This window comes from Camelus bactrianus, chromosome 9 (assembly GCF_048773025.1).
Source record: "Camelus bactrianus isolate YW-2024 breed Bactrian camel chromosome 9, ASM4877302v1, whole genome shotgun sequence".
Taxonomy (NCBI): Eukaryota; Metazoa; Chordata; class Mammalia; order Artiodactyla; family Camelidae; genus Camelus; species Camelus bactrianus.
Window position 1 is genome coordinate 42,727,744 of NC_133547.1, and position 268,017 is coordinate 42,995,760.

General features: G+C 42.8%; 6 protein-coding genes, 2 long non-coding RNA genes and 3 other non-coding genes across 28 annotated transcripts; 6 read left to right on the top strand and 5 right to left on the bottom strand.

Annotated features, from left to right (window-relative positions):
* Positions 1-8,132: 8,132 nt before the first annotated feature.
* TRNAQ-CUG (transfer RNA glutamine (anticodon CUG)) lies at positions 8,133-8,204 on the top strand. Its single transcript has one exon. It is a non-coding gene; the product is annotated as a tRNA-Gln (tRNA).
* A 5,459-nt stretch (positions 8,205-13,663) lies between these two features.
* On the bottom strand, positions 13,664-24,790 carry LOC141578635 (NBPF family member NBPF4-like). Its single transcript, XM_074370205.1, has 7 exons — positions 24,418-24,790; positions 23,471-23,646; positions 22,407-22,458; positions 21,333-21,523; positions 18,848-19,075; positions 16,669-16,874; positions 13,664-15,066 (listed from the first exon to the last, which is right to left on the bottom strand). The coding sequence occupies exons 1-6, from the start codon at positions 24,510-24,512 to the stop codon at positions 16,678-16,680; spliced, it is 939 nt and encodes a 312-aa protein (XP_074226306.1). The 5' UTR covers positions 24,513-24,790; the 3' UTR covers positions 13,664-15,066; positions 16,669-16,677.
* A 163-nt stretch (positions 24,791-24,953) lies between these two features.
* On the bottom strand, positions 24,954-43,935 carry LOC141578634 (putative NBPF family member NBPF7). 3 transcript variants are annotated; one of them, XM_074370201.1, is made up of 12 exons: positions 43,817-43,935; positions 42,594-42,813; positions 36,547-37,122; positions 36,234-36,444; positions 34,122-34,251; positions 33,245-33,459; positions 32,130-32,181; positions 31,051-31,262; positions 30,000-30,051; positions 28,984-29,198; positions 27,933-27,984; positions 24,956-27,130 (listed from the first exon to the last, which is right to left on the bottom strand). In XM_074370201.1, exons 4-12 carry the CDS (start codon positions 36,409-36,411, stop codon positions 26,851-26,853), a joined length of 1,386 nt encoding a protein of 461 aa, XP_074226302.1. In that variant the 5' UTR covers positions 36,412-36,444; positions 36,547-37,122; positions 42,594-42,813; positions 43,817-43,935; the 3' UTR covers positions 24,956-26,850. The 3 variants fall into 3 exon arrangements, with proteins under 3 accessions (XP_074226303.1, XP_074226302.1, XP_074226304.1); XM_074370202.1 differs by lacking the exon at positions 36,547-37,122 and having other exon boundaries at positions 24,954-27,130; XM_074370203.1 differs by lacking the exons at positions 28,984-29,198; positions 30,000-30,051 and having other exon boundaries at positions 24,960-27,130.
* Positions 43,936-44,664: 729 nt separating this feature from the next.
* Positions 44,665-51,480, top strand: LOC141578636 (uncharacterized). Its single transcript, XR_012509178.1, has 3 exons — positions 44,665-50,538; positions 50,756-50,985; positions 51,365-51,480. It is a non-coding gene; the product is annotated as an uncharacterized LOC141578636 (long non-coding RNA).
* Positions 51,481-61,086: 9,606 nt separating this feature from the next.
* Positions 61,087-91,354, top strand: LOC141578633 (NBPF family member NBPF4-like). Of its 4 annotated transcripts, XM_074370198.1 has the most exons (18): positions 61,087-61,204; positions 62,209-62,428; positions 68,572-68,782; positions 70,766-70,895; positions 71,558-71,772; positions 72,836-72,887; positions 73,755-73,966; positions 74,966-75,017; positions 75,819-76,033; positions 77,033-77,084; positions 77,887-78,101; positions 80,548-80,599; positions 81,371-81,591; positions 82,559-82,610; positions 83,494-83,684; positions 85,942-86,169; positions 88,143-88,348; positions 89,951-91,354. In XM_074370198.1, the coding sequence occupies exons 3-17, from the start codon at positions 68,605-68,607 to the stop codon at positions 88,337-88,339; spliced, it is 2,262 nt and encodes a 753-aa protein (XP_074226299.1). In that variant the 5' UTR covers positions 61,087-61,204; positions 62,209-62,428; positions 68,572-68,604; the 3' UTR covers positions 88,340-88,348; positions 89,951-91,354. The 4 variants fall into 4 exon arrangements, with proteins under 4 accessions (XP_074226299.1, XP_074226298.1, XP_074226301.1 ...); XM_074370197.1 differs by lacking the exons at positions 61,087-61,204; positions 62,209-62,428 and adding an exon at positions 67,906-68,469; XM_074370199.1 differs by lacking the exons at positions 61,087-61,204; positions 62,209-62,428 and adding an exon at positions 67,909-68,469 and having other exon boundaries at positions 81,371-81,546.
* Positions 91,355-96,835: 5,481 nt separating this feature from the next.
* TRNAQ-CUG (transfer RNA glutamine (anticodon CUG)) lies at positions 96,836-96,907 on the bottom strand. Its single transcript has one exon. It is a non-coding gene; the product is annotated as a tRNA-Gln (tRNA).
* Positions 96,908-105,513: 8,606 nt separating this feature from the next.
* Positions 105,514-105,585, top strand: TRNAQ-CUG (transfer RNA glutamine (anticodon CUG)). The gene has a single exon. It is a non-coding gene; the product is annotated as a tRNA-Gln (tRNA).
* Positions 105,586-111,117: 5,532 nt separating this feature from the next.
* Positions 111,118-141,438, bottom strand: LOC141578637 (NBPF family member NBPF4-like). 6 transcript variants are annotated; one of them, XM_074370210.1, is made up of 20 exons: positions 141,302-141,438; positions 140,038-140,259; positions 135,824-135,909; positions 133,999-134,574; positions 133,686-133,896; positions 131,574-131,703; positions 130,697-130,911; positions 129,582-129,633; positions 128,503-128,714; positions 127,452-127,503; positions 126,436-126,650; positions 125,386-125,437; positions 124,369-124,583; positions 121,871-121,922; positions 120,879-121,099; positions 119,860-119,911; positions 118,789-118,979; positions 116,303-116,530; positions 114,124-114,329; positions 111,118-112,521 (listed from the first exon to the last, which is right to left on the bottom strand). In XM_074370210.1, the coding sequence occupies exons 5-19, from the start codon at positions 133,861-133,863 to the stop codon at positions 114,133-114,135; spliced, it is 2,262 nt and encodes a 753-aa protein (XP_074226311.1). In that variant the 5' UTR covers positions 133,864-133,896; positions 133,999-134,574; positions 135,824-135,909; positions 140,038-140,259; positions 141,302-141,438; the 3' UTR covers positions 111,118-112,521; positions 114,124-114,132. The 6 variants fall into 6 exon arrangements, with proteins under 6 accessions (XP_074226311.1, XP_074226310.1, XP_074226307.1 ...); XM_074370209.1 differs by lacking the exon at positions 135,824-135,909; XM_074370206.1 differs by lacking the exons at positions 133,999-134,574; positions 135,824-135,909.
* A 20-nt stretch (positions 141,439-141,458) lies between these two features.
* Positions 141,459-232,146, top strand: LOC105079746 (myomegalin-like). 7 transcript variants are annotated; one of them, XM_074370216.1, is made up of 8 exons: positions 141,459-141,591; positions 143,320-143,436; positions 143,760-143,898; positions 144,793-144,905; positions 152,556-152,619; positions 155,884-155,994; positions 156,871-156,925; positions 201,062-232,146. In XM_074370216.1, exons 1-4 carry the CDS (start codon positions 141,589-141,591, stop codon positions 144,822-144,824), a joined length of 291 nt encoding a protein of 96 aa, XP_074226317.1. In that variant the 5' UTR covers positions 141,459-141,588; the 3' UTR covers positions 144,825-144,905; positions 152,556-152,619; positions 155,884-155,994; positions 156,871-156,925; positions 201,062-232,146. The 7 variants fall into 7 exon arrangements, 4 of the variants coding, with proteins under 4 accessions (XP_074226317.1, XP_074226316.1, XP_074226318.1 ...); XR_012509181.1 differs by lacking the exon at positions 152,556-152,619 and having other exon boundaries at positions 141,461-141,591; positions 201,062-201,173; positions 213,408-232,146; XR_012509180.1 differs by lacking the exons at positions 152,556-152,619; positions 201,062-232,146 and adding an exon at positions 194,556-194,826.
* SLC16A1 (solute carrier family 16 member 1) lies at positions 165,360-195,150 on the bottom strand. Of its 2 annotated transcripts, none has more exons than XM_074370213.1 (5): positions 194,813-195,150; positions 177,952-178,212; positions 173,565-173,708; positions 169,699-170,565; positions 165,360-167,291 (listed from the first exon to the last, which is right to left on the bottom strand). In XM_074370213.1, exons 2-5 carry the CDS (start codon positions 178,166-178,168, stop codon positions 167,014-167,016), a joined length of 1,506 nt encoding a protein of 501 aa, XP_074226314.1. In that variant the 5' UTR covers positions 178,169-178,212; positions 194,813-195,150; the 3' UTR covers positions 165,360-167,013. The 2 variants fall into 2 exon arrangements, with proteins under 2 accessions (XP_074226314.1, XP_074226313.1); XM_074370212.1 differs by having other exon boundaries at positions 194,906-195,149.
* Positions 232,147-254,033: 21,887 nt separating the features above from the next.
* On the top strand, positions 254,034-264,321 carry LOC141578638 (uncharacterized). Its single transcript, XR_012509182.1, has 2 exons — positions 254,034-259,273; positions 260,410-264,321. It is a non-coding gene; the product is annotated as an uncharacterized LOC141578638 (long non-coding RNA).
* Positions 264,322-268,017: the final 3,696 nt, after the last annotated feature.

Sequence of the window (268,017 nt, forward strand, 5' to 3'; positions counted from 1 at the left end):
AGATTCCTCTCTCTGTTGGGAGTCGTGTTCGAACCCCAGAGGCCCCTACGCGGCGCCCCGCCAGCAGCCTGGCCGCGCCCGCCCCGCGGGGGGACGTCGGGGAAAAGCAGGTGACAGCGTTTCTTCTGGGCTCTTTCCTCCCTGGATTCTTTCTCCTCTTCAGCTTTCCAGGTCTCCCCTCTCCGGCCTCCCGCGTTCCCAAGACTGAAGGCCTGGCTCGGTACCGGGTGTGGAGCTCCGTGCGGTGCCCGACGGGCCTCTAGACGTTTCCCCCTCGGGACGTTTAAAGGCTTGAGTTGCCAGTTTGAATGTTTCCAAGAGCTGCCCGTTTGGAAAGCCTTTCACAGCCTCCCTTTCTGCGGAGGGTGCAGCGCACCGGCGGAGCGCAGGGGAGGTGGCACATGGGGGACTTCAGCCCGAGAGGCGGGGTCGGCACCTGCGGGGGCTGCGGGGCGGCGGGGAGCAGGCGGCCAGGGCCGTGGGCCCCGGGCCCCGCCGTGGGGCGTCCAGTGCCGCTCGCTCGTGTCAGGGCCCCAGTGTGCCCCGTCAAGACCCGGTGTGTTCATGGCCTGCGGGTCCGAAGGAGCTTCCAGCCGAGGAGGCAGGGGTTGGGGAGCAGGTTCCCTCCGCTGGCTCTGAGCGCAACAGGAGCCTATGAGCCTAGGACTGCTGATTGGAAGACTTGTGCTTCAAGCCCAGCAGGGAACGTTCTGGTCTTACTTCCACTCATTTCCTGCTTCTGAGTCTCCCCCAATTCACCAAGCCTCCCTCCTGAGGTGCTTTTTTGCTTCAGGCAGCGACCTCCTCCTGTGGCTCATAGTTCTTGTCCTCACTTGCTTTGCTCCTGTGGTGGTGTGTTTGGTGGCTGTGGAAGCTCAGTTGCCCAGGGTATTGACGGAGTTCGGCCCGGCTCGATGGATTCTCGGGGTCTCACCAGATGCCACTGGTCCCTCTGCACCTTCTGGAGCGAAGAGGGCACCTTGACCTACTTGATCAGACATCTGGATTGTAGGGGAACTGCCAGGCTAGTGGAGGCTGAGAATCACCAACTGGTCAGACTCCCAGGTTGGTGCACCCGAAAACTCAGCATTAACTAGCAATTACAGGATGCCACTGACACCAAGATTTTAGGGTGCTGCATCCTTACTTAAAAAAATTAATAAACACGATTTCTTAGAACAGTTTTAGGTTTACAGATAAATTGAGCAGATAGTGCACAGTTTCACATATGCTCTCTTCTCCCTAACAGAATTTCCCCTATTATCAGTGTTTTGTGCTAGTGGGGTACTAATACATGATCAGGACGGCAGTTTTCCCAGCATGAAGCTTATCTGTTGCACTCCAGGTGTGCTGACCCCTGTCACTTCCTCAAATGTGGGAAACACTGCGTAATTTGTGGTAGTTGGGGACGGCGTTCTCAGCCTCCTCTGACAATTAATGGTTAATAACACACTAGGTTAGTATAATCAGGAGATTAGGTAAGTTCTTGGAGGGCGTTTCTGGGGCATTTTCCTGGAAGATAAACCTCCCTGCTCCCCTTCTAAGTCACTTTGGAAAAAACTGTTGCATTCCTTTCAAGTGCCAGACTGTGAGTTGAGGACCAGCAAGGTTTAATGAGGATTAAGGCCCTAGTCAACCAACTGGGAACATTTTCTTTGAAAACGGTCCCATTCCCTGATTTCCACTTGGACGGGAGTGGACTATGTTAGTCCTTCACTGCAGAAACACCACAGAGATTTTGAATTCAGAGAGACCTGTGTGGCCAGGTGACTGCCTCTCCCAGCCCAGGGATGACAGATGTTTCTGTTATATCACCTGGCTTCCTCTTTTTCTTCTTTCTTTCTTTCTTTTCCTTTCCTTTTCTTTTTTTCTAAATAATGCACCACTAGAGGCTGAAATCTGTCTGAGAAACCAGGGTTTCTGGCCCAGGACAGGTCACCCAGCTTTTGGGAAAAAAAGAAGGGGGACCGGCACCACGAGTGTGATCATCCCTAGGCAGCATCAGCCACTTTCTCCAGTGAAGCCATCACCACTACACTTCTCACCACTTCTGATTACTGGGCTGAGAGCTCTGTGAAAGTTGAGATATTTTGTTCATCCCTGCATTCATGACTCCTGGCACTGAGTCAAGCGCTAAGGAGGTTCTCAGCAATGATAATTCACTGTTTGAATAAAACTGGTTGCAACTTCCCAATTATCTTTACTATATTCCTGTTCCAGTGTCTTGTCAGGGATGCTCCTCTGCTTTTTCCCAGGATGTAGCAATCCCCTTCCTTGGAGGCGAGGCTGCCCTACACTGTCCTTGCCCTATGACACTCATCGTGGTGTCTCAGAAGACAGGATTGTCCTCAGGGATTCTTCTCGATGGTTCACTCTGTCACCAGGAAGAAGTGTCCTCAGCCTACCCTCCCATCCTCTTGGCTGCCACAACACCCAACTGCAAAGAGCCACCACATTTTGTTGAAAGTATCCACTTGTGTTCTTCTCACTGCTTTTATTTCCTCAGAGAAATCTTATCGATATTTGAACTCCCAAGTTCAACATAAGAAATTTAACACAGCTTAAGAAAAAAGAAGCACTCAACAAATATTTAAGACATATTGTGTACAAAGCCTTTCAGACTGTAAATGCAGAAGATACCATTACTATCTCTGCTTCAGATCTAAGGTCTTCCTACCCTGGCCCCTTCTGGCCGTAGTGCAGAACTGTTTAAGGCAAAAATGGACATCTCCAATCCTTCTCGAAACATCATTTATCCCTCTAAGCCCACACTTACTTGGAAGGCATCCACTGTGAGGGCAGCTCCAAGCTCGAGGTTGGGGGTCCAGGGCAGAGCCTCATGGCACCTCCTCCTTCTCTTGGAATTGGTGCTTCCCAGCAGTATAAACCATCCCTGGCCCAGCCTGTGGCTTTCCCTGGCAGGTGCACAAGTCACTGTGGAGTACGTTACCCTCCCAGTCCTCTCTGCTCCACTCAGGCTGCTCCTTCAGAGTTGGATGATGCTCTGTACATCCCTCACTTTCCCTTGACTTTTATGAGCTTAGGTTGTCATTATTCTCACCTCCTCTGGCAACCACCTTCCTCCACCAGTACCTTGCCCTTCTTTGAATTATTCTGTCTCCAAACCTGCTGATTTTCTTCCTTTCATCTCCTCCCCTCAAGTTCTGTGTTTTCAGCGTGTAGGCTCAGCTCAGGCTCCTGTAGGAGATACACAGACAAGGGACAGAGGTCAGGTCTTGCCTGCATTTCTCAGGACACATTTAACATGAATCTCAGTCCCTCATGCACTCTGGAAAAACTGAGCAGGAAGGGACCTTGGAGAATCTGGATAACAACCTTATCTTACTGATGAGAAAACCCATCAGAAGATTTTCCCAAGCTCCTAAACCACTTACTGGCAGCAAAACCACCACAAAAGCCTTGATCAAAGCTTCCCTGTCCAAAGCACCCGACATACCCCTTAGAAACTCGCAGCTGAATTTCGGGGGACGTTGGATCAAACATCAGTATTTCTACTTTTCAAACAAAAATATCTGAAAGACCTTTTCTGGGGCAATTCTTTTATCACAGTTCCTTAGTCCTATTATTTATACTCCGTCAGTTTTCAATCCTGGCTGACACAATGGGACAAAGGAATATATGAATACAAACAAAGTTTATCACAGATACAGTTAAATAGTATTTATGCCATTCCTTGTCAAATGTCTGGCTCCTGTGCTAGAAGATAGTCCTCCTGAGAGAAGGCACTTGTCTGCCTTGTTCATCCAGTCTCCTTGGTGCCTCCTCAAAAGCGTGCCAGGTTAAAAAAAAAAAAAAAAAAAAAAGATCCTGCCAGATAAAATATTACTAAATGTCAGGTGGATAAATAACAGTTTCCAGGAATAACTAATGTTTTACCAGTCTTCTAGTCCCAACCAGTCTAGTTCCAGTCAGATCCTATCCTGGGTCTGTGCTGAGACAATTAAAGCACAGACAGAGGAAAAGCAGTCCAAGATGCAAATACCAACTCCACCAGGTACCCTTTGCTTTACATGGTGATTTCATTACAGTCGAGCATATTGATCTCATGTGTAACAGAGAAAGACGTATAATGTAATAGAGAAAGTAGCATTAACCTTGGCTGAGTAAATGCAGTATGACGCAGCAGACAGGGTTCCCATCCCTGGGCACTAGCTACCCACCTACATCACAGTCACTGTGGTGCCTGTTAAAAATCTCTGGGGGTAAGGTCCAAGAAACTACTTTTAGGCAAAAATTCCAAGGAGATTCTCATGCAAGGGAAAGGCCTATACATTAAAGAAACAGCCTGGAACAGCAGCATTTGCCGAGCATGAGTGGTAAGTCTGCACTGCGCTTGGCTCAGATGATCTGAAAGAACAAAAGTCCTAGTGGCAATAAGAATGATTCAGTTGAACAAAGCAAGTCCCTTGCCCAAGGTGACCTGTCAGTAGGAAAGGTCCCTTTTTCCAGGAGGAGTGCCTTCCTGAGGTGGGACACAAAGGGACCTGGATCCCCCCATCTGGGCTTTTAGTGCCTCTATTGTCCTTTAGGTTTCCCCCTCTAGGGGATCTCAGCCCTCAGGGGGATCATTTCTCTGTGAAGACCTGTTATTTTTTTTTTTTTCTCCTCTTGGAAAAAGAGGTGGCAGAGATCATTTCTGGGGACCAGAGTTCTGGGCTTTCTCTAAGCTACCTTTCTTTCAGGTGAGCTGAAAGAAATCATGACTGATAGAAGTCAGGATAACAAAGAGGATCCCAGAGGAGCATGAGACCAGCAGGGCAGCACCCAATGAGAGATGATCAGAAACAGGACATGGTCAACATCAGCCCTATTCAGTGGGGAGGACAATCCTGTGAGCAGGGAACCCAGCCACATCCTTCTAGACTTCTATCTACAGAATTGTGAGATATATCCACATTGTTTTAAACCACTGTTCTTGTAATCTGTTAATATGCAGCAGTAAGTAACTACTTCAGAGGCTTATCTCTACTCTCCTAATTTTTAATTACCAGAAACCTGTATGCTAATTGCTGCAAAGCAAAAAACAAATCAAAGAATCACACTAAAAATCTTATGCTCACCTTTATATGACTGTTTCCAAGCTCTTGTGATGTGAAGGACATCGTAAAGGGCATTTCAGGTATCAGAGGAATGTTTCTTTAATGTCATGAACCTAGCTGCTAAAGAATAAAGAGTGCAATACTTAACTCCACATAACATTATCCAAGAATCCATCATCTATCTCTGTTATCTGTGGCAGATTTTTTTAATGCTCCTTGTTCTCCTGAGCTGACCAGGCAAGGTTTTATGCTGAGCACCAGTTACCAGCATAGATGAAGGAACTCAAGGAGATCAATGGCTCCAGATTCCCCCAAACAAAGTACTCTGAATGCAATTTTTCCTCTTATTTTGGCTAAAATTAAAGATCTATCTTTAAAGTCCTATTCTAATGAAAATTTAAACTTGTATGTCTCTGTTTTCCAATTTTTCTTCTGCTCAAGCCGAGTCTTGGAGACCTCACTCGTCATGGTGAGTGATCTCTCATTTTACTGAAGCCTGGGCTCTCTGTCAAAGGAAGTCAAGTAAATCCAACCTCAAATCTCTTCTGTCAATCAGTCCCTCACCCTCAAAATTCAGAACAATGATCAAACCCAGCAGCCAGCAGCATTTCCCAGCATGAGTGATAGGTCTGCACTGCACTTGGCTCAGATGATCTGAAAGAACAGAGCAGTCATGAACTAGAATAGAGAAAAAGCATATGATTTCACCTTTTCCAGGATGTCAGTTAAGCCAATGATTGTGAACTCACTTGAAGAAATCTCTCAATAAGGAGTTAATTGTTGACAAAAATAAATGGTAGGCGCAGAGGCTATTCAGTGTTGGCAAGAGGGTGGAGAAGATATGCTCATAATTGATTGGGAATATGAATTGGTAAAGCATCTTTTCAAGGAAATAGGACAGGGATTAGCAAAATTAGATAGGTATGTACAAATATATTTCTAAACTGAGCAATTTCCTCTACAGGAATATATACTAGGGAAATACTTACATAAGTGATGATGGAGAAACAGTTGGCCCTCTCTGTGGGTTGCATATCCAAAAATTCAATGAATCATGGATTAAAAATATTCAGATAAAAGTTACCAGAAAGTTCCAAAAGCAAAACTTAAATTTGTCGGGTGTATTTGCATAGAATTTACATTGTGTTAGGTATTTGAATAACCTAGAGATGATCTGAAGTATGCAGGAGGACGTGCATAGGTTACATGCAAATACTACATCACTTTATATAAGGGACTTGAGCATCTGCAGATTTTAGTATCAATGTGGTTCCTAGAGCCGATCACCATAGTCTACAGAGATACGATTGCATAAGATACAGAAATATATAGATGTCCCCTGCAGTATTATGTGTATAAATAAATATTGGAGCCAATTTCATGTCCATCGATTGGAGAACATTTATAACAATCCATTCATACCTCTAAAGGGTCTGCAGTTGTTTAAAAGAACAAAGCAGATGATAGAAATGCTGACAGTGATGGACTGATAAAAGCTAATGTGTATTGAGTATTTACTGTGAGCTAAGGACTGGGCTCAATGCCTTATCTGCATATCTCATTTAAAACCTAGGACAACCCATGGAGGAAGAACTAATTGACCCAATTTTAAGTGAGAAATTGAGCTGCAGAAAATTCCAGAAACTTAGTCAAGTCACACTGTTAACCAGTCAGGTTTGCACCTACAGCCTGAGAGACTACAGTGCTCTCTTTTCCCTTCCTCTCTTTAAGGGATTTCCAGTGAGAAAGAAAAACACCAGCCTGCGATGCCCTACAATGACTGACCTGACACTCACACCCTGACTTGTTCTCATGTTGTAAATAAACAATCTCAGATACAGAATATCAACCTCAGAGAAGATTTTTCTGAGGTCTTGATAAAATCAGGTAAAACAGGGCTACCTCATAATTTTGTCAGATCACAGACAAAAGCAAGGTCACTGTGCAACCTACAAAATCTCAAACATCCTCATCTCTTCATAAGGAAATGACCGTTACTTCTTAACTCCAATCACAAAGTTGCCCATGCTAACAGTATTCAACATACAGCAAACCCGGCTTCCTCCCACCTTCCACCAAATCACCCAACCAAAGCCCAAATCCTACAATAGGCTTATCATAGGATTACACCCAACCACACCCTGAAACTGAGTTCCCCCTAAAACCGAGTTAATCTGCCGGGTTTATGAGTAACCTCTCTATCTGAAACGTTCTCCCCTTATTGTCCAACACCTGTTCCCTTTAAGATGCGAGAGTATCAAAGAAAAGTGGGGAAGTGAAACCGGGCAGGACCCTGTGGGGCCCTCCCTTGTACAAAAGCCTTTTCTGTGTCCCCCATTACTTGTCTGTAGGGGAAAGGTTTCAGCCTCGTAGGCCTTCCCTGAGTTACAAAAGGCAGATTTAAATACTAGTTAGAGGAGTGAGGAAATGCAGAAACACAGAAAAGGCGGTCGGGAATCAATAGTGCCGCAATGAGGCAGGGTCCTGATTCCTCCTCAAGGAATATACTTGACTCTCTGATACAAATTTCTGAGTTCTAGAGGAACTAAGGCCCCCATCCAGCTGGAGGATGGAACTTCAGGCCAAGTAGAAACACGTGGATCCCAGCCTGGCTGGAACAAGAAGGCTAATGACTGAGATCCCTGTTGCCTCACCACCAACCACTAGAGGAGGATTACACATTTCTGATGACCTCCCCACAAATTTTGCCTATGAAAACTTTGCCCTGAATACCATCAGGGAACACCGGCCTTTTAAGCACCAGCTTCATTTATCCTTGCTGGGTCCCGCAATAAACTTTTCTCTCCTCCAAACGCCAATGATTTGGTTTATCTGGTCTCACTGTGCGTTGAGCAGGCAAACTCTTGTTAGGCAACTACCCACAGGGCGTGAGTGGCCTGGGTTCCAGCGACTTAGGGGCCCCTGCCGCTGCGGTTCGAACCCGATTCCCAACAAGAGGCATCTGTTCCCGACGGAAGCCGGCGGGATTTGTACGCTTTGCACCTCGGGTCCCAGGGCAGGGCAGTCCCAGGAAGTCCCGAGCTCCGAGACGGGAGCAATGGGCCGGCCTGCGGTTCCGTGGTGTAATGGTGAGCACTCTGGACTCTGAATCCAGCGATCCGAGTTCGAGTCTCGGTGGGACCTTTCTTTTAAGCCGCGCCCAACGGTCTTTTATCCCGCAGCCCGAACTTTTCCCGCTGCTGCGGGAAAGCGAACTCGCGCTGAGTGGACGCGCTGAGGGGACGCGCTCTCCCGCTCCCGCCTCCCTCTCCGTCCTGCTCCTGGACCCGGACCTTCGCCGTCCTCGGAAGGAGGCTGTAAGCGCCAGGTGCTGACCCCGGGCCCGCGTACCCCGTACTCTGCTGTCTCCTCAAGAGTCGGGGTCCTGGAAACTGGCTTCTCAGGAAGGCGGGGTCCACACGGGCGTGGACAGGAGGGGGAGCCCTGTCCGGGGTTTCTCTGCTGGACCCCAGCGGCTCTGCACGTCGCGGGACATCGGAGGGCCTCGCTCGGCCGCCGAGGGCACAGAGACAGCGCCAGTGCCACCCCCTCGTCGGGTCACCCTGCGTCTCGGGGGTAAAGGGCAGAGGCTGCGCCCCCTGAACCCTGCATCACGAGGGGCTTCACACCGCACGTCTTGCAACCGCGCGATCGTCCCTGTAAGTAAATGGTCGGTGTGAGGGGCTGTGATGTCGCTCATCAGCCAGGGGGAAGCCTGTGTCTTGGTTTTCGGCTAGATGGTTGCAGACCTGAGTTGGAAGTCCTGGGTTTTATTCAGATATCCTATTTTATTCCGAATTTTAACTGATTCTATTCCAGCTCATTCCCATTTTATCCAGAATTTTTGGCTCCTAAATCCCCACTGGACACAAAAAGCTGCGGTTAGGCTGATTTGAAACCTGACTCCTAGAACTTGTCCTTTCATCCCAAGCTCAGCTAGGAAGAGGCGACCAGGCCATGGGTTTCAGTGTCTGTGGAGACAAGGGGTCCCTGAACCATTACCGCCCAGGCCTCTGAGACATTTGCAGGTCTTATAGTCAAGGCTAGACCATCCTTGAATATACCTTCTTTGGTTGGATTTGAGTTGGAAACCACATTCATTTTTTTTATCATCATAAAAGTAAATTGAATTTTTAAAATGTTGCCTCTAGCCATTGAAAACACATGTGACAAATGAACCTGCGTATCCCTTTTGTGGAACCGCCGTATGGATAAGAACTACCCCAAGAGACTAAAACACAATAATGTATGTGTACCCCATGACTATAACAAAACCAAAAACTGCTTTCCTCAATGGTGTTGTTAGTGGCATTGCTTGTATTTCTTTATTCTTTTGTCCATATGATGTGGGAGTGAAGGGGATACTGTATTTCTATCACTTCTATTGTTCCTAAGAACATAAATGCCATTATTAAAGACATTCAGATGAAAGACATTCAATAAAAAGCCTGAGTTTTGAATTTGAATTGTGAATGTTTGTGAATGTATGAATACATAGAAATCTGAATGTGTTTTTCATAGTTCTGTCCACTGGATAGGCCTAGAAATAAACCAATTCCAATCAATATCGCTGGAATACATAATTTAATCTGGCAATAACATTTTGCACAACCCCTCACCCCCCGAAATTCTTAGAGAAATGACTGAGTCCAGGTCAGAGGCAGTAAATATTCGAGATGAGAACATAAGCACCTTATCATACTGGTATCAGATCAGGCAAGGCCTCAAAGATTATTAGGATCTCATCAAAAGGATGAAAGAACCATCTTAAAGTCACTTTCACTGCTGAAGGAGAATAACTGGAGTATCAGTAAAGACTACATTGCAATGGATTGAAATACTTCAGTGTGGTTGAAACCTTGATTTCATATTAGCACAGGGGAGAGAAAAGGAATAAACTAATCGGTGACCACAGAGGATGCTACGGGATCTGCTCATTAAGCTAAAGTTTTCTCTACAGACTATACCACTAAGTAACTAAATAGTTTTTAGTTTTTAGGGGAAGTTTCTCTTTCTAAAAGTTTTCCAGGTAAATAATACATGATGATGGAATAGCAGCATTTTTCTCCAATTAGTGGCTCTAGGCCTTGAAGTTAAAGGGCTGCTAATATTATTAGAAGAAACACACAGGACTTGATGTGCCTCCTGGTCAGACAGCACACACCACTTTTGAGGTGGTCTCTCCAAAATCTCAAACATAAATCTGATAAGTGTCTATAGTTGCCAGGTTCAAAGTAGTGGCCACTAGACACACGTGGCTATTGAATACGTAGGATATGGCTAGTAGGACTGAGGAATTTTAATTATAATTATTTAAATTCTTTTTTGTATTTATAATTCATTTAAGTGTAACTTTAAAAACTGAAGATACAGAATATTTTCCTATTGAATACAACTTTAAAACTTTGCTGGAATTATGTTTCCTTTAATGTGTAGCATTAGGTAGCCGTGTAGAAGATGGTGTTTGTTTTCTTGTGTGCTTATATTTCTTAGTTTTCAGTGTAGCTACTAGAAAAATTTAAATTGCGTATGTGCCTTGCATTTTCTTTCTGTAAGAGCACTGCTCTAATTTCTACCAACAAAGAGAAAGTATGGCGCTCAGAAGAGTTTGTTAAAGCACAGCCAATTGTACACGTTAGACGGCGGGAATGCTACAGAGCAAGCTATTCAATTCTTCAAATTAATGATTTAGAAAAAAAAAAAAAGAGGATGGCAAGAGACCAGGAGAGAGCTACCTTGAGTGTGAGAGAGAGAGAGAGCGCGCGCGCGCGCGCGCGAGAGAGAGCGGGAGTGAGAGAGAAAGGAAGGAAGCCAGAAACTGAGGGGAAACATATTTGCAAGAGATACAAACGCATATCCTACTGATTAAGTGTGTGGTTTTATTTGGATCCCAAGAAAAGAAACTAACTTAAAAATAGCACGGAGACACTGTTGAGAGATGTTGAGGGTAGGGGATTATATATGTGTGGGTGGAAGGGCATGTGGGAACTCTGTAGTTTCTGCTCAATTCTGCTGTAAACCTGAAAGTGCTCTTAAAAAACTAAAATCGATTAAAAAATAACAATGACAAATTTGAACACTATTTTATGACATTAAAGATTTTAGATTAATTTATGACTAACTGTAATGTTATAATGATAACACTTTCAATAAGAGTCCTCATTTAGGAGAACATAAAATTACAGATGAAGAATGATGTCTGAGATTTACTTTAAATAATAGCGGAAAAGATAAGTGGGTAGGATTGTAGAGAAACAAGTTCAGCCACAAGGTGATAATTGTGGAACGTAACAGACAAAGAGGGGGGAATGTTCTGTTATATAATTCTGTCAATTTCTGTGTATTATTAAACTCTGTATTTCAAAAAGGATGATGAGAGAGTACAGGTCCACCTGGATGACAGCAGCTGAATCTCTCAACACCTATTTCAGAGGGCTAGGGATTAAGCTAGAAAGTTAATGACTCCACACAGGACAGCTCCCCCGAACAACCAGGGGCCACAGAACACTGTGGACTCCAGGTAGTTTGTATTTAGCAAGGCCTGGGAGCCACACAACAGTAGAGGGATCAGACAAGACTGCACACAAAGAGGAGAGGCCAGCAGGGAGGGAATCCAGGTAAAATTCCCTACAAAAGAGCATGTGGACAAACTCAGAGCGTGCCTGGGACCTGGTGGACTACAGCTCTGATGACTGGGGAATGGCCAGGAAGGGGTTCGGCAGTGCAGACGACCAGAGGATGACAAATTTCGTGAGGCACAATTGTCGGGGCCACGGTGAGACCTAGATGAAGGTAGTGTTCTTTGGATGTTTGTGGTGCAGAGAAAGAATGAAGCAACCAGTAGAAGTCAAAGGTCCTACTGGAAGGAAATAGAATCTCAGAACCAGGAGACACACCATGCCTTTCCCCAAAACCTTACATCTGCTACAGTAATTGCACAAGACAAAGATCTAGACAAAAGAAATTGACCAAGCTCCTTAAAGATTCAGCACTTCCCACCTAGATCTGCTATTTCTCTCAGAGATAAATCCTACTCTGCTGGAAAGGAAAATCATACAGCAGACATTTATTTATTCTAAGGTGACATTAGAGAAAAACAAAAACAGAGTTAGAGATTTCAGCTGATGAAAAGATTCTCCTCAGAATCAATCAAAAACGTAGGAAACATATAAAATAGTATCTGTATCTTAAATATTCTAAACAGAACCTTTTTAGATACACATACACACACACACACACACACACAAACACACACACTCTGGCTCACGTACACAAGAAAAGGAACTCAGAGCACAAAATTAGACACAAAGACCAAATGAGAATTGGTAGAAACTAGGAAAACACTGAAGAAAAAGAACATTCCCTGGAAAATAGTCTAAATGAAAACGTATAAAGGAACTTATTTGTCTACAATCATAGGACACATTGAATTGAAAAATGAAAGCATTGAACAGAAAGGAAATGGATAAAAGATAATGAGAAAGGGTCAGAGAGAAAGTCATAGATATCTGGGAGAAATAGGACTGGAATGTTCAATTCTAAGTCCCATTGTATTAGAGCTGAAAGAATTTTTTTAAAGAAAAAAATTCCTGTGAAGCGCTCAAACTCCCTTTACCCCAGTGAAAGAGAAAATCAAATTATATTCCATGTCTCAACAAAACATCCCAAGGAGGAAAATGTTTCTTTAAATCTCAATAGAAGTCACTGTGGGCATGTCCTTCACATTCAGCCAAGCTGTCCATGTATCAAAGCAAGAGAAAATGAAAACTAAATATGCCAACGTTGAGGAGTCTTCATTTCCACCATTAGGAATCTTGACGGATGAACTTTACACGACAAGAAGTCACCAACGAAACCCTGAGATATGAAGACCTGGTCACCACTGAATATATGTTATAAAGATTTAAGCCGGTGTGTCATGGGCCCTGCTTTCAGGGCAGCCTGGTTGGGCCCTGGGACCTCTGCGAGGAGGCCGCTGACACTCCTGGGGTGGGGCAGCCCTCCTGTGAACCTATGGGTCCCTAAAGGGCCCCATGGGCGCCCCCTCCAGCTCTTGCACATACCCTCCTTTTTTCTGAAGTTAAAACCAAATGGGGAGGGGGCGGGGACAAGGTGGGAAAAATAGTACGTAAAGGGTATACATTTGACTAGGTTGAAATACTACTAGAATACTATCAGAAGTGGTAGGTAAAGACAGAAGGAAGGAGAAAACTAGAATAATGTCCTTGATGGTGACAGTGGTAAAAAGTTGAAGTTGAGAGGTATCATTCAAAATTTATACTTCAAATTAAACTTATGTGACAACATACTAAGGGACTAAGATGACAAATATTTTAGTGCACTGTTAAACACTAGCTATCCAGTCCTTCCTACATACCAAACAAAACAAAGACACACACAAACATGCATGCACAAATAACAGAGAGAAAACAAACACATTAAATGCACTCTACTACAAATGGTACATACAACTTAAAAGATGTGGGAGAGTTTAAGATATAAAAATGAAGAGGAGAAAAACGAATGTTTCTATTAACTTATATCCGTGTCTACTAAATCAGTCGCTGAATTAAATTAACACTGAATTTAAAAAATACACACCGTCACAGTAAAACTCCAAAGAACTTTTAATTAAATGGAAGGGGTAGGATTGACTTTTCCACAGCACAACGCCAGCAGTACAAATGAACAGAATGACTGCACTGGAAAATTTCTGCTTCACAAACACAAATATGGTAATTGACACACATCGGGGATCGATCAGGGATGGCAACAGTTTAGAGAATGACAATCATAGAATAAGATATTTATTCACTCTCAGAGAACTACTCATCAAATCACTGATTCTACACAGAGAAACGTGTGTTCCAATGAACGGATCTCACTGGCTCCTGCCTCCATGACGAAGTGTTCAATGCTAAGAGGACAAGAGTGGTGACACGCAAAGTGGACGTGCTTACTCTCCAGAGGGGCTGTGCCAGGAAGCAAACAGCGTTCAGTAAGTGGCATCATTGGCAGACGGGTTGGCCTGAGTTTAATGATGAGGAAGGGGTCAGACAACTGCAGAATGTAGACCTTTGAGCCAGACAACTGACCTGTGTTCTGCACACAAGTCAATGTCACCACCATTAAAGACAACCACAGAAAGGTGAGGAGAGGGTTTGGGTTCAAAAGGACTAAAGAAATATAGCAGCACAATCTCTTTAGTTCTTTGGAACCCAAAACATCTCTTCTCCTTTCTGTCATCTAATTTGTGGAGGCATCGCCTGTTTGAAAAACACAGGCCACTTGTCCTGTTCAGTGGTCTAGATTCTGCAGTTGTCTGATAACTACCTCATGACGAAACTCAAGCGAAACCTTTTCAGCACGGACACTGCATGGTTAATGCCACCTGCACCGAGCACAGCCCATCTGGTGGCAAAGATTGTCCAGGCTGACATGTTGCCTTCTTCCAGCTGCTCCAGATGCCAGTGTGTGCAGGATGGCAATTCACAGAAGCAAGCGTTAAAGTCTCTCACAGCTGTGCATCCATCTAAGCACTGGTCTCCTTAGCACTGGGTCACATTTGGGGACTGATGCCTGGGATTTCTCCCATCAGATCAGTCCTTTGGAGTAAAAATCATGGATTGTGGCTGGTGATTGTGATGTTGATTCTCAGCAAAGCATCCCTGCAGTGTTCAGTTTGGACTTTAACCGGATTTTCTGTTGCAGATAGTTTACATCTAGTGGGAAAGGTAAATTTGATGATGTGGTTTCTTCAAATTGGCAAAATCTTTTCAGAGTACCGAAAATAATGCGTTAACTGTGAAAGAGAGACGGGGAGAGATGGAGAGACATAGGAGAGATAGAGAGAGGGACAGAGAGAGAGACAGAGGGATCAAATGTGGGTCTTCGTTGGGTTCTGCTGACGGCTGAGCCTGGAGGGATGACCACATGGTGACAAGAGTCAGGAGCAGGCTGGGATCCTCTTGAGAGGAGGGGCTGAAGGGGGAGCCCGAGGCTGGTGCTGAAGGGAAAAGGGAGATCCACGAGTTAGAAGAAATACCTCCTGAAGCAAACGTGCAGACTGTGGTGCAGAATCTAGGGACCCCTGTCCTCACCCCACCTGTGCTTGGGGATACGCCAGCTCAAAGCTGCTGCAGAGTCTTAGCCAGATCCCCCCACTGGTTCCTCAGCAGCCAACTGACTTTTGATTCCCCTTCATCTGGACCGAAGTGATACCTTTCTTACATGTCCCAGGAGGGATGTGCTGAGCATCCCTCATATACATTCAGAAACAGACTGCTGTCTGGAGCAAGGATCCTTGGGACACCCCTATCCTGGTTCCTGATATCCCACCAAATCCATAGTCCATTTAACCCCTACATGCATGTCAGCAGAGCTTTGAAAAATACTGATGCCGAAACCTCACCCCAGAACTTCAGAATCACAGTGTCGAGGGGTTGGGTCAAGCCATTCGTGTTACATAGATCCAAGCTCACCCAGGTTATTCGTGACGGCAGAATTTACAGCCACCCACTAGCCCTGCACTGCCTCACACCATTCTCTTTCCGTCGCTTCATTACTTCCACCATGAACCCCTTTCCCACTGGCCATAAACATTTTCTCACCTTCCTTCGGATAGTCTAGAGTTAATCACTTGCCTTCTGAAATTCCCTTGCCTGAGCCACTGATCTTCTTGTATCCTGTATATCTCCGTCTTCATAAATCTGCCCCAAGTTAATTCACTATGATGCTTTCCTAGACTCCTTGGCCTAAGACTCCAACTCAGTTCATTTTTTTCTGCACTTTACTGAACATGTAGACGGAGTCATGTGAGTAAAAGGAAGAGAGGTCTGAAACCCTAGGCACGTCATTGTCTTTGCATTCTGCAATCACTTGGCCTCTGTCTCTGCTTTAGGTCAATGTCCCTTTAGGTTGCCATCTATTGTCCTCCACCTAATGCCGGCTCCACTGAGGCCCTGGAAGCCCCATGGACATTAACCCAGAGCTGACCACCAGAGGTGAGAAACCTGACCCCAGGCCAGTGCAGCATTCCCACCTAGGCCTGAGGTTCTTATTTAGTTTTTGTAATCAGGGTTCTCATTCCTCAGTTACATCACTTTTTATTCACGTGGAGACGTCGAGGAGTCAATGTTGTCCTAGGTGTGTTCTGCAGAAGCCAACCCATGTGCAGGTGAATCATTAAGACAATGATTCTGGAAGAGGCAGTGGAGTGGAGGGAGGGAGGGCCGGGAAAGAAAGGCAATGAAACCAAGACAGTGTGTGATTTCAGGCAAAGAACCCCGTGTTCAGGGGCCTAAATGATGCTCTTCTGATGAGGAGGACCTCGGGGCCGGGCTTCCCTGTAGCTAGGAGTAGAGGTGAGAAGGAACACCAGGGCAGCAGTGGCAGGAACACAGCAGAGTTCACAGTAGAAACAGCAAATTGGGATGGAAGGGCCTGGCAGGGTGGCAACTCCCATGGAAAACAGAGAAAAGAGCAGACAGAGGGAGGATCAACTGTTAAGTGAACGAACAACAAAAAGGACAAACTAGTGGAGTTTGAGGTATAATCTTAGATGAGGAGCAACAGGGAAGACGTGCATGGAAGGCCTAGATGTGATTACCTCTGTCCCCTACGCTTGAAGGCCAGGGAACCTGCATGCTATTCTCCACTTGCTGCGCAGCAGTTTTCTTCGCAGAATCTTCTGCTTCAGGACACTGGAGGCATTACTGTTGCTAGAGACTTGACGTTCATGCTGGCTGGCAGCTGAGCCCTCGCCCTCCACCTTGGGAGGGATCTTCATTCCGATGGAAGCATCCAAACCCAGCTCTGAAGATAAAACCACAGAAAACAGGATGCATTGTTATTCAGGATATTACAATGACTTCCTCCTCCAGCCAAGAGGAACATCAAGTAAGGAACGTGTCCAGGAACAAGAGAGGCCATCTGAACGTCCCTGCCAGGTGAAGCCAGTGGAGACACCTTGGTATTTTTCTCTTTTGTTGACCGTCCCCAAACTGTGCAGTGCTGGTAAGACTGCCAGGAGGCAAACATGTTCTCACTGCCAAAAAACTGTTTTTTAAGAAAAATAGAATTGACGAAAACGGAAAGTTCCTAGGTAGAAAAGACAAGGCAACGCAATCAGGGCAGTCAGAGGTTGTACTATTGGGACAGAAGTGACTGCAGAAAGTAAGCAAAGTCAATGTTGAAAGTAAACTTCAGGAAAGAAAGAACTGGGGAAGTCTGAAACTGGAAATGTTTACAGATGTGTATCAGTATATGCTTCCCATATATTTGTACATACACTATATATAATGTTTATCATACTCAAGCTAAATAAGACCTGGAAGCTGTGATAAAAATACAACACTCACGTGTGTGTGTGTACAAGGGAAGCAATGGATGATGGCGTTGAGATATTGAATGGATCATTCTAACAGCCTCCGATGAGTTGAAATTGAAAAATGAAAAATAGACATCAGAGGAATAAGCGAGAGAAGCTCTGGTGGTAACATGAACGATTAGATCCAGGGGATTATGAGAATAAAGGGCATTAAAAGTAGCATTTGCAGCAAAATCTGTCGTGATGCCTGGATTCAGACTCAGGCCTCTGAGGTAAGTGTGCAGGAGAGAGAGTGACTAGCCAGTGGGGCTGAGTCCTGGCCGAGAATGTGGGAAGCCAAGGTCAAGAAAAAGAGACTAGAGGGAAGGCAAGACAATGAAATCCCACAAGGGCTAATGGCACTTGTCAGGGCCACGCATCCCTAACACCCGCTGAGCACTTCCCATGAGCTCTCTGCACGGTGGCCAGTGGTGCCCCTTCTTCTCTCACCTCCACTCTCCTCATTTCTCAGATGAGGCCATCGCCTGACAGATGAGCACCAGGCGGCCCCAGTCTCCGGGTGGAGATACTGAGAGGAGTAGAGGGTGAGGATGAATACGTCCCAGATGAAATGCATGTGAGGGTATGAAAGCTCATTGAAGAAAATCAGAGAAGAGTCGGATCATGATAAGAAAACCGAGGACATGGCCATGGAGATGAGTGGAGAGGAGAAATTAAATGGAGCATCATAGAAGAAACTGAGTGGCTCACCTTATCTATGAAGGTGGTTCTTTATTTTAAATAAAGGGCTAAAAACAGAAAAATTACCTCCGTGTGAAAAGTCAACAGACGATTGAAGTGTGTGGGCAGTTTTCACATTGCTACTAAACATTACTAATGCACTGTTACTGAGAGCACGTGACAGGGGAAAACCGGCTTGAGGATGGGCGATGAGAAGAGAACTCTGGCAAACGTGCCATTCTGAGAAAGCAAGGGGAGACGGAGTCTAGAGAAAGTGGAGACCATCAAAAGTCCTGCACTTCAGCTGAGACAATGCACGTGCAATCATTGTGTAAGTGTTACATCACCAGCAGGATACACGGGTAGACATCACACAGTCACAGGTGTGCTGACGCAGGTTTTACCGAATCACGGACCCTGGGAGCTATGTTTCTTAACACTCCCAACGACCACGGAAGGTAGATTTAACTTCCCGGTGGTCAGATAAGGGAAATGACAAGGGAATACCTCACAAGATAAATAACTTGGTCCCGTTAAAGAACCAGGAATTTGCAAACCCAGGACCTGGGGCAGAGCTGGCCCTAAATCTGCGGCTCCTGCTCACTTCCCTCTGTTAGAGCGTTGGGGATTTTCCGTGGACCTGAAAGGAGCATGGCAGAGGCCTCACTGTCTCCTCCACCCCAGCTCTGGCACGACCAGCTCATGGACTAGAGCTTCCTACTCCCCGTTTCTTTCTTACCTTGCAGGGGCAGCCCTTGGTCTCCAAACTCAGTGTTGGCTGTGAAGCCCCACACGGTGGAGGGAAGGCCGAGCCTGGCGTTGCCGTCACCACAGTCAAACTGCTGGTCCCGCTGCAGCTGCAGGTGATGGGTCACCTGGGTGCTTGTCTGCAGTTGTGCTTGTGAAGCTTCCATCTCTGACCCTTGGAAACTCAAAGGCCCTTGGGGACGGTCCTCCCAGGAGTCACCTGAAAGCAGAGGACAGTTCAGTAGGACCAATCCAGCTTTCCGTTTGTCAACCCCTCCCACAACACCCATTTCTGCTGTTCCTGCCTATCAGGGAAACCACCCAATCAGCCAGACAACAGAGGCAGACATCATGGACATGACGGAGATGTCATTTTGAAGGCTGTGCCTGGGGACGCTGAGATGGCAGGTGCCTGGCAGGAACGTCGCTGAGATCAAAAATCACCCACTTGGGTCCAGAGGGTACTGGATGGCAGCTGAGGTCACGACCATGACTCAGTTATTAGCGACCTTTCCTTGTAGCCTAGAGACAAGATTCTGGCCAGGCCTCAGGGAAGGGAGGACGAGGAATTGTTGATGTCTAATTAGAATAAAGAAATAACAAGAGAAGTGGGGCCCAAAGGCTGCAAATTCCACTAGAAATGGGACTTGGGGACTATAGCACATGGACCAAGTAATGAGAACTCTTCCCACTTCTGGAGCCTTTTCAACTCCATTCCCCGTGTGTTTTGACGACTCGTCCACCCACCACACAGGGATACGTCCCATGACTACGTGTGTCCTGGGTGGGCTGGTGGGTACTGGCACCTGTAAGTAGTGTAGCTGAGGTCTGAGGGCCTTACTGGAAGCTCAGTGTCCAGAAGTGCTACAGAATCAGGACGTCTGGTTCTTCAGGGAGATGACACAGTGCACATTCCTTGTATTACACCCCCCTCCAGGGGCACCAGGCACTGCTCCTAATCACACATGTTTACAATTCTACTGTGAAGTGAGTTCATATTCTCAGAGAGTGGGCTAACCAAAGAGCTCAAGTAGCTCATCCAGTCCAGGTCAGGCTCAGGTGGGGTCACGGCCCACGGGGCCTGCTGCACATTGCTGTGGGGCTCCCCCCTCACTACCCCCTGGAGACCCTCCTGCTCAACAAACTTTGTTGAACTGTTTCTTAAACGTGTCTCTCCTGTGTCTGTTACCACGTTGTCTTCCACAGAGAGCACTCTGTCTGAGTCTCATCAGTGATTCATCCGACCTCCTTCTAACGGCTTCCTCTGATCCTGTCTCTCCACACTATCAGCGGTCTCACCAGTCTTACTCAGCTTGGGGAAACTTGTCCTCCTCAACCTCCCTACATGAACTCAAATCCTCACCTTGCCTTGACACTCCTGCTCCCTCCGGCCCCTCTTTCTTCAGCACCATCACTTCCCACAACCCCCTTGAACAAATCCTCCCTGGACGCAGGCTGCCCCTCCTGACCCCAGGCCTGCACCTGCGCCTTGTAGAGCTTCCCGGGCTTTTTCCCTAAGCACTGCTCTCTGCCTCGTGTGCCCTTCCCATTTCCTCCAGGCAGAGTTTCTTCATCATTAATCACTGCATTAGGATTCCTAATGAGATTTATTGATAATTCACATGGTCTGAAGGGTAACACCTCTTAAATTAAAAACTTTAATGTGTGAAACAATGCTCAAAACCAGTAAACCCACCCTCAAATGCTATTTTGAATCACAGACTTAAATTATTTTAAAATATCACATCTTAATTTCATCATTTAGTTTCATCTCTCTTTTCCCAACTAATGGCTTTTATTAAACTATGCTCAATATTCTCTGCATTTGCATGGGAAAAGGCAAAACAGTTTATCAAACATCACAAGGAATGCCCAATAGCATTACTTAGGAAAGTAGGGAAAAGCCTCCAATGAAATCTGAAGTTGTCCTTAAAGATCAAGTGCTTGTGCTGTGCCTACAGCACTTCTCCCCGGTCAGGGCGGATGGGGCGAAAGAGCAGGTCTCCTGCGGCCCCACTGTCGGAGTCACAGCCGTCCACACTGTTCACAGGCCATGATCAGAGCCCACAAATAGGATGGACCCGAGCATCATTGATGTGTCCCATTCATTCACCTCAGCCCATCCGTGTGGGGGAGGTTGGCCTCTCCTGCCCATGCTGAATGATGGCCTGGCAGGGCCGGGCCACATCCCACACATCTCACTTCCCCTCTCTAGCCTGACTTAATACCAACAGCCTCCACTGGTGCGGCGGTCCAGGTGACGCAGGGCGTCCTGGGACGAGGAGAAAGGAAAGTTGTCTTACCCACATGATGCCTTTCGCAAAGTAAATCCCACAGCCTGATTCAAAAGAACACAAGTCTCAGGGCCTGTTTACAGAAATCACTCTCGTAGTGTATACAGGTCATTGGCTACAAAGTCTGTGAGGATAACTGGGGACCCACTAGGAGCCGTGTGCTCTATTCGAGGGAGTACTCACCATGTACAGCAAGCGCTGAGAAGACTCCCTGTTGGTCCCAAGGGAATGAGGCACCTCTGTCAGGCCTACAGGAGTCTGACAGGTCATGGCCAACAGAACTGGTCAAATAACATTCATCCAGTGAGTCCTGTGGGCCTTCATTCTCTTCTACCACCGGCTGCTCACTACTGAGCCTTCTGGGGTCAGGTGCACTGAGGATTAAACAAAACGGATGAGAGAACACAGGGTCCTAGCTGGGTTTGATGGGAGTGTTAAGGGACTGGTCGCAGAAAACAAATGGAAATTCTCCACAAAGCGAGATATAACAATCCTCCTCCATCTGGGGCCAGAGTGTGCTTACAATGGGAATAGGAGACAGACAGAGCAGGAGGTGGTCCCAGCACTGACCAGAAAAAGAGCTCAGGACGAAGGAGACTGAACTACCTCAGTACACAGTAGTCAGAAGACACACACTCAGAAACTACAAGGGAGGCTTCAACTCTTGCATGAGTTTTGTTGAAATTTACATGCAACAGCTGAGGGAACAAGACTCTGGCAGCATAATCCTGTGTCACCACTGAGATGTGATATGAATTTTGGTTTTCTAAGTACTTTTCTTGTTATGAAATACTTGTCAGTGGTAAGAACAAAGAGTGAAAGGCAGAAATGCATCTTATGCTGCTTTTAATAAAAACAGAGGAGGAGAGTCCGAGAAATCCTGGACTGATTAGCACCCCTGCATCAACTGAATGCACTTACTCCATTTGAGAGAGATTATCAAAGGGGCTTATAAACGTACAGTTGTTAACATAGACAGCATTGTTAAAGGGACACATTGTGGTTGTCTGAATGGAAGAGTTAGGCATATTCAGCAGTTTCTCATTTCCCTGGATCTGACCTCACCATACATCAACATTAAATTAAGAGCCATGATTCTTCATTATGCTGTAGAGCAGAAATTGACAGAACATTGTAAACTGAATATACTTTGAAATAAATAAATAAAGAGATGATAGATAGACAGACAGATAGATAGATAGACAGACAGACAGATAGCAGAAAGAAAACAAAAGACCCCTGAGGCTTCAGAATTACCTGGGACATATTTGGTCTTGTTCCTCTTCTTCCTCAAGAACAGTATGATTTTCTATGGATTAATTCAGACAGGGCAAGAAACATTAAGCAGATCCCCCTACATATGTCAATAGTTAGGTATCCAATACTATCATGGGGAAAAAAATATCACCAGTGGCACAGGAGGATAACGTAAGAATATTCCAGGAGGCCTCAGGCTGCGCCTTCTGGACCTGCCTGGGTTCGCTTTCTTGACCCCTGGGCAGTATCTCCTCACCACAATCACCTTTTCCAGGTCTGAGTCAGAAGTGAAATGTATCTTTTCCCCACATAGTCTGTGGAATAGCCCATCTGCATTCTAAAAAGAATACTGTAATATTCAGCCTTCCCTCACCGTATGCTGGCTGCTTTAGCAGAATTTGTACACTGAAAACAACATAATGGTTGGAATCTACAAACCCTAGCATGAAAATGAGCTTTGTGCTAAACAGAACCATCAGCCCTTCATGGAGTGGGGAAATGCTGGGGTCAGCCGCACTTCATGGAAAGATACATGCAAAGTGATAGTAGGGATGTTTGTGTCCTGGTGTTCAGGTGGCTCCTCCACTTAGAGGAGACGGACACTGCGGATGACAGCAGTGACCCCAGGGAAACAACAAATCCAGAGGTGTAGTTAACACTGTCAACATCTTTTGAAGGAAAGAAATTCCAGGGATATTTTAGGGGTATGAACATGAGAACCTTATAAGTAAAAACGACATTAGATGGGAATCATAAAAAAAGACACCTCTGTACAACTGCACAGAGGTGAGTGACATTGTCACACTTGTCTTCGGTTCAGTGACCTATCTTGGGACCCAACACACAGGCTTCACCTGGGATGAGGAAGAGAGCACCGTTCCCTAACCCGCATGATGTCCGTGCTTAAAACTCAATTCTTGGACCTAAACCTTCTCGATATAAATATACAGAGTCTGCCCACATGGCTGTCATATCTCAGCACCGCCAGAGGTGTGAAGCGCAAAAGACACCAGCTCTACCTGGCAGTGCAGTTGGAGGTTTATCACATCGATAAGAGTACTCACTGGTGACATCCCGAGCATAAGAGAGTTCCAATCCCTCAAATGAGTAGATGGCGGTGCTCCTATAAGGCCAGAAGGAGTCTGACAGGTCAGGAAGAGCTGAGTGAGTCAAATAGTACTCCTCCACTGAGTGCCGTGGGATGTCATCGTCTACCATCTGCGGCAGTTCCGTGCTGAGCCTGGCGGGTAGGGAGACCGAAGATTAGCCTAATAGCAATCAGAAATCTAGAGTCCTATCTGCTTTAGATGAACCGTTTAAGGGAGTGGTGAAGGAAGCCAAAGGGTGATCTTTTAAGCAGAAAAAACTGACTGTTTTGGTGAGATAGAGTGTGTGTCTTTGAGGAGCAGGAGACAGAAAGGAGAGGGGGTGCTTAGTGCTCTGGCCAAATAACAGCTGATGAAGAAAGAGACTGATTATCTCTAAACTGCAGATTCATGACCCCTAACATAGACTCATGTAAGAGTGGTTTTCACCCTTTCATTTAAGTTCCACTGACTGCTACATGGAGATTAAGTGTATACTACTGGGGGCACCCTAGTGCCCCAGAGATCTCATGCCGCTAAGGCCTCTTTCTCTCTTTATTGTGGCATGATATAATTATATCACTGTTTGTGTCCACTTCTTGCTATGAAACACATGCCAACAAGCTAACACAAAACAGGCTGAAACCAGATTTGCATCTCACTCTGTAAATGACACCAGAGAGAGCAAATGAGTGCACAAAAATCACTGTATCGTAGATCACTTGTTCAACTGAATTGGGTATACACTTGAGAAGTTAATGAGAAATAGGAAACAATATATGTATCCAAATGAAAGCAGAAAACATTACAAAAAAGATGATTCCTGGTTGGCAAAGTGGATCATACGCTTGTATTCCTGCTGTTTCCGGGATTAGGGGACTGCAGAAGTCACATTTCATCAACAGCGCACAAATATTCAAAATTACCTGCAGATAGTTGGCTCTACTCCTTTCACCCCATCTTGATCATTTTGGTTTTCTGTAAATGAATTAACAGGACAGTTACACTGGGCAAAACTCATTTACGTATGATCAAAACCATGCCAAAATTAGCACTTTGGCAATGTGTGCAATGTGGTAACAGGGTACTGTGGGAGAAATCTTCCAGGAGGCCCTAGATAGAACCTCATAAGAAGGCACTGGATTTGCTTCTTGAGCCCCTAGATATGTCTCCTTAATATGACAGGATGTCCCCACACTATGTCCTGAGTCTAGGCAAACAGTAACCTCATCCTTTTACCCACAGATCCTGAGGGACTGCCGAGCTACCTCCTAGAAGGCTGCAGTAATATTCAGGATTTTTCAGTCTGAAATGCTGTCTCTTATTGGGGTAGATGCATTCTACATTGACATTAGACTGATGAGCAGAATCTAAACATAGTCTAAACACTCTTCCGTGCCACCAAGAAAGTGTGGGCATTCATTAGGCTGGGTGATCCAGGACCCTGCCTTGCTTCAGAGAACACACCAAAGATGGCAGTGGTGCTTCTGTTCTGGTTTCAAAAGCCTCTGGATAAGATAAGACAAATGGAAGGAGACAGACTTGGGTTGACAGAAACAACCAAAGGAGTAATATCTCCAAAGACATAAAGTAAACTGCCAACAGCCTCAGACAAGTATAGAATCTCAGGGATATTGCTTAGGAATGAAAATTAGAGCATTAAATGCAAGATAAGAGATTCATTCAAAATTAGGAGACCAGAAAGTTACTTCCTATGACACAATTGGAGAGCTATATGGGAGTCTGGCAGGACCGTGATGGATCCAGTGATTTGCCAGTGCGACAAACATGACTAGGAGTTGAGCCAAATTCACGAACTCAGGGAATGTGTTACTTTAAAGGAAATTGTATGGAACAGAATAGAGAGCCCAGAAGTAAACCCGTAGAATTACAGTCACTTCATCTTCAACAAAGAAGGCAAGAACACACAATGGAGAAAAGACAGTCTCTTCAGCAAGTGGTGTTGGGGAACCTGGACAGCCACACAGACATCAATGAAGTGAGGACACTCCATCACACTATAAACAAAAATAAACTCACAATGGCTTAATCACTTAGATATATGACAAGACACGATAAACCTTCGAGAAGAAAACATAGGTGAAACATTTTTGACATAAATCTTAGCAATGTTCTCCTGGGGCAGTCTACTCAGGCAATAGAAATAAAAGCAAAAATTAACAAATGGGATGTAATTAAACTTATAAGCTTTTACACAGCAAAGGGAACCATAAGCAGAAAAAAAACAACAACCTACAGAATGGGAGAAAGTATTTGCAAATGATGCAGCTGACAAAGGTTTCATTTCCACACTATAGAAACAGCACATATAGCTTGATAACAGAAACAACAAAAAACCAAACATGGGCACACAAACTAAAAAGGAACTCTTCACGGAAGGCATACAAATGGCCAATAGGTACATGAAAAAATGCTGAATACTGCTAATTACCAGAGAAATGCAAATCAAAAGTACAGTGAGGTATCACCTCACATCAGTCAGAACGGGCTTTATTAAAAGTTCATAAACCCTAAATGCTGGAAAGGGTGTGGAGAAAAGGGAACCCTCCTACACTCTTGCTGGGCATGTAGTTTGGTGCAGACATTACAGACAACAGTATGGATATTCCTCAAAAAACGAAAAAGAGACTTACCATATGATCCAGGAATCTCACTCCTGGGCATAGATCCAGAGGGAAGTCTATTTTGAAAAGACACACGCACCCCGATGTTAATAGCAGCACTGTATACAATAGCCAAGACATGGAAACAACCTTAATGTCCATCAACAGATGACTGGATAAAGAAACTGGTGTATTTATACAATGGAATACTACTCAGCCATAGAAAAGAATAAAATAGTGCCATTTGCAGCAACAAGGATGAATCTGGACATGGTCATTCTAAGTGAAGTAAGCCAGAAAGAGAGAGAAAAGGAACACATGATATCACGCACGTGTGGAATCTAAAAAAGAAAGAAGACACTAATGAAGTTATCTACAAAACAGAGAGAAACTCACAGACATAGGAAAGAAATTATGGTTATTGCAGAGAAAGGGGTTGGGAAGGGATAAATTGGGAATTTGAGATGTGTAAATATTAACTATTATGTATATAAAAGAAAAACAACAAATTTCTTCTATATAGGACTGGGAACTACATTCAGTATCTTGTAGTAACCGACAATGGAAAAGAATATAAAAAGGAATAAACGTATATAGATGTATGACTGAAATATTATGCTGTAACCCAAAAATTGACACATTGTAAACTGACTATGCTGCAAATAAATAAGTAAATAAGTAATTAAATAAAGGCAATTTTTGGGCCTGATTCAAAACGATATGTACGCATATAGTCTACACATGACAACGAATTCTCCGAGACAAGACAGATTGTGCGGAGCAAAGATCATGCAGACTACCTGGGAAGTCAGTTCCAATTGCATCTGCTTTAACATGCGAGGAACCACAGGCTACCTCCAGAGCACATAGCACTTTCTGTTCAGGAAATGCAAATTTTCCATCACTGCACTTCTCATAGCAGTCAGAACCTTCCTGGTGAATGGAAGGCGCCAAAACACATTCATCCCGGGACTCCTGGAGCACGTCGTCATTCTGAACCTCCAGTAGATCCATGCTGTGCCAGGTGGGAAAGGGATGACAGAAAATTAAACTCAGACGATTAGACACAGAGTCAGTATATTGATCTACAGCAGAGATACTGTTCACAAAAAGCCAGGGGGCAGTCCCCTTAAAGAGGGAAATAACTATTCTCCTATGGGTCACGCAGAGTGTGGCCACCATGGGGTGGGAGAGGCAGAGAGCAGCAGGTGCTCCGAGCACTGACCATGCAACCAGCAGTTCAAGGGGCACTTGCACTCTCCCTGTGAGCTCCAGGCATGACACCCAGCAAACACAGACGACTAAAATCTTGGCTCCCACTTTATGCATACTTTGCATTAAACAATACAGGCAGTGCCCAAGCACATACAGCTTTTGGAGGAATTACAGACATGTAACTTCTAACTTCAAGGAGTATTATCTCAATATTTTGATATAATTTGGATTTTGATGTTTTTTGTTTGTTTGTTTTCTTCACTTGCCGTCAAATACTCATCACCATACTGACAGCAAACAGGCAAAAGCAGATGTGCATCTCACCCTGCTTTTACGCACGGAGGGCAGAACAGCTGACTACAGGGACCCCCAAGTCTGGCTAGTGCTCCTTGGTCAACTCACTGTCCATCACTCAACTTGAGAGATTGTGAAATTCAGACACACACAACTGACACAATGGAAAGAAACAACATTTTTCAGGTGCCTAGTTGGCTGTTGAGTGAATGGATGCAAGACTCTTGTTCAGCACGTTCTCTTTTCCCACATCTGAGGTCTTCTGGTGTCACCATGGACATTAACAGCCCGGAAATCTTCAGAATTACCTGGGGGACACTGCCTCTTGTCCAGCTGCTTCGTCACACTCATTCTGATTTTCTGGTAAGAAATTCAGAGACAGCAGGTCAGAATAAACAAGTCATACCTCACACACACCAACTCGCTGAACACAGGTACCACAAGGACATTAATATTCTCAGGGCAACAACAGAATATTTTACGAATGGTAGTTCAGGACACTGAAGTCTTCTGAGAATTAGACAGGACTGCTTCCAAGTGCTTGGGGGAAATTCTCTGGCTGATCTGGTTAAGCTTTCTCCCAATACCCCATCGGCTGAGTCTGTAGATTTCATACTTTATTTTCCCTCAAAGTCCTAGGAATCAGCTGAGTTTCTGTCTACAATTCTTTCTACAATAATGGTTCATCCCATCAGATAATGTGCTTGCTGATATTACGGAGACATTTCTATCTGAGGGAGGATGAATTCTACCGACCTTCAAATTAAAGAGAAAATTTGGGGCTACACAGAAACAATGGGCATTCAAGGCTGGAGGAACTGCCAGAGCCCAGCCGTACTTCATGGGAACATCCAAGCAAGGTAAAGGGACACTTGGTTCTTTCCTGGTTTTCAGATTCCAACTTCGCTAAGAGAAGCCAACATGAGGAAGATGAAGACTCGGGCTGAGATCTCTGACACCAGAGACACCACTTCACCTAACTTATAGGCAAGGCTACCAGTCTGTTTGGACAGGCCAAGGAAGGCCAGGGACATTGTCCAAAAAGAACAATTCGATCGTTGTAGCTTGCAAGAAACATTTGACCCAAACGTCTGACAGACACTTCCTGTGGATGATCAGCGAAGGTGGGTGACAGTTAGTCACAGCTGATTTGGGTCCCATGGCCTAACTTTGGGTCTAGCGAGTCAGATACAAGGACTGAGCCTCGAAAAGGACCAAGGCTCCCTGGCCAAAATGATGACTGTCTTTCATATCCATCCTTTTTTCTGGGTCAAACCATTATGTGTCACTAGGGTCGACCTTCAGGGGAGACTTTCTTCATTGTAGACAGTGTGTGGGGAAGAAAAATAGAAAGGCTACCTGGTAGGTCAGCTGGAATTACATCTTCTGCAACATGGGAGCAAGCACCAGCTATAACCGGAGCATGGCCGACTTTCTCTTCATCAAACGGCAAGTGGCCTTCACTGTCTAGCCGGTTGCAGTCAGATCCCTCTTGGAGAACTGAAGGATTCAAAACACATTCATCCTGGGACTCCTGGAGCACTTCCTCCTTCTCAAACGCCTCGAGCTTCATGCTGTGCCAAGTTGGAAAGGGATGACAGAAAATTAAACTAAGTGGATCAGAGACCAAGCTGTCCTAGGTGGTTCTGAGAGGGGAGGCAAAGGGAATGGACACAGAAAGCCAGGGGGCAGTCCCCTTAAAGCGGGAAATAACTATCCTCCTATGTGTCAAGCAGAGTGTGGCCACCATGGGGTAGGAGTGGGAGAGAGCAGCAGGTGCTCCGAGCACTGCCCATGCAAGGAGCTGTTCAAGAAGCACTTTGATTCTCCCTGTGTGCTCCAGGCATGATGCCCAGCAAACAAACAGGACTAAAATCTTGGCTCCCAGTTTTGCATACATTGCATTGAACTATACAGGCGGTGCCCAAGCAAGTAGAGCTCTTGGAGGATTTACAGGCATGTAACTTCTAACTTCAAGGAGTATTATCTCAATATTTTGATACAATTTTGATTTTTTTTTTATGTTTTCTTCACTCGCAGCCAAATACTCATCACCATACTGAGGCCAAACTGGCACAAAACATATGTGCATCTCACCCTGTTTTATCCACAGAGGGGACAGCAGCTGACTACAGGGACCCCCAAGTCTGGCTAGTGCACCTTGGTCAAATCACTGTCCATGACTCAACTTGAGACATTCAGAAATTCAGACACACGCAACTGACACAATGGAAAGAAACAACATTTTTCAAGTGCCTAGTTGGCTGTTGAGTGAATGGATGCAAGAGTCATATTCAGCACGTTGTCTTTTCCCTGGATCTGAGTTCTTCTGGGGTCACCACTGACATTAACAGCCCAGAAATCTTCAGAATTACCTGGGGGACACTGGCTCTTGTCCAGCTGCTTCGTCACACTCATTCTGATTTTCTGGTAAGAAATTTGAGACAGCAGGTCACAATAAACAATTCACCCTCCCACAGGCCAACTCAGTGAACACAGGTAACATAGAAATGTTAATCTTCTCAGGGCAACAATAGAATATGCTATGAAAGGTATTTCAGGAAGCTGAAGTCTTAGGAGAATTAGGCAGGACTGCTTCTGAATGCTTGGGGGAATTCTCTAGCTGATCTGGTTGAGCTCTCTCCTAATATCCCATCTGCTGAGTCTGTCGAATTAATAGTATATTTTCCCAAAAGGTCCTAAAAATCAGCTGAGGTGCTTCTAGAATTCTCTCTACAACATTGGTTCGTCCCATCAGATAATGTGGTTGCTGATGCTACGGAAGAATTTCTGCTTGGGACTAGATGAATGCTACTGACATTCATATCAAGGAGACGATTTGGGGCTACACAGAAACAATGGGCATTCAAGGCTGGAGGGACTGCCAGAGCTCACCCATACTTCATGGAAACATCCAAGCAAGGCAAAGGGACACTTGGTTCTTTCCTGGTTTTCAGATGGCTACTTAGGTAAGATAAGCCAACATCACAAAGATGAAGTCTCGGGCTGAGTTCAGTGAAACCAGAGACACCACCTCACCTAACACAGAGGCAAGGCTACCAGTCTGTTTGGACAGACAAAGAAAGGCCAGGGACATTGTTCAAAAAGAAGAATCAGACCACTGTAGCTTGGAAGACAAATTTGACACAAACTATCTCTGACAGACACTTCCTGTGGATGTCCACCCAAGGTGGGTGACAGGTTCTCAACCCTGATTTCGGTCACGTGGCCTGACTTTGCGTCCAGGGTGACAGATACATGAAGTGGGCCTAGAAAGGGATCAAGGCTCCCTGGTACATACGATATCTGTGTTTCACAATCCATCCTTTTCTCTGGGTTAAACCAATATGTGTCACTAAGGTCGACCTTCGGTGAAGACCTTCTTCAGTCTAGACAGTGTGTGGGGAACAAAACTAGAAAGGATACCTGGGAGGTCAGCTGGAATTGGATCTTCTGCAACATGGGAGCAAGCACCAGCTACATCCGGAGCACGGCTGACTTTCTCTTCATCAAATGGCAAGTTGCCTTCACTGTCTAGCCGGTTGCAGTCAGATCCTTCTTGGAGAACTGAGGGATTCAAAACACATTCATCCTGGGACTCTTGGAGCAACTCCTCCTCCAACTCCTCTTGCTCAATGCTGTTCCAGGTGGGAAAGGAATGACAGAAAATTCAACTATGAGCATCCGTCCCCTTGTTGTCATTACTGATTTTGCTGCAGGGCATAGGAACTATTCATGAAATGCAAACTTATCATTCCTCATAAAGAGGGAAGTAACTATCCTTCTGTATGTGAAGCAGAGTCTGGCTGTCACGGGGTGGGAGAGGGAGAGAGCACTAGTTGTTCGGTGCGCTGCCCACATGACATGTGATGAGAAATGACACCCAAACATCCCAGTGTGGTCCTTTCGTGATCATGAAGCACAAGTGAACTGCCACAGCATGTGCTACTGCCATGTGCCTCTGTCATATGCACTTTAAGTTAATGTAGCCAAGTGAGTATGAGTGTTAAGGTATTGTAGAGCCTCAGAGATATTCTGCCTTCAATTTACGAATAAAATTCCTCTAAAGCCTTTCTCATACTAGTGTCACGTGGCAACTACAGGTTTTTCTAGACACTTCTACTGGTGTTTAATTCTTTGAGTTACTTCTTTACTGATTCCGTTGCTATCTTCCTTCCTAACAAGCACCTAAGAACTGTGTACAAACAGTTCTTTATCTCATCTTGGTGTTCATTTAGGAGAGTATGCATATTCTCTGTGTGTGCAGGGAACCCTAAAGGTGGTACATTACCTTGGGCCATACCTACAAGTGCCACAGAGACAACAGACAGCCAAGTTAAAGGGCCACTTCCCTGTTGGTTGGATTGAAGTCAATCAATGCAATCTGCAGGTTTTCTTTTCTCACATCTGGTACATGAGACTCTCTCGCCCTCATGGGTTCATCTTTCTTCTACCCTCTCCATACTTTACCTACCCATTACCGGCTCCTAAGACTTCATGATTACCTGGGGGTGAGTGTTTCTTCTTCTAGTTCATCTTCCTCATCTTCATGAATTTCTGCAAACAAATTCAGAAATATCCAGTCAGCTTTTCCCCACTTCACCAACTACAATCCTAATGGTTGTATGGCCACGGGGACATAAATCACTATGTATGTGTCAGTGCGGTGCTAAAGTTCTAGTGCACTGTCTTTAAATGATTGGCCTGGTCCACATGTCTGATCCATCATTCAGTGTGACCCCAAACTGCTGGATGGCCATCATGACCCCTCTGCCTGACAAGGGGCAAACATTCAAATGGTCTTCTGTTCCCTATATCACTGTACAAGTGTCCACCTGCCATCTCAACGTCTACAACTCTTTCATCCATCCGGCCACTAATTTCTCCCTAGACACAGGCTCTGCACCCCTTACGGCTCTCCCATACATCCCCTGCTTTGTCTAAGAAGAGAGAAACAACCGTGTCCCACATGCCTCCATCTGACCACATCATGGGACATTCCTAAGGCCTCTGAGTGTTACCAAGGGAAGTTCTCTCCATGGAAAAGGTACAGTGAAACAAAGTTCCCAACACGAGTTCGACAACATTAAGTGCCCAATCCAACCCTACAAAGTGCAGGGCTTCCCTTTTTCTGAGCTGATTCATGAACATTCCCAGATTAGTCACTGCAGTACCATCAACAGATTATTTGACCCATTTTACAGAAGAGGAAACAGACAGTGAAATAGGAAAATCCAATCACTCGCTCACAGTCAGGAAAGACAACACTCAGGCTGGGGTCAGGCCACTTTGATGCAAAGCCCAGGGCTCTTTCTGCTCCCACAAGCTATGCCCAGTCACATCTTCCTTTCTGTGCTTTAACCCTGGGGGATGCTGTCTCGCCCCGAAGGCTACCATCCATCAGAGGGGAAGCAGACAGTTGAAACACTGTGACCTCCAGCCTGCGCATTTCTCCTCTGTCCTCCCACTCAGCCAGTCCTGGTCCTGTCAGAGTCCCCAAAATGAAACATGGACACAAGACACTTGTTAAAATCATTCCTAGTGGAGGTGAGGAGTCTCTTATGAGCCAGGAAACTTTGCATGAGAGGCTCAGGGCTATCAGAGCCTGGGGCCACTTTACCTGGGCTGAGCTTGCGGGCAAGGCGCTCTGCCAGCCTGCATCCCTCGGTCAGCTGCTCTCGGAAGCCCTGGCCCGGGTTGTTGTCAAGGTCATTGTGGGTGAGGACGTCCCTGAGTTGTTGAATGAGCAGGATAGAGTCTTCTCTCCCGTCCCATAATTTCTGCCGTAACTGGGTCAGCTCTCGTGCCTGAGAGCAAATTAGGGTATCGTATTCCCTAACATGAGAGAGAAGAAATGATGTTAAAATGCATAGTTCGACGATAGACGATTAGAGGTTTCGAAGGCAATTCTGTGAGAACATCCCCGAGGCGCGAGCCCTCAGAGCAGAATTCTGGCACATATGGGGGACCTTCCTGTGGCAAAGAGGAGAAAAATGGTATAACTGAGGCATCCTCCGTATCAGAGATGCTCCTCTAGGATTCCGTCACATCCCATTCATCTTCTTCTGGAAACTAAATCTCATGTTTTCCTAAGCCTGCTTCATCAAGATGTCCGTTGAGTGTCTCACTGAGCCATGCCCATTCCCATATAAAGATCCACATGGGGCATACTGGGCAGTGAATGTCACAAAGTCATACATGGGGTGGACAGGCCCAGCTGGTGAGAAGTGGAAAGAACAGGAGAATAAGAGAGTCAAGGGAGGATGACAAGGTGTAGTCATCCAGGAAGGGACTGTGATTCAGAGGTAAATGAGGTACTGGTTGCACAACATGGTGAAGGTTCCAAAGGCCACTGAGTTGTTCACTGGATTTGAATCTGCTGAGTTTCACGTAATGTGATGAACATTTCTGCACTCTCCTGGCCCAAAGTTGCTCGTGGCCCCACTTCAGAGAGGCCTACACCTTCCACCAGCCTCCCTGCACAGAGCCCTCCTTACCTGAACCTCTCCTCAGCTAGCACTGGCTTCTCTGCCAGCTTCTCTGCCAGCTGCTCTGCCAACTTCACCACCCGGAACTGCAGCTTCTCCCCCAGCACGGATTCAATGATGTCCTTGTACTCTTCACACTCTGAGGAAACAGAGATGCTGCCTCAGGGGAAAGCTGCACCCCCTGCTGTGGTCACTGCCTTCAAGGGAGGAGCTAGGGTCCATCCCAAGGGCAGAGGTAACTGCGGTAGCAGGCTGTAGGCAGGGATTTCCACATCTGATTCCTCAGCCTCCCCACTGCGGGGCATTCAGTTCCTCCCCATTTTAGAGCTGGGGAAAGAGAAGCTGCAAGGCACAGAAGGGAACTAGACAGACTAACTGCCATTAGGAAAGGTCAGAAGTCACAGTCCCTGAGACTGACCGTGAATCATGGGCCAGTCTAACAAGACTTGCAACCTCGGAGGTGAAACACTGAGCAGGGGCATGAGGCGGTGGCTTCTTGTGTGGTTGGGGTGGACCCTAGGACTAAGGGACTGATGGTTCCCTTGTGCAGGGATTTCAGTACTGAGGAAGTACCTCAGAGGTTAAAAAAAAATTCATCTGGATACACTTGTGTGAAATATGTTGCGTTAAACTGTGAGGACCTGAAAGACATGAGCCGAAATACTAGGATGATGTGTGTTAGTAGAAGCAGTAGTACTAGGACCTGCGTTTACAATGTACCAGGCAGTGTTGTAAGAGTTCTAGAACAATTTACTGACTATTTATTCCATCTCAAACATGCAGCAGCACTGGGTGGACAGAGAGGAAAACCGAGGCACAGAAAGACATGCAGCGTGGATGTGCGCCGAGGGAGCCTGGCCCAGAGTCTGTGTTCTTCACCTCTGCACTGTGTGACCTTGACACCAAGGTCCTGGGGGATACCCTTTTCCTTCTTCACCTTCACAACATGGTTCTTAAATTATGTTAGGTTGATAAGGAAAGATGTAAATAAAACATAGTTTATCCTTTCCCCAAAGTGCACCTCTTCACTTTCTCAAATAGCAGGCTTCACATTTAGTTTCTCTGTTTCAGTCATTTTTCATTAAGTACACCCTAACCATCGGTTTACTGAAAATCAATTGTAAGCAAATGACACAAACCCAGAGTTGTCCAGATTCCTCCAATCATCTTGTTGTGTATTTCCCCCGAGTCCTCAGGATTCCATTTGTCACTACACACCCCTCCTACTGAACAGGCAACTGTGCTTCCAAATACCAGGATGACTGTGGGAGCGAAGGGCCTGCCCCACATACCGGCGTGGGTTTTCCTAGCAATGGTGTTCTCTCCCACTTACCCTCATTCTCATTTTCGCCACATGTCTCATGATCCAACTCTCAGGGTCACCTGGATTTCCTGCTGACACACATCACTGAAGTTTCACCAGCACAGGAAGAGACAGATTGGGTGATGCAGATTATCTAATTTCCCCAGAGAACATCCGGAGTCTCCCCACAGGGTGTCGCATGACTTCCTGGGACTCAGGAAGGAGACCCTGCACCCAGGAAACACAGCTTCCCGCTCACCAGGGAGCCCCTGTCTTGATGGCATCATTCATGGAGAGCATGGTTTCCATGAGGAGCTGACTCATCTTTAATTCTTTCAAAGCAGGTACTATCACCTGCTTCCCCCAGAGTGTGCTGTCACCACGTGACCCCAGTGTAACTGGCACAGTACTTTGCCACTGCGACCTCAGGGAAGCTTGTACTGAAGGAAGTCATTAGTCCCAGACGTTTAGCCAACAGTGATGCAGGACCAAATACAATTCAGAAAAGATTCCAATTGACAGGGTTTAGCTTGTTCTAGAGAGATATCAATAGGCATCAATAAGTGGAATGTTAGCTCTAGTCTCACACTACAGCTCACCACACGCCTGGACAATTTGCTCAATGCTTTATGCCTCAGTTTGCCCATCCTCAGTGACTTGAGTGTCAAATAGCTACTTCTGCCTTTCCTGCCTTGTTTGTGGTCAGCATGACACTTATACTGACAAAGGGGTGCAAGATAAAGTGTGGAGAGTTTCAGTTTCTGAGAGGAAAGAAAGTGATCATTCACCAGGTGGTGACCACGACCCTTAGGACTTACTGTATTTCTGCAGCTGGTTGGCCAGGCAGTAGGTAGTAGCTTGGCATACAAGGAATTTCTGGGTGAGATCTCGGAAGTCCTGCTTCTGTTTGGTCAGCTCTAAGTGCAGCTCCTGGTTGATCTCCAGCACTGTAAGTTCTGCCCTCGGACCACACGAAGCGCCAAGAGATCCTGCCATGGTGACGTGCGGCAGAAGAGGTAGAGCCGGGGACTGGGGAGAAGAAACCCAGCATATGATGGATTAAAAACAAGTGAAATCACATAAGTTTAATCAGGATTGAGGCATGAGGAAAAGCAGGAGTATTCAACTTACTGTTGGGAACAACTTGATCACCAGCTCACAACACTTGAGGATCTGGAACCACAAAAACAACGTTCGAGAGCACAGAGCTCAGGGCCACAGGCACTGCCTGCTGCGCAGACTCTAACAGGAGTGATGGAGCGGGGCCCGGAGTGCCAGGTAACCGTCTGCAGTTGCAATAACAGAACTGGACGGTGGGGGGTGGCCATGGAATCCTGGGGGCCCCTGTGTTCTAGTTGCCTAGGCCACACTGCTTGGGGTCTCGTGAAGGTTGCCACAATGGGGACACCCCCTCTCCAGCCACTCTTAATGGCTTTCTATACTTGTGCTGATAGCACCAACCTATCTCTTCCCAAAAGTTATCCAAGCATTGCTGTCATTTTCCTTCTCCTGTGTCTATAAAAATACCAAGAGACAAATTGTTTTCTCAAAAGTCTTATTTTCTTAAGGGCTGTCATGAAGTCACACCACCTTCTCTTTAAGTGGTAACAGGCCTTATGGCTTTTTCGCAAGTGAAAGATGTCAGACTTGTAGAATGTCATGGCGTCGTCCTCTTGGTCTTTGCCAGTTTTGTGTAACTCATAAAAACTGTAGGACAAAGAGCAGAATATAATGTTAAGTGAATGAATAATTAATTTATGAAAGTCTTCTCAGTCCTGACTCAATATTCTGTTCACTGCATCCCTGTGTTATTTCAGATCCTTATCTCAATGGGGCAGCTTGCTGGCTCCATAAACTTCTCTCACGCTTGACGTGCCAGTGTTATAAACTCCTCCTCCAGGTGTGGATTACTCTATTTTTGTTTTTCTTAATGTCTCTAAACAGTGTATTTTATAATTGTCACGTATGAATTGTATTCTAGTCCCACGTAATCGTTTTCCAAGCTGTCAAATTGATGAAAACAAATTCTGCACATGTCGTTGAATAGAGACCACGTCTTTGGGAAAGACTTGTCAGCATGATGCTGTTGTTCTATATTCATCCAGTTCACCCACATACTGAACAGACAGGGATGCAGAGCAGTGTTCATGGAACTCTGCTTGATAGCTCTCTTTGAGTTTTCCTCACGCCATTGCCCTGGGCTCCACTCCACAAATAAAACATGGTAAGTTCAAGGTCGTGGATCAGGGAGGGTTGATGATCCTTAGTGTTCGTGTGTCCTTGTGCTCAGGGACATAGAAGATTAGCTTGAGAGGAGAGGGGCAGGCAGGCGGGGGAAAGTGAGGTTCTAAAGGAAGTCCTCACTTGCTCAGCATCTGTCCCTTTCTGGGTCTGGTGACACTGAGACTTAGGAGACACTCTGCAGCATCACTCTCTTCACTTTAGCTGCTGGACTAACCTGAATTGAGAGTGCAATGGGTGTTCCCAAGTACCCCTGAGCATTTGTGTCAAGGTTAAAGATGGAGGACTACCTCAGCCACTTAGGAAAGCTTGTCTTCTCCCCGCCCCATGCCATCCTCCCACCACACTGCTTAATGCCGTTGGTGTGTGAGATCCAGCAGAGGCTTTACAGAAATCTATTTTGTGGTGTCTGTGGGGCCGGAAATTCTCTGTGGGAAAAAAAATGTGTCAAATTCCTTCACTTTACCCTGATGAACCCAAAGGCTCACAAAAGGTACCCGGCTTCCTTGAAGCCACAAGTAGCTCCACTCCTGGTACGATGTGCTCTTCTCTCAGGCCCTGACTTTTCTCCAAATAGTCACTGTTGGCTAGAGTCAAACTAGGCTGGTCACTCTATAAAGCGATTGGCAGCACATGGACTAAATATTCAACAGCCATTTTAATCAAATATATTGCCAAAGTATCTTCCAAAATCGCATACTGTCCTTTTATACATACCCATTTGCAACTGCAAAAGCCCAAAGTCATATTTTCCTGATAAGCTGTGGTCATTGTCATCACCTTCATTCACTTTAACCTGTAAACTGAAGGTCTCTGTATTATTACAAGACGTTAGAGGCACAGATGGGCCTACAGCTTGTTTAAGTGCATGAAGAGACTCCTGTGTCTCTGTGGACCAATGGAGTTGAGCAGCACTCTTTCTCCTACATAAGTTATCTCAGATTGTTTTAAGAGAATCCTGATTTTTCTATCCATGGTAACATTTCTCTAAAGAACATATGCTTTCTGGATTGAGTCTTAGTGAGAAAATGCTTCCCATTGCAGTAAGAACTATAAAATAAATCATCAGTCTGAATCCGGGCTTTCCTTCCTGAGCAAACTCTCCTGGGACTTTGAAGGTTTTCAATGAGCTGGTACTTACTTAACAAATGATATAGATAATGATTTTTTCATAGCACTTCAAATATTGCACTAGGACGCTATGCATGTCAGTGAAGTAATGAATTCGTCTTCAATCACCTCTGTGTAGGAAGAATTTGGACAACTATTTTTGACTGGACAGAATGTACTTGTGAGTTTCCTCACACAGTACTATCAGCCCTCAGTGTGAACTGGGTTGTGATGGAGGTGGGTCTCGAGAGTTGAAAAGTAATCTGCTCTCTCCTTCCATCACTGAGTCATGAATGCTCAGTGGAACACGTGGAGGTTGTGGCCATTGTCACCCTTGTGAAACCACCAGCCCAGCCAATCCCAGCTATGTCCCAGTGACCCATCTCATGGGAACATCCCCCTTTTCAGGCTACAAAACCATGGGAAGGATGCGAGTTACAAGGTGACTCTCTCTTTCCCTGAGTGATCTTTGAGCTCATTCACCTGTTACTGCAATGGTTGCTGGTTCAAGTGCAACAGGGTTGGTTGTTTGTTTGTTTGGACAGATCCCAGGTCTATTAAAGCTCAGTTTGTACTGCATATTCTTCCTTAGTAACCTTCTCTCTGACCCTTATCCTCAATCTCTCTATTCAATAAGACATGGGAAAATCCTGTCTGAACTCCTGAGGTTCACATTAGTTATGAAAAGACTTCTTAGAAAGAAAATTTTTCTCTCTCTTTTCTTTTAAGGATAAAAACAAGTTCTGGATTTTGTAGTCTTGCTATCTCACGGATAATACCACGTTTCTTTCGGAAGCGGAGTTTTTGCAGCTGCTCGTTCTTGGAAAGCTGGTGTCGATTCACTTAAGCCAAACACCAGGAACACCCTTCTGATTAAACAACTTGGGTTTTAGTACTTTGCAGCTGGAAAGACACATTATGGTCTGAGTAAAAGGGTGTCAGAAAGAGTCTCCTATCACATTTGGGCTTTGCTTGGATGATATGAAGGAGGATGGGAGGAAGCAGGGTTTGTTCCATACTCAATACTGTGAGTCAGCATGGGCAGGTCTGTGACTGAAGTAAAAAAGTAAAAAATATTCCCTTAAAAAAAAGAGGAGGTTTGGGGTTTTGTAGGTTGCACAGTGACATTGGTTTGTCTGTGCCTGGACAAAATTAGGAGGTAGCCTTATTTTGCTTGATTATTAAGGTCTCAGAGTAATCTTGTCTGAGTTTAATATTCTTTACCTGAGATTGTTTATTTCTAACATGAGAACAAATCAGTTTGGCTGGTAGCGTCAGCTCAATTCAGGCATCAATTCATGTACCTAATTATTTATGAGCATTTATGGGGTCCCTGTGGGTAAAGCATGGTGTTAATTCTACTGGGAGATTCAGACTGAGGGGACACATTCCTTTCTGAACGGAGCTTAAACGTGACTCTTCCCAGGACAGTGGGTTATCAGTAGGTGAGAACATCAAACTCCGAATGGCTCCACGTGGTGAGAGGGAGATGATGAGAAGGAACAATGACTCTCAGCTCATTGTCCTCGGCACAGTAAAATCCATGGGGCTTCTTTTCGGTTTCCTCTCTCTACTTTGCTGGAAACTCTCTCCAGGTGGGAAACCGGAGCGATTGTGGGGCCCACTTGTTTGTCTTTCGTTTCTCAGGGATCACTCACTAACCTTTATTGCCTGAAGCTCAGTCTCTTGAAAATATTTGTTTCCTGTATCCCATCCAGTTTGTTGTTATCATTTTCTTTGTTTGTTTCTCTCAGGAGAGTAAATCCAGCTTCCGTTACTCTGTATTCACGTGGCACCCTTTTAACAAATCCAAGCTGGAAAATGTCTCTCAAGATTCTGAAGTGACTTTTACACAATAAAGAGCACAGCCATGACCAGGGTGAAACTGTGAACCTAGGAAACCTCTTAAAGCTTGCATTTTAAAAGCACCCTACCAGATCCAAGGACAGAAGTGTCTGCGTCTGTATTAGAGGATGCAGAAGTCCCATAGGCCCCTGCCCAAGGACTGAGGGGATGTTCCTTTGAGGTCTGTGCTAAAAACCAGTTCTCCGTGAGTGGACATGCCCCTTGAGAAGCATGTCAGCCTTGGTTACTTCAATTCCCCAAAAGGTCCCTCAGCGAAGGATGAACATGACTACAAATTGGCCAAAGGGAACGTGTTGACTTTCATGAGGTGTCTCTAAGGAAACACTGGTCCAAGGCTGACTTACGTTCCCGAGGGAGCCAGGAAGAGACACCAGATGTTTAAAGTCCCTGGGCTGCAACCAGTCACTCAAGGAGGGGCAAAGGTTCCCAGACTCTCTCTCGGGAACCTCACTGTGTTGTTCCAATAGAGACCCCGGAAAGCACTCCACCCACAAGATCTTCTCCTCTTGTGGGTACAAAACGTTCCTGTGCCTGACTTGCTACGCACCGGACACGGTGCTAGATACTACTGCTTGTGAGTTGGGGGTATTGCCTGTCCGTTATAAAAGACAAAAATAAAACTGAGGAAAGCCAGTTAAGCTATCAGAAACATCTGTCTTCCCTGGGCTGGGAGAGGCCGTCACCTGGCCACACGGGGCTCCCTGAGTTCAAGATCTCTGCTGGTGTTTCTGCAGTAAAGGGGTAAGCTGGCCAACTCTCTTTCCAACAGAAAATGGGAAGTGGAACTAGTCTCAAATAAAGTGTTCCTGTTTCATGGATTAGGGCCTTAATCCTCATTCACCTGGAGGGTTGTCGATGCACACAGTCTGGCACTTGAAAGAAATGCAGCATGTTTTTCCCCAGAGCAACTTAGAAGGGGAGCAGGAAGTTTTGCCCTCTGGGGAAAATGTGTCCCAGAAATGCCTTCCAAGAGTTTACCCCTACTACTAAATATATTAAAATGGTCTCTTATTAACCATAAATGGCAGTAAAGAGTTCAAACACAGTTCCCCAATAGTAGAATTTGTGTGCTCGAGATCCCAGATTCAGGGAAATGATAGGTTTCAGCACATTCGGGGTGCAATGCATAAGCCTCACTTTGGGAAAACTACCTTCCTTCGTGATCATGGTGTCTACCCGCCCTCGCACCACGCTAATGCAAGATACTAAAATTGAAGAAGTTGTGTGAGGGAGAACAGAGCATAACGAGGACTGTGTAATATCTGCTCAATTGATGTGTAAACCTAAACCTGTGCAGAACGTGATGTCATGGGAGAAACCTAAATGTCCATTGACAGATGCCTGGATAAAGAAATCGTGGTGTACGTATATAATGGCATACAATTCAGCCATAAGAAAGAATAAAATAATGTCGTTTGGAGCAACGTGGATGGAGCAGGAGACTGTCATTCGAAGTGGAGTAAGCCAGAGAGAGAAAGAAAAGTAGCATATGCTATCACTTACATGTGGAATCTAAAAAAAAAGAAAGACACAAAAGAACTTATTTATAAATCAGAAATAGTCTCACAGACATAGAAAACCAGCTATTGGTCAGCAGAGGGGGAAAGGGGATGGGAAAGGATTAATTGGGATTTGGGGATGTGCAGATGCTCATTACTATATATAAAATAGATAAGCAACAAGTTTAGTCTGCATAGCACAGGGAACTATATTCAATATCTTGTGGTAACCTATAAGGAAAAAGAATATATGTATGTATAGGTATAACTGAAAAATTATGCTGTATACCAGAAATTGACACAGCATTGTAAACTGACTAGACATCAACTTAAAAGTCAAAACACTTAAAGAGCAAGGTTGTTAATTTTTTTTTAGAAAGGTAAGGATGCAACCCCCTCAAATCAAAGTGTTGGTGGCACCCTGTAACGGCGAGTTATTACTGACTGTGGAGGTGCACCAACCTGGAGTCTGAGCAGCTGGGGATTTCCACGCCCTTCCTTCAGCCTCCATCAGCATGGCAGGTCCTGTAGAATCCACATATCCCACCATGAAGGTCAAGGTGGCCTCGGTGCTCCAGAAGGTCCAGAGGGACCCGTGGCATCTGGTGAGACCCCAGAATCCATCGCGCCAGGCCCAACTCCGTCAAGATCCAGGACAACGGAGCTGCCACAGTCGCCCCACCTGCGCCCACAGAGAAGAGCAAGTGAGGACAAGAACTAAGAGCCACAGGGGGAGGTCGCTGCCTGAAGCATAAAAGCAGCTCAGGAGGGAGGCTTGGTGAATTGGGAGACTCAGAAGCAGGAGAATGAGTGGAAGTAAGACCAGAACGTTCCCTGCTGGGCTTCAAGCACAGGTCTTCCAATTAGGAGTCCTAGGCTCATAGGCTCCTGTTGTGCTCAGAGCCTGCGGAGGGAACCTGCTCCAGCGTCCCTGCCTCCTCGGCTGGAAGTTCATTCAGGGGCACACTGGGGCCCTGACACGAGCGAGCGGCACTGGACGCCCCATGGCGGGGCCCGGGGCCCACGGCCCTGGCCGCCTGCTCCCCGCCGCCCCGGAGCCCCCGCAGGTGCCGACCCCGCCTCTCGGGCTGAAGTCCCCCATGTGCCACCTCCCCTGCGCTCCGCCGGCGCGCTGCACCCTCCGCAGAAAGGGAGGCTGTGAAAGGCTTTCCAAACGGGCCGCTCTTGGAAGCTTTCCAACCGGCAGCTGAGTCCCTTAAACGTCCCGAGGGTGGAAACGTCCAGAGGCCCGTCGGGCACCGCACGGAACTCCCCACCCGGGACCGAGCGAGGCCTTGAGTCTTGGGGATGCGGGAGGCCGTGAAGGGGGGACCCAGAAACCTGAAGAGGAGAAAGAAGCCAGGGAGGAAAGAGCCCAGAAGAAACGCGGTCACCTGCTTTTCCCCGACGTCCCCCCGCGGGGCGGGCGCGGCCAGGCTGCTGGTGGGGCGCCGCGTAGGGGCCTCTGGGGTTCGAACACGACTCCCAACAGAGAGAGGAATCTGTCCCCAGGGGAAGCCGGAAGGGCTTGCACCCTTTGCACGTCGGGTGCCAGGGCAGGGCAATCCCAGGAAGCCCCGAGGGCTGTTCTGATGGTCGTCTGAGCTCCCAGGGCGGCGGGAGGAGGATACAAGAGGAAAGGAACACTTTTTGTTTATTGTGTTTCTCCTGGCGAGAATTTTTACCTCAGGGCAGAAAACTCTAGCAATCCCGGCAGAGCAGCTGGATTTGGGGCAGGTCTAAACGCCGTGCCTGTGGCTCATCCCCGAGAGGACTTCGTGTCCCTCACGACGTACAAACCCGCAGAGACGCGCCGAGGGAAGGCGAGCGAGGCGCCCCCTGGCGTCGCGGAGGAAGCGGGCTCGGGGCGGCGTGAGCGAGCGCCCGGCAGGAGGCGGGTCCTGGGCCCGCGGGGCTGCGCGCCGCCTGGCTCCGCGGGGGGCGTCGGGCCGTCCTGCGGTTCCAGGGCGTCTTGGTGAGCACTCTGGACTCTGAATCCAGACATCCGAGGTCGAGTCTTGGTGGGACCTTCCCTTTAGGCCGCGCTCAACCGACTCTTATCCCGCAGCCCCAACTCCGCGGCTGCCTGAAAGCGAACTCGCGCCTCAGATACGCGCTGAGTGGACGTGCTCTCCGGCTCCCGTCTCCGGCTTTCTGCTGCTCTCGGACCTACGGTCTGGGTCCCAGGAAGGAAGCTGCGCGGCCTACGAGCTCCCCGAGCCACAGTCCCTCTGGCTCCCGCCGCCGCCTCAAAGCCGCATCCCCCGCGTTTTGCCGGCTCCTCCTCAGGAGTCGGAGTCCCGGAATCGGGCTTCTCTGGGCTGCGGGGTTCAGGCAGCGAGCAGGTGGGGGCACCCAGCCCGGGGCGTCCCCGCTGGACCAGGGCGACTGTGCCCGTCGCCGGACATCGGCGGCCCCGGCCCGGCCGCCGAGGGCGCAGAGGCAGCGCCAGTGCCACCCCCTAGTCGGGTCACCCTGGGTCTCCGGGCGGGGGTGGGGGGGAGAGTAAAGGGCAGACGCAGCGCCCCCCTGAACCGTCCACCGCAAGGGGCTTCACATCGCACGTCTTGCAACCGCGCGATCGTCTGTCCCTGTGAGTAAATAGTCCGTGTGAGGGGTTTGTGATGTCGCTGACCAGCCAGGAGGAAGGCTGTGTCTCAGTTTTCGGCTTGATGGTTGCAGGCCTGAATTGGAAGTCCTGGGTTTTATTCAGATGCCCTATTTTATTCCGAATTTTAATTGATTCTATCCCAGCTTCTTCCGATTTTATTCAGAATTTCTTAGTCCTACGTCCTCATTGGATACAAAGCTGCTGTTAGGCTAAAATTTGAAAATCCGCTCCTGAAACCTTGTCGTTTCATCCAAAGCCCAGCCAGAAAGGGAACAGACCATGGGGTCCAGCGTTTCTCTGATCCTTCTCTCCCCAGGCATTTGAGACACTCGCAGGTCTTACACTCAAGCCTAGACCACACTAGAACATACCTTGTTTGGTTAGAGTTAAGTTGGAAACCACACTTCTTTTTTTTTTTTTTTTTACCATTATTAAATTAAATTTTTTAAATGTCACCTCTAGGTATTGAAAACACAATGTAAGTAAAAAGGGAACCAGTGTATCCTTTTGTTGAAGCACCATATGGATAAGAACTATCCCAAGAAACAAAAACAATAATTTATGTGTACTCCACGACAGTAACAAAACCAAAAACGGCTTTGCTCAATTGTGTGGTTAGTGGTATTTTTGCTGTTATCTTTGTTCTTTTGTCCATATAATAGGGGAAAAACCAAGGAGACTTTCTGAGACACTGTTTCTACTACTCCAAGAGTCCTTGAAAACAAAAATGCTTATTTGCAGAGAAAGCTTGAGATAAAAGAGAGACAGTCAATATAAAGCCTGTAGTTCTGAATTTGAATTGTGGTTTTTGTGGGTGTATGTGAGTACATAAATACACAAAACGATGAATATGTGTTTCCTAGATTTGTCCACTGGAAAGGCCTAGAAATAAACCAGTTCCAATAAGTATGCCTAGGATATTCAAGTTGTACTGTGAATACTGTTTTGCACAGGAACAAACCAGAGATTCTTAAAGAAATTACTGAATCCAGGTCGGGGTAGTGAATACTCAAGCTGAAAAAGAAACACCTTGTCCTAGTGATACCAGGAAAGGTCTCAAAGACTGCTGTGATCTTATCAAAGGGACGAAGGAGTCAGCTTAAAGTCACTCTCGCTGAAAGAGATGATGGAGTATCAGTAAGAACTATGGTGTTTTGTTTTGTTTTGTTTACTTTGCTACAGTTTCGTTCTTTTTTTAAAAATTGAAGTATACTCAGCTACAATGTATCAGTTTCTGGTGTACAGCACAGGGTCCCAGCCATATATGTATATCCATCCATGTATTTGTTTTCATATTCTTTTTCATCAAAGGTTATTATAAGATACTGAACATATTTCCCGGTGCTATATAGAAGAAATTTGTTCTTTTAATCTATTTTTATATGTAGTGGCTAACATTTGCAAATCTCAAACTCCCACATTGATCCTTTCCTACCTCCTTTCCCCCAGTAACCATAAGCCTGTTGACTATGTCTGTGGCTCTATTTCTGTTTTGTAGATGAGCTCATTAGTGTCCTCCTGTTTTTCTTTTTTTCAGGTTCCACATATGAGTGACATCATATGGCATTTTTCTTTCTCTTTCTGGTTTACTTCACTTAGAATGATAATCTCCAGGTCCGTCCATGTTCTGCAAATGGCACTATTTTATTCTTTTCTATGGCTGAGTAGTAGTCCATTGTATAAATGTACCAGGACTTCTTTATCCAGTCATTTGTCGATGGACATGTAGGTTGCTTCCGTGTCTTTGCTGTTGTATATAGTGCTGCTTTGAACGTTGGGGTCCATATAGCTTTTCAAATTAGAGTTCCCTCTGTTTATATGCCAGGAGTGGGACTGCTGGATCATATGGTAAGTCTGTTTTTAGTTTTTTGAGGAATCCCTGTACTGTTTTCCATAATGGCTGCACCAAACTACATGCCCACCAATAGTGTAGGCGGGTTCCCTTTTCTCCACACCCTCTCCAGCAATTTATCACCTGTGGAACTTTTAATGATGACCATTCTGACTGCTATGAGGTGATACCTCATGGTAGTCTTGACTTGCGTTTCTGTGATAATTAGTGATACTGAGCATTTTTTCATGTGCCTGTTGGCCACTTGCATGTCTTCATTGGAGAACGTCTTGTTTTGGTCTTCTGCCCGTGCTTGGATTGGGTTGTTTGTGTCTTTGCTTGTTAAGTTGTATGAGCTATTTAAATATTATGGAAATTAAACCTTTGTCAATCACATCATTTGCAAGTATTTTCTCCCATTCCATAGGTTGTCGTTTTACTTTGCTGATGGCTTCCTTTGCTGTGCAAAAGCTTGTAAGTTTAATTAGGTCCCATTTGTTAATTTTTGCTTTTATTTGTGTTGCCTGGGTAGACTGCCATAGGAGAACATTGGTAAGATTTATGTCAGAGAATGTTTTTGCCTATGTTTTCTTCCAGGAGGTTCATAGTGTCTTGTCTTCTATTTATGTCTTTAAGCCTTTTGGAGTTTATTTTTGTGTATGGTGTGAGGGAGTGCTCTAACTTCATTGATTTACATGAGCTGTGCACTTTTCCCAACACCGCTTGCTGAAGAGACTGTCTTTTCTCCGTTGTATATTTTGCGTCCTTCGTTGAAGATGAAAGTGGCTGTAGGTCTGTGGGTTTATTTCTGGTCTCTCTATTCTGTTCCTTTGATCCGTATGTCTGTTTTTATGCCACTACCATGCTGTTTTGATTGCTGTAGCTCTGTAGTAGTATCTGAAGTTTGGGAGGGTTATTCCTTCCACTTCATTCTTCTTCCTTAGTATTGCAATTCTGGGTCTTTTGTGATTCCATATACATTTTAGGATTATTTGTTTTACCTCTTCTTTACCAATTTGAATTTTTAAGATGCTTTTTCTTGCCTGATTTCTGTGGCTAGGACTCCCGTAACTGTGTTGAATAGAAGTGGTGAGAGTGGGTATCCTTGTCTTGTTCCAGATTTTAGTGGAAAGGCTTTCTGAGTTTCATCATTAGGTTTTACGCTGGCTGTGGCTTTGCCATAAATAGCTTTTATTATGTTGAAATATGTTCCCTCTGTAGCTACTTTGCTGAGAGGGTATTTTTTTTCTCATAAATGGGTGTTGAATTTTATCAAATGCTTTTTTCTGCATCTATTGAGATTATCATGTGATTTTTGTCCTTTCTTTTGTTGATGCCGTGTATCACATTGATTGATATGCATATGTTGAACCATTCTTATGTCCTTGGGATGAATCCTACTTGATCATGGTGTATGGTGTTTTTATGTGTTGTTGGATTCTGTTTGCTAATATTTTGTTGAAGATTTATACATCTATGTTCATCAGTGATATTGGCCTCTGATTTTAGTTTTTGGTAGTGTCTTTATCTGATTTTGGTATCAGCGTGATGGTGCCTTCATAGAATGGGTTTGGGAGTGTTCCCTCCTGTTCAGTCTTTTAGTAGAGTTTGAGATGATCGGTATGAGTAATTCTTTGTATGTTAGGTTAAATTCCCCAGTGAAGCCATCTGCTTCTGGACTTTTGTTTTTGTTTGTAGGGAGGTTGCTTTTATTGCTAATTCTGTCTCCTTTCCAGTGAACAGTCTGTTCAAGTGGTCTGTTTCTTCTTGATTCACTCTTGGTGAACCGTATGTTTCCAGAAAACGTGTCCATTTCCTCGTGGCTATCCAGTTTGCATCCATATAGTTGTTGATAGTATTCTCTCTCTCTCTTTTTTTTAATTTTTTTTTTTTTGTTTGTATCTCTGTAGTATTGGTTGTAATTTCTCCACTTTCCTTTCTCTTATTTTGTTTACTTGTGTTCTCTTTTCTTCTTGGTGAACCTGGCCAGAAGTTTCTCAATTTTGTTTACCCTTTCAAAACGTCAGCTCTTGGTTTGCTTGATTCTTTTCCTGTTTTTTCTCTGTCTTTTATTTGTTTCCTCCCTGGTCTTTATTGTTTCCTTCTCTCTGCTGACTTTAGGTTGTGATCTTCTTTCCCTAATACTTTGAGGTGATAGGTTAGCTTCTTTACTTGAGATTGTTCTTGTTTTTGGAGGATGGCCTGTATCTCAATGAACTTCCCTCTTAAGACTGCTTAGTTCTGTCGTGCCCCTCAGAGGAGAATGGGCCTGGGCAGAGCTGAGCACCCTGTGTGGAAAAGCAGATATTTGTCCAGAGGGGGTAGTTGAACAAGGGACTTGATTTGATCCCGGTGAGTCCTTTCAGTTGTCAACAGGTATTTGGAATGTCCTTTCTAGGACGTTTGCTTAATGGGTGGGCCTCTTCCTTGCATGAAAATCTCCTTGGAATTTTCATCTGAAACACACTTCCTTGGGCCTTATCCCAGGGGTTTTCAACCAGCCCCACAGTGACTGTGACGTGTGTGTTCTTTAGCTGTGCAGCCAGCCCCCAGGGATTGGAGACTGTCTGCTGCGTGATATCACGTTCACTTATCCAACAGTCTAGCGGTTATCGCTGCCTTCTCTGTTTTACATTATATATTCTTTTGTATTATAAACAAGATCAATATGATTGAAAAGGGTAATGAAATCAGTGTGAAGAGCAAACACGGTACACGGTGGGGTTGGTATCTGCATCTTGGGCTGCTTTTCCTAGGGCTGTGCTTTCATTGCTTTGGCACAGACCTGGGATAGGATCTGATTGGAAATGTGACAGAGACTGGAAGACACTGGTCAAATGTAGTGACTCCTGCTAACTGCTATTTTTCTTGCTTGACGAGTATTTACTGACTGTTCTATCTGGCAGGCTCTTGAGGAGACACTGGGGAGAAGGGGCGAACAAGGCAGACAGAGTACCTGCTCTCAGGAAGGTGATCGTGTGGCACAGGAGCCAGATGTTTTACAGAGAATCGCATGGATATGTATTTCAGTAGTGTCTGTGACATATTTAATACTTATGTGTTCCTTGGTCCCATTGTGTCAGCCAGATTTGAGAACTGACTGAGTATAAATACTGGACTATTGAACAGTGGTAAAAGTTTTCCTCAGGAGAGGTCCTTCAGGTATTTTTGTTTTGACACTGGAAATCCATTTGTTTGATCCAATGTGCCCTGAAATGCAGCTGTGGGTTCCCAGACTGTTTGGGCAGAAACGCTTGTGGCCAAGGGTTTTGTGTTGGCTCTGCTGCCACCACATGGTGTGGAAACTTAGGAAAGTCTCCTTATCTCTCCAGGCCTCAGTTTCCTTATCAGTAAGAGAAGGTTATTCAAATTCTCCAAATTCCCTTCCTGCTGAGGCTTTTTTTTTTTTTTTCTTTTTGTTTTTGTTTTTGTCTGAATGCATGATGGACTGAGACACATGTTAAATGCCCCCTGGGAACTGCAGCCAAGACCTGCCCTTGGTCCCTTGTCTGTGTATCTCCTGTGTGTCCGCGTGTCTCCTAGGAGCCTGAGCCGAGCCCACATGCTGAAGACATAGAACTGAGGGGAGGAGCTGGAAGAAAGAAAATCACTAGGCTTGGAGGATGTGAATAACACAAAGAAGGAAAAGGTAAAGGTGGAGGAAGGTGGTTGCCAGAGGACCTGAGAATATGGACAAGTTGAGTTCAGGCAAGTGAAGGGAAACTGAAGAATGCACACAGCACCATCTAGTTCTTCAAGTAGCAGCCTGAGCTAATCACGGAAGACCAGGAGGGTAACTTACTCCACAGTGAACTTGGGCACCTGCCAAGGAGATCCACAGGCTGAATCAGGGCTGGTTTATACTGCTGGGAAGCACCAGTTCCAAGAGGAAGGAATGTACATGATGCTCTGCTCCAGACCCCAGCCTTGACCTTGAAGCTGGCCTCACAGTGGATGCCATCCAAGTAAGTGTGAGCTTAGAGGCATAAATGCTGTTTGGAAAAACATTAGAGGTGTCCATCTTTACCTTAAACAGTTCTGCCCTATGGCCAGAAGGGGCCAGGGTAGGGAGACCTTCATCTGAAGCAGAGATAGTCATGGTATTCTGCATTTACAGCTTGGAAGGCTTTATAGAAAACAACCTCGCAAATATACATTGAGTGCTTACTTTCCCTTATGCAGTGCCAAGAATGTGGATTTCAAATATCAGGAAGATTTTCGAGATGAAATCAAAGCACTGAGAGGAAAATCCAAGTGGATAATTTCAACAAAACGTGGTTGTTCTCTCCGTTGGGGTGTTGCGGCAGCCCAGAGGATCGGGGGGTACACCAAGGACATCTCCTCCTAATGACAGAGTGAAGCATTGGGAGGAATCCCTGAGGATAGGCAAGACTTCATCAGAGTCACCACAGGTGAGTGTCATAGGGCAAGAGAAGTACAGGACATGTTCCTCTCTAAGAAAGGGGATTTGCTACATCCTGGGAGAAGGCAGAGCATCCCTGAAAGGACAGTTGCACAGGAATGTAGTTGAGATGATGGGAGACTTGCAACCATTTTTATTCAATCAGTGAACGAATGTAGCTGAGAACATCCTCAGTGGTTGACTTGGTGCCAGGAGTCACGAACACAGAGGTGAGTAAAATATTACCCCAAATCTCACAGAGCTCTCCGTCTAGTAACAATGAAATCACGAGAGTGTAGTGGTAGTTGGTTCAATGGAGGAAGTGGCCAGCGCTGGCTAGGCATGACCTCAGGGGTGGTGCTGGCCCCTCTTATGTTTTTTGCCAACAGCTATATGACCTGTCCTGGCTCAACAACCCTGCTTATCAGCCAGATTTCAGATTTCAGCAACTCACGATACAAATAACACATGGGCTCCATCTTGGCTCAACGTAGTCAACACCGCCAAGGTCTCCAGAGAACACTGCTAGCACCGGTAGCTACTGCTGTGCCCTGGCCAGCTGGAGAAGTCAGGAGGTAAGTTTAATGTGGCTTATAGATTCGTCCTTGCTGTAACGATTAGTGGTTAGCGGTTTTCTCTCTGAGAAGTTAATTATTTCCCAGACTTCAAGATTCTCTCTCCGTATCAAAAATAACTTAAATAGCAGTCAAATTCCTAGGTTCAAAAAACTTGGTATTTTATCCTCAGTCTTAGATCAGTTTGACACAACACTGTAAAATGACTTATAATTCAATTTAAAAAATGTTAAAAAAAAAACTAAAAAAATTTAGATCAAATAACTAAAGTAAAAAAAGGAGATTCCAAGTTTACAGTGAGACTGTCGGGTGGTCTGGGACTAAACTCCCGACTTTTGATATTACAGTGGTTGATAAACCCAATGACTATTGTTTCCTTAAAAACAGAACAACACTCTGTAATCCCATCCTCTGCTTATCTTGTCATGTTCCATAAAATGTAAGATTTCTCCTCATGTGGAAAACCTGGATTCTAAAAGAGTTGAGCTCCATGAAAGCACTGAGTGAGCCCTTGTCGGTAAATCACTGCGCTAATTGCACTGAGAGATACAGAAGGAAGGTGTATAAATGTTCACTGAAAAGAGTTTTAAAACGACAGTTCTCAGCCCTGGTTCGGCGTCGGTAGGTGAGAACAACAGCAGACATGAATAGGCTCGTCCTAGTGAAAGCAAGACACGAAGATTAATGACAGCCCCTGGTACTTACGAGCTGAAGAGTCAGGGCAGAAAGCAGCCAGAGGATCTGCTCCAGAAGGTGTGCAGGGTGCCAACTATCACCGTTCACATCACAGATATTTGTCATGGGCTCCCTCCTGGTGTTCCATTTCTGCTCCTGTTTAAACTGCAGCAAATTCAAGAGAAAAGGCAGAGGGATGTACTTGAAAAGACTGAACCGTGTGGTTGGGCAATGAATCTCAACATTTTTAAGATCCCACTCACAAAGTTCACTTTTAGGGAAATTAGAGCATGGGTGAGGTTTAGTGTCGTATAGTGGGAGAAAAATTATTGCATTTAACAGCATGTAATGATTTGTGAAGGCAGTATGTTCCTAGAGGACCCCAATAATGGCCCTACCGACCTAGTAACTAAAATACCCTCCTCACTTCCATTTGGTCTTACGGAAACAGGAGGCTCTTAATGCACTTCCATTAAAGAAGCTGGAAAATGGCTCTTCCTCTAAGGCCATGGAATAAAACAGATCCCACGGTAGGTGACCTAAGGGAAGGCAGAGAAGATTTTATGACAATGGCCACAAGGCGGTGGAGGAAAATGGCTTGAAGCTTTTGTAGCTGCAAATGAGTTGGCTCCGAAAAACATCACATCTAGGAAAAACATGTTTAGCCAAATTTTGGACCTCATGGACACGAGACATTTAGCCCATGTTCTGCGGTCATTCTGTACTCAATTAATCTGTATCGTCTTGGACCGACAACAACTTTTTGGAGGAGGTCAGGAATCTGCACATGAGCACACACACCTGAAATGGAAATAGTATTTTTTTTTAAGGTGAAAATAATAAAGAAGTTATTTCTCATTTTCAAATGTTAGTCTTTCACCTTACTGAAGACTCGAATACCAAGATATTAACTATTAATGATGCTCGCCAATATGCAGATTTAAACACAGCCTAAGATGACTTTGAGAAACAACAACGTAAAGCAACTCTTCATACCGATAGCAACAATGCCATTCCAGAATGTCAATGGAAGTAGTGAGTGAAATTCGACCACATGTCAGACACCTAACAGGAAACAGGTAAAAGAAGGAAAGGGAACGTCAGCCCGCTGTATACAGTGATATGTAACGTACTTAACTATCAAGTTCGTTGATCCCAATTAATAAGAATAAATCTATGCTTCTACTGACTTTTGGGTCTAATCAAAAGGGCAGAGCATTAGGAAACAAGTATTTGAAGTATAAAAGGAATGGAAGCAAATTCTTTGTTCTTGGCTCAGAAGGCTCACTGTTTTTGAGATGTCAATATTCCCCAGCTTGATTCAATGCAATGCAACTAAAACTTGCAGTCGGTAGCTTTGATAGAAACTGATTGGCTGATTCTAAAATCAACGAATACGGAAATAAAAAGACCTAGCGTAGTCAAAACATTTTCTGTAAAATGAGGAGCAAAGTTGGATGGCTAGCTCTACCTGATTTCAAGAACTATTATAAAGGTGTAGTATCAAATCAGTGTGATATAACTGTAATGACGGGTCAGTAGATACAGAACAGAATAAAGAGTCCAAAAGTAAATCCATATGTATAAAGTGACTGATTTCTGGCCAATGCACAAAGGAAACCCAGTGAGGATGTTCTCAGCTACATTCGTTCACTGATTGAATAAAAATGGTTGCAAGTCTCCCATCATCTCAACTACATTCCTGTGCAACTGTCCTTTCAGGGATGCTCTGCCTTCTCCCAGGATGTAGCAAATCCCCTTTCTTAGAGAGGAACATGTCCTGTACTTCTCTTGCCCTATGACACTCACCTGTGGTGACTCTGATGAAGTCTTGCCTATCCTCAGGGATTCCTCCCAATGCTTCACTCTGTCATTAGGAGGAGATGTCCTTGGTGTACCCCCCGATCCTCTGGGCTGCCGCAACACCCCAACGGAGAGAACAACCACGTTTTGTTGAAATTATCCACTTGGATTTTCCTCTCAGTGCTTTGATTTCATCTCGAAAATCTTCCTGATATTTGAAATCCACATTCTTGGCACTGCATAAGGGAAAGTAAGCACTCAATGTATATTTGCGAGGTTGTTTTGTATAAAGCCTTCCAAGCTGTAAATGCAGAATACCATGACTATCTCTGCTTCAGATGAAGGTCTCCCTACCCTGGCCCCTTCTGGCCATAGGGCAGAACTGTTTAAGGTAAAGATGGACACCTCTAATGTTTTTCCAAACAGCATTTATGCCTCTAAGCTCACACTTACTTGGATGGCATCCACTGTGAGGCCAGCTTCAAGGTCAAGGCTGGGGTCTGGAGCAGAGCATCATGTACATTCCTTCCTCTTGGAACTGGTGCTTCCCAGCAGTATAAACCAGCCCTGATTCAGCCTGTGGATCTCCTTGGCAGGTGCCCAAGTTCACTGTGGAGTAAGTTACCCTCCTGGTCTTCCGTGATTAGCTCAGGCTGCTACTTGAAGAACTAGATGGTGCTGTGTGCATTCTTCAGTTTCCCTTCACTTGCCTGAACTCAACTTGTCCATATTCTCAGGTCCTCTGGCAACCACCTTCCTCCACCTTTACCTTTTCCTTCTTTGTGTTATTCACATCCTCCAAGCCTAGTGATTTTCTTTCTTCCAGCTCCTCCCCTCAGTTCTATGTCTTCAGCATGTGGGCTCGGCTCAGGCTCCTAGGAGACACGCGGACACACAGGAGATACACAGACAAGGGACCAAGGGCAGGTCTTGGCTGCAGTTCCCAGGGGGCATTTAACATGTGTCTCAGTCCATCATGCATTCAGACAAAAACAAAAACAAAAAGAAAAAAAAAAAAAAAGCCTCAGCAGGAAGGGAATTTGGAGAATTTGAATAACCTTCTCTTACTGATAAGGAAACTGAGGCCTGGAGAGATAAGGAGACTTTCCTAAGTTTCCACACCATGTGGTGGCAGCAGAGCCAACACAAAACCCTTGGCCACAAGCGTTTCTGCCCAAACAGTCTGGGAACCCACAGCTGCATTTCAGGGCACATTGGATCAAACAAATGGATTTCCAGTGTCAAAACAAAAATACCTGAAGGACCTCTCCTGAGGAAAACTTTTACCACTGTTCAATAGTCCAGTATTTATACTCAGTCAGTTCTCAAATCTGGCTGACACAATGGGACCAAGGAACACATAAGTATTAAATATGTCACAGACACTACTGAAATACATATCCATGCGATTCTCTGTAAAACATCTGGCTCCTGTGCCACACGATCACCTTCCTGAGAGCAGGTACTCTGTCTGCCTTGTTCGCCCCTTCTCCCCAGTGTCTCCTCAAGAGCCTGCCAGATAGAACAGTCAGTAAATACTCGTCAAGCAAGAAAAATAGCAGTTAGCAGGAGTCACTACATTTGACCAGTGTCTTCCAGTCTCTGTCACATTTCCAATCAGATCCTATCCCAGGTCTGTGCCAAAGCAATGAAAGCACAGCCCTAGGAAAAGCAGCCCAAGATGCAGATACCAACCCCACCGTGTACCGTGTTTGCTCTTCACACTGATTTCATTACCCTTTTCAATCATATTGATCTTGTTTATAATACAAAAGAATATATAATGTAAAACAGAGAAGGCAGCGATAACCGCTAGACTGTTGGATAAGTGAACGTGATATCACGCAGCAGACAGTCTCCAATCCCTGGGGGCTGGCTGCACAGCTAAAGAACACACACGTCACAGTCACTGTGGGGCTGGTTGAAAACCCCTGGGATAAGGCCCAAGGAAGTGTGTTTCAGATGAAAATTCCAAGGAGATTTTCATGCAAGGAAGAGGCCCACCCATTAAGCAAACGTCCTAGAAAGGACATTCCAAATACCTGTTGACAACTGAAAGGACTCACCGGGATCAAATCAAGTCCCTTGTTCAACTACCCCCTCTGGACAAATATCTGCTTTTCCACACAGGGTGCTCAGCTCTGCCCAGGCCCATTCTCCTCTGAGGGGCACGACAGAACTAAGCAGTCTTAAGAGGGAAGTTCATTGAGATACAGGCCATCCTCCAAAAACAAGAACAATCTCAAGTAAAGAAGCTAACCTATCACCTCAAAGTATTAGGGAAAGAAGATCACAACCTAAAGTCAGCAGAGAGAAGGAAACAATAAAGACCAGGGAGGAAACAAATAAAAGACAGAGAAAAAACAGGAAAAGAATCAAGCAAACCAAGAGCTGACGTTTTGAAAGGGTAAACAAAATTGAGAAACTTCTGGCCAGGTTCACCAAGAAGAAAAGAGAACACAAGTAAACAAAATAAGAGAAAGGAAAGTGGAGAAATTACAACCAATACTACAGAGATACAAACAAACAAAAAAAAAAATTAAAAAAAAGAGAGAGAGAGAATACTATCAACAACTATATGGATGCAAACTGGATAGCCACGAGGAAATGGACACGTTTTCTGGAAACATACGGTTCACCAAGAGTGAATCAAGAAGAAACAGACCACTTGAACAGACTGTTCACTGGAAAGGAGACAGAATTAGCAATAAAAGCAACCTCCCTACAAACAAAAACAAAAGTCCAGAAGCAGATGGCTTCACTGGGGAATTTAACCTAACATACAAAGAATTACTCATACCGATCATCTCAAACTCTACTAAAAGACTGAACAGGAGGGAACACTCCCAAACCCATTCTATGAAGGCACCATCACGCTGATACCAAAATCAGATAAAGACACTACCAAAAACTAAAATCAGAGGCCAATATCACTGATGAACATAGATGTATAAATCTTCAACAAAATATTAGCAAACAGAATCCAACAACACATAAAAACACCATACACCATGATCAAGTAGGATTCATCCCAAGGACATAAGAATGGTTCAACATATGCATATCAATCAATGTGATACACGGCATCAACAAAAGAAAGGACAAAAATCACATGATAATCTCAATAGATGCAGAAAAAAGCATTTGATAAAATTCAACACCCATTTATGAGAAAAAAAATACCCTCTCAGCAAAGTAGCTACAGAGGGAACATATTTCAACATAATAAAAGCTATTTATGGCAAAGCCACAGCCAGCGTAAAACCTAATGATGAAACTCAGAAAGCCTTTCCACTAAAATCTGGAACAAGACAAGGATACCCACTCTCACCACTTCTATTCAACACAGTTACGGGAGTCCTAGCCACAGAAATCAGGCAAGAAAAAGCATCTTAAAAATTCAAATTGGTAAAGAAGAGGTAAAACAAATAATCCTAAAATGTATATGGAATCACAAAAGACCCAGAATTGCAATACTAAGGAAGAAGAATGAAGTGGAAGGAATAACCCTCCCAAACTTCAGATACTACTACAGAGCTACAGCAATCAAAACAGCATGGTAGTGGCATAAAAACAGACATACGGATCAAAGGAACAGAATAGAGAGACCAGAAATAAACCCACAGACCTACAGCCACTTTCATCTTCAACGAAGGACGCAAAATATACAACGGAGAAAAGACAGTCTCTTCAGCAAGCGGTGTTGGGAAAAGTGCACAGCTCATGTAAATCAATGAAGTTAGAGCACTCCCTCACACCATACACAAAAATAAACTCCAAAAGGCTTAAAGACATAAATAGAAGACAAGACACTATGAACCTCCTGGAAGAAAACATAGGCAAAAACATTCTCTGACATAAATCTTACCAATGTTCTCCTATGGCAGTCTACCCAGGCAACACAAATAAAAGCAAAAATTAACAAATGGGACCTAATTAAACTTACAAGCTTTTGCACAGCAAAGGAAGCCATCAGCAAAGTAAAACGACAACCTATGGAATGGGAGAAAATACTTGCAAATGATGTGATTGACAAAGGTTTAATTTCCATAATATTTAAATAGCTCATACAACTTAACAAGCAAAGACACAAACAACCCAATCCAAGCACGGGCAGAAGACCAAAACAAGACGTTCTCCAATGAAGACATGCAAGTGGCCAACAGGCACATGAAAAAATGCTCAGTATCACTAATTATCACAGAAACGCAAGTCAAGACTACCATGAGGTATCACCTCATAGCAGTCAGAATGGTCATCATTAAAAGTTCCACAGGTGATAAATTGCTGGAGAGGGTGTGGAGAAAAGGGAACCCGCCTACACTATTGGTGGGCATGTAGTTTGGTGCAGCCATTATGGAAAACAGTACAGGGATTCCTCAAAAAACTAAAAACAGACTTACCATATGATCCAGCAGTCCCACTCCTGGCATATAAACAGAGGGAACTCTAATTTGAAAAGCTATATGGACCCCAACGTTCAAAGCAGCACTATATACAACAGCAAAGACACGGAAGCAACCTACATGTCCATCGACAAATGACTGGATAAAGAAGTCCTGGTACATTTATACAATGGACTACTACTCAGCCATAGAAAAGAATAAAATAGTGCCATTTGCAGAACATGGACGGACCTGGAGATTATCATTCTAAGTGAAGTAAACCAGAAAGAGAAAGAAAAATGCCATATGATGTCACTCATATGTGGAACCTGAAAAAAAGAAAAACAGGAGGACACTAATGAGCTCATCTACAAAACAGAAATAGAGCCACAGACATAGTCAACAGGCTTATGGTTACTGGGGGAAAGGAGGTAGGAAAGGATCAATGTGGGAGTTTGAGATTTGCAAATGTTAGCCACTACATATAAAAATAGATTAAAAGAACAAATTTCTTCTATATAGCACCGGGAAATATGTTCAGTATCTTATAATAACCTTTGATGAAAAAGAATATGAAAACAAATACATGGATGGATATACATATATGGCTGGGACCCTGTGCTGTACACCAGAAACTGATACATTGTAGCTGAGTATACTTCAATTTTTAAAAAAAGAACGAAACTGTAGCAAAGTAAACAAAACAAAACAAAACACCATAGTTCTTACTGATACTCCATCATCTCTTTCAGCAAGAGTGACTTTAAGCTGACTCCTTCGTCCCTTTGATAAGATCACAGCAGTCTTTGAGACCTTTCCTGGTATCACTAGGACAAGGTGTTTCTTTTTCAGCTTGAGTATTCACTACCCCGACCTGGATTCAGTAATTTCTTTAAGAATCTCTGGTTTGTTCCTGTGCAAAACAGTATTCACAGTACAACTTGAATATCCTAGGCATACTTATTGGAACTGGTTTATTTCTAGGCCTTTCCAGTGGACAAATCTAGGAAACACATATTCATCGTTTTGTGTATTTATGTACTCACATACACCCACAAAAACCACAATTCAAATTCAGAACTACAGGCTTTATATTGACTGTCTCTCTTTTATCTCAAGCTTTCTCTGCAAATAAGCATTTTTGTTTTCAAGGACTCTTGGAGTAGTAGAAACAGTGTCTCAGAAAGTCTCCTTGGTTTTTCCCCTATTATATGGACAAAAGAACAAAGATAACAGCAAAAATACCACTAACCACACAATTGAGCAAAGCCGTTTTTGGTTTTGTTACTGTCGTGGAGTACACATAAATTATTGTTTTTGTTTCTTGGGATAGTTCTTATCCATATGGTGCTTCAACAAAAGGATACACTGGTTCCCTTTTTACTTACATTGTGTTTTCAATACCTAGAGGTGACATTTAAAAAATTTAATTTAATAATGGTAAAAAAAAAAAAAAAAAGAAGTGTGGTTTCCAACTTAACTCTAACCAAACAAGGTATGTTCTAGTGTGGTCTAGGCTTGAGTGTAAGACCTGCGAGTGTCTCAAATGCCTGGGGAGAGAAGGATCAGAGAAACGCTGGACCCCATGGTCTGTTCCCTTTCTGGCTGGGCTTTGGATGAAACGACAAGGTTTCAGGAGCGGATTTTCAAATTTTAGCCTAACAGCAGCTTTGTATCCAATGAGGACGTAGGACTAAGAAATTCTGAATAAAATCGGAAGAAGCTGGGATAGAATCAATTAAAATTCGGAATAAAATAGGGCATCTGAATAAAACCCAGGACTTCCAATTCAGGCCTGCAACCATCAAGCCGAAAACTGAGACACAGCCTTCCTCCTGGCTGGTCAGCGACATCACAAACCCCTCACACGGACTATTTACTCACAGGGACAGACGATCGCGCGGTTGCAAGACGTGCGATGTGAAGCCCCTTGCGGTGGACGGTTCAGGGGGGCGCTGCGTCTGCCCTTTACTCTCCCCCCACCCCCGCCCGGAGACCCAGGGTGACCCGACTAGGGGGTGGCACTGGCGCTGCCTCTGCGCCCTCGGCGGCCGGGCCGGGGCCGCCGATGTCCGGCGACGGGCACAGTCGCCCTGGTCCAGCGGGGACGCCCCGGGCTGGGTGCCCCCACCTGCTCGCTGCCTGAACCCCGCAGCCCAGAGAAGCCCGATTCCGGGACTCCGACTCCTGAGGAGGAGCCGGCAAAACGCGGGGGATGCGGCTTTGAGGCGGCGGCGGGAGCCAGAGGGACTGTGGCTCGGGGAGCTCGTAGGCCGCGCAGCTTCCTTCCTGGGACCCAGACCGTAGGTCCGAGAGCAGCAGAAAGCCGGAGACGGGAGCCGGAGAGCACGTCCACTCAGCGCGTATCTGAGGCGCGAGTTCGCTTTCAGGCAGCCGCGGAGTTGGGGCTGCGGGATAAGAGTCGGTTGAGCGCGGCCTAAAGGGAAGGTCCCACCAAGACTCGACCTCGGATGTCTGGATTCAGAGTCCAGAGTGCTCACCAAGACGCCCTGGAACCGCAGGACGGCCCGACGCCCCCCGCGGAGCCAGGCGGCGCGCAGCCCCGCGGGCCCAGGACCCGCCTCCTGCCGGGCGCTCGCTCACGCCGCCCCGAGCCCGCTTCCTCCGCGACGCCAGGGGGCGCCTCGCTCGCCTTCCCTCGGCGCGTCTCTGCGGGTTTGTACGTCGTGAGGGACACGAAGTCCTCTCGGGGATGAGCCACAGGCACGGCGTTTAGACCTGCCCCAAATCCAGCTGCTCTGCCGGGATTGCTAGAGTTTTCTGCCCTGAGGTAAAAATTCTCGCCAGGAGAAACACAATAAACAAAAAGTGTTCCTTTCCTCTTGTATCCTCCTCCCGCCGCCCTGGGAGCTCAGACGACCATCAGAACAGCCCTCGGGGCTTCCTGGGATTGCCCTGCCCTGGCACCAGACGTGCAAAGGGTGCAAGCCCTTCCGGCTTCCCCTGGGGACAGATTCCTCTCTCTGTTGGGAGTCGTGTTCGAACCCCAGAGGCCCCTACGCGGCGCCCCACCAGCAGCCTGGCCGCGCCCGCCCCGCGGGGGGGACGTCGGGGAAAAGCAGGTGACCGCGTTTCTTCTGGGCTCTTTCCTCCCTGGCTTCTTTCTCCTCTTCAGGTTTCTGGGTCCCCCCTTCACGGCCTCCCGCATCCCCAAGACTCAAGGCCTCGCTCGGTCCCGGGTGGGGAGTTCCGTGCGGTGCCCGACGGGCCTCTGGACGTTTCCACCCTCGGGACGTTTAAGGGACTCAGCTGCCGGTTGGAAAGCTTCCAAGAGCGGCCCGTTTGGAAAGCCTTTCACAGCCTCCCTTTCTGCGGAGGGTGCAGCGCGCCGGCGGAGCGCAGGGGAGGTGGCACATGGGGGACTTCAGCCCGAGAGGCGGGGTCGGCACCTGCGGGGGCTCCGGGGCGGCGGGGAGCAGGCGGCCAGGGCCGTGGGCCCCGGGCCCCACCATGGGGCGTCCAGTGCCGCTCGCTCGTGTCAGGGCCCCAGTGTGCCCCTGAATGAACTTCCAGCCGAGGAGGCAGGGACGCTGGAGCAGGTTCCCTCCGCAGGCTCTGAGCACAACAGGAGCCTATGAGCCTAGGACTCCTAATTGGAAGACCTGTGCTTCAAGCCCAGCAGGGAACGTTCTGGTCTTACTTCCACTCATTCTCCTGCTTCTGAGTCTCCCAATTCACCAAGCCTCCCTCCTGAGCTGCTTTTATGCTTCAGGCAGCGACCTCCCCCTGTGGCTCTTAGTTCTTGTCCTCACTTGCTCTTCTCTGTGGGCGCAGGTGGGGCGACTGTGGCAGCTCCGTTGTCCTGGATCTTGACGGAGTTGGGCCTGGCGCGATGGATTCTGGGGTCTCACCAGATGCCACGGGTCCCTCTGGACCTTCTGGAGCACCGAGGCCACCTTGACCTTCATGGTGGGATATGTGGATTCTACAGGACCTGCCATGCTGATGGAGGCTGAAGGAAGGGCGTGGAAATCCCCAGCTGCTCAGACTCCAGGTTGGTGCACCTCCACAGTCAGTAATAACTCGCCGTTACAGGGTGCCACCAACACTTTGATTTGAGGGGGTTGCATCCTTACCTTTCTAAAAAAAAATTAACAACCTTGCTCTTTAAGTGTTTTGACTTTTAAGTTGATGTCTAGTCAGTTTACAATGCTGTGTCAATTTCTGGTATACAGCATAATTTTTCAGTTATACCTATACATACATATATTCTTTTTCCTTATAGGTTACCACAAGATATTGAATATAGTTCCCTGTGCTATGCAGACTAAACTTGTTGCTTATCTATTTTATATATAGTAATGAGCATCTGCACATCCCCAAATCCCAATTAATCCTTTCCCATCCCCTTTCCCCCTCTGCTGACCAATAGCTGGTTTTCTATGTCTGTGAGACTATTTCTGATTTATAAATAAGTTCTTTTGTGTCTTTCTTTTTTTTTAGATTCCACATGTAAGTGATAGCATATGCTACTTTTCTTTCTCTCTCTGGCTTACTCCACTTCGAATGACAGTCTCCTGCTCCATCCACGTTGCTCCAAACGACATTATTTTATTCTTTCTTATGGCTGAATTGTATGCCATTATATACGTACACCACGATTTCTTTATCCAGGCATCTGTCAATGGACATTTAGGTTTCTCCCATGACATCACGTTCTGCACAGGTTTAGGTTTACACATCAATTGAGCAGATATTACACAGTCCTCCGTTATGCTCTGTTCTCCCTCACACAACTTCTTCAATTTTAGTATCTTGCATTAGCGTGGTGCGAGGGCGGGTAGACACCATGATCACGAAGGAAGGTAGTTTTCCCAAAGTGAGGCTTATGCATTGCACCCCGAATGTGCTGAAACCTATCATTTCCCTGAATCTGGGATCTCGAGCACACAAATTCTACTATTGGGGAACTGTGTTTGAACTCTTTACTGCCATTTATGGTTAATAAGAGACCATTTTAATATATTTAGTAGTAGGGGTAAACTCTTGGAAGGCATTTCTGGGACACATTTTTCCCAGAGGGCAAAACTTCCTGCTCCCCTTCTAAGTTGCTCTGGGGAAAAACATGCTGCATTTCTTTCAAGTGCCAGACTGTGTGCATCGACAACCCTCCAGGTGAATGAGGATTAAGGCCCTAATCCATGAAACAGGAACACTTTATTTGAGACTAGTTCCATTTTCTGTTGGAAAGAGAGTTGGCCAGCTTACCCCTTTACTGCAGAAACACCAGCAGAGATCTTGAACTCAGGGAGCCCCGTGTGGCCAGGTGACGGCCTCTCCCAGCCCAGGGAAGACAGATGTTTCTGATAGCTTAACTGGCTTTCCTCAGTTTTATTTTTGTCTTTTATAACGGACAGGCAATACCCCCAACTCACAAGCAGTAGTATCTAGCACCGTGTCCGGTGCGTAGCAAGTCAGGCACAGGAACGTTTTGTACCCACAAGAGGAGAAGATCTTGTGGGTGGAGTGCTTTCCGGGGTCTCTATTGGAACAACACAGTGAGGTTCCCGAGAGAGAGTCTGGGAACCTTTGCCCCTCCTTGAGTGACTGGTTGCAGCCCAGGGACTTTAAACATCTGGTGTCTCTTCCTGGCTCCCTCGGGAACGTAAGTCAGCCTTGGACCAGTGTTTCCTTAGAGACACCTCATGAAAGTCAACACGTTCCCTTTGGCCAATTTGTAGTCATGTTCATCCTTCGCTGAGGGACCTTTTGGGGAATTGAAGTAACCAAGGCTGACATGCTTCTCAAGGGGCATGTCCACTCACGGAGAACTGGTTTTTAGCACAGACCTCAAAGGAACATCCCCTCAGTCCTTGGGCAGGGGCCTATGGGACTTCTGCATCCTCTAATACAGACGCAGACACTTCTGTCCTTGGATCTGGTAGGGTGCTTTTAAAATGCAAGCTTTAAGAGGTTTCCTAGGTTCACAGTTTCACCCTGGTCATGGCTGTGCTCTTTATTGTGTAAAAGTCACTTCAGAATCTTGAGAGACATTTTCCAGCTTGGATTTGTTAAAAGGGTGCCACGTGAATACAGAGTAACGGAAGCTGGATTTACTCTCCTGAGAGAAACAAACAAAGAAAATGATAACAACAAACTGGATGGGATACAGGAAACAAATATTTTCAAGAGACTGAGCTTCAGGCAATAAAGGTTAGTGAGTGATCCCTGAGAAACGAAAGACAAACAAGTGGGCCCCACAATCGCTCCGGTTTCCCACCTGGAGAGAGTTTCCAGCAAAGTAGAGAGAGGAAACCGAAAAGAAGCCCCATGGATTTTACTGTGCCGAGGACAATGAGCTGAGAGTCATTGTTCCTTCTCATCATCTCCCTCTCACCACGTGGAGCCATTCGGAGTTTGATGTTCTCACCTACTGATAACCCACTGTCCTGGGAAGAGTCACGTTTAAGCTCCGTTCAGAAAGGAATGTGTCCCCTCAGTCTGAATCTCCCAGTAGAATTAACACCATGCTTTACCCACAGGGACCCCATAAATGCTCATAAATAATTAGGTACATGAATTGATGCCTGAATTGAGCTGACGCTACCAGCCAAACTGATTTGTTCTCATGTTAGAAATAAACAATCTCAGGTAAAGAATATTAAACTCAGACAAGATTACTCTGAGACCTTAATAATCAAGCAAAATAAGGCTACCTCCTAATTTTGTCCAGGCACAGACAAACCAATGTCACTGTGCAACCTACAAAACCCCAAACCTCCTCTTTTTTTTAAGGGAATATTTTTTACTTTTTTACTTCAGTCACAGACCTGCCCATGCTGACTCACAGTATTGAGTATGGAACAAACCCTGCTTCCTCCCATCCTCCTTCATATCATCCAAGCAAAGCCCAAATGTGATAGGAGACTCTTTCTGACACCCTTTTACTCAGACCATAATGTGTCTTTCCAGCTGCAAAGTACTAAAACCCAAGTTGTTTAATCAGAAGGGTGTTCCTGGTGTTTGGCTTAAGTGAATCGACACCAGCTTTCCAAGAACGAGCAGCTGCAAAAACTCCGCTTCCGAAAGAAACGTGGTATTATCCGTGAGATAGCAAGACTACAAAATCCAGAACTTGTTTTTATCCTTAAAAGAAAAGAGAGAGAAAAATTTTCTTTCTAAGAAGTCTTTTCATAACTAATGTGAACCTCAGGAGTTCAGACAGGATTTTCCCATGTCTTATTGAATAGAGAGATTGAGGATAAGGGTCAGAGAGAAGGTTACTAAGGAAGAATATGCAGTACAAACTGAGCTTTAATAGACCTGGGATCTGTCCAAACAAACAAACAACCAACCCTGTTGCACTTGAACCAGCAACCATTGCAGTAACAGGTGAATGAGCTCAAAGATCACTCAGGGAAAGAGAGAGTCACCTTGTAACTCGCATCCTTCCCATGGTTTTGTAGCCTGAAAAGGGGGATGTTCCCATGAGATGGGTCACTGGGACATAGCTGGGATTGGCTGGGCTGGTGGTTTCACAAGGGTGACAATGGCCACAACCTCCACGTGTTCCACTGAGCATTCATGACTCAGTGATGGAAGGAGAGAGCAGATTACTTTTCAACTCTCGAGACCCACCTCCATCACAACCCAGTTCACACTGAGGGCTGATAGTACTGTGTGAGGAAACTCACAAGTACATTCTGTCCAGTCAAAAATAGTTGTCCAAATTCTTCCTACACAGAGGTGATTGAAGACGAATTCATTACTTCACTGACATGCATAGCGTCCTAGTGCAATATTTGAAGTGCTATGAAAAAATCATTATCTATATCATTTGTTAAGTAAGTACCAGCTCATTGAAAACCTTCAAAGTCCCAGGAGAGTTTGCTCAGGAAGGAAAGCCCGGATTCAGACTGATGATTTATTTTATAGTTCTTACTGCAATGGGAAGCATTTTCTCACTAAGACTCAATCCAGAAAGCATATGTTCTTTAGAGAAATGTTACCATGGATAGAAAAATCAGGATTCTCTTAAAACAATCTGAGATAACTTATGTAGGAGAAAGAGTGCTGCTCAACTCCATTGGTCCACAGAGACACAGGAGTCTCTTCATGCACTTAAACAAGCTGTAGGCCCATCTGTGCCTCTAACGTCTTGTAATAATACAGAGACCTTCAGTTTACAGGTTAAAGTGAATGAAGGTGATGACAATGACCACAGCTTATCAGGAAAATATGACTTTGGGCTTTTGCAGTTGCAAATGGGTATGTATAAAAGGACAGTATGCGATTTTGGAAGATACTTTGGCAATATATTTGATTAAAATGGCTGTTGAATATTTAGTCCATGTGCTGCCAATCGCTTTATAGAGTGACCAGCCTAGTTTGACTCTAGCCAACAGTGACTATTTGGAGAAAAGTCAGGGCCTGAGAGAAGAGCACATCGTACCAGGAGTGGAGCTACTTGTGGCTTCAAGGAAGCCGGGTACCTTTTGTGAGCCTTTGGGTTCATCAGGGTAAAGTGAAGGAATTTGACACATTTTTTTTCCCACAGAGAATTTCCGGCCCCACAGACACCACAAAATAGATTTCTGTAAAGCCTCTGCTGGATCTCACACACCAACGGCATTAAGCAGTGTGGTGGGAGGATGGCATGGGGCGGGGAGAAGACAAGCTTTCCTAAGTGGCTGAGGTAGTCCTCCATCTTTAACCTTGACACAAATGCTCAGGGGTACTTGGGAACACCCATTGCACTCTCAATTCAGGTTAGTCCAGCAGCTAAAGTGAAGAGAGTGATGCTGCAGAGTGTCTCCTAAGTCTCAGTGTCACCAGACCCAGAAAGGGACAGATGCTGAGCAAGTGAGGACTTCCTTTAGAACCTCACTTTCCCCCGCCTGCCTGCCCCTCTCCTCTCAAGCTAATCTTCTATGTCCCTGAGCACAAGGACACACGAACACTAAGGATCATCAACCCTCCCTGATCCACGACCTTGAACTTACCATGTTTTATTTGTGGAGTGGAGCCCAGGGCAATGGCGTGAGGAAAACTCAAAGAGAGCTATCAAGCAGAGTTCCATGAACACTGCTCTGCATCCCTGTCTGTTCAGTATGTGGGTGAACTGGATGAATATAGAACAACAGCATCATGCTGACAAGTCTTTCCCAAAGACGTGGTCTCTATTCAACGACATGTGCAGAATTTGTTTTCATCAATTTGACAGCTTGGAAAACGATTACGTGGGACTAGAATACAATTCATACGTGACAATTATAAAATACACTGTTTAGAGACATTAAGAAAAACAAAAATAGAGTAATCCACACCTGGAGGAGGAGTTTATAACACTGGCACGTCAAGCGTGAGAGAAGTTTATGGAGCCAGCAAGCTGCCCCATTGAGATAAGGATCTGAAATAACACAGGGATGCAGTGAACAGAATATTGAGTCAGGACTGAGAAGACTTTCATAAATTAATTATTCATTCACTTAACATTATATTCTGCTCTTTGTCCTACAGTTTTTATGAGTTACACAAAACTGGCAAAGACCAAGAGGACGACGCCATGACATTCTACAAGTCTGACATCTTTCACTTGCGAAAAAGCCATAAGGCCTGTTACCACTTAAAGAGAAGGTGGTGTGACTTCATGACAGCCCTTAAGAAAATAAGACTTTTGAGAAAACAATTTGTCTCTTGGTATTTTTATAGACACAGGAGAAGGAAAATGACAGCAATGCTTGGATAACTTTTGGGAAGAGATAGGTTGGTGCTATCAGCACAAGTATAGAAAGCCATTAAGAGTGGCTGGAGAGGGGGTGTCCCCATTGTGGCAACCTTCACGAGACCCCAAGCAGTGTGGCCTAGGCAACTAGAACACAGGGGCCCCCAGGATTCCATGGCCACCCCCCACCGTCCAGTTCTGTTATTGCAACTGCAGACGGTTACCTGGCACTCCGGGCCCCGCTCCATCACTCCTGTTAGAGTCTGCGCAGCAGGCAGTGCCTGTGGCCCTGAGCTCTGTGCTCTCGAACGTTGTTTTTGTGGTTCCAGATCCTCAAGTGTTGTGAGCTGGTGATCAAGTTGTTCCCAACAGTAAGTTGAATACTCCTGCTTTTCCTCATGCCTCAATCCTGATTAAACTTATGTGATTTCACTTGTTTTTAATCCATCATATGCTGGGTTTCTTCTCCCCAGTCCCCGGCTCTACCTCTTCTGCCGCACGTCACCATGGCAGGATCTCTTGGCGCTTCGTGTGGTCCGAGGGCAGAACTTACAGTGCTGGAGATCAACCAGGAGCTGCACTTAGAGCTGACCAAACAGAAGCAGGACTTCCGAGATCTCACCCAGAAATTCCTTGTATGCCAAGCTACTACCTACTGCCTGGCCAACCAGCTGCAGAAATACAGTAAGTCCTAAGGGTCGTGGTCACCACCTGGTGAATGATCACTTTCTTTCCTCTCAGAAACTGAAACTCTCCACACTTTATCTTGCACCCCTTTGTCAGTATAAGTGTCATGCTGACCACAAACAAGGCAGGAAAGGCAGAAGTAGCTATTTGACACTCAAGTCACTGAGGATGGGCAAACTGAGGCATAAAGCATTGAGCAAATTGTCCAGGCGTGTGGTGAGCTGTAGTGTGAGACTAGAGCTAACATTCCACTTATTGATGCCTATTGATATCTCTCTAGAACAAGCTAAACCCTGTCAATTGGAATCTTTTCTGAATTGTATTTGGTCCTGCATCACTGTTGGCTAAACGTCTGGGACTAATGACTTCCTTCAGTACAAGCTTCCCTGAGGTCGCAGTGGCAAAGTACTGTGCCAGTTACACTGGGGTCACGTGGTGACAGCACACTCTGGGGGAAGCAGGTGATAGTACCTGCTTTGAAAGAATTAAAGATGAGTCAGCTCCTCATGGAAACCATGCTCTCCATGAATGATGCCATCAAGACAGGGGCTCCCTGGTGAGCGGGAAGCTGTGTTTCCTGGGTGCAGGGTCTCCTTCCTGAGTCCCAGGAAGTCATGCGACACCCTGTGGGGAGACTCCGGATGTTCTCTGGGGAAATTAGATAATCTGCATCACCCAATCTGTCTCTTCCTGTGCTGGTGAAACTTCAGTGATGTGTGTCAGCAGGAAATCCAGGTGACCCTGAGAGTTGGATCATGAGACATGTGGCGAAAATGAGAATGAGGGTAAGTGGGAGAGAACACCATTGCTAGGAAAACCCACGCCGGTATGTGGGGCAGGCCCTTCGCTCCCACAGTCATCCTGGTATTTGGAAGCACAGTTGCCTGTTCAGTAGGAGGGGTGTGTAGTGACAAATGGAATCCTGAGGACTCGGGGGAAATACACAACAAGATGATTGGAGGAATCTGGACAACTCTGGGTTTGTGTCATTTGCTTACAATTGATTTTCAGTAAACCGATGGTTAGGGTGTACTTAATGAAAAATGACTGAAACAGAGAAACTAAATGTGAAGCCTGCTATTTGAGAAAGTGAAGAGGTGCACTTTGGGGAAAGGATAAACTATGTTTTATTTACATCTTTCCTTATCAACCTAACATAATTTAAGAACCATGTTGTGAAGGTGAAGAAGGAAAAGGGTATCCCCCAGGACCTTGGTGTCAAGGTCACACAGTGCAGAGGTGAAGAACACAGACTCTGGGCCAGGCTCCCTCGGCGCACATCCACGCTGCATGTCTTTCTGTGCCTCGGTTTTCCTCTCTGTCCACCCAGTGCTGCTGCATGTTTGAGATGGAATAAATAGTCAGTAAATTGTTCTAGAACTCTTACAACACTGCCTGGTACATTGTAAACGCAGGTCCTAGTACTACTGCTTCTACTAACACACATCATCCTAGTATTTCGGCTCATGTCTTTCAGGTCCTCACAGTTTAACGCAACATATTTCACACAAGTGTATCCAGATGAATTTTTTTTTTAACCTCTGAGGTACTTCCTCAGTACTGAAATCCCTGCACAAGGGAACCATCAGTCCCTTAGTCCTAGGGTCCACCCCAACCACACAAGAAGCCACCGCCTCATGCCCCTGCTCAGTGTTTCACCTCCGAGGTTGCAAGTCTTGTTAGACTGGCCCATGATTCACGGTCAGTCTCAGGGACTGTGACTTCTGACCTTTCCTAATGGCAGTTAGTCTGTCTAGTTCCCTTCTGTGCCTTGCAGCTTCTCTTTCCCCAGCTCTAAAATGGGGAGGAACTGAATGCCCCGCAGTGGGGAGGCTGAGGAATCAGATGTGGAAATCCCTGCCTACAGCCTGCTACCGCAGTTACCTCTGCCCTTGGGATGGACCCTAGCTCCTCCCTTGAAGGCAGTGACCACAGCAGGGGGTGCAGCTTTCCCCTGAGGCAGCATCTCTGTTTCCTCAGAGTGTGAAGAGTACAAGGACATCATTGAATCCGTGCTGGGGGAGAAGCTGCAGTTCCGGGTGGTGAAGTTGGCAGAGCAGCTGGCAGAGAAGCTGGCAGAGAAGCCAGTGCTAGCTGAGGAGAGGTTCAGGTAAGGAGGGCTCTGTGCAGGGAGGCTGGTGGAAGGTGTAGGCCTCTCTGAAGTGGGGCCACGAGCAACTTTGGGCCAGGAGAGTGCAGAAATGTTCATCACATTACGTGAAACTCAGCAGATTCAAATCCAGTGAACAACTCAGTGGCCTTTGGAACCTTCACCATGTTGTGCAACCAGTACCTCATTTACCTCTGAATCACAGTCCCTTCCTGGATGACTACACCTTGTCATCCTCCCTTGACTCTCTTATTCTCCTGTTCTTTCCACTTCTCACCAGCTGGGCCTGTCCACCCCATGTATGACTTTGTGACATTCACTGCCCAGTATGCCCCATGTGGATCTTTATATGGAAATGGGCATGGCTCAGTGAGACACTCAACGGACATCTTGATGAAGCAGGCTTAGGAAAACATGAGATTTAGTTTCCAGAAGAAGATGAATGGGATGTGACGGAATCCTAGAGGAGCATCTCTGATACGGAGGATGCCTCAGTTATACCATTTTTCTCCTCTTTGCCACAGGAAGGTCCCCCATATGTGCCAGAATTCTGCTCTGAGGGCTCGCGCCTCGGGGATGTTCTCACAGAATTGCCTTCGAAACCTCTAATCGTCTATCGTCGAACTATGCATTTTAACATCATTTCTTCTCTCTCATGTTAGGGAATACGATACCCTAATTTGCTCTCAGGCACGAGAGCTGACCCAGTTACGGCAGAAATTATGGGACGGGAGAGAAGACTCTATCCTGCTCATTCAACAACTCAGGGACGTCCTCACCCACAATGACCTTGACAACAACCCGGGCCAGGGCTTCCGAGAGCAGCTGACCGAGGGATGCAGGCTGGCAGAGCGCCTTGCCCGCAAGCTCAGCCCAGGTAAAGTGGCCCCAGGCTCTGATAGCCCTGAGCCTCTCATGCAAAGTTTCCTGGCTCATAAGAGACTCCTCACCTCCACTAGGAATGATTTTAACAAGTGTCTTGTGTCCATGTTTCATTTTGGGGACTCTGACAGGACCAGGACTGGCTGAGTGGGAGGACAGAGGAGAAATGCGCAGGCTGGAGGTCACAGTGTTTCAACTGTCTGCTTCCCCTCTGATGGATGGTAGCCTTCGGGGCGAGACAGCATCCCCCAGGGTTAAAGCACAGAAAGGAAGATGTGACTGGGCATAGCTTGTGGGAGCAGAAAGAGCCCTGGGCTTTGCATCAAAGTGGCCTGACCCCAGCCTGAGTGTTGTCTTTCCTGACTGTGAGCGAGTGATTGGATTTTCCTATTTCACTGCCTGTTTCCTCTTCTGTAAAATGGGTCAAATAATCTGTTGATGGTACTGCAGTGACTAATCTGGGAATGTTCATGAATCAGCTCAGAAAAAGGGAAGCCCTGCACTTTGTAGGGTTGGATTGGGCACTTAATGTTGTCGAACTCGTGTTGGGAACTTTGTTTCACTGTACCTTTTCCATGGAGAGAATTTCCCTTGGTAACACTCAGAGGCCTTAGGAATGTCCCATGATGTGGTCAGATGGAGGCATGTGGGACACGGTTGTTTCTCTCTTCTTAGACAAAGCAGGGGATGTATGGGAGAGCCGTAAGGGGTGCAGAGCCTGTGTCTAGGGAGAAATTAGTGGCCGGATGGATGAAAGAGTTGTAGACGTTGAGATGGCAGGTGGACACTTGTACAGTGATATAGGGAACAGAAGACCATTTGAATGTTTGCCCCTTGTCAGGCAGAGGGGTCATGATGGCCATCCAGCAGTTTGGGGTCACACTGAATGATGGATCAGACATGTGGACCAGGCCAATCATTTAAAGACAGTGCACTAGAACTTTAGCACCGCACTGACACATACATAGTGATTTATGTCCCCGTGGCCATACAACCATTAGGATTGTAGTTGGTGAAGTGGGGAAAAGCTGACTGGATATTTCTGAATTTGTTTGCAGAAATTCATGAAGATGAGGAAGATGAACTAGAAGAAGAAACACTCACCCCCAGGTAATCATGAAGTCTTAGGAGCCGGTAATGGGTAGGTAAAGTATGGAGAGGGTAGAAGAAAGATGAACCCATGAGGGCGAGAGAGTCTCATGTACCAGATGTGAGAAAAGAAAACCTGCAGATTGCATTGATTGACTTCAATCCAACCAACAGGGAAGTGGCCCTTTAACTTGGCTGTCTGTTGTCTCTGTGGCACTTGTAGGTATGGCCCAAGGTAATGTACCACCTTTAGGGTTCCCTGCACACACAGAGAATATGCATACTCTCCTAAATGAACACCAAGATGAGATAAAGAACTGTTTGTACACAGTTCTTAGGTGCTTGTTAGGAAGGAAGATAGCAACGGAATCAGTAAAGAAGTAACTCAAAGAATTAAACACCAGTAGAAGTGTCTAGAAAAACCTGTAGTTGCCACGTGACACTAGTATGAGAAAGGCTTTAGAGGAATTTTATTCGTAAATTGAAGGCAGAATATCTCTGAGGCTCTACAATACCTTAACACTCATACTCACTTGGCTACATTAACTTAAAGTGCATATGACAGAGGCACATGGCAGTAGCACATGCTGTGGCAGTTCACTTGTGCTTCATGATCACGAAAGGACCACACTGGGATGTTTGGGTGTCATTTCTCATCACATGTCATGTGGGCAGCGCACCGAACAACTAGTGCTCTCTCCCTCTCCCACCCCGTGACAGCCAGACTCTGCTTCACATACAGAAGGATAGTTACTTCCCTCTTTATGAGGAATGATAAGTTTGCATTTCATGAATAGTTCCTATGCCCTGCAGCAAAATCAGTAATGACAACAAGGGGACGGATGCTCATAGTTGAATTTTCTGTCATTCCTTTCCCACCTGGAACAGCATTGAGCAAGAGGAGTTGGAGGAGGAGTTGCTCCAAGAGTCCCAGGATGAATGTGTTTTGAATCCCTCAGTTCTCCAAGAAGGATCTGACTGCAACCGGCTAGACAGTGAAGGCAACTTGCCATTTGATGAAGAGAAAGTCAGCCGTGCTCCGGATGTAGCTGGTGCTTGCTCCCATGTTGCAGAAGATCCAATTCCAGCTGACCTCCCAGGTATCCTTTCTAGTTTTGTTCCCCACACACTGTCTAGACTGAAGAAGGTCTTCACCGAAGGTCGACCTTAGTGACACATATTGGTTTAACCCAGAGAAAAGGATGGATTGTGAAACACAGATATCGTATGTACCAGGGAGCCTTGATCCCTTTCTAGGCCCACTTCATGTATCTGTCACCCTGGACGCAAAGTCAGGCCACGTGACCGAAATCAGGGTTGAGAACCTGTCACCCACCTTGGGTGGACATCCACAGGAAGTGTCTGTCAGAGATAGTTTGTGTCAAATTTGTCTTCCAAGCTACAGTGGTCTGATTCTTCTTTTTGAACAATGTCCCTGGCCTTTCTTTGTCTGTCCAAACAGACTGGTAGCCTTGCCTCTGTGTTAGGTGAGGTGGTGTCTCTGGTTTCACTGAACTCAGCCCGAGACTTCATCTTTGTGATGTTGGCTTATCTTACCTAAGTAGCCATCTGAAAACCAGGAAAGAACCAAGTGTCCCTTTGCCTTGCTTGGATGTTTCCATGAAGTATGGGTGAGCTCTGGCAGTCCCTCCAGCCTTGAATGCCCATTGTTTCTGTGTAGCCCCAAATCGTCTCCTTGATATGAATGTCAGTAGCATTCATCTAGTCCCAAGCAGAAATTCTTCCGTAGCATCAGCAACCACATTATCTGATGGGACGAACCAATGTTGTAGAGAGAATTCTAGAAGCACCTCAGCTGATTTTTAGGACCTTTTGGGAAAATATACTATTAATTCGACAGACTCAGCAGATGGGATATTAGGAGAGAGCTCAACCAGATCAGCTAGAGAATTCCCCCAAGCATTCAGAAGCAGTCCTGCCTAATTCTCCTAAGACTTCAGCTTCCTGAAATACCTTTCATAGCATATTCTATTGTTGCCCTGAGAAGATTAACATTTCTATGTTACCTGTGTTCACTGAGTTGGCCTGTGGGAGGGTGAATTGTTTATTGTGACCTGCTGTCTCAAATTTCTTACCAGAAAATCAGAATGAGTGTGACGAAGCAGCTGGACAAGAGCCAGTGTCCGCCAGGTAATTCTGAAGATTTCTGGGCTGTTAATGTCAATGGTGACCCCAGAAGAACTCAGATCCAGGGAAAAGACAACGTGCTGAATATGACTCTTGCATCCATTCACTCAACAGCCAACTAGGCACTTGAAAAATGTTGTTTCTTTCCATTGTGTCAGTTGCGTGTGTCTGAATTTCTGAATGTCTCAAGTTGAGTCATGGACAGTGATTTGACCAAGGTGCACTAGCCAGACTTGGGGGTCCCTGTAGTCAGCTGCTGTCCCCTCTGTGGATAAAACAGGGTGAGATGCACATATGTTTTGTGCCAGTTTGGCCTCAGTATGGTGATGAGTATTTGGCTGCGAGTGAAGAAAACATAAAAAAAAAATCAAAATTGTATCAAAATATTGAGATAATACTCCTTGAAGTTAGAAGTTACATGCCTGTAAATCCTCCAAGAGCTCTACTTGCTTGGGCACCGCCTGTATAGTTCAATGCAATGTATGCAAAACTGGGAGCCAAGATTTTAGTCCTGTTTGTTTGCTGGGCATCATGCCTGGAGCACACAGGGAGAATCAAAGTGCTTCTTGAACAGCTCCTTGCATGGGCAGTGCTCGGAGCACCTGCTGCTCTCTCCCACTCCTACCCCATGGTGGCCACACTCTGCTTGACACATAGGAGGATAGTTATTTCCCGCTTTAAGGGGACTGCCCCCTGGCTTTCTGTGTCCATTCCCTTTGCCTCCCCTCTCAGAACCACCTAGGACAGCTTGGTCTCTGATCCACTTAGTTTAATTTTCTGTCATCCCTTTCCAACTTGGCACAGCATGGAGCTCGAGGCGTTTGAGAAGGAGGAAGTGCTCCAGGAGTCCCAGGATGAATGTGTTTTGAATCCTTCAGTTCTCCAAGAGGGATCTGACTGCAACCGGCTAGACAGTGAAGGCCACTTGCTGTTTGATGAAGAGAAAGTCGGCCATGCTCCGGTTATAGCTGGTGCTTGCTCCCATGTTGCAGAAGATGTAATTCCAGCTGACCTACCAGGTAGCCTTTCTATTTTTCTTCCCCACACACTGTCTACAATGAAGAAAGTCTCCCCTGAAGGTCGACCCTAGTGACACATAATGGTTTGACCCAGAAAAAAGGATGGATATGAAAGACAGTCATCATTTTGGCCAGGGAGCCTTGGTCCTTTTCGAGGCTCAGTCCTTGTATCTGACTCGCTAGACCCAAAGTTAGGCCATGGGACCCAAATCAGCTGTGACTAACTGTCACCCACCTTCGCTGATCATCCACAGGAAGTGTCTGTCAGACGTTTGGGTCAAATGTTTCTTGCAAGCTACAACGATCGAATTGTTCTTTTTGGACAATGTCCCTGGCCTTCCTTGGCCTGTCCAAACAGACTGGTAGCCTTGCCTATAAGTTAGGTGAAGTGGTGTCTCTGGTGTCAGAGATCTCAGCCCGAGTCTTCATCTTCCTCATGTTGGCTTCTCTTAGCGAAGTTGGAATCTGAAAACCAGGAAAGAACCAAGTGTCCCTTTACCTTGCTTGGATGTTCCCATGAAGTACGGCTGGGCTCTGGCAGTTCCTCCAGCCTTGAATGCCCATTGTTTCTGTGTAGCCCCAAATTTTCTCTTTAATTTGAAGGTCGGTAGAATTCATCCTCCCTCAGATAGAAATGTCTCCGTAATATCAGCAAGCACATTATCTGATGGGATGAACCATTATTGTAGAAAGAATTGTAGACAGAAACTCAGCTGATTCCTAGGACTTTGAGGGAAAATAAAGTATGAAATCTACAGACTCAGCCGATGGGGTATTGGGAGAAAGCTTAACCAGATCAGCCAGAGAATTTCCCCCAAGCACTTGGAAGCAGTCCTGTCTAATTCTCAGAAGACTTCAGTGTCCTGAACTACCATTCGTAAAATATTCTGTTGTTGCCCTGAGAATATTAATGTCCTTGTGGTACCTGTGTTCAGCGAGTTGGTGTGTGTGAGGTATGACTTGTTTATTCTGACCTGCTGTCTCTGAATTTCTTACCAGAAAATCAGAATGAGTGTGACGAAGCAGCTGGACAAGAGGCAGTGTCCCCCAGGTAATTCTGAAGATTTCCGGGCTGTTAATGTCCATGGTGACACCAGAAGACCTCAGATGTGGGAAAAGAGAACGTGCTGAACATGAGTCTTTCATCCATTCACTCAACAGCCAACTAGGCACCTGAAAAATGTTGTTTCTTTCCATTGTGTCAGTTGTGTGTGTCTGAATTTCACAATCTCTCAAGTTGAGTGATGGACAGTGAGTTGACCAAGGAGCACTAGCCAGACTTGGGGGTCCCTGTAGTCAGCTGTTCTGCCCTCCGTGCATAAAAGCAGGGTGAGATGCACATCTGCTTTTGCCTGTTTGCTGTCAGTATGGTGATGAGTATTTGACGGCAAGTGAAGAAAACAAACAAACAAAAAACATCAAAATCCAAATTATATCAAAATATTGAGATAATACTCCTTGAAGTTAGAAGTTACATGTCTGTAATTCCTCCAAAAGCTGTATGTGCTTGGGCACTGCCTGTATTGTTTAACGCAAAGTATGCATAAAGTGGGAGCCAAGATTTTAGTCGTCTGTGTTTGCTGGGTGTCATGCCTGGAGCACACAGGGAGAGTGCAAGTGCCCCTTGAACTGCTGGTTGCATGGTCAGTGCTCGGAGCACCTGCTGCTCTCTGCCTCTCCCACCCCATGGTGGCCACACTCTGCATGACCCATAGGAGAATAGTTATTTCCCTCTTTAAGGGGACTGCCCCCTGGCTTTTTGTGAACCGTATCTCCGCTTTACATCAATATACTGACTCTGTGTCTAATCGTCTGAGTTTAATTTTCTGTCATCCCTTTCCCACCTGGCACAGCATGGATCTACTGGAGGTTCAGAATGACGACGTGCTCCAGGAGTCCCGGGATGAATGTGTTTTGGCGCCTTCCATTCACCAGGAAGGTTCTGACTGCTATGAGAAGTGCAGTGATGGAAAATTTGCATTTCCTGAACAGAAAGTGCTATGTGCTCTGGAGGTAGCCTGTGGTTCCTCGCATGTTAAAGCAGATGCAATTGGAACTGACTTCCCAGGTAGTCTGCATGATCTTTGCTCCGCACAATCTGTCTTGTCTAGGAGAATTCGTTGTCATGTGTAGACTATATGCGTACATATCGTTTTGAATCAGGCCCAAAAATTGCCTTTATTTAATTACTTATTTACTTATTTATTTGCAGCATAGTCAGTTTACAATGTGTCAATTTTTGGGTTACAGCATAATATTTCAGTCATACATCTATATACGTTTATTCCTTTTTATATTCTTTTCCATTGTCGGTTACTACAAGATACTGAATGTAGTTCCCAGTCCTATATAGAAGAAATTTGTTGTTTTTCTTTTATATACATAATAGTTAATATTTGCACATTTCAAATTCCCAATTTATCCCTTCCCAACCCCTTTCTCTCCAATAACCATAATTTCTTTCCTATGTCTGTGAGTTTCTCTCTGTTTTGTAGATAACTTCATTAGTGTCTTCTTTCTTTTTTAGATTCCACTCGTGCGTGATATCATGTGTTCCTTTTCTCTCTCTTTCTGGCTTACTTCACTTAGAATGACCATGTCCAGATTCATCCTTGTTGCTGCAAATGGCACTATTTTATTCTTTTCTATGGCTGAGTAGTATTCCATTGTATAAATACACCAGTTTCTTTATCCAGTCATCTGTGGATGGACATTAAGGTTGTTTCCATGTCTTGGCTATTGTATACAGTGCTGCTATTAACATCGGGGTGCGTGTGTCTTTTCAAATTAGACTTCCCTCTGGATGTATGCCCAGGAGTGAGATTCCTGGATCATATGGTAAGTCTCTTTTTCGTTTTTTGAGGAATATCCATACTGTTGTCTGTAATGTCTGCACCAAACTACATGCCCAGCAAGAGTGTAGGAGGGTTCCCTTTTCTCCACACCCTTTCCAGCATTTGGGGTTTATGAACTTTTAATAAAGCCCGTTCTGACTGATGTGAGGTGATACCTCACTGTACTTTTGATTTGCATTTCTCTGGTAATTAGCAGTATTCAGCATTTTTTCATGTACCTATTGGCCATTTGTATGCCTTCCGTGAAGAGTTTCTTTTTAGTTCGTGTGCCCATGTTTGGTTTTTTGTTGTTTCTGTTATCAAGCTATATGTGCTGTTTCTATAGTGTGGAAATGAAACCTTTGTCAGCTGCATCATTTGCAAATACTTTCTCCCATTCTGTAGGTTGTTGTTTTTTATCCGCTTATGGTTCCCTTTGCTGTGTAAAAGCTTATAAGTTTAATTACATCCCATTTGTTAATTTTTGCTTTTATTTCTATTGCCTGAGTAGACTGCCCCAGGAGAACATTGCTAAGATTTATGTCAAAAATGTTTCACCTATGTTTTCTTCTCGAAGGTTTATCGTGTCTTGTCATATATCTAAGTGATTAAGCCATTGTGAGTTTATTTTTGTTTATAGTGTGATGGAGTGTCCTCACTTCATTGATGTCTGTGTGGCTGTCCAGGTTCCCCAACACCACTTGCTGAAGAGACTGTCTTTTCTCCATTGTGTGTTCTTGCCTTCTTTGTTGAAGATGAAGTGACTGTAATTCTATGGGTTTACTTCTGGGCTCTCTATTCTGTTCCATACAATTTCCTTTAAAGTAACACATTCCCTGAGTTCGTGAACTTGGCTCAACTCCTAGTCATGTTTGTCGCACTGGCAAATCACTGGATCCATCACGGTCCTGCCAGACTCCCATATAGCTCTCCAATTGTGTCATAGGAAGTAACTTTCTGATCTCCTAATTTTGAATGAATCGCTTATCTTGCATTTAATGCTCTAATTTTCATTCCTAAGCAATATCCCTGAGATTCTATACTTGTCTGAGGCTGTTGGCAGTTTACTTTATGTCTTTGGAGATATTACTCCTTTGGTTGTTTCTGTCAACCCAAGTCTGTCTCCTTCCATTTGTCTTATCTTATCCAGAGGCTTCTGAAACCAGAACAGAAGCACCACTGCCATCTTTGGTGTGTTCTCTGAAGCAAGGCAGGGTCCTGGAACACCCAGCCTTATGAATGCCCACTCTTTCTTGGTGGCATGGAAGAGTGTTTAGACTATGTTTAGATTCTGCTCATCAGTCTAATGTCAATGGAGAATGCATCTACCCCAATAAGAGACAGCATTTCAGATTGAAAAATCCTGAATATTACTGCAGCCTTCTAGGAGGTAGCTCGGCAGTCCCTCAGGATCTGTGGGTAAAAGGATGAGGTTACTGTTTGCCTAGACTCAGGACATAGTGTGGGGACATCCTGTCATATTAAGGAGACATATCTAGGGGCTCAAGAAGCAAATCCAGTGCCTTCTTATGAGGTTCTATCTAGGGCCTCCTGGAAGATTTCTCCCACAGTACCCTGTTACCACATTGCACACATTGCCAAAGTGCTAATTTTGGCATGGTTTTGATCATACGTAAATGAGTTTTGCCCAGTGTAACTGTCCTGTTAATTCATTTACAGAAAACCAAAATGATCAAGATGGGGTGAAAGGAGTAGAGCCAACTATCTGCAGGTAATTTTGAATATTTGTGCGCTGTTGATGAAATGTGACTTCTGCAGTCCCCTAATCCAGGAAACAGCAGGAATACAAGTGTATGATCCACTTTGCCAAAAAGGAATTATCTTTTTTGTAATGTTTTCTGCTTTCATTTGGATACATATATTGTTTCCTATTTCTCATTAACTTCTCAAGTGTATACCCAATTCAGTTGAACAAGTGATCTACGATACAGTGATTTTTGTGCACTCATTTGCTCTCTCTGGTGTCATTTACAGAGTGAGATGCAAATCTGGTTTCAGCCTGTTTTGTGTTAGCTTGTTGGCATGTGTTTCATAGCAAGAAGTGGACACAAACAGTGATATAATTATATCATGCCACAATAAAGAGAGAAAGAGGCCTTAGCGGCATGAGATCTCTGGGGCACTAGGGTGCCCCCAATAGTATACACTTAATCTCCACGTAGCAGTCAGTGGAACTTAAATGAAAGGGTGAAAACCACTCTTACATGAGTCTATGTTAGGGGTCATGACTCTGCAGTTTAGAGATAATCAGTCTCTTTCTTCATCAGCTGTTATTTGGCCAGAGCACTAAGCACCCCCTCTCCTTTCTGTCTCCTGCTCCTCAAACACACACACTCTGTCTCACCAAAACAGTCAGTTTTTTCTGCTTAAAAGATCACCCTTTGGCTTCCTTCACCACTCCCTTAAACGGTTCATCTAAAGCAGATAGGACTCTAGATTTCTGATTGCTATTAGGTTAATCTTCGGTCTCCCTACCCGCCAGGCTCAGCACGGAGCTGCCGCAGATGGTAGAGGATGACATCCCACGGCACTCAGTGGAGGAGTACTATTTGACTTACTCAGCTCTTCCTGACCTGTCAGACTCCTTCTGGCCTTATAGGAGCACCGCCATCTACTCATTTGAGGGATTGGAACTCTCTTATGCTCGGGATGTCACCAGTGAGTACTCTTATCGATGTGATAAACCTCCAACTGCACTGCCAGGTAGAGCTGGTGTCTTTTGCGCTTCACACCTCTGGCGGTGCTGAGATATGACAGCCATGTGGGCAGACTCTGTATATTTATATCGAGAAGGTTTAGGTCCTAGAATTGAGTTTTAAGCACAGACATCATGCGGGTTAGGGAACGGTGCTCTCTTCCTCATCCCAGGTGAAGCCTGTGTGTTGGGTCCCAAGATAGGTCACTGAACCGAAGACAAGTGTGACAATGTCACTCACCTCTGTGCAGTTGTACAGAGGTGTCTTTTTTTATGATTCCCATCTAATGTCGTTTTTACTTATAAGGTTCTCATGTTCATACCCCTAAAATATCCCTGGAATTTCTTTCCTTCAAAAGATGTTGACAGTGTTAACTACACCTCTGGATTTGTTGTTTCCCTGGGGTCACTGCTGTCATCCGCAGTGTCCGTCTCCTCTAAGTGGAGGAGCCACCTGAACACCAGGACACAAACATCCCTACTATCACTTTGCATGTATCTTTCCATGAAGTGCGGCTGACCCCAGCATTTCCCCACTCCATGAAGGGCTGATGGTTCTGTTTAGCACAAAGCTCATTTTCATGCTAGGGTTTGTAGATTCCAACCATTATGTTGTTTTCAGTGTACAAATTCTGCTAAAGCAGCCAGCATACGGTGAGGGAAGGCTGAATATTACAGTATTCTTTTTAGAATGCAGATGGGCTATTCCACAGACTATGTGGGGAAAAGATACATTTCACTTCTGACTCAGACCTGGAAAAGGTGATTGTGGTGAGGAGATACTGCCCAGGGGTCAAGAAAGCGAACCCAGGCAGGTCCAGAAGGCGCAGCCTGAGGCCTCCTGGAATATTCTTACGTTATCCTCCTGTGCCACTGGTGATATTTTTTTCCCCATGATAGTATTGGATACCTAACTATTGACATATGTAGGGGGATCTGCTTAATGTTTCTTGCCCTGTCTGAATTAATCCATAGAAAATCATACTGTTCTTGAGGAAGAAGAGGAACAAGACCAAATATGTCCCAGGTAATTCTGAAGCCTCAGGGGTCTTTTGTTTTCTTTCTGCTATCTGTCTGTCTGTCTATCTATCTATCTGTCTGTCTATCTATCATCTCTTTATTTATTTATTTCAAAGTATATTCAGTTTACAATGTTCTGTCAATTTCTGCTCTACAGCATAATGAAGAATCATGGCTCTTAATTTAATGTTGATGTATGGTGAGGTCAGATCCAGGGAAATGAGAAACTGCTGAATATGCCTAACTCTTCCATTCAGACAACCACAATGTGTCCCTTTAACAATGCTGTCTATGTTAACAACTGTACGTTTATAAGCCCCTTTGATAATCTCTCTCAAATGGAGTAAGTGCATTCAGTTGATGCAGGGGTGCTAATCAGTCCAGGATTTCTCGGACTCTCCTCCTCTGTTTTTATTAAAAGCAGCATAAGATGCATTTCTGCCTTTCACTCTTTGTTCTTACCACTGACAAGTATTTCATAACAAGAAAAGTACTTAGAAAACCAAAATTCATATCACATCTCAGTGGTGACACAGGATTATGCTGCCAGAGTCTTGTTCCCTCAGCTGTTGCATGTAAATTTCAACAAAACTCATGCAAGAGTTGAAGCCTCCCTTGTAGTTTCTGAGTGTGTGTCTTCTGACTACTGTGTACTGAGGTAGTTCAGTCTCCTTCGTCCTGAGCTCTTTTTCTGGTCAGTGCTGGGACCACCTCCTGCTCTGTCTGTCTCCTATTCCCATTGTAAGCACACTCTGGCCCCAGATGGAGGAGGATTGTTATATCTCGCTTTGTGGAGAATTTCCATTTGTTTTCTGCGACCAGTCCCTTAACACTCCCATCAAACCCAGCTAGGACCCTGTGTTCTCTCATCCGTTTTGTTTAATCCTCAGTGCACCTGACCCCAGAAGGCTCAGTAGTGAGCAGCCGGTGGTAGAAGAGAATGAAGGCCCACAGGACTCACTGGATGAATGTTATTTGACCAGTTCTGTTGGCCATGACCTGTCAGACTCCTGTAGGCCTGACAGAGGTGCCTCATTCCCTTGGGACCAACAGGGAGTCTTCTCAGCGCTTGCTGTACATGGTGAGTACTCCCTCGAATAGAGCACACGGCTCCTAGTGGGTCCCCAGTTATCCTCACAGACTTTGTAGCCAATGACCTGTATACACTACGAGAGTGATTTCTGTAAACAGGCCCTGAGACTTGTGTTCTTTTGAATCAGGCTGTGGGATTTACTTTGCGAAAGGCATCATGTGGGTAAGACAACTTTCCTTTCTCCTCGTCCCAGGACGCCCTGCGTCACCTGGACCGCCGCACCAGTGGAGGCTGTTGGTATTAAGTCAGGCTAGAGAGGGGAAGTGAGATGTGTGGGATGTGGCCCGGCCCTGCCAGGCCATCATTCAGCATGGGCAGGAGAGGCCAACCTCCCCCACACGGATGGGCTGAGGTGAATGAATGGGACACATCAATGATGCTCGGGTCCATCCTATTTGTGGGCTCTGATCATGGCCTGTGAACAGTGTGGACGGCTGTGACTCCGACAGTGGGGCCGCAGGAGACCTGCTCTTTCGCCCCATCCGCCCTGACCGGGGAGAAGTGCTGTAGGCACAGCACAAGCACTTGATCTTTAAGGACAACTTCAGATTTCATTGGAGGCTTTTCCCTACTTTCCTAAGTAATGCTATTGGGCATTCCTTGTGATGTTTGATAAACTGTTTTGCCTTTTCCCATGCAAATGCAGAGAATATTGAGCATAGTTTAATAAAAGCCATTAGTTGGGAAAAGAGAGATGAAACTAAATGATGAAATTAAGATGTGATATTTTAAAATAATTTAAGTCTGTGATTCAAAATAGCATTTGAGGGTGGGTTTACTGGTTTTGAGCATTGTTTCACACATTAAAGTTTTTAATTTAAGAGGTGTTACCCTTCAGACCATGTGAATTATCAATAAATCTCATTAGGAATCCTAAGGCAGTGATTAATGATGAAGAAACTCTGCCTGGAGGAAATGGGAAGGGCACACGAGGCAGAGAGCAGTGCTTAGGGAAAAAGCCCGGGAAGCTCTACAAGGCGCAGGTGCAGGCCTGGGGTCAGGAGGGGCAGCCTGCGTCCAGGGAGGATTTGTTCAAGGGGGTTGTGGGAAGTGATGGTGCTGAAGAAAGAGGGGCCGGAGGGAGCAGGAGTGTCAAGGCAAGGTGAGGATTTGAGTTCATGTAGGGAGGTTGAGGAGGACAAGTTTCCCCAAGCTGAGTAAGACTGGTGAGACCGCTGATAGTGTGGAGAGACAGGATCAGAGGAAGCCGTTAGAAGGAGGTCGGATGAATCACTGATGAGACTCAGACAGAGTGCTCTCTGTGGAAGACAACGTGGTAACAGACACAGGAGAGACACGTTTAAGAAACAGTTCAACAAAGTTTGTTGAGCAGGAGGGTCTCCAGGGGGTAGTGAGGGGGGAGCCCCACAGCAATGTGCAGCAGGCCCCGTGGGCCGTGACCCCACCTGAGCCTGACCTGGACTGGATGAGCTACTTGAGCTCTTTGGTTAGCCCACTCTCTGAGAATATGAACTCACTTCACAGTAGAATTGTAAACATGTGTGATTAGGAGCAGTGCCTGGTGCCCCTGGAGGGGGGTGTAATACAAGGAATGTGCACTGTGTCATCTCCCTGAAGAACCAGACGTCCTGATTCTGTAGCACTTCTGGACACTGAGCTTCCAGTAAGGCCCTCAGACCTCAGCTACACTACTTACAGGTGCCAGTACCCACCAGCCCACCCAGGACACACGTAGTCATGGGACGTATCCCTGTGTGGTGGGTGGACGAGTCGTCAAAACACACGGGGAATGGAGTTGAAAAGGCTCCAGAAGTGGGAAGAGTTCTCATTACTTGGTCCATGTGCTATAGTCCCCAAGTCCCATTTCTAGTGGAATTTGCAGCCTTTGGGCCCCACTTCTCTTGTTATTTCTTTATTCTAATTAGACATCAACAATTCCTCGTCCTCCCTTCCCTGAGGCCTGGCCAGAATCTTGTCTCTAGGCTACAAGGAAAGGTCGCTAATAACTGAGTCATGGTCGTGACCTCAGCTGCCATCCAGTACCCTCTGGACCCAAGTGGGTGATTTTTGATCTCAGCGACGTTCCTGCCAGGCACCTGCCATCTCAGCGTCCCCAGGCACAGCCTTCAAAATGACATCTCCGTCATGTCCATGATGTCTGCCTCTGTTGTCTGGCTGATTGGGTGGTTTCCCTGATAGGCAGGAACAGCAGAAATGGGTGTTGTGGGAGGGGTTGACAAACGGAAAGCTGGATTGGTCCTACTGAACTGTCCTCTGCTTTCAGGTGACTCCTGGGAGGACCGTCCCCAAGGGCCTTTGAGTTTCCAAGGGTCAGAGATGGAAGCTTCACAAGCACAACTGCAGACAAGCACCCAGGTGACCCATCACCTGCAGCTGCAGCGGGACCAGCAGTTTGACTGTGGTGACGGCAACGCCAGGCTCGGCCTTCCCTCCACCGTGTGGGGCTTCACAGCCAACACTGAGTTTGGAGACCAAGGGCTGCCCCTGCAAGGTAAGAAAGAAACGGGGAGTAGGAAGCTCTAGTCCATGAGCTGGTCGTGCCAGAGCTGGGGTGGAGGAGACAGTGAGGCCTCTGCCATGCTCCTTTCAGGTCCACGGAAAATCCCCAACGCTCTAACAGAGGGAAGTGAGCAGGAGCCGCAGATTTAGGGCCAGCTCTGCCCCAGGTCCTGGGTTTGCAAATTCCTGGTTCTTTAACGGGACCAAGTTATTTATCTTGTGAGGTATTCCCTTGTCATTTCCCTTATCTGACCACCGGGAAGTTAAATCTACCTTCCGTGGTCGTTGGGAGTGTTAAGAAACATAGCTCCCAGGGTCCGTGATTCGGTAAAACCTGCGTCAGCACACCTGTGACTGTGTGATGTCTACCCGTGTATCCTGCTGGTGATGTAACACTTACACAATGATTGCACGTGCATTGTCTCAGCTGAAGTGCAGGACTTTTGATGGTCTCCACTTTCTCTAGACTCCGTCTCCCCTTGCTTTCTCAGAATGGCACGTTTGCCAGAGGTCTCTTCTCATCGCCCATCCTCAAGCCGGTTTTCCCCTGTCACGTGCTCTCAGTAACAGTGCATTAGTAATGTTTAGTAGCAATGTGAAAACTGCCCACACACTTCAATCGTCTGTTGACTTTTCACACGGAGGTAATTTTTCTGTTTTTAGCCCTTTATTTAAAATAAAGAACCACCTTCATAGATAAGGTGAGCCACTCAGTTTCTTCTATGATGCTCCATTTAATTTCTCCTCTCCACTCATCTCCATGGCCATGTCCTCGGTTTTCTTATCATGATCCGACTCTTCTCTGATTTTCTTCAATGAGCTTTCATACCCTCACATGCATTTCATCTGGGACGTATTCATCCTCACCCTCTACTCCTCTCAGTATCTCCACCCGGAGACTGGGGCCGCCTGGTGCTCATCTGTCAGGCGATGGCCTCATCTGAGAAATGAGGAGAGTGGAGGTGAGAGAAGAAGGGGCACCACTGGCCACCGTGCAGAGAGCTCATGGGAAGTGCTCAGCGGGTGTTAGGGATGCGTGGCCCTGACAAGTGCCATTAGCCCTTGTGGGATTTCATTGTCTTGCCTTCCCTCTAGTCTCTTTTTCTTGACCTTGGCTTCCCACATTCTCGGCCAGGACTCAGCCCCACTGGCTAGTCACTCTCTCTCCTGCACACTTACCTCAGAGGCCTGAGTCTGAATCCAGGCATCACGACAGATTTTGCTGCAAATGCTACTTTTAATGCCCTTTATTCTCATAATCCCCTGGATCTAATCGTTCATGTTACCACCAGAGCTTCTCTCGCTTATTCCTCTGATGTCTATTTTTCATTTTTCAATTTCAACTCATCGGAGGCTGTTAGAATGATCCATTCAATATCTCAACGCCATCATCCATTGCTTCCCTTGTACACACACACACGTGAGTGTTGTATTTTTATCACAGCTTCCAGGTCTTATTTAGCTTGAGTATGATAAACATTATATATAGTGTATGTACAAATATATGGGAAGCATATACTGATACACATCTGTAAACATTTCCAGTTTCAGACTTCCCCAGTTCTTTCTTTCCTGAAGTTTACTTTCAACATTGACTTTGCTTACTTTCTGCAGTCACTTCTGTCCCAATAGTACAACCTCTGACTGCCCTGATTGCGTTGCCTTGTCTTTTCTACCTAGGAACTTTCCGTTTTCGTCAATTCTATTTTTCTTAAAAAACAGTTTTTTGGCAGTGAGAACATGTTTGCCTCCTGGCAGTCTTACCAGCACTGCACAGTTTGGGGACGGTCAACAAAAGAGAAAAATACCAAGGTGTCTCCACTGGCTTCACCTGGCAGGGACGTTCAGATGGCCTCTCTTGTTCCTGGACACGTTCCTTACTTGATGTTCCTCTTGGCTGGAGGAGGAAGTCATTGTAATATCCTGAATAACAATGCATCCTGTTTTCTGTGGTTTTATCTTCAGAGCTGGGTTTGGATGCTTCCATCGGAATGAAGATCCCTCCCAAGGTGGAGGGCGAGGGCTCAGCTGCCAGCCAGCATGAACGTCAAGTCTCTAGCAACAGTAATGCCTCCAGTGTCCTGAAGCAGAAGATTCTGCGAAGAAAACTGCTGCGCAGCAAGTGGAGAATAGCATGCAGGTTCCCTGGCCTTCAAGCGTAGGGGACAGAGGTAATCACATCTAGGCCTTCCATGCACGTCTTCCCTGTTGCTCCTCATCTAAGATTATACCTCAAACTCCACTAGTTTGTCCTTTTTGTTGTTCGTTCACTTAACAGTTGATCCTCCCTCTGTCTGCTCTTTTCTCTGTTTTCCATGGGAGTTGCCACCCTGCCAGGCCCTTCCATCCCAATTTGCTGTTTCTACTGTGAACTCTGCTGTGTTCCTGCCACTGCTGCCCTGGTGTTCCTTCTCACCTCTACTCCTAGCTACAGGGAAGCCCGGCCCCGAGGTCCTCCTCATCAGAAGAGCATCATTTAGGCCCCTGAACACGGGGTTCTTTGCCTGAAATCACACACTGTCTTGGTTTCATTGCCTTTCTTTCCCGGCCCTCCCTCCCTCCACTCCACTGCCTCTTCCAGAATCATTGTCTTAATGATTCACCTGCACATGGGTTGGCTTCTGCAGAACACACCTAGGACAACATTGACTCCTCGACGTCTCCACGTGAATAAAAAGTGATGTAACTGAGGAATGAGAACCCTGATTACAAAAACTAAATAAGAACCTCAGGCCTAGGTGGGAATGCTGCACTGGCCTGGGGTCAGGTTTCTCACCTCTGGTGGTCAGCTCTGGGTTAATGTCCATGGGGCTTCCAGGGCCTCAGTGGAGCCGGCATTAGGTGGAGGACAATAGATGGCAACCTAAAGGGACATTGACCTAAAGCAGAGACAGAGGCCAAGTGATTGCAGAATGCAAAGACAATGACGTGCCTAGGGTTTCAGACCTCTCTTCCTTTTACTCACATGACTCCGTCTACATGTTCAGTAAAGTGCAGAAAAAAATGAACTGAGTTGGAGTCTTAGGCCAAGGAGTCTAGGAAAGCATCATAGTGAATTAACTTGGGGCAGATTTATGAAGACGGAGATATACAGGATACAAGAAGATCAGTGGCTCAGGCAAGGGAATTTCAGAAGGCAAGTGATTAACTCTAGACTATCCGAAGGAAGGTGAGAAAATGTTTATGGCCAGTGGGAAAGGGGTTCATGGTGGAAGTAATGAAGCGACGGAAAGAGAATGGTGTGAGGCAGTGCAGGGCTAGTGGGTGGCTGTAAATTCTGCCGTCACGAATAACCTGGGTGAGCTTGGATCTATGTAACACGAATGGCTTGACCCAACCCCTCGACACTGTGATTCTGAAGTTCTGGGGTGAGGTTTCGGCATCAGTATTTTTCAAAGCTCTGCTGACATGCATGTAGGGGTTAAATGGACTATGGATTTGGTGGGATATCAGGAACCAGGATAGGGGTGTCCCAAGGATCCTTGCTCCAGACAGCAGTCTGTTTCTGAATGTATATGAGGGATGCTCAGCACATCCCTCCTGGGACATGTAAGAAAGGTATCACTTCGGTCCAGATGAAGGGGAATCAAAAGTCAGTTGGCTGCTGAGGAACCAGTGGGGGGATCTGGCTAAGACTCTGCAGCAGCTTTGAGCTGGCGTATCCCCAAGCACAGGTGGGGTGAGGACAGGGGTCCCTAGATTCTGCACCACAGTCTGCACGTTTGCTTCAGGAGGTATTTCTTCTAACTCGTGGATCTCCCTTTTCCCTTCAGCACCAGCCTCGGGCTCCCCCTTCAGCCCCTCCTCTCAAGAGGATCCCAGCCTGCTCCTGACTCTTGTCACCATGTGGTCATCCCTCCAGGCTCAGCCGTCAGCAGAACCCAACGAAGACCCACATTTGATCCCTCTGTCTCTCTCTCTGTCCCTCTCTCTATCTCTCCTATGTCTCTCCATCTCTCCCCTGTCTCTCTTTCACAGTTAACGCATTATTTTCGGTACTCTGAAAAGATTTTGCCAATTTGAAGAAACCACATCATCAAATTTACCTTTCCCGCTAGATGTAAACTATCTGCAACAGAAAATCCGGTTAAAGTCCAAACTGAACACTGCAGGGATGCTTTGCTGAGAATCAACATCACAATCACCAGCCACAATCCATGATTTTTACTCCAAAGGACTGATCTGATGGGAGAAATCCCAGGCATCAGTCCCCAAATGTGACCCAGTGCTAAGGAGACCAGTGCTTAGATGGATGCACAGCTGTGAGAGACTTTAACGCTTGCTTCTGTGAATTGCCATCCTGCACACACTGGCATCTGGAGCAGCTGGAAGAAGGCAACATGTCAGCCTGGACAATCTTTGCCACCAGATGGGCTGTGCTCGGTGCAGGTGGCATTAACCATGCAGTGTCCGTGCTGAAAAGGTTTCGCTTGAGTTTCGTCATGAGGTAGTTATCAGACAACTGCAGAATCTAGACCACTGAACAGGACAAGTGGCCTGTGTTTTTCAAACAGGCGATGCCTCCACAAATTAGATGACAGAAAGGAGAAGAGATGTTTTGGGTTCCAAAGAACTAAAGAGATTGTGCTGCTATATTTCTTTAGTCCTTTTGAACCCAAACCCTCTCCTCACCTTTCTGTGGTTGTCTTTAATGGTGGTGACATTGACTTGTGTGCAGAACACAGGTCAGTTGTCTGGCTCAAAGGTCTACATTCTGCAGTTGTCTGACCCCTTCCTCATCATTAAACTCAGGCCAACCCGTCTGCCAATGATGCCACTTACTGAACGCTGTGTGCTTCCTGGCACAGCCCCTCTGGAGAGTAAGCACGTCCACTTTGCGCGTCACCACTCTTGTCCTCTTAGCATTGAACACTTTTTCATGGAGGCAGGAGCCAGTGAGATCCGTTCATTGGAACACACATTTCTCTGTGTAGAATCAGTGATTTGATGAGTAGTTCTCTGAGAGTGAATAAATATCTTATTCTATGATTGTCATTCTCTAAACTGTTGCCATCCCTGATCGATCCCCGATGTGTGTCAATTACCATATTTGTGTTTGTGAAGCAGAAATTTTCCAGTGCAGTCATTCTGTTCATTTGTACTGCTGGCGTTGTGCTGTGGAAAAGTCAATCCTACCCCTTCCATTTAATTAAAAGTTCTTTGGAGTTTTACTGTGACGGTGTGTATTTTTTAAATTCAGTGTTAATTTAATTCAGCGACTGATTTAGTAGACACGGATATAAATTAATAGAAACATTCGTTTTTCTCCTCTTCATTTTTATATCTTAAACTCTCCCACATCTTTTAAGTTGTATGTACCATTTGTAGTAGAGTGCATTTAATGTGTTTGTTTTCTCTGTTATTTGTGCGTGCATGTGTGTGTGTGTGTGTGTCTGTGTTTTGTTTGGTATGTAGGAAGGACTGGATAGCTAGTGTTTAACACTGCACTAAAATATTTGTCATCTTAGTCCCTTAGTATGTTGTCACATAAGTTTAATTTGAAGTATAAATTTTGAATGATACCTCTCAACTTCAACTTTTTACCACTGTCACCATCAAGGACATTATTCTAGTTTTCTCTTTCCTTCTGTCTTTACCTGCCACTTCTGATAGTATTCTAGTGGTATTTCAACCTAGTCAAATGTACACCCTTTACGTACTATTTTTCCCACCTTGTCCCCGCCCCCTCCCCATTTGGTTTTAACTTCAGAAAAAAGGAGGGTATGTGCAAGAGCTGGAGGGGGTGCCCATGGGGCCCTTTAGGGACCCATAGGTTCACAGGAGGGCTGCCCCACCCCAGGAGTGTCAGCGGCCTCCTCGCAGAGGTCCCAGGGCCCAACCAGGCTGCCCTGAAAGCAGGGCCCATGACACACCGGCTTAAATCTATATAACATATATTCAGTGGTGACCAGGTCTTCATATCTCTGGGTTTCGTTGGTGACTTCTTGTCGTGTAAAGTTCATCCGTCAAGATTCCTAATGGTGGAAATGAGGACTCTGCAACGTTGGCATATTTAGTTTTCATTTTCTCTTGCTTTGATACATGGACAGCTTGGCTGAATGTGAAGGACATGCCCACAGTGACTTCTATTGAGATTTAAAGAAACATTTTCCTCCTTGGGATGTTTTGTTGAGACATGGAATATAATTTGATTTTCTCTTTCACTGGGGTAAAGGGAGTTTGAGCGCTTCACAGGAATTTTTTTCTTTAAAAAAATTCTTTCAGCTCTAATACAATGGGACTTAGAATTGAACATTCCAGTCCTATTTCTCCCAGATATCTATGACTTTCTCTCTGACCCTTTCTCATTATCTTTTATCCATTTCCTTTCTGTTCAACGCTTTCATTTTTCAATTCAATGTGTCCTATGATTGTAGACAAATAAGTTCCTTTATACGTTTTCATTTAGACTATTTTCCAGGGAATGTTCTTTTTCTTCAGTGTTTTCCTAGTTTCTACCAATTCTCATTTGGTCTTTGTGTCTAATTTTGTGCTCTGAGTTCCTTTTCTTGTGTACGTGAGCCAGAGTGTTTGTGTGTGTTTGTGTGTGTGTGTGTGTGTGTGTGTGTGTGTGTGTGTGTATGTGTATCTAAAAAGGTTCTGTTTAGAATATTTAAGATACAGATACTATTTTATATGTTTCCTACGTTTTTGATTGATTCTGAGGAGAATCTTTTCATCAGCTGAAATCTCTAACTCTGTTTTTGTTTTTCTCTAATGTCACCTTAGAATAAATAAATGTCTGCTGTATGATTTTCCTTTCCAGCAGAGTAGGATTTATCTCTGAGAGAAATAGCAGATCTAGGTGGGAAGTGCTGAATCTTTAAGGAGCTTGGTCAATTTCTTTTGTCTAGATCGTTGTCTTGTGCAATTACTGTAGCAGATGTAAGGTTTTGGGGAAAGGCATGGTGTGTCTCCTGGTTCTGAGATTCTATTTCCTTCCAGTAGGACCTTTGACTTCTACTGGTTGCTTCATTCTTTCTCTGCACCACAAACATCCAAAGAACACTACCTTCATCTAGGTCTCACCGTGGCCCCGACAATTGTGCCTCACGAAATTTGTCATCCTCTGGTCGTCTGCACTGCCGAACCCCTTCCTGGCCATTCCGCAGTCATCAGAGCTGTAGTCCACCAGGTCCCAGGCACGCTCTGAGTTTGTCCACATGCTCTTTTGTAGGGAATTTTACCTGGATTCCCTCCCTGCTGCCCTCTCCTCTTTGTGTGCAGTCTTGTCTGATCCCTCTACTGTTGTGTGGCTCCCAGGCCTTGCTAAATACAAACTACCTGGAGTCCACAGTGTTCTGTGGCCCCTGGTTGTTCGGGGGAGCTGTCCTGTGTGGAGTCATTAACTTTCTAGCTTAATCCCTAGCCCTCTGAAATAGGTGTTGAGAGATTCAGCTGCTGTCATCCAGGTGGACCTGTACTCTCTCATCATCCTTTTTGAAATACAGAGTTTAATAATACACAGAAATTGACAGAATTATATAACAGAACATTCCCCCCTCTTTGTCTGTTACGTTCCACAATTATCACCTTGTGGCTGAACTTGTTTCTCTACAATCCTACCCACTTATCTTTTCCGCTATTATTTAAAGTAAATCTCAGACATCATTCTTCATCTGTAATTTTATGTTCTCCTAAATGAGGACTCTTATTGAAAGTGTTATCATTATAACATTACAGTTAGTCATAAATTAATCTAAAATCTTTAATGTCATAAAATAGTGTTCAAATTTGTCATTGTTATTTTTTAATCGATTTTAGTTTTTTAAGAGCACTTTCAGGTTTACAGCAGAATTGAGCAGAAACTACAGAGTTCCCACATGCCCTTCCACCCACACATATATAATCCCCTACCCTCAACATCTCTCAACAGTGTCTCCGTGCTATTTTTAAGTTAGTTTCTTTTCTTGGGATCCAAATAAAACCACACACTTAATCAGTAGGATATGCGTTTGTATCTCTTGCAAATATGTTTCCCCTCAGTTTCTGGCTTCCTTCCTTTCTCTCTCACTCCCGCTCTCTCTCGCGCGCGCGCGCGCGCGCTCTCTCTCTCTCACACTCAAGGTAGCTCTCTCCTGGTCTCTTGCCATCCTCTTTTTTTTTTTTTCTAAATCATTAATTTGAAGAATTGAATAGCTTGCTCTGTAGCATTCCCGCCGTCTAACGTGTACAATTGGCTGTGCTTTAACAAACTCTTCTGAGCGCCATACTTTCTCTTTGTTGGTAGAAATTAGAGCAGTGCTCTTACAGAAAGAAAATGCAAGGCACATACGCAATTTAAATTTTTCTAGTAGCTACACTGAAAACTAAGAAATATAAGCACACAAGAAAACAAACACCATCTTCTACACGGCTACCTAATGCTACACATTAAAGGAAACATAATTCCAGCAAAGTTTTAAAGTTGTATTCAATAGGAAAATATTCTGTATCTTCAGTTTTTAAAGTTACACTTAAATGAATTATAAATACAAAAAAGAATTTAAATAATTATAATTAAAATTCCTCAGTCCTACTAGCCATATCCTACGTATTCAATAGCCACGTGTGTCTAGTGGCCACTACTTTGAACCTGGCAACTATAGACACTTATCAGATTTATGTTTGAGATTTTGGAGAGACCACCTCAAAAGTGGTGTGTGCTGTCTGACCAGGAGGCACATCAAGTCCTGTGTGTTTCTTCTAATAATATTAGCAGCCCTTTAACTTCAAGGCCTAGAGCCACTAATTGGAGAAAAATGCTGCTATTCCATCATCATGTATTATTTACCTGGAAAACTTTTAGAAAGAGAAACTTCCCCTAAAAACTAAAAACTATTTAGTTACTTAGTGGTATAGTCTGTAGAGAAAACTTTAGCTTAATGAGCAGATCCCGTAGCATCCTCTGTGGTCACCGATTAGTTTATTCCTTTTCTCTCCCCTGTGCTAATATGAAATCAAGGTTTCAACCACACTGAAGTATTTCAATCCATTGCAATGTAGTCTTTACTGATACTCCAGTTATTCTCCTTCAGCAGTGAAAGTGACTTTAAGATGGTTCTTTCATCCTTTTGATGAGATCCTAATAATCTTTGAGGCCTTGCCTGATCTGATACCAGTATGATAAGGTGCTTATGTTCTCATCTCGAATATTTACTGCCTCTGACCTGGACTCAGTCATTTCTCTAAGAATTTCGGGGGGTGAGGGGTTGTGCAAAATGTTATTGCCAGATTAAATTATGTATTCCAGCGATATTGATTGGAATTGGTTTATTTCTAGGCCTATCCAGTGGACAGAACTATGAAAAACACATTCAGATTTCTATGTATTCATACATTCACAAACATTCACAATTCAAATTCAAAACTCAGGCTTTTTATTGAATGTCTTTCATCTGAATGTCTTTAATAATGGCATTTATGTTCTTAGGAACAATAGAAGTGATAGAAATACAGTATCCCCTTCACTCCCACATCATATGGACAAAAGAATAAAGAAATACAAGCAATGCCACTAACAACACCATTGAGGAAAGCAGTTTTTGGTTTTGTTATAGTCATGGGGTACACATACATTATTGTGTTTTAGTCTCTTGGGGTAGTTCTTATCCATACGGCGGTTCCACAAAAGGGATACGCAGGTTCATTTGTCACATGTGTTTTCAATGGCTAGAGGCAACATTTTAAAAATTCAATTTACTTTTATGATGATAAAAAAAATGAATGTGGTTTCCAACTCAAATCCAACCAAAGAAGGTATATTCAAGGATGGTCTAGCCTTGACTATAAGACCTGCAAATGTCTCAGAGGCCTGGGCGGTAATGGTTCAGGGACCCCTTGTCTCCACAGACACTGAAACCCATGGCCTGGTCGCCTCTTCCTAGCTGAGCTTGGGATGAAAGGACAAGTTCTAGGAGTCAGGTTTCAAATCAGCCTAACCGCAGCTTTTTGTGTCCAGTGGGGATTTAGGAGCCAAAAATTCTGGATAAAATGGGAATGAGCTGGAATAGAATCAGTTAAAATTCGGAATAAAATAGGATATCTGAATAAAACCCAGGACTTCCAACTCAGGTCTGCAACCATCTAGCCGAAAACCAAGACACAGGCTTCCCCCTGGCTGATGAGCGACATCACAGCCCCTCACACCGACCATTTACTTACAGGGACGATCGCGCGGTTGCAAGACGTGCGGTGTGAAGCCCCTCGTGATGCAGGGTTCAGGGGGCGCAGCCTCTGCCCTTTACCCCCGAGACGCAGGGTGACCCGACGAGGGGGTGGCACTGGCGCTGTCTCTGTGCCCTCGGCGGCCGAGCGAGGCCCTCCGATGTCCCGCGACGTGCAGAGCCGCTGGGGTCCAGCAGAGAAACCCCGGACAGGGCTCCCCCTCCTGTCCACGCCCGTGTGGACCCCGCCTTCCTGAGAAGCCAGTTTCCAGGACCCCGACTCTTGAGGAGACAGCAGAGTACGGGGTACGCGGGCCCGGGGTCAGCACCTGGCGCTTACAGCCTCCTTCCGAGGACGGCGAAGGTCCGGGTCCAGGAGCAGGACGGAGAGGGAGGCGGGAGCGGGAGAGCGCGTCCCCTCAGCGCGTCCACTCAGCGCGAGTTCGCTTTCCCGCAGCAGCGGGAAAAGTTCGGGCTGCGGGATAAAAGACCGTTGGGCGCGGCTTAAAAGAAAGGTCCCACCGAGACTCGAACTCGGATCGCTGGATTCAGAGTCCAGAGTGCTCACCATTACACCACGGAACCGCAGGCCGGCCCATTGCTCCCGTCTCGGAGCTCGGGACTTCCTGGGACTGCCCTGCCCTGGGACCCGAGGTGCAAAGCGTACAAATCCCGCCGGCTTCCGTCGGGAACAGATGCCTCTTGTTGGGAATCGGGTTCGAACCGCAGCGGCAGGGGCCCCTAAGTCGCTGGAACCCAGGCCACTCACGCCCTGTGGGTAGTTGCCTAACAAGAGTTTGCCTGCTCAACGCACAGTGAGACCAGATAAACCAAATCATTGGCGTTTGGAGGAGAGAAAAGTTTATTGCGGGACCCAGCAAGGATAAATGAAGCTGGTGCTTAAAAGGCCGGTGTTCCCTGATGGTATTCAGGGCAAAGTTTTCATAGGCAAAATTTGTGGGGAGGTCATCAGAAATGTGTAATCCTCCTCTAGTGGTTGGTGGTGAGGCAACAGGGATCTCAGTCATTAGCCTTCTTGTTCCAGCCAGGCTGGGATCCACGTGTTTCTACTTGGCCTGAAGTTCCATCCTCCAGCTGGATGGGGGCCTTAGTTCCTCTAGAACTCAGAAATTTGTATCAGAGAGTCAAGTATATTCCTTGAGGAGGAATCAGGACCCTGCCTCATTGCGGCACTATTGATTCCCGACCGCCTTTTCTGTGTTTCTGCATTTCCTCACTCCTCTAACTAGTATTTAAATCTGCCTTTTGTAACTCAGGGAAGGCCTACGAGGCTGAAACCTTTCCCCTACAGACAAGTAATGGGGGACACAGAAAAGGCTTTTGTACAAGGGAGGGCCCCACAGGGTCCTGCCCGGTTTCACTTCCCCACTTTTCTTTGATACTCTCGCATCTTAAAGGGAACAGGTGTTGGACAATAAGGGGAGAACGTTTCAGATAGAGAGGTTACTCATAAACCCGGCAGATTAACTCGGTTTTAGGGGGAACTCAGTTTCAGGGTGTGGTTGGGTGTAATCCTATGATAAGCCTATTGTAGGATTTGGGCTTTGGTTGGGTGATTTGGTGGAAGGTGGGAGGAAGCCGGGTTTGCTGTATGTTGAATACTGTTAGCATGGGCAACTTTGTGATTGGAGTTAAGAAGTAACGGTCATTTCCTTATGAAGAGATGAGGATGTTTGAGATTTTGTAGGTTGCACAGTGACCTTGCTTTTGTCTGTGATCTGACAAAATTATGAGGTAGCCCTGTTTTACCTGATTTTATCAAGACCTCAGAAAAATCTTCTCTGAGGTTGATATTCTGTATCTGAGATTGTTTATTTACAACATGAGAACAAGTCAGGGTGTGAGTGTCAGGTCAGTCATTGTAGGGCATCGCAGGCTGGTGTTTTTCTTTCTCACTGGAAATCCCTTAAAGAGAGGAAGGGAAAAGAGAGCACTGTAGTCTCTCAGGCTGTAGGTGCAAACCTGACTGGTTAACAGTGTGACTTGACTAAGTTTCTGGAATTTTCTGCAGCTCAATTTCTCACTTAAAATTGGGTCAATTAGTTCTTCCTCCATGGGTTGTCCTAGGTTTTAAATGAGATATGCAGATAAGGCATTGAGCCCAGTCCTTAGCTCACAGTAAATACTCAATACACATTAGCTTTTATCAGTCCATCACTGTCAGCATTTCTATCATCTGCTTTGTTCTTTTAAACAACTGCAGACCCTTTAGAGGTATGAATGGATTGTTATAAATGTTCTCCAATCGATGGACATGAAATTGGCTCCAATATTTATTTATACACATAATACTGCAGGGGACATCTATATATTTCTGTATCTTATGCAATCGTATCTCTGTAGACTATGGTGATCGGCTCTAGGAACCACATTGATACTAAAATCTGCAGATGCTCAAGTCCCTTATATAAAGTGATGTAGTATTTGCATGTAACCTATGCACGTCCTCCTGCATACTTCAGATCATCTCTAGGTTATTCAAATACCTAACACAATGTAAATTCTATGCAAATACACCCGACAAATTTAAGTTTTGCTTTTGGAACTTTCTGGTAACTTTTATCTGAATATTTTTAATCCATGATTCATTGAATTTTTGGATATGCAACCCACAGAGAGGGCCAACTGTTTCTCCATCATCACTTATGTAAGTATTTCCCTAGTATATATTCCTGTAGAGGAAATTGCTCAGTTTAGAAATATATTTGTACATACCTATCTAATTTTGCTAATCCCTGTCCTATTTCCTTGAAAAGATGCTTTACCAATTCATATTCCCAATCAATTATGAGCATATCTTCTCCACCCTCTTGCCAACACTGAATAGCCTCTGCGCCTACCATTTATTTTTGTCAACAATTAACTCCTTATTGAGAGATTTCTTCAAGTGAGTTCACAATCATTGGCTTAACTGACATCCTGGAAAAGGTGAAATCATATGCTTTTTCTCTATTCTAGTTCATGACTGCTCTGTTCTTTCAGATCATCTGAGCCAAGTGCAGTGCAGACCTATCACTCATGCTGGGAAATGCTGCTGGCTGCTGGGTTTGATCATTGTTCTGAATTTTGAGGGTGAGGGACTGATTGACAGAAGAGATTTGAGGTTGGATTTACTTGACTTCCTTTGACAGAGAGCCCAGGCTTCAGTAAAATGAGAGATCACTCACCATGACGAGTGAGGTCTCCAAGACTCGGCTTGAGCAGAAGAAAAATTGGAAAACAGAGACATACAAGTTTAAATTTTCATTAGAATAGGACTTTAAAGATAGATCTTTAATTTTAGCCAAAATAAGAGGAAAAATTGCATTCAGAGTACTTTGTTTGGGGGAATCTGGAGCCATTGATCTCCTTGAGTTCCTTCATCTATGCTGGTAACTGGTGCTCAGCATAAAACCTTGCCTGGTCAGCTCAGGAGAACAAGGAGCATTAAAAAAATCTGCCACAGATAACAGAGATAGATGATGGATTCTTGGATAATGTTATGTGGAGTTAAGTATTGCACTCTTTATTCTTTAGCAGCTAGGTTCATGACATTAAAGAAACATTCCTCTGATACCTGAAATGCCCTTTACGATGTCCTTCACATCACAAGAGCTTGGAAACAGTCATATAAAGGTGAGCATAAGATTTTTAGTGTGATTCTTTGATTTGTTTTTTGCTTTGCAGCGATTAGCATACAGGTTTCTGGTAATTAAAAATTAGGAGAGTAGAGATAAGCCTCTGAAGTAGTTACTTACTGCTGCATATTAACAGATTACAAGAACAGTGGTTTAAAACAATGTGGATATATCTCACAATTCTGTAGATAGAAGTCTAGAAGGATGTGGCTGGGTTCCCTGCTCACAGGATTGTCCTCCCCACTGAATAGGGCTGATGTTGACCATGTCCTGTTTCTGATCATCTCTCATTGGGTGCTGCCCTGCTGGTCTCATGCTCCTCTGGGATCCTCTTTGTTATCCTGACTTCTATCAGTCATGATTTCTTTCAGCTCACCTGAAAGAAAGGTAGCTTAGAGAAAGCCCAGAACTCTGGTCCCCAGAAATGATCTCTGCCACCTCTTTTTCCAAGAGGAGAAAAAAAAAAAAATAACAGGTCTTCACAGAGAAATGATCCCCCTGAGGGCTGAGATCCCCTAGAGGGGGAAACCTAAAGGACAATAGAGGCACTAAAAGCCCAGATGGGGGGATCCAGGTCCCTTTGTGTCCCACCTCAGGAAGGCACTCCTCCTGGAAAAAGGGACCTTTCCTACTGACAGGTCACCTTGGGCAAGGGACTTGCTTTGTTCAACTGAATCATTCTTATTGCCACTAGGACTTTTGTTCTTTCAGATCATCTGAGCCAAGCGCAGTGCAGACTTACCACTCATGCTCGGCAAATGCTGCTGTTCCAGGCTGTTTCTTTAATGTATAGGCCTTTCCCTTGCATGAGAATCTCCTTGGAATTTTTGCCTAAAAGTAGTTTCTTGGACCTTACCCCCAGAGATTTTTAACAGGCACCACAGTGACTGTGATGTAGGTGGGTAGCTAGTGCCCAGGGATGGGAACCCTGTCTGCTGCGTCATACTGCATTTACTCAGCCAAGGTTAATGCTACTTTCTCTATTACATTATACGTCTTTCTCTGTTACACATGAGATCAATATGCTCGACTGTAATGAAATCACCATGTAAAGCAAAGGGTACCTGGTGGAGTTGGTATTTGCATCTTGGACTGCTTTTCCTCTGTCTGTGCTTTAATTGTCTCAGCACAGACCCAGGATAGGATCTGACTGGAACTAGACTGGTTGGGACTAGAAGACTGGTAAAACATTAGTTATTCCTGGAAACTGTTATTTATCCACCTGACATTTAGTAATATTTTATCTGGCAGGATCTTTTTTTTTTTTTTTTTTTTTTTAACCTGGCATGCTTTTGAGGAGGCACCAAGGAGACTGGATGAACAAGGCAGACAAGTGCCTTCTCTCAGGAGGACTATCTTCTAGCACAGGAGCCAGACATTTGACAAGGAATGGCATAAATACTATTTAACTGTATCTGTGATAAACTTTGTTTGTATTCATATATTCCTTTGTCCCATTGTGTCAGCCAGGATTGAAAACTGACGGAGTATAAATAATAGGACTAAGGAACTGTGATAAAAGAATTGCCCCAGAAAAGGTCTTTCAGATATTTTTGTTTGAAAAGTAGAAATACTGATGTTTGATCCAACGTCCCCCGAAATTCAGCTGCGAGTTTCTAAGGGGTATGTCGGGTGCTTTGGACAGGGAAGCTTTGATCAAGGCTTTTGTGGTGGTTTTGCTGCCAGTAAGTGGTTTAGGAGCTTGGGAAAATCTTCTGATGGGTTTTCTCATCAGTAAGATAAGGTTGTTATCCAGATTCTCCAAGGTCCCTTCCTGCTCAGTTTTTCCAGAGTGCATGAGGGACTGAGATTCATGTTAAATGTGTCCTGAGAAATGCAGGCAAGACCTGACCTCGGTCCCTTGTCTGTGTATCTCCTACAGGAGCCTGAGCTGAGCCTACACGCTGAAAACACAGAACTTGAGGGGAGGAGATGAAAGGAAGAAAATCAGCAGGTTTGGAGACAGAATAATTCAAAGAAGGGCAAGGTACTGGTGGAGGAAGGTGGTTGCCAGAGGAGGTGAGAATAATGACAACCTAAGCTCATAAAAGTCAAGGGAAAGTGAGGGATGCACAGAGCATCATCCAACTCTGAAGGAGCAGCCTGAGTGGAGCAGAGAGGACTGGGAGGGTAACGTACTCCACAGTGACTTGTGCACCTGCCAGGGAAAGCCACAGGCTGGGCCAGGGATGGTTTATACTGCTGGGAAGCACCAATTCCAAGAGAAGGAGGAGGTGCCATGAGGCTCTGCCCTGGACCGCCAACCTCGAGCTTGGAGCTGCCCTCATAGTGGATGCCTTCCAAGTAAGTGTGGGCTTAGAGGGATAAATGATGTTTCGAGAAGGGTTGGAGATGTCCATTTTTGCCTTAAACAGTTCTGCACTACGGCCAGAAGGGGCCAGGGTAGGAAGACCTTAGATCTGAAGCAGAGATAGTAATGGTATCTTCTGCATTTACAGTCTGAAAGGCTTTGTACACAATATGTCTTAAATATTTGTTGAGTGCTTCTTTTTTCTTAAGCTGTGTTAAATTTCTTATGTTGAACTTGGGAGTTCAAATATCGATAAGATTTCTCTGAGGAAATAAAAGCAGTGAGAAGAACACAAGTGGATACTTTCAACAAAATGTGGTGGCTCTTTGCAGTTGGGTGTTGTGGCAGCCAAGAGGATGGGAGGGTAGGCTGAGGACACTTCTTCCTGGTGACAGAGTGAACCATCGAGAAGAATCCCTGAGGACAATCCTGTCTTCTGAGACACCACGATGAGTGTCATAGGGCAAGGACAGTGTAGGGCAGCCTCGCCTCCAAGGAAGGGGATTGCTACATCCTGGGAAAAAGCAGAGGAGCATCCCTGACAAGACACTGGAACAGGAATATAGTAAAGATAATTGGGAAGTTGCAACCAGTTTTATTCAAACAGTGAATTATCATTGCTGAGAACCTCCTTAGCGCTTGACTCAGTGCCAGGAGTCATGAATGCAGGGATGAACAAAATATCTCAACTTTCACAGAGCTCTCAGCCCAGTAATCAGAAGTGGTGAGAAGTGTAGTGGTGATGGCTTCACTGGAGAAAGTGGCTGATGCTGCCTAGGGATGATCACACTCGTGGTGCCGGTCCCCCTTCTTTTTTTCCCAAAAGCTGGGTGACCTGTCCTGGGCCAGAAATCCTGGTTTCTCAAACAGATTTCAGCCTCTAGTGGTGCATTATTTAGAAAAAAAGAAAAGGAAAGGAAAAGAAAGAAAGAAAGAAGAAAAAGAGGAAGCCAGGTGATATAACAGAAACATCTGTCATCCCTGGGCTGGGAGAGGCAGTCACCTGGCCACACAGGTCTCTCTGAATTCAAAATCTCTGTGGTGTTTCTGCAGTGAAGGACTAACATAGTCCACTCCCGTCCAAGTGGAAATCAGGGAATGGGACCGTTTTCAAAGAAAATGTTCCCAGTTGGTTGACTAGGGCCTTAATCCTCATTAAACCTTGCTGGTCCTCAACTCACAGTCTGGCACTTGAAAGGAATGCAACAGTTTTTTCCAAAGTGACTTAGAAGGGGAGCAGGGAGGTTTATCTTCCAGGAAAATGCCCCAGAAACGCCCTCCAAGAACTTACCTAAACTCCTGATTATACTAACCTAGTGTGTTATTAACCATTAATTGTCAGAGGAGGCTGAGAACGCCGTCCCCAACTACCACAAATTACGCAGTGTTTCCCACATTTGAGGAAGTGACAGGGGTCAGCACACCTGGAGTGCAACAGATAAGCTTCATGCTGGGAAAACTGCCGTCCTGATCATGTATTAGTACCCCACTAGCACAAAACACTGATAATAGGGGAAATTCTGTTAGGGAGAAGAGAGCATATGTGAAACTGTGCACTATCTGCTCAATTTATCTGTAAACCTAAAACTGTTCTAAGAAATCGTGTTTATTAATTTTTTTAAGTAAGGATGCAGCACCCTAAAATCTTGGTGTCAGTGGCATCCTGTAATTGCTAGTTAATGCTGAGTTTTCGGGTGCACCAACCTGGGAGTCTGACCAGTTGGTGATTCTCAGCCTCCACTAGCCTGGCAGTTCCCCTACAATCCAGATGTCTGATCAAGTAGGTCAAGGTGCCCTCTTCGCTCCAGAAGGTGCAGAGGGACCAGTGGCATCTGGTGAGACCCCGAGAATCCATCGAGCCGGGCCGAACTCCGTCAATACCCTGGGCAACTGAGCTTCCACAGCCACCAAACACACCACCACAGGAGCAAAGCAAGTGAGGACAAGAACTATGAGCCACAGGAGGAGGTCGCTGCCTGAAGCAAAAAAGCACCTCAGGAGGGAGGCTTGGTGAATTGGGGGAGACTCAGAAGCAGGAAATGAGTGGAAGTAAGACCAGAACGTTCCCTGCTGGGCTTGAAGCACAAGTCTTCCAATCAGCAGTCCTAGGCTCATAGGCTCCTGTTGCGCTCAGAGCCAGCGGAGGGAACCTGCTCCCCAACCCCTGCCTCCTCGGCTGGAAGCTCCTTCGGACCCGCAGGCCATGAACACACCGGGTCTTGACGGGGCACACTGGGGCCCTGACACGAGCGAGCGGCACTGGACGCCCCACGGCGGGGCCCGGGGCCCACGGCCCTGGCCGCCTGCTCCCCGCCGCCCCGCAGCCCCCGCAGGTGCCGACCCCGCCTCTCGGGCTGAAGTCCCCCATGTGCCACCTCCCCTGCGCTCCGCCGGTGCGCTGCACCCTCCGCAGAAAGGGAGGCTGTGAAAGGCTTTCCAAACGGGCAGCTCTTGGAAACATTCAAACTGGCAACTCAAGCCTTTAAACGTCCCGAGGGGGAAACGTCTAGAGGCCCGTCGGGCACCGCACGGAGCTCCACACCCGGTACCGAGCCAGGCCTTCAGTCTTGGGAACGCGGGAGGCCGGAGAGGGGAGACCTGGAAAGCTGAAGAGGAGAAAGAATCCAGGGAGGAAAGAGCCCAGAAGAAACGCTGTCACCTGCTTTTCCCCGACGTCCCCCCGCGGGGCGGGCGCGGCCAGGCTGCTGGCGGGGCGCCGCGTAGGGGCCTCTGGGGTTCGAACACGACTCCCAACAGAGAGAGGAATCTGTCCCCAGGGGAAGCCGGCAGGGCTTGCACCCTTTGCACGTCGGGTGCCAGGGCAGGGCAATCCCAGGAGGCCCCGAGGGCTGTTCTGAGGGTAGTCAGAGCTCTCAGCGCAGCGGGAAGAGGACAGTTGAAAACAAGAGGAAAGGGACACTTTTTGTATTTAGTTATGTTTTTTTTTTTTCCCCGGGTGAGAATTTTGCCTCAGGGCAGAAAACTCTAGCAATCCCGGCAGAGCAGCTGGACTTGGGGCAGGTCTAAAAGCCGTGCCTGTGGCTCACCCCCGAGAGGGCTTCGTCTCCTCCACGACGTACAAACCCGCAGAGACGCGCCGAGGGAAGGCGAGCGAGGCGCCCCCTAGCGTCGCGGAGGAAGCGAGCTCGGGGCGGCGTGAGCGAGCGCCCGGCAGGAGGCGGGTCCTGGGCCCGCGGGGCTGCGCGCCGCCTGGCTCCGCGGGGAGCGTCGGGCCGTCCAGCGGTTCCATGGTGTAATGGTGAGCACTCTGGACTCTGAGTCCAGCGATCCGAGTTCGAGTCTCGGTGGAACCTTCCCTTTAGGCCGCGCCCAACTGTCTTTTATCCCGCAGCCCCAACTCCGCCGCTGCCAGAAAGCGAACCCGCGCCTCAGATACGTGCTGAGTGGACTTGCTCTACGGCTCCCGCCTCCCGGTTTCTGCAGCTCTCAGACGCGACGGTTTTGGTCCCAGGAAGGAAGTGCGCGGCCAGAGTCCCTCTGGCTCCCGCCGCCGCCTCAAAGCCGCGTCCCCCGCGGTTTGCCGGCTCCTCCTCAGGAGTCGGGGTCCCGGAATCGGGCTTCTCTGGGCTGCGGCGTCCCGGCAGCGAGCAGATGGGGGGCACCCAGCCTGGAGTGTCCCCGCTGGACCAGGGCGACTGTGCCCGTCGCCGGACATCGGCGGCCCCGGCCCGGCCGCCGAGGGCGCAGAGACAGCGCCAGTGCCACCCCCTCGTCGGGTCACCCTGGGTCTCGGGGGTAAAGGGCAGAGGCTGCGCCCCCTGAGCCTTACACCGCAAGGGGCTTCACACCGCACGTCCTGTAACCGCCCGATTGTCCGTCCCTGTGAGTAAACGGTCTGTGTGAGGGGCTGTGATGTCCCTGATCAGGCAGGAAGAAGCCTGTGTCTCAGTTTTCGGCTTGATGGTTGCAGACCTGAGTTGGAAGTCCTGGGTTTCATTCAAATGCCCTGTTTTATTCCGCATTTTAATTGATTCTATTCCAGCTTCTTCCGATTTTATTCAGAATTTCTTAGTCCTGCGTCCTCATTGCATACAAAGCTGCTGTTAGGCTAAAATTTGAAAATCCACTGCTGAAACCTTGTCGTTTCATCCAAAGCCCAGCCAGAAAGAGAATAGACCATGGGTTTCAGCGTCTGTAGAGATCAGGGTTTCCTCATCCATCTCCCCCCAGGCATTTGAGACACTTGCAGATCTTGTAGTGACGGCTAGACCATACTCGAATATACCTTGTTTGGTTAGATTTGAGTTGGAAACCACATTTCTTTTCTTTATCATTACAAAAGTAAATTAAATTTTGTTTTGTGTTTTTAATTGACATATAGTCAGTTTACAATGTTGTGTCAATTTCTGGTGTACAGCCTAATGTTTCAGTCATACATATACATAGGTATATTCGTTTTCATATTCTTTTTCATTATAGGTTACTACAAGATATTGAATATAGTTCCGTGTAACTTGTTTATTTTATATATAGTACTTAATATTTGCAATCTGAAACTCCCAATTTATCCCTTCCCACCCCCAGTAAATTAAATTGGTAAATGTCACCTCCAGCCTTTGAAAATGAGCTGGTGCACCCCCTTTGTGGAACTACAACATGGATAAGAACTATGCCAAGACACTAAAACACAATAATTTGTGTCCCGATGGCAGTAACCAAACCAGAAACTGCTTTCCTCAATTGTGGTGTTAGCAGAATTTTTGCTATATCTTTAATCTTTTGTCCATATAATATGGGGAAATGCAATGAGACTCTCTAGGATATTCTATTTCTACTATTCAAAGAGTCCTTAAAACTAAATTGCTTGGTTTCAGACAAAGAAGGTTCAATATAAAGCCTGTAGTTCTGAATTTGATTTGTAATGTTTGTGACATTGTAGGTGAATACATGAATACACACACTATGAATATGTATTTCCTAGCTCTGTTCACTGGAAAGGCCTAAATAAACCAAATCCAATGAGTATGTCAAGGATATTCAATTTGCTCTGCGAATAGTGTGTTGGACATAAAGAAATCAGAGAGTCTTAAAGAAAGGACTGAGTCCAGGTCAGGAGCAGTAAATATTAAAGATGCAAAAGAAACACCTTGTCCTACTAATATCAGGAAAGGTCTTAAAGCCTGTGAGGATCTTACCAAAGGGAGAAAGGGGTCAGCTTAAATTCACTTTCACTGCTGAAAGAGAGGACAATTGGAGTATCAGGAAGGACTCTGTAGCAATGCATTGAAATACTTCAGTGTGATTGAAACCTTGATTTCATACGAGCACAGGAAAAAAAGAAAGAAAAAGCAAAGAAACTAATTGGTGATGACAGAGAATGCTGAGGGATTAGCTCATTAAACTACAGGCTGTACCACTAAGTGTACAATATTTACTACTTAGGGGAAAGTTCTCTTTATACAAGTGTCCAGGTAAATAATTCACGATGATGGAATGGCACCATTTTGCTCCACACAATCAGTTAATGGATCTAGGCCTTGAAATCAAAGGGCTGCTAATATTCTTCAAGAAACACACAGGACTTGATGTGCCTCCTGATCAGAGAGCACACATCACTTTTCAGGTGGTCTTGCCAACAGGTGAAACATGAAACTGATAAGCTTCTACATCTGCCAGGTCCAAAACTGTGGCCACAAGACACATGTGGCTACTGCATATATAGAATGTGGCTGGCAGGACTGAGGAACTGGATTTTAACTGTACTTAGTTATAATTCATTTAAATGTAAATTTAAAAACCAAAGGTATAAAAGATTTTTCTATTGAATGCAACTTTAATACTTTAGAATTAAAGTTCCTTTAATATGTTGCAATACACACTTAAGTGTCTTATGTATAAGATTATTTCTGAATTATGCTGTACTTATTAGTTTTCAGTGTAGTTACTAGAAAAATTTTAATTACATATGTGGCTTGTACCTTCTCTCTATTAGGATAACACTGCTCTGAATTCCACCACCAAAAAGGAGGAAATATGGAGGACAGGAGATTGTGTTGATGTACACCTAGGAACCAAATTCAGGCTGAGGGCTACTAGAGAAAAACAAGACTGTATCTTCAGTAAATGAATAACTAACATAGGAGAGCGAGAGACCAAGCAACATAGTGAGAGCAGGAGCAGCAAGAGAGAGAGAAGGAAAGAAGAAAGGAAGGAGGCGGAAGGAAGGAACTGAGGAGAAACATATATACAGGTACTTAACACATATCCTACTGATTACAGTTTGTGGATTTTTTATGGAACCCAATAAAAGAAACTAACTTAAAAACAACCATGGGAGGTTTGAACACTGCCTATTTTATGATATTAAAAATTTTAAGTCCATTTACCAACAACAGTAATACTATGACGCACCACTCAGTAAGAGTCCTCACTGAGGGGAACACAGTGATACAATTCCAGATGAAGTGAGTTGTCTGGCATTTACTTAAATAATACAGGAAAAGGTAAGTGGGTGGGACTGTAGGAAAACAAGTTCAGCCATAAGCTGATAATTGTGGAAGATGACTTACAAGGATGGGGATGTTCTGTTATATACTTCTGTCCATTTTGGAGTCCTATTGAAATTCTGCATTTGAAAATGAGTGACGAGAGATTACAGGCCCACCTGGATGACGGCAGCTGAATCTCTCAACACCTATTTCAGAGGGCTAGGGATTAAGCTAGAGAGTCAATGACTCCACACAGGACAGCTCCCCCGAACAACCAGGGGCCACAGAACACTGTGGACTCCAGGTAGTTTGTATTTAGCCAGGCCTGGGAGCCACACAACAGTAGAGGGATCAGACAAGACTGCACACAAAGAGGAGAGGCCAGCAGGGAGGGAATCCAGGTAAAATTCCCTACAAAAGAGCATGTGGACAAACTCAGAGCGTGCCTGGGACCTGGTGGACTACAGCTCTGTTGACTGGGGAATGGCCAGGAAGGGGTTCGGCAGTGCAGACGACCAGAGGATGACAAACTTCGTGAGGCACAATTGTCGGGGCCACGGTGAGACCTAGATGAAGGTAGTGTTCTTTGGATGTTTGTGGTGCAGAGAAAGAATGAAGCAACCGGTAGAAGTCAAAGGTCCTACTGGAAGGAAATAGAATCTCAGAACCAGGAGACACACCATGCCTTTCCCCAAAACCTTACATCTGCTACAGTAATTGCACAAGACAAAGATCTAGACAAAAGAAATTGACCAAGCTCCTTAAAGATTCAGCACTTCCCACCTAGATCTGCTATTTCTCTCAGAGATAAATCCTACTCTGCTGGAAAGGAAAATCATACAGCAGACATTTATTTATTCTAAGGTGACATTAGAGAAAAACAAAAACAGAGTTAGAGATTTCAGCTGATGAAAAGATTCTCCTCAGAATCAATCAAAAACGTAGGAAACATATAAAATAGTATCTATATCTTAAATATTCTAAACAGAACCTTTTTAGATACACACACACACACACACACACACAAACACACACAAACACTCTGGCTCACGTACACAAGAAAAGGAACTCAGAGCACAAAATTAGACACAAAGACCAAATGAGAATTGGTAGAAACTAGGAAAACACTGAAGAAAAAGAACATTCCCTGGAAAATAGTCTAAATGAAAACGTATAAAGGAACTTATTTGTCTACAATCATAGGACACATTGAATTGAAAAATGAAAGCATTGAACAGAAAGGAAATGGATAAAAGATAATGAGAAAGGGTCAGAGAGAAAGTCATAGATATCTGGGAGAAATAGGACTGGAATGTTCAATTCTAAGTCCCATTGTATTAGAGCTGAAAGAATTTTTTTAAAGAAAAAAATTCCTGTGAAGCGCTCAAACTCCCTTTACCCCAGTGAAAGAGAAAATCAAATTATATTCCATGTCTCAACAAAACATCCCAAGGAGGAAAATGTTTCTTTAAATCTCAATAGAAGTCACTGTGGGCATGTCCTTCACATTCAGCCAAGCTGTCCATGTATCAAAGCAAGAGAAAATGAAAACTAAATATGCCAATGTTGAAGAGTCCTCAGTTCCACCATTAGGAAACTTGACGGATGAACTTTACACGTCAAGAAGTCACCAAGTAAACCCAGAGATATGAAGACCTGGTCACCACTGAATATATGTTATAAAGATTTAAGCCGGTGTGTCATGGGCCCTGCTTTCAGGGCAGCCTGGTTGGGCCCTGGGACCTCTGCGAGGAGGCCGCTGACACTCCTGGGGTGGGGCAGCCCTCCTGTGAACCTATGGGTCCCTAAAGGGCCCCATGGGCGCCCCCTCCAGCTCTTGCACATACCCTCCTTTTTTCTGAAGTTAAAACCAAATGGGGAGGGGGCGGGGACAAGGTGGGAAAAATAGTACGTAAAGGGTATACATTTGACTAGGTTGAAATACTACTAGAATACTATCAGAAGTGGTAGGTAAAGACAGAAGGAAGGAGAAAACTAGAATAATGTCCTTGATGGTGACAGTGGTAAAAAGTTGAAGTTGAGAGGTATCATTCAAAATTTATACTTCAAATTAAACTTATGTGACAACATACTAAGGGACTAAGATGACAAATATTTTAGTGCACTGTTAAACACTAGCTATCCAGTCCTTCCTACATACCAAACAAAACACAGACACATACACACACACACACACATGCACGCACAAATAACAGAGAGAAAACAAACACATTAAATGCACTCTACTACAAATGGTACATACAACTTAAAAGATGTGGGAGAGTTTAAGATATAAAAATGAAGAGGAGAAAAACAAATGTTTCTATTAATTTATATCCGTGTCTACTAAATCAGTCGCTGAATTAAATTAACACTGAATTTAAAAAATACACACCGTCACAGTAAAACTCCAAAGAACTTTTAATTAAATGGAAGGGGTAGGATTGACTTTTCCACAGCACAACGCCAGCAGTACAAATGAACAGAATGACTGCACTGGAAAATTTCTGCTTCACAAACACAAATATGGTAATTGACACACATCGGGGATCGATCAGGGATGGCAACAGTTTAGAGAATGACAATCATAGAATAAGATATTTATTCACTCTCAGAGAACTACTCATCAAATCACTGATTCTACACAGAGAAACGTGTGTTCCAATGAACGGATCTCACTGGCTCCTGCCTCCATGACGAAGTGTTCAATGCTAAGAGGACAAGAGTGGTGACACGCAAAGTGGACGTGCTTACTCTCCAGAGGGGCTGTGCCAGGAAGCAAACAGCGTTCAGTAAGTGGCATCATTGGCAGACGGGTTGGCCTGAGTTTAATGATGAGGAAGGGGTCAGACAACTGCAGAATGTAGACCTTTGAGCCAGACAACTGACCTGTGTTCTGCACACAAGTCAATGTCACCACCATTAAAGACAACCACAGAAAGGTGAGGAGAGGGTTTGGGTTCAAAAGGACTAAAGAAATATAGCAGCACAATCTCTTTAGTTCTTTGGAACCCAAAACATCTCTTCTCCTTTCTGTCATCTAATTTGTGGAGGCATCGCCTGTTTGAAAAACACAGGCCACTTGTCCTGTTCAGTGGTCTAGATTCTGCAGTTGTCTGATAACTACCTCATGACGAAACTCAAGCGAAACCTTTTCAGCACGGACACTGCATGGTTAATGCCACCTGCACCGAGCACAGCCCATCTGGTGGCAAAGATTGTCCAGGCTGACATGTTGCCTTCTTCCAGCTGCTCCAGATGCCAGTGTGTGCAGGATGGCAATTCACAGAAGCAAGCGTTAAAGTCTCTCACAGCTGTGCATCCATCTAAGCACTGGTCTCCTTAGCACTGGGTCACATTTGGGGACTGATGCCTGGGATTTCTCCCATCAGATCAGTCCTTTGGAGTAAAAATCATGGATTGTGGCTGGTGATTGTGATGTTGATTCTCAGCAAAGCATCCCTGCAGTGTTCAGTTTGGACTTTAACCGGATTTTCTGTTGCAGATAGTTTACATCTAGCGGGAAAGGTAAATTTGATGATGTGGTTTCTTCAAATTGGCAAAATCTTTTCAGAGTACCGAAAATAATGCGTTAACTGTGAAAGAGAGACAGGGGAGAGATGGAGAGACATAGGAGAGATAGAGAGAGGGACAGAGAGAGAGACAGAGGGATCAAATGTGGGTCTTCGTTGGGTTCTGCTGACGGCTGAGCCTGGAGGGATGACCACATGGTGACAAGAGTCAGGAGCAGGCTGGGATCCTCTTGAGAGGAGGGGCTGAAGGGGGAGCCCGAGGCTGGTGCTGAAGGGAAAAGGGAGATCCACGAGTTAGAAGAAATACCTCCTGAAGCAAACGTGCAGACTGTGGTGCAGAATCTAGGGACCCCTGTCCTCACCCCACCTGTGCTTGGGGATACGCCAGCTCAAAGCTGCTGCAGAGTCTTAGCCAGATCCCCCCACTGGTTCCTCAGCAGCCAACTGACTTTTGATTCCCCTTCATCTGGACCGAAGTGATACCTTTCTTACATGTCCCAGGAGGGATGTGCTGAGCATCCCTCATATACATTCAGAAACAGACTGCTGTCTGGAGCAAGGATCCTTGGGACACCCCTATCCTGGTTCCTGATATCCCACCAAATCCATAGTCCATTTAACCCCTACATGCATGTCAGCAGAGCTTTGAAAAATACTGATGCCGAAACCTCACCCCAGAACTTCAGAATCACAGTGTCGAGGGGTTGGGTCAAGCCATTCGTGTTACATAGATCCAAGCTCACCCAGGTTATTCGTGACGGCAGAATTTACAGCCACCCACTAGCCCTGCACTGCCTCACACCATTCTCTTTCCGTCGCTTCATTACTTCCACCATGAACCCCTTTCCCACTGGCCATAAACATTTTCTCACCTTCCTTCGGATAGTCTAGAGTTAATCACTTGCCTTCTGAAATTCCCTTGCCTGAGCCACTGATCTTCTTGTATCCTGTATATCTCCGTCTTCATAAATCTGCCCCAAGTTAATTCACTATGATGCTTTCCTAGACTCCTTGGCCTAAGACTCCAACTCAGTTCATTTTTTTCTGCACTTTACTGAACATGTAGACGGAGTCATGTGAGTAAAAGGAAGAGAGGTCTGAAACCCTAGGCACGTCATTGTCTTTGCATTCTGCAATCACTTGGCCTCTGTCTCTGCTTTAGGTCAATGTCCCTTTAGGTTGCCATCTATTGTCCTCCACCTAATGCCGGCTCCACTGAGGCCCTGGAAGCCCCATGGACATTAACCCAGAGCTGACCACCAGAGGTGAGAAACCTGACCCCAGGCCAGTGCAGCATTCCCACCTAGGCCTGAGGTTCTTATTTAGTTTTTGTAATCAGGGTTCTCATTCCTCAGTTACATCACTTTTTATTCACGTGGAGACGTCGAGGAGTCAATGTTGTCCTAGGTGTGTTCTGCAGAAGCCAACCCATGTGCAGGTGAATCATTAAGACAATGATTCTGGAAGAGGCAGTGGAGTGGAGGGAGGGAGGGCCGGGAAAGAAAGGCAATGAAACCAAGACAGTGTGTGATTTCAGGCAAAGAACCCCGTGTTCAGGGGCCTAAATGATGCTCTTCTGATGAGGAGGACCTCGGGGCCGGGCTTCCCTGTAGCTAGGAGTAGAGGTGAGAAGGAACACCAGGGCAGCAGTGGCAGGAACACAGCAGAGTTCACAGTAGAAACAGCAAATTGGGATGGAAGGGCCTGGCAGGGTGGCAACTCCCATGGAAAACAGAGAAAAGAGCAGACAGAGGGAGGATCAACTGTTAAGTGAACGAACAACAAAAAGGACAAACTAGTGGAGTTTGAGGTATAATCTTAGATGAGGAGCAACAGGGAAGACGTGCATGGAAGGCCTAGATGTGATTACCTCTGTCCCCTACGCTTGAAGGCCAGGGAACCTGCATGCTATTCTCCACTTGCTGCGCAGCAGTTTTCTTCGCAGAATCTTCTGCTTCAGGACACTGGAGGCATTACTGTTGCTAGAGACTTGACGTTCATGCTGGCTGGCAGCTGAGCCCTCGCCCTCCACCTTGGGAGGGATCTTCATTCCGATGGAAGCATCCAAACCCAGCTCTGAAGATAAAACCACAGAAAACAGGATGCATTGTTATTCAGGATATTACAATGACTTCCTCCTCCAGCCAAGAGGAACATCAAGTAAGGAACGTGTCCAGGAACAAGAGAGGCCATCTGAACGTCCCTGCCAGGTGAAGCCAGTGGAGACACCTTGGTATTTTTCTCTTTTGTTGACCGTCCCCAAACTGTGCAGTGCTGGTAAGACTGCCAGGAGGCAAACATGTTCTCACTGCCAAAAAACTGTTTTTTAAGAAAAATAGAATTGACGAAAACGGAAAGTTCCTAGGTAGAAAAGACAAGGCAACGCAATCAGGGCAGTCAGAGGTTGTACTATTGGGACAGAAGTGACTGCAGAAAGTAAGCAAAGTCAATGTTGAAAGTAAACTTCAGGAAAGAAAGAACTGGGGAAGTCTGAAACTGGAAATGTTTACAGATGTGTATCAGTATATGCTTCCCATATATTTGTACATACACTATATATAATGTTTATCATACTCAAGCTAAATAAGACCTGGAAGCTGTGATAAAAATACAACACTCACGTGTGTGTGTGTACAAGGGAAGCAATGGATGATGGCGTTGAGATATTGAATGGATCATTCTAACAGCCTCCGATGAGTTGAAATTGAAAAATGAAAAATAGACATCAGAGGAATAAGCGAGAGAAGCTCTGGTGGTAACATGAACGATTAGATCCAGGGGATTATGAGAATAAAGGGCATTAAAAGTAGCATTTGCAGCAAAATCTGTCGTGATGCCTGGATTCAGACTCAGGCCTCTGAGGTAAGTGTGCAGGAGAGAGAGTGACTAGCCAGTGGGGCTGAGTCCTGGCCGAGAATGTGGGAAGCCAAGGTCAAGAAAAAGAGACTAGAGGGAAGGCAAGACAATGAAATCCCACAAGGGCTAATGGCACTTGTCAGGGCCACGCATCCCTAACACCCGCTGAGCACTTCCCATGAGCTCTCTGCACGGTGGCCAGTGGTGCCCCTTCTTCTCTCACCTCCACTCTCCTCATTTCTCAGATGAGGCCATCGCCTGACAGATGAGCACCAGGCGGCCCCAGTCTCCGGGTGGAGATACTGAGAGGAGTAGAGGGTGAGGATGAATACGTCCCAGATGAAATGCATGTGAGGGTATGAAAGCTCATTGAAGAAAATCAGAGAAGAGTCGGATCATGATAAGAAAACCGAGGACATGGCCATGGAGATGAGTGGAGAGGAGAAATTAAATGGAGCATCATAGAAGAAACTGAGTGGCTCACCTTATCTATGAAGGTGGTTCTTTATTTTAAATAAAGGGCTAAAAACAGAAAAATTACCTCCGTGTGAAAAGTCAACAGACGATTGAAGTGTGTGGGCAGTTTTCACATTGCTACTAAACATTACTAATGCACTGTTACTGAGAGCACGTGACAGGGGAAAACCGGCTTGAGGATGGGCGATGAGAAGAGAACTCTGGCAAACATGCCATTCTGAGAAAGCAAGGGGAGACGGAGTCTAGAGAAAGTGGAGACCATCAAAAGTCCTGCACTTCAGCTGAGACAATGCACGTGCAATCATTGTGTAAGTGTTACATCACCAGCAGGATACACGGGTAGACATCACACAGTCACAGGTGTGCTGACGCAGGTTTTACCGAATCACGGACCCTGGGAGCTATGTTTCTTAACACTCCCAACGACCACGGAAGGTAGATTTAACTTCCCGGTGGTCAGATAAGGGAAATGACAAGGGAATACCTCACAAGATAAATAACTTGGTCCCGTTAAAGAACCAGGAATTTGCAAACCCAGGACCTGGGGCAGAGCTGGCCCTAAATCTGCGGCTCCTGCTCACTTCCCTCTGTTAGAGCGTTGGGGATTTTCCGTGGACCTGAAAGGAGCATGGCAGAGGCCTCACTGTCTCCTCCACCCCAGCTCTGGCACGACCAGCTCATGGACTAGAGCTTCCTACTCCCCGTTTCTTTCTTACCTTGCAGGGGCAGCCCTTGGTCTCCAAACTCAGTGTTGGCTGTGAAGCCCCACACGGTGGAGGGAAGGCCGAGCCTGGCGTTGCCGTCACCACAGTCAAACTGCTGGTCCCGCTGCAGCTGCAGGTGATGGGTCACCTGGGTGCTTGTCTGCAGTTGTGCTTGTGAAGCTTCCATCTCTGACCCTTGGAAACTCAAAGGCCCTTGGGGACGGTCCTCCCAGGAGTCACCTGAAAGCAGAGGACAGTTCAGTAGGACCAATCCAGCTTTCCGTTTGTCAACCCCTCCCACAACACCCATTTCTGCTGTTCCTGCCTATCAGGGAAACCACCCAATCAGCCAGACAACAGAGGCAGACATCATGGACATGACGGAGATGTCATTTTGAAGGCTGTGCCTGGGGACGCTGAGATGGCAGGTGCCTGGCAGGAACGTCGCTGAGATCAAAAATCACCCACTTGGGTCCAGAGGGTACTGGATGGCAGCTGAGGTCACGACCATGACTCAGTTATTAGCGACCTTTCCTTGTAGCCTAGAGACAAGATTCTGGCCAGGCCTCAGGGAAGGGAGGACGAGGAATTGTTGATGTCTAATTAGAATAAAGAAATAACAAGAGAAGTGGGGCCCAAAGGCTGCAAATTCCACTAGAAATGGGACTTGGGGACTATAGCACATGGACCAAGTAATGAGAACTCTTCCCACTTCTGGAGCCTTTTCAACTCCATTCCCCGTGTGTTTTGACGACTCGTCCACCCACCACACAGGGATACGTCCCATGACTACGTGTGTCCTGGGTGGGCTGGTGGGTACTGGCACCTGTAAGTAGTGTAGCTGAGGTCTGAGGGCCTTACTGGAAGCTCAGTGTCCAGAAGTGCTACAGAATCAGGACGTCTGGTTCTTCAGGGAGATGACACAGTGCACATTCCTTGTATTACACCCCCCTCCAGGGGCACCAGGCACTGCTCCTAATCACACATGTTTACAATTCTACTGTGAAGTGAGTTCATATTCTCAGAGAGTGGGCTAACCAAAGAGCTCAAGTAGCTCATCCAGTCCAGGTCAGGCTCAGGTGGGGTCACGGCCCACGGGGCCTGCTGCACATTGCTGTGGGGCTCCCCCCTCACTACCCCCTGGAGACCCTCCTGCTCAACAAACTTTGTTGAACTGTTTCTTAAACGTGTCTCTCCTGTGTCTGTTACCACGTTGTCTTCCACAGAGAGCACTCTGTCTGAGTCTCATCAGTGATTCATCCGACCTCCTTCTAACGGCTTCCTCTGATCCTGTCTCTCCACACTATCAGCGGTCTCACCAGTCTTACTCAGCTTGGGGAAACTTGTCCTCCTCAACCTCCCTACATGAACTCAAATCCTCACCTTGCCTTGACACTCCTGCTCCCTCCGGCCCCTCTTTCTTCAGCACCATCACTTCCCACAACCCCCTTGAACAAATCCTCCCTGGACGCAGGCTGCCCCTCCTGACCCCAGGCCTGCACCTGCGCCTTGTAGAGCTTCCCGGGCTTTTTCCCTAAGCACTGCTCTCTGCCTCGTGTGCCCTTCCCATTTCCTCCAGGCAGAGTTTCTTCATCATTAATCACTGCCTTAGGATTCCTAATGAGATTTATTGATAATTCACATGGTCTGAAGGGTAACACCTCTTAAATTAAAAACTTTAATGTGTGAAACAATGCTCAAAACCAGTAAACCCACCCTCAAATGCTATTTTGAATCACAGACTTAAATTATTTTAAAATATCACATCTTAATTTCATCATTTAGTTTCATCTCTCTTTTCCCAACTAATGGCTTTTATTAAACTATGCTCAATATTCTCTGCATTTGCATGGGAAAAGGCAAAACAGTTTATCAAACATCACAAGGAATGCCCAATAGCATTACTTAGGAAAGTAGGGAAAAGCCTCCAATGAAATCTGAAGTTGTCCTTAAAGATCAAGTGCTTGTGCTGTGCCTACAGCACTTCTCCCCGGTCAGGGCGGATGGGGCGAAAGAGCAGGTCTCCTGCGGCCCCACTGCCGGAGTCACAGCCGTCCACACTGTTCACAGGCCATGATCAGAGCCCACAAATAGGATGGACCCGAGCATCATTGATGTGTCCCATTCATTCACCTCAGCCCATCCGTGTGGGGGAGGTTGGCCTCTCCTGCCCATGCTGAATGATGGCCTGGCAGGGCCGGGCCACATCCCACACATCTCACTTCCCCTCTCTAGCCTGACTTAATACCAACAGCCTGCACTGGTGCGGGCGGTCCAGGTGACGTAGGGCGTCCTGGGACGAGGAGAAAGGAAAGTTGTCTTACCCACATGATGCCTTTCGCAAAGTAAATCCCACAGCCTGATTCAAAAGAACACAAGTCTCAGGGCCTGTTTACAGAAATCACTCTCGTAGTGTATACAGGTCATTGGCTACAAAGTCTGTGAGGATAACTGGGGACCCACTAGGAGCCGTGTGCTCTATTCGAGGGAGTACTCACCATGTACAGCAAGCGCTGAGAAGACTCCCTGTTGGTCCCAAGGGAATGAGGCACCTCTGTCAGGCCTACAGGAGTCTGACAGGTCATGGCCAACAGAACTGGTCAAATAACATTCATCCAGTGAGTCCTGTGGGCCTTCATTCTCTTCTACCACCGGCTGCTCACTACTGAGCCTTCTGGGGTCAGGTGCACTGAGGATTAAACAAAACAGATGAGAGAACACAGGGTCCTAGCTGGGTTTGATGGGAGTGTTAAGGGACTGGTCGCAGAAAACAAATGGAAATTCTCCACAAAGCGAGATATAACAATCCTCCTCCATCTGGGGCCAGAGTGTGCTTACAATGGGAATAGGAGACAGACAGAGCAGGAGGTGGTCCCAGCACTGACCAGAAAAAGAGCTCAGGACGAAGGAGACTGAACTACCTCAGTACACAGTAGTCAGAAGACACACACTCAGAAACTACAAGGGAGGCTTCAACTCTTGCATGAGTTTTGTTGAAATTTACATGCAACAGCTGAGGGAACAAGACTCTGGCAGCATAATCCTGTGTCACCACTGAGATGTGATATGAATTTTGGTTTTCTAAGTACTTTCCTTGTTATGAAATACTTGTCAGTGGTAAGAACAAAGAGTGAAAGGCAGAAATGCATCTTATGCTGCTTTTAATAAAAACAGAGAAGGAGAGTCCGAGAAATCCTGGACTGATTAGCACCCCTGCATCAACTGAATGCACTTACTCCATTTGAGAGAGATTATCAAAGGGGCTTATAAACGTACAGTTAACATAGACAGCATTGTTAAAGGGACACATTGTGGTTGTCTGAATGGAAGAATTAGGCATATTCAGCAGTTTCTCATTTCCCTGGATCTGACCTCACCATACATCAACATTAAATTAAGAGCCATGATTCTTCATTATGCTGTAGAGCAGAAATTGACAGAACATTGTAAACTGAATATACTTTGAAATAAATAAATAAAGAGATGATAGATAGACAGACAGATAGATAGATAGACAGACAGACAGATAGCAGAAAGAAAACAAAAGACCCCTGAGGCTTCAGAATTACCTGGGACATATTTGGTCTTGTTCCTCTTCTTCCTCAAGAACAGTATGATTTTCTATGGATTAATTCAGACAGGGCAAGAAACATTAAGCAGATCCCCCTACATATGTCAATAGTTAGGTATCCAATACTATCATGGGGAAAAAAATATCACCAGTGGCACAGGAGGATAACGTAAGAATATTCCAGGAGGCCTCAGGCTGCGCCTTCTGGACCTGCCTGGGTTCGCTTTCTTGACCCCTGGGCAGTATCTCCTCACCACAATCACCTTTTCCAGGTCTGAGTCAGAAGTGAAATGTATCTTTTCCCCACATAGTCTGTGGAATAGCCCATCTGCATTCTAAAAAGAATACTGTAATATTCAGCCTTCCCTCACCGTATGCTGGCTGCTTTAGCAGAATTTGTACACTGAAAACAACATAATGGTTGGAATCTACAAACCCTAGCATGAAAATGAGCTTTGTGCTAAACAGAACCATCAGCCCTTCATGGAGTGGGGAAATGCTGGGGTCAGCCGCACTTCATGGAAAGATACATGCAAAGTGATAGTAGGGATGTTTGTGTCCTGGTGTTCAGGTGGCTCCTCCACTTAGAGGAGACGGACACTGGGGATGACAGCAGTGACCCCAGGGAAACAACAAATCCAGAGGTGTAGTTAACACTGTCAACATCTTTTGAAGGAAAGAAATTCCAGGGATATTTTAGGGGTATGAACATGAGAACCTTATAAGTAAAAACGACATTAGATGGGAATCATAAAAAAAGACACCTCTGTACAACTGCACAGAGGTGAGTGACATTGTCACACTTGTCTTCGGTTCAGTGACCTATCTTGGGACCGAAGACATAGGCTTCACCTGGGATGAGGAAGAGAGCACCGTTCCCTAACCCGCATGATGTCTGTGCTTAAAACTCAATTCTAGGACCTAAACCTTCTCGATATAAATATACAGAGTCTGCCCACATGGCTGTCATATCTCAGCACCGCCAGAGGTGTGAAGCGCAAAAGACACCAGCTCTACCTGGCAGTGCAGTTGGAGGTTTATCACATCGATAAGAGTACTCACTGGTGACATCCCGAGCATAAGAGAGTTCCAATCCCTCAAATGAGTAGATGGCGGTGCTCCTATAAGGCCAGAAGGAGTCTGACAGGTCAGGAAGAGCTGAGTAAGTCAAATAGTACTCCTCCACTGAGTGCCGTGGGATGTCATCCTCTACCATCTGCGGCAGCTCCGTGCTGAGCCTGGCGGGTAGGGAGACCGAAGATTAACCTAATAGCAATCAGAAATCTAGAGTCCTATCTGCTTTAGATGAACCGTTTAAGGGAGTGGTGAAGGAAGCCAAAGGGTGATCTTTTAAGCAGAAAAAACTGACTGTTTTGGTGAGACAGAGTGTGTGTGTTTGAGGAGCAGGAGACAGAAAGGAGAGGGGGTGCTTAGTGCTCTGGCCAAATAACAGCTGATGAAGAAAGAGACTGATTATCTCTAAACTGCAGAGTCATGACCCCTAACATAGACTCATGTAAGAGTGGTTTTCACCCTTTCATTTAAGTTCCACTGACTGCTACGTGGAGATTAAGTGTATACTATTGGGGGCACCCTAGTGCCCCAGAGATCTCATGCCGCTAAGGCCTCTTTCTCTCTTTATTGTGGCATGATATAATTATATCACTGTTTGTGTCCACTTCTTGCTATGAAACACATGCCAACAAGCTAACACAAAACAGGCTGAAACCAGATTTGCATCTCACTCTGTAAATGACACCAGAGAGAGCAAATGAGTGCACAAAAATCACTGTATCGTAGATCACTTGTTCAACTGAATTGGGTATACACTTGAGAAGTTAATGAGAAATAGGAAACAATATATGTATCCAAATGAAAGCAGAAAACATTACAAAAAAGATAATTCCTTTTTGGCAAAGTGGATCATACACTTGTATTCCTGCTGTTTCCTGGATTAGGGGACTGCAGAAGTCACATTTCATCAACAGCGCACAAATATTCAAAATTACCTGCAGATAGTTGGCTCTACTCCTTTCACCCCATCTTGATCATTTTGGTTTTCTGTAAATGAATTAACAGGACAGTTACACTGGGCAAAACTCATTTACGTATGATCAAAACCATGCCAAAATTAGCACTTTGGCAATGTGTGCAATGTGGTAACAGGGTACTGTGGGAGAAATCTTCCAGGAGGCCCTAGATAGAACCTCATAAGAAGGCACTGGATTTGCTTCTTGAGCCCCTAGATATGTCTCCTTAATATGACAGGATGTCCCCACACTATGTCCTGAGTCTAGGCAAACAGTAACCTCATCCTTTTACCCACAGATCCTGAGGGACTGCCGAGCTACCTCCTAGAAGGCTGCAGTAATATTCAGGATTTTTCAATCTGAAATGCTGTCTCTTATTGGGGTAGATGCATTCTCCATTGACATTAGACTGATGAGCAGAATCTAAACATAGTCTAAACACTCTTCCATGCCACCAAGAAAGAGTGGGCATTCATAAGGCTGGGTGTTCCAGGACCCTGCCTTGCTTCAGAGAACACACCAAAGATGGCAGTGGTGCTTCTGTTCTGGTTTCAGAAGCCTCTGGATAAGATAAGACAAATGGAAGGAGACAGACTTGGGTTGACAGAAACAACCAAAGGAGTAATATCTCCAAAGACATAAAGTAAACTGCCAACAGCCTCAGACAAGTATAGAATCTCAGGGATATTGCTTAGGAATGAAAATTAGAGCATTAAATGCAAGATAAGCGATTCATTCAAAATTAGGAGATCAGAAAGTTACTTCCTATGACACAATTGGAGAGCTATATGGGAGTCTGGCAGGACCGTGATGGATCCAGTGATTTGCCAGTGCGACAAACATGACTAGGAGTTGAGCCAAGTTCACGAACTCAGGGAATGTGTTACTTTAAAGGAAATTGTATGGAACAGAATAGAGAGCCCAGAAGTAAACCCATAGAATTACAGTCACTTCATCTTCAACAAAGAAGGCAAGAACACACAATGGAGAAAAGACAGTCTCTTCAGCAAGTGGTGTTGGGGAACCTGGACAGCCACACAGACATCAATGAAGTGAGGACACTCCATCACACTATAAACAGAAATAAACTCACAATGGCTTAATCACTTAGATATATGACAAGACACGATAAACCTTCGAGAAGAAAACATAGGTGAAACATTTTTGACATAAATCTTAGCAATGTTCTCCTGGGGCAGTCTACTCAGGCAATAGAAATAAAAGCAAAAATTAACAAATGGGATGTAATTAAACTTATAAGCTTTTACACAGCAAAGGGAACCATAAGCGGATAAAAAACAACAACCTACAGAATGGGAGAAAGTATTTGCAAATGATGCAGCTGACAAAGGTTTCATTTCCACACTATAGAAACAGCACATATAGCTTGATAACAGAAACAACAAAAAACCAAACATGGGCACACGAACTAAAAAGAAACTCTTCACGGAAGGCATACAAATGGCCAATAGGTACATGAAAAAATGCTGAATACTGCTAATTACCAGAGAAATGCAAATCAAAAGTACAGTGAGGTATCACCTCACATCAGTCAGAACGGGCTTTATTAAAAGTTCATAAACCCCAAATGCTGGAAAGGGTGTGGAGAAAAGGGAACCCTCCTACACTCTTGCTGGGCATGTAGTTTGGTGCAGACATTACAGACAACAGTATGGATATTCCTCAAAAAGCGAAAAAGAGACTTACCATATGATCCAGGAATCTCACTCCTGGGCATACATCCAGAGGGAAGTCTAATTTGAAAAGACACACGCACCCCGATGTTAATAGCAGCACTGTATACAATAGCCAAGACATGGAAACAACCTTAATGTCCATCCACAGATGACTGGATAAAGAAACTGGTGTATTTATACAATGGAATACTACTCAGCCATAGAAAAGAATAAAATAGTGCCATTTGCAGCAACAAGGATGAATCTGGACATGGTCATTCTAAGTGAAGTAAGCCAGAAAGAGAGAGAAAAGGAACACATGATATCACGCACGAGTGGAATCTAAAAAAGAAAGAAGACACTAATGAAGTTATCTACAAAACAGAGAGAAACTCACAGACATAGGAAAGAAATTATGGTTATTGGAGAGAAAGGGGTTGGGAAGGGATAAATTGGGAATTTGAGATGTGCAAATATTAACTATTATGTATATAAAAGAAAAACAACAAATTTCTTCTATATAGGACTGGGAACTACATTCAGTATCTTGTAGTAACCGACAATGGAAAAGAATATAAAAAGGAATAAACGTATATAGATGTATGACTGAAATATTATGCTGTAACCCAAAAATTGACACATTGTAAACTGACTATGCTGCAAATAAATAAGTAAATAAGTAATTAAATAAAGGCAATTTTTGGGCCTGATTCAAAACGATATGTACGCATATAGTCTACACATGACAACGAATTCTCCGAGACAAGACAGATTGTGCGGAGCAAAGATCATGCAGACTACCTGGGAAGTCAGTTCCAATTGCATCTGCTTTAACATGCGAGGAACCACAGGCTACCTCCAGAGCACATAGCACTTTCTGTTCAGGAAATGCAAATTTTCCATCACTGCACTTCTCATAGCAGTCAGAACCTTCCTGGTGAATGGAAGGCGCCAAAACACATTCATCCCGGGACTCCTGGAGCACGTCGTCATTCTGAACCTCCAGTAGATCCATGCTGTGCCAGGTGGGAAAGGGATGACAGAAAATTAAACTCAGACGATTAGACACAGAGTCAGTATATTGATGTAAAGCGGAGATACGGTTCACAAAAAGCCAGGGGGCAGTCCCCTTAAAGAGGGAAATAACTATTCTCCTATGGGTCATGCAGAGTGTGGCCACCATGGGGTGGGAGAGGCAGAGAGCAGCAGGTGCTCCGAGCACTGACCATGCAACCAGCAGTTCAAGGGGCACTTGCACTCTCCCTGTGTGCTCCAGGCATGACACCCAGCAAACACAGACGACTAAAATCTTGGCTCCCACTTTATGCATACTTTGCGTTAAACAATACAGGCAGTGCCCAAGCACATACAGCTTTTGGAGGAATTACAGACATGTAACTTCTAACTTCAAGGAGTATTATCTCAATATTTTGATATAATTTGGATTTTGATGTTTTTTGTTTGTTTGTTTTCTTCACTTGCCGTCAAATACTCATCACCATACTGACAGCAAACAGGCAAAAGCAGATGTGCATCTCACCCTGCTTTTATGCACGGAGGGCAGAACAGCTGACTACAGGGACCCCCAAGTCTGGCTAGTGCTCCTTGGTCAACTCACTGTCCATCACTCAACTTGAGAGATTGTGAAATTCAGACACACACAACTGACACAATGGAAAGAAACAACATTTTTCAGGTGCCTAGTTGGCTGTTGAGTGAATGGATGAAAGACTCATGTTCAGCACGTTCTCTTTTCCCACATCTGAGGTCTTCTGGTGTCACCATGGACATTAACAGCCCGGAAATCTTCAGAATTACCTGGGGGACACTGCCTCTTGTCCAGCTGCTTCGTCACACTCATTCTGATTTTCTGGTAAGAAATTCAGAGACAGCAGGTCAGAATAAACAAGTCATACCTCACACACACCAACTCGCTGAACACAGGTACCACAAGGACATTAATATTCTCAGGGCAACAACAGAATATTTTACGAATGGTAGTTCAGGACACTGAAGTCTTCTGAGAATTAGACAGGACTGCTTCCAAGTGCTTGGGGGAAATTCTCTGGCTGATCTGGTTAAGCTTTCTCCCAATACCCCATCGGCTGAGTCTGTAGATTTCATACTTTATTTTCCCTCAAAGTCCTAGGAATCAGCTGAGTTTCTGTCTACAATTCTTTCTACAATAATGGTTCATCCCATCAGATAATGTGCTTGCTGATATTACGGAGACATTTCTATCTGAGGGAGGATGAATTCTACCGACCTTCAAATTAAAGAGAAAATTTGGGGCTACACAGAAACAATGGGCATTCAAGGCTGGAGGAACTGCCAGAGCCCAGCCGTACTTCATGGGAACATCCAAGCAAGGTAAAGGGACACTTGGTTCTTTCCTGGTTTTCAGATTCCAACTTAGCTAAGAGAAGCCAACATGAGGAAGATGAAACTCGGGCTGAGATCACTGACACCAGAGACACCACTTCACCTAACTTATAGGCAAGGCTACCAGTCTGTTTGGACAGGCCAAGGAAGGCCAGGGACATTGTCCAAAAAGAACAATTCGATCGTTGTAGCTTGCAAGAAACATTTGACCCAAACGTCTGACAGACACTTCCTGTGGATGATCAGCGAAGGTGGGTGACAGTTAGTCACAGCTGATTTGGGTCCCATGGCCTAACTTTGGGTCTAGCGAGTCAGATACAAGGACTGAGCCTCGAAAAGGACCAAGGCTCCCTGGCCAAAATGATGACTGTCTTTCATATCCATCCTTTTTTCTGGGTCAAACCATTATGTGTCACTAGGGTCGACCTTCAGGGGAGACTTTCTTCATTGTAGACAGTGTGTGGGGAAGAAAAATAGAAAGGCTACCTGGTAGGTCAGCTGGAATTACATCTTCTGCAACATGGGAGCAAGCACCAGCTATAACCGGAGCATGGCCGACTTTCTCTTCATCAAACAGCAAGTGGCCTTCACTGTCTAGCCGGTTGCAGTCAGATCCCTCTTGGAGAACTGAAGGATTCAAAACACATTCATCCTGGGACTCCTGGAGCACTTCCTCCTTCTCAAACGCCTCGAGCTCCATGCTGTGCCAAGTTGGAAAGGGATGACAGAAAATTAAACTAAGTGGATCAGAGACCAAGCTGTCCTAGGTGGTTCTGAGAGGGGAGGCAAAGGGAATGGACACAGAAAGCCAGGGGGCAGTCCCCTTAAAGCGGGAAATAACTATCCTCCTATGTGTCAAGCAGAGTGTGGCCACCATGGGGTAGGAGTGGGAGAGAGCAGCAGGTGCTCCGAGCACTGCCCATGCAAGGAGCTGTTCAAGAAGCACTTTGATTCTCCCTGTGTGCTCCAGGCATGATGCCCAGCAAACAAACAGGACTAAAATCTTGGCTCCCAGTTTTGCATACATTGCATTGAACTATACAGGCGGTGCCCAAGCAAGTAGAGCTCTTGGAGGATTTATAGGCATGTAACTTCTAACTTCAAGGAGTATTATCTCAATATTTTGATACAATTTTGATTTTTTTTTTATGTTTTCTTCACTCGCAGCCAAATACTCATCACCATACTGAGGCCAAACTGGCACAAAACATATGTGCATCTCACCCTGTTTTATCCACAGAGGGGACAGCAGCTGACTACAGGGACCCCCAAGTCTGGCTAGTGCACCTTGGTCAAATCACTGTCCATGACTCAACTTGAGACATTCAGAAATTCAGACACACGCAACTGACACAATGGAAAGAAACAACATTTTTCAAGTGCCTAGTTGGCTGTTGAGTGAATGGATGCAAGAGTCATATTCAGCACGTTGTCTTTTCCCTGGATCTGAGTTCTTCTGGGGTCACCATTGACATTAACAGCCCAGAAATCTTCAGAATTACCTGGCGGACACTGGCTCTTGTCCAGCTGCTTCGTCACACTCATTCTGATTTTCTGGTAAGAAATTTGAGACAGCAGGTCACAATAAACAATTCACCCTCCCACAGGCCAACTCAGTGAACACAGGTAACATAGAAATGTTAATCTTCTCAGGGCAACAATAGAATATGCTATGAAAGGTATTTCAGGAAGCTGAAGTCTTAGGAGAATTAGGCAGGACTGCTTCTGAATGCTTGGGGGAATTCTCTAGCTGATCTGGTTGAGCTCTCTCCTAATATCCCATCTGCTGAGTCTGTCGAATTAATAGTATATTTTCCCAAAAGGTCCTAAAAATCAGCTGAGGTGCTTCTAGAATTCTCTCTACAACATTGGTTCGTCCCATCAGATAATGTGGTTGCTGATGCTACGGAAGAATTTCTGCTTGGGACTAGATGAATGCTACTGACATTCATATCAAGGAGACGATTTGGGGCTACACAGAAACAATGGGCATTCAAGGCTGGAGGGACTGCCAGAGCTCACCCATACTTCATGGAAACATCCAAGCAAGGCAAAGGGACACTTGGTTCTTTCCTGGTTTTCAGATGGCTACTTAGGTAAGATAAGCCAACATCACAAAGATGAAGTCTCGGGCTGAGTTCAGTGAAACCAGAGACACCACCTCACCTAACACAGAGGCAAGGCTACCAGTCTGTTTGGACAGACAAAGAAAGGCCAGGGACATTGTTCAAAAAGAAGAATCAGACCACTGTAGCTTGGAAGACAAATTTGACACAAACTATCTCTGACAGACACTTCCTGTGGATGTCCACCCAAGGTGGGTGACAGGTTCTCAACCCTGATTTCGGTCACGTGGCCTGACTTTGCGTCCAGGGTGACAGATACATGAAGTGGGCCTAGAAAGGGATCAAGGCTCCCTGGTACATACGATATCTGTGTTTCACAATCCATCCTTTTCTCTGGGTTAAACCAATATGTGTCACTAAGGTCGACCTTCGGTGAAGACCTTCTTCAGTCTAGACAGTGTGTGGGGAACAAAACTAGAAAGGATACCTGGGAGGTCAGCTGGAATTGGATCTTCTGCAACATGGGAGCAAGCACCAGCTACATCCGGAGCACGGCTGACTTTCTCTTCATCAAATGGCAAGTTGCCTTCACTGTCTAGCCGGTTGCAGTCAGATCCTTCTTGGAGAACTGAGGGATTCAAAACACATTCATCCTGGGACTCTTGGAGCAACTCCTCCTCCAACTCCTCTTGCTCAATGCTGTTCCAGGTGGGAAAGGAATGACAGAAAATTCAACTATGAGCATCCGTCCCCTTGTTGTCATTACTGATTTTGCTGCAGGGCATAGGAACTATTCATGAAATGCAAACTTATCATTCCTCATAAAGAGGGAAGTAACTATCCTTCTGTATGTGAAGCAGAGTCTGGCTGTCACGGGGTGGGAGAGGGAGAGAGCACTAGTTGTTCGGTGCGCTGCCCACATGACATGTGATGAGAAATGACACCCAAACATCCCAGTGTGGTCCTTTCGTGATCATGAAGCACAAGTGAACTGCCACAGCATGTGCTACTGCCATGTGCCTCTGTCATATGCACTTTAAGTTAATGTAGCCAAGTGAGTATGAGTGTTAAGGTATTGTAGAGCCTCAGAGATATTCTGCCTTCAATTTACGAATAAAATTCCTCTAAAGCCTTTCTCATACTAGTGTCACGTGGCAACTACAGGTTTTTCTAGACACTTCTACTGGTGTTTAATTCTTTGAGTTACTTCTTTACTGATTCCGTTGCTATCTTCCTTCCTAACAAGCACCTAAGAACTGTGTACAAACAGTTCTTTATCTCATCTTGGTGTTCATTTAGGAGAGTATGCATATTCTCTGTGTGTGCAGGGAACCCTAAAGGTGGTACATTACCTTGGGCCATACCTACAAGTGCCACAGAGACAACAGACAGCCAAGTTAAAGGGCCACTTCCCTGTTGGTTGGATTGAAGTCAATCAATGCAATCTGCAGGTTTTCTTTTCTCACATCTGGTACATGAGACTCTCTCGCCCTCATGGGTTCATCTTTCTTCTACCCTCTCCATACTTTACCTACCCATTACCGGCTCCTAAGACTTCATGATTACCTGGGGGTGAGTGTTTCTTCTTCTAGTTCATCTTCCTCATCTTCATGAATTTCTGCAAACAAATTCAGAAATATCCAGTCAGCTTTTCCCCACTTCACCAACTACAATCCTAATGGTTGTATGGCCACGGGGACATAAATCACTATGTATGTGTCAGTGCGGTGCTAAAGTTCTAGTGCACTGTCTTTAAATGATTGGCCTGGTCCACATGTCTGATCCATCATTCAGTGTGACCCCAAACTGCTGGATGGCCATCATGACCCCTCTGCCTGACAAGGGGCAAACATTCAAATGGTCTTCTGTTCCCTATATCACTGTACAAGTGTCCACCTGCCATCTCAACGTCTACAACTCTTTCATCCATCCGGCCACTAATTTCTCCCTAGACACAGGCTCTGCACCCCTTACGGCTCTCCCATACATCCCCTGCTTTGTCTAAGAAGAGAGAAACAACCGTGTCCCACATGCCTCCATCTGACCACATCATGGGACATTCCTAAGGCCTCTGAGTGTTACCAAGGGAAATTCTCTCCATGGAAAAGGTACAGTGAAACAAAGTTCCCAACACGAGTTCGACAACATTAAGTGCCCAATCCAACCCTACAAAGTGCAGGGCTTCCCTTTTTCTGAGCTGATTCATGAACATTCCCAGATTAGTCACTGCAGTACCATCAACAGATTATTTGACCCATTTTACAGAAGAGGAAACAGGCAGTGAAATAGGAAAATCCAATCACTCGCTCACAGTCAGGAAAGACAACACTCAGGCTGGGGTCAGGCCACTTTGATGCAAAGCCCAGGGCTCTTTCTGCTCCCACAAGCTATGCCCAGTCACATCTTCCTTTCTGTGCTTTAACCCTGGGGGATGCTGTCTCGCCCCGAAGGCTACCATCCATCAGAGGGGAAGCAGACAGTTGAAACACTGTGACCTCCAGCCTGCGCATTTCTCCTCTGTCCTCCCACTCAGCCAGTCCTGGTCCTGTCAGAGTCCCCAAAATGAAACATGGACACAAGACACTTGTTAAAATCATTCCTAGTGGAGGTGAGGAGTCTCTTATGAGCCAGGAAACTTTGCATGAGAGGCTCAGGGCTATCAGAGCCTGGGGCCACTTTACCTGGGCTGAGCTTGCGGGCAAGGCGCTCTGCCAGCCTGCATCCCTCGGTCAGCTGCTCTCGGAAGCCCTGGCCCGGGTTGTTGTCAAGGTCATTGTGGGTGAGGACGTCCCTGAGTTGTTGAATGAGCAGGATAGAGTCTTCTCTCCCGTCCCATAATTTCTGCCGTAACTGGGTCAGCTCTCGTGCCTGAGAGCAAATTAGGGTATCGTATTCCCTAACATGAGAGAGAAGAAATGATGTTAAAATGCATAGTTCGACGATAGACGATTAGAGGTTTCGAAGGCAATTCTGTGAGAACATCCCCGAGGCGCGAGCCCTCAGAGCAGAATTCTGGCACATATGGGGGACCTTCCTGTGGCAAAGAGGAGAAAAATGGTATAACTGAGGCATCCTCCGTATCAGAGATGCTCCTCTAGGATTCCGTCACATCCCATTCATCTTCTTCTGGAAACTAAATCTCATGTTTTCCTAAGCCTGCTTCATCAAGATGTCCGTTGAGTGTCTCACTGAGCCATGCCCATTTCCATATAAAGATCCACATGGGGCATACTGGGCAGTGAATGTCACAAAGTCATACATGGGGTGGACAGGCCCAGCTGGTGAGAAGTGGAAAGAACAGGAGAATAAGAGAGTCAAGGGAGGATGACAAGGTGTAGTCATCCAGGAAGGGACTGTGATTCAGAGGTAAATGAGGTACTGGTTGCACAACATGGTGAAGGTTCCAAAGGCCACTGAGTTGTTCACTGGATTTGAATCTGCTGAGTTTCACGTAATGTGATGAACATTTCTGCACTCTCCTGGCCCAAAGTTGCTCGTGGCCCCACTTCAGAGAGGCCTACACCTTCCACCAGCCTCCCTGCACAGAGCCCTCCTTACCTGAACCTCTCCTCAGCTAGCACTGGCTTCTCTGCCAGCTTCTCTGCCAGCTGCTCTGCCAACTTCACCACCCGGAACTGCAGCTTCTCCCCCAGCACGGATTCAATGATGTCCTTGTACTCTTCACACTCTGAGGAAACAGAGATGCTGCCTCAGGGGAAAGCTGCACCCCCTGCTGTGGTCACTGCCTTCAAGGGAGGAGCTAGGGTCCATCCCAAGGGCAGAGGTAACTGCGGTAGCAGGCTGTAGGCAGGGATTTCCACATCTGATTCCTCAGCCTCCCCACTGCGGGGCATTCAGTTCCTCCCCATTTTAGAGCTGGGGAAAGAGAAGCTGCAAGGCACAGAAGGGAACTAGACAGACTAACTGCCATTAGGAAAGGTCAGAAGTCACAGTCCCTGAGACTGACCGTGAATCATGGGCCAGTCTAACAAGACTTGCAACCTCGGAGGTGAAACACTGAGCAGGGGCATGAGGCGGTGGCTTCTTGTGTGGTTGGGGTGGACCCTAGGACTAAGGGACTGATGGTTCCCTTGTGCAGGGATTTCAGTACTGAGGAAGTACCTCAGAGGTTAAAAAAAAATTCATCTGGATACACTTGTGTGAAATATGTTGCGTTAAACTGTGAGGACCTGAAAGACATGAGCCGAAATACTAGGATGATGTGTGTTAGTAGAAGCAGTAGTACTAGGACCTGCGTTTACAATGTACCAGGCAGTGTTGTAAGAGTTCTAGAACAATTTACTGACTATTTATTCCATCTCAAACATGCAGCAGCACTGGGTGGACAGAGAGGAAAACCGAGGCACAGAAAGACATGCAGCGTGGATGTGCGCCGAGGGAGCCTGGCCCAGAGTCTGTGTTCTTCACCTCTGCACTGTGTGACCTTGACACCAAGGTCCTGGGGGATACCCTTTTCCTTCTTCACCTTCACAACATGGTTCTTAAATTATGTTAGGTTGATAAGGAAAGATGTAAATAAAACATAGTTTATCCTTTCCCCAAAGTGCACCTCTTCACTTTCTCAAATAGCAGGCTTCACATTTAGTTTCTCTGTTTCAGTCATTTTTCATTAAGTACACCCTAACCATCGGTTTACTGAAAATCAATTGTAAGCAAATGACACAAACCCAGAGTTGTCCAGATTCCTCCAATCATCTTGTTGTGTATTTCCCCCGAGTCCTCAGGATTCCTTTTGTCACTACACACCCCTCCTACTGAACAGGCAACTGTGCTTCCAAATACCAGGATGACTGTGGGAGCGAAGGGCCTGCCCCACATACCGGCGTGGGTTTTCCTAGCAATGGTGTTCTCTCCCACTTACCCTCATTCTCATTTTCGCCACATGTCTCATGATCCAACTCTCAGGGTCACCTGGATTTCCTGCTGACACACATCACTGAAGTTTCACCAGCACAGGAAGAGACAGATTGGGTGATGCAGATTATCTAATTTCCCCAGAGAACATCCGGAGTCTCACCACAGGGTGTCGCATGACTTCCTGGGACTCAGGAAGGAGACCCTGCACCCAGGAAACACAGCTTCCCGCTCACCAGGGAGCCCCTGTCTTGATGGCATCACTCATGGAGACCACGGTTTCCATGAGGAGTTGACTCATCTTTAGTTCTTTCAAAGCAGGTACTATCACCTGCTTCCCCCAGAGTGTGCTGTCACCACGTGACCCCAGTGTAACTGGCACAGTACTTTGCCACTGCGACCTCAGGGAAGCTTGTACTGAAGGAAGTCATTAGTCCCAGACGTTTAGCCAACAGTGATGCAGGACCAAATACAATTCAGAAAAGATTCCAATTGACAGTGTTTAGCTTGTTCTAGAGAGATATCAATAGGCATCAATAAGTGGAATGTTAGCTCTAGTCTCACACTACAGCTCACCACACGCCTGGACAATTTGCTCAACGCTTTATGCCTCAGTTTGCCCATCCTCAGTGACTTGAGTGTCAAATAGCTACTTCTGCCTTTCCTGCCTTGTTTGTGGTCAGCATGACACTTATACTGACAAAGGGGTGCAAGATAAAGTGTGGAGAGTTTCAGTTTCTGAGAGGAAAGAAAGTGATCATTCACCAGGTGGTGACCACGACCCTTAGGACTTACTGTATTTCTGCAGCTGGTTGGCCAGGCAGTAGGTAGTAGCTTGGCATACAAGGAATTTCTGGGTGAGATCTCGGAAGTCCTGCTTCTGTTTGGTCAGCTCTAAGTGCAGCTCCTGGTTGATCTCCAGCACTGTAAGTTCTGCCCTCGGACCACACGAAGGGTCAAGAGATCCTGCCATGGTGACGTGCGGCAGAAGAGGTAGAGCCGGGGACTGGGGAGAAGAAACCCAGCATATGATGGATTAAAAACAAGCGAAATCACATAAGTTTAATCAGGATTGAGGCATGAGGAAAAGCAGGAGTACTCAACTTACTGTTGGGAACAACTTGATCACCAGCTCACAACACTTGAGGATGTGGAACCACAAAAACAACGTTCGAGAGCACAGAGCTCAGGGCCACAGGCACTGCCTGCTGCGCAGACTCTAACAGGAGTGATGGAGCGGGGCCCGGAGTGCCAGGTAACCGTCTGCAGTTGCAATAACAGAACTGGATGGTGGGGGGTGGCCATGGAATCCTGGGGGCCCCTGTGTTCTAGTTGCCTAGGCCACACTGCTTGGGGTCTCGTGAAGGTTGCCACAATGGGGACACCCTCTCTCCAGCCACTCTTAATGGCTTTCTATACTTGTGCTGATAGCACCAACCTATCTCTTCCCAAAAGTTATCCAAGCATTGCTGTCATTTTCCTTCTCCTGTGTCTATAAAAATACGAAGAGACAAATTGTTTTCTCAAAAGTCTTATTTTCTTAAGGGCTGTCATGAAGTCACACCACCTTCTCTTTAAGTGGTAAGAGGCCTTATGGCTTTTTCGCAAGTGAAAGATGTCAGACTTGTAGAATGTCATGGCGTCGTTCTCTGGGTCTTTGCCAGTTTTGTGTAACTCATAAAAACTGTAGGACAAAGAGCAGAATATAATGTTAAGTGAACGAATAATTAATTTATTAAAGTCTTCTCAGTCCTGACTCAATATTCTGTTCACTGCATCCCTGTGTTATTTCAGATCCTTATCTCACTGGGGCAGCTTGCTGGCTCCATAAATTTCTGTCACGTTTGACATGCCAGTGTTATAAACTCCTCCTCCAGGTGTGGATTACTCTATTTTTGTTTTTCTTAATGTCTCTAAACAGTGTATTTTATAATTCTCACGTATGAATTGCATTCTAGTTCCACGTAATCGTTTTCCAAGCTGTCAGATTGATGAAAACAAATTCTGCACATGTCGTTGTATAGAGACCATGTCTTTGGGAAAGACTTGTCAGCATGATGCTGTTCTATATTCATCCAGTTCACCCACATACTGAACAGACAGGGATGCAGAGCAGTGTTCATGGAACTCTGCTTGATAGCTCTCTTTGAGTTTTCCTCACGCCATTGCCCTGGGCTCCACTCCACAAATAAAACATGGTAAGTTCAAGGTCGTGGATCAGGGAGGGTTGATGATCCTTAGTGTTCGTGTGTCCTTGTGCTCAGGGACATAGAAGATTAGCTTGAGAGGAGAGGGGCAGGCAGGCGGGGGAAAGTGAGGTTCTAAAGGAAGTCCTCACTTGCTCAGCATCTGTCCCTTTCTGGGTCTGGTGACACTGAGACTTAGGAGACACTCTGCAGCATCACTCTCTTCACTTTAGCTGCTGGACTAACCTGAATTGAGAGTGCAATGGGTGTTCCCAAGTACCCCTGAGCATTTGTGTCAAGGTTAAAGATGGAGGACTACCTCAGCCACTTAGGAAAGCTTGTCTTCTCCCCGCCCCATGCCATCCTCCCACCACACTGCTTAATGCCGTTGGTGTGTGAGATCCAGCAGAGGCTTTACAGAAATCTATTTTGTGGTGTCTGTGGGGCCGGAAATTCTCTGTGGGAAAAAAAAATGTGTCAAATTCCTTCACTTTACCCTGATGAACCCAAAGGCTCACAAAAGGTACCCGGCTTCCTTGAAGTCACAAGCAGCTCCACTCCTGGTACGATGTGCTCTTCTCTCAGGCCCTGACTTTTCTCCAAATAGTCACTGTTGGCTAGAGTCAAACTAGGCTGGTCACTCTATAAAGCGATTGGCAGCACATGGACTAAATATTCAACAGCCATTTTAATCAAATATATTGCCAAAGTATCTTCCAAAATCGCATACTGTCCTTTTATACATACCCATTTGCAACTGCAAAAGCCCAAAGTCATATTTTCCTGATAAGCTGTGGTCATTGTCATCACCTTCATTCACTTTAACCTGTAAACTGAAGGTCTCTGTATTATTACAGTATGTTAGAGGCACAGATGGGCCTACAGCTTGTATAAGTGCATGAAGAGTCTCCTTTGTCTCTGTGGACCAGTGGAGTTGAGCAGCACTCTTTCTCCTACATAAGTCATCTCAGATTGTTTTTATAGAATCCTCATTTTTTGTATCCATGATAACATTTTTATAAAGAACATATGCTTTCTGGATTGAGTCTTAGTGAGAAAATGCTTCCCATTGCAGTAATAACTATAAAATAAATCATCAGCCTGAATCCGGGCTTTCCTCCCTGAGAAAACTCTCCTGGGACTTTGAAGTTTTTAAATAAGCTGGTACTTACTTAATAAATGATTTATACAGCGATATTTTCATAGCACTTCAAATATTGCACTAGGACGCTATGCATGTCAGTGAAGTAATGAATTCGTTTTCAATTACCTTGTTTTAATAAGAATTTGGACAACTATTTTTGACTGGACAGAATGTACTTTTGAGTTTCCTCACACAGTACTATCAGCCCTCAGTGTGAACTGGGTTGTGATGGAGGTGGGTCTCGAGAGTTGAAAAGTAATCTGCTCTCTCCTTCCATCACTGAGTCATGAATGCTCAGTGGAACACGTGGAGGTTGTGGCCATTGTCACCCTTGTGAAACCACCAGCCCAGCCAATCCCAGCTATGTCCCAGTGACCCATCTCATGGGAACATCCCCCTTTTCAGGCTACAAAACCATGGGAAGGATGCGAGTTACAAGGTGACTCTCTCCTTCCCTGAGTGATCTTTGAGCTCATTCACCTGTTACTGCAATGGTTGCTGGTTCAAGTGCATTAAGGTTGTTTGTTTGTTTTGACAGATCCCAGGTCTTTTTAAGCTAAGTTTGTGCTGCCCATTCTCCCTTAATAACCTTCTCTCTGAACCTTATCCTCAATCTCTCTATTCAATAAGACATGGGAAAATCCTGTCTGAACTCCTGAGGTTCACATTAGTTATTAAAGGGTTTGACAGAAAGAATCTTTTTCTTTTCTTTTTTTTTTTTTTTTTTTTGAATAAAAACAAGTTCTGGAGTTCCAAGCCTAGCTATCTCACAGACAATATAACCTTTCTTTTTGGGGCTCTCTTTGCAGCTGCTCATTCCTGGAAAGCTGCTGTGAATTCACTTAAGGCAAACACTAGGAACACTCTTCTCATTAAACAACTAGGGTTTTCAGTTCTTGGCAGTCAAAAAGACACGTTATGGTCTAAGTAAAAGGGTGTCAGAAAGAGTCTCTTATCAGATTTGGGTTTTGGTTGGATGATATGAAGGAGGATGGGAGGAAGCAGGGTTTGTTCCATACTGAATACTGTTAGTCAGCATGAGCAGGTGTGTGACTGAAGTAAAGAAGTAAAAACATTCCCTTAGAAAAGAGGAAATTTGGGATTTTGTCGGTTGCATACTGACCTTGGTTTGTCTGTGCCTGCACAAAATTAGGAGGTAGCCTTATTTTGCCTGATTATGAAGGTCTCAGAGTAACCTTGTCTGAGTGTAATACTCTTTATCTGAGATTGTTTAGTTCCAACATGAGAACAAATCAGTTTGGCTGGTAGCGTCAGCTCAATTCAGGCATCAATTCATGTACCTAATTATTTATGAGCATTTATGGGGTCCCTGTGGGTAAAGCATGGTGTTAATACTACTGGGAGATTTAGACTGAGGGGACACATTCCTTTCTGAACGGAATTTAAACATGACTCTTCCCAGGACAGTGGGTTATCAGTAGGTGAGAACATCAAACTCCGAAAGGCTCCATGTGAAAGGGAGATTATGAGAAGAAACAATGACTCTCAGCTCATTGTCCTCGACGCGGTAAAATCCATGGGGCTTCTTTTTGGTCTCCTCTCTCTACTTTGCTGGAAACTCTCTCCAGGTGGGAAACCAGAGCGATTGTGGGGCTCACTTATTTGCCTTTCATTTCTCAGGGATCACTCACTAACCTTTATTGCCTGAAGCTCAGTCTCTTGAAAATATTTGTTTCCTGTACCCCACCCATTTTGTTGTCATTTTCTTTGTTTCTCTCAGGAGAGTAAATCCAGCTTCCATTACTCTGTATTCATGTGGCACCCTTTTAACAAATCCAAGCTGCAAAATGTCTCTCAAGATTCTGAAGTGACTTTTACACAGTAAGGAGCACAGCCACGACCAGGGTGAAACTGTGAACCTAGGAAAGCTCTTAAAGCGTGCATTTTAAAAGCACCCTACTATTTCTAAGGACAGAACTGTCTGAGTCTAGATTAGGGGATGCAGAAGTCCCATAGGCCCCTGCCCAAGGACTGAGGGGATGTTCCTTTGAGGTCTGTGCTAAAAACCAGTTCTCCATGAGTGGACATGCCCCTTGAGAAGCATGTCAGCCTTGGTTACTTTAATTCCCCAAAAGGTCCCTCAACAAAGGATGAACATGACTACAAATTGGCCAAAGGGTATGTGTTGACTTTCATGAGGTGTCTCTAAGGAAACACTGGTCCAAGGCTGACTTACGTTCCCGATGGAGCCAGGAAGACACACCGGACATTTCAATTTCCTGGGCTGCAAACCAGTCACTGAAGGAGGGGCAACGGTTCCCAGACTCTCTCTCGGGAACTTCACTGTGTTGTTCCAATAGAGACCCCGGAAAGCACTCCACTCACAAGATCTTTCTCCTCTTGTGGGTACAAAACGTTCCTGTGCCTGACTTGCTACGCACCGGACACGGTGCTAGATACTACTGCTTGTGAGTTGGGGGTATTGCCTGTCCGTTATAAAAGACAAAAATAAAACTGAGGAAAGCCAGTTAAGCTATCAGAAACATCTGTCTTCCCTGGGCTGGGAGAGGCCATCACCTGGCCACACAGGGCTCCCTGAGTTCAAGATTTCTGCTGGTGTTTCTGCAGTAAAGGGGTAAGCTGGCCAACTCTCTTTCCAACAGAAAATGGGAAGTGGAACTAGTCTCAAATAAAGTGTTCCTGTTTCATAGATTAGGGCCTTAATCCTAATTCATCTAGAGGGTTGTCGATGCACACAGTCTGGCACTTGAAAGAAATGCAGCATGTTTTTCCCCAGAGCAACTTAGAAGGGGAGCAGGAAGTTTTGCCCTCTGGGGAAAATGTGTCCCAGAAATGCCTTCCAAGAGTTTACCCCAACTATTAAATATATTAAAATGGTCCTTTATTAACCATAAATGGCAGTAAAGAGTTCAAACACAGTTCCCCAGTAGTAGAATTTGTGTACTCGAGATTCCAGATTCAGGGAAATGATAGGTTTCAGCAGATTTGGGGTGCCTCACTTTGGAAAACTACCTTCCTTCGTGATCATGGTATCCATCCGTTCTTGCACCACGCTAATGCAAGATACTAAAATTGTGAGGAGAACACAGTTTAACGGAGGACTGTGTAATACATGCTTAATTGATGTGTAAAGCTAAACCTGTGCAGAAAGTAATGTCATTGGAGAAACCTAAATGTCTATTGACAGATGACTGGATAAAGAAGTTGTGGTGTGTGTATATATATATATAATGACATACAACTCAGCCATAAGAAAGAATAAAATTATGTCATTTGGAGCAGCATGGATGGACCAGGAGACTGTCATTTGAAGTGAAGGAAGCCAGAAAGAGAAAGAAAAATACCATATGCTATCACTTACATGTGGAATCTAAAAAAAAAAAAAGACACAAAAGAACTTATTTATAAACCAGAATCAGAAACAGACTCACAGACATAGAAAACCAACTTTTGGTCACCAGAGGGGGGAAGGGGATAGGAAGGGATTAACTGGGAGTTGGAGATGTGCAGGTGCTCATTACTACATATAAAATAGATAAGCAACAAATTTCGTCTGCATAGCACAGGGAACTATATTCAATATCTTGTGGTAACCTATAAGGAAAAATAATATGAAAAGAGATATATGTACGTATAGGTATAACTGAAAAATTATGCTGTATACCAGAAAGTGACACAACATTGTAAACTGACTAGACATCAATTTAAAAGTCAAAAAAAATTAAAAAGCAAGGTTGTTAATTTTTTTTTACAAAGGTAAGGATACAACACCCTCAAATCAAAGTGTTGGTGACACTCTGTAATGGCGAGTTACTAACTGTGGAGGTGCACCAACCTGGAGTCTGAGAAGTTGGTGATTTCCAGGCCCTTCCTTCAGCCTCCAACAGCATGGCAGGTCCTGTAGAATCCACATATCCCACCATGAAGGTCAAGGTGGCCTCGGTGCTCCAGAAGGTCCAGAGGGACCCGTGGCATCTCCTGAGACCCTGAGAATCCGTCGTGCTGAGGGGGAGCTCCATCAGTACCCAGGACGACTGAGCTTCCACAGCCGCCCCACCTGCGCCCACAGAGAAGAGCAAGTGAGGACAAGAACTAAGAGCCACAGGAGGAGGTCGCTGCCTGAAGCATAAAAGCAGCTCTGAAGGGAGGCTTGGGTAAATTGGGAGACTCAGAAGCAGGAAAATGAGTGGAAGTAAGACCACAACGTTCCCTGCTGGGCTTGAAGTACAGGTCTTCCAATTAGCACAGGTCTTCGTAGGCTCCTGTTGTGCTCAGAGCAGAATTAAAAAATCTTATGCTGCTGCCAAGCGGAGGGAACCTACACCTCAACCCCTCCCTTCTCGGCTGGAAGCTCATTCAGACCCTCAGGCGCTGGACACACCGGGTTTTGAGGGGGACATTGGGGCCCTGACACGAGCGAGCGGCACTGGACGCCCCATGGCGGGGCCCACGGCCCTGGCCGCCTGCTCCCCGCCGCCCCGCAGCCCCCGCAGGTGCCGACCCCGCCTCTCGGGCTGAAGTCCCCCATGTGCCACCTCCCCTGCGCTCCGCCGGCGCGCTGCACCCTCCGCAGAAAGGGAGGCTGTGAAAGGCTTTCCAAACGGGCTGCTCTTGGAAGCTTTCAAGCTGGCAACTCAAGCCCTTAAACATCCCAAGGGTGGAAACGTCTAGAGGTCCCTCGGGCACCGCACGGAGCTCCCCACCCGGGGCCGAGCGAGGCCTTCAGTCTTGGGGATGCAGGAGGCCGGAGAGGGGGGACCCGGAAAACTGAAGAGGAGAAAGAAGCCAGGGAGGAAAGAGCCCAGAAGAAACCCCTGACGTCCCCCCGCAGGGTGGGCGCGGCCAGGCTGCTGGCGGGGCGCCGCGTAGGGGCCTCTGGGGTTCGAACACGACTCCCAACAGAGAGAGGAATCTGTCTCCAGGGGAAGCAGGCGCGTCTTGTACCCTTTGCACCTCTGCTCCCAGGGCAGGGCAATCCCAGGAAGCCCCAAGGGCTCTTCTGAGGGTTGTCAGAGCTCCCAGCGCAGCGGGAAGAGGACAGCTGAAAACAGGAGGAAAGGAACACTTTTTGCATTTTTCTTCCCGGGTGGGAATTTTACCTCAGGGCAGAAAACCCTAGAAATCCCGGCAGAGCAGGTGGATTTGGGGCAGGTCTAAAACCCCTGCCTGTGGCACATTCCCGAGAGGACTTCGTGTCCCTCACGACGTACAAACCCGCAGAGACGCGCCGAGGGAAGGCGAGCGAGGCGCCCCCTGGCGTCGCGGAGGAAGCGGGCTCGGGGCGGCGTGAGCGAGCGCCCGGCAGGAGGCGGGTCCTGGGCCCGCGGGGCTGAGCGCCGCCTGGCTCCGCGGGGGGCGTCGGGCCGTCCTGCGGTGCCAGGGTGTCATGGTGAGCACTCTGGACTCTGAATCCAGATATCCGAGGTCGAGTCTTGGTGGGACCTTCCCTTTAGGCCGCGCCCAACCGACTCTTATCCGGCAGCCCCAACTCCGCCGCTGCCGGAAAGAGACTCGTTGGGCCTCAGATACGCGCTGAGTGGACGTGCTCTCCCGCTCCCGCCTCCCGCTTTCTGCTGCTCTCGGACGCGACGGTCTCGGTCCCAGGAAGGAAGCTGCACAGCCACAGTCCCTCTGGCTCCCGCCGCCGCCTCAAAGCCGCGTCCCCCGCATTTTGCCGGCTCCTCCTCAGGAGTCGGGGTCCCGGTATCGGGCTTCTCTGGGCTGCGGGGTCCAGGCAGCGAGCAGGTGGGGGGCACCCAGCCCGGGGCGTCCCCGCTGGACCAGGGGGACTGTGTCCGTCGCCGGACGTCGGAGACCCCTGCCTGGACGCCAAGGGCACAGAGACAGCGCCAGTGCCCCCCCCCCCCTTGTCGGGTCACCCTGGGTCTCGGAGGTAAAGGGCAGAGGCTGTGCCCGCTGAACCTTACACCGCAAGGGGCTTCACACCGCATGTCTTGTAACCGTATGATCGTCTGTCCCTGTGAGGACCTTCTCTAAGACAGGGCAAGTGTTGGGGATGCGTAGGGAACCAGGTCAACAGAGTCCTTGACCCCATGTAATTAATTTCTAGTGGGGAGGTAACAGAAGATACATAATACAATTACTGATGGGCATAAGCAATATGAGGGAAATAATAGAAAGTAACTTGGATGAGGACTATGGGAGATAGAGCGGCCAGAGAAGGCTTCTCTGAGCAGATGACGTGTAAGCTGAGGCTGGGGGATGGAAAGGAGGCAACTCTGGGGAAGATATTTCAGGCAGAGGGAATAGTAGGTGCAAAGGATCTGAGTCAAAACAAAGTCTGGTATTCCTAACAGGATAAGTCCGGCGTGCCTAGAGATTCATGAATGAGGTAGAAAATGCTATAGGTATTGAAGTTGGAGACGTAGGCAGGAGCAGGTCACTAGGTTTGTTAAAAGGGTTAAATCTATGCAGAGTGTTTATTAGGACCTGGAACACAGTGAGCCCCTAGTGAATACTGGCGACTGTGGTAATTATCATGATGTTTAGTAAAATTTGTCATAATAAAACCATTTGGTTGTCATTCTCTGGTGAGGAGAGATGGAAGATACAACATAGAAAGTTTAGGGCCTACAGTGTTAACTTTTGATAGGACTTCTTCATTGGTGGTGGCATGTTCTTCCACCAGGAGGGGTGTGGTGTTTGGTGATCTCTTGTGATGTTAACTATTGATGGTTGAAGCCTGTAGCCATTAATTCATTAAGGCTGCAAAAATGGAGCTGTTCTATCATTTTTTCATCTATTAGCCAAAATACTTAAATAAAGAAAAGCTTCTATTCGTGCATCTGCTCATGGTAACTCATTTTTTAGGAAGTATAATACACTCATTAATTAAACAAATTTGGTATGTTTTATAGTGCTAACAAAAGTGGAGGGCATCATTAAACCACGTTACAGTTTCCCGTAAAGCAGCCTGGGTACCAGAGTGTGGCTTGTTGATCCGACCCAGTAGCACACTGTTCATGCTCTGGCTTTTATTTGCATTACTGGCTGATAGTGACATGATACGGAAAAACATTTGCTTCAGTGTTAAAACATAACTGTGGCACATACTGTTTCCTCTACCCACTGACTCCAGGATTTCTTTTCTCCACAGTTGGAACTTTCTGCCCTCCAGTCCAAGATGGCTGTGCAGGAAGAAGAGATGCAGGTTCAGGCCTCTGATATGGAGTCTCTGACCAGGAACATGCAGATTAGAGAAGACCTCATCAAGGTCTTTCAGAGTTTTTTAAAGACCACTGGGCATGATTACAGCTCAGAATACCTATTGGGCATCTTCAGACAACGTGTGAATACGCTGAGTCCCGTGGCCAGTGCTTATTTCTTGATGCGCTGTTAGTCTGAGCCTCTTGATGTTACCATATTCTCTTTGACTTACATCAGACTTGCTAAGATGTCATAAAGAAGATATCATTACCTTCATATGGCTTGTTAATATCCCATTTAAAAGTAGAGCAGACTGTTTCATGAGCATTTGTTCCTTTGTTCCTCTGCTGAATAGCATTTTTCTTACTGTACTTGTTTTTTGACTTTTAGGACCTGCAGATGCAGCTGGTTGATCCTGAACACATACCAGCTATGGAACGCCTGACCCAAGAAGTCTTACTTCTTCGTGAAAAAAGTTGCTTCAGTAGAATCACAGGGTCAGGAAGTTTCCAGAAACCGAAGACAACAAGTAAGTTATTGGAGCACAAACCTTATTTTTACTGTGAAATAAACAATGGAAAATCTGTCAATCTAGTTACTTATGAAGGTATCTGTTGGTGGAATTTCACAGACAATCTGTGCCCTCAAGTTCCCTGCCTTAGTCCGTATCAGCCACACATTCTCCTTTCTAACGTGTGTAGCTCCTTCATAGCTACCGCCCCATATCTGACCTTTCTTCAGTGCCAAACTTGCTAAAAATATCTCTTAGCCTGTATTCCACCCCCACCGTGTCTCCAGTATCGTTTCTCTCACTGACTACTCACCTCACTCCAGTCTGGCTTTTCGCTCTGTTTAAGTTCACTTAAACACATCTCTGCTGGTTGTGCACTGTCATAGCTCATCTTCTTCATAGCGCTGTTATAGCTCACAGTGACACGTGTCTATGACTGATGAATGTCTTTTGTTTCCGCTTATCTATATAACATAGATGGTAAGCTTAATATAAGATAGTCAGCTTATCCCTAGAACAGAGTCTAGCACATAGAAGGTGCTCAATAACTATTTTTTGAATGAATGAAGAGTGCTCATAAGTCCTAGTGTATGTTTCCCTTGTGCCCTCCCTTGCTTTCTCTTCTACTCCTCTCTCTCTCCTGTGCTTCTAGCTTCTCTCTCCTCTTTCTTCTTGCTCCCATTTTGAATTCTCCCTTATAGAGCTTTAAGGATAAAAAAAAAAAAAAAAGATAACATGACACTGATTTGAAAACTGTAACACACTATAGAAAAGTTAAGTCGGTGATAAGATCGTGAGCTTTTTGAGTCATAGTACATGCGAATACATTGTCTGGGTCTCTTTCTCAGGATTATCTGTGACTTCACGTCTCAAGTCTCCATTTGTGCATTGCTTTTGTTTTTTACCCCTCAGTTGCTGCTGATGCTGGAAGGTCTGGTAGATGAATGGAGTCAGCTCAGTGAGGCCTTACAAGCAGAGACACAGCTCTGTAGCAGCCTGGTGAAGTTCCATGCCCATCCAGAGAGGTAAGGGAGCGGCTACATCATTTTTACTTTTATTTCTCATTAAGTGCAGATGCTTACAATACATGAAGGGAAAGATAAAGAAAGCAGTTACTGGGACTGCCCAATTTGTCATTTATTGTGTGGATTGCTCTGAGCCTCAGTGTCTAAAATTTAAGTCAAGAATAGGGCCCATGGAGAACTAAAGAACATTGATTAAGGAAATTAACTACAAAGTGAAATGAAAGGACGCTACACAGTAACTTGAAGCCATATGGAGAAATAATGATTCCAGTAAAGGAAAAGTATATAGGCAATTATAAATGGTAGTATGTTGTAACAATGGTTTGCAACTATACTTTTTGTTTCCCACATGATTTAAGAGACTTATACATTTAAAGAAAAAAAAATCTGTTATATTAGTATTATTTTTACTTTGGTTGTAACTCCCAATCTTGTTTCCTACATAATTGAACAGACTAATGCATTTAAATGTATTGTTAATTTATGTTTTGCAGCATATAGTGCATAAGGATGTAATTTGTGACATCAACAACCAAAAGGGGTAGGATGCCGCTATAAAGGAGCAGAGTTTTTGTATATTTTTGAAGTTAAGCTGGTAATAATTCAAATCAGAGTACTATAACTTTATGATGTTAAATGTAATCCCCATAGTAACCACAAAGAAAATAGCTATGGAATATACACAAAAGGAAATGAGAAGAGACTTTAAATATTTCCCTACAAAAAAAAATCAACTAAACACAAGAGAAAAGAGTAATGCAGGAAATGAAGGGGGGAAAGTCATAAGGGATATAGAAAACCAATAGCAAAATGACAGAAGTAAGACCCTCCTTATCAGTAATTACTTTAAATGTAATGGATTAAACTCTCCAGTCAAAGACACAGATTGGCAGAATGGATAAAACACATAGTCCAACTATATGCTATCTTTAAGAGACTCATTCTAGAGCCAAAGACACACATATATTAAAAGTGAAAGGATGGAAAAAGATATTCCATGCAAATAGTAACCAAAAGAGAGCAGGAGTGGCTATACAATTAGCAGACAAAATAGACTTTAAATCAAGAAAGGTTATAAGATACAAAGAAATGCATTATATATTAATAAAAGTTTCAATACAGCAAGAATATATAATTACAAACTTTCACATACCTAATAATAGACCAGCAAAATTTTATAAAGCCAAAACTGACAGAATTTAAGGGAGAAATAGAAAGTTGTACCATTATAGTTGGACACGTCAGTATCCCACTCTCAACAATGGATAAAACAACTGGACAGACGATAATTAGGGGAAGAGGACTTGGGCATCACAATAACATAACTAGATCTAACAGACATGCAGAACACTACCAAACAACAACAGCATACATCTTCTTCTCACATACATATGAACATTTTCCAGGAGAGACCATTTGCTAGGCCACAAATTAAGTTTCAGTAGATTTTAAAAGATAGATGTTATGCAAACTATCTTTTCCAGTCATAGTGGGATGAACTTAGAAATCAATAACATAAGAAAAATTGGAAAATTTACCAAATGGTAGAAATTAACCAACACAGTTTAAAACACCAGTGAATCAAAGAAGAAATCACAAGGGAAATTAGAAAATAGTTAGAGATGAATAAAAATGAAAATACAACATTAAAAAACAATGAGATGAGCAAAAGTGGTACTAAAGGGAATTTACATCTATAAATGCCTACATTAAAAAAAGAAAGAACAATCTGAAATCAACAGCCTAACTTTACACCTTAAAGAACTACAAAAAGGAGAATAAACTAAATCCAAAGCTAGGAGAAGCAAGGAAATAACAAAGATTAGAGCAGAGATCAGTGAAATACAGAATAGAAAAACTGTAGGGAAAAAAATCAATGAAACCAAAAGTTGGTTCTTTGAAAAGACCAACAAAATTGACAAATTTTTAGCTAGATGGACTGAGAAAAAGAAGACTCAAACTGATTGTAAAATAGTACTAAGAATAATTGTATATGAACAAATTGAATAATCTAGATGAAATGGAATTCCTAGAAACACAAAATTCCTAGAAACACAAAACTGACCAAGACTAAGTCATGAAGAAATAGACAATCCGAGTAGACCTATAGCTAGCTGTATAATAGAATCACTGCGTAATTGAATCAGTGATCAAAAATCTGACGAGAAAAAGCCCTGGATGTGATGGCTTCAGTGGTGAATTCTACCAACATTTAAAAAAGAACTAAGACCAGTCCTTTTCAAACTTTTCCAAGAGATTAAAGAGTAGGGAACACTTTCTAATTTATTCTATGAGGCCAGCATTACCCTGATACTAAAGCCAGACAAAAACACTGCAAGAAAACTACAGATCAATATCACTTATGTACATTGGTGCAAAAATCCTCAACAAAATGCTAGCAAACCAAATTTGTCTGTATATTAAAGTGATTATACAATATGACCAAGTGAGATTTACTCCTGGAATGCAAGCTTGGTTCAACATAGGAAAAAAAAAAATCATTCAGTGTAATATATCACATTAACAGAATGTAAGAAGAAAAATACATGATTATCTCAATTTATGCAAGAAAAAGCACTTGACAAAATTTAATACCCTTTCATGTTTAAAAAAAAAAAAAAAAAGAAGCTGGAATAGAAGGAAACTACCCAAACATAAAAAATGTATACATAAAAAATCCACAGTGAACACCATACTCAATGGTGAAAGACACTGCTTTTCCTCTAAGATCAGGAAGAAGGGAATGATGACTGCTTTCACCGCTTTTATTCAACATAGTACTGGAGGTTATAGCCAGAACAATAAAGCAAGAAAAATAAATAAAAGGCATCCAAAGTGGAAAGGAGGAAGTAAAATTATCTCTGTTTGCAGATGATATGATCTATGTAGAAAACTCTAAAGATTCCACACCCCAAAAAATCCTATTGGAACTAATAAATGAATCCAGCAGATTAGCAGGGTACAAAGTCAACACAAAAATCAGTTGTGTTTCTGTGCACTAACACTTAACAGTCTAGAAAGGAAATTACAAAAACAATTTGATTTACAATAACACCAAAAAGAATAAAATAAGAATTAACGAAGGAAGTAAGAGATTTATACAATGAGAACTACAACACATTGCTCAAAGACATTAAAGAAGACATAAATAAATGGAAACATCCCATGTTGATGGATTAGAAAACCTAATACTGTTAAAATGTCAATACTAATCACGGCAATGTATAGATTCAATGTAATTACTATCAAAATCCCAATAATGGTTTTTGCAGAAATAGAACGATCCATCCCAAAATTCACATGGGGGAATCTCAAGGGATCTTGAATAGCCAAAACAATCTTGAAAAAGAACAAAACTGGAGGATTCATACTTCCTGATTTTGAAGCTTACTACAAAGCTACAACAATCAAAACTGTGGTGTGTGGGGAGGGGTGGGCATTATAACTTAGTGGAAGAACACATGCTTAGCATGCACGAGGTCCTGGGTTCAATCCCCAGTACCTCCATTTAAAAAAAAAAACCTCCCCCCTCAAAATTCCCCCCTTAAAAAAAAAAAAAAAAACCTATGGTATTGACATGAAGGCATACATATAGATCGATGGAATAGAGAGCCCAGAACTCGCATATATGGCCCAACAATTTTTAACAGGAGTGCCAAGATCATCTAACGAGGGAAAGGGCAATCTTTTCAGTGAATGATGCTGGGAAACTGGAGAGCCACATACAAAAGGATGAAGTTGGACTCAACACCATATACAAAAACTACCTCAAAATGTATCAGGGGCCTAAATGCAAGAACTAAAACAATAAAACTCTTAAAAGAAAACAGGAGAAAAGCTTCGCAGTGTTGGATTTAGCAGTGATTTCTTGGATATGACACCAAAGGCAGGTAACAAAAGAAAAAATAGGCAAATTGGACTTCAAGAGAATTTTAAAATTTTGTGCACCAAAAGACACTCAGTGAAGCGAAAAAACAACCCACAGAATGAAAGAAAATATTTGCAAATCATACTTGCAAAGGGATTACTATCCAGAATATATAGAAAACTAAAATTCAACAACCAAAAAACAAACAACCTGAATCAAAAATGGACAAAGAACTTGAATAGACATTTTTCTAAAGATATACAAATATTCAGTAAGCACATCAAAAGATGCTCAACATCACTAATCACTTGGGAAGTTTAAGTCAAAACTACAATGAAATACTACCTCACATCAATTAGAATGGCTATTATCAAAAAAAAACAGAAAACAACAAGTGTTGGTGAGGATGTGGAAAAATTGGAACCCTTGTGCACTATTGGTAGTATTTTTAAATGGTACAGCCACTATGGAAAACAATATGGTGGTCCCTCAAAAAACTAAAAATAGAATTCCCACATGATCCAACAATCCCACTTCTGGATATATACCCTAAAGAATTGGTAACAGGGTCTCAAAGAGATATTTGTATACCCATGTTGATAACAGCATTATTCACAGTACCTAAAATACTGGAGCAGCCCCAGTGTCCACTGATGGATGAATGGATAAGCAAATGTACTGTGTACACAATGGAATATTACTCAGCCTTAAAAAGGAAGGGAATCCTGACACATGCTACAACATGGATAAAACTTGAGGGCATTATACTAAGTGAAATAAGCCAGTCACAAAAGGATAAAAATTGCATGATTCCACTTGTATAAGATACTTAGAGTAGTCAGATTCGTGGAGACAGAGTGTAGAGCTGGGATTGCCTAGGTCCGGGGGAAGTGGGGAAAGGAGAGTTATTGTTAGTGGGTAGAGTTTTAGTTTTAAAAGATGAAAAGAGTTGTGGAGATGGATGGTGGCAATGGTTCTACAACATTATGAAAGTATTTAATACCACTGAACTGTACACTTTAAAATGATTAACATGGTAAAATTTATGTGCATTTTACCACATTGAGAAAAATTGGGGGAGAAAAGGCAAGAGAAAACATGAAATTGGGGACAGTGGTTACCTCTTGTTGAGGGATATAGGAGGGAGTGTGGTGAAGAGGAACACAAAGGAAGATGCGAGTTATTACTGCTGTTTCAGCTTTCTTGTCAGGTGGTGGTCTCATGGGTGTTAACCACATGATGTTTTATAACTAATATTTTGATAAATGTCTTTTAAATGCATGAAATATTATATTTTAAAGTATCAGTGAGAAAATATTCAGAGGTGAAAGAAGGAGGGAATGTAGCTTGGAGGCAGGCCAGTTGTAGTAGTGGGCGTGGGTGGTGGCACAACCATGACATCCTGGGACCCCGGGGCCCATGGCTCTGGGAGGAGGGTGGCCCCGGTGCAGGTGGAGGAGGGCAGCCTCGGAGCCTCGCGGCGGGGCTGCAGGGCCGCTCTCGCCCACATGGGGGCGCCCCACACTGCCACATTCACCACATCCAGCCTGCGGGTGGCTGGAAAGGAGGGAAGCCGGGAGGAGGCCTTCTTGGGGAGGAAGGAGAGGGGAGGGCGGGGAAAGCATCCTGTCCGCCCACGGACTGGCCCCCCTGTCCAGGTTTCTTGTGTGTTCAGCCTTGAAGAAGGTCAGTGTGAGTTTCCTCTGGCAGCTGGAAACACAGGCGGCTTTCAGGCCCGAGGAATTCCTGCTTGTGTGTGTCAGGGCTGCCTGGGCGTGCGGGTGGGGGTGTTTGTTGTTTACTGAGGTGTGTGCAGTTGGCTTGTGCGGTGTTGGAAGTGACTGTATGTAAGTTATTGGGTGTGGCTGTGTGTTTCTCCAGGAATATAGTGGAGGGTGGAGGGGGCCGTGGAGAGGAGCAGTTCCTGCTTCCCCAGGGCTGGGGCTAGTACTAACAAGGAGGGGAGCCCACGCACCATGAGTACTCTGAACTTTCTCCCCCTCAAAGGAGTTCCAGGTCTGAAAGAGGAGGGATTGATCCTGGCTGCTGGCCATGGAGGGCACCTCCCTCAGCCAGACCCAGCAGGACTGTATACTGGGGACTTCCCCATGGGCCTGAGGACGGCCACCCCCTGCAAACCGCCTAGTGGTGGTTCAGCACCCAGGCAAAGGCTCGGATGCCACGCGGCTGCCAGGCCCTGGAGCCCGCCCCGTCCTGCTCCGGGACCTGGTGTTACCAGCTTGTGCCCGGGGCATAGCCCAGCAGAGGTCTGTGACCTGAGAAGCCACCGATCTCACTTTAGACCAGAACATTTTTTTTTTTTCTCCTAGAAGTGGTGGCAGAGAGCCCAGGTTTAAGGAGGGATGAAGGGCGGGAGAATTTGCCACCTCAAAATACACCTCTTAGACAGAAGGATTATGTTGAGCTGATTATTTTGAGAAACTGCAGCAAAAGGAGGAACTCTGAAAAACAGTGGAAATTACTTTTTTGAAAGAGAAATTTACATTTATAAAGGAATCTCCATTTGCAAGCATGTCTCCCTCAGTGGGGGGAGATTACCCACTGAGGGAGTAAATCACAGAGATCTTAAAACTCAGTGGAGAAGCAGTGACTTAAATCTGCATAACAAACCTTACCCTTGTTTACCCTGCTCTTCGCAGTAACCTCCCAGAAATGGCTTCCTCCCCCACCCTCACCTGTCTTTCCTCTGTCTTGGCCAAAGATGGTATTTAAACTGTTGGTTTAGGCCACCTGGGAGAGTTAACTTATTTTCCCTGGGTATCTCACTTGTAGACAAGTATATACGAATAAGCTTCTGTTTGTCTCTTGTTAATCTGTCTTTTGCTACAGGGGTCTCAGCCAAGAACTCAGAAGGGTACAAGGAAAGTTATTTTTCCTCCCCTACCGGGGGGACAGCTACCGGGGACCTAGAGGCTCCTTCCCATCCCACTAGTTACAGGCCGGCTTCTGCACATGAATGAGCTCTGCAGGCAGTACCCTGGTCTGGCGTCTCAGCCCAGGATTTGAGAGCATTAGGCTTGGTGGAAATTAAACCCAGGGGGTGGGGGGAGGGGGAGAGCCTCAGGCCAGTAGGCTGAGGCCCTGGACCCTGTCCCAGACAAGGGGGAAAAGTAAGTCCTGCGGCTCCTCAGAGTCAGATGAGGAGGAATAGCAAGTCCCAGGCATCCTGTGGACGAGAGCAGGATGTTGCAGAGCCCAGGAGGTGCCCTGTGGGGAGGGCAAACGAGAACAAACCCTGAGGCTCCGGCTGATCTCTCTGTCCTTGTCCTGACTTCTCCGTCAGTGGCCTGTACACCCCCTCTTTCCCAGGGGCTTCAGTTCCTAGGCCCAGCCAAACAACCCTGAGAAAAGCGTGAGAGGACAGCATCTTTCTGGGATGGGACCACTCTAGGGGGTAGTGGGACCTATCTGGGAGCAGGGGGCCAGGGCGCAAGGCTTAATGACTGTGAAGTCATTAATAAGAAGGCATTAGTATCAGGCCTGGGTTGGTTACAATTCCAGTTCAGCCACCTAGTATCCATTTAAATGAATAAATTGCTTAACCTAAGTGAACCTCAGTTTCATCATTTGCAAAATGAGAATAATTACCTTTGCAGAATTATGAAGATTTAGAAATTGGGAATGTAGAATGCTCAATCAATAGTAAATGCTGTTACTATTGAAACTGACTCCCCCTAAAACTGAGTTCCTCTGCAAGTTTATGATTAAACTCTCTATCTAAAACTTTATTCCCTTTCTTGTCTTGTACCTATTCCCCTCAGGACTGAGGAATATCAAAGAAAAGGAGGAATTGAAATTTAGCAGGACCCTGCAGGGACCTCCCAGGTATGAAAAGCCTTTCTGTGTCCCCTGCCTCGCTCCTGCCTTCAAGGCTTTAGTCTCCTAGGCTTGAGTTCCAAAGAACAGATTCAAGCAGTTACTAATTAGGGAAGTAAGGGAATGCAGAAACAGGAAAAAACGGTCAAGAAACAATAGTTCAGCTATAAAAACTATAAAAAGCTATAAAAAGTCCTAGGGAAATACATAACAATCTGACATGTATCTTTGAGTTATCCTACGGGAACTAAGACTCACACCCAGGTGGATGTCAGGCACGCCTGCTGGATCCCAGACCGGTTAGAACCAGAAGGTTGTGATTAAGATTCCTGACATATCACCCTGTTACCTCACTGCCAACCAAACAGGAAGGTCATGCACCCCGCAACCCTCATCTCAGATGTTACCTTTAAAGACCCTTCCCTGAAAGCCACCTGGCCGTGTGGGTCCTTTGAGCATGAGCCGCCTGTCCTCGCTGGGTCACAGCTGCAGTAAGTGCTGTGCTTTCCTTCACCACAACCCACTGTCAGTAATTTGGCTTTGCTGAGTGTCGGGTGAGCAGACAACGAAAAATACTGCAAGCCGTAACAATAAGCAAAGAATGCTGAAGCCATCAAGTCATCAGCGGCTGCCCGCCACCCCCAGTGAAGACAAGCCTGCAGCCCAGCCTCTGCAGCCATTCACAATGGTGCACTCTGAGGGCACTCCGAATAAGAAAGGCCAGGATACAGGCCCTAGATGGCTAGGTGCTTGTCAGAGGAACGAATTCATTGAGCCCAAATGTTTGCTCCCTCCCATACATAGAAAAGCACTAAATTCTTTAACTTGAGTTGTCTGGTTTTCTTTAGTTAACAAGTAACCTTTTAATGTTCCAACTGCTTGGTCTTTATTGTAAAACTCCTATATATCCTAGCTTCTCCCCTACCTCTTCCGAGCAGTCCCTCAGAGTGATCTGAGAGGCTGTCATCCAGGGCTCGAGTCCTCAGAATCGTCCAGCAAATAAAACATAATTCTCAACTTTTAGACTGCATTTATTTCAGTTGACAAGACCCAAATTTGGTTCAGTAACGCTATCATTATTTTCCAATGCCTAGACCCATGTGGGATGGCTCCAGGCCTCTCTCGCAGGCTGTGACAAAAGAAGTCCTATAATTGGCCTGAGCTACTGCCCTGTGATAGTGAATCAGTAAGAAGTTATTGTGTTACCCAGACAGTAATGGGGTTAATGTCTCAGTTGAGGACAGCCTCTGGAAAAATTCCTTGATTGTAAGGGCTGAGTCTATGGGATGGCAGGCAGCAAGGCCCAGGTGAGCCTCTCATTACATCTGGGATCTCACAGCAGAAGACACACAGAAGGAGGCCAGGGGTGGCTGCCTGTCTCTATTGTCTGCCCCAATAGAAGCGGGGGCCCCTGGGCTCTGACTAAGGCTGTGCTGATGTCCCTTGTACCTTTTCCGTCATGGGTATGAGATATCAGGGGTCAAGCTACTCCAGTGCTGGGGGGAAGAGAGAGGCCTAAACTCGGGCTATTGTGCACAGCCTTTCCCTTCTCCCTGCATATCCCTCCCTGCTCCAGAACCTCTCAGGCATCCTGTTGAAACTCCCTTAGGTGAGGCAGAGAGAAGCCTCCCTGGTTCCTGGCACATAGTAGCTTAATAATAATGAATAAATAAATATCAATAAATATTGCTGGAACTGAATTGTGTGCAGGCCATAAGGTTGATGGGAGGGAAGGAACTTCATGTGAATTCAGTCCAGAATTCAAGGTGGGGAGCCTGTGGGTGGGTACCACCCAGGGCCAAGTGCTAGGAGCTGATGGGGCCCCACCTTTCCGGGTGTGCCTGCTTTGAAACCTGGCAGCCACCCCAGGTTCCTCCCTGCTCCTACTCCCCTCTGTTCACTCTGCCTCCTCCTAGACTCCCTTGAACCGGCTCTACCTTTTCCCTTGTCTTCCTCCCAGCAACCATATTTCCAGTCCAGACCACTGCACTATTGTATTTGAAATCCTTCTCACTTCCAACCGACTGCACAAACCACATTAAAGTGATATTACTGAGACCAAAATGGTGAGCGTTCTCCCTGCTTGAACTCTACCATGCATCCCCATTGCCCACAGGATAAAATTCAAATTATTTAAAAAATGACATGTAAAGCCCCATGAGATCTCCATGCTCCTGTTTTCCTCTCTTTCATTTCTTACTCACTATCCCCACCCACCACTCTGTGCACTGGTCAGACTGAACTGTCCACTCATGGAAAATGCCAAGCACCCTTTATCTTCGAGGGTTTTCTATGTGTATATGCTTTCAGGGTGGAAATTAGCATTGTCTCATAGACACACATGCACACACACCTTGTTTCCTCCTGCTTAGTCTGGTTAATTTCTAGTTCTTCTTTAGGCCTCACGTTAGACACCACTAGTACTGGGAAACTGGCACTTTCCTCCCTCCCCTCTTCACCCCCCAAGACTGGCCTGGGTGCCCCCCCCCCCAGTCTCCCAGCTCCCTGTGCTCCCCAGGCTTTTACAACATTGACCGCTTGCCTTTGCAATCCCAGTTTTTGCTCCCCCTGGAGCCTGCTCACTTCTTCAGGTCTCCCAGGACCTGGCCCAGTGCTGGCACATGGCAGGCGTGTAGCCATAACCAGTGTTGGCCAGAGCCCACCTTTGTTCGGCATGTGCTATGTGCCAGACCCGGGAGGGTGCCTCCAGTCATACATGCAGTTAATCCTCCCGTGGCTGAGTAGCACCCAGGATCTGTTCCCACCTGTCTGCTGTCCTTTGGAGGCAGGAAGCTAAAGCCTCACCTCCCAGACCAACTCCTTTGGGAGTAGAGGGTTCATATTGTGATCCAACACGAAGACCCTCATATGGGGTTTGGAAGGTGGAAGGGAGCCTTCCTGCTGCTTTGGCTGCTCCCTTCTGGCCAGCAGGGTCATACAGATGTGCATCTTTTCCTGCAGTGGTGTCCAGTGTGTGGTCCCCACCCACCGCAGCAGCAGCAGAGGTCCTGCCTGCTCTCTGGATCACAGCCATGTCAGTGTGTCCTGAACCCAGGAGTGCCAGTGGCAACCTCCAGTTGCCCACCTTCCTCTCCTGCCCAGGCTGAGGGAGCAGATCTTCTGGAGACTCAGCCCTTCCTCCTCCCCTCCCCGATCCAGCCATCCAGCCAAAATCCTCTGTATCAAATCACTTTCTGCTCAAAATACCTCGACTGGTTCCTATTTCCAGCACTGAACTCTGGCTGATACGACCATTCTTATCTTATTTTACAGATGAGGAAACTGAGGCACAGAGAAGCAAAGTGATCTTCCCAGAGCCACACAGCCAGTGAGTGGTGGGGCCAGGTCTTCCTGAGCCCAGAGCCCACTGCCCATCTTGCCTGGGTGAGTATGTGTTGGTGTTGCCGGGTGTGGGCGGAGGCTTTCAGGCAGTGGGTGGGGCTGACTCCCATGGCAGGTCCTGAGCAGACTCCCAAGGTGTCTGTTCCTTCCTGAGAAGCACAAGCAGCTCAGCTTCCTGGGGACTGACCCCGAGGTCGGGGCTGGCCCGTAGGGGAGGTGTGGGGCAGGGAGGCTGCTGAGAGAGCCCAGGCTGTCTCGGTGCCACCTGCCAGGGTTGGAGCTGATCAGCAGTGTTTGGAGAAACATTTCAGTGATGAGTGCAAAATCACGAGACGGGGATGGGGAGGTGGAGGTGTCACCAGGGTCAGGAGGCTGACATGGTGGCACCACCTTGGTGAACTTGTGGTGCTTTGTTCTTATCAGTGGCCCAGGGTTGAATGGAGCCTGAGAGCCGGCCAGACATCTGAGGCTCGTGTGTGTGTGTGTATGTTAGAGAATTCACAGGGAGAGTATGGCCTGCACTTAGATGGACTGTTCCTGCAAGCATGCTGCGCATACTCCCTCCTGTTAGGCAGCTAAAAGTATAGGGGAGGCGAAGGATTGTCTAGGGAGGAGAAAAGTAAACCCAGAGGAGTTGACTGATGCTTCAAGTACTGAAAGAACACCAGTCTGTGTCTGACTACATCTGAGGACACCGAGCAGGGAAGCCAGTGGGCCAGCCGCTCTCAGGAGACAGAGCCTCCTCTGAAAGAGTCTCCATTCATTTACTCACTCTTTCTTTCATATTTGCCCTTTGAGGCTCATTCCTTTTTTTTTTTTTAATTTTTTTATTGAAGTGTAGTTGATTTACAACGTTAGTTTCAGGTGTACAGCAAAGTGATTCAGTTATTCATATACATATATATTTTTTCTTTTCAGAGTTGTTTCCATTATGTTATTATAAGAAATTGAATATAGTTCCCTGGGCTATACAGTAAGTCATTGTTTATCTATTTTATATATAGTAATGTGTGTCTGTTAATCCCAAATCCCTAATTTATTCCTCCCCGCCCTTTCCCCTTTGGTAACCATAGTTTGTTATCCATGTTCATGAGTCTGTTTTTGCTTTGTAAATAGACATTGTATCTTTATTTTTAAATTCCACATATAAGTGACATCATATGATATTTGTCTTGCTCTGACTTACTTCACTCAATATAATAATCTCTAGGTCCATCCATGTTGCTGCAAATGGCATTATTTTATTCTTTTCTATGGCTGAATAATATTCCATTGCATGTATATACCACATCTTCTTTATCCAGTCATCTGTCAGTGGACATTTAGGTTGTTTCCATGTCTTGGCTACTGTAAATAGTACTATGAACATTGGGGTGTATGTATCTTTTTGAATTAGAGTTTTCTCCAGATATATGCCCAGGAGTGGGATTGCTGGACCATATGGTAAGTCTATTTTTAGCTTTTTAAGGAACCGTCATACTGTCTTCCATAGTGGCTGCATCGTTTTACATTCCCACCAATAGTATAGGAGGGTTCCTTTTTCTCCACATCCTCTCCAGCATTTATCATTTGTAGACTTTTAATTTTTTAATTTTATTATTATTTTTTTGTAGACTTTTTAATGATGGCCATTCTGACTGGTATGAGGTAATACCTCATTATAGTTTTGATTTGCATTTCTCTAACAATTAGTGACGTTGAACATCTTTTCACTTGCCTATTGGTCATCTGGCTGTCTTCTTTGAAGAGATGTCTATTTAGGTCTTCTGTGCATTTTTTGATTGGGTTGTTTGTTTTTTTGATATCAAGCTGTATGAGCTGTTTGTGTATTTTGGAAATTAGTCCATTGTTGGTCACGTCATTTGCAAGTATTTTCTCCCATTCTGTAGGTTATCTTTTCGTTTTGTTGATAGTATCCTTATCTGTACAAAACCTTTTAAGTTTAATTAGGTACCACTTGTTTATTTTTGCTTTTATTTCCATTACTCCAGGAGCTGTTTCAAAAAAAATATTGCTGCAATTTATGTCCAAGAGTGTTCTGCCTGTTTTCCTCTAGGACTTTTATAATATCTGATCTTACATTTAGGTCTTTAATCCATTTTGAGTTTAGTTTTGTGTATGATGTTAGAGAATTTTCTAATTTCAGTCTTTACAGGTAGCTGTCCAGTTATCTCAGCACCACTTATTGAAGAGACTGTCTTTTCTCCATTGTATAATCTTGCTTCCTTTTTCATAGATTGACCATAAGTGAGTTAATTTCTGGACTTTCTATCCTGTTCCATTTATCTGTGTGTCTGTTTTTGTGAGGCCCATTACTTTGATGGTCCCTTTGTGTGGTTGCCAGAAAAGATGATACAGGAAAAATGTGGGGTGAGAGGATGGCTGCTTCCCAGGTCTCAGTTGAGTCCTAGGACATGCCCTGCCAAGTGAGGGTCCTTGATTTCTAACAGCAAAGAATTCAAGAGCTAGCCATAGCAGAGTGAAGGTAGATTTATTCAGAGAGATACATACTCCATGGAGTACAGGCCGTCTCAGGCCAGAGAGGCCACAAGGCATGGGGGTGGGTGTTTAGTTCTGAGTGCGGTCCGTCTCACTCAGAATGGAGAATGGCCTCTTTCTTTCTTTTATATTTTAGCAAATGAGTGCTATCATGTAACAAGCATAATCAGATACTCCATGCCTCATAGAGACATTTCAAAGGAAAACACATTTTCCTGAGTTTCTTTGTTGATTAGTACCTTTCAATACACCGCCTTTCAGCAGGTGAACACTGTTGTCTTCGCAGTGACTTTAAGCGTGCTAGTTGCCCAAGTGAGGCCTGGGGAATGCTGCAGGGTTGCCCGTGCCTATAATGAGAATTTACATTCCTTGAGATTTGAGGTGACTCAGACATTAATTCTCCACTGCCACCTGTCTGCCAGCAAAAGTCCAGCCAAAAGGTAGGAAGGGGAGGGAATGTATGTGACAATGGGTGTAGAACACAGACACTTTTTCATTCATTTCTCTGAGGCCGCAGGGATCTATCTCTGGCCTTTCATCGTACCTGGGCTTGCGAAACACTGCTGGTAATTCACTTGAGTTCCTGAAATTCACCCTCTGGATTTTAGGGTCCTCATCACACTGTGCTATAAGCACTGATTTTCTTTTATTGCCCCCAACAAACAGAGCTTCATGAAAACAGAGACCAGTTCTCATTCACTTTCCTATCTTCCTAGCCTCATGCAGGACCTGGCACGTGGTCTGTGTTTAACACATGCTCGCCGGTAGGTTCTACCATGGCCCCACACAGCTCTCTCAAATGCTCTTCGTGAGAAATGCAGCCTTCCCTTTCTCTACGTAGCTCAGATGCCACCTCCTGCAGAAGCTTCCCCAGCCCCTCAAACCAAAAGGACTCAACAAATTTGCATGTTGTTCCCTCTCATCTCAAGAAGCTCACAGTCTGGAAGGGGTTTAGAAAAGCCAACTAAAGTGTACAATGCTCTGTGGTGCTAGGAAAAATTGTGAAAGACTTTAAAATGGGCAAAGGATCACTGGGCATTCTTTCAGCAGAATGCTGAGTTGTCTAGGGTTCTAGACTTCTGATTCTATAGGGAACTGACTGCATATTTAATTGTCTTTTGCTGGTCTACTTTATAACTCTGCAGGGCTGGAAGTTAACTTGTAGAGGGCTAATGTTGGTGCAGGTGTTTGCTGTCTCATGTGTGATGCAAATCATTCCTGTTCATGGTAATAGAAATGAGTTCTGTCTGGTAGAGAATAAATTTTCATAAGTCCAATTCTCATTTGAAAGTTGTAAAATCTTACTGGTTCTCTCCTTAACTAATGAGTCATATAAACATGTTAATTTTATTTCTGCATGAGTCATGATTTTACCATTTTGAAAATTATGCTTCAGTGGTAAGAACTATTCATGACAAAGGTGATAGAACTTCCTGAGCATTTATTATGTTAGGTACTATGCTAAGGTCTTTATAGTTGTTGCCATATTTAATCCTCATAGCAGCCCTATAAGGTAAGTCCTTTTATTAGCCCATTTTACAGATATAGAAACTGAGGCCTAGAGGGTTAAATAACTTGCTTAAGAACCTAGGCCACCCAGTGGCCTATCTAGAGTTTGTATTCAGAGACCTGGGATTTGACACAAAGATTCATACTTTAACTTAACCAAACACATAAAGGTGGTTAAAAACAATAGGAGGAATCAGGTAAGGCCTCCATTAGGAGGAGACATGAACCAAGTCTCAAAGGATGATTAGGAATTGGCTCAGAGGAGAAAGGAGGGAGGGGTTTCCAGGCACAAGTCAGCATGTAGGAGGGCAGGGATGTCTGTAACAAGGACCTGAAATTAAGGATCTAAGAATTTCAGTCGGGCTGGAGAGCAGGGTGTGGGCTGAGCACTGGGGCAAGAGATAAGACTGCAGAGCTAACAAGAAGGGCCGTCTAGGTCAGGCTAAGAATTTTGGACTTTATCCTCAAACTACAGGATTCAAAGGAGAGGAGGGAGTGACGTGATTAGATGAGTTTTCCTATTTTTGTCTTTATTTCTTTTATTTGAAGTTATCAAAGCAGCTGAGAAATTTGGCCTTTTTAGAAAAACCATTTTGGCGGTAGTGTTGAGCCTGGATTGGAGCTAGTGAGGGCAGAGACAGGGAAGCCTGTGGCAGGAAAAAGGAGGGCATGGGAAGGAGAAACAGGACAGCAGTTCAGTCCTGGAGTTTGGGCCACTTGATGAGGTATGTAGGGGTGGGAATGAGGAGAGGCGGGGAGGGGCTGGGGTGTAGGTAGTTTAGGAGCTCCCCCAAAGCTCAGAACACTGTTTCCTGCAGGCCTGTTCATGCTCATTCTCAGCATGAGAAACAAGATAGCACTTGGGATTTAAGTTGAAGCCTTGTTACCAAAGTCCCTAAAGCTCCCATTCTGAAAAGCATATGTAAAAAGGGCCTGACACAAAAACACAGGGGCCCTTTTCTTTTGGCTTCAAGGGAAAAAAAAAAAGATAGGAAAACAAAAATTAAACACAATGACATGAACCATTATAAACCTTCTCTTGGTAATTATGCACATACAGATTGTCAGCACACCAGGTGATTTTTAATCCCAGCCCAGTTCCCCTCCTGGCTTCTTAATGGCTGCTGGCCACTTCCTCTTGGGACCTGGCCAGAGTAAGCTCAGGAAATGCAAACTTTTAATTCTGGAATCAGTAAAGCATATTAGGAAAGGAAATCTCACAAGTGAAGAAATCACATTATGAATTCCAAAGCCAAGGAAAAGGATTGTAAGTCAGATTGTGAAATCACTGGAGACAGGACCCTTTTACTCACTTTGGTGCAAGTGATTGATCTGGTCTCTACTCCCCAAAGTTACCCAGGATTCTACTTTTCATTCTTGTATGTTTCTAAACCTCCATCCAGTACAACCTTCAGCTGTAGCCACTGAGCTCTCTGCAGTCGCTTTGCAAGCTTCTGACAGCAGGGGTTGGGAAGGGGGTTGCCCTGCTAGGATGAAGTCCCAGCTAAAGGATCATTGTTTTTCATTTATACCCATGTCCCCAGGATTTTGCATGAATCAGAAGATAGAACATACTTGAAAGGCCTTGGCACACCCTGATGAGCTATACAGAAATTACCAGCTGTTCTTTATTGTTCTGGCTGATGACTTAAATGACACTATTTAATTTTTATAACTACCGTGAGTTCAATACTACAATGCACTCAGCTGCATGCAGTGTACATTCACAATCCTCACAATAATTTTATTACATTTAATTTACCAGGAGGTTCAGAGAAATTAACTTACTCAAGAGGATATGCTTTTTGTCCTAAAACAAAGGCCCTCGTGAGATTGGGTTAGATTGGGTTAGTACGTGCTGTACCATCACAGCACTTACTAGTTAGATGAATCAATTAATGAAGGTTGATCTTAAATCCATTGCTCTGTTCTGAATACTACCATTTTCCTTAAAACTTACTGTTCATTGCCTTTCCCTACTGGAAAGTAAGATCCATGGAAAGATATATTATTTTGTTCATGGCTAGATTCTGAAAGCCCAGAACAATGCTTGGGAACTGTAAGGGTCCAATAAATACCTGTTAGTAAATAAACAAATGATAGCTGTGCAAACAAGCAAATTCTTTTTGTGACATCATAGTTTTTTTTTTTTTTTTTGGATGCTGATCTCAGTAAGATAACGTTCTGACAACTGTAACTAACGTGGCTAAGTGCAGAATGCTCTGGCTTCCTGAGTTAAATATTTACCTGTAGTTGAATAATGATCAAAAGAGGAACCACAGGAATGCTGTCCCCAGGAGCACTGACTGTGTCAGGAAGGAGTCACTAGTGGTTGCCACAGGCGGCCGTGGACTCTATACTCCACAGCTTTGTCCAGCACCAGCAAAATCATGCCTAGAGACCACTGTGCTGTTGACTTCCATTTTATTCACCCCCCCTTTTACCAGATGCAGTTCTTGTAGAAGAAAAAAAAAAAAAAAAAGTAACCTGTTTGTAATAATCATCAGCTTCATTTTCTTAGGAGTCATGTGTCTCTTGCCAAAACCCTTCTAGATCAAATGTACTGTTTTTTCCTCTTTGTAAACCAGAAGTATGTGCTTCATTATTTTGTTTTAGTATAAAAGTAACAATCACATCAACAACATTTGGAATATAGAAAAATTATCTCTAATTTTACCATGCTTACAAAATGCCTAGTATATTTGCATACATCCTTTATCCCCTGTGCATGTGTACATATGTATTATGAATACACACACACCATGGTGGTTTGCGTTCTGCTTTGTCATTTAACATTGTGCCATGTGTGTATCATCAGGACTTCATAGTCATCCATTTAAATAGTTATTGATATACATTTTAGAAATTTTCAAAGAAATTGATAATTTCAGACACCTAACTCTCTTATATAAATTCTAAATCTGGAATTCTTAGGGAAAAGATGTAAACTCATGGTATCTGACACATACTACGAAACTGCTTTGCCAACATGGCAACATGTAACAATTTATTCAGTCACCAAGTGATGATAATTTTAATCAATTATCAATGTAGGGAAAAATAGAAACCTCATCCATCTTTCAGTTTACATTTAAGAACACTGCTAGGGACAGAGAACTTTAATCATGATTGATTACCAGTTATTTTTCTTCTCTTTTAAAATCATCACAAATATTGAGGGGTGTCTCTTCCCTGTGGAGGCAGTGAACAGTTAAGAGTACCAAGAGCAAGGGTTTTGGGATTCAAATCCATTTTAATCAAACAGCTGGACATATATGCACCAACCCCATGAGTTGTTAGTTTCATCCATTCATTACCAAAGACAGACCATTCCATTTGTAAGACTAAAAGGAGGATCTGATCAAAAAGGAGAGTTTGCTCATTTCATTAATATTCTTATCTATGTCACTCCCACACTATCCTCTGAAAGTAAGGATCTACCCACCTTGGGAATCAGAAGAGCTCAATTTTTTCCCAAATATTACTTTTCTTTGATTTTTTTTTTTCAATAGTCAGATGCTTACACTTATTAAGCCCTTGCTTAACAGGAGCTGTCCCAACTAGCCTTCATGACAACCCTCAGGGGGTTGGTACTCATTATTAACACCTTACGGAAGAAAACACCTGATGCTTAGGTGTGAAGTCACACAGCCTCTGTCTGAATCCAGGCCACCTACTGTGTTAAGCACCAGCAGTCTGTGATGATTCCTATGCTAGCTTTAGGAAGTGAAGGTGATAAAGTCAGCAAAAAGTAAGTAAATCAATGCTGTTCACAGCAGGAGAAAAGTACTCTACCAGTCACGCTCATTTGAATGATTTTGTGACTATGGTCCAGACTAAATGGAGGAAAGGCTGACTGAATCTAAAACCCTAAAGCTAGAACAACACATTTCAGGAATGATGTACTTGAAACCTCTTTGCGTGCATCTAAAATCTGAAGCAGTGTGGTGTGATTGCTTACATTTGGATAAGCCAGGCAAGCTTGGCTGTCATTTCCTATCAGGTTTTCATAATGGCACAAGTCTATTATTAACCTCTTTCTTCAAGTGCCTGACCTGATTATTAAAACAAGGCATGTTACAAAGGTGGACATCCACTGTTAACGTTCACCTTTTCCCATCTTTCCAACTGAAAGTTTGCGGGTGGGGGGAAAATCTTAATAATTAAGTTTATTATACTGTGAACCATTTGCTAGGGAAAGTAAAACCCAGGCACAGGTTTTTCATATAAACCAATCAATCTCAAATTCAATATAATAAAACACTGGCTCATACAAAAATATTAAGTGGCTTTTAACAACTTTTTTCCTTTTTAAAATACAGGATTAATATTGACATATGTAAATATGGTCATCTTACCATGATCACCAGACACTGTCCAACCTATCAGGTTCTTAAATAATTGTCCAGTTTTGAATCAGGAGGCTGTTTCAGAATGTACCCTTGAAGAGTCCCAAGCCTTTTTGGGCACAGCTACTTAAAGAACTGTATGCTCTCTCTGTGACTTACAGAGACAGAGGGTGTGGGACAGAGGAAAGCAAAGATAGGTGGGTACTCTATGCATACATCTATTTTCTCAGAGCAGTCACTGAGAGTGTGTCACTGAAATAAAACTTAAGTCTAGTCAGACCTCCTGTGGAGCAAGGGATAACAGACTGCCCAGTCAGGAAGCCCAGATGCATCCAGTGTTGAACACAACACTGCAACACAGAGAGGATTAGCTACAAGGAGTAGATGGCAGACTAGGCCTATTACTGAGTTTTAGTGTTGGCTCTGTTACCAAAACTCATCTTGAATAAATCCCCTAAGCTGGTATCTTCAGTGGGAGAAAGTCAGCGTTGGATAGGGTGATAAAAGGTTTAGTCCAGCCTTGAACCAGTTTTTGAACTTTGCTTCTGAATACAGCAACTTCAGAACCCTTCCTTCTAAGAGGTGGTGGTCAATCTGCACCAAAAAACTCCCACTTCAAAAACAAGATTAACTAATGAAAAAAAAGACTAAGCAGGGTCTTATAGGTGTAGCTTGACACCTGGGATGGGGAAAGCAATCCTATACAACTGGTTTACTTTTTCCCCCCACTTTTTTTTACTTGTATTACTCAACTGACAGTAGAGTAGAGATTCTCATTTTTATAGAAGGGGAAAGATGAACAGAGGTTAGGTTCATGGAAAATGGCAGAGTCCAAACTGGAGCCAAGCCTGCCAACATCACAGCAGGCTCCTCCTCTAAAATTCTTCCTCCATCTGCCATGACACTTGGTCACAGAAAGGGAGTTTTCATTGTATCCTTAAGGTTAACTACTCTGGTTTCAAATTGCTTTCAGAAAGGTAGTTTCAAAATTCCTCTCCTACCTGCTTTAAAGAGGTAAAGAGAAAAATCAAAACAAACCATGTACACAAATCCCAAGCACTTAAGCTGAATGATTTAATATCAGCAAGGGCCAAATTGAATCTTGATAATAAAAATGGAGACATGCAATATTTTCCTCAAGAAAATAAACATTTGGAGGAAGAAACATTTCTTAAAAAAAAAATTTATTTTAAAAAGCCAGCCTCTTAAACAAGGTTTCATATCTATACTTCCATACTGTCAATTACAATATTTTAAAATACATTGAATATAATTCACTGAATGTCTATCATTATCTTCCTGCCTCAATTTAAAACATATCAGGTTAAAAAAATATTTACAGTTTTCATTCTGGTCCATCCTCCTTCCTGTCCTTATACTAAACCCATTTCTCTGCTACCTTTCAGATAAGTGAAAAGGGTCACAAAACCTTTAGATCTGTGTAAAGAGTAAGAAAATATGTCCAGTAACTCTAAGCAAAACATAATTTTCTTTAAGGCCTTCTCATAAAAAGGAAAAGGAGTTACTTATTGATAAGCCCACTTAGCAACTTCTCTCGCAGTCTTACCCTTACTGGTTTGCCTGGGCCAAATCTCTCTGGCTGTCTTTAATTAACGAACATTGAAAACACAAACAAACAAAAAACTGAACACACAAAGACAGTATCTCTCACACAATGCTAAGGTAGATGCAGATATAAATGGAACCACTATGAATCAAAGGGGAAGAATTCCAGGAAAAACAGAAAAAAAAGATTGCAAGTCTCACAGTTTAACTGAGGTTTTGAAAAAAACCTAAGGTGAATTCAGCTGCTGTTTGAAATATCTGTCTACATTTAATTTACTAAGGAGGCACAAATATATTGTTTTGTATATTTTAATACTAACTTTTACAGTGAAAAAACCAATACCATGTGATCTCAAAAGGGGCAAGGATCTATAACCACTCAAAATGTGTCTTTGGAAAGGGGAACAAAAATAGTAATTTAAGGAAGTCAACTCTCGAGCATTCGGCTTCTAATAAGCAACTCAAGATACTGGAGAGGTGTTGATGAGCACAATGCATCTAGAACAGCCAGGATGTTTCCAAAGTTTTATGCCTTAAATTTTCTAAATACATATTTAGCAAGCATATATGCCAGGCAACTATTGATGCTAGGAAAATATTTTAGTCAGGATATTATAAAACCCCCAACTTTAAACAAACATTTCTGTTCATAAATCTTCCAATGACAATGTCTGACAATATATTATAAATAACAATGAAGCAAGATTAATTTTAAATTTTAGATTTGCCTCAAACTAGTTGTTATTTTTTCCTTGTAACGGAATGCTTCAAATGGGTGAATTAAGCAGAATGGTTTAAAAAGTTAAGGCTCCCTAAAGAGTTCTAAAGAATAAAACTTAAGGCACATATTAAAATCTTCATGACACTGTTAAAAGCTAAGATTTAAACAAACAAACAAACAAATAAACAAACAAAAACCCAACTTCCTTCCCACATTCTTTTTCAACCACTCCCTCCCCAAAGGCTATGGTATTTTTAATTCAGACTACTGGTAAGGAGTGAAACAAAAATTCCATCAACGAACCCCTGCAGATGATTCCCACGCAAATGTCCAGTATTTGCATTGAGCACCACTGGTAGATCACAGGCCAATAGAATATTTCATGAGCTACTCCATTTACCCTTCAGCCCTGCAAGTTCAAACTGGACTCTCCTCCTCTTTGGGGCCTCCTTCTATGCCTTTCTGCTCTGGAGATTCTGCTGCATCACTGACTTCTTTTGGCTTCTCAGCAACATCAATACTGGTCTCTTCCTCTTTACTTTCCTTTTTCTGCTGCTTCTCTGCTTTCTGTTCTTTTGCCAGAAGTCGATAATTGATGCCCATGCCAATGAAGAGATAGATGCCTGAGACAATAAGGATTATGCCACATGCCCAGTATGTGTATTTATAGTCTCCATATATGTCATTCAGACTACCTAAAGATGGCGAAAAAAAAAAAAAAAGGTTATGTGGGTGAACAATTATATCTTTTCCCAAATAAAGCTCAAGGATACACTTAGAAAAATGTCCACCCAATCCTCAAAGCCCACGAATGAAAATTAAGTATAAAAAGGAACAGGTGAAAATTGTCTGATCTTTTGTTTATGACATCACACTGATTCTGGATGGCCTAGAATATTCTGTTCTTTAGAAACTTGAAAATAATTAAATCTCGGCAAATTTGAACTGGGAAAGACTTAGAGATCACATAGGATTAATTCTTTCAATATACAGTAGAAAAATTTGTTGCTCAAAAGAGGTTTGGGAGTCTTGTCCAAGGCCACAGAGCGATTTCCACCCTCTCAGGACAATGTTCTTTCTCTGACATCAGTGTTTCCCAAAGAGCAATCCTGTGAGCACTCATACTATGCTAAAATATTAACTGACAGCAATACCTTTACACCATTCTAAGTGCTTAATATTCACTACAGGAAGATTCTATCATCATTCCCGTTGTATAACGTAAAAACCAAAGTTCAGAAACCTTAAGTAACTTGTCCAAGGTCACAAAGTGACCTAGTGTGTGAAATAGGTTGGCTTGAAACCCACCAGGTCTGACTCAGGCCTCCACCCACAACTCTATGCTACAGGACACCTCCCTAATGTTTCCAAAGTCAAGCAAATTTGGAAATGACATATCATAGTCTTTTCTATTAAAGCCTTTTATGAGGTCTGATAGTAAAGAAACTCATTTACTTTGATGTTTCTGAACTTTTTTGGCCATGAAATCCTTGTTATAGTAAAATGTATTAGCATCTCTACAAACTAGTATTTCAAGGAATAAACTATGGAAAACTCTACACCCATAAAGAATATAATAACCAGTTCAAATAGGACTCCATACAGTTTTCCAGCTCAGGGCATCACTCACTCAGCAATGCTTATTGGGTCTCTATACACACACCAGGCACTGGGTCCACTAGGCCCTGAGTTAAGGGTGAGCAAAAGAGGGAACATCCATACAGTTCAGTGGAGAGGAAAAATGTTAACCCAGTAAGTGCATACACTGTGACAAGTGCTACAGGGAGGGCCTGAGAGCAGAGAATAGGAGGTTGAGGCCAGCAAGTAGGGTCAGGAGGGCTTTTCTTAAAGTGTAAATAAACTTCACCAAGACTTACAGGAGGATAGGAGTTATCTGGGAGAAAGGAGATGGGAAAAGTATCCAGGCAGAGAAGAGCTTGTGCAGAGGCGGGTGGTAGGAGGAAGCAGAGGGTGTGAGAGGGGAACCAGAGAGAGCAACTGAGTGGTGGGAATGAGGCTGGAGAGGTGGGTGGGCAAGGCCACACAGAGCCTTGCGGGCCATGGTAGGGAATCTGATCTTCACCCTAAGATGTGGGAAACAACTGGAGTGTTCTAATCAGCTGGAATATCAGGTTTGCATTAGCAAAGATAATTTTGCCAGCAGAGAAGAAAGGGGATTGAGGGCTGGCTAAGGTGGATATGGGTAGACCAGTTAGGAGGCTACTGGAGCAGCCCAGATACAAGACAGGAACTATGGATAAGGGTAATGTTGTCATGGAGAAAATGGGCAGATTAGAAAGAGCTTTACCAAGTGAAAAGTGACAAGACGTGGCAACTCTGTCGGGTATGGGGAGGAAAAGCGCAATATCAAAAGACAGCTGCAGGTCTTTCTTTTATGTATCACCACTCACCCCCCAAATCACACTCATACAAGCCTGGGTCACAACCGGGAGAGCCAATTATTTTTCACCATATGTTATATTTTAAGTTATTAATTTAAAAGATGAAGTATTTAATAACCTTAGGAAACAGTTCCCAATTATATACTCACTTACTAGCTCTGTGATGCAAGGCACATTATTTCACCTTTCGAAGACTATTTCTTCACTTACGAAGTAGGAACTGTAACAGTCCTACCTCATAGACTTGTAAGATATAGGAGGATACAGAAAATGGTTAGGGCAGTACTTGGTATACCATGGACACTCATGGTAGCTATAATTTATTATTTTAATTATTACTACTGAAATAAACTTCATTATTAAAATGCAATCACTACCAGTGCTTTAGAGGTAGAGTTGTATTTTACATGTTTTTCTACAGTAAGCATGTAAGTTTTATGAAAAGGAAACACTTTTTAAAACCAATGCTATTTGTAAAATTATTTAACTCCCCTTTCAGCTTGATGATTCATTTTAATTCAGTTCTGTAAGTATTTGAGCAATTATGCTGTGCCAAGCATTGTATCAGCACAGAGGGTACAGAAATAAGAAAGACTAGCCCTCTGCCATCAAGCAGCTCACTGATTCCTGCTTTCTCTCACCTTCCCAATCATCTATGCTTGTTTTTTAACAGAACCACAAAAATAGGGACATACTATACCTAAAAGCGGTGGCCCCAGGAGGACAGGACAGCATTCCACAATGGTCACCAATCCCACGGCACTAGAGAACCTCTGGGGTCCAACAAGGTCCATCAGTGTTTCAAATAATACTGAACTGAGCCATCCAAATGCAAATCCAAAGAATCCCGCGTAGACACAGAACCCTATATAGCTGGAGGATAAAGGTGCTAGCAGATGACATACTCCATTTGCAATAATGGAAGCAGCAAAAAAATACTGGACTCGAGGTCTTATCCACTTTGTGTTGGCTACAAGTCCCATAGAAGGCCTGGCTACCATGTCAACAAAAGCCAGAATAGAAAGAAGGAAGGCAGCTTTCTCACTAGAGTAATGCTGACTCTTGCCATAATTACTAAGAAAGACTAAAGGTGTAAATAGTCCAAAAAACATGAGCACATTTCCAGACAGGTAGAGCAAAAAGCCTCTGTGTGCAAACAGGGATAAGTCCAGGAATTGATTAAGTGTCTGGAAGACTGATCGTTTCTCTTCTTTGGGGTTTCCTCCAATAAGATCTGTATTTGCATCACTTGCTCCTTTTATTGCATCAGATTTTCCAGCTTCCTGAATGGATTCTTTAGACCTATGTTTCTCTGCAGTGCTTGGCTTGGGCCCTATAGGTCTCATCAGAGATCCTGCTACACAGCAGTTTAACAGTAAGCCCCCAAGAATTAGGAAGCTTCCTCTCCAGCCAAAGATGCCAAAGAAAGCCTGGTTCAGGGGGGCCAGGGTAGAGAGGAACACAGGACTGCCTGCCATGGCCAGTCCATTTGCCAATGGTCGCCTCTTGTAGAAGTATTTGCCAATCATGGTCAGAGCTGGATTCAAGTTGAAAGCAAGGCCAAGACCTGGGGAGAGGGGAAAAAAGAATCACAAACTACAATAAAATGTCAGAAATATATTCAGAATTACTTAACCAGACAAATAAATTAAAACAAAAGCTATATAATTCAAAATGATACAAATGAATAGGAAGACAATCTATGCTCATGGGTTGGAAGAATTAACATTGTCAACATGTCCTTATTACCTAAAGCAGTCTACAGGTTCAATGCAATGGCTATAAAAATCCAAAGTACATTTTTCACAAAAATAGAACAAAAAATTATAAAATATGTGTGGAATCATAAAAGATCCAATGTTCATATTCATAGCAGCATTATTTACAATTGCCAAGTTATAGAAACAACCTGTGTCCGTTAATAGACGAATGGATAAAGAAGATGGGGTGTGTGTGTATATATGTATATATGTATATATATGTGTGTGTATATATATATATATATATATATATATATATATGCAATGGAATACTACTCAGCCATACAGAAAAGATAAAATATTGCTATATCCAACATCATGGCTGCACCTTAAGGGTATTATGCTAAGAGAAATAAGTCAGAGGAGAAAGACAAATACCATGATTTCACTCATACGTGGGATATAAAAAACTAATAAACAAACAAAAACAAAATAAATTAACAAACCAAACTAAACAAAAACAAAATAAATTAACAAACCAAACTAAACAAAAACAAATATGTAGATATAGAGAACAGAGTAATGGTTACCAGAGAAGAAGGGGCTGTGGGGAGGGTGAAATGAGTAAAGGCAATCAACTGCGTGGTGATGGATGGGAAATAAACTTTTGGTGGTGAAAAAATAAAATAAAAAAAACCAGATGTCAGACCCCTTGACCCTCCTATGACTCTTTCCTCACATGTAAAACAGGCACACAGAACTGCTGTGAATAAAACAAGAGGCATATAACTCATAACAGTGCCTGGCACGTGGTTAGTAATCGATATATGTTAGTTATTTTATAATTGTTGTTTATATTATTTGCAAGCGATTAGCTATTTGTCAAATCTGGCAAATAACCTGAGGGATAACTGTAACCACAGAAGATCATTAAGTAGACAGTTATCAAACAGAGAGTTTTAAAAACAGTCTTAAATTAGAAAATGCAATACAAAATTATTCCTTTTACATACAGCAGCACCAAAAACTAAAAAATGTGCAATTTATAATGGCTACAATTGTATAACTTTCTGGAAAGGCCAGAGAATTAAAACCAACACACAAAATTTTGGGGTAATAAAACACAACATTGTCAAGATGTCAGTACTCCCCAAATGAATGTGCCAATCTAATGTGATTCCAATGAAAATGTCAGTGCATTTCACTCTGGAGATGAAGTAAAATGACTCTAAAACATGATTAGAGAATACATTAGAGTCAACAAGGAAGTTTCTGGTGATGCAGCAGGAGGAATGGGACTAATATTAGATATAAAAATGAACTTTTAAAAGCTACAATCATTAGAACAGTGTGACTCTGGCTCAGTAATAGGTAAACACTGATCAAAGAAAGGACAGAAAGTCCAGGAACATACCTGAAATATATATCAACATTTAAGGGAAGGTAAAAGTGACATTTTTAATTACTACAAAAAGAATTAATAAATGGTGCTAGTATCAGTAAATATTCAAATAACTTTTGGTGCTCTCCCTGGCCCCCTCTTGCTCCCTACTATTTATATCTAAGCTATTCACAGAGTCTTAAAACAATTAACCAGAGTAGGTCACTCCTGTATTTGAAACCTGCTCATGGCTTCCTGTGCATAACCTTTCTCCTGGCCTTTACCTCCCTCCCTGATCTCATACCAGACCATTCTTCCCTGTGCTAATAAGCATGCTGACTTAGGGCCTGTGTTCCCCTAGATTTTCACAAAGCTTGTTCCCCGCTGTTACTCAGATCTCTATTAAGGTCATCTCTTCAGTGAGCCCTTCCTTCCTTTTGCTGACTACCTAGTCCTTCCCTGTCAGAACATTTCGTTTTGAGGGTTTGTACAGCATTTACTGCTCCCTGATTTTTCTTATTTATCTATTTGTAAGTAGCTGTGTCTGACTCCTCCCATGAAAGGGCATGACTCTGCCCAACTTGTTGCCCTGTGCCCACAGCACAGAGCCAGTGCCCGACATACATGTATATGACTGTTGTTCATGATCTATTGTTAAGTCAAAAAAACTGGTTATAAAATATTTGATGAAGTAAATATTTTTTGTTCTGAAAAAAGTTGTATGTTTGCACATAGAAAAAAGCTGGGAGTGGGGAGGGTATAGCTCAAGTGGTAGAGCACACACTTAGCATGCACGAAGTCCTGGGTCCAATCCCCAGTACCTCCTCTAAAAATTAATAAACCTAAAATAAATAAAATAAATTAATTACCTCCCCACCACCAAAATGATATAATTAAATAATACAATAATGAGAAAAAAGCTGGGAGGGACATACATTAAAATGTCAATAGTCATTTATTAGTGACATTATGAATAATATTTATTTATCATACTCATCAGCAGTTCATTATCTTAATTTGGCCATTAAAACAAAGGGGAAGGAATTATCAAGGGATAGAGGATCCTCTATTCCTCGGAAATATATGTGAACTTTGTTATCAGATAATTCCTGCTTCATGTTTTGCTGCAATCGAAGTCTATTCCCTGTGAGAGGAACAGGTACTGAGGGAGAGCAGTAACCAGTGACCACCCTTGCAACAAACTACCAGATATATTTTATCCACAACCACTGACTATTCTTAGGACAAGGGATACAATCATTTATTTCAATTCATTCATTTATTCTACAATGAACACCAACTGTATGATAGCAATTTCTTTAAAATTTTGGTTTTCTAGTACCCTTAATGTATTTATAGCTATTCAAAATGATAATCAAGTAATTTCTATAAGGAAGGAATTTCACACAGAAGATCTGAAGGACCAATGCAGGTGAATACTAAATAGCCAGCAATGAATTAATATTTTAAAATGAATCAACTCACCTCCAATGACTCCGACACACAAGTAAAGTTCCTTCACAGTGTTACAGAAAGAAGCTGCAATCAAGCCACAGCCTGACAAGCAGCCGCCAATAATCATGATTGGACGACTGCCGTATTTATTCACCAGGATACTGCTGATAGGACCTAGGAGAGAACCCAAAATTTAGTAGTACAGAGGAAAGGAACACACCCCCTCACATGTACATAAGGCATTAACAACACTGAATGACAAGTCCTCCAAAATTAGCAGATACAGCAAAAGGCAACGATAAGAATATTGCTATCTATAATTATTTCATAGTCATAGGTATGTGTGCTGGAAAGTACAGACGCTAAAAATCATTAATTGTGTATCTTCTCTATCTTGAAATATTGAAAAGAACTTAATCTTTCTCTTGTAAGGTAGAACAGGCTGAAAACACCTTGGTAATGCATATTCATAGGCTTCTCGCTGTATCTAGGATATGATCACTATATATTTAGCAAGTCTGCTCTATTTTAATTTTGGACAGGCACAATGACATGATGAGATGATGTTAGAGTGTTCTTCACACATTATTATAAATGTGGCTTGTGTCATATTTTAAAAAAACAAAGGTTAAAATACATAATTATTTTTTCCACGTTAAGTAGTTTTGCAATTAGGACATCTAAATTTAAAACAAAACAAAATACCTGTTCCCAGTTACATGGAGATATCTCAGGTATTGAATTGAATGGAATATCTTTTAGGGTTAATAGGTTCCATGCCTGTTTTGTGGTAGCAACACTATGAAAAACTGTAGAAGATTAAGTCAGATGACTGCAAACAAAAAGTCACTGCAGTGCATCCGTGGGAAGGGGACACAAGGGAAAGAACTGATGTTTGAATTTACAAAGTCACAAAGCTAATGAGAACTGAGTTTCAAATCTAGCCCATTTTCTTCCCATTACATGTACTCTATTTTTGGAACTAAATTATTAAGAAGACATACAAATCATATTTTTCTTCTATTAGCACAGTAAATTCTGACCTTATTCTATTATTCTATACTTAGCTCCCTAGAAGATAGTAAGTCCTTTTTTAAAAACAGACATAGAATGTGCATATTCAGAATATACTGTTGATCATGTTGACAGATTCTATCTCCATAAACACTATGAAAAATTCTGCATTATTCATACTGTAGTGCTACTGTTCAGAGTTGCAGTATGGTATACTCAGATGAAAAGGACAGGCTATTGGGGGTAGGGGGGTGGGTAATAGCTCAGTGGTAGAGCATGTGCTTGGTATGCACGAGGTCCTGGGTTCAATCCATTAAAAAAAAGAAAAAAAACCTCCATTAAAAAAAAAGGCAGGTTCTGGCCCCAGGGAACCCAATTTCAAATTATGGTACGTATAATCAAAACGCGGTATGTATATACATATGTGTATATATATTAAAATGCAAGAAGGAATTAAAGCTCTTGAAAATCCTAGTGTTGCAGAGGACTGATTCTAAGGGGCTGGGTCAAGAACTGGCTGCAGGAGACACTTCAGGTCATCCAAGGATATGTATAAAGAAGTTTTCATTGATCTTCTAAATCTCTTTATGAAGATATTAGGCCACAGCTGGTTTGGAAATAATTTGAACTTATAGCTTGTAGAAGATGAAAGAATTAAATACTAAAAGAATATTCATTAAATATTTTCATATAAATTAGTCATTAAACAGTTTTTGTAGTCAGAATTACAAAGATCAAAAAATACTGCCACACTATTGACTCTGTGAAGTAGAAGTTAATACTGTAAAGTTTGTAGTATTTTAAACTCTAAACTGGCAATGTTAAGATGACATTACTGTGGAACTGAAACAGGTTTGTTTTGTTTTTTTTAAATAGAGGGGACCCAGGGCCTCTTGCATCCTAAGCAGATGCTCTACCTCTGAGCCATACCCCCTCTCTCCACTGGAACTGAAAAAAATGTAAATTTATATTTTCATGTTAAAAAAAAAAAGAAAAACTCAAATAAATAATCCAAGAGTAAGCAAATAAGATCTTCTCCTTTAAAAGGTATACTTATAATCTAATTAACATCAGTATGTATCTCTGAACCAAAGCACAGAAAGAAAGAAAGAGAGACAGAGAGAGATGGAGGGAGAGGGAAGGAGAAAGAGAAAAGAGAAAGTAAGGAAAGAAGGAAGGGAGAAAGCAAAAGAGGTGGAAGAGGGAGGGAGAGGAAGAGAAAGCAGGGAGGGAGAGGAAGATAAAGCAGAGAGGGAGAGGAAAGGAGAGAGAAGGAGAGAAGAGAGAGGAAGGAAGAGAGGACGAGAGGAAGGAAGAGAGGACGAGAAGAAGGAAGGAATAAAGGAGAGAGGGAGGGAGGAAGAAAACTAAGCCACTTACAACTCAAAACATAGTGTTGAGGGTGTGGCCCAAAAGCACAAGTTAAATTAAGGCAGTTGTAAAAGTAATGATAATCCTTAAGGGGGCATACCACCTAAGTCCAATCAATAAATATAACCCACTTAGGAAAAATTCTGCCACAAGGCTTATGATATGCAATTTGTCTTTCAGAGTTATTTCAGGAAAGATGGCCTCAATTAGCTATCATTAAAAATAGAGAGGGATACAGTTTATAGGTCTATTATGTCACATATTCAGAGAAATGTGCTAGTTATCTCTGGGTGTGGACAAAGAAGGAACTGTTTTCTCAAAAGAGTCATGTGCAATTAGCACTACTGACATCACTTACTTTTGATGCAAAATGCATGTAGCTCTCAAACCCTTTGGTATGTCAGAATTGCAACATGTGAACCTCTGGCTTGTAGTCAGCTTCAGACACACTGAGCACTTAGAGCACCTCTGGATAATATTTATACCGTTTTCTTCAAGCCATTACAGTCAAAACCTGATTAGAAATCCTGGCCAATGGAGTACAGAAGCCTCCACAGTTATTGGCTCTTGGAAGCTAGAAAATGTCCGAAGTCCCTCTGATTTCTCTGAGCTCATGAAAAAAGTACTACAATTTAGCACTTCTGTTCTTTTAAAAAGTACTTAATTTGATAGACAGAACAGGCACATGTTCAAAATTTAAAAGGCACAAAAAGATATACAGGGTGGAGGGTACAGCTTAGTGGTAGAGCGCTTGCTTAGCATGCACAAGGTCCTGGGTTCAATCCCCAGTACCTCCATAAAAAAATTAAAGAAAAAAAAAATCTAATTACCTGCCCCTACAAAAAAAAAAAAAAAAAAAAAAAAGATACACAGCAGAAAGTCTTCCTATTCCCAGCCACCTAATTTATCTCCTTCTATGGCAACCAGCTTACCTATTTTTCTGTGCAAATAAGTACTGCACTAAATTACGACTTCAAATACTTATTCCTATTTCATGAGTTTATGTTATTGTCTCAACAGGATTACAAATTTCCTAAAGGCAGGGATCACGATCAATGTTCTTTATCATTCACACTAGCCTAGTAAGGAATAGGTGCATAGGACTTAATAAATATTGGCTGAATCTGCCACTAGATTAGAAGCCTAAGGCTAAGTAAGGTTTACAATTGAAATACAGAATCTTTATATTGGCCATTAAAGAGCTCGTGTGAAAATAATGAGGTACTAAATTATCACTAAAAAATAAGATTAACAGAAGTGAAAACTTGGCTAAATAAGCAACATGAGACCCTGTCAATCCCAATAAATAAATACACTTGACTTTAGAATCTCTGCTAAAAACAAGCAACTACATATTTTAAGTATTATGGGAGGTTTTTATTTCTATATGTAAAATTGTGATTTGATGTTCCAAGGTGAAACAAACAGTATTTTAAATGATGTTTTAAGTAAGCAACTTACTCTACACATTTCCTTCACAACATGTCAAAGAAAACAGAAGAGGAGAAAAATAAAACTTAAACTTAAGATGCAGCTGAAATGCTTCAGGACTAATAACGTCACAAGGAATAGGGGGGATTTTTATCCAGTTCTTTAAGTCTAACACCATAAAAAGATTTAACCTGAGACTTTGAACTGTGGTACTCAGGTTAGCCTGATTTACTTTAATTCTCCCCACATCAATATTAAAAAGATCTTTATTTACAGTTAGACCTCAAGACTCTAGTGGAGAGCAATAAGAAAAATCTATTGTGCACATGTCATTTTTCTGAGAGCTTTAAGTTCAATGAAACTGAGTTGGAACAAATCAGGGCACCTAACAATTTCTTATTTCTGTTTTAGAATACTACAGTGGAAGAAACAAAGTGTTGTTATTGTTAACAAGAATAAAAATGTGACTAAACATAAAGCTTCAAGAAATAAGATTTCAAAGCACTACACTGAATAATACTTTTTTTTAAAAAAGTTACCTAAAATAGAGCCTCTGGCTGCTTACTGAAAATTAAAACAGCAGGCCTTAGTGGGTACTTACCTCCACCATACATGACAGCTAACATGATGGAAGATATCCATGACACTTCACTGGTGGTGGCATTGAATATACCTTCAATTTCTTTGAAGAACACAGTAATAGATTTGGGAAATGCATAAGAGAAGCCAATGGAAATGAAAGCTCCAACTACTACTGCCCACCCCCAGCCTCCATCTGGGGGGGTGTATCCAACTGGACCTCCAACTGCCGGGGGCATTGTAAATGTAGATAAATTCCAAAACGCAGTTCAAATCCAAATATCTGAAGGATATAAAATTTAAATAACGTGTCAGCAATAAAGCACTTCCACCTAGCACTCCTAGCAACAGGGCACTTCCACCCTTTACTCCTAGCTCTCAAGTAACTGAACTGTTTTTCAACGTTACTTGTCAAACAGACATTATCTTCTAGTTTGACTTATCTGCTTGCAAAATTCACATAACATAAACCCTATAAAAGTTTCAGGTTTAATATAGGCTTTATAAGTTTTTCACCTTTCCCATATATTCTTCAATACTTACTTTCTTTTTACTTTCTCTTATTTATATGCTGACTTAGAAGTAATAGAAAGTGGGTACCTGACTCACTAGATACGTAGCAATTTGCAAAATAAAAGATCACTCTGAACATATAAGAATTTCATTTAATGGGCTGGAAAATAATCTCAGAAAAGTTTCCTTTTACCTATCTAATTGCTTTGATTCAAGAATTTTTTTTCTTATTATATGACAAGAAAAACTCCTAAACAACTAATCAATTCAGTTAAACTCATAAGCTGAACTATAATATCAGAAAACAGTAGTTTCAAACCAAAGATTATCCTTTTTTCTTGAAGCCACCTAGTACTAATGAATAACGTGGTTACAAAGTCAAACTTCCTGTTAAGGAAAAGATGGGAGTGTTTGATAGTAGGCTTACCTGTTTTCTCATGAAGGTCTCCTTTAATTTATTTAAAGCCAACTTCTACCCTATATTATAACTCATCCTACATCAGTATGTCAGCATGTCCATTTCAAATGATCTCCACTCAGACTATATTACTGCAGTAAATACAGGCAACCCCCATGACAGGCTCACTCTTGGCTACAGCATTCTATAGTCTAAAATACAGATTCAAGCTTCATAGTGTAGTAGTGTAGTAGTCAACTCCTAAATACTGTTCCTTCCCACCACCCGAATACTTCAAAAATGATTTAGGACAATAGACACTGTAGGGGTAGGAAGTTTCCCTAAAAGCAAGGATAGGTTTCATTGTTTCTACTTAACATTGTATTAAAGTTTCTAGCCAATGTGTACAGGCAAGAAGAAATAAAAGGCATAGACTAGAAAGGAAGAAGTTGTCTTTAGTCACAGATGACATAATTATCGATGTAAGTAATGCTAAAGAATATACAAAAAACGTATTAGAACTAAAAAGGAACCTAACTAGGTCTCAGGATACAAGACCAGTAAACAGAAATCAACTGTCTTTCTATAAACCAGCAATGAACAATCAGAATTTGAAATTTTAAAAAATATATACCATTCACAGCAGCATCAAAAAACTAAATAGGCATAAATCTGATAAACTATATATAAGATGCGTACACTGAAAACTACAAATTATATATCCTAAATTGGCACATTTTATAGTATGTGAATCATACCTCAGTACAGCTGGTCAAAACAAAAAATAGTTCAAAAAACAGTGACAAGGAGGATAAAATCTGTTCAGTGGGCACAGGGAGACAATACAGAAGCAAAAGGAGATGGCAGGCAAATTCCTTTGTCTTGGCTACGTGGATTGTTAAAAGAAAGAATAGGAAAAGGAAGAGGACAAAGAAATGGAGAGAAGACTCTCTCCTGAGAATTCACAACTAGAGGACTGTGTGAGCTTATGCTTGGCATCTGTGGGAAACCGCCATTGTTCTCCCAGAAATATATTATGTTTGATTTTGCTAGCAAAGATTTTCCACAAAGCCCTGCCAAATATAAGCAGACAATCTAAAATTTCAAAATATACCAAGAATCAATTAACCACAAGTGAAGTTAAAGCCAATCCAAGAACTGTAGACACTGGATATGGATATTTAAACTGATTAAAAGCATGAAATAAGGCATTAAAAGCACTTAAAAAAAACCCCCACAAAATCCTATAAAAAGACTAGATAATTTGAAACAGAACTAGAGAAGTATATTCAACAAAATTAATAATAGGTTAACCAGCAGCATGGCTGGAAAGAGAAAGAGTGTTGAACTGGAGGATGAGTTAGAGGAAAATAAAATTCAGGGGAGAGCTTTATTCTGAATTTATGAGAGAAAAGTTTAGAAACATGGAGTTCAGAATGGGAGCATCTTGGCAAACATCTAATGGGACTTTGGAAGAAGAGAACAGAGAGAGTAGGGAAGAGACAGTTTTCAAGGGTTAATGGCTAAGGATATTCCAGATTTGATGAATATGAAGCTACAGTTTAAGGAAACCCAACAAGCCAAAGAGAAAAATCTTTAAAAAACAAAACAAAACAAAAACTATTGAGAAAATAGAGATTATACAATTTAACAGATAATCATACCAACAAATAGAATTTCCATCAACTTTGAAAAACTCTCATTTTATCATTCCCCCTTTCCACTCCTCTGAGACTTCAATTAGATGTGGACCCACTCCTCTGAGACTTCAATTAGATGTGGACTGTCCAGATGGGATAAGGTCCTGCCTCCTCCATTATTTCTACCTAACCCCTCTTTGGATTTCTGTCATGAAACTCTCTCCCTCTCTGGGACTATGTATTCTGGAATGTTCCCTTATTTAGGCGCTGCAGAGATTTTTAGAGCCCGGGGCAGTGAACCACATTTAGAATTGGGATAAACGAGAGATATACTTTTCTTTTGTAGTGGGGGTGAAGGCTTTTGGATAAAGCGCATTAGAAAAGGCGAAACAGAAGACCTCAGAAGAGATCATTTTTAGTTAAGGGTATCTGAAGCTGAGAATCTGGAGAATAATTCCATTAAAAACAACCAAGTTTAAAGATTAAAGTCTTTGTCTAGGGCATTTCACTTACCTATGCAGGAAGGATAAAAATATTTACATCTTGAAGCTTCCTTAAATTTCTACTGGAATGCATTTAAATAAAAGCTATTTAACAGCTCAGTTCTGCTAAAGGAAACAGTCTGGATTCTAAAATTTTGTTAAACAGAACCGCTCCAGGCATTAATTTTATGTTTTTCCTTCATTTAAGTATGAAAAAGAGAAAAAGCACTTGAAATTTTTCAATCAAGGAACCACTAAAAAGATTAAATGTGCCTCAGAATGTTTACGCGTACACACACACAGACACCCACACAAAGGCGGTAGAGCTATTTAACATATCAAGCTCTGACTCGAACAGCTAATACAACAGCTAATACGTGCTGGACGTGATTAAACTTAGAGCTTAGCTGTCAGCTATGATTTGTCCCAGTTACTTATAGCAGTTACAATTTTTAGTCACTAAGACTTGCCTCGTCAAGTTAATAATACCTTATTCCATAATGTAAAAATGAAGATTTAAAACTTCAAGAAGCATTAAGAAGATTCAAAGGAAATAAGAAATAAAAGAAATGAGTTCTTTGAAAAAAAGAACACTTCAAAAACAAGACATGAATTCAACACAGTTCTGCCACCGTCTGACAAATGGCTATCCTGACTTAAAATTCTGGTGGTACATAATAGAAAAAAGTGTGTAATATTATTATCTAAACATACTGTTTTCTTTTAACCTGACCAAATCTCAACTATAAAGAAAAGGGTTCATTCAAAAGGTAAATTTATGTGAGCAGGCCCCCTTGCACAGTATTCAGAGCCCCACTGAGAAGAGAGAGTACTCAAGTCCAGAGGCTAAAAGAGATTAAAGTCTAATACTTTAATCCTTACAATGTGCACAGTAACCTTCCTATTAGCTTAGCTATTATTTTTTGACTCACTAGTAGTTGCCTGAAAGTGACAGAAAGATTAAAAAAAAAAGTGATAGGGTAGTGAGGAAGTTCTTCATCAACTCAATTTGTAAAGAACGATGGGAAACAATAACCCTTATTTTTCTCAGTGGTGACAAGCACCACCTTCTAGATTTTCTTATTTCTCTCCTTTTCTCATAACTCCCAGGAATTGTGCAGGTAAACATACGGAAAGTCAAAGCTGATCACCCTACCCACCATGCAATGCCCCAACTCCAGAAGAGTTACAAAAGCCCTTGGAAACAGTATTCATTATGTTCTCTACATTTTCTCCATTAACATTTAAAACAAAGCCACTGTCATTTGCTAAAATGACAATGGCCAGTTTGTGAACTTAAAAGAGGCAGAAAGTATATTAAATCAATTATCTTAAAAAGAATTTGTTACTAAATGTAGACCAGTTTTAGGTTTCACATTCACATGGAAACATTCAAATCCAGAAAGGCTGATTTACTGAAGCTGTTGCTGCTAAAGTAGCTAATCCACTGCTCTTTATAACTGGCCTCAGTCCAGCTTCATGGCTTTAAGAACCACTCGCCCCAAGGTAAATTTCAACATTCAAGGTCTAGGAAGCGTCACCTTTTGCCTTCTTTTCCATTTGAAATTGAATAGTTAAATTAAGAAAACAAACAAAAACCTGACAATTTTTTTAAAAGACCATAAACAAGTAGAAGGCACTAGTAAAAGGAGAAATGTAACTACTGTAACTGGCTAGCCAAACACTCAGCAGTTATGAAATGCATAGTTTTGATCAAATGGCATAAAAAGAACCTAACAAAATGTAAACCTGGTTCTGTAAACTTCCAACTGTTTGTATCTCCCTTATTCAGGGCAAATCCAACCCACATTACAAGAAATTAAACATACTATCCTTGAAGAGAAATTAACTGTTTGCTAACTAGAATGGTTAAAGAAGGATATCTTTCAGAATATATGAAAATTGATTCTAGATCTTGCTTTTATAATTATAGTCCCTAAAAATATTATTTTAATTACTAATAATTTCCAGATTTTAAAATTATTTCTAGTTATTTTTAAAGTATTTACATGATCAAACCATCCTACCAATAAAGTTTTGGTCTAAGCAACTTTAAGCAGATATGTTGTTGGAAAAAGGAGTATTTTAATAGCCTTTTCAGGTAATTGTGGATATTCTTCTTTGATACTGTACCTAAACTTGAGACGTGATAGTTTCTTAATTATTAGTTACAGTGGAATCTAAGGACCCCAACCCTGAGTCTTTAGGTGCTTGAGCGGATCCATAAACCACATTTTGAGAACAGCTGTTGTTTTAAACCATTAACTTTCTTTGATCACAAAAGTGTTTAAATCGATACCCCTTGGTTTATTCAGATTGTTTATCATCTTGGTTCATTCAAGTGAACCAGAATCTCGTGTTAGGCAACGATTTTTTAAAGTGCTACAGTAAATAATGATGTATAACTTGGTTGTATTTATCACAGAAAAAAGATGATGCATATGTATAAGGGAAAGGGTGGTAGGAAATGGTACAGAAAGGACTACAATTTTTCATTGTAAGTCATTAGCCTATTTAAACTATATGTATTATTTTATACTTTGATAAGTATTGTAAATATTTATATAACCTTTCAATTATTAAAATAATTTTGATCAAGGATGTCAATTTTTGCAACTTTAATCAAAAAAGGAAAAGTACATGTGATTATCCTATTATAGAACAAAATAACTAATAATTTCCTGTCCTTTAAGAGTTCTTTGGCTTGTCAGGTATTCCCTGTAGTCCTCCTCATATTTTCTTATAGTCCTAAACACCATACATCTTCTTGGAGAGTATTTTCTACCCAAACTTGGAATTTGTTCAAAGTTTTTCCCAATAAGATCACAATACATACTTCTCAGGAGCCTAGAGCACCATGAAACAGATGAAACCTAACATTTGTAATTGCCCTCATTTCTACTGTGATCTAGAAAAGAGCTACTCTGTTTCAGGTAAATTTATCATGTGCCAAAGGATAGGTGATGAAATAGAGGGTGTTTGATAGATCTGAGGGTCCTTTCACTACCTAAAATAAGACAGAAGGGGGTAGAGGTTGAGGGGGAGGGTTTCTCCAACATAAAGAACTAATACCCCTTCAACCCCAGGCTTTCTGACACCTCTCTGTCCATTGCAGTCTTATGTATACAGTGTTCAAGTATGGCACTTTGCTACCTTGTGAATGACAGCTTTCAATAAAGGATTTTTGCTATATATTAGCCAGCTACCTTTTGCTTAGCTGAGCAAAGCCTCAAGGCTGAAATTTTTTGAAAGGCAGAAACACAAATTTGCCAATAACATGGAGACATATGGACATAAAGCACTGAGAAAGATTTCCAAAGAATGGAATGGAATTTAGTGCCACCACCAAATGACACACATCATAAATATTCCTGACTTGTTTTGTGAAATGGGTTTAAGTTTTTCTGCAGAGCTTTCTAGCAATCAATGCATATTACCTTTTATATCAATACAACAACAGTTCAAGCTACTTTTGCTGTACCTTGAACAAAGACAGACAAGCTACTTCAATGAGTGACAAACATGGGAAATTGTAGCTATTTGCAACTTCAACTAAATTCCATAACAAAATACAGGATCCCCCAGACTTAGTAAGAATCAGCTTTTGCTTGTATTTCTGCTTGACTGGGCCCATGCTGATGCACAACTCCAATGAATTTATCTTCACTTTAATACTCTACAGTAGCCCTATGATGTTGCTACAGTGGCCCCAATTTTACAAATGTCAATCCTGATTTTCTTATAGCTGTTTTAGAAATGATGGTAAAATCTTTATTAGTATAGAAAATTGATGAAGCTGATCATATTTGCAAATGGGCAAACTAATATGTAAACTTAAAGGTAGTGAATATACGTACTTATTTATACATGTGTATGTATTTGTGTGTGTGTGTATATATATACACACACATGACTTCAAAAAGAAAACAAATGAAGCTCATTAGCTATTAGATACACCATCCAAGGTGAAAAGTTAACAGTCTTATAGTAGCAGACTAATTCTCTATTCTTGTCAATAACAACTTCCTGAGTGCCACCCTGTATTCCTTGGCCATTTCACTCTTCCTTTCTACAATCCAAGCACAAACTGTGGTGTAACTTTCTTTATGAACTCTACAATCCCAAAGAACAAGGGTTAGTTTTTATTAGTGCAATAAATAAAAGTGGATATATACTTTGTTAATGAAGGTTCATTCAAAGGCAGGATTTTAGGGTCATGCCACCCCAAGAGGATCAATTGTCAATGTCCTAAATAATCAAATTTCATTTGATTGTTTCTTCAATTAAGATTTTCAAAGTTACACATCATAGGACTCTATAATCATTTATAAAATTATGTCAGGATACACACCAAACATTTTGCCTTCAGTCAATAAAATTTGAGTGCCCCAAGTGAAAAGCAGTAAACAAGACAGACATGGTCCCTGCCCTCATGGAGGTTAGACTCTAGAGAAGAAAGAAAATAAACAAGTAAACAAATTAAGTCAATGAAATAAATGTTCTGACAAGTACACGTAAAACTTTACATTGGTTGGAGGTTGGGAGGGGGAGATAATATCCTCTTTCCATATCCCTGTTGTTTGACTTGTTCCAATGAACATACACTATTTTATAAGAAAGAAAACACAAAACAGCAAAGTTTTAAAAGATAACGTTATATGTGTTCATTACAGAAAAATCAGAACATATACATATGTGAATAAAAAAATTACCTGTCATTCTACCATTCTCATTTAAGTTATCCACATTTCAATATAAGTTCTCTTAAACTTCCTTCTAGGATAGTCATGCCTGAGCATAAATATAAACATGGAATTTTATTTCATGCTGCTTTATAGCCTGCTTTTCCCATTCAATATCAGAAGCATTTTTTAGTAAGTGCCTAGTTCTACAGCATTTTTGAATAGTGGTATTCTACTCTATAAATGTACCATACTTAAAAAAAAAAAACACCTACTGTTGCACACTTAAGGTTGTTACTTTTTTCTTCTATAAAAATTGTGGTGAACGAGAAATTTAGGACAGATTTTTAGACATGGAATTTATGCAAAATTCTAAGATTTTTGATTCATATTGTCAACCTGTCCTTAGGTTATAAAAAAAAATTTAAGCCTATTTTTCACTCTTTCATTGCATTTTTGTGGCAAAACCATTTTTAACTAAGAACCATACCAATATTCAGAAGTTAAGAGTGCCAATATTCTCAGTATGTCAACAATGGTAAGGTTTAAGACAGACAATAACCAACATCTACATTTTTTTAACATTAAAAAGCAGTTCCAATATAACAAGTCTGTGGATTATTTAGGGCTGTGCAGTCATTAAATTCCTTGGGTAAAAGTTGGACACCTAGTCAAAAGAAGTGGTAAATTCATTTTTTACTTTTCACTGCAAACCCATAACTTCCAGGGCACTATCATACCTCAGTGTGGTTAGGCAACTAGACTACCCTCAAAGTCACATCACAGGGAAGCTAAAGCACTGTACAGCTGTGATGTATTTTAGAAAACAGTAGCATAATTAACTAAAACAAAAACTGTGAGATCAAGTTAGTTTAAGTGCTCTTCAATACTGGGGCTTACTTATAGGGGTAAGAAGGTAGATGAGGATGTCCAAAGATTAGAGAGTAACTTATTTCAAATCTTTTAAGAAAAGTTAGGAGAACCAATTCTTTATTATATCAGTCATAATTAAAATTTATACTTACAAGGTTTCTTTTCCTTTTCATTAGCACTTCTCACCCTTAGCAAAGACTGAGGCTTTTTTAAATGTCATAAACCAGAGAGGAAAGAAAAAGGAAAAAGAAGAGAGATTCTGATAAGGCGACTGAAAGAGCTGAAAGTAGGGAAGGGTGAGGTAAGGTACTTTTAAAGTATGTATGCGCAGTTCATACGTTCCTAAGTTGTGAATGAGCAAAGAAGGGAAGAGAAGGTCAACTGCATGATTCCCGGGGAGAAAAGGATATATTGGCCATCGAGAGGCACCAATGCTTTAGGATACCTTAGTCTTAAAGACCAAGTCAGAAACTAAAAAAAGCAAAAAAGATAGTGTAATTTTGTTCCAAATACACATATTGATATGACGCAAGCATTTAGTAATTTGCAAAAATGAAATTATTTTTCATTAACCGACAATACTGTATTTTTAAATTTATCTATACTAAAATTTTATTCCAGCCCACCAATATCGTTATTGTTTTTCGGACTACATCTTGCACATGGAATTAACCCCTTCCAAGACTTCTTACTCAGTGCTTCTTGGGTAGCATTTTGAAAACTCTAAGATGATAAAGTTACATATTTATTTCTTCCTTTGTAAAGCAACTAATTCCCTAATTAGCTGAGGTGTGTGTTTTTAGATCATGAGTTAAGGACAGAGGCTATTCTTTCAACTTGAAAAAAACCCTAAACCCTCCCCTATGACCAAATGTTAAGATTCAAAGAATCTGACTCTCCCAGTTTTTGAGAAGTGGAGAAAAATATGAAACCAGAAATAACCCTCCAATGATATTATGCTTTCTGGAACTCTAAGAAAAACAGAAAGGTGTTTTTGTTTTTGTTTTTAAGAGAAAAAAATTACTGAATACAACTTCTGTCACATAGAACTTACCTCATCAGTCTTACTTTCTGAGTTATTACGACACCGGCAGATTTTGCCTTGTTTAATGCTTCATTTTTGCCTGATTCTAGCAAACTGAAAAACTAGCTGTTGTCCATACTGAGTCCAAGTCCTGCTCCCTTTCACATGTTAATCTACTTCTTGATTGCAAGAATTTCCAAATATAAATCCATTTCCCATTTATATAGAACATAAGAATGTGAGTGGTAGTGAAGAAAGGGAAGTTGGAGGCTATCTCCTTCAATGGCAGGTATTGCTTGGCAGAATTCTAAGTTATATTTTGGAATACCTGTATACGTTCTGTTTTCTACAGCAATACAAATATATATTCAACAAATCAAGATCTAAGTGGGCCATTTTAATTTATTAATATATGACCTACCTTGTTCAGAATCTAAAAGAAATGTAGTGGGCTGCATTAAAATTGCAAATAGATGTGTTGTCAAAATTGTATCATGGATGTTACTTTGAATATAAATATTTGAATATAACTGACGGTATTTCTGTTAGAATCTACTTCACTACCAGTATCCTGAAGCTTAATGGAGAGAAAAGTGGATTACAATTCACTAAAAGATAAACAAAGAAAGCTTTTCTTTTTCTTGCAAAGGGCTGAGTTGAACTATTCACTTACAGTAATAATTAACACTATCCTTAGTTTTACATAAAAAATATCTTAAGTTTTGAAGATTAGAGGCAACACAGTAATATGCTGACATTTCATTTCAAAGGTTTATTCTCATTCTAACCGTTTTCAAACCATTATTTTAAAATATATATATTTTTCATCCCTTTCTAGTAATTTCTTATACACATAGTTATTTAATAAATATCCTTTGAATGAGTCTGAACTTCAGTATTATGCTACTTTTGACCCTCATTCTCTCAAAGAACTAAGTTGTTTTGTTTTATTAGTAAGAGACAAATCGAAAAAAGTGTTAAAGTTGAGTATTGTTTGTCTGGCATTAAAGCATTATCCACCATTCTTAAATATTTATTTGCAAAGCTTTTTAATAGACACTAAAGATATATCAAAAAGAAGTCAGCATTATTACCTCAAAATATACTATAATTAAACAGCCTTTTTAATTGTTAACAATATAAATCTTAGACTATGTTCGCATTAAGATGATAATCAGTTCCTTTATTAGAAATACACAATTTTCAAATGAGTGTTTTATTTTCCTGGAAACAAGTAATCGTTAAACCACTTTTCTACCCTCAACTTGATTATCAAGTAGTTTTCTAGGTAATAAAGTAAACACAAATAACATCATTACACAATCACAGCAGACTGAGATAAGGAAGTGTATTTCTAACCTATAGAGCAGGTAGTTCAAACCTAAGGTTCACTGACATCTCTAGGGGTTCCCCTAGTTGAGCAAAATAAAGGCCTGCATCTAATACAGTGAGCTGTTGAAGACAAAATTTGATGCAATTTCAAGCACATTTGCTGATGCACCCAAAAGAGCAAGAAAATCCCCCAAGTCAAAGAAGACACCCACTATTTCACTTAACTTATGGCACTTAAAATACAACTCCTTTGGAAACTGTTATTTTAAACATATACTTCCTGAATACAAAGAGAAATTATTTTGTCTTAATTTGTGAAAATCATTTTACTCTCCCCTAGCATATACAAGCATTTTGTTCCCTCTAATTTGTGAGGTCAGAATTTATGATTTAGTACATAGAAGTCAATGGCCAAAATTTTTACAGAACCTATGACATCATGACTTGTGTGTTGTGCTGCAGCACAGGTTCTGGCTAACTTCACTCTCATATCAGAATAGAAGTACAAGAGTTAGGAGCAGGAGTCCTTACCATCTTTGGTGCCACAGATTCCTTCGGCAGTTTGAGAAAGCCTAAGGAGTCCTTATTAGAATGTTTTAAACGTATAAAATAGTATACAAAGGTATAATTTTGTCAAAACAATTAAAATTAGATATAATAATGTGTCTTTAAAGTAAGAAATTAGATAAACTCTGGTAGTGGGTCTAATAATCAGTAATTTTGAAGCAGTGATGAATTTAAACAATTTCAAGATAGCTACAAACACTGTATCATGATACGAATTTCTATTGATGACAAGGTCACAAGTACTTTTAATACTTCTATGATTTGTTACCTACATTCATAGTTAAAATAAATTCTAAATTTTACTTAGAGGTTAATGAAAAGATGTAATTTTTCCCCCAACCAAGTTCACAGACTCCCTGCATTCCATCCAACATGGAGGATCTATCTGAGGATCCCAAGTTGAAACCCTTGATTAGAGAACAGAAGAGAAAGTTAATCGAGTAAAAACTTAGCTTTGGTTCTCAAAAGCTCAATAAGGCAATTTACAAAAGCTGTTATTATCCAAAACAGTTTAACACACCAGAGCAGTATGATCAGGCCTTCATTCATTCATTCAATAATCTTCAGAAGATTTACATAGGAAGACCAAAATCACAGGAAAGAAACATTTTTCAATGAATGATCAAATATGCAGCTTATAATGCCTGTATATTTTGAGGAATTTCTCCTTTATACAAAGGCTAAATCATTGTAAATAAATTGGACTCAACAATATTATTTGTTGTGATCAGCAACAGGATTGTGTGGACAATCACACTACTAGCATTCCTCATGGTTCAGCCCTTGCAGCCAGTGGCACCACTGTGGTGAATGTGAACTTATGCTGTCATTGTGTATAGTATGAACCCAGAAAAGAAATCACCATTTCTATAAGATTGTTATTGCTGTTTTAATCACTTCTCTGCAAGACAGTTAGAAGCATGGAGAAAAATTTGTCAGGGCAAATTAAAGGAGGAATAACATACAACTTAAAAGGCCACTGTACCAATCCAGTCATGGCAGCAGCCAATAAACTAGGCAGCAGTAACAAGAATAAAAAAAGGGGGTGAGGTAGGGTGGGAAGAAGTGGACACAAGAGATAACAAAGGGGAGAAAGGGATGGCACTTAATTGCATTTGGTAGGGCAGGGGGCCCACTACAGAAGTATTAAGATGAGGTGGATTTTAAGCCTGGCTACCTGGAACAGTGAATCTGTGTCCTCAAGGAATTTAAAATCTGTATGTAATCTGGTTCCAGGTAGAGATTTAGATTTGGTAGTGAGTGAAGAAAACTTACCAATTAAAGAACAGAAATTCTAAATATCGCAAATACTAAAAGCCATTTGAAACATTAACACCAAGTACTAAAAAACATTCTAACAAAGTATACTGGCTTTTAAAGAGGAGGTACCATGTACCTTGATACATTTAAATACATTTCTCCAAAAAGATAGTGTCACAATCATATATTGTATTAAAGCACACAAACTTTAACTTGCCCTTCAATTTCAAACTACTTCTCCTTTATAGAGGTTTTCTAGTTATTCAAGAATGTTAGAATTAAAGGCACAATTAAATTACTGCTATTTGCAAACCACTGATGAAATAACGGAGCTACGCCCTTAATATAGCAGAATGAGGGACAACCAAACATCATATCCTTCCTGATGGACATACACACCACCACCTATGAATTACATTTGCCTTCTCCCCTACACCATGCATCCTCTCAGAAATCAAACCTAAACTTATCTAAGCTTGCTCAACGTCCTCAATCTAGCTACCAATTTACAGAAGATACAAGGGACAGAAGGATATGTTAAACTAGGACATGTTAAAACTATACAAGAGGGACGCAATCATCAAAATTCAGAATGAGGGAAACCGAAGGAAAAAATAACCTGGTTCCTTCAACAAATAAATTATGAAGAAAATGAGAGAAAAGGGGTTGTAGATCAAACAAATTATTTTGCAACAATTTAGGAAAATTTGAATACTGTCTGGTTATTTAGCGGTGTTAATTTTTAAAGGTGGCATGATATTGTGGTTATGATTTTCTTTAAGAGTCATATCTTCTAGATACATTGAAATATTTACAGATGAAATATTTATATATCTAAGATTTGCTTCACAATAATCTAGTAGGGGCTGGGGGCTGAGGGTCCACGGGTGGGATGGGGAATAGGCAGGAGTATAGATGAGACAGTAATGGCTCTCAGCTGGGTTTGAAACTTTCTATAATAAATTGTTTAAAAGGGGAAAAAACCACTATGAATAGCAGCAAAAACACAGAAAGGGCAGAAATGGATTTGAGTTTTGTTTCTAACTCTTGCAAGTTGAGCAGTCCTGGGCTGGTCACACAACCTCTTAATGTCCCCATTGGTTAAATGGAGACAAATAATAAACTCATACTCATTATTTGCTCAAGCTAGAAATCTTGTAAAAGAGATATCCGTAACTCCTCTGGCTTCCCCAGTCTCCCACTGAATCCTGTCTGTTCCCCTCTCTCTTCCACCCTCCCACTGCCGTCCATCTTGTCCATCACTGTGGTTTCATAGAACTCCAACAGCCTCCCTCCAGCCTGTTCCCAACATTGTATCCAGAGTGATGCTCCTAAAATGCACAATCTGATCACGCTATTCCCAGCCCCATTTAAAATCCTTAAACTGCTTCATATTGGCTTCAAGATAAGAGTATTTCCTTAAAAATTTTTACCTAGTCCCTTCCCTATTTGGTTAAAATGACTTGTAAGGCCTTCCATCATCTGATATTGCCTACCTCTCCTACTTCCATCTTTCCCCATTCTCTCTGCTCTTTCTTTATGCTTTTACTTTGGTGAAATTCTTTTAAGTTTTTCCAGTGCAACCTGTACTTTGTAACTTCAGTACTTATGTCTGAAATGCCCTTTTCACTATCACTCCCTGGCCTAGATAGCTCCTGTTCATCCTTCAAGTTTCAGGTTAAATAGCATTTTCTCAAAAAGGCCTACCCAGATTGCCTCAGTACTAAGTTGGGTGTCTTCTCACATCTACATAATACAGCATTTTTTCCCATAGGAACCTGCACTTCCTCTATCATAACACTCAATATTTGTTTGTAAAGAGTACTTGTGGTAATTATATTGTTTTCCACTTAGACTATAAACTCTGGGAGGGATAGGGCTAGAACTTGTTCATTGCTGAATCACAGGTCTCTCATAGTGCCTGGCAGCCTATAACAAATTGATGAATACATAAAAATTCAAAACTTTCTGGACTGTTTTTCTCACATTGAAGTCCCATCTTCCTAGTCCTCTTCTGTAACAAAACCAGATTGGCTGTGTAGATATTTACAGGGAACTAAATCCCACACAGGAATGCATATTATGAAGTGGATGGAAAATACAACGGGAATGAAGGACATAAGAAGTTGGGATGTTATTATTCAAAATATCTGTTTCTGGCCTGTAATAATTTATATCTATATTTATAATTTTAGAGAAAGCTCAAGAGTGCCAAAATCATTAAATGCGAGCCAAAAGACACACATTAATTCCCAACCATTAAAAAATTTTCAGAACTAAGATAAGTCACTTAACCTCTCCAACCTTAGTTTCCTAATCTGTAAAATAAGGGAAATTGACTAGCTGGTCATTAAGATCCCTTCCAGAGTTAATATCATAGGCATTAATATTTTAATATTAATATTTAATATTAATATTTAATATTACCAAAAGATATGTAAACTATTGAAACACTGATCAGTTGGTTCATCCTATGGTGGCATGAACTTTTTTTCCCCCTTTTTAATCTGTTTAGGTATGTTAATAGCTTATTACGTTAAGCTTACAGCTAAACATTTAAACCTATTCAGGTATAAAAATCTCACATAACGCTCCCCTAGACCATTAACTTGCATTTTTAACAAGGGTCACTGCAATTCGATGAAAGAACAGCATCTATCTAATCCCTGAATTAATTACTGAAGTAAGTTCAACTTTTGTTGAAATTCAATACTTACCCAGTACCTGTTTTAAGGGCTAGATTTCTTAAATTCTTTATTATTTCTATAGCAAAATGAAGGCAAAATTGTACCCCAGAGTATAAAACTTGGATTTATGGCTATATTTAATGCCTAACTAAAAAGCTGAACTATAATACATACTCTCTGCTTCACCTCAGTGGGCTGGTAAACTGACATCAAAATTTCTTATTAATGGTTAATTCTTACTCACACTCTTGCAGACTCTCACATAATTCAGAGGTCACTCCATCACTGACATTTCCCTAGTAACTTACCCCACATTTATTTTATCAGAGTATTGGGGAAGGCTCAAGTGGTAGAGCGCATGCTCAGCACCCAAAAGATCCCGGGTTCAATGCCCCGTACCTCCTCCAAGCGGAAATCGTGAAGAAACTTAATTACCTGCCCCTCAGAATACAAACAATTCATAAAGGAAAATAATGTGCTTTATCAGGGCACTTAAGTGTACACATTTTATTTCGAAACCAGAGTAATTTGGGGGGAAAAAACCTTAAAAACTAGTTATGACAAAGTAGCTTGTAAGCATTTTACTGTTATCAATAGACTTAGTTTATAATCAGACACTGGCAACTCGGGTAGAGTTGCAATCACGTTTGATTTTTTTGGTTAAGATTAATTACAAACTAGTTTTGGCAACAGCTGGTCTCATCAAATAATTCAAGAAAAGGAATGTTAAAATGCACGTGGGGGAAAAAAAAAAGGATGTATTTGGAACAAAAATTGTGCATCAGACCAAGTGTCACGCTATGCTTCAGATTACTCTCGACCCGGCCGCCTTAAAGACCCAGAGCGAGGGCGCTGCGGCGGACGTTCTGCAGCCACAGGTTGAATGACAAAGAGTTCCCGGCAGCACCACTCCCGGCGTCTGCCAGCTGCACTGTCCCCTCCGCAAAGTCCACTCGAACCCTGCAGTCACGCCTTGGCTGCGGGGACTGCAGCTTCCCCAAATCACTACCGCAGGTCACCAGGTGGGACAAGGATTGGCTGGCTGAGGAGGTTGGGGCGGGCATGCCACGAGTCCAAAATAACTCCCGCCCCGAGTCCTTTCCCTCCGAGAACGCAGCCAGCAGTCTGGAGGCACCACGTGAATCAGCCCCTCGTCGTCTCTTTTCCAGATCAAAAGCATCTCCTGAAGAGCCTACAGGAGACTAGAGGGGAAGAGACTTCCCCAAGGTCACCGGCATCACGACCCTACTCCTCGGCCGGGCCGGTGGCCGGCACCTGACAACGGGGCCGCAGCTCTGCTGGGAGAGGCGCTGTCCCCAGCGACCCAAGGTCTCCTTCACCAGCGCTACGCTCTGAGGCCACGTGGCTGCTGCGGCCACGATGCCCCTGCCCGGCCGCCCCCCCCCCTCTTCCCCGGGAGACCAACCTCTCGCTCCCCCAGGCTCCCTCCGACCACGCCGAGGAAGCAAGGGCACCGCGGGGTCTGCGCCGAGCGCGCGGCCGGCAGTTACCAACTAACCGTTATGCGCGGCTTGCGGCGCCGCGTGAGCGTGACGCGGCGGCGCGGCTGGAGTTCCACGGGGCCCAGGGTCCAGGTCGCGTCCTTCGCCGGCCGCCTGGCTCACTCCCCGGGGCACCCACGCGCCGCAGTAGTCACGTCGCAGCTCGCCAGCACTTTGTCGGGCCGGGCCCGTGAGGCTGCCTTATAACCCGCCGGGGCCGGAGCATGCGCACAGAGGGCGGAGTCGGCCCTCCCGGCCGCCGCCCCCTCTTCCCCCTCCTCACTCCCTAACAGCGACTCGCGCCTCAACAAGCTCTCAGGCGCGCGCCCGCTCGCTCGCGCTGGCGCCCCCCCACCCCGCTACGTGACCGGAGTCCCGGCAAGACCCGCGCGCGGCGCCCCCGCCGTGCGGCGTGGACAGCGTCGCCGTGCTCCTCGTTGGGACTCGTCCCTCAGGCCCGCCCTCGGAGGACCGCGGGGTGACCTACTCGCGTCTGGGACATCATCGTCGATCTCACCCTCAGTCTCTGGCGGAGAAAGGGGGAAAACCGCCAAGGACTGATGGGGCGTGCTCCCAGGGGCCTGACTCAGGTGTGGCGGGCAACGGGCGCGCGGACGAGCGAGGAAGCGACTGGAAGTGGGGGGCTGGGCAGGGTTTGAATGGAAGCGGGTGCACCTCGGACCCAGGAAGGAGCCGAAAGCCAGAGGCTTAAGAGCGCACTCTCTCGCCGCTTGAGTTCCGTGACCTCGGGGAAGTCACTGAAACCCTCAGGGCCTGTTTCCTGCTGTCTAAAAAGGCAACAGTAATAGAAGCAACCTTATAGGCGCTTTTGGTGGTGGAACTTCCATACTACAGAGCATCTGATGAGTGGTGGGTATTAAACACAAATCGGCAGAGAAGAGCTGGTCTGAGGGTGGCGACACTGTGTGTCGGAAATACGGAGAAATGAGCATGCAGAGAGGCCACATTTTTATGGACACTGAAGGTTTGGAACAAGCTATAATTACAGCTAACAATTCTGAAGGGCCGATTATATACTTAGCTGCTCACCCGAATTATCCTCACAACCCTATGATGCTGTTGAAGTGATGAAATTAAGTAATGATGGAGAAGTACCAAAAAGGTATGAGTCGAGGCTGCCTTACAGATTTTTGGGGGAGAATTGAGTAAAGCAGAAATCCACCAACGTTTGACGAGCACTTGATGCCTGTCCTTTCCCTGCCCTTCCCTCCCTCTCTCCTCCCCTCCTCCTCCCCCTCTCCTTGCCCTCCCCTCCGCCTTCCCCCCTCCCTACTTAATTCCTTTACAACCCCTTGAGCTCGTCCTTAAGCTTTTTGTTTTGCAAATGAAGAATCTGGATCGTGAGGGAGTAGGGGTTGAGGAATAGGGTTCTGAATGCTTCCGTGTGCTTTCTTCCTCTCACCCACTCTGCCTGTTTCAGACAACGAAAAGTCTTCAGTAACAGTTAAACACATTAGAAGACAGTAGGGAGTCGATAGCCAAGTACTGCTTATGAGCAGTAATTTCTTTTTACCTTTGATAAATGCAGAGAAGTAAGGCACTCCAGGTCCTTTCCGTGGCCAGAACAGCAGTGCTTCAGGCAGTAGCAGCATTCAGGGTAGATGAGAGGAGAGTTGAACTAGGGAGACAAACTTGGACTGGTTGAGGTGTGAACTATCAGGACCTGAACAATGGAATGCAGTGGGAAGTGGCAGAATAAGATGATTCCCAGGAAACTTCAAAAGAAGGCTTAGAGAGGAGCATAGTGTGGTAGGTTCACATTATGGACCCAGGATTAGATCTGGATTCCAACTTTGATATTTGGCACTTACTGGCTCTTTGTCCTTAGGCAAATCATTTTATCTCTGAGCCTCCCTCATTCTCTGCTCTGTGAAGCAAGGATAGTACCTTCCTCATAGGGTTGTTATGATAATAAAATAGTATTTATTTTAGTTTCTGGCATATAGTAAGCACTACAAAAATGTATAACCATAGGAAACCATGAAATTGAATCCTAAAGGTTAACTCTAAAGGCTCCTCACTTGGCTCTAACATTGTGTCATAGGATCATTATTTAGTGTTGTATTATAATCTTGTATTCCTCCACCAAAATTATATATACCTAAGGCCCCACAAAATCTGGATCTGCCCCTAGCAGGAACTCTGGTGCTGTGAAAAGAATACAGGCTTTGGAATCAGAAGGCTTGTCCCCATAACTTATCCCTGGTACTTTGGGCAGTTACTTTACTGAGCTATTCTGGGCCTTGGTTTTCCTATCAGATAAGCTGAAGATAATATCTACCAGCCTGAGCCATTGTGAAAGTCAAATAAGATAATATTTGCAAAAGTGGTAAAGCTTGGAAAGTGCTCAACAAATGTTTATGAATTAATATTACTACAATTTGTCCATAAAGTGTATAAGAGGCAAAGATCAAAAGCAACTCCAAGGTTCTTAGCTGAAAAAGTAGAATCAGGGTGGGTGAGCTGGCAAAAATTATGAAATGATACAGGTAAAATCCTTGCTTTTCTGCCAGGTTTTCTTCTTGATTAATCCATGAGACACTGAAGAAGTTAACTTGTAAGCATAAGATCAGAAGTTTAGAGCTGAGAGGAGGTTGAAGATCATCTAGCATAACCACCCACGTTTTACAGAAAGGGAAATTAAGGCCCACAGAAACTCAAAGACTTTTCTAAGGCCACTCATCTAATAAATGTCATGATCAGAAGAACCAGATCTCCAGGCTCCAGGTTCTCACTGTGCCAAGTGCAATCTTTAAAATAAAAACATTTCATCATGGGGGTCTTTCAAAATCAGAGAAGGCTTAGTGTTCTCTAGTGGCTTTTGGTTTTATCATGAAATTCCCCAGATACACTTTTCTATTTTAAAGGCTGATAGACTGTTTGCAAACTTGTTATTAAGTGAGGAAAATTTCTGCAGATTTCAAGGTAAGAGTTGTAATTTCAAAAATTAGTAACGGGATGAGAAATGCCAGTGCAAAACGAAAAGTTCATAACAGCTAGTTACTATTCAAGATGTGGAAGTTATTCAATTGCTTTATCTGGAAAAGGAGAAAAATAAAATTACAGTGTCTTTTCTCTGGAATTGAACTGCATGCCTCACTTACATTCCCTCAGTTATTCCATCATTTCTGTGAGGTAGGAAATAAAAAGATGCTATTATCCCCACTTCACCAACACCAAATAAAGCAGAAAAAGTTTCTTTTAAAACACAGTACTACTTAATAGATTAAGAATACTCTCCCATTTAAAATTTATAATAATTTAAGTGGGAATATGGAAAATGAAATTTGACAACAGTCCATATGGGGAATAAGTAGCAAGAATATTCCTTTTTGATCTGTTTATTTTCTAATTCAGTTTGTTTTCAGCCAAACTGCATGAGGCTCTCTTTATGGCAGACCACTTCCCACGCCCTTCCTCCCTTCAGTGGTCTGATATGGCTTGGCTCTTGCTCCTTATCTCTGCCAGCACAGGCTAGTTTTGGCCTATGCTCTTTGTAACCTATCTCATTGTTTGGGATCTTTCCTAGCAGACATTCCTTCTAGTCATGATTCTGCATATTTGCCAGACCTGTCTACCTCTTTGACCCTGGCTAACCCTGAGCTCACTCTTTTTTTTTTTTCTTTCTTCTTCCTTCCTGTCTTCTCTCCCTTCCTTTCTTTAGTATTCTAGGCAGAGGGGGTGAGAGTGGAGGATAAATTGATGATACCTAAAGTTTAGGGAATACTTATTATATGCCAGGCATTACTCCTCATGAAAATGCTGTGGACTAGATACTATTATAATCCCCTATTTTACAGACAGATACAGATATAGAGGTAACAGATACAGAGAGGTTAAGTAACTTGGCTAAAGTCACATGATCAGTATTGTCTGGAATCATCAGAAAGTAGTCATTATTTAGTTCTCACTATAAATATATGGGTAGAAATTGTCATTTGTAACTATTAATACCATAGGAGACTAATCACAGACTTTGAAGGTCATTTGATTTAGGAAGACCATATTCTAGGTTCCTTCTATCCCTGGTAGAGCTAAACAATCATTATAAGAACAGTTGGCCCTGAAAGCTGCCTTTGAAACTAGAAAGTGCACTGTAGGGAACCCTCTGCTTATCTGAATCTGGAATAGTTGTGAACCTTTAGGCAGCTAAGCTGGGAGTGGAGATGTTGGGGCATCTTTTTCAACAGCTTAATTTTAAGGTCACCTATATTCCAAGAAGTTCTGGGTGCCCTGGCACCCACATTCCATGTTGTGAGATCTTTCAGTGTGAGAACTTGGACCTTATGGCCCTCACCCAACAGCAGCAGCAGGCAGTTGGAACTCCTGAACAGCTGTACCCCAAGCCTGGTGTGACTCAGTAGAGGGGTGCATGCAGCAAAGGAGGCCTCTTAGATCATAATGACTAGCCTTATGTATCCACCTGCCTGGGGAGCCAGGCTAGGGTGTTCTAACTGGACCTTCGTATCACTGCACTGGTGTGCAAGATGAGGCTTAAATAAAGCATAGAAATCAATCTATGGTGACCTCTGAGAACCCTGAATCTGCATCATATAGTACCTGTGACATCTGTGCCCAGGTGAGGTGTAAGGGCAACTGTATCCACTTCTGAGCTGCATATTAAGAGAATGAAGCCTTTCCGCACCCACTTTTGTACAAATCATGAGTTCAAATGTTATGCCTATTGTGTTGTACTCTGATAGGATTGTTTTTTGTGGTCATAGAATAAGACTGTACTCCTTTGATAGGGTGTAAAAGTTTCCCTAAGTATGGTAAATGTTGTCATTATTGATCACTCAAAGAAGAGAATTCTCACACAGGAAAACTTGGAACATGCAACAGCTAAGGAGGCACTTCTAGATTTCCCTTCTCAGGGTTTAGACTTACAGGAGTTAACAAGTGTTGAGGGCTCTCTTCATTGATTTGGGGAAGATGGCCTCTGCCACAGAGCTGCCTGGTAGGAGTCAGGGAAAGAGGCTCCCCTGGATCCCCAAAAATGAAGGTAAATAGTCATGTTTTGTATGTCTGCCTGTTGATGCATGCATCACTCTCCTTATCACTGAACTTCAGTCAAGTTTAATCTAAATCAAGTATTCAAACTGAAAAGCCCTCAAGGACTAAGAAAAGTTAATTAGCCCAGAATAAGATAATAAGGAGTGGTGAGCAGTATAGGGAAAGGGAGTTCATATCCGTCTGGGCATCCAAGTTCACATGTTTCAAATGGAGCACCTCCCCACATAGAACTAACAGTACCAGTTTGCTTGCTATTTCTACATAATACATTATCCAATAATGCAAAAGAAAATAGAATTCTTAAATTCCTAACACCTTATTTTTCATCAATATAAAGAGGAAAACAACAATGACAGAAAATTGTGTTGGGGTTGGAAAGTGAGAAATGGGTAGGCAGAGAGGAAGTAGGGCAACAGATACTGCAGCAGGCAAATCTGTTCCAGCTTGGTCCCTGCTGCAGTATTTAAGAAGCAGGCAAAAAGGGGAATGCTCCTCTCCCGCCCCCAAGTCCTCCCCATATTATCAATGGCAATTTATGAAAGATCTCCAAGGAAAGGTTTAGTTTCTGAACAAGGGTCTTAGTAAAAAGGTTTGGCAGAATCCTATCTATGAGGAAATTCTCCTTCTGTTAGCACATTTGGCAGATAAGGATTCAAGTTTAAGAGACCCTGTGGATTTCCTTACAACTTCACAGTTTTCCAGGCCCATGGTTCTGTTTTGGTCACATGGCCACAGTAACTGAAATAGCCCACTTTATCCATTGCAACGGACACCCTTCAGCCCTAGTCTCCAAACCAACTGCTTATAGACAAGTTCTTTTCTCCCTAGTGTCTCAAACTCATAGTCTCAGACTCAGGGCTTTAATTTTATCCTGCTTTGGGAGAGCCTTCTTTAAGTCTTCCAGATGTACATATGCCTTTTACTGTTCACCACCTTTAATCTAGTAGTGAAAAAGAAGCTGGAATGTCTTGTAGAGCAGTATCCTTTGCTCTTTGTTATCTACCTCCAGGATAGCTGGTCTACTGAATGCCCCAAAGCCAGAGGTATAGTAACTCTGACCAAGCTCAGAACATACCATTCTACTGCAGCCTTGTTTTCACCACTCCCTCATTGTTTTGTCTCGTGTATGCTTCCCATAGCCGCATCAGAAGGAACCAGAATCTTGAGAAGTTACATGCCAACAAGAGGCACCAAGCCATAAATTGCAAATGGGCAACACACATCAAGGTAGACCTCTACGTAGAAGACTAGGTATGGCTTTCATGTTCCATCAGGCCAAAACAAGTTAAATAATGGGGTTTTTGCTTCTGTTTCCAATGAAACGTTAATTTGAGAGTCTTCCAACTTCATGTGTATACCCTCTGGTTCACTAGTCATTCCATTGACCAACCCAGGTCAGACCACATTATGCATTTAACACAGCCCCAATATGCTTCAGACATAAAATGGGAATACATAATTCAGGCTATGTTGACCACCAACCCCACTCACAGAATCCAATGGAATGAGAGAGGTATGGACTCCAGGACTTACTGGGAAAGTTCCTTGTTGCTGCAACCATACTCCTTAACAAAGACATTTTACCGAGAATCCAGGGAAATCCCATCCCATTTCCCTCAAACTTACAGATATGTTACTAAGCTATTCTTATGCTTAGTTTTAAAGTAGGTAATTTTTAGCTTTATAGGTACCATAAGGCCGAGGTTTAAACCTAGGTCTACTTAACTCATAGCCTGTGCTCCTATTTTCATTTATTTATCGAAAATTCTAAGGTCATAGGGAGGGATGGGGATGAAGAGGATGAGAGGCAGGAAATAAAAGGCTGTTTCATAGTCCCAACCCTGATCCTTCAGCCTTTGTACATGCTACTTCTTCATGGAAAGCACTTTCTCCATGTACCAGGTGAGCTGTATACAGAATAACATGGAGAAGAAAGAGAAGCAAATAAAGTAACAAGGGAGTAGTTGTAATAATTCTGCTATATAATTCACACCTCTTTGTAATCCAATTTAGATTCCCCATTAACGTGAATTAATGTTTCAAAATTATCGTATTTACTAAACCAAGTTCTTTCTACATAATTATTGCTTACACTTTAATAAATTGCTTAGGAAAGCTACCTCCAAATCCAGATTAAATATAATATGTTTCATTTGCTGTTTCCTTCCAGGGAGCATACGATTATTTTGGAAATGCTTTCACTGGCTTGATAATTAAATTCCGTATCTTGCCTTACCTCCTCTAGATTGATCTCTCTGTCTTTGAAACATTGCATATTTGTAAACCTTGCCATTCCAAGGGAAGAGCTCTTCTAGGCTGTTGGTGGATCTCCTGAAATTTTAAGGACCTCAGACAAAAATGGATTCAGTCTTTGTACCTTAAAATTCAGGCATTTCAAACTCCTAATGTGTTTTCTAATTTTAAGAATGCAAAAGTCATAGAATTTGGAAATTATCTTAAGAGTTCCAATAGCCATATAAACACTTTGTGATCTCACTTACACATTTTCCATATAGAAAGCTTTTCCTTTGGTCAGCAAAGCAAATTTTCTCATTTGTTTTCACATGAGGAGAGAAAGCTGGGGAGAGGAAGGGAAAGGATATATTTTAAAGTAGATTTAAAACATCTAAGGAAAATATAAAGTAAGACTGCCCTAGAGGAAAATATAGATGGAACACTCTTTGACATAAATCAGCAATATTTTTTTGGATCCATCTAAAGTAAGGGAAATGAAAACAAATGAGACCTAACTAAACTTAAAAGCTTTTGTGCAGCAAAGAAAACTGTAAACAAAATGAAAAGACAACCTATGGAATGGGAGAAAATATTTGCAAACAATAGGACCTGCAAGGAATTAATTTCCAAAATATATAAGCAGCTCACACAGCTCAATATCAAAAAAACAAACAACCCAATCAAAAAATGAGCAGAAGATCTAAATCAACATTTCTCCAAAGAATATATACATATGGCCAACAGACACATGAAAAGATACTCAACATCACTAATTATTCAATAAATGCAAGTTAAAACTACAATGAGGTATCATCTCACACTGCTCAGAATGGTCATTATCAAAAAGTCTACAAATAATAAATGCTGGAGAGGCTGTGGAGAAAAGGAACCCTCCTACATTGTTGGTGGGAATGTAAGCTGGTGCAGCCACTGCGGAGAACACTACAGAGGTTCCTTAAAAAACTAAAAATAGAGTTACCATATGATCCAGCAATCCCATTCCTGCACATATACCTGGAAAAAACAAAAACTCTAAATTGAGAAGATACATGCACCCCAATGTTCATAGCAGCACTATTTAGAGTAGCCAAGACATGGAAGCAACCTAATGTCCATCAACAGATGGATGGATAAAGAAAATGTGGTGTATATATATGCAATAGAATACTACTCAGCCATAAAAACAAATGAAATAATGCCATTTACAGCAACATGGATGGACCTAGAGATTATCATACTAAATGGACTATGTCAGACAGAGAAAGAAAAATGTCATATGATATCACTTATATGTGGAATCTAAAAGAATGACACAAATGAACTTACAAAACAGAAAGTGACTCAAAGGCATAGAAAAAGAAACTGACAGTTACCAGGGGAAAAAGGGAGGAAGAGATAAATTGGGAGTTTGGGATGGGCAGATACAAACGTCTATGCACAAATAGATAAACAACAAGGTCCTACTATGTAGCACTGGGAACTAACTATATTCAGTGGCTAGTAGTAAACTATAATGAAAAAGAATATGAAAAATATACACATATATGTATATAAAACTGAATTTCTATGCTGTACACCAGAAACTAATACAAACTTGTAAAACAACTATACTTCAATAAAAAAAATTTTTTAATTAAAAAAAAAGGCCTAAGGCACCAAGGATTTTCTATTTATGTATTAGAAGAACATTTAAATTATGTGTTAGAGTTTGGTATGACTTTCTGTCAACTTGGAAAGCTAACCTTTCTAGGACAGTCTCTACTAGAAATTGGGATTTCCTCTTCAAAAAGATTTTCGCTTACTTTTTTTCAAGGAGTTTCCAAGATACTTTTAAATTACTGAAGAACATTTTCTGCCTCTCGATTATCCACTACAGTTGTAGTATAGTTCCTTTTAGTGCCCCCCGCCTTTTGTTTTTTAGACTGGAAGGGATCAAAAAATAAAGGTGTTCAGAAATGGAGGCATGCATAGTTGAAGCCTGAAGACATTCTCATGTATCCAGGTCCCTAGGCAGCCTTCCTCCTCCTCCCGGCCTCTTCCTCTTGGCGTTCTATCCTTATCAGGAAAAACAAAAAATTACCCTCTAGGTCCTCACTCAAGAACCTGACTTCCCTGGGAATCTTTATACTTATATTCAAAATATATGTGGAAGGAGGGTATAGCTCAAAGTGACAGAGCACATGCTTAGCATGTGCAAGGTCTTGGGCTCAATTTCCAGTACCTCCCATAAAAAAAAAAAAAAAATAACTAAACCTAGTTAGCTCCCCACTCAAAAAAAAAACTATAGAGTTTAGTTGAGTTAAGTTTTATGACACCATGTTGAAAAGCAGTAAATCACTACTGTGTAATTTATTTCTGTTTATTTTAAATATCAGTGATCTGTTTTAAACTTGTTTGGGAAGGAATACGCTATGAACTTTTCTCAACCTTTGATGTAGGACTCCAGCTGAACTAGCAAAGGACATTGCCTCAAAGAAACTAAATATTTTTTTCTTTAACAATTTAACTGTCTTTTCTCATTCAAAATGTATCACTATAAACTTCTTACAAACAGGGACTATTTCTTCTCTTGGTATCATACAGATTGTTTTATATAGACCAACGTGTATGGCAAATACAAATTGGTTATTTCAAAGTGGTGACAGCATAATAATGGTGATGGTAAATAGCAACTAACACTTATACAGTGCCTCTGTGCCAGGCACTGTCATAAGCATTTTGTGTAGAGTTGCTTAAGTATAAAACCACTTTTATCTGGTTGTCTTTATTTTTCTGGCAAAACACTTTAAAAATTTGTACTGCAGTAAATTCCACAATCCAGCCTTCACCTACCCAACAAGAATAACTAGAATTCCAATGTCTTCTCTTCATTATTTTGACTCCAATAAACTGTCACTTTTTAGATCCATGCCTGCCCCCAAGACTTGACCTGAGTACACAACAGGTGGTTGCTTCCCTATCTTAGCATACCGAGTACCAAACAATGCCTAAAGTAACTGCATTTGGTGTAAACCCTTGATTAGCTTCACTGAAGTAAGAGATGCAGTAAAAATGTTAGTTTGAAGTTTGCTTGCTATATTTTTCATCATTTTTTCAGAAAAATGTTGGTCAGGACCAGCTTCTTCAACAAGTATATATAAAAAAATATATACATATGAAAGTTCCTTATCCCTTATAATGTAATAAAGGTAATGGATTGGTTCAATTTAGAATCTAACAAAGTGACAATAGTTTTTTTTTTCTCCAATTCAGACTTTATATCTATTCTTAAAAAGCCATTTAGCTTCATGCAATTATGAAGTTTAACTATTTAGCAGTGAGAGGAAGTTTGATAAAACTGCCATTAGACAAGCTTGGAATGTGACTTTTTAATGATAGGGTTAGTGCATGTTCTAGATCACAAGAGGTGGTTTTGCCAGTGAGTAATAATTCTTCCACAGATTTAGGGGATGGAGGATAATGTGGCATTGTTTACTTAGGAATTTTTAAAGCACTAGCCTAGAACCATTTATGAAAATGTTCCTCTATCAACCAAAGCACCTTTTCTAGCTGCAATCACACTTCTGCCATTTCTGAAGACATTTACAGAAATTTTGCTACCGTTTTGACACATTCATTTTAACAACACTGCTGCTATACATATGGATTCTAAGGCTTTAGTAAACCAAGTGCATGTTTAAGACATTCTTTCATTTCACTTAATTCATCCGTTTATTCATTCACTCCATATTTATTAAATACCTACTACGTGTAGTATTTTTAAATATTTGTTAATTCCTGTACATGGGACAAAAATTTAATGCTACAAAGGAATATACAATGAAAAGGAAATCTGACACCCCAGTTCCCCAGCCATTCACCTCACCTCCCCAGAGTCAACTAATATTACCAGTAGCATTTTTGTTACTTTTCTATCCTTCTAGAGATATTCAATGTATATGTAGATATATATCTATAGATTTTTTAAATATATATATATAATGATAACATACTGTATATACTCTTCTGTAACTCTCCTTTTTTCACTTAATGATTTCTAGCGGGTAAGATTTATTGCTCTTTGGGTACATTAGATTAATTTCAATATCATAACCAGCACATTTCAATATTAAAATTTTAGTTTAAAAATGTTTTGGGGCAAGGATTATAGCTCAGTCGTAGAGCATGTACTTAGCATGCACGAGTCCTGGTTCAATCACCAGTACCTCCATTAAAAAAAAAACCAAAAAACTAAAAAAATGTTTCAGAAGAGACCTTGAAATGATTTCCTTAAAGGCAATAAGACAGTGTTTGTTACAGAATCAAAAATTTATCGAAAACTTTTACCTTTTCTAAAAAACAAATTCTAAATATAATTCTACATATGAAACAGCAACCCAAAAAACAAAGAAAGAAGAAAGAGAATAATAATAGGTATATGCTCAGAAAGGAATAGATGTAGGCTCAGAAAAAGGTAAAGGGGCAATAGGTTATGTGAAAATGTGCTTGGTGATTCCGTACGTGCATGGTGTGTTACAGGTTGTTCTTTTGAATGATCAGCTGTCAACAGTAACCTGCTCAGCCAGTAAGTCAGAGTCCAGCAAGGGGGTTCTTTGGGTTTCCACTTAGTGTTTCTAGCTTATTGGTTTTTTTCTGAGAGGTCTAAAGAACACTACATTTGTCAGGACCACTGAGAGCTTTTTGTTTTGTTTTTTTCTTTGGAAAGTTCTAATGAAGACACCCACTTCCAAGATGTACCTAGCCAGTCCACCCACATAATCTGATGAATCAAATTGTCAAATATCTGAATGTAAATTTTTTGTTCTACCACCATAATTTTGATATATTCTAGTAGGTTGTACACTTAAAAATCAAATACCTGCAATATGCTAATGTTCTTGCAATTTATCCAATATTGACCTGTCAATTTTTAAGATTTATTGTTTCAATGCATAAAATTAATGAAGTCTTAATATCTTATTCAAAATATTTTATTATTAAAATATTGATGGAAAAGGTGCTCCAGAATAGAGCACCTAAAATGATTTACTGGTAGGCTTGGGACTTAAAAAGCAAAACAAAATTATAAAATGATGTGTAGCTAGGCCAGAGGAAAACCACAAAAGAGAAAACATTAATTGAAGTTTTGGTCTGTGACCATAATTATGACGATATTTGATCATCAAAAACAACTAAGTCTTGTGATATATCTACAATGGAATATTACCCAGCCATGAAAAAGAATGAAATCTTGCCATTTGCAACAACATGGATATTATGCTAAATAAGATAAACCAGACAGAGAAAGACAGGTACTACATGATTCCACTTATATGTAGAATCTAAAAAACAAAACAAATTAACAAGCAGAACAGAAATGAAGACATAAATACAGAGAACAAACAGGTGGTTGTGGGGGAGGGAGGAGGACAGTGTTGAGGGGGAGGAGAGAAGTAGTTGAGAGAAATTAAGAGGTATAGACTTCCAGTTGCAAAATAAATGAGTCATAGGGATGAAATGTACAGAGTGGGGAATATTGGGAATATTGTCAATAATAATGTAATATCTGTGTATGGTGACAGATGATAACTAGATTTATTGTGGTGATCAGTTTGAAGTGTATAGAAGTTTTAAATCACTATGAGGTGTAACAGGAACTAACATAGAGTTGTAGGTCAATTATACTTCAAAAACAAACTAACTCATAAAAAAAAGAGAGATCAGATTTGTGCTTACCAGAGGTGGGGAGTTGGGGGTAGGGGGAATTAGATGAAGGTAGTCAGAAGGTACAAACTTCCAATTATACTATAAATTAGTACTAGATATATAATGTACAAAACGGTTAATGTAATTAATACTGCTGTGTTTATATTTATGAAATTTAAGAGAGTAAATCCTGAGTTTTCGTCACAAGGAAAAAGATTTTTCCTATTTCTTTAATTTTGTATCTGTATGAAATGATGGATGGTCACTAAATTTATTAGGGTAATCATTTCACAATATACGTAAATCAAATCATTATACTGTATACCTTAAACTTATACAGTGCTGCATGTCAATTGTGTTAGAGTAAAACTGGAAGAAAACATAAAAAATAAAACAAGAACTGAAAAAAAAAAAAAAAACCACCCTGAATCTGCAGGGTACCTTCTAAAATCTACCCCATCAAAAAAAAAAAATGAGGTATTTGAGGAATCTCAAAAAGAAAAGTGGTGAACAAGTGGGAAAACAGACAAAGGAATGGAATAGACATTTAACCAAAAAAAGAAATAGAAATGACCAAAAAAAAAAAAAAAAAACAAAAACAAACCAGAAAATTGTTTAATAATAGACAGACATGGATATCAACAAGGGTTTCTCTAAATTATAAAGCCCAGGAACTTAACAGTTTTTCATGTGACATATTGGCAAAGATTTCTTTAAATTATAAAACCAGTTTCTCAAGGGTATCTGGAAACCAGCACTCTCATACATTGCTAGTGGGAGTAATTTTAGTTATGAGAATTTATCCTTAGGAAATAATCAGATATTCTTGTACAAGTTTGTTCAGTGCAGTGTTATTTATTATAAAGACTATAAATAACCTAGGTATTTAACAATAATGAGTGAATTAAATTGTGGTTATTTCTAAATGATGGATTACACATGGAGCTATGAAAAACAATCATGCTTTAGAAAAATATGGAGAATATTTCTGATGTAATATTAAAGAATGTAGGTTTCAAAACACTAAGTACAAAGTCATCATAGTTTTATTTTTTAAGTTAAATATGCATAAAAGCATAGGCACAAAAGTAATATTAGAAGATTATAACTCAAAATGTTGAGATAGTTTGCCCCTCAGTGGTGGGACTGTAGGGTGGTATTTATTTTCTTTATATCTTTATTTGGATATTTTTTATAATTTTAAGTGGTGCCATGACTACCTGAAAGAAAAAAAAGGCAGACATTCTATAGAGAGAGAACTATTTTATTTTAAGCATCTGGTAAGTGATTTTTTTTTAAACTGGAAAAGATCAAGCATTCCATATATAACAACAGAGATGACAAAGGGGAGAGTTTGCCTGTCAGATGAAATCATAGATTATTCAAACTGGAGGATGGGTTAGAAATGATTACTCCAACTCCCTTCATTTTATAGATGGAAAAATAAAGTCCAAACTTATCCAAGGCTACATAGTGTTTAGAATCCAAACAATAATTGGATTTTCTAATTCCTAGAACCTTTATATCATCTTTCTTCTTTCCCACTTATGTATAATGTAGTAGTTGGCAACTGTGTTCTTTTAAGTCTGAGAAAAGAGATGGAAAAATTTTAGGATTTTACCATATGTTAAATAATATAGTAATGTAGCTTTTCTTCCTATTTTTGAATTGGCATTTCCCCCCTGCCCACGCCAAATACTCACACTGTACTTATCTTCAGAATAGCCCATTTGAAATAAAACATATAAATACAACTTCATGGTGCTGATTTAAACATTTCTTTCTTACATCCTCCCTTTTTCCCTAGCTACCTTCCTCAAGGCTTCAGGCTGATTATAAGAAGTAATAATGTGGACTAAGAAGACCTGATATAACCTCACTACTAACTTTAACATGCTCTTTTCAAAGCGAACCCATCATTCAGGTCACCTCAAATTGGGTCTAATATCTGGTTATGAAAAGATTTCTGACACAAAACTCACTTAAATGTGGCTACCTGGTAATAAAGCAGGCAGCCTTGGTGCTCAGAGACTGCTGTCATTTAGATTAGAACAGATTATTGTTATCATTGCTGTAATTTTGTTCTTTATAAAGAAAACCTTTTGATGTTTATTTTACAATGGTTTTCATTGTTGCATGAGATAATTTGGGGGAGGTAATCTGAGTGGTTATATGACCCAGCATTTTTTGGAAAAAAGTAACAGTTTTCAACACGAATGCTTAATGAAAATCTCTAGTATATTTTTAAATGATCAGAATATCAGGAGCTTTAACCTTTTTGGAGATTGTTTGTTGGTATGCAAACATATATCACTTGCTGACATCTCAATCAAATCAGGATCTGTGCTCTTGAATCAAAGAAGCAAAAGCCTGTAAGGGCTTTCCTCTGTTATTTCTCTTATAAATAATAGATTTTTCTGCTTTAATTTACCTGGGGAGGTACACACAGTATGAAAAGGTAAAGACTTGGCCCTCCCTATGTCTGGTCTACCTAACAGGTAAAGTGGCACTTAACTGGGACCTCCACGAGTTAGTCTCTACTGTGTCTTCCAAAGGAAAGATAATAGATTGCACTCTGGCTGATACAAATGGGGGAAGGCAGCAGCTGTATGTGACCTTGTGTTCTGACATGGTTCTGGCATCTGGACAGAATCTTTTTGGTAGCCTGTGCTTTGTCATTTTCTAGCAAGTACAGCAAGTAGGCACCCAGGCCTGAGACTTAACCACTCCACAAGACTTCAGACCTCCTTGAAAGTGGGAGAAAAGGGTCCCAGTATTCTCAGCATTTAATTATCACTCTCAGATGGACTTTAGAGCCCAGTTAATGAACAGGCACCATGCCAGGAAGAGATACATGAGCTTAGATCTCAAAGCGTATGTTCTCTGAAGCTGAAATCATAAACCAGAACATCTGATGTGTGTCTCATGCACAATGGAGGAGGGAGGACTGATGACGGAAAAGTCACAAGCAGCTGCTTTTAGCGCTTGGCTCTCACCAGTGAAGCCTCCCCCTCTGCCACTACACCCCACCCTCTTCCTGCATGAAAGCCTTTTAGGGCTCTTTAGTTCTCATCCTGCGTGCCGTGAAACAGACTGTAAATTTGTATCTGTTAAATCAGTCTAGTCTGTGGCTGGTTGATGTGCCTGGTGGGTTATAAATGAATGACTGGCTCAGCTACTGTTTTGAGTCAGGAAAGAGAGTCTACCTTAGAGAGACAATTGTGTCCCCTGCCCTGAAAGGTAAGGAATGTGGCCTATGGTCCTAATTAAGCTATTTGTTAAATGATGTCCTTTGAACATCGTTTAAATCAATTTATTCTTCTACCCCTTCTCCAGCTATACGATAAAGCATATAATCCTGCGTGATTTCACAGTGGGGCTGTGAAGACCAGGTATTCCCTCCATCTGGAATTCTCTTTCCCTCACTCTTCCCTCTCCCATTGCCAAATCCTCTTTATCCTTTGGATTTAAGTTGAAACCTCAGTTTCTTGAGGGAGCTTCCCTGATCCTACTTTCTTACTGCTCAAAACCAGGAAGTCTCCCAGTTCATCACTCCATAGCACCTGGTACTTCCCTTTTTGCACCCTATGTCATGTTTATGATAATAGTTGCTCAGTGTCTTCCCTTTTAGTTTATAAGTTCCATTAGGGTAGAAATCCTGTCTGTTTTTTGCACCTGAATCTCCACTAAACATTGTACTTTGCACACATTTGGTGCTTAATAAACATTTGTTGAATGAATGATGAATTACACCTTATAATTACTCTGAGATTCCTTTGTGAAAATCAATGGTGCACCCTGTGTGTCTTCCTGATCATGCAGGTAATATTAAGAACAGGTGTTGAATTGGAGTCAAAAGGGCTGCTACTTATTGGGTTCCCCATGCCGGGCTACTGTTTGCCTTTTTATATCACCACAATCTACTATCTTATCATCATGGCAATTTATTTCCAACTCCCTATGCAATCATGTCTAGGAAGATTGCAGTCTGTATTCCTTTTAAAGTGAAACCAAGAATCCAAACTGGCTTTTAGAATTGAGTGCCGTGTTTCTTCATATTTTAGTCACTTTAAAGAATCATTAAGCTCCTGCTGAAAAGACTTCGTGTGGTCTAATTACACTTGAGAATGAGCTTGCCAACTTCAAATTAATTCTGACCAGAATGCCTTCTTGTTGACTCTAGGTGTTTCTGATATATTAACCCGAACGTGAGTATCTACTTCTATCTAGAGACTTTTCAGAATAGATTCATAGTTGAAGTGAGGAAAACCAGTTTCATATGCCATTTATTAGTTGTCACTGATTTATTAACTCACTAATCATTAGTGAACTCTATAAACCAGACACTATTCTAGACATTTGGGAATATGCATAAATAAAACAGATTCTTGCCCTCAAGGAAATGATTATCGGACTGTTGTAGTATGGACAGTAGTCGCCAAACATTCCTTTGCTCCTCTGCTTTTCCCAGCCTTCCTTCAGTTAGGTTGGGGTCATTGCTCTGGCTAATGGCCTGAAGGAAGTCTTGGATCACTTGCAGGCTGAGGAAGTTATAAGCCGATGCGCCTCTCCTAACCCTTTTTCCCCCTCACAGCGACCTCAGAAGTTACACGTTCCACGTGATACAGCTGCAAGATGATAGATCCCAGGTCATCTTGGTTACTGGAGCGAAGGTGTAGGGTGGAGCTCCACAGCCTTCGCTGCGCACCAGCCTGTGCTGGATATATGACATGTGTGAGTCACGTGTCTTTGTTGCTTAAGTCATTAAGAATTCAGGGTTTGACTGCTGGGACAGCCAGCATGAACAACTCGGAGTAATACAGCTCCTATTATTTATTTAATACGTTTTATGTGCTAGTACACAGTACTAGGCTGTTTGTAACAATGACTTATTGTTGCTAAAGCCCTGACAATCACTCTCCTTGCCAAAAAGGGAGGCATTTTCAATACTCATCCTGAACGGCTATATTCATTCTTACCAGATCTGCTCCTTTCTTTTCTTTCTTTTTTTTTTTTTTTTAACAGTAGCACTAAGATTGATACAAGCTTTGAAATTTTAGAGGAAAAAAGGATTTAGGTTTATTCTAGAGGACTGTGTTCAGAGGAGTCCTTATCCTGAATCTATGGCTGGCTGAGGTGGTTATTTAATCTGCCTTATTTTTCCCATAGATAAAAATTGATGCTAATATTTTGCTCCTAATAGTCACAAGGTTATTATGATGACCAAAATGAGTTAACTGTATGAACTGTAAAGCAATTATACAAATAGAAAGAGACCATTCTCATTGAATCTAAGACATCCCCAATTGTAGGGCATACCATTATTTTATATACTGCTTAGAAAGAAAATAATGCTACTAGTTAATCAATGGTAAATGCTTTCTTTTCACTCAGCCCTTATTAAAGGTCTTATTTAGGTTTATCTAAACATTGGTTTTTATCATATATCACACTTGTGCATTAATAAAAGGGAAATCATTCAGTTACCGCAGAGTCTTTACGTCAGAGTCTGTCTTCTGAGTTACTTTTCAACTGAGTCATTGATGTCTCTATTTTTCTATACAGTGTCGCCCTCTGTACCATCAAGAGCACTGGCAATGCAGCATTCCTTAAGCAGCACTGTTCCGTTTTTTTCCTGAGATTTTCTTCCCAGATTCCAACATCCATTCTGCAAGTTTTGATGCTGGTGCTTTCTTGATCTTACTGGAAGGTGTCAAGGGAAGGTTTTCAGGCAACAACTAGGATTCATATTTCTTGCATAAACGGTGTTTAAATGGTTTTTTGACTAAAATGTCCATGGGTTTCAGCTATCTAGTCATACCATTGGGAGTAACAACAAAGTTTGCGGATGAGCAGACAATAACAACTACACTGAAACTGTTGAGCAATGAAAACAATTGGAAAATACCATCAATTGTTTCAATTTTAGAGATGTTAAAATTTGAAAAGAGAGGTATCTTGGAAGAGATGAAGTATTGTTATTGTTTGTTTGTTTATAAATAAGGATGTATAATAATAAGGCGCCAACAAGTTCAGCTACCCAGGAGCTCACATCATTCTTTGATCCCCATCCCTTTGTTAGCACTCTAATCCAAGCCTTCACAATCGTAAATGCAATAAGAAGGGTCTGGGGTGTAGGGGAAAGACTATCTGAAGACCTCTGGCTTTGGCATCTGAAGACCTGAGTCTGACTCTCAGTCCTGTGGTTTTTCAGATGTGCTACTTTGGGGATCAAGTCACTATTCTTTGGGGAAATACCTAATTCAGAAGATTTAAGGATTTGATGTAGGCAAAAGCACTTTAAGTGTAAAATCTATATGCAGAGGGAAAAGAACTAGCATTTGTTGAGTGCTAGGAACTGTGTTACGTACTTTGCTTGTATTATCTCATCTGATCTGATGTAAATGCTAAGGCATATATAGTATCTTGATCACCTTGCTATCTAATCCATTTAATGCCACATTAATTTTTTGTTTGGTTTTTTTTTTCCTGAAATGCCTCTTTCGTTGCCTCATGCCTTAAAGCAGAAATCACCTGTGCTACTGTTTGGATCACAAACAAGTTGATGACTATGAGCCTGTTACAGAGCTGCAGCCTCTTTCTTGCTTTTGCCTTGTAGCCAGAAACATTTGAAATAAGAGACCCTTGGGCTCCTGCCTTCTCTGTGACTTTTATGCCAACACTAGCCCCCAAGGACCTTGCAGAAAGTTTTACTTATGGTGAAAGTCCAAAATGAATCCAAGATTCAGGGTGTTTGTTAATCTAAGCAAGCTTTAGACAACATGAACAGATTCAGGTGTGAAGAAAGTTGGCATCCAAAAAACCATGGAAACCAGAGGCCCCCAGTGACAAGACTATAGTTTTGGGGGCTGCAACTCTACTTATGGGAGGAGAAGTTACCAGCAAGAAATCTAGTTCTGGGGAATAGAAGTATAAGGTAGGAACCCCCTTAAGGCTTGATTACCTGAGAGACTGAATCTTCGAACTAGTGACGTAGGGTCCTCATGTTCTTCTAGCAGGAGGAATTTGAGTCCATGAATTGGGAGTGAAGTTTAAACTACAAATTAGGGTTATAGATTCAAGCTCAAAGGCTTGAGCGTTATGAGGTTAAGATCTAAGCATGTTATGACACCAGGTATATGAAATGCTATCTTGAAATATTAATAGGTAGGGTGAGGTGGAGTGGGGTGGGGTTTAAAGCAATAAACTTTATTATATTTCAAATGTCTGCAGGAGAACTTTGTAAAGCCTAGAGGAGCAAAGATCCACAAAAATTGGGTGTCTTGAAGACCCATATCAAGGCCACCATCTTTAGGATACCTTCTCCAACAGCAGTGTTTTAATGCTTAACTTATAACTCGGTATAAATTATTGTTCTCTGATTAGTTTATATACATACACATTGACTTTGCGTTAAGATTTTAAGCTTGAGAGCAGTAATAGCATCTTTTAAAAATATTCTACATGTTCAATACTTAGCATAATGCTTTATAGTGCTAAGAAAACTTGTTAATGTCACCTTTTCCTATTTGAATCTGGCAGAGATTATATCTTGCACGATCTCTGTAAAGGTAAGAACCCAGATTACTCTTTGCCATTTGGCATATAATTTTCTGAGAACCCAGCCACTCCCGAAGATCTGTCTTCTTTGCAGAACTATTGCAAAATCTGACACTCCTCTTCACTTCACTGGAATGCCTTTGTAATTGCCAAATGTTGCCTTGCCTCATGGAAATTCTTGGCCAGACCTATGGATTGCCAGCGCTTGCAGCTGTTGACCCTTGAAGTCCAATTCTCCTATAACATCAAATTCAACAACATTTCTTAAGAAATGACCTAATAAGAACAGGCACTGAACTAGTTGCAATCAAAGCTACAAATATGTGATCACTGCCCTCGAGAAGTTTATAGTTTATATTTTTTTAAAAAGCATGAGTATTTAAATAGGGTAAAGACAACTGACAGTTATAAATAGTAGAAGGGATAGCAAAGACACTGATACAGAAAAAATTAATTTACTGGAGGATGAGACATCATTTCTACCTCCTTTATCTAGAAAGCCAAGATCCCAGTGTAGGAGCTGCCCATGTCCTGTTGTCCTTCATGTCACAATTTTGAGGTACACTTGTGGAAAAGATACAATGTCTTTGTCCTGTACACATCTTCCATGGACTTTCCATGTCTCCTGGATTTTGGGTTCTCACCTCTCGACCTGAGGTTACTCAATGGCACCCATTGAGGATCCTGCCTTGGGAAACGTCTACCTCCTCTCTTCACTACTCATTCTGTCCATTAGAGCCTATCCTCTTGTTGATTTTGTTTTTAAGTTTTCTGGACCTGCGGACCTTGGGCTGGTACCAGGCCACAAAGATGTATTTATTCAAGTTGTCACAAAACTTAACCTTCTTCCCCTAGGATGTTGCTCTGGAATATAAATGATTTCAACTCATCCTCCTCATTCTGCCTAGAATTTCGTTTTCCCGGAACAACCTTTTCTCCTGAGATGAAGAGACTGTCAGAAGCAGTGCAGTGGCCACTGCCTCCTTTTTCTTCACCTCATTTTCCCTGCTCCCTCCTTGCATGTTCTCCCTTGGCGCCTTCATCTGTTTCCCTATGAGGATGAATGTTATCCCATTCCAAGTCTTCAGTCAATGTGTTCTAAAAGGAGAGAAAGCCTAAGAGTATGAGTCAACTTTATTCCTGGTACTGAACCCTGTTTGTTCTCTTGTTCGTTGCCCTGAGGAACAGGGAAGGGATATTCCGCTTCTATTTCTCACTTCTATTTTTCTATTTCTCTTTCATAAAAAGGAAGTGAATGGAGGCCAACCCATTTCATTAATTTAAAAGAGATTCATTTAAACGAAAGTGATAACACATTGAGCTCCTGTTACATGCACATAGGGCATTACGGAGTATTAACGGTGCTTAACTTGTTACAATTGATTTTATTAACCTTGGTGTTGGCTTCTTAGGCAAAAACATAATCAGACTACCCCAGGGGATAAGCGGGCATCTGCCTGGTGGCCTGGTAGATGAAAATGCTCTCCCTCAACATTTCCAGGTGGGGAGAATGTAACTGTGACCTGCCTTCCTGTCCGCAGCTTATATTTCAGTGATGTATATGTGCACTTATGCCTCCATCAGAATGTCACCTCCTCGAGGAGGGAATCTGTTTTCTTATTCATCTTTGTTTCCCTCCACGTCATCAATTGCACATCCACGTTGCACATACCAGTGCTCAACAAATGTTTTTGAATCAATTAGTCAAGCAGGCTTGGCCAAAGTAGTTGCTTGTTGCTACTTCTGGCTAGGTGGAAGTCTTTCAACTCTGTGTGCCAGCTCTCTAAGTGTTAAACATAACAACAACAACAAAAATAATAGGAGTTAACCGTGGCAACCTGAACGGCTGACAACAACAAGAGAAAAGGCAAGAAGTCATGGTGGAAGCACAGTCATCCAGACCCTGCCTCAAACAGACCCAGGGAACAGCTCTGAGGACTTAACATCCAGGGAGGAGCCTCTGGAGAACACCCGCATTCAACAGCAGTATCTATGACTTTCATCACTCAGCAGACAAGCCTCTTGAGAGACCTTGCTCTGTGTCTCACACAGGGAGTGAGGAAGGGGACACTCTCGCTCTGGCCCCAGCCTGTAAACATGAGCCATTCCTGACATGAGGATTGCTGAGAGACTGAGCAGATGCAATAGGAATGCCTGTGCTCTTCCCTGACTGCCTATTTTGGCCATCTCTCTGCTTTTAGTCTCCACGGTGGAGGGATTGGAGGCTTGAGCCAAGTCAAAGATACAGGAGAAAGATCTGGAATATACCTCAGTGGGCAGGGCCAATTAAGACAAGAGGGGAGTGCACAGAGAGGAATGTTCGGAAAACAAACTTCTTGCAAGAATCTGGAGTCATAAAGGGGTCGCGTGTTCACTCAGTTAACCCCTGCACACTGATGGGAGCTTCATTTTAATGTATGAATGCTGGGGCAAGGTGGGGTATGGTAGATCATATTTTGAGTGGGTGGACTTAACAGTCTAGTCCCCTGGCTGGCCTTCAGTGAAGAGAATCAGTAGCTGGAGTTTGACTTCCCTGCTCTACCCTACCCTTCGCCCAGCATCTAGAGGTCTCTCCAGGGCAAGGCTGTAGATACTATCAAGTCTATGCAGGGTCCTGTGTTTATGCACCAGGAGCTCTGGGTCTACCTGAGACTCTTTCCATCCTGCAGAATGGAACTGGGAATGGGAGGCCTCCAAAGTCAGGGGATTCAGTTCTTGTGCCTTCCCAGTGTGGCAGCCCAATAGTGCTGGGAAAGTATTGCTCTGGCAGGACCCTCTTCCTTTCCCTTGTACCCTGAAGATGTGTAAACCCCTCGCCTGCGGGAGGAGAGGAGTTTGTCCACAGTATCCTTTCCCTGTGATCTCCTGTGCATGGCTGCCACGTAGCACGTGCAGGTGTGGAGGCATCTATTCCTTGACCTTGAGCTCTGCAGTTACCTTGGGGCCAAAGGTTGTGGGGGCAGCTCCTCCTCCTTTCAGTCATGGCTGTTCTAGCTGATACGGCTCCCAGCCTTCTCTTCCCTAGTTCCAAGCATTCCTTGTTGTTATCAGCAGGAGACTCCCAGGCATTCTGGAAACTCTGCGTGAGTGTAGGAACTGTTGCTGTAGCTGCCTGGACCTACAGCAGAGAGCCAAGGCAAAAATCACTTAACATTGTGTGCACCCGACTCCCCCAAAGCTGGCACAGCCAGGGAGTCTGCAGAGCCAGCTAATCTTCCTCCAAGAAATCTACCTCCCCAGTAGCCACAGAACACAGTGTTTATTACCTTTTAGTTTTCAGTAGATGGGTGAAAACAGAGAGCAAGAGCCTCTATTTCTGAAGCTGAGAGCCACCTAGCAAAACCTTCAGAAAGAAAGCAGCTTCTACCAGAGGGGTCTTGTCTCTTACTGCCACTGTCAGTACTTTGGGAGCTCAGTGAGAGGAACCTCAGTTTCCCCACCAAGCTGGAACTTTTGGAAGTTGTCCTTTTAAATTTAAACCTTCAGATCAATGCATAATGGGTCAAAGTTCAGTTGTTCAAAATCTTAATAGAAAAAAACAATTGTGCTGTAAGCTGAAAATAAAAATTAGCCTAAATTCGGGAAAGAATTGGTCATCCCTCAAATCTTAGGAAGAAAGAGGATCTAAGAGGCAAATGCTGGTGGTGTTTATCCAAGTGTTTTTAGGTGAGACGTTTCACTGGCTCAGTTCTAGAGGCAAGTAAATTGCTGCTTTGGAGTTGGATGAGTTTGGTTCTAATAAACATTCATACATAAAACAGACTCGCTGATTTCTGATTCCATGCTCTGCAAGCAGTCTGGCTTACAATCTGATTCTCAGGGGCTGGTCACAGGGCATGAATATTTTAACCCTTGGCTGTTATATTTCTATTCATGATTTTTGTTATGAATAAACTGGTATTCTGATTTTGCATACCAGTTTCTGGGAGCTTGAGTCTGAAGATGAATTCACAATCTATGTGTTAGTGGTTGGGTTTCTAAGCATATAGGACTGAGGACCAGAACCTCACCCTGGTGGATCACCAAAATAAGACCATGCCATGGAGGACCCTTTGGGGCCTGGAAACTCCCTGACTGGTTGGTGGTCAGTATCCTTCCTACTCAGACTCCTAAAGTTATCAGACCTAGTGAGGGTTTTGTCTCTGTTCAGGGACTGGCAGGATAGAATTGTTTTTGTGACCCTGGTCTGGAGTCAGATAGACTTGGTATATATCCTTTCTTCCATTTTTAACTTAAGCAAATTGCATAATCTTTCTATTTCAATTTTTCTCACCTGTGATTTGGGGATAACACAAGTGTCCACTTCATGGATGTTTACAAAAAAAATAAGACAGCATGTTCAGCACTTCAGGCAGTACCTAACAAAAGTGATGCTGAATAAATAGGAGTTACTTTTATTTTTATAGCTCTCATTAGATGCCAGGCACTAAGCGTTGATATATTTGCCCAAAGTCAAACAGCTGACAAGTGGTAGACCGGGCATTGAACCAGGCCAAAGCTAATGTATTTGACTATGGGTTAAACTGTCTTTGATGGCTTAACAAACACAGCAAAACCCACCTTTCCGAAAAGCGTCATCTCCTATGAAGGAACACATTTGGAAGACTGTATACATATTCCTAAACCTACTCGAAACTCCTCTTTTTGGACTTAACCTGAGAAATCTATGGCATTTTTTTGGAACATCCTTAACAAGGGCAAATCTTTGTTACTTAAGAAAAGATTTGATCTTTCTTAATAGCTAAAACTTACTCAGTGTCAAGCCCAGTAAAGAAAGTGGAGAATTACAATAGGAAATGCCTTCTTTGGTTGAAAAACATGTGTTCTAGAAAGCAATTCGCCAGTTTTACAGAAGTAGCAAATATTTCATCATCACAAAGCATTTCTATTGTTGCTGACTCCACTTTCCTGTTCTATTGGTAATTACTTTTTCCTTTATGACTTTATCTTGACCCTATACTGAAAAAGCAGTGTATAAACATGCAGGCCACAGTCACAAGGAGAAGGCTCTATGTGTATAAAGGACATAGAGGCACATGTAACATGGCTGTGCTGACTTTCTCTCCCCTCTTCTTGCCTCCTCCCACCCGCAGATCTAACCATTCCAACCCAAACCTGTGTGTCACCACTAATCAACTGCCATCCTCACTTTAGTACTGGACAAAGATTACCAGTTAAAGTTTGTCTCTTAAACCCACAGTACTGCCCTGAGGTGTTCCCTGGGAGAGAAGAAATGCTTCAGGAGAGCAGATAAATTCAAGCATACTGACATCATTCATGTGTCTGTTTGAAAGACACAGAGTTTTTTAAAAAAAACAATCTCTCCAGTCCAAAGTTAACCTGTTTGAAACTGACCACTGAGTGTTGGCCTCCTGTCTAAAGGTTTAGCTGTAAGTAAACAATCCAAAAAAAAATTTTTTTTAAGACCTTGTTTTTGATCAGACTGTTCAAAGAAAGACTTTTGTGGGTAAAAGTTCACTAGGCTGAAACAATAGAAACATTTGGGAGTGGAATATGGCCTTCACTCTTAAACCGGAGGGTCCTAGTTCACCTTTGCTAGCCTCCTTCATAGGACAATATGGATACAGCTTGGTCCACCTCTTAGAATATTTTGCAAGTTGATCTTTAATAATAGGAGAGTCAATTAAAAGATACTATGTTCAGCAGTTGGGCATTTATGTAGGTCTAGGGAAAACTGGGAACAAACTTCAGCAAGGTTGATATTCACTTAGTAAATAACCCCCTGAATCATTTTTTTTTTAATGATTAAATAGCAAAAGAAAAAAAGTAGAAGGAAGTTTCCCGCTCCCTTATCCCTGTCAAACTGCCTAGAAAAACCACTCAACTGAAAAAAATAGTCAGTCTAAGCCGTCCTCTGATTTAAACCTTACTTTTTAATCATTAAGAGATAGAAAAATGGACCTAACCCTTCATTAATGAGCCTCTAAGTTAGGAGAGGCCAAAATTTATTACTGTTTCAAGAGTATGAGGGTAATTACATGTCCAGGAGTTTGCTTCTGTGTTCTAGTTGTGGCAACCACATGTCCTAAAATACCTAGGATAGTTCAGATTTTACACATTTTATCTCAGAAGTCCTTTACTCCTTATACCATGAAGTTTAGAAAATTTTCAGTGTGTAAACTATGATTAGCTTAGCTAAAGTCTCATAAGCTCTGTTAACAGTAATGTTGCAAAGCTGTTTTAGGCTGAGAGAAGGCTGTTGAAGAACAAATAGTCATCTTTCACCCCCTTATGACATCCTACCAAGGTAATAACAAGTCATATTCCCTCTGTGATTTTAACACCCACCAAAGAACAGGGATTATCACAATTACAGTTAGAATCATCCTGACCCTCTCCTTGCTCCACTGTCAGTGGAGCAAGAAGCAGAGGGCTATGGTTTATGTCCCTCTGAGTTCTCCTGCTCCTGGTTGGAAAGAGCACGTACTTCCCAGGTCCCCACTGGACCCAGCTCTCTTGTAGGATGCTGTTCCCTGAGATGGGTGCAGTGTAAGAGTAAAAGTGAGGCAGGGTGCATTTCTCTTTACACTTTCGTCCCTTTATTCGCCACACTTCCCCTACACAAGGTAGTGTAGGTCAATGAAACTTAATGATTGGTTGGAGTAACTTAAGGAAATCACAGTGTAGGAAGAAAAAAAAGTTTTTAAACTGAACTCGAAATCAATGATGTTGGCCCAACACAGAATGTATTTGATAGGTAGGAACTCTATTTAAACTACCTTCATGGAGGTCCCATCAAGACTTCCATTTAATCTAATTAATCAGAAACTTAGATTCATGGCCACATAGACTTGCTGCCTCAAGAGTGAAGTCCTGGGCAATCTGGCTGTGACATCCATCACCCCATTGACTGCTAGTGTTGTTTCAGCTGATCTGGCTGGCTAAGCAGGTGACCCCTTCCCCCCTCACTGCTTCATGTATGTCCCCCTAACCCGAAGCTGCACGCTCAGTCGAAGAGGACAACCTTCCCTGATAGAGGAGGACAGTTCTTCAGTCAGGGGTGTACGAGCAGCTGCCCTCCCCTGCTAGAACCTCCAAATACGCTCTCAAGAGTGAAATCCCTATTCCAGTCTCAAATATCTCATGCAACACTGGTTTCAGCCTAGTGAACCCACAAAAGACTACAGAAGGGAGGCCAGCATAGTTAAGTGCCCTGACCCCACCACCGTAAGAGAAAGTCAGGGGTTGGAGAACAAAATGAGACAAGTGATACTCATTGGTCATTATATATTTTTTGAACATCCTAGCTTTAGGGTATCAGTGGTAGTCCTGCTAAATACCGTCTCTGATAGTCCCAGGAAAGCTAACAAGATATTGCATCTTTCCCAGATGATTGCCGTGTAGCCAACCCAGCCTATAATCTTCTACCGTACCCTCAGGTCTGAGAACCCTGCCATTTCCTAGTCTCTGTTGTGTGGCTGACCACCTACTTTGGGAGGCTCTACCCATTACCCACAGAGTTGGTCTCATCCCAGGAGCTTTCTTTTACTGCTCCCAGTAGCTCCTTCTCTGAGTCTGAGTTATTCAGTCCAAAACCCCCAAATGCTTCAGATAGCTCTCACAGAATAGTCCAGGTGGGTATGTGGGCCCTCTAAATGTCATTCCTGTTTAAGCCTCTTCACAGCTGTGAGTAGCAAATATGCCTCTTTATTCTTAAAATTGTCCAGCCAGTAGCTGCTGGAACACAGACGCACACACACAGGCACACCTTTAAGGGCAAATATTAAAAAACAGAAACAATGTAAAACCTAAACTAAAGCTCTTAAAATGCCTGTAAGGTGAATTCATCCCACAGACATGTCTGATCTGCATGGTGCTTTGCTATTGTCGTTAAATGATTTCTACTATCTTTAGAAGGGGCATGCCATTCCCATTTTCCCCCAGTCAGGATTTAGTTTAATAATTTAGTTTAATAAGCAAAACAAAGTTCCCTGCCCTCAGGAAGCTTACATTTCAGTATAGGAAACAATTTCAGTATCCACAGTAAAGAGCCTCTTGTTAATGTCTGTAATACTGAAATATATTAAATCAATATAGTCTGGCTTTAATTCAGAATTATCTGCCTTAAGGGGAGGGTATAGCTCAGTGGTAGAGTGCATGCTTAGCATATAGGAGGTCCTGGGTTCAATCCCCAGTATTTCCATTAAAAAATTAAAAAAAAAACAAACCAAAAACAGAATTATCTGCCTTGCATGTACATTTTTCATGTAATCAGTAGATTTTATCTCAAGTAAAGTAATTGCATATTACTGAATACCCATTAAGTAATAAAATGTTTAAATGAAACCAGTCTATGACTAGTTAACTCAATAGATGGGGAATATTAATGACATCAAGGTTGTTAACTCTTGGGGTTATCCTATGCACAAATTAGCTAATATCCCTCAGTCTCATAACCACAGACTCCCCTTTGCTAACCTGGCCAGTCCTCCCTCAGAGGCCTAGAAGCAATCAAGGAATGATAATTCAGTGTCTATTAGCACCTTTGGAAAAACAGCTTAACGTCCACATCATGATGATGGTGACCAAAACGCAGTGCCGGACAATAGTGTCATTGTGATTAAATATGGCTCAGGGCAGCCTTCAGACTGAAAGCTCTCCAGGTTCCCTTCTGTCTCCACCAGCCAGGAGAATTATGAGGGAGCTCTTTTACTTGGATGAGATCCTTGGGATGGGATTACAGTCCTTTTATTTCTGTGCTGCTTCTGCAGTATAGTCTTCTATCTTCCAGAGAGTTTCTGAATTAAACTACAGATGCAAGCAATTTAAGAGAATAACAAATGTGATGAGGTGTTTTGAGAATTTAAGTGGACACATTCTGATTTTTAGACATGTTTGGAGGACCTGGCTGACAAGGTTCCATGTATGTGAAGGATTAAGAAACAGGAAGGAAGACAGGACCACCAGACAGGGTTGGGAGAGAGGAGTAATTCTTGGCACAGACCAGATTCATGTTTGAATCCTAGGGAAAGAGTTAAAATAAAGGGTATGTAAAACCCAAAAGAGTAGTTTCCATAAAATCTCTGTGAGCCATCAGGACCTTAAAGCAGCCCTTCCAGATTGGCTGTGTCACTGTGTGGAGCAAACTGGGAGTGAAGAGTGCTTTTGCGAGTTGGAATTTCTATTGTAACAGGCTGAATTGGCCAATATCATGTCTCCAAAAGAAGCAGAGGCAGGATTACACCTCAGGGAGCATTGGCATTGTGGCACAGACATCAGTGGCTTCAGGTGCTTTGGGGCTTATGATCAGCGTGTGTGGGCAGGTTGGCTTCAGCAGGAAGTTGCACTAAAGTGCATCAGAAACTGTGTGTAGAGTGGGTAGGCATGGTAGGCATTAAGACTGATGCCATGAATTTCTCATGGCTAGAGAAGGGAGCTGTAATATGGAAAGGGGGAAGGCTAAAATGAAACCTGCAACGCTGGATTAGAATTGGAAATATCAAATGAGCATACTGGTGTGTGTGTGTGTATGTGTGTGTGTGTGAAAGAGAGAGAGAGTGCGCACGCCTGAACCTGTCCTCTGAGAGAACCTACAAGCAGTGACACACCAAGACAAATTAGCACACACCTAGGAACTAAACTTTTCTAAATATTATTCTCCTCTAAAGGAACCAGGAATTCTTAGGTTAAGTGGCTGATTTCAGGGCCAGTGCTAGGAAAATACAAGAAAAGCCTGGAATATCTTGTGTCATAAAATTAGGAATTTCAAAAAATCTTAAAGACATGTCAAAAAGACAGTTTGAAGGGACTCCCACTATCCAAATCAGGGACAATTTGAGCATCATAATAAATAGTGTCAAAAACAGATTATAACCCATTGAACAAAATAAGAAGCTATGAGTCATAATGGTATAAATAAATTGCTAAACAAATCATGGAGAAGAGAAATTTTTTTTTTCCTGCAGTAGAATGCCAACTAAAAAATATAGAAAGAATGATAGAGTTATAAAAATCACTATTTGGCAATGATCATAGTAATAACTGACTCGGGCAAGAATCATCAATGGATGCTAAAATTAGTGGGTAAAGTTTGATGAGGAGCAAGATGTTTATGTAGTCTCAAAGTATCTCCCTACAGGATACTTCCCTATAAAGGGAAAAGCAGTAATTTTAAAGTGGAGAAACATGATAGGTACTACCTTAACCGCGTCATTAACAGTAACTTCAATAGGAATGGAACAAATCAACTCCTAATATTATGTACTGAGAAGATCACAACATCACTTCTGTGGTATTTCTGCTTAGAATGCATAACCTGAAGCTAATCATGAGGAAACATCAGACAATCAAGTTGAGGAACACTCTACAAAACAGCTGGCCCGTAACTCTTCAGATATGTCAAGGTCGTGAAAGACAAAGTATGGAAAATTTCTTCCAGATTAAAGGGGACTAAAGATACTTGACAACTGAATGCGGTGTATGATCTGGAATTTTCTTTTACTATACTGGATATTATTGGAACAACTGAGCAAAATTTGAAAGAGGTCTATAGATTAGATAATATTATTCAATCAGTATTGACTTCTTAATTTTCATATTTGGACAGAAGTTATGAAAGAGATTGTCCTTGTTTTTAGGAAATACACACTGAAGTGCTTAGGGGAAAAGGGCATCATGTCTACAACTTATTCTCAAACAGAAAAGAGTTCAGGAAAAAAAAAGATAAATAAACACACACACACACACACACACACACACACACACACACAGGGAGAGAGTGTGGAAGCCCACACTAGGTATTGGTCTAGATTGCTAGAAGAAAGAGTTGAAATTAACAAGCAATTTACACATGACTAATGGCAGAAATTCTGAGAACATGTCCCATAGCCCTTTTACTGGGCGCCCAGAGCCAATTTATGTTGTAAAATAAGGGAGAGCCCACACAGCAGTCTTGAATACCAGTGAGTCATTCATTCCCTATGTTTGAAACACCTATAGAGCATTCTTCTAACCTAGAGTCAGTTCAGCTCACCTCAGCTTCAATTCCACAGACTCGTCTATTAGAAATTGTTCCATTAACTTTCATCTTCACGTTGAGTCACTGGAGTCATAAATTCCACATAACTCTCCTGCTTGCACAATAGAATAATCCATTTTCTGAGGAACAAGTTTAATCCAAATAAATTGAAAACACTTATCTAACATAGGGATAAAATGTTTTGGGCCCCAAAGTCAAAGCTGATTAAAACCCAGGGCAAATCACAGATTGAACCACCACCATCCTCTCTTTGCTGTACTATTTGTTTACTCTCTTTGCTCTATTATTCCTTTATCACTTGTGGACAGGAAGGAGCCATATTGAAATACAAACTTTCCTTGTTTCTTTAAAAAAAAAGAAAAACAAATAGTTGGTTTATTCTAAGAAGGTACAGGAACTTATATTCTAAACGTCCATAAATACGTATTCTAGGAGCTCTTATCACCTCAGAACCCTACTACAGCTTCTCTTTAATCTTTTTAAACATCCTGTCACATAAACTGCAGCTGTATCTATAGCAGGAAGAATAATAAGATAATAATTGGTCAGACATCAAAAGCACTTGGGTGGGTCTTATATAGACATTTAGTCTTCTCTCCCACCAACACCACGTTCTTAGGATTTTTTTTTCCAACTACACTAATATATTTTTTGTTTGTTTGTTTCTTTTCCTTTCCTCTGAGTAATTACTGTGAATTTTTGCCAGATCAGAATTTTTTCCCAGGAAAAGACCCCAAGTATTAAGAAAGCAGACAAACAGTACCTGAAGATAAGATGTAAACTCTTTCTAGGCCCACCTCCTCCCTTTGATTTCTTTCTCCATATGGAGTGGGATTAATTGGTGGAGTTGCACGTCCTCAGTTTTGTATGAGGGAGAGGTCCTGCCAACTAAGACTCTGTTATTTTTTGTAACAAGGAGCTCCCTATGGTATTGGGCAGCCCATTCCATTGCTGGACAGCTCTCATTGTAACCCTTGCCTCTTGCTGTGGTTCGTTGGAGCCTCACAAAATATGTCTATCCCTTTTCTACACAACAGCCCTTTACACATCTGGTGGCTGCTAATTTGTCCAACCTAAGCTATCACCAGGTCTCAGGATGATTTCTCAGATCTCATTGAGTAAATGCACAAACATCCAAAAGTAAACAGTAGTTAACCCTGAAAATAAGATTATGGTTATGTTTTTACTTTCTTGCTTGTATGTAAATTCTAATTTTCACAATAAATACTTAATTTAATAACAAAGGCAACATTAATTATTTTTATTGCATTTCATGTAGATGCCAGTTCTTGGCATGCATTTGTAATTATCCTAAATAACCCTGAGAGAGAGGAACAATAATTATCCCCATTGTACAGATGAAGAAACTAGAACATAGAGGAATTAAGTAATTTGCCCAAGGTCACATAGCTAAGCAAGTGGCTGAAAAGAAATTGGAAACTAGGTTTGCCTAATTCTTAACCGATTCTCTTAAAGCAAGAGAAACCGTTTCTTTTTGGGGGGAGAGAAGGGTACTTGTTTTATTTTTAGTGTTGTGTCCAGAAACAGATACAATATGCTAGATTTGATCTCAACAGCATAAAGTACACTGCGATTATTATGTCCTTCGATTTGGACACAATGCAATCTGTTAATGTCCCTAAGACTGCATTTGATTTTTCACCTGTGATATGAGATTATTGGCTCATATAGAGCTTTCCAAAAAATCCTTTGGTTCTTATTTTATTTTCTTTTTTTCCCTTGCCTCCCTCTTGTCCCTTCCTCTGTCACCTCATCAATTCCTACCCTCCAATAACCATTTTATCAACCTAGTTGTTAACATTTTTCTCCATGTGCATATGACCACATACAGACAAATACAGATATACACATATTCAATATAGATTTTTTTTTAGTCATTTTATTAAAGTGACTACTTTTTTCCTGACTTTTACTTAAAGCAGTTTCTCATCTAAAACCCCTCTAAATCAACTGGCAGAGTACAAATTTAGCCCTTTTAATGGATGTTTCCAAATATGGATATATTATATTTTTTTTTGCAAACATTCACCTATCGATGGCATACATAGTATTTACAATTTGTATGTGTGTGTTGCCACCTAAAACATTTCACCAATAAATATCCATGTACATGTGTATAGAACTGCAGTGTTTTTACGCCAATAGTGTTATTGAAAGTAGTGGGTTTTTTGAGTAGGATATCTCCCCAGAACTGAGATTGCTGGTTCACATTTTAAAAATAATAGCTCTTGCCAGCTGTTGCTTTCCGAAAAGGCTGTAATACTTTATGTTTCAGTAGCAGCTTCATGAAAATACCTTTTACCCCACATCCCTGCAGCAATAAGTATTACAATCCATTCAGCAGCCATTCTAATAAAACCTCTGTGAAACAAGAGATCAGAGGAAACTACTTAAATATAATAAAGATTATTTACTGTAAACAAATAGCAATTATAAATCTTAGTGGCAAAATATCAAAATTCTTTCATTCAAAATCAGGAACTACACTTTTAATGAATTACATCTCCCTACACATACGTATAAAAATGTATGCAAATCAGGGAGGGTAGTAACTCAGTGGTAGAGTGCATGCTTAGCATACATGAGACCCTGGGTTCAATCCCCAGTACCTCCACTGAAAAAGAAAAGAAAAGAAAAATATGTACAAATCATAAGTGCACAGGTTAATGTATTATTGAAAAATAAACAACATGCCCATATAACCACCCCCCAGGTCAGGAAATAGACATTAGCAGCACCTCAGAAGCCTTTCTCGTGCCCTCTTCCAATCATTGCTCCCTTCCTCCTTCCTCGGGAGAACCACAGTCCTGACTTTTAACACCATAGGATAATTTTGCCTGGTTTTGAAGTATATAGAAATAAAATAATGCAGTGTATACTTTGTGTGTCTGGTTTATTTCCCTCAGCATTATCTTTGTGAAGTTCTTCCATGTTTCCATGTTGCAGAAAGCAGTAATTCACTCGTTTTCATTGCTGTACAGTAGTCCATTGTATGAATAATATACACAGCTATCCATTCTATTTTTGATGGCCTTTCAGTTGCTTTTGAATAAGAATCCTGTCATCCAGTATATCAGGCGCCAATACTCCCTCCCGGCTTTGTGTCATCAGAAATTTGGATGATTACACATTCTCTGTCTACACAAATCATTGACTTGTAACTGTTTGACAAGACCAGACACATTTGTGTCAGCCAACTAGAGCTCTCCCTTCAGGTTAACCTTAATACACTAGTAAATACTATTTGTGCAAAGTTGTTCAATTAGCTAAAACTGTAGCACTCTGTGGTACCATTGAACATACATTTCTGCACCTTGTCTGATTCAAAGTAACAAATATTTATTGAAGATCTACCGTGTTCTAGGTACTGACTGGGGATAGAGCAGTGAACAAAACAGATCAGATCCATACCCTCACTGAATTTAGGGTCTGGTTGATGAGACAGATGTAAACAATTCTGATAATTTTACTTAAGTGAATGAGGGAAATGAAACCAAGCAACGAGAGAGGAAGTAATGAGGAAGGAGGCAGACAGCTTTAGAAGGAGATAGCCACATGAAGGCTGACGTCTAACATTCCAGGCAAGGGGAGGAGCTAAGGCAAAGCCCCAGAGGAGAGGATGAGCTTCAAGAAACAGGAAGGCTAGTGTACCTCAAGCAAATTTTCAACAGAAGCAAGTGGAAGAGAGATGGGCAGGAGCCAGATTATTTAGGTTCTTAAATTCCTTTTATTCTAAAGGTGATGATGAGCTGGATAAGGGGATGCAACACCCTGATTGCCCTTTAAGGAAGGATTTGACTTCCAGATGTAAGAATGTGGTCTGCAAACAGCCTTGAGCTGACACCTTTTCCAGGCACTGCCTCAGCTGCAGAGAGCCTTGCTGTTTTGAGAACATACTCTTCATGGAGCAAACCACATCTGTGACTAAGTGAGCGGCACCAGACAATCTCGATGGACAGTACGTGTTTCAGATCCCTGACGGGTTGGCCAAGGTTTTGTCGGGTCGGCCAAGGTTTTGTTGGGTCTGCGTCACTTTAATTTCTTCCTCTGTCCCATCCCGCTTGCTTCCTTTTCCTTCACAGGTGTTAAACCTTAATAAGCATCTTGGGTCCCCAACTTGGTCTCCACATTTGTGAAGAACTCCGACCTGTGACAAATGGGAAGCTGTTGAAGGACTTTTAAGGAAAGAGTCTAGATGGTATGATTTAGTTTTTAGAAGACTCCAGCTACTATATAGAGAATGTGGGAGGTAAAAGTGAAAACAGTGCCCTGGGGAGAGATGATGTTGGCCTGATCTAGGGAGGAAACAGAACATGGGGAGAAGTGGGTGGATTTTGGATAGAATTTGGTTGTAGAACTGATAAATGTGGTTCATCCCAAGCATTTTGATCCACTGTCTTGCTGGAAACAAATTTAGTGTGTCCTTGGATTTCTTTAATCTACCTGTCTAGTAATCACTTCAAAAAAGGAAACAGCATTAGTGCCTGTGTGATACGGGTCCCAGTTACCTGGCTAGTCTCTCTCTTGCACTCCCCCCTGTTTACTGTTCCAGCCACCTCAGCTTTTTCTCTGTTCGTCTAGCATGCCAAGTTTATTGCTGTCTCATGCCTTTTTCACATGTGGTTTTTAGATTGTCTCTGTAGCAATCCTGCCCCTCCCAATTTCTATTCAGCCTCAGGGCTCAGATTTCATGCTGCTTGCTTACAGAGGATTTCTCTCGCACTGCCCCCTCCTGCAGTGAGGCCAGTCCCTCTGATTATGTTCTCACATGTCTCCCTGTGTTTCCTTTCATAGCACTTATCACAAGTGTAATTATGCTGTAATTTTTGTTATTATTTGTTTTCCTCACTAGATTTCCACAAGGGGCAGGAACGTGCCTGTTTTGTTTTCAGCTTCATTCTTCATAGCTTTGCACAGTAACTGGGATCCAGTTGGTGCACAGTAAATATTTGTTGAATGAATGAACTTGCCCTTAGTGGACCCAAATTGGCACCTGGGTTAATTCCTTTGAGTGCTCATAAATCATCTTTTACTAATCCAGCCAAAATCTTCCAGGGATCATTGAAGATTTTAAGACCACAGTTTTTAAGGTCTTACTTTTTTCACATGAAAAACTTTTTGGGGAGGTAAAATTTATGTATTATATGGATGTAATTTAAAAGTAGTACCAAATGCAGGGAGAGAAATAGCTCAGTGGTAGAGCGCATGCTTAGCATGCATGAGGTCCTGGGTTCAATCCCCAGTACCTCCATTAAAATAAAAGCAGAAAGAGGTAGTGAAGTCCTCTCATAACAAGTTTATCATTCCTTGTACACATCAAATGGCCTTTTATCAAATATCATAGACAGAATTAGATATGAATTTATTTATATATATAAATATATAAGTTTACTTCATATATGTCTGTATAGATACAGATATTTTGGAGTTGATGCTACCCAGGTCCATCTTAAGAGCCTCTTGTGCTTCAAGCATAGTGGTATCATACAAAACATCTCAAAATACCACATCCCAAATCAAATATCAAATTTCCTTGGAAACTTCTGACAGAATTTTGTATAATTTTTCTTTTGAAATTATTATTTAAACTGTAAGTGATGTCTAATTTATGTTTGCTTCTCATTTCTCAAAAATTATTATGCAATCTTGTGAATTTCTGTAGAATGACATCAAACCTAGCCTTCAGATGCTTTTCAAATGTAATAAATTTGTTTTGAATGTTGATTTCATAATTAATGAGCTTCACATGATATATGTGTAGACAGTTGTTTTATTCATTTCAAAAAAATTAATTGTGCACAAACAGATTTTGTCTTAAATATTAGTATTTTTAAATACATTAAATACATTTAACTACATTTTTTAAAAGTGCATTCACAGAAAATAAATCAATCAACCAAAGAAAGTATAAATAGAAAAGTAAAATCCTTTTTCCTATATGGCATTCCCTTTTTCTAGAGTCTAGAAGCAGCCATCGTGCATGGTGTCTCATGTGTCCTTCCAGAAAATCTGCATACATATCCCAGCCTGACATTGTCAATGAAAAAATTAGTAGTCAATCTAAGAAAGAAATGGAAAATTTTATTTGAGCCAACCTGAGGATCATAACCCGGGAGACAGTGTTTTGAAAGCTCTGAGGACTATTCTATCCCTTAGAGGTCAAAGCACAGTTATATAAATTTTTGGATTATACATCAAAGTAACATATTGACAGTTAACATAGTCCAGCAAGGTGAGTAGTGGGTTAGTGTGACCCCCTTACAAGATTGAAAAAGGAATGTTATCTCCTAAGGAGTTACCTTGCTGGCACCAGGAGGAAGTCGCTTTTTTTGGCGAGTAGGCATTGCTGTGTCTTCTAATGGATAATGCAGGGGCACGTTGCACGCCGAAGGGCAGGGGATAGTAACCCAACAGGCAGGGAGAGAATGTTATGTTTAAACATTTTCTTGTCCTGCCTTAAAAATAATTTTATTTCACCAATATCTATCTATAAAAATACACGAATGGTATATCATGATGCATATTCTTGTGTATGCTATTTTGCACCTTCACATAATTACTATGGAAGTTTTGTTCATGCCTATAGGTTTACCTCATTGTCTTCAAATGTTGCATAACTTTCCGCAGGATGAACTATAATGCATTGAACTAGTGCCCGATAAACATAACTTAAAAAAAATGTTTATTTTGGGGAGTGTAGTGGCATTGTAGGTGACTTTTTCTACCTCATATTTAGAACTTTTAATGTTTGCTATACTATTCCTGTAATTATTATTATTTTTTAATTTAAATTTAAAAAAAAAGCCATCTTTTAGGGTGTGGTTTGCAGTAACAAATTCAATAGGGGACTCTGTGAGTCAGTAAAGACTGAGAAGGAGCATTTGAATCCACCCATTCTGAAGTAATAATGGCCCCTGATTACATCTTCAATGGAGATCAAAACCAAATTATTGGAAGTTAAGAGGGGAAGATAACTGCCAAGGCAGATGATTTGTTAGAGGTGTCTGCCAGAGACTGGTAGAAACAGGACAGAATCTTTGAAGAGCAGCAAAGTTGGGCAAAGGCTTTGTTCCAATTTGGAAAGACACAGACGAAACAGGTGTTAAGCTTTGCTTCCTTAGCTATTTTGATTATAAGCCTAAAAAAGACCTGAGTAACAGTGGCCTCACCATCTTCTTTTTGTTGTTTTACTCTGTAGAGAGAGAGTGGAGTGTGAGGATCTTCATAAGTTATGCTCTTGCGAGGTCAGTGACAGGGCATCGGGAAAGGAGGGCAGCCACTTGGTCGTAAATCCCTCGCGCTTCACCAGTGAGCAAAATCTAGTTTGCGTCAAGCTGGCTCTTTGGAAAATGTGGAACCATGGGAAAGTGCATTTTATTTAAAATCCTGAAATCAGGATTTGCCTTAGCGGGGGCTTTTTTAAAGAAGAAAATGGAGAGAACAAAATAACCAGAGAATGATTAGGTTGAGGAACGGATATGCATTTGGGCAAAATTACTGAGGCTGACAGTTACCCTTTTCCTGTGTAGTCCTGGAAGCAATGTCCCCATCTTTGCTTAGCATTAGGATTACCCCTCACTGGGGGGTATTTCCTGCTAGGTCAAAGGGGAAGGTGGCACCAGGCCAGCAGAGATGAACTTTGGACAAAGCATTGGATCTTTACAGGCTTCTCAAATCACACCATTGTGGACAGGGAGTGTTGCCTGCCATCCCAGTTCTATAAGGACCAATCCATTAGCCACTGTGGCACCTATAGTGAGCCCTGAGGGGAATTCAGGATGGAGGAGAACAGGAAGAATTCCGTGCTTTGGCTACTGGCCCTAGACAGTTCAGATGTGTATCTAAGGAATAATTTCAGTGAGCCCAGATCCTTGCATCCTCCCATATACATAGAAAAGCACCAAAGTCATTAACTTAAGATGTCTGTCCTTTGTGATTAGTGGTACCCTTTGATATTTGACTGCGTGTTTTTATTTTTCCAGCAAAAAAACTCCTGTATATCCTGGCTCCTCTCTTACCTCTTTGGAGCAGTTCTTCTGAGTCTGTTTTCTGAGAGGCTGTCTCCCAGGCTATGGACCTCAGTAAGATCCCTGAATCAAATAACTCGAAACTTGTAGGTTGCGCCTTTTTCTTCAGTCAACACCATATAAAGAGCATTATCTTCTAACACCTAGGACCCTTTCTGTTTAGGCTGAATGAAGGTCTCTGGATACTCCACGGTGGCCAGGCTGGCGGTGAGGGTGGAGGGTGGGGGCTTGGCGGAGGCTCAGAGGAGGGAGGAAAAGTGACTTCATGTTAGATCTTTTGTATGTTTTAAATTTTTTATTACGAAAATGTACCATTTTTATTTTAAAAATTGGGTGGTTGTTTTAAAGACTTGATTAAGGCCAAGGAGAGAAATGTGGTTTTGTTCTCTGTTCAGCGTAGCCTCCTGGGTTTACTTTATTTCAGTCCTACTTTTTCTATTTAATCTATGATTTCATAGTGATTTCTCCCTGCAAACCACGCCTCCAACCCAAGTTAACTAATCTATTGTAAACAAGTCAACTTATGTGTAACATCTCCTTTTCTTCCAGCTCACTATCTGTTTCCCATAGGCAAACAAAACATCTTGTTGAACACAGACTGTTCACCTCAAGCTTGAGGCCTGAATTACATGCAGATGCCAGCCCTGCTATTTCTTAGTTACATGACCTTATGCAGGGCACTCGTAAAGTGCTCTGGGATTCAGTTTCCTCATTTGAGGCTGTGGAAGGTGCATTCACTGGGTCACAGGTCAAAGGGTGTGGGCTTCATTTTTGGTTCTGCCCTTTTGTTGTTGTGTAACCCTGGATGTGCTGCTTGGCCTATGAGTTTCAGTTTCTGGAAAATGGGAATAAATCTTCCTCCTTCCAGGGAGGCTGAGAAAGTGAGATAAGAAATGTAAAATAGCTGGTGTCTAGGACCCCTGGGCTCTCAAGCCACGTGAATGCCTTTTCCTTCCTCCTCACCTTCTTCGGTCCGTTTTTGTTTTGTTTTCTTTTAACTTTGTAAAACGGGAATGGTGAACTCTGTAAAACCTGCCTGTTACTCAGGCCCCTGCCTCTCAAGTGCTTTGCAAACTGTGAACAGAATGTGTGGTTGTTTTGGCACCAGGCAGACATGGGGCCCCAGGCTGTGAGATTCTCTGCCCTCTCTAAATTGTGTTTGAATTCCAGAGGAGAGCTCTGTTTTTCTAGGTGGGAATTAGGTAAACTTTTCCAGGCGCTCGCCCCAGGCAGCAGGATGATGGCTGGGAGCTTCCCTCTGGAAGGCCTCCCCACGATTTGCAGGAGGAGCTAAGCATCACAAAGCCACCTGGGGAGCCAGGGGTGGGTATTGTTCTTAGAAGCCACCTGGATGCTGGCTCACTCCTTCAGGATGAGAGAAGCTGCTCAGTCCTGACATTTTTGAAAACCTATTCACACTTACGTGGAAGCCAAACTGATGTGGACAAAGATGCTAATAATAATAACAGCAATAAAAAACAACACCTGCTGTTGACTGTGTCTACTCTGCTCTGGGAGAGGTCAGAATGCCTTCAGCCCAGTACTTAATATGATTTTTAAACTTTTACTGTGTTTCTGTCTTCTCTGCAGTTTTACTCCTATGGCACATGGAGGTATAAAATAAAAGTTTTTAACTTAAACATACTAAAAGAAGGGAAGAGAGAAGGCAGTGAATCTGAAAACTAGTAATTTAGTCATTTTAATTGGTTTAGAAATGAGCCACAGGTACACACGGGAGTTTAGAGAATTTCGTTGACACCTGGCATTGCCACTCAATGGGTTTGTAATCCTTATTAAACAAGCAACTCTCCCTGGCCCTCAGTTTCCCTGTCTTAAGATGAGGAGGATGGGTGAAATAATATCAAACACTTCCCAGCTCTAACTTTCCCAGGCCAGACGCTCACAAATTGAAATTCTTTCATTTCAGTCCTGTTCTTTTCCATGGACAAGGGGGAAAAGAAAGGTTCTTAGTTATTACAGAGTGGGTAGCATATGCCAGGCACTGTGTGAGGGATTTTGTGTACATTAATGTATACATTAACTCCTAGCTCTATTAATTTATTCTGTTAATTTGACCAGAGGTCTTAACATGGGCGGTGGGCATGCATGCCAGCAGTACCATCACAAGGTTCTCTTGTTCCATCTTATCAAGAAAACGAGAAAGTAATTGACAAACAGAAATGGGTAGACAGACGTATACATATGTACACACACACACATAATTACTAAATATAGCTTATATACATATATATTTATTTATGTGTGGTACGTAATTTAAAATTTACATTAAAGGTGCAAAATTAAAAAAAAAGAGTTGAAACATTAACCTAGACACTGGAAAAAACAATCACAGTTAACCTACCAAACATATTTTACTTGGGGATAATTGAGAGTTCATAGTATGCCTAAATAAAGCTTCTTGTATAAATCATAGGTGACCTCTTTCTCAGTCTATCCTTTCTGTCCTTCCTTCCTTCTCTACTTAAAAAATATACATATGGAATTCACTAAATCATTCTCATTGTAAAAGGATCAAAAAACATAGAGCAAAGACTTCTGGGCCATTCTCCACTCTGCCCTCCTCCCAGCACCCAGCCCCTGACCTGACTCCACCAGCTACCCAGTCCTCTCACCAGAAAGAACCAGAATTATCATTTTGATGTGTATTCCAGGCCTGTAAAAATTAAAGTTTCATCCTTGGTATACTTAAGTTGTTGCTTTAAGAAAAAAGAGACTGGAAAGATTAGGGAAAGTGGGATTCAGTAACCTACAAAACATTTTAGGCAGGACACTTTCAAAATGCAACAAGCAGGACTGGAACTTGATCTGTCAGCATCTGGCCACCTCCACTTTGGTAAATACTGCTGATTGACTGGCTCTGGCTGGGACCCACCTGCCAGGGACGGCCAGACACAGGAAACCTGACAAATCACTGGCATCTTTTGCTTCTTTATTTTTATTCTTTATACTCATCGGTGCCCCATACCCTGATAATGGCCAAGAATAGGAGTTTCTCTTACACACAATAGCAGGGACATAACTTCACTCCTTCTCTTTCCTTTCTAAAGGACAATGTCAAGGACATGTCCAGGTCAGGTCAATAAATGTTACATCAGAGATACTGCTGCTATATTTACTTCCACTTGCCTTTTAAGCAAAGCAATTCAGATGATGAAAAACAGTGGAGACAAACTCTCCCAGGTGTCCTCAGAGAAGGAAAACATTGAATTTTAAAGCTGTGTATAATTTTACATTACAGTAAATGTCTCTGGGGACTAAATTTCCTTTTCCTCTTTCTTTCCACTTTTTGAAATTCTCTCTGAGGAGAAAGTTAAAGAGACTTATTACTTCATCCCAGGCCTGCAGACCTGAAGTTGCTATTCAGGGTTTAATTCATTCCAGGCTGTCACCATAGCCCTGGGATGAGAGAGACTAAACAGACAGGAGAATGACAAGCAGAATTATCACTGTATTTGCTTTGGTCTGGAAGTTTCCATATCAGCTTCTGTCCCACCTCCACTTCGAAACTCCTTCTAGGCCAATTATTTTTATTCTCCAGGCCTCAGTTTTCTGCTCGGTAAAATAAGAAGAATCAATTCCATTTCACTTGGAGAGGTGTTGTTAGGAGAATAAATGTGAATAAAGTACTGTGGGAGAAGGAAGGTTATTCAGCTCTGATTCAATTCAACAGTCATTTCTCGAGTACATATTCAGTGCTGGCAGAAAGTATTACCCAGAGTAAAACACTGTACCTACATTTTAAGGAGTTAACTAGCTGATAACGGGGAAAAAAACAAATTTGCGAAGGATCTTAACCTCAGGCAGCAAATGATAAATTTCAGGTGAGGGAATGCTGAGGGATTTAGGAGAGGATTAGGGGAAATTTCAAAGGGAGAAGCAGCATTGAAATGGGAGATAACAAGAGGACAATCCAGATAGAGAATAAAAAGTAAAGAAAGGTGTGGAGGAAAGTAAATAGATAAACAACAAGGTCCAACTGCAGAGCACAGGGAACTCTATTCAATACCTTGTAATGGCCTATAATGAAAAAGAATATGAAAAGGAATATATATATGTGTGTGTATAACTGAATCACTATGCTGTACACCAGAAATTAACACAGCATTCTAAATTGACTATACTTCAATTAAAAAAAAAAGAAAAGAAAGGTGTGGAGGAAGCAAAGTTAGGATGAGTTCAGGGGACAAGTACAGCAATCTGGCACACGTCAGGGAGCCGTGGGTGATAAACTGGGTTCATCTTGGAGAGGCTAAGAAGTCTACACTTACTCCCATAGGGGTCACCGATGTTTAGTTGAGGAGAGCAATTACTGTGGTGGTGGGAGGACTGCTTGGAAGGGGTAAAAGGAGCAGGTGAGGGTGATGGCAGAGTTATCAACAAAATCGTCCTTGACCAGTCATCCACAATGAATCCCTGCATCACATGCTGTTGTTAAAGTAAGAACTTCCCTCCTGGCACTTACATAGTCAACGTTTATACTCACACCAGTCTGGTTTTTGTGGGTCTCTTTCTTTTCCAAGCATGACTTCTGGCTCTCCATTTGAAGGTGCGCTTCCCTGGAACAGGGCCTTTATCTGTTCTTTTCCTCGTCCTCCTCTCTGCCAGCAGGCCACATGCCCTCTATGCTGTGGCCAGCCATAGTCCTTACTCAGAGTGGAAAGACTGGCACTTTCCCTCTGCTTTTGTTTCAGGCATTTTTCAGTATCATCCAAAACAGTTAATTCAGAGGGTGATAAAAGGACGTAATCGGTAGGCAGGTGGAGGAGGAGAAGATGTACCTGTAACATAATGAAAAACCAAGTCTGGGCTATGGTCCTTTGGAAAAAAGATTTAAGACAGCATTTGTTGAGCATTACTACATATTAGGGACTTTGCATCTCACATGCATTTCTCATTGCATCCAGTTGGCAATCTGATGAGATAGTTACTGTTATTTACAGATGAGAAATCTAATGCAAAGAAAAGTTCACTAGTTTGGTGAATAATCCATAACAAGTAACAGTCAGGATCAGGGTGTCTCTCTGCTCATTATCTTAACCACTGTGGTCTTCTGGTCCTGCATTGTAGACCTAGATGCCAAGTTCAGTTAGTCCTTTAATCCACACCCTTGTCCTCCAACACGGTTGCACTGTGGCTAGAATGTTTACTAAAGGAGCTGATGCCTTCAGAGTTAAGACTTTGTTACTGGAGATTAAATTGCAAGGCCACTTTAATACTAAGTAGCTCTCAGGGTGAGTCTCAATGTTTCCAAAGATTTTAGCCTGCCAGGCAAATATCATTTATTGATTAAATCTATTTCCCATAACACAACCAGGCCTACTGCACTGAACTGATGGGACTCCAGACAAAAACATATCTGAGTAGCCTAAAAAGAATTAACAATTTCTATTACGCTCCTTGGAAATGGAGAGAGAGCAGCTCCCAGACCTCCTTGGAGCCTCAGGGTGGTGGCGTGTGGTGAAAATTCTGAACCCCTGCTGGGAATCCCTGCTCCGATCTTTTCTGTTAGAACACTTGAGTGTCTGGCACTTTGGAGAGTTCCATTTGATGGGAAGGGAGCTGAGAAAAGGGAAGAGCAGGGCACCTGAGGAATGTGGGAGAGAGGAAGGGATGCGGAGGGAGAGGGAAGGAGAAATTAAGGGGAAAGAGAGCATTTCTGGTATTCTCTTGCCTTGAGGGTGATGCTCATAGCTTTCAGCTAATTAACTAAATTAGATCCTGCTCTGGCTCAGTTGATTGAGAAGGCAGTGTGATGGGTTGGAAAGATCACGGATTCCAAAGAGGCACATTTGGATTTCAATTCCTACTTTTCTCACTACCCGCATAACTTCTGAACCTCATGGAATAAAATAGTTATATTTTAGGATTGTTAAATATGAGATAGGATACATTTTTAAAATTCATGGTATTAATGGGCATTAAATAAAGGCCACTTATTCCAAAGTCTTGAAAACTACCATTTTGTATTGATAGGAGACTCAATTAGACAACTTGCATAATTCACACTTTCTTTTGAATTTCACATCTGTTTTTTCTAAGAAATAATGGCTGAATTAAATCAGAAAGACCTCAGATAGTTTTAGTAGACGATAGTGGTCGGCTCAACAGAAGAGCACATGACCTTAGTGAATTTGCTGATTCACAGGGAAGACAGAAAGTTGACAAAGCTACCAAATTGTCTGAAGTTTTCACTTATCTTTTCTAACATCATTTTGATCAGTTTTAGACAAAGATGGAATTGTTTTCAACATAAAGATCACCAAGAATGAACTGATGATACCATTTCAAGATGATCTTGAGACATAGTTTTTGTTTACTTCTGTCTTTAAGGGTCCTTATTCCAAGATCTACTGGGTTAAAGGCTTGATATTTTAAGGGCCTAGTTTTAGCTTCCAAGCTCTTCTCTGACTTTCCTGTTTTGTTTTGTTTTCTTGCCTGAGGCCAGAGGCTGAGCTCCAGCACTAGGGTCCTATCCAAACAAATGACCCCATCCAGTCTCTTCAGGGGATGTGGGGAGGGGGATTTGGGGGAGGCTGGCTCTCCAGCACTACTGTAAGGGCCTCCTAAGCAAGCCTACTGTATGTGGTGGGGGTGGGGCAGTGGTTGTTTCTGTTTTTTAAGCATCTCCAAAGAGTGACAACATTTGCTTATTCAGTGGCTATTCTTTCTGGATTTCTGAGTTCCTTAATTTCAAAAAATGTAAAATAAAATAAAATGACTGCCTCCATTGTAACCAACTTCAAAATTCAAAGAATGAGCAAGGTAGGTATGTGTGCTATCTCTCTTCCCTGTCCTCCATGGAGGTCTGGCCCCTTGGAAACTGGTTTGGTCAGGGAGGGGTGGATGGATATCTTTTTCTCTCCAGTTCAAGTGTTATCCAGAGATGGGAGTTGTAAATCAGTGATTATTTGCCAGATTTCCCTAAGATTAGTTAGGAATGCTACCCATTAATGTAAATAAAGCAGCAAGACCGTCACCTGGGCAGGTAGGGTCTCTGCCTGAGACCTCCTTCCTCCCTTCTTCACTTGGTTAGAGTCAGCTCAGCCATCCCCTCCTCAGGGAAGTCTTTCCTATCACCTCTCCCATCACTCTGGGTAGGGGGCAGGCTTAAACCTCCTCCTCACACTGCCTTAACCTCTGTGTAGCATTGTCATGGACTGACTACAAGTTGATTGCCTTGCCAGAGTGTTTGTTTCTCAAGAGATTTTTTTCACTCCATCTATAGAAAGTAATGCAAGACCTAGTAAATAATACATATTTAATACTACTTTGCTCATAGAAGGAAGAAAAGAAGGAAGGGAGGGAGGAAGGAAGAAAGGAAGAGGAGTGGCGAGGGTATAGTTCAGTGGTAGAGTGCATGCCTAGCATGTAAAAGGCCCTGGGTTCAATCCCCAGTATCTCTGTTAAATAAATAAAAACCTAATTACCTTCCCTCCAAAAAAGAATAAAAACTTCTTTAAAAAGAAAAGAAGAGGAGATCCCATTCATCCGTCTCCTCATGTTCCCCCACACTTCTCCCCCAACCCCTACCTGATACCCTGCTCTGTTTGATGAGACAGTTTCCTTCTACCTCAGTTACCAGCAAGGAGCACCAGTAGAGTTCCCAAGCATTAAAAAAAGAAAAAAAGCAAATGCATTTTGAGTTCCCAATTCACCCAAGTTTCTCCATTTACTAGGTCTCAACTATCTGGCACTGAATAATTGAGAATGGCAGAGAGCCCACACAAAAACAGACAAGACGTTCATGCTCCAAAATAGCATATTTTAAAAATTCTCCCATTCCAATTAAAGCTTTTGTTCAGAGTCAAATGTAGCTCCCTGCAGGAAAAGTTGAGAGTTCTAATTCTGGTTTTGATGCTGTTGGTGACTCGAGCTTTCTTTTTGTTTCTGTTTGTTCCTCTGTAAAATGAGTCTGGGCTTAAAAATGTGAGTTTGAATCCATTAGTAGGTTGTCTTATCAATTTAGTGTTTCGCAACTGGCGTGTTAAAATTGAAATCAGAGTGTATGGTTTGTGGTAAGGTAAGGATTGTTTCATAAAACTTAGTTTTGGTTATACTTTATGTATGCAGGTGCTGGGTCATGGTGTAAAATGTATTTCTCACTGTGTTATCACAGACAAAAATTTTAAAAGATTTGAACTGGATGATAAATGAGGCCCCTCTCATCTTAATCGGTGTGAATGTGGCAGGACTGCAGTATAACCACTAAAATAGAGGGAGAAGAGGGACTGGCAAGAATTAAAGAGAGATCAATTAGTGCAAAACAGTAAGCAAACTACAGAGCAGGAGGAATGGACAAAAGAGCACCAGAAAGTTTCGAAACAGAAATCCTTCAGAGAATTGTGCAGTCTGGCCCTTCCCATCTTCTGAGCCTTAAATCTCTGACTTGCCTGTTGCCTTTATTTCTATGAGCTTGGAAAAACAGTGGTATTTTCATGAGCTGTTCCCTCCAGCCCCACCTCACTCTTCTCTGCTTACTTACAACTCCTCCCCACTCCCATCCCGGTGCACCCACATATGTGCACTCACACCTCTTTCTGTTCATCTTTGGTGGTCTCCCACATGGACCCCACATGTACCCCACATGGACCAAGAGGTGTATGTCAGAACATGGCTTCTGGACAGGGTAGGTAAAGGGCTGGGATGATTCTCCGCATGAGTCCAAATTTCGCAAGGAGGCAGATCTGTATAAATTGAAAATATTTATTTTAATCACATTGTTTCAGTTCACGCTAAAGGAAGGTATCAGTCTTTATTATTTTATTTTTAATCAAAGGGGATCATGAACTTTAAAAGTTTGAGAATCACTGGTCAGTAGAATCAGAAGTGCCATCAACTCCAGTCACTTCTCTCTGTTTCTGGGTAACAAAGCCAGCCAACATTGGGGAGGAACAACTAGGGAGAGATGGAAATTGGTCTCTGAAACTCTGCTGCAGAATGACTGATGGGAAGGGTTTGTGCCCCAAAGCAAGGACAGTCCAATTTCTGAAGTCCCTTCTAGTTATTAGATTCTTAAAAAATGAAGATTTTTAGGAGTTATAAACAAATGGGAAGTGATAGGAGATTTTAGCAGGTACTGACTCTTTTCTGCTATTGGGGGAGCCCAGCCTTAGGACAAGGAGACAAGAGACCTTAGCATATAAGCCTCAGCTCCCTACTCTGGCTACGGATGTTTCTGGCAGAGCTTCACTGAAATCTGTGGAAGAATGGGCTGTTCTCAATGCTTGTGTCAGGAAAAGGTGTTATGAACCATCCCTCCAGATTCTTCACCAAGCTCTGAGTCACTGCCAGAATTAGAGGTAGGTGGGCTAAATGCTAGTATCCCGGGTTTCCAGTCCTTTGCAACTGACCAATCAAATGACCTTTGACACCTGGCGTAACCTCTCTGTGTCTCATTCTTCCTTGCCGGTTAAATGAGTGTTCAAGTAAACAATAATGACCTCTATTGCCATGCACTTTTTAAGGGAACTTTCATAAATCAGAAAGTAGTGGTAGTAGTAGTAGAAGTTGTATAAATAGAAGAAGCAGTAAATATTATTCTCATTTTATAAATTAGAAAACTGAGGCGCAGAAAGTTTAAATACCTTGCCCAAGGATACCTAGGTGTTTGTGTACGTGACTGATTCTGCAGCCACCCGAGGCTGTGTGACTCCAGGGTGAGTAACCAGTGTTGGTTGCTGGGAGTTAGGGTGAAAGAGGCTAATGAGGAGGCTGAAGACTGGTCTGGCCCTTCCCTGGAAGAGTCCTGCAGTGGTGCTGAGTCACAGCCCTTCTGGATTCTCCCTCTGAAAATGGCTTTAGCCTAGAGCTGGAGTCCTCAAATGTTTTTGCTCCTGTGTCTTTCTGAAAGAGTTTTGAAAAGCCATATATGCCTTTGTCCATTTTAAAGTTCACAATCTAACATTTTTTCATTGCAAACTTAAAGAGTTGTAAGAGTTGTGAATATAATTATTGGCTTTTTGTAAATGTTAACATAATAAAACTATGAAATAACTCTTTTAAGTGAACCTAAAGGATTTACATAAATACCATAGTAGTTTGTTATTGCCGTTATCAATTTCGCTCATTCATGACGAAATTCTCTAAATTGGAAGTTTCTTTTTGTCTTTGAAATCATATTTTGATTCCTGTTTGATGTAATCTTGTCTTAGTATAATTTAGTGATTGAGAATATTTTGCTGATTTTCTCTTATACATACATACTTTTCTGCAACAAAAATACATATATTGACATTCTTTTTTGTTTGTTTGTTTTTGGGTGGGGAGGGGTAATTTAGTTTATTTATTTATTTAAAGGAGACACTTTGGATGAACCCAGGACCTCTTGCATGCTAAGCAGGTCCCCCACCACTGAGCAGGTCCCTCCCCCACTGACATTCATTTTAAAATGTTTCCAGTGACAGAAGTTTCTAATTGTTTAAAAAAATATTACTGTTACTAGTAGCTTTTATCAAAACACACAGATATTATAAATCTTCACAATTAATGGGCATTATTTTACTTCTTAAAAAGTGAAATTTTATTGGTAATTTGTCTCTTAAGGAGCTGGAAAGGGTGGGGAGATGTTTATGGTTCCTTGGATTAAGAAAATTGCAGAATTATTCCTTTGATGTCCTAAAGGTTTTTATACCCTAAAGCAATGCATCTTTTAACAGAATTAAAGAAGAATGAGAGGTAAAGTGGTAAACTTTTTTTTTTTTTTTGTAAAGTGACAGGAGGGCAGTTGAGAAAAGAGATGGGAAAAGAAAATCAGGGCTTTACATTTCCTCTGAAGCTCACCAGTTTGAGGGAAGAAAGCAAATGAAAACTGAGGACACGAAAATTGAGTCCTTTGAAACTATCCATGGTCCTGTAGCCTTTGGAAAGTATTCACGTACCTGAACCCCTAGCAGCCCTGCTGGTGTCCATGTTAAAAGTGTCCCCCCACGCGCCCAAGTGGAGAAATTGAGTCATAGTAGCAGTGACCAAGCAGTGCTCTTTGTTCCCTACTCCAGGGAATTTACACAACCTACATGCCTTTCAAGGTCCTTCTGAGTCATTCTGGAGTCATTGGGCGTGGCTTTCTTGTGCTCGCAAACTGGCCTTCTGGGCTCCTTGTGTGGTTTCTGCACGTTCTGTTAATCTTCTATCCCTTGGCACAGCAAACTGCTAGCCCCTTGCTGCCAGAGCCAGGTAGATGGTCCTAGGAGGAAGCTGAGCATCCGACCCTAGACCCATAGGCTTCTTCTGGCTCACACAGTGAACCCCAGAGGGGAAAGTGCCCCCCCAACCATTGGTCTGCCCTGGGATATGGGGGGGGGGGTGGGTCTTAGCAGGGAGAGTACCTCCTGCTGACAGTTCTTACAGGAGTATGTGAAACAAATCTTCCCATTCGTCTCCTTTTGGTTTAGCAGTGGTCATAAGAGCTCAAAGTGGCCAAAGTCCCGGGTGCTGTGAAAGAGGACCCTGATCCCAGCCTGCACTTCACATTTCAGCATTTCCCCAATTTGCTTCTCATCCCCAAACTCAAATGGCTCCTCTTGGCCTTGCCCTTTCATCTCCTTGGTGAACTCAGATTCAGCCTTCAAATCTCAGTGCAATCCCTTCTTTCAGAATGCTTTCCTTTTCTCCGATGGCCTCAAGGGTTTTGGGTGTCTCCCTGCTCTTACTACATTTTGGTACATTTGCTCTTATATATCTGTTAATCTTTCTCTCTAATTAAACCATGGGCTTCTTGAGGACTAGGACTAGGTTATTCAGAGGCTACACATCCCCAGTATCTGACACAGGACATGGACAGAGGAAGTGCTCAAAGGATGTTTGTTGAATTGAATCTCATGCCATTTGGGGAAACTTCGAGTGAAAAAAATAATAGAAGTATCCGGCAGATTTTGGCCTATGTCATAAATGGGGATGCGGAGGGGATAAGAAGTGTCCATTGATACTTTTCTGTCTTGTTATCTTCCGGTGTAAAAACAGGAGTGGCTTGCCTTAAGTCACTCTCAGTGCCTTTGGGTGCTCAGCTCTCAGAGGAGATAACCAGCTCATTCCGCCAACCTCAGCAACTGGAGAGGTTCTGGAGTTTGGAAGGCACTGAGGAGGGGACAGAGGCCTCTGGGCAGGAGCTGGTGAGCACAGCCAGGGCTGTGTAGATGCTGTCTCTGTCCCCTGGCTACTGTGAAGGAGGGGCAGACTGGGAGTCTCCTGCCAGTAGGGGATGAAAGAAACAGTTAGCGGAGAACCCGCCTATTCTCTGAACTCAGCCCCCTGCAAACAATGCTCTGCTTGATACATTCTCTGCTCCTTTTCCAAGGGGAGGGAACATGGGTAGGCTGAGCTATGAAATCTTCCGGCCTGGACTTTGAAGGATCTGGACTGACCGTTCTAGGGGAGTTCACCTTATCAGGACTTTATTCGAGCAAGCCCCTGACCCAGATCCGTACAGTCTATTCACTGCATTTGGTGTACAACAGTGCGACAATGTGGTCTACCACTGGCAGCATAAAAATATCCCGGGAGTGCTAAGAGTGTACATACTTGGACCTCTCCCTCTCTAGAATCAGAATTCCCTACTACTAAATTCCCTCCCTACTAAATCAGAATTCCTGGGTGAGGCCCAGGACACTGTGTTTTAACAAGCTGTCTAGATGATTTTATGTATACTAAAATTTGGAAAGTACTGTTATATTGGACACACACACACATTTCTCCTCTGTCTCTGCCTCTCTCTTATACACGCATGCGTGCATACACACACACACACAGACAAGCACACACAGAACTGCCTACAGCTTCTGCACTTGGTCATTTCCCTGCAGTTTCCCTCATTTCCCTGGATTTGTTTTTCTCCACTGTGGACCTTGTTCATTTCCTGCTGCTTCCAAGAGGTTGGGAGAGGAAAGAGAGAGAGAATGAAGGCAGGAGGGAGGGGGAAGGGGTCAGCTAAGGCAGTGGAGCTTTCAAGAATGCAAAGGAAAATGCTTGGTGACAATGTTCCTTTGTGAAGAGGTAGCTTTATATTGATGGAGTTGCAAGTCATTAGCCATCCGGGCGTTTTTTTGCTGGAGTTGACCTGGTCATTCTCCAGGGTCAGATCGCCCTCTGCTGCTGACTGATAAATAATACTATGCAGCTCTGGAGCTGCCAAGGAAAAGAGGAAGAGTCCCTGGGGCTGGGGTGGGAGAGAGGACGTGACTAAGGCCAAGAGGTCACAAAGTAACCACTTCAGGCAGCAGAAGAATCTTATTACAGCCTTGTTTGCAAGAAGGAAGAAGTAGCCGATTCAGTGGGTGTTTCCAGGACCCATCCAGCAAACGGTGGGGTTCTGCCAAGATCTCCACCGGCTCCCATGATTCCAAGCTCCCAGCTTGATCTGGCTCTGCAGCCAGTCACTCTTTCCCCATTACCTCACCTTGAAAAGAAGGGGTGCTTAAAATAGGAAGAGGGATTAAAAAAAAGAGAAGTTTTTGATGTGAAGGCATCCAGGGGCAGTTAGTCAAGGCTCAGACTTAAAAAAAAAAAATCTTATTGTCTCAAAGTCTCTCTGTTCCCTTTGCCTCCATGAAAGCCTTATGTCTTTCCATCTTTCTTCTCTTGCCAGGGAACACTTACCCTCCAGATGTGGAATCAGCCCTTCTTTATTGCCTCACTTTACTGCTGTTGGGAATTATGGTTCATAGGGGTCACTGGTGAAGAGAGCAAAGATTTGTTCCCAGAATAAAAGCTCAGGCACAGCAGTTGCTCCTGCCAACCACGAGGCAGTGACCCATTTCCTTCTGGTTCTTGTTTTGGCCACTTCCCAGCTCTTACTGGAGCTGGGCACCCGTGGGCCATCACCCCTGCATCCCCAACTCTTGGAACTTCTGCAGAGTATAGCACTCCTGCCAGGGAGTTACCATAAGGGTCAGGGCTGAAAAATTACTTAAATTGCCTTAAAGGGGCTACGATGGAGTGGAGGAAGGGAGGAGAAGGAGAGGGTGGGAGGTTGGGGAAATGAAGGGTGTGGGTGGGGAGCAGATGAGAGCAGCAGCCAAGGGTGTGAGGGCGATCTGGTTGTGACATCTGCCACCCCATTGATCACCAGGGTTGATTCGGCTGGTCCAGATGGCTAGGCGGGTGTCCCCTTCCTCCCTCACCGCTCCGTGTACGTCCCTCCTGAAGTTATGCGCTCAGTCGAAGAGGATGACCTTCCCTGATAGGGGAGGATTTTAATTTGATCAAGGGTATACAGGTAGCTGTGCTCCCCTGCTAGAACCTCCAAACACGGAGAAGCCAACAGAATGTTCTGGTTATGAAACACTCTGGCCTCTACCTAAAACATCCTCATGTCCAGAGTAAGTCTATCCAAGTGATGCCAAGCCCCTCAACCAAAACACGTGTCTTAGATACAAAATTGGTTATTTATTTGGTCTACATGGAACCAAATATCTGGATCTTCAGGTAACCACATTTGGACGATTTTATCTGTATGATTCCAGATATATGCTTGTTATCTATGTGTATTACAATCAAAGAACCTTAGACACTGCCTTGTGGTGATGGCGCTTGAAGGATAGTGTCATCTCTTGTTAGTGATCTACACGGTTGTCTTTATTGTGACCAGGGTTGCATCTCTGGAGCAATTCTGTGCCTGGAGTTGGACCAGAACTCCAGGTAGAAGGGACATAATCACAGACATTTTGGTTTGTGAGAGTGATCTGGTCTTTGCAAACACAGGCTGGTAGGGGGTTAAGGAGAAGAATGGTTAATAGAGGGTGTGATTTTTTTTTAACAGTGTATGGTGACGGACGTTAACTAGGCTTACTGTGGTGATCATTTCGCAACATATACAAATATCGAATCACCACCATGTTGTACACTTGAAACAAATATAGTGTTATATATATGTCAATTACAGCTCAATAAAAAATAAAGGGTGTGAGTAGCTACCTACTCAGTGCAAAATGAAGATATGAGGCCTCTTGTTCAAAAATTATTGAGAATTTTAAGATGGTGACAGCAGAATATGAAATGTGGGTCCCTACAATTGTGAGCATGGGGGCCTGTGTGATTGCACAGGTCTAAGGCCCATGGAGCCAGCCCTGGTAGAGGGTCCCCTTGAGAGCGTGTGGACTAACAAATTCAAAGAGAAGTGCTACATCCCCTCCAGTTTAGGTTTCTCTCCACTGCAGTGTCACTCCTTCTGTGATGCTCAAGCCTTCTGTTAGACTTTTTTTGACACCCACTTGCTGGTCTTAACTGTACTTTGGGGAGAGAAGGGTGAAGCCTGTGTCCACGTGGAAGAGACACACCTTGGGGAGAACAGCAGCAGTGTCCAGTATCGGGGAGGAGCCTGTCGCCATGTGGCATCAGGTGGCCGTGGGCATGTGGAGCAGCAGCAAACATAGCAAATGTACTGGGGGAGGAAACCTGCAACTGCCAGGATCATGATGGCTCTCTTCTGTGACTCCTTGCCACAAACAAACAAGAAAGAAAAGTGGGGATCCAATGAGAATCAGAAATCACCTTCTTGCATTGCAGAGAAGATGGCATGGAGTCACTGTAATGTGTGCATTACAGAAGTGCAGCTTGGCTCTGTAGTCTTGGGACACTTTGGGTTGCATCATCAGGCATAACTGGTACGACACGCTTTGTAGCCTAGGGTATTAATATCCTCTCATCTTTTAATTTTCCAAATCAAACTTGAGGCCCCAACTGCCTCTGGTGGCAGGAAGTCCAGTATCTCCTTGGAGACCTTCCCATCACCCTTCTGAACTGTTGAAGATGGGGAACTTTTGTGGGTCTGTCCAGGCCCTTGCTCTGGAGGAGAAGCAGCAGCAAGGAGAGCCTCCGAAAGCGGAGGAGATGATGTCTGAGTGTTCACTGAGGTTGAGAAAGCAGTACGATTCAAGTTCCACTTATTTCCTTCCCCTCCTGGGCAGAATCAGGGCTATATTTGTGGGTGATTGAGGAAATTACATCCTTCCTGACTTTTTTTCTCAGAATTGGGAAACCCTGATTAGCATTCAAAAGCTCACTTTTCATAGACATCAGTCAGTAAATGTCAAGACCTAGGCAACATACTCAGGAAATTTAATATTAAGAAATTTAATAAGACGTATTAAAATATGTATTCTAAAATCTGTTTAAAATAGTTTTTTTTTTTATGTTTTCACTAGTTCAGTGGTCTTTTTTTGTTGTTGTTTTCTTTGTAAGGAGGTTGGAGGTAATTAGGTTTTATTTATTTTTTGATGGAAGTACTGGGGATTGAACCCAGGGACTCTTACATGCTAAGCATGAGCTCTACCACTTGAGCTATACCCTCCCTGCCTAAAATACATATTTAAAGTGTTTATAATCTCAGTAATTAATATTGCTGTTTAAAACAAGAATTAATTGTTGCTGTTTCTTCCTTCTAAGGAAGGTGACAAAATGCTAGTTGATAGGGAAATAAATCTGTCTTGGTCCCTGATCCTCCCAGGAGAAGGAGAAACAGAGCTTTCTAGGTGGCCCTGAGGGGTGGGCTCCAGGGAAAATGGTCACAGATTAGCAGAGCACAGTCACAAATCTAGCTTGGCAGAGCAGACCTGTTCTGAGTTAGCTGGTGGAGACATCAGTTGTTTGGCATAACAAAGTGAGGGGAAAACTGAGTTTGGGGGAGGTCAAAGGATCTGAAAATTGGATAAGCAAGGGAGCTTTGGGGAAGAAATGATGATCAAATTCAGTTTGTGGTGCTTGTGTTTCTGTAATGTAAATCCCTTCCTCTCCCCAAGTCTTCAGTAAAGTCTGCTATACACATAAGTGCTTTGGGCCAGCAATTGATGAAATAACACATAATACTTGCTGTATCACACACTATTCTGAGTACTTTACATACACAAACTTATTTAATCCTCCTAATGATCTTATGAAGTCAGTACTGTTACCTCATTTTTCTGGATGAAAAACTGAGGCACTGAGAGGGTAAGCAATTAGCCTAAAGTCACTCATGGTTATTTTGAAACATCACTGGATATCAACATACTTTTATTTTTTTAAATGCCAGTAATTCAGAAGTTTCCAAAAAATGTATACATCAAATAAGGATGAATTAATTTTAAGTTATCAAGTTTAAAATTAATGGAGAGATGTAACAAGGAGAAGTGTGGGCCAGGACTGATTTTTGTTGATTTGATTGTTTTCTCTTTTTCCTTCCCAACCTAAAGAAGCACTGAGGCCAACACTCTAGATGCTGCAGACACTGCAAAGTAAAAGGGGACTAGCGTAGCGAGTGTAAAGACGCAAAGAATAATACTGAGAAGAAATTGAAGTCAGAAGGAATAAGGAGACAGTAAATGAGCTTTTTAAAAATGCTACTCCAAATCTCTAGCAGTAAATAATTTGTTGGTGGGATCATGGATCTACAAGCAATTTTCTATCTTTGAGTATAAAGTTATAAATATTTTTACTTTAAGAAATCCTTGGGGGTGGGGGTATAGCTCAGTGGTGGAGCACATGCTTAGCATGCACAAGGTCATGGGTTGAAGCCCCAGGACCTCCATTAAAAAAAAAATCCTTGAGAAGCTGTGTTAAAACAAAAGGGTATCAGAAGGCTAAAAACACAAAAAGATTATAAATTTCAGAAATGAGAAAAGGACAGATTCTAGAGCCAAGGTAGTAGGATGCTGATCACAAGAAAAAAAAATCCCAGGATGGTGTAACAACTAGTTATGTCGATATTTCATAAAGAAAGATGTTGACACTTGAAATGAGTATGACTTTTCTCGGAATATTTCCTGTCAAATGTCTATATTTCATTTTATAATAAAGTTACTTGATGTGTAAATTAGGGCAATGCGATAGTTACTCTCTTGATTCTAGCAAGACATTTACAGAGTCCATTGACATCATTATGGAAATGATGAAAAACATGACAAAATTCTAATATGGTGCAGTGGGTTGTGTGGGTTAAAAAGCTTGTGTCAATATATACTGATTCAGGGCCTTGGATCCTGTCCTCCTTGGTGTTTTCATCAAGGGCTTAAGAAGGTATTTTTATTAAGTCTATGGATGACAAATTTGGGAGCAATATCTGATGAATTAGATAACAGCGTCAAGGTTCAAAAAGATCTTGTTATTTTGGAATAATTAATTACTCTGAACCAATAAGAGTATTATTACATCCTACAATAAAGTCTAGAATCAGACTGAACAGGTATGAGCTTTTGGATGAATGGTTCAAAAGAAAATCCTATGAAAAACCCTGGGGTGGGGGAGGGGGGTCTTCATTATTTTTAGTATGACTGCTAAAAACTAACAGACAAAAAATAAAAGAACTCTTCCCTGGGTGGCCATATCTGTAGCTCTGTGTATGGCTTGGTGTGCCATGCCTTAGAAGGGTCTTTAAAAAACTGGAGGATATTATTCAGTGGTGATAACACTGTGCAAGAGGGTTTAGGATGCATTTTTTCATTTAATTCTTGCAACAATCTTGTGTGATAGCTATTATTATCCTCATTTCACAAGCGAAGAAACTGGAGCATAAACATTTGCTCCACATCATACAGCTGTAATTTACCTTTGAACACAGGCAAACTTTCCCACCCATATGCTGAGTCAGTATGCACACTGCCCTTCAGAAGAATGAGCCAGGTCAGAATGGTCCTAAGTTAAACTGTGACTTAACACAAGTAGTTAATGGGTCTGGGTGTATATTTTCAAACATTTTTAGTTTCACGAGGGAAATGTGGCTCCAAAGGGCATAATTAGGACAAATTAGGACAAAAAGGTTAATTAATATCTGCTATACATAAGGAAAGACTTTATAAGCATCAGAACTGTATAAAAATGGAATGAGCTACTTAGAAAAAAGAATAGTTGTGTGTGTGTGTGTGTGTGAGAGAGAGAGAGTCCAGGCTCTGGGTGCTGGAATATGGCAGTGACCAAAATTTCAGCCCTCAGGAAGTTTCTTGTCAGTGTTTCAAAAAGTTTCTTGCAAAGTGTATTCAAGATGGGTAGTAACTCTCTGGATTCCTCCCAGAAGTGAGGACATTTGAGTTAGGTTAATACTAGGTGGGAACATGGAATGGTGAAATCTAAGTTTGCAATCAATTCAATGATTTTTATTTGTAAAAGTTTAGATAATTTGATGTTTAGAATTTTATAAAACGTTAGCTACACGTACTAAAAGGAACACACGTTACCACTATCACAGTTGTTGCTGTTTTAACAGTAATTCAGGTTGCACTGATTTTATGTCTACACAGACTTGTACACAAACATTCAGAACAGTTTTATTTATAATAGAAAAAACTGGAAATTGTCTCAAGTGTCCATCAATAATGAATGGATAAACACACTGAGATACATCCATACCATGGGGTATTACTTAGCAATAAAATGGAATGAAATATTGATATACACAATAACATGATGGATCTCAAAATAATTATACTGCATGGAATAAGCTGGATAAAAAAAGAGTACATTTTGTGCTATTTAATTTATATAAAATTCTAGAATATGTAAACAAATCTATAGTGACACAAGGCAGATCCGTGGTTGCCTGTGGACAGGGTTGGTGGGTGGGGAGGATGGATTACAGAGGAGCATGAGGAAACTTTGGGGAATAAGGGATGGTGCATTATCTTGATTATGGTCATGCTGTCACAGGCGTAGACATGTGTTAAAACTCACCACGTTGTACAAAGATTTACTATATAGCACAGGGAATTATACCCATTATCTTATAATAGCCTATAATGGAATATAATCTGCAAAAATACTGTCTCACTGTGCTGTACACCCAAAACTGACATGGTATTGTAAATCAACTATACTTCAATTTTTAAAAAGACATTTAAGTCTGCATTAAAGAGAAATAACTCCTGAAAAAAATTCACCAAGTTGTACACTTCAACCACAGGCAGTTTATGGTATGTCAGTTACACTTCAGTAAAGCTGAAATTAAGAAAAGAAAATGTGTGAAAGGAAATCCAGGAAACTATAAGCAGCAATTACCTCTAAAGTTAGAACTGGGGAGGGGATATTTAATTTCCCCCTTTTTGTGCTATTTAAATTTTTGTAAAACAATTAATAAAAAGAAACACAAAATGTTTTAAAAATAAAGCCATTCACCACTGCAACCTCCCCCTACCCAACAAAATCAGGCTGTTTTGAGCCCAGAGATTAATGGATTTGGAAAAACTTCTGAAAATGACTGCATGCAGGACAAAAAGGGCTGCCGTAAGGAGCTGTTTAGAGGTGGCCTAGTTACCGAGAGGAGCAAATGCTGAGCTGCAAGCTCTCTCAAAGATTTCCTCACATTCCTCTTCCCTTGGGGTCGAAGTCACTGGGACTCAGCAGTAATCAGAGAATAGCATTCTGCTTCTCTAGGATTAAATTACAGGTCTTTAGGTTAAGAAATCTGGTTATCGTTCACTTTCAACAATGTGTACTTAGTACTCAGAACATGCAAAGGTCTAGGATGGGTACTAATCGTCTTTGTTGTCACTTGTAATCATCATCACATTGTCACATTGCTAACCTGTGCAAGGCCCTCCGTCAGAGGACTTTAGATGCAGTGTCTTGTTTAATTCCAACAGTCATCCATGATATGGATATTACTTTTTTTCATTTTTCTATTGACGTATAGTCAGTTTACAATGTTGTGTCAATTTCTGGTGTACAGCATAATAATTCAGTCATATACATACATACGTATATTCCTTTTCATATTCTTTTTCATTTTCATGATAGGTTACTACAAAATATTGAATATAGTTCTCTGTGCTATACAGTATAAACTTTATTTAAATCCTTATTTTACAGATGAGGAAATTGAGGCAAAGAGAAGTTAAGTATCTTACTCAAGGTAATAGAGCTAATAAATGGTAGGGCTGGGATTTTAAACTAGGCAGCCTTCTTCCAGAACCAGTTTACTTAAAGCCATCACTTTATACTGCCTCTTTAGGATTGCTGAAATGAAAAAGATAGAGGCCCTGCTCCTGAGGCAACCACAGTCTGGCGGGGGAGACTGGCACAGAGACACGTGAACCCTAGCATGTGAGAAGCACTATGGTGAAGGTGTGTGCACAGTGTCATGAAAGGACCAAGGAAGGGCCCCTGTCCTGCCTCTAGAAAATGGGGAAAGTGGTACTTGAGCTGGACCTTGAAGAATAGGTGGGAATTTGCCACATAGAAAAGGGGGAAAGAGTATGGCAGGCAAAGGAAACTACACCTGCATAAGGTGCTGGAGAATGAAGCAGGAGAACATATCAGATTTGGAGAAAAGCAAGTAGTTTGATGAGAGAATTGGGTGGTACAGCAGGAGATGAGAATGGAGGCAGCTTGTAAGGGGCCATGTGGGTGCTGAAGAGCCACGGAAAGTGTGTGAGCAGAGGAACAAGGTCAGAGCTGTGGCGAAGATGCTGGTGTAACTGCATCTCAACAGCTTAACAAGGAGAAACTAAGACTTTTGCCAAAAGTTCAAGAGACCCTGAGCTCAAACTGGTTATGACTTTGAAAGAAGAGAAGTTCCTGCTCTGTTTATTGTTTATTTGCTTTTGCTTAGGGAAGTCAACCTTGGGCTGTTGGTTCTAGAAAGAGCAGGAAGAGGCTCTAGCCAAATACTTGCTGTTTTCCTGGGAAACAGAAAGAAACACTGGCCATCCCTTGTCCGTTATTGTTGCTACCTACATAAGAAATACTTGACTGGGGTGCTTTCAGTTGCAACTAACAGAAAAATAGACTTGAGTGAGGAATTTATCAGCTCATGATGTTAGGAAGTCCAGAGGCAACTAGCTTAGAAGAAGCTTGATCTAGCAGCAAAATGGTACCTTTCTTTCTCCTGTGCTGTCTTCTTTGGTAAAGCTGACTCCCTTTGGAGTCCTGGGACGGCTAAAAACAGTTCCCAGGGCTGCCTGCTTTCTCATTCACATTCAGCAGGAAAGGCAGTATCTTTGTCCCAGTATTTCCAACAGCAGTGCTGAGAGCCACCCTGATTACAACAGCTTTGATCACATGCACATTTCAAAGTAGAGGCAGTGGATAAAATACAATGGTTACCTTAGCCTTCAGGAGTCTCCTTTTTGACCTCTGAAGTCAGGGAAGGAGTTAGCTTCCCTAGGACTCCACAGATCTCCCAGCGTAAAACAGGACTCCTGGGAAAGTGAAAAGGGGTCAAGCAACAACCATCCTCTACAGTCAGGTGTCAGAGATTCAGAGGACTCACTCAGCGAGAGCCTTGACTTTCATAACACCTCTTTCATTGAGTCTTAGTAGCCCCCGAACTTTACACTCACAGGCAGCCTCTGTGTAATCCAGTGATTCTGAACACCTTCAGAGATTCTGATTTCATTGGCCTGGACATCAGTGTTTTGTTTTTTAGCTCACCAGATGATTCTAGCGGACAGCCAGGGCAGCAGCGGAGAACCACTATGTTAATCTTTTTTTTCCCCACTTCTTCAGTTATAGGCTTAGTTTCATGTAGAGCTGAACTATGTTGAATCTAAACATATAAGAAGACTATAGGCAAAAATATAATAAAAATTATTAATAACTACACTTACTGAGACTTATATGTTCTTGGCATATTGCAACGTGTTTTACATGCATTATTTCATTCCATCCACTTGATAATAATCTTATGAGACAGAGAATTTTATCTCTTTTTCACAGATGAGAAACCCAAACTCAGAGAACTTTATTTGGTAGTCCAAGGACACTTATCTAGTATGTAATTACAATAGGACTTGAACTCAGGTGTATCTGGCTCCAAAATTCCATGCACTTAACCCTTATTATACATTGTTTGTTTCAGAATCATGACTGTAAGAGATGCCATTTATTTTTGGTTCCTTTCCTAACCTATTTTTAGTCTCTGACATACTCTTTTTCTTCCAGTTTTACTGAGATGTAATTGATATATAGCACTACATAAGTTTAAGCTTACAGCATAATGATTTGACTTACATCATTAAGTGATTATCACAAGAAATTTAGTGAATTTTGTACCTATATGGATATCATCTCATATAGGTACAAAATTGAAGAAATAGAAAAAAAAATTTTTTTCTTCTTTTGATGAGAACTCAGGATTTACTCCCTCAACAACTTTCACATATAACATACAGCAGTGTTAATTCTATTTGTCGTGTTGTAGTCCCTGACTTTTGTCAGGGATTTGTCAGAGCCTGCAAATGACATTTAGGTGGTGTTCTGTTTTTAAACCACCTCTTAGCGTCTCCTGCACAATCTACCACATTTTATGTACATTATATTATACACACAGAGATTACATCTAGTCTATATCTATTGGTATAAAATGGGGTGTAATCTAAATATATGTTCACAAATTATGCACTGTGCACTTAGCGTTTATACACACACACACACACCTATATTTTACACACATATAAAATTTGTGTCTGTAGTATTAAGGGGAGGATACTGATTTAGATTCCATTTTGACTTTTAGCACTGTGACCTTGGGCAAGTCACCCAAATGTGTTAGTGTGTTTTTTATCATCTATAAAACGGGGAGATAATGCCTGCTTTTTCTAACTGCATTATTATTTGAGGGTCAAATGAGGTTCCAAACCTAGCAGGGAGTCATGACATACATTTTTTTGCTGGCTAAGGAGCTCTGCGTTTGGACTCTAGTAAATATATATGATGTGTTGGCATCACCTTTTATAGAGTATTGTTGCATCTCTGTGTACCCCGTTGATGGCCATAAATCCCCCCAGCCTTGTTTTCTCACCTATTGACAGACCTTTGGAATTCTGTGTAGTGTACATGGGTCAGAGGTTGTGAATTTAAAAGAAATAGGCGAAAGGACAGAAGGAAAGGGAAAGAGTGGGAGAGGGTTTTCTTTTTATGATTTACATACTAGCTTTTTTTTTTTTTTAACTACAAAACAAGTCACTATTGGCTAGGATGGGAAGAAATATGCCCTTTTATACACTGTTGGTGGGAATGTAAGTTGGTATAAAATTCTGGAGAGCTATGTATCAAATTGAAGATCAACATATCAATGCCATTTTGTGTTAGATAATAACAAATTTAAAAAGGAAGCTCATAGTTAACACAAAGATTTAGCTGAAAAGATAAGCAAATAGCAGTGGTTATGGTGAGTATCTGAGAGGGGAAGTTTCACTTTTCACTTTCTGTTCTTCTGTCTGGTTTGAATTTGCCTATGAGCATTTCTTACTGTTTGCAAAATACGGAGCAGAGGACAGCTAGATATGCACACATCAGCTGTGTTCCTGTGTCTTTATTCCTTGGCTCCTCTCTGCAAAGCAGGTCCACAGCTCCAGGAGGGCACTGACCCTCCTGCCTGCCAGGCCCTCCTCGTGTTGTTTTGCGGTCTATTACCAGCTGCTTAAGCAGCAGTTTCCCAGTGGCTGGTCACCTGGAACTACTTCAGGAGGACAAACAGGAAGAACACAGCTGCTGGTGCAGATCACCCCACTGCCCTCACTGACAGAAAAAAAAATTTTTTTTTAAATCCTAAAATGTTGAGGGAAACTTCATGCCATTAACAACTCCCTCAAGCCTCTGCCTGTAGAGGGGACTGAGCCAGATTTAGGATGCCCTTGCAGTTGCATCCATTAGAAGTGTCTAGCCCCAGGTCTGGGCAATTTCTCCTCCACGCTTGCTGAGTTCCAGCTTCAGTTCCACAGGCTAAATCTCATGACGATCCTGATCCTCGCTATCAAACGGAGCTTCTTCTATCAAACGGAGCTTCTTCTATAGAAAAGTAAACTGTCTCACTCACTACTGCAGCTAGCCTTCTCCTATGCAAGATGCCTGCAGGAGCTCAGGGCAAAGAGAGAAGAGAGGCAGTGAACTAAGGAAGGACTCAGGTAGGAGAGCAAATCCCTGCTCTGACCCTTCCTATTTGTGTGGCCTTAGGCAAATTACTTTACCTCTCTGAGTTTAAATTCCCTCATCTGTAAAACAGGGACCATAAACCAGCTGCCGGTAGGGTTGAAGGTGCTGCTCCCTACAGAGGGTTTAACACTCACAGCCTCTACGTGGAGGAATGCTCACTAAGGGCACCAGTTCTGTTCCCTTGGAGCCTCATTTCCTACCAGTTTCCACAAGGGCTGCGGTTAAGGGTTTGGGTTCTGTTATTTACTGCAAGTGTGACTTTGGGCAGACCTCCCTGGGTCTCAGGTTTCTCATGGGCAAAAAGAATAGAAGGCGTCCTGTCTCATATGGATCTAGTGAAGATTAACTGAGACAAAGCTCATAAAACAATAAAGGGCCTAGTATGTAGGCATTCAGGAAATGGGGATGTTACAACTTGCTGATGAAAAATTAGCCTGTTGCCTATGAAAAATATGAGTGTTGTAAAACCATTCTTCAAATCCCTGCCTGCCTACTCCCCCAAGCACTTGGAAAGTGAGCTGTTGGCTCCAGTCTGAAATCTTGTCCTGAACTCCTGTGCTGTAGATGTTCCTGTCTTCCTCCCCTGCCTTCTCACTCATCCAGTTTCTCTTTCTCTCCCTGCGTAAGCTGCTCATTAGTCCAATTAATAAACTGTTGCTGTCATTTCAGTTCAGCCCCCGGGAGCAGGGTCCCTTGGGGGTGCGCATTATGCTGGGGAAGTGAGGGGCGGGGGGGGCGCTGCAGGGACATCCTCATTTCTACGGGGAGTAGAACAAGGAGGCAGAGTTGGCAGCAGTTGGACCACTGTGGCCCCCAGTCTTTCGGTGCATCATCAGGATAATCAGTGAGCACTTCATTATACAGAGTGCGAGTCCGGCTGTTTGGCAGAGACCCAGGGTCCCATTCAGGGACTGGAAGATTCTGGCCCAAAGATAATGACCAGCCGGAAGCCACTGGCTTTCTTCTGTGCACTGGCCTTTGGCTCCCCCTTGGGCATGCGCAAGCGCACACACACACACACACACACACACACACACACACACACACAGGCATGCACACAAGTGCCCTGGGCTTTTAGTCAGCTAAAGAGTTTGTGGGTACATTCCAGGCCTGGAAGGCTGGTGAACAGAGTGGAGCTGGAGGGCCCAGAAACGCACGACTGCTCCTGCTGATTGCTGGGAATCGCTACACCCCGAGGTTCCCAAGAGCCCATTAAACCATCACATGTGCCGCATCCAGACTGAGAGTGGGTTCCCTCCCAACCTGAGAAGGATAAAGGAGCAGGCCTGGGGAGTCGCCCAGCTCGCTGAAAACATGAAGATGGACTAACAAGTTCGCTCAGAAGCTCAAGCAGCCTAGGGATGGCTGGCTTGTTGGCTATACAATGGAGTCAGCGTTTTCAACCCCTTCCCCCACACCCATCAGGATGTGACCCTGGAGTTTATGCTGAGGATGGAGGAGGTGGGGCAGTGGGGGAGGGTGGGGGTGGGCGATGACGGTGAGGGTGGGCGATGACGGTGAGGAGGCATGTTTTGATGGGAAATCAGCCCAGTTACTTCCTCAACCGGTTACATCATATGTACCTGTTCAGGCATATATTTAGGGGAAAGGGAGTTCAAATCACACTCATTCCACTGACACCTGGCTCCTACCGGCTGCACTGTCAGCAGCCCTATTCGCCACCTAGAATTATGGGCTTCTATGCTGGCCTCAGCCCAAGGTGAATGTAGAAAATGCCTCATTTTCTTTCACTGCTTTGTCTCCTAATTCCCCACAACCACAAAAACACATATGCTGTGTATAATAGACTTCACTGTTGGTTTCCAAGTGTGGTTTTCCAAGTGTGGTCCGTGGATCAGCTATTTCAGCAGGACCTGGGAACTTGTTAGAAATGCAGATTCTCAAGTGTCACCCCACACCTGCTGAATTAGGAGCTCTGGGGGTTGTGTATTAACTAGCCCTTCAAGTGATTCTGATACTTGTTGAAACTCAAGAACCATTGCTGTATGTTTAGGTATAACTTGGAATAAAGCACAATGTAGGGAAGGAGACTAAATTAAAGCAGAATTGTAAATAGGACTGCTTGCAAGTCTACAAGAGTACAGAAAGGGTTTTCCATGGAGTTTTGCTTCCCTCTCTGGAGGCCCACGTGCAGGGGACGATTTCTTCCTGTATAAAGATAATCTAAAGCATGTGCTTACACACGCGTGCACACACACAAACACACAAGCCCATACCACACCTTCTCTCCATAGAGGCCCCAACATTCTTGAATTTGGTGTTTATTATCCACATGCATGTTTTTACTACATATTTACTAGATAATATTTTTGGCATATTTTAAACTTTGTGTATTTTGGACATACTGTACATATTTATTGGCAGTTTTCTTTCTTTCATTTGGATGAGGATTAAAGATTTATCTTTGGTGCTATTACATCTCTGTATTTTCTCGTTGATGAATGTTTAGGTTGCTTCCAATTTTCAGCTGTTAAAAATAATGCTGCAGTTAACACTCATGTATCTGTCCCTTCCCACCAATGTACAAGAATTTCTCTAGAATATATACCAAGGAATGGAATTACAGGATCATAGTGATGTGTATCTTCAAATTTATTAGATCTTTCAAAGTTATTCTCCAAAGTGGTTGTATTGATTAAGCTGCTACAAAAACAGTTTACAAAAGTTCCTGTTGCTCATGCCAAATATGATATAGTAAGACTTTAATATTTTTGTTATATTTGCCAATATTTGTCTGTAAATGGTATTTTTTGTAGTTTTAAATTTGCATTTATCTGATTATCTGATTGTTTAAAGTTGAGCTTTATTATATGTTTATTTGACCAGTTGGTTTCTTTTGTTATTTCATGTTTATTTCATTTGTCTGTTTTTCTGTTAGGTTATCTTTTCACCACTGATCTGAAGAAGTTTTTTTTTGTACTCTGGATATGCATTATAAATATCTCCTTTCAATCACAGCGTGTATTTTCACATTTTTATGGTATTTTGTGGGATAGACATTTTTCATTTTAGTGTTGTCAAATTTATCAACATTTTCCCATCTAGTTGGTGTTCTTTGAGTCGTGGTTGCAAAATACTTCTGTGTTAGTAGTGAAGATGGAGATGCTGTAACAAAGAGCCCTAAAATATAGTGGTTTAAAGAACAGAGACATTTGTTTATCTCTGACAAAAAAGTCCAGAGGTGACTAGTCCTCAATGTTGAGGTGGTTTTATGTACATATGCAATCAGGGACCAGGTCATGCTATCTCGTGGGTTTGCCATCCTCTTGGGCATATTACTATCTCGTAGTAAGAGCCACTGCCATATTTACATTCCAACCAGCAGGAAAGGGAAGGAGAACGTGGACCTAGTGTCAAGTCCCAGAGCTGCAAGGGGTACCCATCACTTCTGCTCACATCCCATTGTGAGAACTTAATTCTATTACTAGGCCCATCTGCGGGGGAGACTGGGAAATGTTGATCGTCATGGAGGAACGGGAGAACGGATTTTGTGAGCAGGGAGTAGTTTCTCTTACACCCCCTCTACCCTGAGGTCTTTATTCTATTAGGGTTTTATTTTCATTATAGTGTGAGTTAAGGGTCTAATTTTCGTTTTTTTCTTATGAATATTTGTTGATTAAACCATCCATTTCTTACTGCTTTGTAATGTGACCTGTGTCTTATATCAGGTTTCCTTGTGTGCATGCCTTGATTTTTAGATTTTTTATTCTCTTCTGTTCTGTCTATTTGTTTATCCCTATAAATAGTTTCTTAACAACTTGGGTGTTATTGTTAAGTCTTATTATGTGGAAGAGTAAGTCCCTTAACTTATTTAGTTTTTATGAAAATAGTCTCTTTGCTCTTCTTTATAATTTTAGAATCAACTTGTCAATTTCCATTACGTACTTTATTAGAATTGCATTGTACTTTTGGATGAATTTTGACAGACTTATCACTTTTTACCTCTCTATAATGAAATATATATAAAAATGTAAAAAAAAAAAAAAAAAAAAAACCCCAGAAATCTACAGTTTGGTTGTAAAGCAAAACCCATGTAACCACTACCCAGGTCAAGAAACAGAATACTGCTGGAACTCCAAAAGTCCCTGAATATTCCTTGCCAATCACAATCATCCTCCTCTTCTGTAGAGGTAACCACTTTTAGCTTTTATAGGAATAATTTCCTTGCTTTTCTTTATGATTCTACTGCCTATGTGTGCATCTCTAAATAAATTAGTTTTCCTTGTTTTTAAGCTTCGATATGAAAAGAATAATATAGTATGCACTCTTGTGATTTGGATTTTTGGCTCGACATTATGTTAGGGTTTCTTCTAGCTTTTCTTTATGATTCTACTGCCAATGTGTGCATCTCTAAATAAATTAGTTTTCCTTGTTTTTAAGCTTTGATATGAAAAGAATAATATAGTATGCATTCTTGTGATTTGGATTTTTGGCTCGACATTATGTTAGGGTTTCTTCTAGTTTTTGGCAATTATAATAATGCTGCTATCAACACTTTGGTACATGTATCTAGGTGCATAAGCACACCTATCTCTAAGGTGTATACCTAAAAGTGGAATTGCTAGATCATGGCATGTGTACATCTTCAGCTTTATTAGGAATTGAGATCATGTTTTCCAAAGTGGTTATGTTAATTCCCATTCATGCTAGCCTTTGATGAGACGCTTCATTGTTCCACTTCTTACCAACACTTGGGATTGTCAGGTTTTATAATTTTTGCCAGTCTGATGTGTGTAGTGGTATTTCACTGCGGTTTTATTATTCCATTTCTTTGACAAATGATGAGATTGAGCAATGCTTCACATGCTTTTTGGCTAACTGTATTTTTTCTCTTTTGAAGTACATATTAAAATCTTATGCCCATTTTTCTTTTGGGTTTTTTGCCTTTATCTCGTTGATTTGTAGGAATTTTTTGTAAATTCTGGATACTTTGTTGGTTATGAATGTCGCAAATATCTTTCTATGGTGTCTTTTGTGAATTAAAATTTATTTTAATGTATTCAAATTTATTGTTCTTTTATTTATGGTTAACTATTTTTTCCATTTAAGATATCCTTTTGTACTTTGATGTGAAAAAGATAGTCTTTACTATTCTCTTCTAAAAGCGTCATGATTTTGCCCTTCATTTTTAGGTCTTGAATTGACTTTTGTATATGTTGTGAAAAAAGATCCAACTTCATTTTTCTCCATGTAATTATCCAATGATCCCAGCACCGCTTATTGAAAAGTCTGTCCTTTCTCTGCTGATCTGAAGTTTCACCTGCGTCATAAATCAAGTGCTCAATCAAGTCTGTGTTATGTACCAAAAGTCTATTTAACTTTCCTAGTGGCAATACTACACTTTATTTTTTAAGTTGAGGTATAGTTGATGTACAATATTCTATGAATTTTGGATGTACAACATAGTGACTTACAGTATTTAAAGGTTATATTCCATTTATAGTTATTATATAATATTGGCTATATTCTCTATATTGTATAATAGATCCTTGTAGCTTAGTTTATTTTGTACCTAGTAGTGTGTACCTCTTAATCACCTACCCTGCCCCTCCCCACTTCCCTCTCCCTACTGGTAACCAGTAGTTTGTTCTCTATATCTGTGAGTCTTCCTTTTTTGTTATATTCACTAGTTTGTTTTATTTTTTAGTTTCCACATATACAGTATTTGTCTTTCTCTGTCTGACTTATTTCACTTAGCCCAGTACCCTTCAAGTCCATCCATGTTGTTGCAAATGGCAAAATTTCATTCTTTTTTAGTGACTGAGTAGTATTCCATTATGGGTGTGTGTGTGTGTGTGTGTGTGTGTGTGTGTGTGTGTGTGTGTGTGTGTCTTCTTTATCCATTCATATTTTAATGGATACTTAGGTTACTTCCACATCTTGGCAATTGTAAATAGTGCTGGTATGAACATTGGGGTGCATGTATCTTTCTGAATTAATATTACACTTTTTTTTACTTTTTTTATTGAGTAATAATTTTACAATGTTGTGATTATACTCTTAAATTAGTATAACTTTTAAAACCTATCTTGGTATCTGGTAAAGCAAGTTCTACATTTTTTTTTTTCTCCAAGAAAAAAAAATTATTTTCCCCTTGCAATACCAGTATATTTGGGGCTTTTATTGGGGTTGCATTAAATCTACAAATCAACCTGGGGGAATTGACATCTTTGTAATAATGATTCTTTCAGTCTAAAAGCACAGCAAAACTCTCCATTTACTTAGGCCTTTTAAAAATACTTTTCAATAATGTTTTATAATGTTCTCTATACACTTTTTCTCTTGCATTTCTTTGTTTGATCTAGGTATCTTTTAGTTTCTCTTAAGAATCTTTTAGTTTTTATTGCTATTACATATGCTGTCTTTTAGAAATTATATTTTATTATTGCTACTTATCCGAATAACATTGATTTTAGTATGTTGATCTTGTAGTCACACCTTGTTGAACCTTTCTACTAGTTCCAATAGTCTACTTGAAGATTTTTTTGATTTTTTTCTTCAGACAATCATATCCAGTGTAAAGGTAGTTTTGTTTTTTCCTTTGAAATTCCCATATCTTTATACTGGCACAGTAACAGACATAGATCAATCGGACAGAACAGAGAGCCAGAAATAAATCCATGCACTTATGGTCAATTAATCTACGACAAAGGAGGCAAGGATACACAATGGAGAAGAGACAGTCTCTTTTAAGTGGTGCTGGGAAAACTGGACAGTTACATGTACAAGAATGAGATTAGAACATTTCCTTTTACCACATACAAAAATAAACTCAAAATGGATTAAAGACCTAAATGTTTGACCTTAAATAATAAAACATAGGCAGAACATAGAACATTGAACATAGGACACTCTTTGACATAAATCATTGCTGTATTTTGGGGGGACTTGTCTCCAAAGGCAAAAGGAATAAAAGCAAAAATAAACAAATGGGGTCTAATTAAACTTAAAAGCTTTTGCACGGCAAAGGAAACCCATCAAAAAAGCAAAAAGCCAACCTACTGAATGGGAGAAAATATTAGCAAATGATGTTACTGACAAGGGGTTAATATCCAAAATATATAAACAGCTCATACAGCTCAAATTATCAAAAAAAACCAAACAACCCAATCAAAAAATGGGCTGAAGATCTGACTAGAAATTTTCCCAAAGACGACATACAGAGGGCCAACAGGCACTTGAAAAGATGCTTAACATTGCTAATCATCAGAGAAATGCAAATCAGAACCACACTGAGGTATCACCTCATTGTCTCTCACATATATGAGAGATAATGGGAGATGGACAAGCTAAATTTTAAGGGAGTGGTGTTTATACAGAGGTCTGGAACAGTGGATCCAAAGTGAGCAGTTTTCTTTAGGAATCTGGAGCTGAGTTATCTCTGCTTATGGGTTACATTGAACTCTAAAAATTCTGGCCAGGTACTTTTGCACCCAAGGATTAATTAGATAATCCTAGGGCAATGAAAATAAAAACCCTTTATTCCATTTTTATTGAGAAATAGATCACTAAACTCTTTATTAAAAACATGTATTTGCTAAATCTAGTTGGATTTATGGGGGCTTATGCTATGATTCTCTTTATTGCTATGTATATTGAGATTTTTCATACAAAGAAAGCTTTAAAGAAAAATTTTTAGGGAACTTTATCAAGTAGAGTGTAAAATAATCTCATTGTCTAGTCATTTATCAAACATTTATTGAATGTTTGATATTATGTGCCAGGTACTATGCTAGTCTCTACGGGGGTACAAAGATATATAAGATATATAAGTACAAAGATAGTGCTATCAAAATTGTAAAAAATAATGTGCAGGAGGAATTAAGAGCTGGGGGGACTCCCAGCTGGTGTTACCTGCACCACTTATTGGGGAAGACACAGGGTAGAGAGCAGGAATTTCTGATGGACCCATAGACAAGCTTTGAAACTATAATACAGAGAGGTACTAAGATGCCCCCCCCCCCTTTGTGGGGCCCCTGCCTGTGCCCAGTTTCTTGGTGGAAGTTATTAAGTATTCTTAACAGCCAGGGTAAGGAGGCTAAGAGTAAGTTTCACTCTGCTGTTTTGGCTTTAAAAGTTCAGTTTGGATTGCAGCATTAGTTATGTCCTTGATTCCAAGAAATATTTCAGTATTAAGAAATGGAAAAATGTTTTTTAAAAGCATAATTGTAACTCCAAACTTGCCATGGAAAAATTGATTTCAGTTACTTTATAGGACAACCCTATGACCTAGGCATTATTCTTTTTAAACTGCTCAGGTTTTTAATTTACAAGAGTCAGACAACCCATAGTAATGCCAGCTTGCCTGTTTCTGGCTAAGGTAGTTTAACCTCTCTGGGTTTGTTTCCTCGTCAACAACTGTTCTGTAAATTGTAGGGTCGTTGAGGGATCAGTGTTAAGAGATGCGAATGCTCTTTGGAAAGTATAAAAACACTATGGTAATTAAACTACCACTATTATTCTGAAAGTCTTATCCATAATCTTGAATATAATATATGTCTGAGTGAACATAAGGTGGCCAGACTTCACTTTTTCAGGTTTTCCATAGCCTCTGCTTCAGGATACATAAAAAAATTCCTCACACCCAGCATTCACTTTGTTGACTGTTCAACACCCTCCTTAATTACACGTCCCGCTTGATTTCCTGACAGTGAGTGTACATACAGAACAGCATTCTCCAAACTAGAGAAGAGTA

Bases quoted from the DNA above. Each gene is read 5' to 3' on its own strand.
- LOC141578633 (XM_074370198.1), top strand. From the start codon at position 68,605: ATGGCAGGATCTCTTGGCGCTTCGTGTGGTCCGAGGGCAGAACTTACA. The intron at 75,018-75,818 runs GTAATTCTGAAG...AACTTGGCACAG, and splicing joins CAAGAGCCAGTGTCCGCCAG to CATGGAGCTCGAGGCGTTTG. The intron at 81,592-82,558 runs GTAGAGCTGGTG...ATTAATCCATAG, and splicing joins ACCTCCAACTGCACTGCCAG to AAAATCATACTGTTCTTGAG.
- LOC105079746 (XM_074370214.1), top strand. From the start codon at position 150,168: ATGACATCCTGGGACCCCGGGGCCCATGGCTCTGGGAGGAGGGTGGCC. The intron at 150,460-152,555 runs GTCAGTGTGAGT...TATTCCCCTCAG, and splicing joins TGTGTTCAGCCTTGAAGAAG to GACTGAGGAATATCAAAGAA.
- LOC141578635 (XM_074370205.1), bottom strand. From the start codon at position 24,512: ATGAGTTTTGCCCAGTGTAACTGTCCTGTTAATTCATTTACAGAAAAC. The intron at 22,459-23,470 runs GTGAGTACTCTT...ATTAATCCATAG, and splicing joins TTATGCTCGGGATGTCACCA to AAAATCATACTGTTCTTGAG. The intron at 21,524-22,406 runs GTAATTCTGAAG...TTTAATCCTCAG, and splicing joins CAAGACCAAATATGTCCCAG to TGCACCTGACCCCAGAAGGC.
- LOC141578637 (XM_074370206.1), bottom strand. From the start codon at position 140,115: ATGTGGATTCTACAGGACCTGCCATGCTGTTGGAGGCTGAAGGAAGGG. The intron at 121,100-121,870 runs GTAATTTTGAAT...CCTACCCGCCAG, and splicing joins GTAGAGCCAACTATCTGCAG to GCTCAGCACGGAGCTGCCGC. The intron at 116,531-118,788 runs GTGAGTACTCCC...CTCTGCTTTCAG, and splicing joins CTCAGCGCTTGCTGTACATG to GTGACTCCTGGGAGGACCGT.
- LOC141578634 (XM_074370202.1), bottom strand. From the start codon at position 36,411: ATGGCAGGATCTCTTGGCGCTTCGTGTGGTCCGAGGGCAGAACTTACA. The intron at 34,252-36,233 runs GTAAGTCCTAAG...CTGTTTCCTCAG, and splicing joins CAACCAGCTGCAGAAATACA to AGTGTGAAGAGTACAAGGAC. The intron at 33,460-34,121 runs GTAAGGAGGGCT...CTCTCATGTTAG, and splicing joins CTAGCTGAGGAGAGGTTCAG to GGAATACGATACCCTAATTT.
- SLC16A1 (XM_074370213.1), bottom strand. From the start codon at position 178,168: ATGCCCCCGGCAGTTGGAGGTCCAGTTGGATACACCCCCCCAGATGGA. The intron at 173,709-177,951 runs GTAAGTACCCAC...GTTCTCTCCTAG, and splicing joins AGCTGTCATGTATGGTGGAG to GTCCTATCAGCAGTATCCTG. The intron at 170,566-173,564 runs GTGAGTTGATTC...CCCTCTCCCCAG, and splicing joins GTGTGTCGGAGTCATTGGAG to GTCTTGGCCTTGCTTTCAAC.